This window comes from Pantherophis guttatus, chromosome 3 (genome assembly GCF_059756535.1).
Source record: "Pantherophis guttatus breed Tessera chromosome 3, ASM5975653v1, whole genome shotgun sequence".
Classification (NCBI taxonomy): domain Eukaryota; kingdom Metazoa; phylum Chordata; class Lepidosauria; order Squamata; family Colubridae; genus Pantherophis; species Pantherophis guttatus.
This window is the reverse complement of record NC_142065.1, coordinates 169,084,973-169,373,330: the sequence shown is the minus strand read 5'-3', so window position 1 is coordinate 169,373,330 and position 288,358 is coordinate 169,084,973. Positions and strand designations below refer to the sequence as shown.

The 288,358-nt window shown below is 36.6% G+C and overlaps 1 protein-coding gene and 2 long non-coding RNA genes across 4 annotated transcripts; 1 reads left to right on the top strand and 2 right to left on the bottom strand.

The window, feature by feature from the left end:
- Positions 1-27,566: 27,566 nt before the first annotated feature.
- LOC148114897 (uncharacterized) lies at positions 27,567-30,030 on the bottom strand. Its single transcript, XR_015733353.1, has 2 exons — positions 29,841-30,030; positions 27,567-28,877 (listed from the first exon to the last, which is right to left on the bottom strand). It is a non-coding gene; the product is annotated as an uncharacterized LOC148114897 (long non-coding RNA).
- Positions 30,031-79,561: 49,531 nt separating this feature from the next.
- On the bottom strand, positions 79,562-83,416 carry LOC117672730 (uncharacterized). The gene is made up of 2 exons (XR_004593335.2): positions 83,266-83,416; positions 79,562-79,935 (listed from the first exon to the last, which is right to left on the bottom strand). It is a non-coding gene; the product is annotated as an uncharacterized LOC117672730 (long non-coding RNA).
- A 1,613-nt stretch (positions 83,417-85,029) lies between these two features.
- Positions 85,030-232,787, top strand: CDH2 (cadherin 2). 2 transcript variants are annotated; one of them, XM_034429651.3, is made up of 16 exons: positions 85,030-89,530; positions 106,250-106,364; positions 194,354-194,571; positions 196,760-196,906; positions 198,984-199,139; positions 200,082-200,226; positions 203,177-203,349; positions 205,800-205,937; positions 207,097-207,282; positions 212,488-212,744; positions 214,086-214,228; positions 216,967-217,200; positions 217,596-217,829; positions 220,431-220,570; positions 229,259-229,423; positions 231,339-232,787. In XM_034429651.3, the coding sequence occupies exons 1-16, from the start codon at positions 89,456-89,458 to the stop codon at positions 231,543-231,545; spliced, it is 2,733 nt and encodes a 910-aa protein (XP_034285542.1). In that variant the 5' UTR covers positions 85,030-89,455; the 3' UTR covers positions 231,546-232,787. The 2 variants fall into 2 exon arrangements, with proteins under 2 accessions (XP_034285542.1, XP_087746636.1); XM_087890510.1 differs by lacking the exon at positions 85,030-89,530 and adding an exon at positions 89,660-92,230.
- Positions 232,788-288,358: the final 55,571 nt, after the last annotated feature.

The following is a 288,358-nucleotide window of genomic DNA, read 5'->3' as shown; positions in this document are numbered from 1 at the left end:
TAAATCACTATCTCACGATCTCAAGATAACTGTCTCCATAATTCCCGTGAATAAATTTCTATCTTGGCTAGTGGGTGGGGGGGAAACAGAGGAAGAATTACTTAACTTTGCTGTTTGGATAACTTGGTGGCTATCTGAAACACACAGTTTCTTTTCTACACAAGAGAATGTAGAACATTCTCCATAAAAAATCTTGGATAGTACTTTAGAAAGTCTCTGCATTTACAAAATTTCTATCTATAAATTAGAAAAGGCCAAACTGCTTGGATCCACACATATACTACACTGATACAGTATAACATCCTATATAGTTGGGATAATATTGATATTGTTCTGTCCCCATCTCACACACGCACACAAAGAGTCAGCCAGGAGTTAATAAAATCAGCAGTTAGGAATTTCTTTGAGATAACAGCATTGGCAGCAACCCAGTAGCTGCTTGCCAAAAACTTTACTCAGAAAGGGAGGTTTTCTTCCTCCGTCAGATAAACCAAAATAAGTTCACAAAGCCAAAGAATTGTCAAGTCCAGTCCATAATAAATCCAAGGAAGGCATATAACGAAGTTCCAGAAACACAGTATGACTTGCTAGCTGTTCAGTTTTGTCCGTCACAAAGCCTGAATGGCACCACACCCCCTTTTATCCCCTGTGGGGTATGGTCCAGTGACTCAGCTTAATCTCTGGCACGCCTCCTTCTCTGTTGCGTGCGCTTGTCTTTCCAACACTGTCGGGGATCCAGCCAAGACTTATCTCTGTCGCTGTCTAACTGCGGCTGCTCAGAAGTGCCTGGCTCCTGGCTTATCACTTCTCCTTCGGAAGATACCTGAGGCATTGCCAGAGAGGAGGGTCCTGGAGTGGGAGGCCTTGCCAACTCCTCTCCTTTACTTTCGGAGTCTTCTCCCTTCGATAAGACGGGCTCGGGGGTCGGAGTCACAACAGATATATATATAAAGACCAAGACCAGCTAAAAAAACTGCCAGTGACTTCACATTGTTGTGAACAGATAATAATCCAAAAACAAAAACTATGGAAAACAAACACATTCATGATACTACAGTATATATGATATGATCCTACTCAACTAGGAATATTTCCCTCTCTTGCCAATCTCTTCCTCTGCATTAAATATCCAGCCACCAAAATATTATAGAAGATTGTTAATCCCTCAGTGCTGACTGAGTACCAAAAGAAATATTCATTGTTTATGGAAGGCTGCAAAAAGCAGGATACAAAATATGAATTTTATTGTATAAATTTTATAAATACCGTATTTTTTGGAGTATAAGACACACCGAAGTATAAGACGCAGCTTAGTTTTGAGGGAGGAAAATGGGGGGGGGGGAATCTGCCTACCAGGTATTCATCTGGTTAGTGTCCTTAGTCTGGTCAGCTTCAGCACATTAGTTTGCTACCCCTGCTTGGGGCTAAAAAACAGTTTCTAAAGCACAGCTGATCTTTGGAGCGAGAAGCAATGAGAAAAGCAGACGAAGCTTGGAAGATTGCTTCACTCACTAGTGCCTTGTTAGGTCTGAAAAACAGCTTCTAAAGCACAGAGGAGAGACGGAGGGAGCAGGCAAAGTGCGTTGCTAGCACCTCACTAGGGCTGAAAAAAAAGCTTCAAAAAAGCTACATTCAGAGTATAAGACACACCCAAATTTTCAGCCTCTTTTAAGGAGGGGAAAGTGTGTCTTATACTCCGAAAAATACAGTAAGTAAACTACAAAATATAATAACAAACAATAATCCTCATTAACTTCTGAGTTGTCCATTGCTAAGGAAGAGACAAAATATCCAGCGACATTACTATTGAAGGAACAATATGAAATCTCAAGAATACCTCAATGGATATCTCCATCAGGAACCTTTTCATTTATTTCTGCCACACAGCCCAATGGCCAATAATTTCACCAGTACTTGATTTCTTTCTCTGCTTCTTTTCAGATGGGACAAGATCAAAGTAAACAATAAGCACCACTGCATTTGTCCACACCTCTATCTGAGATGTCTTCATTAGCAACTCTAAATGCAAGTTAAGTAACATTTTCCCAAGTGCTTCTTAGGATCAGTTCAGTTGCATAGCATTAATATCAGGGATGTCTGCCATGTCTCTATGGGATTTTTGTAAAGAGGAGATGTTATTAAAGAAGATAGTGTGTCTTTTTCTGCATTTGTTCTGATACTGCTTGTTAGATAAGAAGTATTTCCTGAAATCTTGTCAATCAAAAGTATCAGTGTGGGACCCAATTTAAAATCACATTATAAATGTTTGCTGCATAGAGAAGCAATTGAATAACTCAGGGGATTTGTAATGAGGTATTTAGGATTAAGTAACTACATCATTAATACATATATACATGCATACCTGTCCATGGTACTGTATTGACTTCAGGCGGAAAATGCCACCCAAATTATCCATTCAAATGAATTATAATTTTCATCCAAATAATTACTCTCCTGTACACACATACATGCATTCTTCTCATTCTCAGTGATACTGGGCTGTCTTAAGGCAAAAGAAAGAAAGAACCTGAATTTCTATGAGGCTTGTTTGTAAGAGAATACAAACAGTATAGTATCAGTTTCCCCAAATGCTGTTTAACCATTTTATTAAAAAAGAAAAACCTTGAAAAAAATATGTATTCTCTCAACAGAGAAAAATTTGACTGGAATTTATCTAGAATATTCCAGATAAAATAGAAGTCATAGTTCAGAATACATACCAGAAGCCTACAAAGCATGACTTTATTGTTTAATGATTTGATACATTAAGATTTCCTAATTTTTATAGCTTCTGGCTACATACATCTCTCATTTCTGTTATTATCTCTACATGGTCCTCCAGATGCTGTTAAACTATGACTCTTCAAATAAATTTCCATTAGCCATGTTCTGGAGTTGTACAGCAACATCTACAAAGTAACCAGCTGCCTATTCCTTTCAAGGAATCTCCACATTCATTCATTTTCCAAGCCATTCTGGATCCCAATTCCTTAAAAACAACCCTTCTTCATCTATTCCTGTGCTTACATTGGCCTACTTTTTCTCTATCCTTTGCTTTTATTTTGTCTTTCCTTATAAGCAAATCAGGCTTAAAATTGAAGTCAGACATGCTTAATATATCAACTTCTCATGAATAACAAGAGTAGGAGTGTTATACAAGTTCACCACCTTGAGTTATATAAAAATAATAAATATGGGGTAAAAAAGATCTTTAAAAAGCAGCCAACAGTAATTAGAGGATTGTTCAGTCTCCTTCTAAGAGTGGCAAACATACTGTAAACCCAAATCAAGACATTTCATCCTCACTACCATGATAACATCTCCCAATCACTTTAAACAATTTAAATCACACACACCCGAACACACACAATCTTATGTCCTGTGCCTGTGTTATTCTACAAATCCTGAAACTTCAGTGCCTATGCTGGTTGAGAATTGTAATCTATCTCTTCCGGAAGGAACTGTATGGGTTAATAATATGGACAGGCATACATAAATATTGGCCTACTGATAGATTTTCAGCTAAAACCAACAGTTAATCATTATTGGCTGCTCCAGGGCAATTCTACTCATATGCATCTACAATAAGCAATCAAAATCCATGACTTAGAAATTAAATTGGCCTAAAATTAATCATACACAGCAGCGATGATTTGATTCATCCAGATTAGTTACCAAAATTCCTCTAGAGGATTGTATGTGCAAAAGAAATGCCCTTCCTGCTGAAAATGTAGGGAACTAGAGCTGCTGCAGTGTTAACCCCAAAACTTGGTTTATATCTCCACAGATGAAATCACAATGACTGAGGCCATGAATATAATTTTAGACACAAAACCATTATACACTATTTAATCTGTAATGTGCAAGACTGGGATCTATTTTATTTTGTTTGTATGTTTGCCTTGCTAAAGTCTTGGTGGATTTTTTTTCTTTTGGGGTAAAATAAAAATAGACTGATAAATTTGTTATTTGATGACATTATTATCTTGTTGCTAAGTGCTCCATGATTTCAGCCACTCAACATTTACAGTTCTCTTTTTCTAAAGATAAAGAACATACTCTGTCTTAAAAATGTCAGAGTAATTATTTTCTAAAACAAACAGATATTTGCCAGAGGAGTAACTATATTAAACTTTTGCAGCAAAACCAGCAAAGAGCCTTGTGGCATTGTGGAGGCTACCAAATTTATTATTACATACATAGGTTTGGGAAATACAACACTGAGAATGAATATGAATATGAATGAGTGAATGAGAATGAATATATTTTTGTGGGTGTTTGTATGTAGGTCTTTAGTTATTCGGGTTTTCTCCCGCATAAAATTGGAAGTGAACTTCGTCGAAATGTCGCCAAGGCACTTCCAATTTTACGCGGGAGAAAACCCGAATAATCAAAGACACACACGCACACACACACACACAATCTGCCTTGATTAGCTGCTTTGCGTTGAGGAAGACGGTTTCTGCACATATGTGCAGAAGACCACTGAAGGGCCACAAATGTGGGCAAAGTGCTGTCTTGCAGATGTGCTACCTTAAGATATTTTGATCAAATCAAATCACTCCACCAAGGTATTGCACAGCCATAACATCTAGCAAGCCTACACAATATTTTGAAAGGGTTGTTGTTGGGTTTTTTTTGTTTCAGTAAAGATTCACACATTTGAAACTTCTTTGCAAAGCGGGATAGGTTCCTGACTTCTAAAAGTCACATATAACAATTGTAAGGCTTCTGATATCTCCTTTAGAAATATCTACTGAATATTCCAGATGTGTAGCATAAGAATTTACTTGGAAAAGCGATCATGCCCATAATGTTTTAAGGGGGAAATTCCAAAATCCATAGCTATTAATTTTAGAGTGGGTGCTAGAATGTTTCTCAGTTTAATAAGATTAATAAATAGAAGACAAAGACTTCAACAAAAATATGAGCATGCAAGATGAAACAGAATTGATGAATAAAACAAGCTTTCAGATTGAGAAGGTAAAATATTAGGGTATCACTATGACAAATATAAACTGTATGTTATTTCAAAATAATAATGTTAGTACAGATGGAATGAAGTTAAAAAAGATATGTTAAAATGGGAAAAAGTACAGAGAGAATTTCTGTGATTAACAAGAATGTTTTTTTAGAATGTTATTTTTGTATCAGACAATACCTGTTTTGACAACTGATGTACCGTTTGAAAGGAGATTTATCTAAAGTTGTATGGTAGGAGGAAAAAAAACACAAGTTAAATATAAGGTATTATCCAATGCAAAGCAGAAAAGAGGATTGGATCCATCTGATTTGAAACTGTATTTTGTTACTTGCTGCTTAGTTTGGTTGAAAAAGTGGGTAAATTGGAAAAACATGATCTGAGATTTGGATGACATGGATACTTGTGATTTGATAAAACTAAGGTAGATTTTTAAAATCCTTGCATCAGATAGGCCATACTGAGAATATGCAATATACCACTATACCCTTTGGTGCCCAAAGACATCTCTGTAGGTCACAGCACAAGAACCATTTTGTAGACGAGATATGATTTTTAAATATAAATGGTCAACTTTTCATGACATAGTAGATTTTTTTCAAGGGGATTGTAAGACAAAATCAGATCTTGTCTTCTCCATAAAGATATACCTGCCAATGCTTTTCTTATGTACAATTATCAGACAGGTTTAAAGTAGATAAAAGATGTTATGGTTTTGAACAAAGACTGAGTTTAAAAGAGAATTATGCTCAAGTGATATTTTATTTCAAAAATGTATAAATTTTTGTTGAAATATGAGACAGAAGAACAAGTGAAAGAGTGTGTGATAAAATGGGTGAAAAATTCCATTTCAATATACAAATGGAACAATGGGAAAATGTGTGGTTGAATGAATTGTAATTTACATTATGTGCTAGTTTCAAAGATATTTTTTATAAAATGATATACCATTGGTATATGTCACCAGAGAAATTGTCTAGAATGTACTTATGTACTTATGTATGAAGGTACTTCCATTTAAGTTGGAAATGTGAACAAGATGAAAGGACATTTTATCTATTTATTTTATTTTTGTTAGATTTTTTTTATCCTGCTTTTTAAATAAATAACTCATAATATATTACTTCTACTTCATATTTTCTCCACAAACACAACCCAGTGATATAGATTGGGCTGAGAGATAGTAACTGGCCCATGGTCATTTATGCCTAAAGCTGGACTAGAACTCATAATCTCCTAGTTTCAAGGCAGCACCTTACCAATACACCAGACTGACTCTTTTATCTTATCTCATGTTTGGTGGACGTGCAAAACAGCCATAAAAGTTTGGATATAAAGACATGAATTGAAACCAGAGATTTTTCTTTGGAGGCTAATGGATAGACAGATGGGAAAAAAAGTAATGGAACTTTGGTATTATAGGTAACTGCAGCAAGATTATTATATGCTCAAAAGTGGAAAGATTGCACACTATCTACAATGGAGGAATGGCGGTGAACGTAATGGAACTTGCAGAGATGGCTAAACTGACTTTCCTGATAATTGACAAAAGATAATATAGACTGATATAGATAATTGTCTATATTTATTGTTTGCTGGAAATCTTTTATCAACATTTGCATGACAAAATGTTTTCTGGTTTTGATGATTAGGAAAAAAATCTAGATTGTAGGGAAAAAGACAGCTTTTATTTTTGTAACTATAGAGTAAAAGATAATTTTGTAATCAGACTTGTATTTGCTGCAAAGAAAATAGCAAGATTCCTTTTTCTATTTCTTTTGCTCTTTTCTTTTTGCACTTTTTTCTTTCTCTTCCTTTCCTCTTTTTTTTCTTTAGAGTGCTAATTCAGATAAGCAAGATATTTCTCTCTGTAGATGTAAGAGTGATCATGATTGCTCCTGCAACAAAGAGCAAGTATAGTAGCTACATTTTTTTTTATTATAATATTTTTCTCCCCATAAGGCATCACCTTTTATTCTGGGATACTGCACCAGAAAAATAATAACATACAATTCATGCAGATATTGTGCTTCCTCAGGACTATATGTTGAATAGAATAACAGGTCTATGAAACCTCGTTAGATTGTTGTGCTGAATTGTCCCTGAAAGCTATAGGTAACAAGCACACATTAATTGTCCACAGAAAAGTCCTGCAGCAGACAAAAGGGAGCTGTATTCTCTGATTAGTCAGAGTGATAAGTCAGTCAATGACACATTTCCCTTGAACAATGGTGATGGTGGTGTCAATAGAATGTGAATAATGATCAAACTCTGGAATAAAATTCTTGAATCAGAGGTTTATCTCTAAACCATTTCCTTAATGCCTTAATTTAAGAATTGTTCATATGTACAGGTACATGATGATCTGAATCACACTGTGCTAACACAAACATATGCACCTTAACCTTCAAATTTCATTTGTGGATTCTGTATAGACATACACATATAAAGCATATAAGCTCTAACTCAAAGAGAAATGGGAGAGAAAAAAGAAAAAGTAAAGTTATAATTGTGGATCCTTTGGTGGAAACCAAACGATATAGCCTTTTCTCCATGTATGCTTTTCTGCCTTATTTTTGTTTAACTTGATCTAGAAGTGTCAGTGTGGCATAAAGATTAAAGTCCTGGATTTGGACTGGAGAGAATCAGATTTAGCAGTCCAGGTCCCTGAGAGTTTCAGGCAGTCTCCACAGCTTTTCCTTTCTCTTTTTCTCACATATATTCTTACAATGTTTGGAATCCATATACTAGACCAATTTACAGCTAACCAAGCCATTTTCTGAAATGCTTTCTTTTATGATTATATGGATAAAATAAACATATTAATCAGCTTGTCAAGATTAAGTCTTCCCCACTATTTGTGAATGCGAGGGCTTTTTTGAGAGCTTAGAATAAATTATAAAGAATTTAGCCCCAAAATTAATGTCAAAAATAGATTCCCCCCTCCCCAAATAACTTAGCAAACAGTACTTAATTTGACAATATAAATACCATATCCTAGTCAAAACATAACACTTAATCATATACCGGTATATATATAAAAGTGGAGTATCTCTGCTAATGAGTGTTTAAATGATCATATTGATGGCAGGTGGCAGCCCCTAACCAATTTTGCAATATATCAAAAAAGTAAGTAGGTTTAGACTTGGTTATTAATTGATAAGATACTCACAGAAATTGCTTTATTGTACACTGGTAAGTTGAAAAAAATCTTGAAAGAAAGTGATCACAAACTATTTCCATATTGTTGCCATGAAAACTACTTGGACAGCTCACTAGAGCTGAATTTGATTTTGATGGAGACTTCAATTTTTTAACATAATAATGTTACATACAATCTGTTGTTTTTCAAGTATAAAATGATATGAGCAACATAAACAGGTTAGATGAAATTCATGAAATTCATGAAAACACTGGAGTAGACAGACCACACAGCTGACATTGAGAAAATACCCTCCTTCTTATGCAAGAAAATACTCCTTTGACTGTGACTGAAATGTGTGCACTTTAATGTAACAAGATATTTAAAATAAATACAATAATGATAATATTCACTGGTTTTAACCAGGGTCCACAGGCAGTAATTGTTGAACTTAAACTTTTCACTCGGGGTGGTAAGTTGGAACTCAAAGTGGGAGAGTTTCAAAAACAATTCAGGAAAAGAATCCAATATTTTAGTTACGTAACTTCTTGATGCTTCATGCTTTCATTTACTGGACTTTATATAAAGCTCAGCACTGCTTTTCTCCTGGCAGAACAAAAATAATTTTTGCTAAGAATATAAAATAAAAAACTTTATGAAATTAAGAATCACCAGTGAAATCTTTTATTTGGGTGAGAATGACAGTCGGTCGACAAAGTTCTCTTTCTTTCTTTTTTCAGTTAACATCTTTATTGAGTTATAGAGTAATATAAAATACAAAATACAAAGTAAATAGCAGTTGGGAGAGAAAGGGGAAGGAGAGGGGAAGAAAGAAAGAAAAAGAAGCGTTGACTTCCGACTGTCTCTGTTACAGTAAAATAAGGCATTGACATCAAATCACAACTTTTCGCTTTTTCCTAATAGTGAAACAAGCCATTTCTATAAAGATCTATTAATCTAATTGGTAAATCCCAAAGATGAAGTTTCATTCTTCTTCACATCAAGCAAGAAGTTCAGAAGCAGTCTCCATGTGGAAACAAAAGTACTTATGTTCTCTTCTTTAATCAAAGTGGTCAGTTTTGCCATTTTAGCCAACTCCATCAATTTCTGCAACCATTCATCCATAGTAGGAATCAAAATGTCCTTCCATTTTTGTGCATACAATAGTCTTGCTGCTGTCAACATATATAGTAACAAAGTTCCACATTTTTTCTCTAGTTCTTTTTCCATTAAACTCAAAAAGAAAAGCTCTGGTTTCATTTTTTAAAAATACATTTTTAAAAAATGTATTAAAATATGAATCATACTCCAACATTTTTTTGCTTTATCACATGTCCACCATAGATGATAAAAGGTCCCCTATTTACTTTTACACTTCCATAATTCATTTGAACATCTTAAATAACTTATCAGGTGTTAAATATCAATGGTACATCATTTTATAATTTATTTCTTTTAGATAGTAATTTAATGTGAATTTTAAACCCTTCATCCACATATTTACCCATTGTTCAAACATCACATTATATCCAAAATTCCTTGCCAACTGAATCATACAATGTTCTACATGTTCATTTTCCAAATTCAATTTCAATAACATTTTATAGATTTTAACCATAATATGTTCACCATTGCCACATAATGAAATTTCCAATTCATTTTTAACAACGTCAAATCCATGACTTTTTAAAAGTCCAATTTAAACCTTTCTTTCAATTGTTGATAGGTAAATCAATGGCATACTTGACCTTCTGATTCAAGTTCTTCCCTTGGCTTTATTATTGGGTCACCAGAAAGATATCTTTTATAGAAAAGATGGTACATTGAGTAGGGGTTTTGCAGATTTTCAAGGGGTTGTTTTTCTTCAGTGAAGGCTCAAGCATAACATCTCCAAACCGCTTTGTGAACCTACTCTACTCCAAGAGTGAAGAGGCTGCATCATTTTATTCATGTTATTACTACAACACTCTTCTTCAGTTCCCTGCAGCAGGTCAGAGATGCCTGCATTTATGCTCAGCACATAGAAACAAACCTTTTCAGCTTTGCAACTGATCAAGGAGGCTGTAAAGCAATATGAAGCATCTCAGAGAAATGAATCAGAATCTCCTGGAACAAGGCTGGTTCTGGCTGTCTCCGTTATTTTTCTTTCCCGGCCAAGCAAACTATGTATCACCATTCAGTAGCTGAATCAAAGTATCATTTGATTTTCTTCCATGTCCTGCAAAAGCATTGCTCTGAGTTGTTTGGGAAATTGTAATGTGTTTTAATCACACCCTTACAGTGAATGGTATTAATCACTAACAAGGATTATTGACAAGGGAAGGAACCAGTCAGAGGATATTTTTCCCAGGTTGTCCTCAGACCAGGAGTCATTCTTTTATATAAGAATTTTCTTACAGGACCTTAAAATATAGGAAGGATGATGAATTAAAATCCTGCTAATTAAAATGAATTATATTTCAGTTTATGTCCTAAAGCAGAACAATTGCAAGAGATTAATTGAGTAGCCCTTAAACCAGTCCAAAGCATTGCAGATCATAAGACATGAAAATGTGTCCAAAACTGGACATCAAATTTTGAGAAACTGGGCAGCAAAGTTCCAGCTTCAGAGTGAGAGGTAATGAGAACAATATTCAGGAACAAATCAAATTGGTCACGCAATGGCATTTCAAAGAGCAGACATACTAAATTTCACAGGATGGGGTGGGGGGGGCAAGTAAGAGTGATAATTTTCTTTTAGACCTTGAAAACTGCTGATTAATAGTTAAATACTGAAACTCTAATGGCACTTTTCCTAGCATATACAGTATGCTACTTTTTTGGATGCTGCTTTAAGAAAGGCCTGATCCTGCAAACTCTCTGCCTCATTGTTTCATTCTCAGTAGCACAGTCGGACACAACTTCTGTCTGGTACTTGTGAGTCTCCTAATTCATTTTTTTTGTTGATTTTTTTTTATTTTAAAACAAAAACAAAACATAAAACCATCATCATTCCATACAATTACAGACAGTATGCCGATCGGTTAACATTCTTTTGTGCTTAAATTCATTTCCAAAGTACCAATTTATAACAAAAGCTTATTTCTCATAAGGAAGAACTTCACATATTTTATCTTTACATCAACCTCATCTTTCATATTTCATCTCCATGTTTTATTATCTATCCATTGATAAAACAAATCCCATATCAAGTAGTATTGTTTGTCTTCCTCTTCTCTGATTTCAAATGTCAATTTACTCATTTCAGCACATTCCATAATTTTCTTAATAACTTCATCATCAGTAGGTAACTTCTCTCCTTTCCAATTTTTAGCAAATACGATTCTAGCCGCTGTTAAGACATTCACAATTAGATATTGCAAATCTCTATTATATATTTCTGGTAAAATGCCTAATAAAAATATCTCTGGTTTAAAGTCAATGTGTTTCTTTATCATTTTTTCCAGCCATGTGTGTATCTTAGTCCAATATCTCTTAGCTTCTTCACATGTCCACCACATATGGTAGTATGATCCTGGAGTCTGATGACATTTCCAGCATTTTTCCGATTTATTCTTGAACATTCTGGTTATCCTCGTTGGGGGTAAATGCCACCTGTAAAACATCTTATACAAATTCTCCTAATTCATCTTAAACCCCATTTTCCATCTTTTTTTTTTATCATTTGAGAAATTTGTGTCATATGACTTGTTGGACTCATCATGTCCAACAGATCTGAGAGTGGGAAATTTACACTTGTCTTTTTTTTTATGCAGAAAATTGTGTTACTTTCTGACAGATGATAGATCCTCCCAGTTGGTCAGTGGGGCTTTCTAAGATTTCATGGTAAACACTTCCTTGCTTATTTACTTATCTGAGTTTCTGAATGGTACCTACATTTTAATGGCCATGGACAGCTTATGCAAATGCAATTAAAACAGAACTTAAAATATTATTAAAACATTACAAGAATCCCTTTGAAACAAATTAAATATTTAAAAGGCCTATATAAAGTTCTAGAAGTATCTATCCCTTCTCAGGAAAAGTTTGTTTGTTTTTATTTCCTACACTATAGAACAAGTTGCTCTAGGACTCCCATCTACCCTGTAAGCCTTTATTTCAGAGCACGTAGGGCAGAAATGAATGAGTTGCCTTTATGGCCTGATTCGTAGGTCATGTTTTGTTGTTTTTTATTAGTTTATTTGGTCCAGTTATATAAACTTTATGTTGGTTGTTATTATAAATCATTAAGAGTCTTTGGAAGGGGTGGAATACATATTTTTGTATAAATAAATAATAAGTTACTTCAACTCCAGTGACTTTTTGTTTCCTATAATGAGTTCTACGAAGTAAAAAACAAAATTAATTGTACATGCCAAATGTATCAATGGTAGGGTCCACAAAGGATGCACATTGATGACTTAAGGCTCTGAGCTCAACTATACCAGAAAACTGTAATTTGCTGAGATGTAAATTAGGTCCTAAAATAAAACCTGTCCAGTTCCTGAAGTTTTTGCAACCTTTGCATACAGTGCATATGATATTCCAATGAACCATAGCCCAACTTACACTGGAATATATTAAATAGATCTTGGAGCATTTTGCCCTTCTGCCAGGTATAAATACAAATAAGTTCCCCAAATAGGAAATATTTCTTAAGTGTTTTCATATTTCTTTAACACTACATTGAATAAGAGACACATGCAGAAATAGTAATGTGAACAAAGTAAAATGAAATTAATTAACTATTTAATTGCAAGAAAACATGTATTTTTTTAGCAGTTTTGTTCTGTGAAATCAGTATGAAGTTTCACTGAGATAAGAACTAGGACTTGAACACATCTCAAATATTCTCATTCTTTCCAGCCCTCCAACCTAGAGTGCCTCTCAGTATATAACTGATACCAGGCAGATCTGCGATATAATAACATATTTTGCATGAAATTATTACCTATCATTGATACTTTATGGTTCCAATGGAAGGTAACCAATTTTAATGTTTGAATCTTATTTGCTACTCTGAAATAACTTGCAATTGTGTATTCTAATATCACTGTAGCACAAATAGATATTATATGTTACATATTAAGAATTATGAATATTGAGTAATATGGAAGCTACTTCATGGAACACTTAACCTCTTTGAAAATTGGGATTACTTCCATTTTCATGATAATGGGATTTTCATTTAAGAGAGCTTGAAGGTATGTGCACTAATGGAATTTAATGTGAATACCTAGAAGTTCATTTACTTGTTCAGAGAACAAAATTGTACTGGTAGTGATTTTATTAGATGCAAATAAGTATTATTCGAATGATACACAGAGAAAAAGGGGAGGAGGAACCTTGGTTTCCTAATTTTTATGATATTTCTCAGCTAAAAGATTCATAGGCCATGAAATATCATTTCTATTTGGGTTTATACAAAGCCGATAACCATCAGAAAGCTATATGAAAATGAGCTTTTTTTTTTTTTTTTAATTTGATTTATATGCCGCCCTTCTCCGAAGACTCAGGGCGGCTTACAATGTGCTCAGCAATAGCCTTCATCCTTTTGTATATTTATACAAAGTCAGCTTATTGCCCCCACAACTGGGTCCTCAATTTACCTATCTTAGAAAGGATGGAAGGCTGAGTCAACCTTGAGCCTTGGCGAGATTCGAACCCTGCAGTAATTGCAGGCAGCTGGTCTTAATAACCAGCTTAATAACAGGGTGCCTTAAACCCCTGTACTACCAAGGCTCTTTTGAGCAACATTAGAACAATTGGACTCTTCTTCTGACATCTATAATCATATTATTTCAGATAGATAAAACATGAGAGTTGAGGTAGGAAGCAGAAAAGGAAGCAAAAATACATTAAAAAGTATTTTTATACACAACTTATTCCTCACATTCTGGGAAACAAAGATGTCACAAACATGAGTAGATGCTAGCCCTGAACATTCTTACAGAAGTGCTGCTTTTTGGGGTGGCCCATATCCATCTTTTCAACAGAGTCTTCTTCTAGACTTGTCCCACCATAATTACTTATTTCAGAGTAATTCACAGTCTATTTAGGTTCTCCAGTACCTTTCAAGGAACCTTAAAAGAGTTTAAGAAGCTTTGAAGCTACCTGTTAATAAGTAATATTAGAACAGTAAAATGAGAGGTCACTTCCTTACTTCTCCCTTTGGAGAGGTATTCTGCCTATATTATAGTAATTAGGTCTAGATTTGTCTCTATATAAATAACTGCATACAGTATAAAGAGTATAGATCCTTTTTCGTTTTTTGAATGATGCATTTTCACCTTTCAGGTGATTTGTAATTAGCTGTCCTAGGGATACTTGTAAACACCCAACAGCCATTTTACTTTCAGAAATTAGTATCCAAGAAGCACCTATGAAATTCTTTGTCATTGCTTCCTCATCTTGAGTGAGTACTTTTGAAGATATAATTAATTTCATTAAAGCAAGCCAAGCCACATGATCAACAGAAACCCAGATTTGAAAGCAAATTCAATCCTTTTTTTATCATATCATATTTTTCTTTTAATCAGAATTTCATTATTTTAAAATTATGTTTCCTCACTGGATCATCATACAACATAATTCTGTCTGCATAAAAAAGTGTTTAAAGCTTACATGCTTTGTTTTTCTTTAGTTTAGCCGACAAATTATCTTTGTTATGTCATTGAAAAGGAATTATATTCCACTAATGGGTTTTTTTTTTAGTTTTCAACATATAGTGAATTAAGTGTGCTTTAAATTTCAGATGAAATATGTAATTGTGAAGTAAATATATCATTCAAATAACTCATGTTTTGTATTTAAAAAACTTCTCAATTCTTCCAATACTCCTCTCAGTTTTGTATGAGTCTATAAAGGGTGCCCTCCTTAGATATTTTGCATTTCCATTTAATCATTGTGAGATGCCAACTGAGTCAGAGATACAAATGTATTTCAACAATGAGATTAAAATTACAACTGATAGTACTTTAGCAGGAGGCTAAGAAGAATACTCAAAAGATAAAAGTAAAGCCAAAGTTGTTTTCAAATTGTTTATTTCTGTCTGCTTCTGAGTCTGCTTACTATTTCTGTGAGTCACATCCAAATAACAATAAGATCTGGCACCATAATAGAAGATGAAAATACAGATAAGATGGAAGAGAAAGAAGTTATGGTAATTCTTTTTTTTTTCCTGAGGCCCCATTATGAAACAATGCTCACAGACGTCTCCTCTGCACACACAGTCACACACAAGTATAGCATTTAGTACCTTCATGAAATATTTATCTTATAATTCCTATTGGAAAACAATGGTTAGGGAAACTTTTCTAGAGAGGAATGGCAAAGAGAAGAGATAAAAACCAGTAAAAATAATGTCACAGCGTGCCTACTTCTCATAAATCATTAAAAGTGGATCTTGTTATCTGCATTAATATAAGTACACATTCAGTCATTCTAGTCTTTCTTTCTTTCTTTCTTTCTTTCTTTCTTTCTTTCCTTCCTTCCTTCCTTCCTTCCTTCCTTCCTTTCCTTTTGCTTTCTTTCTTTCTTTTTTATTCCCTCCTTCCTTCTGTTCTTCCTTTCTTCGTTTTTCATTTGTTTTTAAAAATCAGAATGGGGAAGTGGAAAATCTGAGATGGCAAAAGCATATAATGATACATAATGATAATATCATTATGTATTATCATAATGATAATATCATTATGTATCATTATATTACCTACTTTTGGTAGGTAATATTTTATGGAAGTCGAGAACTTAACCCTTTAATCTGTATATACTCAAGTTTTCAATGACTGTGGAACGTAACTGCCACAAACAGCATGTGGCAGAGTATGAATATGATTGAAAATCCCAGGGTTTAGTCATTGATCAAAGTAGGGACATAGGATAGGAAAATCAAATGATATAATTAAGGAGCTAGGAGAAAAGAAAAACATCTCGGTGGTGCAGCAGACTAAAGTGCTGTTAAGTGCTAGCACTTAGCTGCCAGCTGCCTGCAATTAGTGCAAGTTCGAATCTCACCAGGCTCAAGGTTGACTCAGCCTTCTATCTTTTCAAGGTAGGTAAATTGAGGACCCGGATTGTGGGTGCAATAAGCCAACTTTGTATAGAACAACACCGCTTACTGGGGGCCGAAAGACCTATAAGCAGGTATATACAAAAAAGTATGCAGGCTATTGCTATAATGCATTGTAAGCCGCCCTGAGTCTACGGAGAAGGGCGGCATATAAATTGGACTAATAAAATAATAAAATAATAAATCTCCAACATCTTTATTTTGAATGCTTCAGTCCATCCAGAAAATCTTATTATAAAGTAACATTAATGGTTGATGGCTGTATGTCATCACTTACTTTGGAAGTGTTACCCATGGAACCTTGCCCAAAATATCAAATGTGCCCATCAGTCTGGAACAGTGACTGGGTGATTTTCTGGATGAAAAATCCGATAAAAGTAAACATACTTCTTTGTAAAGGATTTTAAAAGGAATTCCAAATGCAAAAGCCATAGAGATACTATCCCCAGAAAATTTCTGCCCAAGTCTGTCTTGGCCATTATTCAATGATACAAAGGCATTTAACAACAACAACAACCCAGCAACAGGATCAAGAATATATGGAGAAAACAGCCCTTATTTTACATTAAAGAAAAAAAGGGTGATAAGGATATGTTTAAAAATAAAAATAATAAAAATATAAAAGGAGATTTTACTGAGCTGCACTTCTTACCCAATTAATATGCCTATTATCTATCATGCCATGTCCCTCCCTCTGGAACATTATCCCTCCAGAAATTAGACTGGCCCCCACTCTGACACTCTTTTGTAAGGCCCCAAAGTCGTGGTTTTGTCAGCAGCCTGGAGAATCCAGAGTGGGATGCAGACAATTAAATTGCTGATTTGAGTGTGTGGTCGCCAGTTATATGTGTGTGTGGGGGGGGTTATTTTATTTATTATGTTATTATTGTTTAATTTATATTACTTTTATTTTTTCTACATTATGTTTTTATTATCTGTAAGCCACCTAAAGTCCCTGTGAGTAGGCAGCTATATAAATTATAATAAATAAATAAATAAATAAATAAATAAATAAATAAATAAATAAATAATGAATTTGTTATTTGTAAAACTGCTTTGGTTATGTTTTGTTATAGTATTTTTTTGCCTAAAGGAACAATTTTCTGAATATGCACTGTGTACTGAACGTTCTAAGCCATACACATAGACAAAATCCCCTATTTTCAAGTTAACCCTCCCATCCTGTATTGTGCATAGGCATGTACTCGGTCTCTTCCTGTGATGCTTAAGTATAATGAATGAAGACTAGAAGAATCTGCGGAATGGAGGGAGGGAGTCAAAAAAGTCAAGTTGGTAATTCTAATTGTACAAATGATAACATCCTTTTTTTTATATGCATCGCATATAAAAAAAGAGCAAGGCTTCCTCATTATGCAGTTGCACTCACTTTGTAAGCCACAGTTTCAAATAAATAATGAAGAAATTTGGAGGAAAAAAAAACAATTTATGCAATGTTACTTCTATTTCTAAAAATGTTTCACATTATTCAGATGAGCTTATTTGGGAAAGATTTTTTTTCTCAACAATCTTGGTTTAAATCCTACCTAAGAGACATAGAACTGGGACAAAGAGACTTAGATATTATACTCTGAAAGGAATTACTCTAAAACAAACAAACAAACAAAAAAAGGCATCAAATAAACCCCAGATGTTCTGAAGATATAGTGTTTCAACATATTTCCCTTAAATGGACGTGGAATGTACTGTCTCATTAAAAATAGATTCACAGCTCCTCTGAGTATTCTTATGGAAAGAAATTATATTTTACTTATCATATCTTGGTATGTTGGCATAATACACACACACACACACACACACACACACACACACACAATATGCTAGCTCTCTGTGTTTGTGTATTATTCTAGCAGTTGTCCTAGTGATTTAATTTAGCATTTCCTCCCCACTAGAATGCAAGTAAGCAGGAGAGTCAACAAAAATAAGTTACTGGTATAAACTACAGGCTGCTCTTTTTACTTTCTGCTACCTTTTCTCAAATAAGTTCAGAAAAGTGGAATCATTTGCTGGTAGACACAATCAAATTAACATTATGTTCTGATATTCCCAATTCCCATGTTTTGGGAGTTATTTTCTTTTCTTTTGATTGATTGATTGATTTATTCAATTTATACAACTGCCCATCTCACAGTAAGAACTCTGAGCAACTTACATCATTTAAAAACACCACAACAACCTAATACAAGCAACAGCTGAGAACCTAAATGAGTCTAAACAAATAATAATCACATCACAAGCAATAACCAGCACCCTGCTCCTCATGCCTGGAGTGCACCCGTGCCTTAAAGACCCTTCACAAAAGTTAGCCGGTTTTTTAATTTTAAATGAGTGTTAAGTCTAACCCTTTTGTAAGGAAGAAAAATAAAACTGCAAGAAGGATAACCCACCATTTTGAGAGGCCCTAAGAAATGTATAGTTTGACCACTATGGATCTTAAAACAGGGGTGAAATTCACTTACCTTCCTACCGGTTCGCAAATGTGCATGCACTGCACACACGCTCGCTTCGCTGGCGTGCGCTGTCATCTGCACATGTGCAAAGCAGTGGTGGGTTGCCCCTGGTTCGGACCGGTTCTATAGAACCAGTAGTAAAACCAGAGGGAGGCTCGACCCACCGCCCCTGATGTCCTTAGAACGCTTCTGCGCAAAAGGTTCTATGCATGTGCGTGGCCCCGTTGCAAACTGGTAGTAAAGGTAAGTAGAACCCACCCCTGGTGCAAAGCCTTCTGCGCATGCGCAGAGGCTTAAAATTGTCACAAAAAAAGTGACATCATGACGTCCGTGCGGGTGGGCAGAGCCTCTTGCAGCTGCCGCTACTGGTTCGCCCGAGCCTGATAGAACCGGCTGAATTTCATCCCTGTCTTAAAAATGTATGTATCACATCAAGTGGCAACACCCAGTTCTAAGAATCCCAAGAAGAATGGGACTTCTTAGCTTCCATATATTTGGATGTAATTTTACCAGGAACCCCAAAGCCTGGAATATTTTAAAAAAAATATCCCCCCAAAAATAGTGATAAATCACTTTGTACTATTGCCAAGAAAACATGTGTTTAGGTATGTATTTTATTTGCATATTTATTTATCACAGGTTCAGGCTGCCCAACTCCCAGATAACAGCTAGTGGCTTCAAAATTAAAATATAGGCACCAGAAGCTGGGCTTGATTCAAGAGAGAATTTAAATGTATTCTAAATCCAGTTTTTTGAATCAAACATCATGAGGTTGATTCAACTCAAAATCAACAGTTTTACAAATGGAAGCAGGGGTTATCAAAGAAGTGAGCGAAATTTCACCCAGAGAAAGCAACCTCGGGATTGTAAACTGTATCATTTAATTATTATAAATAAACTTAATTATTGTTCCTTAATTGAAAGTTTCAGGCCACTTTATGAAGTACAAACACCATGTTACTCTAAGAATATTTAGGATTAAAGTAGGTTAAGCCATGAGACAGAGTCAAAACAGAATATTTTGGTAATAAAGCAATGCTATGTATTTGTGTAAAAATGAATATCTGGTATGTAAAATATAAGTATCAGTAATTGACCTCAACTTGAGAGAGAATTTAAATATGATATGATTATATAATCCCAGATTTTACAATCCAAGGAATTTGAACATTTGGTGCAATATTTACATTATAAAGCTCCCTATACATAGTTCTAGGTTCATACTGCTGACGGATTCCTGCAAAATATGATGTTAAAACTATGTATTCAAAATGGAATGTCTGCAGAACTTGAACAAAAAACTAAAGTTTTATCTAGAAGCAGCCTACTGGATAGAAACATCATAATGCAATACAATAATTCTTTAAAAAATGACCTTGATGTCTTGATTTATCCATATACTAATAATGAGCTGCATCAGCCTACGGGTGAATCTGTCTGCCAGAAAATACCATCAGTTTAACATAAACATGAGGCTCTCTCTTAGGTGCAAAGTGATGGAGCCAGGAAACTATAGTCTCTTCACTCCTGCTTTCTGAGCTAGGTGGAGATATTTTTAAGGGGCCTAGCTGCATACCAGTGAATCCCATTTATACTACAAATTATTTAGAATCATTTAGAATAACAAAGTTGGAAGGGACCTTGGAAGTCTTCTAGTCCAACCCATACTTAGGCAGGAAACCCTACACCACTTCAGACAAATGGTTATCCAACATCTTCTTGAAAACTTCCAGTGTTGGAGCATTCACAATTTCTGGAGGCAAGTTGTTCCACTAATTAATTGTTCTAACTGTCAGGAAATTTCTCCTTAGTTCTAAGTTGTTTCTCTCTTTCATTAGCTTCCAGCCATTGCTTCTTGTTCTACCCTCAGGCATTTTGGAGAATAGCTTGACTCGAGGGGTGGGTTGTACTTACCTTTACTACCGGTTTGCAACGGGGCTGCATGCGCACGCTTGCTTCGCTCACTTGTGCACACGTGTGCTCATCTGTGCAAGCGCAGAAGCTTCTGCACATGCGCAGAAGCATTTTGAGGATGTTGGGATTGGTGGGCGAAGCTTCCCGCCCGTTTTACTACTGGTTCTATAGAACCGGTGCAAACTGGGGGCAACCCACCACTGCTTACTCCCTCTTTGTGCAGCCCCTAAAATTTTGGAACACTGCTATCATGTCTCCCCTGGTCCTTCTTTTCATTAAACTAGACATACCCAGTTTCTGCAACCGTTCTTCATATGCTTTAGCCTCCAGTCCCCTAATCATCTTTGTTGCTCTTCTCTGCACTCTTTCTAGAGTCTCAACATCTTTTTGGAAATTACTTTTATGTCATGGTATTAAAAATTTCTTTTGCACTTTTACCATATGCTCTTAGTTTCACAACAAACAAAGGGTTCTTCATTTCTTCTTTCTAAGAGGAGATTTTGGGGAAATGCATAATTCTTGAATTCTCATTAGGAAAATTAAGGAATTCTTTTCTCAAGGAAAGACATTTCTCAAAGAAAGAAAGACACAAAGTATCTTTCTAAAGGAAAGACCTCTCAGATCAGGAAGGAGGACTTCACAATAATGGACAGATGTATCATGAAAAAACAAAAATAATACTCTTTACAAATTCAGTCATGACACAACCATAAAATAATCTCAAAATACCATCAAAAGTATTTCCAAAATAATTTGAAACTGCTCTGAAAAAAAAAACAGATAAGAAAACAAAGCTTCTTTTACAATCAACTGAACAAAAAATATTACAACTTACAACTCATTAGTGGGCACAGTATGTCATACCATCAACAAGTGCAAAATCAAACACTAATATACATTAATATGCACAAAGTGTATGTGCGAATTTTCCATTTACATATTCTTGGCAGAATCAGATCAAGTTTAGCTACTGAAGTAAAAACTCATTATGCATTTTAATAAGACAAGTTAGTTGGAAAAGGTACTACCAGACTTCTGTTTCTGGCTACTTTAGCTAAGACAGCTTTACTCCAATAGTGGCTGCCAAAGCAAGAAGCTCCAAAGTTGCAATTAGTGCCAGCGTCAAACAGAAAATCATAAATTGAGTTGGCAGGAGACACTCTCTGCTTTCCTCCAGAAAAACATATCACTTACACACCTTCACTGGACTGGAGCAAAATCCATGACAGGCTAGTTCTTGAAGAAGTGGCTGCCGATCTAGCAGCAAGTTATCTGCCAATGTCTCCGAATACAGTCTGGATAATACTTGTTCTATGGGCTGGAACTGTCCTCAGTCTACCTTGTTTAATTTTTGCAGCCCTTAGAGCTTTCTCGGAGAGAGCCACTGATATTTGGCACAGGATAATTGAATAATAGCTACAAAAGGAGTTGTTGTTTTTTAAAGAGAAAGTGAAAAGTAAAATTTGTGGAATCATCTTAAATAACTGTAATGCCTTTTGATGCCTATTTTATTTTAGTCCCTTCCTCTTTTCTTAAGGGGAGGACTGTCGTTTTTCAGTTCTTCCAGCAATTTTGTTGCATTGCCTTGATGGAGAGAGAGAGAGAGAGGGAGGGAGGGAAGGAAGGAGGGAGGAGGGAGGGAGGGAGGGAGGGAGAATCAGAGAGCCCTTGGTGCTGTTTGAGCTTGGTTGTTTGATTCCAGATATTTCATTACCCAACCAGATAACCGAATCAGTGCAAGTGAGTGTAGAGAGGCATAGGTTGATAAAACCCCTGATCTTGGGTATATTGATCTTAGATCAGATGTCAGATTTATTTATTTATTTATTTATTTATTTATTTATTTATTTATTTATTTATTATTTAAATTTTTATACCGCCCTTCTCCCGAGGGACTCAGGGCGGTGCACAGCCACAATAAAACATATATATCCATAAAATTTAAAAACAGTTTAAAACATATTAAATAATTTGGCCCTTATATTAAAAAACTAAAACACCCATTAAAATTCGTTATTTAAGCCAGCCCAGCCTGTTGAAACAGTAAAGTCTTAAGGGCATGGCAAAAGGTACATAGGTCAAGGATCATACGTATCTCCAGGGGCAATTCATTCCAGAGGGCAGGTGCCCCCCCAGAGAAGGCTCTCCCCCTGGGGGTCGCCAGTTGATATTGTTTGACCGACGAGGAGTCCCTCTCTGTGGGAGCGTATTGGCCGGTGGGAGGCTATCTGTGGCAGAAGGCGATCTCGTAAGTACCCAGGTCCTAAACCATGGAGCGCTTTAAAGACGGTAACCAGCACCTTGAATCGCATCCGGAAGACCACCGGGAGCAAGTGCAGCTTGCACAGGAGAGGTGTTACATGGGTGTGCCGTGTCGCTCCCATAATCACCCGCGTGGCTGCATTCTGGACCAGTTGGAGGCTCCGAGTGCTCTTCAAGGAGAGCCCCATGTAGAGAGCATTACAGTAGTCCAGACGGGAAGTGATGAGGGCATGAGTGACTGTGCACAAGGCATCCCGGTCCAGAAAGGGACGCAACTGGTGAATCAGGAGAACCTGATAAAAAGCCCCCCTGGCCACAGCCGTCACATGATCTTCTAAAGACAGCCGTGCATCCAGGAGGACACCCAAGTTGTGAGCCCTCTCTGAAGGGGCCAAGATCTCACCTCCAATAGTCAGCGATGGAACCAGATGGCTATACCGGGACGCCAGAAACCACAGCCACTCGGTCTTGGAAGAGTTGAATCTGAGCTTGTTTCTCCCCATCCAGATCCGCACGGCCTCCAGGCACCGGGACATCATGTCAAGGGCATCATTGGGGTGGTCCGGGGTGGAGATGTACAGCTGAGTATCATCAGCATACTGATGGAACTTCACCCCAAAACCACGGATGATCTCACCCAGTGGCTTCACATAAATATTGAACAGGAGGGGCGAGAGGACCGACCCTTGCGGCACCCCACAGACAAGGCGCCTTGAGGTCGACCTCTGTCCCCCTGTCAACACAGACTGCATGCAGAGAGGAAGGAGTAGAACACCGCAACACGGTGCCCCCCATTCCTAACCCCTCCAACCGGCGCAGCATGATACCATGGTCGATGGTATCAAAAGCCACTGAGAGGTCTAATAGGACCAGGACAGAGGAGCAACCCCTGTCCTGAGCCCTCCAGAGATGTTCTGTGTGATACTGCTGCCATGGATTCTTTTGCTAATTTGGATCTATGGATGTCAAGATATCAAATGAATTCATCTTCTATTTTTAGATCTTTGGTTTTCTGGAATCATGGTAGGAGGAACTTAATATTCACTTTCCTCTGTGACATGTTCAAGGTTTTTTGTAAGTTCTTTGGCTATGTTGTATGTTGGAGTCTATGGTAATTGTACAATTGGATGAAGAAGTACATTGGGCTTGTTTATTTTGGAGCATCCATAGAAATGTAGCAGAATGGGTTCACTGCTTTTCAGATACATAGACAGACAGACAGATGTTGTGGGTCAGGAACCATATTTAATTAATTTATGGGTTCCAAATACACTTGTCCTGCCCTTTACATTCTCATCTTCTGACCTTCTATCTCTTAAGTAATACCCTTACCTTATTTATTAAGATATCTTTTGTAATGAGATTTTTTTTCTCATTGTATTTCCCTAGCTAGTTTTTTTAGGAAAAGTAAATAAAAAAAAAGATGAAGCCTTTGAATCATTATTGGCCAAAAGGATGAATCCTGTGCTTTCTGTTCTTGCTTCAGTGCATAGTGAAACTGGCAAGCACGGATATTTCCTGATGCTGTCTGCATTGTATAATAGGACATTATTTATCTTGTGCCTAAGGCTAGATCTCTCCTTTGCTTCACATCACAATATGCCTTGGTAATTCAAGAAAGTTGGGGGTTGGCATATAGCTGAAATTAGTAAGACCTTTCAGCTAATACAAATAATGTGTCTGGTTTGTCAAATCTTTGCATTCTGATTTGGTTACAGATGAAGTTGATTGAAAGATGAGAACCATGCTCACCTACCAATAATATAAATATATATTTTAAAAGCACTATAAGCTTTTATTTTTCAGGATACAAAATCCCCAAGATTTCTTTTCTGACTCATCAACAGCTAATTCAGACCTCATTAATTTAAACGTGGAATTAGGATCTTCCACCTTGCCTAACATGCATAATATTGCATTGTGCCTCAGCACAATTTTCAATACTTGAAGTGAGAACATTTTAAGCCACATTGCAGATAAAATCAATATCCTGACACTTTGAGTAATACAAAAGATTTGAGTTATTTTGCTGAAATCAGGAGCCGGCAAGTTAACGCAAATGAAAAGAGACAGTTCTTCAACCTACTCTGCATAATTGACCCATGAACTGCATTGCTGCAAGGATTTCTCTTTTACAGTTACTACAATACATCTTTTAAAAAGGCTCAGGAGGGAAGAGAACTGTATCATGTCTGATTACCAGCTCTAATAATCAGAACTGCAATCTATGTTTTTTTTTTTAGAGATCATGGATTTCTGTTAAAGAAATACCAATGCGAAACAATATATCTGGGTTATTTCTTGCTTGCTATTTGGAGATAGGTGTGACTGTAGTGGATGTAGGGTTTATGGAATCCAAATATTGAAGTTATATTTGGAGGGAATCATCTGAGTCACCAACCTTTCGGACCTCAGGGACCACTAAATTTTAAATAATTTTAAATCCTGCGGACCACTAATATGAATTTTTTAAAAACATAAATAGTATTTAGTGCAATATAAAAAATGCAAATAATTTTACTTTGGACCACCAAAATTTTCTCATGGACCACCAGTGGTCCATAGACTACTAGTTGGTGACCACTGCCCTAAGTGACTTCTCTCAGTTGTAAAGAATATCATCTTGGTAGAGCTGACAGAATTTTCATAATATTCTTTTCCAAAAAAAGTCAACTTGATACTGAAAATTTATTCAGTTGGTTGGCTAGATAATGACTTCAATTATCCTCAACTTACAACAGTTTGTTTAGTGACCATTCAAAATTACAACAGCATTGAAAAAAGTGACTTATGACCATTTTTCACACAACCATTGCAGCATCCCCAAAGTAATGAGATCAAAATTCAGACAACTGAACCATATTTATGATGGACATAGTGTTATATGAAACCCTTTTCCAATCTTCTGGCAAGCAAAATTAATGGGGAAGCCAGATTCATTTAACAACCATGCTACTAACCAGGGGTGAAATGTAAAATTTGTTACTACCGGTTCTGTGGGCGTGGCTTGGTGGGGGTGGGGTTAATGTGACTGGGTGGGCGTGGCCAACTTTTTGTTTTTAACTTTTCAAAGCATTTTTTCTAATGCTTTGAAAAGCCTCTGCCGATCGAGCAACTCAGCTGGGATCGTCAGAGACTTTTCAAAGCATTTTTTTTACCACCTCTTTGGCCAAGAGGTTGCAGAAAAAAATGCTTTGAAAAGCCTCTGATGATCCCAGCTGAGCTGCGCGATCATCAGAGGCTTTTTTTTTACTTTTAAAAGCATTTTTTCTTCGGAAGAGAAAATGCTTTTAAAAATAAAAAAAAAGTCTCTGATGATCGTGCGGCTCAGCTGGGTATGGTGGGGGGGGCACAGGGATTTTTGCTACCAGTTCTCCGAACCACCCGCCACCATCGCTACCGGATTCAGCGATCCGGTCCGAACCAGGAGAATTTCACCCCTGCTACTAACTTAACAACTGCATTGATTCACTTAACAAATGTGGTAAGAAAGGTCATAAAATGAGCAAAACTCATTTAACAAATATCTCACTTAACAACAGAAATTTTGGGCTCAATCATGGTCATAAGGCGAGAACTACCTGTATTTATATCATCTTGATTTTATAAATCAGTCTGGAAGGTTACTAAACAGAAATATATAAATATTGATGATTAGATAAACAAAATACATTTAGACTAGATACAGCATTTTCTTTTTTTAAAAAAACATAGCGTTATGTTGACTACTAAGCAGGCATAATATCTCCACAGGTAAAATAGTGACAGGAATGCAAAATGTATGACCTTCTCTTTGTCCAATATTATTTAGTGACTGCAAAAGAAGAATTCCTCTTGAAAAGAGGCCTGTCAGGTTTTTTGGGGGAGGGCGGTTTGTGGGATGATGGGGCCCAGTAGATGCCAACAATGGCATTAGTTAAATGGACATCAATGGTAGTGTCTTTTAAAAGGATGGAAAAACAATCTTCTACTGAATATTCAAAACAAAAGTGAGGCTCATGGCCACTTCTTTCTCTTAGTCTAGTGCCAGAATAAATCGTGACTGTAACAAATGTTACCAAGGAGATAATTGCAATGAAAAGTTAAAATACATCAATTTACAAATTTTCAGCTGTGCCTTTGTGACAGATAGCTTTGAGTTCCAGTCTGCTGTATCACATTAACCATACTAATGCATGTTAGAAGTCAGTGGTTCGTTTTAATAAAAGGTGATTGCTAAAAAGTTTACCTTCCCATCTTTCCTATCTTTTAGCCCTGAAAAGCATTAATCTACCTCAAAGGCTGCAAATTAGGCTAAGAAATCAGGCTTATTTTAACTTAGTTTTCTTCTAGATTCCTCAGTAGAATTTTAGGGCTCGTCCATCAGTCACTGGCATTGTGGAAAACAGAAAAGGCCCCATTGTTCAAGCAAAAACAGAAAAACAAACAATTCTGAAAAAGCTCATCTACTATAAAGGAGATCATTCTACAGTTTTATACATTTAGATAAGTAAAAGGAGGGGATGTCCTTTTCAAAACTATTGGTTCTGGTTAATTCAACATGCAGAAAAATTTAATTTCTTCTTTTCTCTATGAAGACAGAACACTATTCATCTTCAGCATAGTCTAAAAGTAATTAAAAACACAACCTTTGCCAGACAAATGTAACATACTAACAGAAATAACAGAATAATAATTATTCATTCAGGCACATCATCAGAAGTAGCAGAAGTAAAGAGTCATTGTAAAAAATGAATGATTTACAATCTTAGAGAGTGAAGAATTTGATGATTTATTTTTTTTTTGGCTTCACTTACAAGTTTAAAGAGACCCAGAGAAAAGTGTTAATGCATTTCTAGAAAGAAAAGTACTTTCTCACCAGTTAGATACCTGAACATTCAAAGATATTCTATCAAACATTGCTATATATATTTATATTTCTATACATTGTTACAAGATGTGGTTACAAAGGACAAAAAAAAATCTGCTGTAGTATCAAAAGATTGAGACAATTTTTCTGAATGGAAAAAAAAATTGAAGGTTTGTCTTTGTATTTTAACCTTTTTATAACAAAATAAAAATAGAATAAAAAAGATTGACATAATCCAAACTTATAAGTAGTCTTTGCTTAATTATCTAAAGTAATTTCTTTCATTTTTCCTCATTTTTTTATGGTTTAATTTTTGCTTTAATAATATCAACAATCTGCTATCTGCATGTCTAGATTTAATATGAACAGAATTATAAAGGTGATTATTTGCCCTGTGGCTATTAGAGAACTGTTAATTAGATTGTAGAATGCTTTGGTTTAATTTCCAAAAAGATGCTTCAAGAGTATAGCAACACAAATATGACTCCTATCTATATCTTTCCCTAGGATCGCAAGGCTTTGGAATTTCGTATATACAACATTTTGTACAGTTTAAATGATGATCAATAACATGCCATGATAATCCTTTTAATTGTTTAATCTTATCCAAAAATTCAAACACTCAATTCTGAGTTTTATGAAACACGCTAAATAAATTTTAAGTAGTTAAAAAACTAAAATAGTTTATTTAATTTCCTGTTAGTTGTTTCGTGACAATCTTTCATCTAACAACCTATAGTTTCATGTTTCATTTACACTTTCAGATTGTTGCTTTGGAAGAATCATGCTCCAAATGCTGTATTATGGATCCTGGAAATAGAATTTGGGAATAAAAGGGAATGAAACTGATTGCATTGTAAGCTAGGTAAGACTGATGATTTCCTTCTGTGCTTCAGTGCCCTAATGTGTATGAAAATGAATTCCTCTTGGAGGTTTTATAGAAAAGCAGTGTTGTGTCAGTAAAGAGAACAGTTTTGAGAAATTGTCTCCAGCTACTTGTTTCTTCTACTTCCACATGCGGAATCTTGCTAAGCACTAATGAAGTCTTAGTTGTAATTTTCTGGTGCTTAATCTCTTCCTACCAGTTTCAGTGTCACAAAGCTTCTCTTCAGTTTGCTTGGAGTCTTGCCAAGGCTTCAATGTGTACAACTTCCCCCTCTTAAATTTCCTTGGACCATTTCCCAATGTAGACCTTGAATCATTAATTCTGATTTCTGGAAATGAGAAAGCAGGATTAGTTTTGGTTGTTTGTTTACCAGAAGAGATTGCATTTGGATATATGAAAATTATGTTTTACTTCTATGCCAAATATATTTATAGATTCCCTTTGAAACCTCTCTTTCCAACCTTCCCTCTTTCCTTCTCTCCTATTTTGTACATTAAGATCCTGGTTAATAATGCTTTATTACTGTTGCTTTATTTTACTTTTTCAACTGATAATGCTTGGAAAGGGCAGTTGGGAAAACAGGGTGGATAAAAATCAATGATTTTTTTAAAAAAATCAAAAAAATCAGATTTTTTGATTTAAATCAGATTTTTTTGATTTTTATCTAATTTATTTTAATAAAAAACTTTTGGGGTAAAAATCTATCTTAAGATAGTTTTCTATTTAAGATACATAAATAATTTAGTTTATTCAGCATGAAATGGAGCTTAGTTATGTAGCATGAGGCTGTATATTCTGCAACACTGGGACTAGCAGTGAGTCAACAGTGGGTCAAAGGAGTAGCAGAGATGACAGTTGCTCTTTAAAAATTATGATTTAAATTGAGTTGATTTAAATTAAGCCTTTTTACTAGTGATTTAAATCATGATTTAAATTGTGATTTAAATCAACTCGATTTAAATCAAGTCCACCCTGTGGGAAAGCATTAATGCAATATGATACAACACACAACTTATTCACCAAAAGTAAGTATACACTGGATTTTAGTGTATCATCACAGTTACACTGCCCTCCTAAATCATTGTTATCCCATGCAATCTGATACTTGGATAGATCTGGGGATGCTTTAAACCTTTCCTTGTTGTTACAGGCTCAAGAACTTCATGATTAGGAATGCCTGTTACCAGATTGGGTAGGTGCACTTTTACACACTATCTTGTACAAGGATGGCCTCCTGACATTAGGCTTAAATTGTTAAATGTACATTTAAATTGCTTCAATGTGGACTTACCCTTATGTTTAGCCTGAACAGCACAGCTGGTAGATCATGTTGAATGTAGCAAGCAGCTACCTGTGTTGCATTTTCCCTCAGACAACTGCCCTGCTTTGCCAAATAGGTAACACATCAGTAGTAGTGCCTGCATTCCGGAATGGTTTCTGTCTTGAAAGTCATAAGGCAGTTTTGAAGACTCGTGACTCTCCTGAATGAAGTTTATATGAATTATTTTTGTTTACTTGTGATTCTTTTCCTGCTTCATTTTTTAAATTGAATATTAGGACAGTGGAAAATAATCAGAAGAATGTTTTTGCCACTTGCATTACAGTAAATAGAACACCTGTCTTTGAATAGTTTAAGAAGCCACATCTTTTGCAAAGCTCGTCCAGCTGCTCTGGACATTGTCCCAGCTGCTTCTGCCCAGCAATATGGCTGCACATGAACATGCTTGTTGAAGCAGCCAGGAAGAGATTTGAAGCAGCCTTGAGCAAAGGATGTAGTTGATTGAATGATAGAGGAAAGCTTTGTTCATATTATCTCATTTTGCAGATCACCTCTTTTCAAAGCTTTGAATCGCTTTAACCAGAGCTATTTTTATATTATTTTAGTGTGTTGTTTGTGTCTTAATTTGTGATTGTAAACTGCTTTGGTTTTTTAACAATGGAAACAATAATGTGATCATGATGCTTTGGCTGTAATACATGTTCCTTCCTGTATCAAATCTTTTAGTTCCAAACAGAAGAGAAATCATCTCTTTTGAACATTTTGCATCCCACTTTATTCAGAGCTATTTTTACATGATTTTAATTTACTGTTTGTATTTTAATTTGTGTTTGCAAACTGCTTTGAATTTTTAATAATAGAAACAATAATATTATGATGATAATGATGCATTTGCTGTGATACATGCTCTTCCGTGTATCAAATGTTTTAATTCCAATGAGAATTAAGAAACCTTTCCAGAAAATAAATGGGACTTTCTCTGTATTCTTTAGTTGGACAGGCCATGTATTATACAGTGCCATTTGAGAAGAAAGATGAAAACAATTAGAGGGAGCAGAGAAGTAGAAATATACAACTGAAGCATGCAAATTCAATCAAGGGAACAGTTTATTGTTGTTATTTATTTTCTTTATATCTATACTACATATGTATTTGTTTTGCAGCTGTATCACATTGTGGATAAGAACTGGGTCAGTTATTCTGCTGTTAGAAAATGAAATTAAATGAAAATATCTTGCCTGAATCCATGCAATAAAAAAAGGGTTTTATTTAACACTTCTGACATGTCAGGCTTAAGAGCGAGGTTGGTGTGGTGTCTCACATTGCATGAATATGCACATGCAGGAAAGGATATGCTTCTTAAAAGCAGATGTCCTGTCACTGAAAAGCAGGTGGGAAAATTATCACCCTGCAGCAAAATGACTCTGCATTATATCCTGGAAGCCTGGCATCAAACCCTGACATTTCAACACAGGATATAATACAAATTAAAGACTTTGCAGCTATTCATAATTTTACAATGATGTCTGTCCTTGAAACTAGTTTCCAGAGCGATGGGGGAGGGAGATCTGTCTGTATTTAGAAGTGGAAGCAGGGAAAGTGATAAAAGAAGGGAATTTAAGATCTCTAAACATATGGCTCATGGGAAATGTGATGTTTTTCAAATAATCTAGAGTAACTAGGTTGCAAAGTGAGGTACAATTGTATAGATACATTAAAAGCAAAAGTTGAGAAGCTTTTAAATGCTCTTGCTAATGTAGTGAGCAGCTTTCAAAATCTTGATTTTAAAACTATAATCCAAATTAAGTGGCAAGTTTCTTTAAGTAAAACACTGGGCGTTTTATCACAGGGAAAGTGCATTTAAAAAAAAAGTTCAGTAGAAACCATCTGGCTTTTAAAAAGAAGTAGGTTTAGACCAGTGGTTCCCAACCTTCCTAATGCTGCGACCCTTTAATACAGTTCCTCATGTTGTGGTGATCCCCAACAATAAAATTATTCCTAAAACCAGGGTGGATAAAAATCAATGATTTTTTAAAAAAATAATCATAAAAATCAGATTTTTTTTATTTAAATCTGATTTTTTTTATTTAAATCTGATTTTTTTTATTTTTATCTAATTTATTTTAATAAAAAACTTTTGGGGTAAAAATCTATCGTAAGATAGTTTTCTATTTAAGATACATAAATAATTTAGTTTATTCAGCATGAAATGGAGCTTAGTTATGTAGCATGAGGCTGTATATTCTGCAACACTGGGACTATCAGTGAGTCAACAGTGGGTCAAAGGAGTAGCAGAGATGACAGTTGCTCTTTAAAAACTATGATTTAAATCGAGTTGATTTAAATCAAGCCTTTTTACTAGTGATTTAAATCATGATTTAAATTGTGATTTAAATCAACTCGATTTAAATCAAATCCACCCTGCCTAAAACCATTGAAAATATGTGTTTTCCGATGGTCTTAGGCGACCCCTGTGAAAGGGTCATTCGACCCCCAAAGGGGTCCTGACCCACAGGTTGAGAACCACTGGTTTAGACAATTAGATAGTTGAGAAAATTGTGCCAATATTGTTTTTATTCTTTATCTCATTTGTCTCTTCCAAAGTTCACAATTAGAGAAGACAAATTTCTTAAACTGGTATCATCCAGACTCTTATTTGTCTTTCTTACAAAGACAACTTTCTTGCTTAAGGCAACATAAGAACACCCCTTCTCTCATTTTCTTGCAACACATTCATCAGATTGGAGGTTGCACTGAAAAATGGTGGCTGAACTTACTAAATGACAGCTTACTTTGGGCAAAAGTTATGCAAAATGTTGCATCTTTTTCGGTATTAAGCAAATAGGAGAGGGAACTCAAAAATCATTTTCTATTCCACTGTGACATATTATTTACTTTACTTATGAATATAATACCATTATCTAATACCATTATCTATAATACCAAAATGCACAGGTACTGTATATGTGGTACCTTCCTCAATAGTAGTAACTGTGAGAGGGATCTTGGACTCCTGGTGGACAACCATTAAAATATGAGCCAGCGTGCAGCAGCTGCCAAAAAAGCCAACACAGTTCTGGGCTGCATAAACCAGTGGTTCTCAACCTTCCTAATGCTGCAACCCTTTAATACAGTTCCTCATGTTGTGGTGACCCCCAACCATAAAATTATTCCTAAAACCATTGAAAAGATGTGTTTTCCGATGGTCTTAGGCGACCCCTGTGAAAGGGTCATTCGACCCCCAAAGGGGTCCCGACCCACAGGTTGAGAACCACTGGCATAAACAGAAAGATAGAATCAAGATCACGTGAAGTGTTAATATCACTTTATAATGCCTTGGTAAGGCCACACTTGGAATATTGCATCCAGTTTTGGTCACCACGATGTAAAAAAGATATTGAGACTCTAGAAAGAATGCAGAGAAGAGTAACAAAGATGATTAGGGGACTGGAGCTAAAACATATGAAGAACGGTTGCAGGAACTGGGTATGTCTAGTTTAATGAAAAGAAGGACTAGGGGAGACATGATAGCAGTGTTCTAATATCTCAGGGGCTGCCACAAAGAAGAGGGAGTCAAACTATTCTTCAAAGCATCTGAGGGTTGAACAAGAAGCAATGAGTCAGTGGTGAAAATTTGTTATTACCAGTTCTGTGGGCGTGGCTTGGTGGGGGGGTAATGTGACTGGGTGGGGGGGGTAATGTGACTGGGTGGGCGTGGCCAATTTTTTTTTATTATTTTTAAAACCATTTTTTCTACAACCTCTTCGGCGAAGAGATTGTAAAAAAATGCTTTCAAAAGGCTCTGATGATCCCAGCCGAGTTGCCTGATCGGCAGAGGCTTTTTTTCTTAACAAGCTTCATTTTGACATGTCTGTCTCTATTGCTATCATCAGTGAATAATATTCACTGCCTTCATTGAGTTCTGTATGATTTTAATATTATTTAGAAATCTCTGTCCAGGCTGTGATGTCCTCCATGGTCACATATATTTCTCATTAAGTTGCCTCTGGAGGGATTTTTTTTTTTGTAACTTGGATCCTATCACCAATGCCTCACTATTCCTAATCTAATTAACACAGCATCTGCTGTAGCTTCATGCTTCTTTGTTTTGAAAAATCAACAGACCATTGCAATAATGCAACACCAATTATTTGTTTTCTTCTTTGTGCTAAACACTTAAGTATAATGAAAAGATTAAAATTACATTGTCCATCTTAAAGACTGCTATTGATTTTCAACATGCCTATCAAAATTTATCAGATACAATCAAGAGTTTCAGACCACCCTCCTTGAACTTAATAGCTTTATCTAAAAATATAATAATGAAAACAATGAATACATTTATTCAGGAACCAGTAGGAAACTGTATATAGATTCTAATTCTTAACAAACAAGTTTTTCTTTTGTTTTTAATAATTTAATGCTTTTGTTGGGTTTTTTTAAAAACCAAATGTGAGATGTTCAGTTATTTCATGAACATGCTAGTATTTTATCTCTCTCTCTCCCTCCCTCCCTCCCTCCCTCCCTCCCTCCCTCTCTCTCTCTCTCTCTCTCTCTCTCTCTCTCTCTCTCTCTTTGCCAGGAATCATTAGCAAAGTTTATTTTTTTAAACTAGAGAACCATTCTATAAAGCCTTAGTAAGACCACACCTAGAGTACTGCATCCAGTTTTGGTCACCACACTATAAAAAAGATGTTGAGTCTAGAAAAAGCGCAGAGGAGAGCAACCAGGATGATTAGGGGACTGGAGACTAAAACATATGAAGAACGGTTACAGTGACTAGGGCTAGTCTAGTGAAGAGAAGGACCAGGGGAGACATGAGAGCACTGTTCCACTATTTGAGGGGCTGCCACAGAGAGGAGGGGTGCAAGCTATTTTCCAAAGCACATGAGGGACAGACAAGGAATAATGGATGGAAACTGATCAAGGAGAAATTCAACTTGGAAATAAGGAGGAACTTTCTGACAGTGAGAATAATCAATCAATGGAACAACTTGCCTTCGGAAGTTGTGGGAACTTCATCACTTGAGACTTTCAAGAAAAGATTGGACTGCCATTTGTCAGAAATGGTGTAGGGTCTCCTGCTTAGGTGGGGGGTTGGACTAGATGACCTATAAGGTCCCTTCCAACTCTGTTAATCAGTTAAACTCTAGTTGAAAGTGTGTAACTATTCGCCAAACTATTTGTGCTTTGTGCTTTGATCTGTGATTCTCATAAAAGAATATGAATGGCAGGATTTTAACAGCTACTGTCCATAAATTACAGTATGATCTTCTGACTATTGGACATTCATCTCAGCCAGGATTTATTCAAGATAGTCTATACACATATATTCATACTTGCCATAATTTGGGGAGTAAGCAACTTTAAGCAAAACACAGAAAAGAAAAAAAACAAATAGTAAGCCAAATAAATGGAAGAATATAAGATAAGGAAAGGAAGTATACCTCTCAGCTTTTTCTATTCTTGTAAACCATCCCCACTTCTAGCAACTCCATACATCACGTCATGAATTGCCTTTTGATCTTCACATTTCTCACTTTTGAAAATGATTTCTTCTCTCCATCTAAAAACAACCTGATCTTCACCCCTGTCACCACCCAGACTATCTTCCTGAATTTATTTTGTGTTTGTGTATTGTGACCCTATTATCGATATATTTTTGTAGGGTCACTCATTATTACATTCATTCCATATTCATTCAGCATTTATTTGTTCTTGACTCTTTCTTTTTTGGTTTGCCAGACAAACTCATTAAGTGTTTGTCTTCCACTGCATTCAATTTAATTTTATATTTACCCCAGCATACCCATCAGCATCATTTGGCAGATGCCTGGACTGAAAATGATTCTTTTCTGAGCTCTGTTCTCACATAGACCTGTTAGCAAGATTTATTTAAGATTAAAGGATAGTGGTACAAGAATCTCAGCAAGTAACTACAATTGAAAACCAATATACTTGAGCATACATTGAAGATAAGACTTTCTGTGTCTTTTGCCAAAGCCTTAGGCAGCACCAGAGAAGAGGCAGCTGTTTCATTAATAACTGGGGATTCAGCAGCTGGTTGTTTACATAAGAGGTGCTTGAATTTTTATCAATCTGAAAATCAACTCTTACAATACCTGGTTCTTATTTCCATATAACAAAGTCAATAGGAACACACTCTTAAATGTAGCCATGTTGCTCTTTCAAAGAACATTCATTCCTTACAAAAGATAACATACTACTTTCTACCTTTGCATTAAAATTTGCATATCTTATTTCCATCGATTCTTCTATCTTTAGTAACTATTCTACCAAGGGTCTGTAGAGATTCTCAGTCATCCAGGTCATGGTTGTCCCAAAGGTGCTTTTTCAGGAGACAACTGGACTTTCTTATTTTTTCTTTTGAAGACATTTCACTTCTCATCCAAGAAGCTTCTTCAGCTCTATTCTACCAAGGTATACATATTTCTTTAATTGCCCAGTTGTGAGTTATTTATGTATAAAACTTTGAGGGAAGTGGGTGGCAAAAAAAATTAAACTTATAATCAATTGTTCACTCTATTTTCCAAGCCAAACACAGCTATGTTTTTTTAAAAATTCATGCTTTTCATTCATCATACAATCTATATAACATTCAATGTAAATCATGTGGGTTTTCTGCAAACATTCTTGTCCCTGGCGACGTTTCGACGAAGTCTCATTCGTCATCTTCAGGCTGGTGTTCTCGGCTTCGTGCTTCCAGGAGCAAGGAGACACTTCCAATTTTACGTGGGAGAAGACCCGAATAACCAAAGATATATATATATATATATATATATATATATATATATATATATATATATATATATATATATATATGTTTTTTTCTTCTAGCCAGGTTTTCCCTACGTAACCAAGGTTTTTTTTTTTTTGTAGCTCCAGCTCAGTAGAATCACATCTACTCGGTTCTGGGCTTTTTTCTTTTCTAACAGCTAGCAAGCTCTAACTGCTAGGTGGGAGACCTAAATAGATCCATTTCTAGCTCGTTTGCTTTCATCAGTAGGCCACACCCATATCTTATGTATCCTCCCTGTAAAGGTACAGTATCAATTTTCTTACTTCTTCGTAGGGTTTATGTGTGTTTTTTTCTTCTAGCCAGGTTTTCCCTATGTAACCAAGGTTTTTTTTTTTTTTGTAGCTCCAGCTCATTATATATATATATATATATATATATATATATATATATATATATATATATATATATATATATATATATATAAAATATAATCCATAAATACATTGAACCACCAAGAAAATATCACACAAAAAGGCGAATATTTATATCTCAGGGTTGAAATAAGGATTCCTTGGTGCTTTCTGAGCATGCTTGTTTTCTTGCAAATGTTTCAGTACCCCAACTAGCACTGATTATGTTACTTAGTTGGGTAATAAAATGCTTGCAAGAAACAAGCAAGATAAGAGAGCACCAAGGACCCCTCAAATATAACACATGCTTGTATTATTCCCCACTCAGTCCTGAACCTCTATAAAGCATTAAATTTTTCTCACATATGTTTTAGTACTACTGTAAATCATATTATTATATTCAATATAATATATAATAACCTTCAGCTCCACGATCATGTACAATATTCCTTAAATTGTGCTTATACATTATATGATACAATTTCCATACACCCACAATTGTAAGCTAAAGTTTGTTTCTCACCACATCCATATCTTTCTCATTGACTTGCCAAAGAAGAGACATGTTTTCTTCACATCCCTTCCATCATTTCCAAAATTGTCACTCACTTCTCTCATACTCTTTTTGATCAATATTCTTCTCACTGTTATAAAGTGGAATATTAAACAAATTTCTTCCACTTGTCAGATACAAATTTAGTTTTGATGAACACATTAAAAAGTTGCACAGGAGGAGTCCTTTATTATGTCAATAGAAATAAGGGCAATTCCACTACCCTAAGATTACATAGTTTCAGAATTCTAAATTTCAAAACAGAACTTCAATTCAACTACTTAATTCAACTATAAATCTCAGGTAAGAACTGTTAAAACTATTGAAAAAGAGCTGTTAAAATGAATATTCTATGAAGAATTAATTTCCTTTTCCTTATCAGGATATCCTTATCCTTATCCTTCCAGTCCTTGTCAAGAATAAAGTATGAAATTATTGGCATAGACAAGTATATGTTTTAACAAAAAGCAAAGATTAAATAATAAAAAACGAACAGTAGGATTTAAAAGGACAATAAAATTTCAGATTGTATTATCATGCTGGCTTTTCTTACCTATAGAATTTTCATTCAATTTTCATTCAATTTTCATCACTGACCAAGTGTATAGTTTACTGTTTATTGTTTTGTTCATATTTTGTACTTTGTTAACCAAGAATATTCATTTTAAAGTCCAACACAGATTTATTTATTTATTTGTTTGTTTATTTATTTATAAAATTTATTAGCCATCCATCTTACCATAGGGTAACTCTGGGTGGCTTACATATACAGTTAAAACATAAAAAGTTAAAATCAGACATTAAACCCAAGGACACATGGGGAAGGCGGGGCAGAGTGTGGGGGGACATGGGATCTATTATTACTCAATCAGCAGAGCCATGTCTTTAGGACCTTATGGAAAGATAGGAGGATTGGGGCCAATCTCGCATGGGGGGGCAGGGGGCAAGATGTTCCAGACAGCAGGAGCAACAGATAATTACCATCCCTTATGTTTTGTATTGTTACATGTTCTATACATGTACAGTACTTATATTATTTTCATCCATACTTTCAAAATACTAAATAAAATTTAATATTTAAAAATATAGTCTACAGTAGTAACATAAAAAATACAAAGTACATGCATCCTATTAGCAAACTACATTCATATTTCAATATTTTTTCCACACCGATGGAATTACTATATTTCTACTATACTGTATCATACTATGCTATACTATACTATACTATACTATACTATACTATACTATACTATACTATACTATACTATACTATACTATATCACATCATGTTGTCTTCCTTTTCCTCATTTTTTTTCATTGACAATAACATTTACAACATTCATTTCAGTTCTCCTGTTTGATATATTGCTATCATTTTTGTTGCCCAGTAATAAAATAGGAATTCTGACTCTTTGTGATGAAATGGACATTATTTTAGTAGGAGTATTTTTCAGACATTTCTTTTTCAGTTCTTAAAAGCCCCCGTTTGTGACATCAGTGAAATTCTCCAGTTTACATTGTCTTCTGTCAATCTGCTTTTCAATTGTCTCTGATTTTTCCGAGCATAAGGGTCTTTTCCAGTGATTTTTATCTTCACATTGTCTTCAAAATCATTTAGCTTTAGTTCAGTCTTAGTGCTTCATGATTTTTCTCTATCTAGTATTGTTCTTGCATTCAAGCAATTGTCAGCAATTTTTCTTAGCACCACGGCTCAAAGACATTAATTGTTCTTTGTTCAGTGTTTCACATGGTCCAGTTTTACAGCAATATATTGCAGCTGGGAAAACTATGGCCTTCACAATATGTTGCTTTTTTATCATTTTGTGATGTCTTTGCACTTTAATGCATTAAACCATTATTATAGTTTGGATCATTCCCATACATTTTTAAAAAATATCCTTTCCAGCATGCTTTCACTTCAGCTTCCTCCTAAATCATTTCATCACTTTTATTTTAATTCTATTACCTCTTCTGGAAATTCCTTATTTAGCTCTTTTCAACAACTTTTAAGACATGTTGTTTTCAATTTCCATCAGAATTTGTCTTTCTCTTTTAATATATCCAATTTTCAGTTTATTGATTATTATGATTTGTGAGGAGTCTGTTCCAGTTTGAAACCTGGACAATTAATCCATGAATAACATGACCTTGAATCTATGGGACTTGGGCAACTAGGCTCCACAGTCTATACCTTTCTTCTCCTCCTAGAAGCATCTCAACACTGTTTCCCATGGAAATCAATATACTTCCATTTGCTCCTTTTTTTCTTGCCTAATTGTTCCAGTAATCTATTTTGTATAGGTGGTTGATGAATAATTACCTTGAAAGTTCTGTCTTGATAAACCAATGGAAATTCCCTTTAAAGACTTTCAAATTATTTTCTTTTGAACTTAAGGACTTTTGAACTTAGGACAATTCAACTTCTTTTTTTCAGATATGAATACGCTTGAGATTTTAATAAGGGTTAGATGTAACTACCTTGCTGTTAGAAATAAGATTTAGAAGTAGGCGTAGGAATTTAAATTTAAATTTAAGATCCTTCTTTTGCCATATTTTTTACACAAAATTTGCAGGATTGTTCATATGACTTTGAATTCTGTTAAAGTTGTATACATCTTTGCAGGCTGTATTTTTAGAATATCAAATTTATTGAGCATCAAATGTTTTAGATTTTGGAACTTGGATTTACAAAAAACAATAACACAAAAAAGAAATCTGGACCTGATCTGCAGTAATTGACTATAAATTTGTTGATACATCTTATTCATCAACATTGATTGGGGGCGGGGGGGAGAGAAAAGGGACAAAAAAGGTTTTTTAAAAGAAATTTTGTCAACTTTTTGAAATTCTTTTTATTGTAAAATTTTCTAGTCTTTTTATCATTATGACATTATAAATGCTTTTGCATATACTTTTCTCTGTGAATTAGTTTGGCAATGCTAAAATAATAACTGTTGCATATGAAAGAAATCTCACACAATAAGTACCTTTGCTTTTGCATGTCCTGTCCATAATTATATTATATATTTAGTAGAATAATTCTGAAAGTTCCATAATGTAAAAATATACCCAAAAGGACTTCATTAATGTACAAGGGATGAGATTTGGTTGAATAGGTGGTATATAAATAATATGTACAGAATTTAGACTGTACCATGTGAGCAAGAATTTCTCAAAATAATATTAATATTACTTACTAAAATAAGTAAAAATAAATAAATCTAGCAAGTGTTGATAAAAAGTTGAATTCATTCCCTTCTCGGTGTTTCTTGATCCAGTGACAGCAATCATCTCCAAAATTAAAGACTCTAAGTCATTCTGTGCTAAATCATTACCCTGTTTCCCTGAAAATAAGACATCCTCTGATAATAAGCCCAATCGGACTTTTGAGCGCATGTGTTAAAATAAGCCCCCCCAAAAAATAAACCTCCCAAAAATAAGCCGTCCCCAAAAATATGTAAACACATGCACAGCCGGTCCCCGCCATTTCTTCTGGTTATGGTTAGGGAGACAGAGCTGGAAATCAGATAAGACGGCAAGAGGAGCCCTGTCTTGCTCCACGTGCCCCAAAATAATAAGACCTCCCCGAAAATAAGACCAAGCGCTTATTTCGGGGTTCAAAAAAAAATAAGACAAGTCTTATTTTGGGGAAAACACGGTATTTTATATCATATTCTGCCTTTTATTTAAATTATTCTATTATACTTCTATCTCCAAGTAAAATACTAAGCATCAAATGGAGAATCTTCTGAAACTACATCACATTATGTTGTGCCGAAGATTTCCCAATAGAAACCATAATTTCATTGGTAGTTTTAGTATAAAATGCTATCTGCATCATATGTGAGTGAGAGAAAAGTACAATATTCATTTCAACATCCAAAAAAACTAAAATACCTGTTAAGGGACTTCAAAATCAGAAAAGGATTTCATAACCCCTCCATTGTTGACACAGTGGAAATAATTCAATATAATAGTGACAGTACAAAGATATATGGTCTCTGAACTCAGGAACAGGACAGATTAGTAGGAAAGACCTATATGAGATGAAATGTAAATTTTACAAATGAGCTTCTTCTGGGCAGAAAAAGTTAATAAAGATTATAATGAAATGAGTCAGCAACTCTTTTCAGTTCATGAGGGCAAAGAAAATTGCATCGAACTCAGAAGAGTGGAAAGGGTAGAGGAGTTATTTATACCACCACAGTGAAAAGAAAAGCAAGCAACACATCACTAGAGACTCTAGATTGTCCATGTCAGCCTTCAAGATAGCCCAGACTAGGCAACCAAATTATGACTCCTAATACTACTTTTATTGTAAAATTTCAGTGACGGGACCTTCATTGTAACTTGACAGTAACGCCATTCCCCCATCCCTCCCTTTATTTTCAATAGAACCAGAGATGGTTTTCTGAGATATCTATTCAGTTTTGCCCCAGATTGAGATTCCTTTTATCTGACTTTTATCTTGTTAGAATCTCTTCATCCTGTTCATCGCCCATTTCAGTCCATCATAAGCTATGATATTATTACCAGCATACATAAATTAAGCTCCAATGAAATCAACTGGCTGGAATTATTGGTGTAATCCAATACATCTGGAAGACATAGGAAACTGGAAAGGCTTTAGACCACTTCTTTCTTCCCTTTTTTTAAGCAAGATGACAGTCTTTCTCTGGCAAGATTAAAACAATGCTGTTATTTTTCCAAATTGGGATATTGCCATGTAAGAAATATAAGTGTTTCCCTACATTTATAAAAATGCAATAGAAACACTAAACAAAACTATAAAATTGAGAATGCTGTGAATGTTATCTGCTGAGATCGCAATCTGTGTATTTTTCTTGTTTTTCTTCTTTATTTTTGTTTAAGGAACCATTTCATGAACCAATCCCCAGTGCTTGACTCTATTAGTCCCTGGTTTAGAAGTTATTTATTTATTTAAATTAAATTTCTAGATAACCTATTAATATACATGACTCTGAATATGTATGTGTATGTATATATATATATATATATATATATATATATATATATATATATATATATATATACATATATATATATACATACATACATATATATACAGTTTACTATAGAAGACTCTTTTGCATAGCTTTTCCTGCTATTAACATGTCTCTGTGTGTAGCAGCTCTCAATTAAAAAAAAAGATGAATGTTTTGGCAATCAGTCCTTGATATTAGTTTAATAACTATTAAAAGAATGAAAAAGAATGAAAACAACCCAGATCAAAACAATGGAAATAGCATAAAAAGAGCAGCCAAGAACAGTCATAAACATTCAAACTTTATAGCAAGGATGAAATCCAAATTTTTTTACTACCGGTTCTGTGGGTGTGGCTTAGTGGGCGTGGTGTGGTTGTGGGTCTGGCTTGGTGGGTGTGGCAGGGGAAGGATACTGCAAAATCCCCATTCACACCCCACTCGAGCCAGCCACTGGTATTTTCCAGTTCTCCGAACTACTCAAAATTTCTGCTACCGGTTCTCCAGAACCTGTCAGAACCTGCTGAATTTCACCCGTGCTTTATAGGCTTACCATACTATCTAGGCCATGGGTTTGATAGCAAACCTAGGTTTTTAGTGCCTTATGAAAGGACAGCAAGCTTGGAGCAAGTTTGGTTTCTTGGGGGGGGGAAGATAGCATTCCAAAAGAAGGTCCCAAAGCAGGATCTTTACTAACGGTCCTGACAGGTGACATTCTCTCATAGATGGGATCTGGAAGATGCTTCCCCTGCCTATCTAATGGGATGTGGAAAGACAGTCCCTTAAAAAAAATATGCCCTAAAACATTTCCTGCACCTTTTATTTAACATAGTCAAGAGGAACTTTTACAACGATTAATTCAAATTCTCTTGTCGTGTTGCATATTCTTGCCAAATTAAAATTTCTTCTGTTTTCTCCTCATAATGAATACATTTTTGCCTGCTTCAGAGTAATATTATTCATCCAAAGAATAATGATTTTCATTTTTTTTCTGCCTTGCCCGTTCTCATTTACTTTGATGCCAAGCCATCAAAAATAATTGCTACCTAATTTGGGGGCTTGTGGATGGGGGAATTCCTTGTCAAATTTCACATGGTTGAAATATACCACTTACTGGTATCTTGCTTCTTGGGAAAACTTTCTCATTTGTTCATTTGACTCTTCTCTTTTCCATATTACAGCCATGTTATGTTAGAGATAGAAAGAAATTAGGTGAAAGGGAAGCAAACTGTAGGCGGTGTTAATGATAGGCAAAGCAAAATACAACTTCTCTTGGACAGGAAGAGCTGGTGATAAAACAAATACTGTGGCATAGGTAACTTACTTGATACATGCAGCCTGCTTGTTTTGGAGCTCAGTTATCACTTCCTACTTCTTTCCATTATATCAAGGACTGATTGCCAAAACAGTCACCTTCTTTTTAAAAAGTTGAGTGTTGCTACACTCAGAGACATATTAATAGCAGGAAAATCTATGCAAAAAGAGTCCTATATACTGAACTGTAGTATTGAATTGTGCTTAAGAAACCAAAACAGTTCCGTCATTCCATGGAGTTTATTTATTTGAGCTATAAAATAACTTTCTAATCCCCCCCCCCACTTCTGATGCTGTTTAACACACAAACACACACACACACGTCATGATTTCACTTAGCAATCAGTTCACTAAACAACCAAATTGCTGGGCCCAATTGTAATTACTAAACAAGGACTATTATTTCATTTCATTTTCATTTTATTAGATTTCTATACCGCCCTACTCCCGAAGGACTCAGGCACAGCCAAACAATAAAAACACATACAATACAAAATTTAAAAAATAGAATAAAATCAAATTAAATAATTTTAAAACCCCAAACTTTTAAAACCAATTTAAAATTGAATATATAAATACTAAAAGATATTTAAAATTTTAAAAATCTTTTATAAAAGAGGGGGAAAATTAGGCCAGGCCGGCCTGGTGAAATAGTAAGGTCTTTAAGGCGCGGCGGAAGGTGCGCAGATCCGGGATCCTCCTTATCTCTGGGGGGAGCTCGTTCCAGATAGTAGGTGCCCCCACAGAGAAGGCTCTCCCCCTGGGGGCCGCCAGTCGGCATTGTTTGGCTGACGGCACCCGGAGGAGCCCCTCTCTATGGGAGCGTACCGGCTGGTGGAAGGCTATTGGTGGTAGTAGGCGGTCCCGCAAGTACCCGGGTCCTAAGCCATGGAGCGCTTTAAAGGTGGTAACCAAAACCTTGAAGCGCAACCGGAAGACCACTGGGAGCCAGTGCAGCTCGTGCAGGAGGGATGTTACATGGGAACACCCTGTCGCTCCCATTACCACCCGCGCGGCCGCACTCTGCGCCAGTTGGAGCCTGGTGCTCCTCAAGGGGAGCCCCATGTAGAGAGTGTTGCAATAGTCCAGGTGGGAGGTGACAAGGGCATGAGTGACCGTGCGTAACGAGTCCCGATCCAGAAAGGCATGCAACTGGCGAATCAGGTGAACCTGATGAAAAATCCTCCCGGTCACGGCTGTCAAGTGCTCTTCTAAAGACAGCCGTGAATCCAGGAGGACACCCAAGTTGTGAGCCCTCTCCGTGGGGGACAATGATTCACCCCCAATAGTCAGTGATGGCATCAACTGACAATATCGGGACGTCGGAAACCACAGCCACTCAGTCTTGGATGGGTTGAGCCTGAGCCTGTTCCTCCCCATCCAGATCCGTATGGCCTCCAGGCACCGGGACATCACTTCAAGGGCATCGTTGGGGTGATCCGGGGTGGACATGTACAGGTGGGTGTCGTCAGTGTACTGATGGTACTCCACCCCGAAACCACGGATGATCTCGCCCAGCGGCTTCACATAAATGTTGAACAGGAGAGGCGAGAGGACCAACCCTTGTGGCACCCCACATATGAGGGGCCTCGGGGTCGACCTCTGTCCCCCGGTCAACACAGACTGCGACCGGTCAGAGAGAAAGGAGGAGAACCACTGCAACACAGTGCCTCCCACCCCCAACTCTTCCAACTGGTGCAGCATGATACCATGGTCAATGGTATCAAAAGCCGCTGAGAGATCTAACAGGACCAGGACAGAGGAGCACCCCCTGTCCCGAGCCCTCCAGAGATCATCAACCAATGCGACCAATGCCGTTTCCGTGCTGTACCCGGGCCTGAAGCCCGACTGGAACGGATCCAGATACGTCGTTTTATCCAGGTGCTGGGGGAGCTGTTGCGCGACTACACTCTCAACAACCTTCGCAACAAAGCGAAGGTTGGAGACCGGACGATAGTTTACCAACATTGCCGGGTCCAGGGAAGGCTTCTTGAGGAGAGGCCTCACCACCGCCTCTTTCAAGGCGGGGGGAAAGTCACCCTCACCCAGCGAAGCGTTTATAATCCCCTGGAGCCAGCCTCGTGTCACTTCCCAGGAAGCCAGTACTAACCAGGAAGGACACAGGTCCAATAAACAAGTGGTCGCGTTCAGTCTACCCAGAATCCTGTCCATGTCCTCAGGGGTCACAGGATCAAACTCATCCCAGATAGCATTCTCAAGACCTGCCCCTGTCTCTCCCCCTGAGACTACCCAGTCAGAGTCCAAATCTTCCTGAATCTGAGTGATTTTGTCATACAGATACTGAACAAAATCCTCGGCTCTACCGTCCAAGGGGTCCTCCCGCGCTTCCTGGTGGAGCAGGGAGCGGGTCACCCTAAAGAGGGTGGCCGGGCGATTATCTGATGATGCAATAAGAACAGCAAAATAACTACATTTTGCTGCTTTTATCGCCACTAAGTAATTCCTAATGCGGGATCTTACTAGTGTCCGGTCAGATTCAGAAAGACTGGCCCTCCAACTACTCTCCAGGCGTCTTTTCTGGCGCTTCAACTCCCTCAGCTCCTTGGTAAACCAAGGAGCCAATTGAGATCGGCGCCGGGTCAGAGGCCGCAAAGGCACAACCCGATCCAGAGCACCAGCAGCCACCCTATCCCAGGCGGCCACCAGGTCTCCAGTCGAGGCGTGTGCCAGAACCTCAGGAAATGGCCCAAGCTCCGTCTGGAATCTGTCAGGTTCCATCAGGCGCCTGGGGCGGAACCATCTTACCGGCTCCGCCTCCCTGCGGCGGGGTGCAGCAGTTCGAATGTCAAGACGAAGGAGAGAGTGATCTGACCATGACAAGGGTTCAGTAACTTTTTTTAAAAAAAAGAATGCATAAACTCAATATTTGGTTTGAAGAACAAGCAGCCAGAGTATGAAGATTCAGAACATCTTCCCTGTTCACAGAGTAATTCCTGCAGAAAATTCATAAATACAGAAATCTCTCTAGATCAGCATTGTGTCCTTACAGTGGCCAAATCCATGTGCATTGGAAGTCCATAAGCAGAGCAAATGTATTCTCCTGTTCATGTATCCCTATGTCTAATATATAGAATTATACTCCAGAGGCAATTATCAACCCTCAAGATTAACATTTACCACATTTTATCTGTACACTGCCCAGAGACCCACTCTGAGGGAAAGGGATAGTTTCTAAATAAAATAAAATCTTCCATTAAGACATCTCTTTCCTATGTTGCCCAGAGCTGTTGTGTGTAATGATAATTAGCTTTTGCCTTGGTAACAAATTTCCTAGTCTAACTACATTTTATTTTATCTGTACTGAATCCCCCACCATTCAGTTTCATTAAACTGCTTTCCCACCCAAAAATAATAAGTTAAATTCAGGATGCTCTTAAAAATCTTATTTAGTATGTCACATGTAATTTCACATATCAGAGAAATTGCAAGAGAGTAAGAGAAAAGGAAGAAATTTGTTAATGTCTGGGAGACATTTCTAAAGTCAGACATTTCAGCTTTGTGGTTTTGAACATTTTTGTGATCTTCTCAAAAGAGAGGGAAAATGTAGGTCAGTAACCTTAACCGTAACAATACAAAACTGTTCAATATCAGATTGTTGCAGATAAACAGAGAAAGTTGCTAGTTGTATGTATTCAGTATATCTACAAGGCTGAAGTTCTTACAAAGCTCTACTGGAATTTTCACCATGCATTCAAGTTATACAATACAGTTTGCATGATCTACTTACTTGAAGGTCACAGATAAAATGTTATTTCACATAGTCTAATTTAGAAAGGGTTGGATTTCCTCTCATTTTATATACTTGCCCTGTGAGTGTTGTTGGGAATGGTCTTGGTGATTCCTAGGTTGCTAGGAAGAACAAAAAAATACAAAAGAAACAATGAAAAAATATAAGGAATTATATGGAAACAAAAAGACCAGCAAGGAGAAAACCACTCAGTCATTAACCCTGGCAAGGTAAGCTACTATATATAAACCAAACCCCAAGCTCATTTAAACTGATGATGTTATCTAGTTAGGTAATGAAACTGGAAGAAAATAACCAAGCTCAGAGAGCATGAAGGAACCCACAGTTCAATTCTGAGCCGGGGTGAAATCCAGCAGGTTCGGACAGGTTCTGAAGAACCGGTAGCGGAAATTTTGAGCAGTTCAGAGAACCGGTAGCAGAAATTTTGAGAAGTTCAGAGAACCAGCAAATACCACCTCTGGCTGGCCCCAGAGTGGGTTGGGAATGGAGATTTTGCAGTATCCTTTCCCTGCCACACCCACCAAGCCACGTCCACCAAGCCACACCATGACCACCAAACCACGCCCACAGAACCGGTAGTAAAAAAAATTGGATTTCACCACTGCCCTGAGCTATAAATATTTTCTTCTATCAGTACATACTTAGTAGTTAGTATGTTTTCTATGACATTATATTTTCTTGTGTCAAGGTTTAAATAACATCAATTGCTTTCTATTTTATGGCCTGTAAAGATTTGTTTTTTTTTACAAGAGCACTTAATAATTATCCTGAGAGACACAAGATACCACTTAGCATCTAAATCATGTCAATTGTAGTATTAGAGAAGTGCAATTCTGGACAAAAAAATGACACCATAAAAATGATATCCATTATGGTGTCCATTTATTTCTTCTAGGTATACTTCAAGATTAAATCTGTTCAATTTCTAAATGAAACAAGAATTTTAGTTAACTACTTTATATCCCACAGTTTTTTCAGTAAGCTCAAGCCTACTATTTACTTTCAGATTGTTCTTTTAGAACAGAATATGTCTTATTAACTATGCATCATCAAGAGCATACATTCTTCAATAAAAATGTAGAGGAGTTTGATATTGATGAAATGGAATTCATATCTATTAAAACAGTGGTGGGCAACCAAGAATCTTAGGATACATGCATTTCAAGCTTCTAATTTTCACCTCCCAAGGCTTCCTTTACTATTATATAAAATTATGGCACAACTTCTCACGATTTCAAGTCCTTAAAAATGTAAACATATATAAATTATAATGTAACAGCTCAGATGAAGAGCTCAACAGATTTTTAAAAAATAATTCTAAAAAAAATCCCTTCCCATTCACCAGATTCCCCCCAAAACCACCTCATGCCATCATCCTAGGTGCCTCCTCATCCTTGTTTGTAACTTTTAACTGAAAAAACTTGTAACTGTTTCCAACCCTGAATTAAAGTAGATATGCTCTTTATCCTTGGCTACCATATTTTTTTAAAAATAGAAGAGGGTTAAAGACCTAGATAGAGTGATAATGATTATACATTGTGGGATAAACAAAAAACTACTATATAAAAACAATATAAAACTGAAAATTCTGGGGACTGCTGGATTTTATGAGAACTGCTAAATTGAGGAGGACTGAATTATACTGTCATAAGCTTGGAAGCTAAGGCAGGATGAATATATATGAATATTTATTTATAAATTAAAATGTGTGTATTTATTTATTAAATTGTAGCTTTGTATAATATAAACAAATGAAGCAATACAAAGTTATAATGAGGCTCATCATCTAAATTTTGGTGAATAAGATTCTCCCCAAGTAAAGCCCTTATGTACTTATGCAAAAGAGTGTATCTTCCATCATCAGCCAGAACATGTGGTTTTATGTGGAATGAAAATTTAACTCTTTATTTCCCTAGCAATCCCACATACCTTGGCCCTCCAGCCATGAGAACCATGTTTCCCCAGTATTAAATCAGAATGTATTCAGGAGGAATGTGTTGGGATAACAAAGGTATTGATTAATGCTACCAGGACAGGACAGTCATACGTATAAGCAAGAAAAATGAAGAGCTCACTTTCTCGCCTTTAATATTAAAACATGCAAGTTCAAAACTTGTACTAAAGTTTAGGAACCATGAACATGATGGAGAAGAAGGCTGTTTTTTCAAACACCTGAATATGCAAAAAGAAATGCAGAAATATTCAAGCTGAGAAAAGAGCTCCAAAAGAAGAAGCAAAGAGAAGCATTGAAGAAAAGACATAGATATGTAGAGAAGAACCAGGAAAAGGAATCCTGGACTTTTAAAATGTAGTGAAAGATACATACATACATACATACATACATACATACATACATACATACATACACACACACACACACACACACAGAGAGAGAGAGAGAGAGAGAGAGAGAGAGAGAGAGAGAGATACAGAGAGAGAGAGAGAGAGAGAGAGAGAGAGAGAGAGAGATACAGAGAGAGAGAGAGAGAGAGAGAGAGAGAGAGAGAGAGAGAGAGAGAGAGAGAGAGAGAGAGAGAGAGAGAGAGAGAGAGATACACCACTGTTTTCTGGATCATTTTCCTATCGCTTGCATTAGTAATATTGGTGGGCTTTTGCAATTATTTTTAGTCAAGAAAATCCTACAAACTGATGCTTTAATAAGAAAGGTAGACAATCTGCAACAATATTATCTAGATTTAATAAAATCACTAAGTGGGCAATTTATGGGTGGGAGGAGGCTTGTGCAGAATCATTTTCTTGTTTTATAATGATCAAAATATTTGTTACCCAAGGATATTATTATTCCTAGCACCACTTAGAAGAAATGAGTAATTTCTGCACTTTATATTTATTGTATTTCAGAAAGTATAAACAATACAAATATGAAATCATGCCCTGAGTATATCTGATAAAAAGTATATAGCAAGAAATATATATAATATGTATTATTTTTCCAAGAAATATATGTTACATACAACTCCTCCTATTTACTTAAAACTACTGGATGCTAGGATTATGAGCAACTTAATGTGGAGCACTTGTACACATATTTCATTCAATTATTACAAAAGTTGAATTTAAAAGCCTACATGATTTTTTTTTCTTATCACAATCATTGTAATCAACTAGCTGGAACTTAATACAGTTCCTGATACAGTATCTTCTGTAATCTGGTATCCTGAGCTTTAAGAACATTAATACTTTTTGTCTTGGGCTAAATGACATTATTAATTCATTTAGCTATGTATCATTTCTGCTTTCTGGAAGCAGCTCTCCAGATTTTCAGGCAAGACTTTCAGATCTACTTATAAATGCCATGGATTGAACCAGGCAAAGCTTCACTATATCACTTATTTATGGTCCTGCTCTTTGAAGGAGTCAGTCTGTCTTCATGGAATTCAAGATGGCTGGCAACATTTGTTGACACTTATCTTCTGTCCTCTTACATTTTCAGGTCTTTGTACTGTGTAGAGTCTGTTAAGCACTTTGCCAGCTTCCTCAGAACAAAAGAAATACTTTTCAAGAATATCTTTAGCAAGAATTATTGAGCTGAAGGATACAAGAATTTCAGCAACTGAACTATTCCCCATTTAGAACCCATTAAGTAGGTCTCTGTGTACTTAACTTTTTACTTTCTTTTAACAGCCTTCCTGTGAGATGTAGAGAGGTAGGTGAGATGTAGAGAGGCAGGTCTTTTCATTTATTATGGAGAAGCGTGCAACTGGCTATTTACAAAACTGTCTTCTGAATCATATTTGTCTGGGAACCCACCAGTGGTGGGTTGCCCCCGGTTCGCACCGGTTCTATAGAACTGGTGGTAAAACCAGTGGGAGGCTCCATCCACCGACTCTGACATCACGGAAATGTTTCTGCGCATGCGCAGAAGAGCATGTGTGTGTGTGTGAAGCGAGTGCGCATGCGCAGCCCTGCTGTAAACCAGTAGTAAAGGTAAGTAGAACCCACCCCTGGAACGAACCATTACTGATAACTGCAAAACCTGCTTGATCAGAGCTTACATTGAGATATAAAAAGAAAAGATTAAGCTGTAATAAAGTCTACCCCCATCTGTTACTCTCCAGATCCATTGGACAACTCCTACCATTTCCATTATTGGTTTTGTAATTCTAATAGAAACATATTGTTCTGGCTTGGAACCAGAATCTTATAGGAACTGTAGTCAAACACATTTGGAGAGCAAAAGATGAGGGTTGTCTAACATAAACCATAGATCATGATTGCTGTATCACATAATTTTCAGCTCTTTTAAAAAAAAATAACACGCAAAATCTTTACTCACTTTCAGACCCATTGATACAATAATATAAGTGATACAATTTTTTTAAAAAAGAGGTGCACATTGTGGTGTAATAGCATGACATTCATTCTTCATTTTGCTGAAAGCATTGGATCCTGAAGATACCCCCTGCTTGGCTGAAGACTCACAATGACACTTTGCTAGACAAGAATCTTCATTGCAGACAAGAATAAAGGCATATATAGCAGTTGATCATCTGTTACTAGTGCCAAAATGGAAGTGGCATTCATAGGGAGCTTTAGCCTTAAACCTGAAGTTTCTTCCCCCTCACATCTGAATTAGTAGCAATAGCACTTAGACTTATATACAGTTTCACAGTGATTTACAGCCCTCTCTAAGGCTTACAGAGTCAGCATATTGCCCCCAACAATCTGGGTCCTCATTTTATCGACCTTCGAAGGATGAAAGGCTGAGTCAACCTTGAGCAGTTGGCAGAATGAGCCTGGAATACTGCATTCTAACCACTGTGCCTCCACAGCTCTTAATGGATACATAGAAGTTCTAAAGCTGAGCAGTTGATGTATATTTGTATAACAGCTACTGTATCTCTGGCCTGGATACCAGTGATTCCCATCTTACTGATTTTACCCATCCTGCATATACAAAAGTTCAGTGGAGGGCAAGATGTGGAAGTGATGTTGCCTTTCAATCAGCACTCTTGGACATACACATTAGATCTGCATCTGCAAATCCCACATACTGAGCTAATATGCCCAAGGTATACACATGAGACACGGTGGCTGAGTGGCTAAGACACTGAGCTTGTTGATCGAAAGGTCGCAGCTCAGCAGTTCGAATCCCTAGTGCCACATAAAGGGGTGAGCTCCCGTTACTAGTTCCAGCTTCTGCCACCTAGCAGTTCGAAAGCACATAAAAAATATAAGTAGAAAAATAGGGACCACCTTTGGTGGGAAGGTAACAGCATTCCGTGCGCCTTTGGTATTTAAGTCATGCCGGCCACATGACCATGGAGACGTCTTGGGACAGTGCTGGCTCTTCAGCTTTGAAACAGAGATGAGCACTGCCCCCTAGATTCGGGAACAACTAGCACATATGTGCAAGGGGAACCTTTACCTTTATTTACATTAAGCTGGTTAAGAACTTTTAGGAGTATGAGAAATGCTGCCAACAGCTATCATGTCTCAGATAATGAATAAAGAAGCAAATAAAAATCAATACATTTCAGAAAATGTCCCTGATAAACAGTTCCATCCAGAAGAAATGAATAGAGGCAGCTGGGTAGTTTTAAATGAAGTTCCTAAGAAATGTATCCTCTATATCAGGGCTGTCAAACTCGCAGCCTGCGGACCAGATGTGTCACGCACTGGCCACTAGCAAAGGGGGAAAAAGTCACGATATGTCACGTGATGCCATCATGGTGATGCGAGTTTGACACCCCTGCTCTATATGAAGAGTTTGTACCTGGCTATTCTGAATCCTGAAAAGGGAAGAAGAAGAAGAAATAAAAATATTTCAATAGATGGGACCCTGTTTTTTTTTTAAACTTAAGTTGAATACACGGGAGTCTGCAATTGTGACCTGCAATATGTGCTTCATGTTTCTGTTCCTGCCTGAAAACAACTTGGCATAAATGAAAACTCTGAAGGACCTAAGAGACATAATTATGTACTTCAGGAGTGTTTAAGAGGCTGAAATGAATCCTCTTAAAAACATTCAGTCAAAAATCAGAAAGAACTTCTGATTATAAAGCGTTTTAAAATGACATGGATTTCATTGTCTATATATTATTTCTTAGAGTATTAAAAAGACAAATATGATTTAATCGTGATACTGGAACCCCAGTGATATTGTAGGAAAGGAACAACTAAAACATAATTTGTTCAAAAGGAACATTGGCAATAAAAAGGAAGAAGTTATACTGTGTGTTAAAATTATGCTCTTCTGCTCAGAAATGCTAATGAGTGAATCTGGCAATAATGCATACTACAACTAACAGGAGAAGTACTTTTGTTAACATCTACTGAAGCAAATGGAACATGTGGATAAAGTTGTCCAACATCACTTTTTTTCAAAGATGCATGACGTTATTTTTTATATAACTTATCCTGTATGACAGCATTTTAAGTATCTTGACATATATTATGAAATAAATTGCCAAGCATGCTCTTTCCAGGAAATTCCTGACTTATCTTGCAACAATTTATTCTTTGATACCTGGAAATAAAAGTTAAAAACGCTTTTCAGAGAATAAAATAAATACAAAAACAATCATCTACTTTGAAACAAAGTAGTAATTACAGTAAGTCAGCATGCATTTCTTAGGAACAAATGTTATTGGCAGAAGAAAATATTTGTAGCTTGGGGGGGGGGTGAACTGTGGAATTCTTGGTGTTTTCTCAGCTTGCTTTTCTTGCAGATATTTGATAACCAAACTAAGTAACATCATTGGTGCTAGAAGGAGTGGGTTATTTTTATACTCGTGGCTTGCCAAAAAAGCAAGAGAGTTCTTGGAGGTCTGGCACTCAGATAAATGGACCATAGGTACCAGGTACCAGGTAACCAGGCACATAGAGTTAAACAATATCTACATACCACTCAAAAGAGACAATCAAAAGGAAACAAAAAGACCAAAACAGCTCCTCACCAGCAATCAACATAAATATGAGCAGACATTGACACTAAGATTAATATTAGCCCAATGATCAAGAACTACCAATGCAGGACTTCCTGTCTGGTTTCCGGTGCCGCCAGACGGTCCTCTGCGACCGCCGCCCCGTTGCCTGTAAAAGAGCCGCCTTTACATCTGAAAGGCGGCTCGAAAAACTCCATTTCCTGATGGAAATGTGAGTCTGAGCGGGTGGGGGTGGGTAGAGCCCTCTGCGAAGTCCCCAGAGTCTTTTTAAACTCTTGGGGTCGAGCAGGTTGGCGCTCCCCCTTTTTCCCTCGCCGCCGCTCCAGGCATCGGGTGCACTATGCACTTTTGCATAGCCAGGCGCTGGAACCGGACTAATCAATGAACTTAACAGATGGATCTACTAAAAAAAAAAAATATGAGATTTGGATTTGGATTTGGGACCCTAAACCGCAAGTATTCTTAATGAATTTACAAGCATTTTAAAGTGAAGAGAAGGGAAAAAAAAAAAGTTTTAAAATGGCCGCGGAGGCTTGGAAAGTAGAAGAAAGAAGAGTCTTTTTATAACAGATACAAAGTTGCGGAATATACAGCGCTGGCTACAATTTGAAACAATAATAGTTATTTTAGGTTCCTCTCTTCCTGGTGATTACTTGATCTTGTTTGGGGGGTAAAAGAGAAAAGTCTGCTGGAAGGATGGCGTTAATAAAAGCTGACAGACAAGAAAGGGGGGGGTGTGCTCCCCCACTCTCTGAGCCTACAGACTCTGCAGAATGGTTGTAATTTAAAAGAATTTATTCAGGAGGAAATGGCAAAATATTATGAAACTGTGAATCAGAAATTTGAAAATTTAAGGCAGGAAATTAAAGAAATGATACAACTAAAGTATGATAATTTGCAACAAAAGATTGTAACAGTGACTAATGGTTTTTCAGAAATTGCGATAAAGTTGGATACAAATATTAAATTGCTAGAGTCTAAAATGGAGAAAATTGATAACTTGGACAATAAAATATTAAGAATTGAAAAGGACTTAGCAAATATTCGAGATAATAGCTTAGAAGTAAAGTCTAAAGAAGAAGCTGGTCACGAGACTTATAATCTAGAAGATATAAAGCAAGGAATTGAAAGAGAGGCTGTAATGTTGCAATACAGGATCACAGAATTTGCGATCAGAATTAGAGGCTTACAGGAAAATAATAGTGATGACTTAAGAAAAACATCTGCTCAAGTTTTGGCTGGGATCTTAAAGGTTCATCACGGGGACGTAATCAGTAAAATTGATAAGGCCTACAGAGTGGATTCCTGGATTGCCAAGCAAAGGCAATTGCCTAGAGATGTGGTAATTTACTTTACAGAAAAAGAGATAAGAAATGATATTCTGCAAAAATCCTTTAACTCTACTTTACAACTGAATGGGAGAAAAATTTGGATATATAAGGAATTGCCGCCTAAGATCTTAAGAGATAGAAAGAAATTTGGGCCCTTGGTGACTGAGTTAAGAAGACAGAATATCTTATACAGGTGGGATGTCCCAGTGGGTATAATATTGAGATATCAAGGAGTAAGATATCAGTTAAATACTCTTGAAAAAGCGGAAGAATTCTATTATAAGGTACTTAAAAAGCAAAATCAACAAGAGATTGAAACCCAAGAAAAGCAGAAGGAGATGGAAATAACGAAGAAACAACAAATTAAAGAGGTCTCCATAGATGAGCCGCTTTTGGATCCTCTTTCAGAGGCCTCAGCTGGATTATCTAATATAAGAGAGGCGGTTCCGGACCCTAATGCAATGATTTGTCAAGCCACAAACGAGCATGTAAGTCAATCAGCTGATATACAATTTACAGAACCAGAAAGATTTCAGCCACAGATGCAAACCCAACAGGATCAAGCTACTTTTCAGCAAAACCAAATAGTTGATACACAATCTACAGAAAGGAGTTTAGGATGGAGATCCAACCCACAAGAAGTTAAGAAAAGAAGAAGTAGGTCTCACAAACATAAAAATTTTTTAAATTAAACAACAGTGTAATGCCAGTTACTTATGAGAGGACTGAATATATAAAAAGATAATGGGCAAAATATTGGCTTATTTTATCCTGAGGAGAGTGGCAGATCTCTGCAGTGCTGAATTATTGGGTGTGAAAAAGGCCTTAAACCAAATGGTTGGAAATATCTTGTTTGTTTTTTGGAGTTCCGGATAAATACGTGTATGCTGAGCTATATGGCAAGAGACTTATTGGATTGGGGCACGCAGAAGATCTGGTTGTTACCCTATTATGATGGTTGGAACCAATTATCTGGATTAAAGACACCTCCATAAACATTATATGGAATATAATTATAAAGTCACTCGGGTGGTTGTCGGGGTTTTTTCTTTTCCAATATGAAGATATTTGTTGCTGATGGGGGCAGATGGTAACTGAAGATATCGAAAATACTGTTGGAATAAGGATGCGATGTTACCCTAACATGGGTGGAGTTCATCATCCAGTTGAAAGATATTCCAGAAGATGCTATATGGATCATAAGTTTAAAGTTGTTTTTTTTTTTTTTTTAGGATCTTATTTACATAAGGGAATATTTTTCTAGGGGATTGGGTAGAAGAATAAAGATATTAAGAATAATTATGGTAATTCTGTAGGAAAGTGGGTGGAGAAAGGTTAGGTTATGGATTGTTTATTTTAAAGAAATGTTTAGATGTGAATATTTGTAATGAAGGGGGGAAACGAAATGGCTACTGGAACTGAATAAGTATTAAATTAAGACTTTTTGAATACTTAGAATAGAAGTATGTTTTGAAATGTTATTGTCTGAGGGGTAGTAAAAGGGTAGACTACGAGTAGAAATTGTTAAATTGGGAGATATAATAATATTATTACTTTAAATCAGGAGTTATTAGATAATGTTATAATAGAATGTCATTTTGAAATGCTTATTATAGCATAGTATACGGGGGTATGATAATCTTATTAAAATGAAAGGGTCAGTATATGGAGATTGAGTATGTGGATAGTAAAGTATGATATAATCTGTTATGAACTTGGGTTTTACTATGAGGAAGTCAAGGGGAGGGGGGGTGGGGGGAGGAGGGGGGGAAAAAGGGGGAAAAATCTGTATTTGAAAAACTTTTTCAATAAAAAAAAAAAAAAAAAAGAACTACCAATGCAGACAAACAAGCTAACAGCAAACAACAGTCTAGTCAAGGAACTATCAAGAACACTCTCACCAACCTGACAGAGCAAGCCAAAAGTATATAAAAATAAGAGTAAACCCCACACCATTCTAGCACTATGTTACCTAGTATGGTAGTAAAATGTCTGCAAGAAAACAATCATGAGCACCAAGGACCTCAAAGAACAAATGTTGCCAATCTTATTTCTTTTTTATAACTTAACTCCAGCAAACAAATTGACAAAGTACTGCCTGGCATGCTCAATTAGCAACAATTGTGGAGTAGTTGGCAGGGCAATTAAATGGATACATAGTTTGAAAACCAAAGTAAAAGTGCTCATCAATGGTTCTTTGCCATATTAGAGCAAAAACAAGCTTCTTCAAAGATCAGTCCTTGGTCTTCTGCTTTTAAATATTCTTACTAATGGTTTGGAAAAAAATGTTATCAAGTTTGCAAGACGACTCAAAGGTGGGTGGGATGGTTAATATCTTTTAAAACAGAAATAAAATGCAAAATAATCTTACTAGGTTAGCACAAGAAGCTGAAGGCGATCCATAAATTCAGAATGGGAAAATACCTGCTAATGATATTAATGAAGATAATAAAAATAAGAAAGAGGTGAGCCACATTTATGAAAAAGTACAAAACATATTTAATTTAAAAAAAAAGACAAGCTATAAAAATATTAAACATGGGAGCTGGAATCCAAATAGGACTGTACAAGACTGAAGAATGTTAAATGTCAGCTAGAAGAGAAAAACTGAAAAACTGGGCAGAAAGAACATGCTGATTAGTGTAAGTTGTTCTGTCTCGTTTATTTTATTCAATTTTCCAATTGGAGATACAGTATCATGGATGGAGCAGGGGATGTAACGATAAACAGCGATCTTTTGCTCTAGATCCCAGTTGTCATGTATAACACTGAATATTCTTTTTGATGCTTTCTGATTTAATGTACTGAGTTCAGTGACAAAAGCATCAAAGATGAATGCAGCACTGCATATGATTAACACTAACAATGTATTACTAATAATAAATATTTCATAAATGCTGTCCACATGCTACACATTGTGAGAAGACTAGAATCAAAATCAACCAGGCAGTCTCATAGTCCTGACAGACAGAAAAGGGTGTTCTGCAGAAGCTGGCTTGGTAATTTATGGCTGATATTACTGCTCCAGTGTGCTGCAGCTACCAAAAAAGCCAACACAGTCCAAGGCTGCATTAACAGACCTATAGAATCAAGATCACGTGAAGTGTTAGTGCCATTTTATAACAGCCTGGTAAGATCACACTGTGATGACCTGGGACAAGGCACAGAGGCAACACAGCCAGCTGATAGTTCAAACTCCCCTTTATTGCTCCAACTTTCCCCAAACGCTCCCACGTTTATGGAAAGTCCTGGAGCAAAGCGTTCACACACACACACACACACACACACACACACACACACACACACAGCTGGCTGTGAGTAGTCCAGCAAAATTCTGTTAGCACAACAGCTTCAAAGCAAGAAATCCAGCGAGGCAAAGGAATAAGGCAATGAATTCTCAAAGCAAGGAATAAAGCAATGAGTCTACGAAGCAAGGAATAAGGCAATGAGTCCACAAAGCAAGGAATAAAGCAATAAGTCCAGCAAACTCCAGACATTGGCAACAGCACACAAAGCTCCACGAATTCAGCATTTGTTCCTGACAAATGCCCTTCCCCACAGCATCTCCTTAAGTCTCAGTCCCCAGGTGTGCCTTGTGAAGAGGGGGGCGTTCTCCTCCCGAGTCGTTGGGTCAGCCTGTGCTGTTCCTGCCTCGTCTCCATTCTCCATGCTCGGGGATCGGGAGGGGAGGTCCTTACTCATTGCCTGAACTCCATCGTTCTTCATCTCTACTGACTGCCCTCTCTTGGTCATCCTTTCCCCATTCCTCTCTGCTGGCAAGCCGTCCCAAGTCCAAGAGGCCCAGGGCTCTCTTGTTCTGCTCTTCCCCAAGTTACCCCAAAGCCAATGAGCTGTCCCCTCAACTCTGTCGGCTCCAACTCTGGTTCATCCTCCTCCACGGATTCAGGTTCCAACAGGAGCATAACACACACTTGGAATATTGCACTCAATTTTGGTTGCCATAAAAAAAAAATTGAGACTCTAGAGAAAGTGCAGAGAAGAGCAACAAAGATGATTAAGGGACTGAAGGCTAAAACATATGAAGAATGGTTGCAGGAATTGGGTGATCTGAAGAATGGTTCCTAGGGGTGACCTGATAGCAGTATTCAAATAGGCCTCCTATCTAAGGGGGTGCCACAAAGAAGAGGGTATCAAGCTATTCTCCATGGTACCTGAAGGCAGGACAAAAAGCAATGGATGGAAACTAATCAAGGAGAGACCAACCTAACACTAAATTGAAATTTCCTGACAGTTAGAACAATTAATCCGTGGAATAACTTGCCTCCAGAAGTTGTGCTCCAACACAGGAAGTTTTTAAGAAGTGATTGGACAACCATTTGTCTGAAATGTTATAGGATTTCCTGCTTGAGGACTAAAAGATCTCCAAAGTCCCTTCCAACTCTTTTATTCTCTATTAAATATCTAGAATGGAATAACTAATATTCCATTAGTTGTATACAGAAAAATATGTGGGAGGAACAGAGTAAATACAGAGTAATATGTGCTATGCGAGGGGAATGGATGGACTTTAATCAGCTGTAATAATTCTTTTCATCATTACGTTAAAATCAGAAAGGCACATGGAAAAGGAGTTTAAATAAGGCTCAGTCAAAACACCCTCTAAAGCACTTTTCAAACAACTCCAACCAAGCTCACAAAGTTGTTGTGGGTATAAAACCAGAAGAGAAATGAGCATGTACCTTGAGCTCTGATGGAAAGGTGGCCTGCAAATAAAATAAATGATCAGATAAACAATAAAAGAACAGATTGTATTAGTCATGAGTACTGACTAAAATACAAAACACTGCATATGATTAATACTAGAATCTAGCGTATTGCTATTGAATATTTTGGCCTCATCTCCCATCTTGTTTAGTCTATTTTATGTTTTTAATTAGTCTAAGAAATTATCACATGTCTCTCTGACTGTAGTGTTATTAAGTATGTTAACTCAGTAGCAGTAGTTAATATAGCAAGAATATTGTGAAATATGGATGACTAATGCTGTGCTGAAATCTATCATCTATTTTCTGTGTTACTACTACACATCTTGTCTCATTGAGCAGCATTTCTGGCTGCTTTCTCAAGTCTGGAAAAAGTCCTATGGAATTTTGGGAAATATTATTTATTATTAATAAATATTATTATTATTAATACATTAATATTATTATATTATCTACCTCAGCAAATTTAAAATGTATGGACTAATTGCAGAATTGCCCACCCCTTCATGATGGCTGGGGAATTCTGGGTGCTGAAGTCCACACATATTGAAGTTATTGAGACTGAGTAGCACCTCACTTAACTGCAGGATGTAGTTAAATTACAGGAAATCCATCCCAATCCACAAATGTTCTTTTTAAATACTCTGTTTTGGATTTTTTTTTTTTTTAAAAAAATTAAACTGAGGCATAACAGAGAAAAGAGTGAAGAATTCTACAGCACAGCATTAGTAAAGGCTAAGACATTTATTACACCATTAGCTTTTAGAGTGTTTGCTTGAGAAGTAGCTATTTCAATATTGTCAAAGAACAGTTGGAGTGCAAGCACCATTTTCAAAACAGTCAATTCTACCCAGTGTCTATTTTTGTTGCAGTTTCTTTGTATAAGGCAGTCTTTCTTCAGTAGGGATGGGCTCACCCACTATTTCTCCAGACAAAACCTCTCTGGCAAATATTTATTTTCTGCTTGTTTGCCCTCATAGAATGTCAGTTTAAATACCTGCCTGCCAAATGTGTGTGATATAATCATGCCTTGCTCAGCTCTTAATTGGTGTTTTTACAAATGTTGTCGCTATCTATTCTAACTTGTAATGTATTGATTATTCACATCACTTGGGCAATATTTTTATTACCCTTTGCCCAATTTTTCTGCCTCCAAATTTTATATATATATATAAAAGGCAAGGCCACAAATCTCATTTGCTCATGCTAGTCTACCCAGGACTTCTAGAAAAAGAAATTGCCCTATTCTTACACAAGTGGAGCGACTGCAAAATGGTACAATAAATAAAATACAATATATAAAATAATCAGATGAATCAATGCTTTTTCTTCACTAGTTAAGTTAAAATACAGTGGTTGTTTTAACCATTTAGTTGTGTCTGACTCTTGGTGACTTTATAGGCAAGTGCTCCCCATGCTATACACAATAAAATATGCAGTATAAAATACTGTACCAAGGGCTATTTCAATATTTAAATTTTCAGTCCCACATTTCTATTTTCTGGGGTGGTGATTTCAACACATAATACCAAAAATAATCAAAGATTAGATTGACGTGGGATGTCATAAGAACTAAAGAGTAGCATGGTTCAAATGTACTGTATATTCTTCCCTCCATTCCTAGCCCTTTCGTGGTCTTAAAACAATTTCTGACTAGGTGGAAAGCTCCAAGGCTGGAGAAGTTACAGACCCCACAGCTAGAGCTACTAAATAATGGTGCAGTGATCTGGAAAGAGTTAGAGGACTTCCCAAACTCCACCCTTTGTTGCTACTACTAGTGATTGCCTGGATTTTTACAGACCAGATAGTGTAATCCTACACAGAAATGAAGTCATTCTGGGTTAGAGAAATTAATTTGAATGAATGTGCAAATCTTTAGAACTCACCTAAGTTTTTAAATCTTCTGATCTTTAACTTACTAGCCAGTGAAGAAAGCATATTGCTTTTGTCTTTAAACTGGTTTTTATGTCTTCTTTTTCTCCCTAATTTAGTTTCCTTTAACATGTGTTAGCTATAGTATTAACAGCAATATTGGTGTACCTGAAAGGATCCTGGATATGAGAGGCTTAATCAAGGATCACCTCTCTCTTCTTGACAGAATTAGATAAATGTATGTGAGCTTCTGAGAAATAGTTGGTTGTTGCTAAGAAATTAAACTACAGAATGGAACAGCAGTGATGTTATATTTCTTTGTAAATGTATCTAAGACCTTAAAGAATATTTTAAAAGTTGATTTGGGGAGATGATAAAAGTTCAGAGATTTGAAAAACAGAAAACTCTATTGTTTACTGAAGACATATTCACAGAATTACTCACCACCTGCTAGAAATGTGAATTAAATCCTGAACAAAATTCTACAGCACAACATGTCTCTTAGATCTAATGCAGAAATGTATGTGTGTCAGTAATAGGATAGGCAAAGTGTGGTCCCATTGTGCTATAGAACTGCAATTCTAACTAGTCTTAGATATTATAGCCAATCATGAAGGATTATAAGACCTGCATTCAAAGAACATCTGCACACCCATACACTGCTCATTCATGAATCAGTATATTATCTCTGAAAATGTGCAAGTAAAAATTATTGTTTTTTTATGTCAGCCTTCCCAATTGCCATATTGACTGCCAATGGGAGTTGCACTTCAAACCGTGTGGATGATTTCAGATTGAAGAATGTTGATATAAGTGATAGGAAAGCTATGCTTTTAATCTATGATAGTTATTCTGTTTGTGCGAGCCACATGTTGAATCACGTAAGAAAGCTGCAATATGCTGCTTTAGTTTTTATTTCTTTGCTAACTTCCTTGTTTCTCAAGGATTTGTCATGTGGTATACTTAAAATCAGATTTCCAGAATTCAGTAAATAACCTCATAATTTGAAAAATAAATAATGCATTCATATTAAAACTAATATCAATATAAATTGGCATTTAATGAGCACATGTGAACTCTTTCCTCATCTTTAATGTAAATGTAAAAGTTTCATTGCAAATATATACTTACATCTGTTGTAAAAGGAAATCATTTCTTTGTATTTTTTTCTTTCTGCACTTTGCTTCATTCTTCACTTTTTTCTCTTATTTATTTTTTTCTCTAAATTATTAGTCTTGTTAGTTTTTTTAATCTATTTTAGAATCTAATAAAGTTGTTTTAAAAATGCTTTGTTTTCTGAAGAATCATTTCATCCTAAATCTGTATATTCGAGAACACTTTTTTGATGGCTAACCTTTCATATATTTATTAGGTTACAAACAAAACCATGATGGAAATTAAGCATCATCTTTGAATACCAAAGAAACGGCTTAATATTTCATCAGTTTCTGGTTCTGTTGGCTACACACACATACAAACTTGTGCAGAGTGGCAATAAATAATATTACCTGTTTGTTGTAGCATAGGGAGTGGGGCAGAGATCTTTATTCCTTGGGGATGCCTAAACATTTCAAATCAACAGAAAGGAAGATATATACTATAATTAGGGATTGCTTTCAAACTGCTTCTTAGGGCCCAGGGATGAAAATGGTGGCACTGTGGCAGTATGACAATCATTAGTATCAATAACTAAGGGAGAATGAGTTTTAATAACTATAAAAGTAGGTATATCTCAATTCATTTCAAGGTCACTGGTTTACCAATTTATATAAAAGCCATAGTTGCAAAGTCCTGGAAGTATTTTCCATTAAACATGATGGAATTCAGTTTGGAGTAAATATAAATCCTATTGTGATGAAAGTTAAAAAAAGCCAAGATATAGCTGGGCTTTTGCTTTAGCTGGATGTAGAAAAAATAATTACAATGGTACTTTGAAATGGGAAATTGTTCATACTGTATACCGTTTGATTAAAATACAGAAAATTTGAGATGGTGAAAACTGTTGCACTGCATTGTTATAAAATTTTTATCAGTGTTTTTCAGCAACAGCTTTAAAACAGGTGCTTATCATCAGGGAAACACTATGAATCATTCTTTATGAAGTTTTAAGTATTATTTTGGAAATTATTCTTTTCTCATCCTTTTTGATGTAAAAATTAATGTTATATATTTGTCAGTACACAGTTAAGTGACCAATATTTGAGGGAAGGACCCAGTTAATTTAGTTATAGTAATGATTTGGTTCGCTTACCACATACTGATCATATTTGTACACTTTCAGAGCCAGAGCAGGATGTTCCAAAATCTTGGTGTATAATGCTCCCACGCAAAATAATGCCGAATTATTTTGGCATCAAACATAAGATGCTGTAACAGCAAATAGGAAAAACTGAAATAGTGAATATTTTGTGACTGTCTCATCACACTAAAATCTGCTCTCTGAAACTGTTTCCTCATCCTGCTTAAAGAGAAGTTTGGTGTTGTTATACATGCTTTTTATCTTCTGTAATTTTTGCTGGATAATATGTAAGACTTCAAAGTTTTTTACTCTATAACAACTGACTGTGTTGATTGTTGTTTAACCCAGCCAGCTGTTATCTGGTAAACAATTTTGAAAGAAAACTTTCAAACTTTGGTATTTTATTTATAAAGCACACTTACAGCCTTATACTATACACTTATACTACAATTCACACTATTCACCAGGTTTTAAAATTATAAAATCAAAAAACTATGAGCTGTGGGCAGATATAACAACTCAAGCACAATAATGAGCTGTGGTGGCACAGTGGTTGGAATGCAGTACCTCAGGCTATTTCTGCTGACTGCCGGCTGCTTGTAATTTGCCAGTTCGAATCTCACCAGGCTCAAGTTTGACTCAGCCTTCCATCCTTCTGAGGTCGGTAAAATGAGGACCCAAATTGTTGGAGGCAATAAGCTGACTTTGTAAACTGCTTAGAGAGAGCTGTAAAGCACTATGAAGCAGTATATAAGTTTAAGTGCTATAGTTATTGCTATAAAGATTACTGTATTCCAACAGGGCAAACATCTGTTAGTAATAACACTAACAGAAAACTAAATGAAAAATGGGTGAAAATTGTTCTCAAATAAGAATATTCTGAAATAAATAGGGGTTCTTGTAGCTGCATTTCAGCTACCATTGGGAATGCAAAACACATATTTTAAGGACTATGCAAATGTATAGAAATGGTAGCCATCGTCAGGAGTCAAGCATATTTTCAGTCTTCTGTGTTTTACAAAAACTAAGTTTAAGATGGAATGAGGCAAATTCAAATAAGAAACATTGACAACATCAGTTACTGTCACTAAAATATTTCTTTAAATACAACTTCTGAAGAGTTCACAATGCATACCACCTTGCTAAATTCTATGATAATCCCAAAATTTACCTTGGGAGAAGAGGATTCTAACAACAATGGTTTTCTTCAAGAGAATGTGAGTGAGTGTGAGTAACCAGTTATAAATTGTGATTTATTAATTTTCATAAATGTTACCTTGAAACAAATGTCTATGAAATCATAAAAGCTTTCCAAGTCATTAGGACTTATTCAAATATTGGGACATTTGAGTTAAATATGCTGAGATATCATTGGAGCCTGAAATATCCAAATCTATTCTACTAACATTATCAGGATGTCCATCAGGAATATATAATTGAGAGGCAGTGTCGTGTAGTGATTAAAATGCCAGCCTATGAATGGATTATGGTTAGAATCCAGGTTTTAGTCCTCACATGACACAAAAGGTGGCCAGACTGGATAACCTTGGGTCAGTCTTTGGGAAGTCAAAAACTATCCATCTATAAACTTGCGTGAACGAGAATGGTAGATTATACTTTCATAATGAAAGGTCTTTATCACACCATTTTAGGAACCAGTGGGCCTAGTGGTTAAGCACTAGGCTAGAAAGTAGAAGACAATGAGGACAATGAGTTCCAGTCCCTTAGTTATGAAAGCCAACCGGGTGACCTTGGCCTAATCATTCCCTTCCAGCCTAAATCATAGGGTTGTTATTGTGGGGAAAATAGAAAGAAGGTGGTGTGTTGGATATGTTCCCTGCCTTGAGTTATTTATAAAAATGATGAAAGTGGGATACAAATAAATAAATATTTTTATGGTAATCAATTAAATGCAAAGAACTCAAAAAGATATGGAATATATGCAACATGTACATGTACAACATGTACAACGAAGGGCAGGATTATGATGAATTCTACACTTGAATGGTAGCTCTTCTCTTCCACATTTTAGTACAGATTCTGTGCTCCTTTTTGTCATAATTAATTCACAAATATCTAAATCGTAAGATCATTTCACTAACTATAAATTCCAGTCAACTCAACATATCTGCTTCTAAATATAATATAATATTGAATTGTATGACACTTTAATCACATTCTTCATCTCTTTTGTCTGGTTTTTCAGCCTCAGCTTTCTTCACAAGTCTCAGTTAGATTAATTCTGTATAGGAATATGACACAGAGCCGCCAGTAACCTTTAATCTGTATGCTAGCATGGTATCTATTGTGTTTTCCTAGCAAAAGATAGACAGAGACATGCTGGAGGTGCCAGTAATCAAGAACAAGAGAAAGATTATAAATAATCAGATATGAAACAGCAAGGCCATGAGCAACATAAACAGTGTTTAAGATATAATGTATGTTGTTAGGTTAAATTGACATTTAAAAAGTATATCTTGGAAACACATGAAAAACTTTCCTGCGGTTTGCCTTATATTAATATATAATTTTATGTCAGCAAAGAAGACATAGAAGAAGCATCTGACACACACAGTGCTGCTATTAAAATAACATCAAGAATGCTCACGGCAGAGGGGGGGAAAAGAATGCCTGAGAAATAGTCTCTGCAGTCATTAAATGTACATTGTTCTTTTTACCCTTATTAGATAACCAACATTTAAAGTTTTATGTACAGATAAATAGATATAGACTGAGGGTAGTTTGCTATTGTACTGAGTATACAAACAATGTAAAGTCAGTTTCTTCCATTGTTTGAAACTGTTGCTGTCCCAGTTATGTTATATCTTTCTCACATATTATGTAAAGAATTATGGTTATTTATATAAGAAGTTATTGATATTTACAACCAACCTTTCTTCCAGAGCAAAGGGAGCTGCTCTTATTCCTGTTTTATATTCATAATTGTCTTATCCAATATATCAGGCAAAGAGAGAGCAATCGGCCTCAGATTACTTATTGAATTTCACAACGAGCTGTTAACCTTATTTTCCCCAAAACTGAAAGTAGTTCAGTGGTATACCCATCTAGTCTTTGTTACTTATTGGAGAAAACTCCATATATGCTGTGTAGCTAATATTGTTAACTATGAACTCTAGTATATAGTCTGTTACCATATATTCCATTTTTTTACAATTTTCACACACTATATTTGTAGACTAGCTAATCAATCTGCTACCAGAACTGTTATCAATGTTGTAATTCTAAATGAATATTAATTACAGTAAAAATATTGAATTAATCAAATATTCACTGTCGGGAAAAAATGAAACATTTATACATCAAGGCAAAAAACAAGCGTTTGGCTTGTGTTATTTGTTGCATGTGCTTAAAACAGTGAAAATAGTACTGCCAAAATGGAGTGTGTGTGTGTGTGTGTGTATGTATCAGTGGTGGGTTCCCCCGGTTCGGACTGGTTCTATAGAACCGGTATTAAAACCGGAAGGAGGCTCTGTCCACCAACCCTGATGTCATCAGAACACTTCTGCGCATGCGCAGAAGAGCGCAAGCGAGCGAAGCAAGCAAGTGTGGCCCCGTTGCGAACCGGTAGTAAAGGTAAGTAGAACCCACCCCTGATATATATATAAAATTGGAAGTGTCTTGGCGATGTTTCAACGAAGTCTCGTCATCTTCAGGCTCGTGTTTTCGGCTTCGTGCTTCTAGGAGCAATGTGTGATCGCAGCTGTTTCTTCCTTTTAACTGCCAGTGGGGGTGGGAGCTGATTGGGTGGGAGCTTGGCTGTGTTCTGATTGGGTGGAGGTGTGTTCTGATTGGTTGGAGGCTTGGTTGTGCTCTGAATATATATATATATATATATATATATATATATATATATATATATATATACACACACACACACACACACACACACACACACACACACACACACACACATGGGATACTAGTTTTAAAATTAGCACAGAAAAATTGCAGCAGAAGTAAACATTTCCTCTTAAATCTGAGGCAGAATGTAGGATGAAAGTAATCTTGTTCAGTGTCCTTCAACTTGCTTGATAGAGATTCCCAAGAGCAAATGCTAGGAAATTCTGGACTCAGCGTGCAGTGTTATTACAGCAGAAATCTCTATAAAATCAATACCAATATTTATACTGTCTTTTTAAAAAATCCTTTTAAAACATACCTCTGATTGTTTTACCCATCAGTTTTAAGCACAAATCATCATTGTTTAATCACCACAGACAGGCATGTTTTCCATCAGCTTAAACTTTTAATTTTCTTTCAAGACAATAACAATAATCATGTCATTGCCTTTGGACATAAAGTCTGAAGCAGAGCCTGTTTTTAAAATTAATCTCATTATTCAAAGTCACAGTGCTGCACTGTTTATGAAAATAGCTTTTCTTAGAAAAGAGAATATTTTGGGGGGAACCGTATTAGTTATAGGTTACTTAATAGTAATTTACCGATGATAATATCTACATTGTATAATATAATGCCTGCTAAAAGCATGTGTAATGTACGAAGACTAATTCTACACTGGTAATCTTATTTATTTATTTATTTTGAACTAATGTGCACTCTTTGAATATGCAGGCAAGTTGTAGGTTCTGTCACAAAATGTTTTTTACCTGAAATAAGCCAGCACAAAATATCCATTTAACAGATGGCAAACCAGTGATGCTGATCCCCATTATCCCTTAGCTTTCTTCCAGGATGCTTCCTACTGTCTTAGCTTACCTCTGTCTTCCTGGTTTTGGCCAGAGACACATTCTTCCCCCAAAAAAACATTGAACTGCAGCCACCCCTTGTTTTATAATAATCCCTGGAATCTGTGTGAGGCTCAGAAGCATTTTTGTAAAACCGAAACAGCTGGAGACTGGTACTCTATTTTTGAAGCTCCTCATAAACTGTGTATTTAAAAAATAAATAAATGATAGCCTTCCAGAATCATTGGAGGTTGGAGGTTGGGCAGAATGCAAATTAACAGATGATGATGATGATTGATGATGGTGGTGGTGATGATAATGATGATGAGGTTGTTGTTGTTGATGATGATGATGATGATGATGATGATGATGGGACAGCAAATTTACCTCACGCAGAGATGGTTTTCACAGACGTGATGTTGTCTTTAGTAAGCACAAACTATGCTAACTCCATTCCTCCTCATTGTTTTATCCCTGCCTGGATAGCTTCTATGGTGCCTTTATCTACTTGTGGAGGATTTCCACATGACAAATAAATCAGAAGTGAAATGATAGACATTGTAGCAAACCCACAAATACTTCAATATTGATCAACATTTGGCTGATCAAACTAAAGACATGCAAAAATGGCAATTTACTATAAATTGCTAGGTGCTTCCTATTTTTCTTCACACTTGAGGATAACTAGTGAAAGGCTTAAGTTTTTGCTCTAAATTATATTGCAACTGTTTTTTCTACTTGTTCTAACTCTCAAAAGCCAAGTATATTGAATGATAAAGAACCTGCATATTTTAGTCACTTGCTGTACTAATTTTAGCAGTATGTCATTTGCTGTAACAATATACTTCATATATTACAAGTACATTTTCCCTTCTAGGGTTGCCAGGTCTGCTTCCAAAAAATAGCGGACAAGCGGGGTGGGGTGGGGTGGGGAGTTAAGTAGTAAAAAAATAAAAAAAAAAATTTACAATTAAATTATATATTTTTTTACAAACATTTTAACACATATTAAAATAATCACTTCAAAACTTTACTTAAAATTCAAAACATCAAATATATTATAATAATATGTAAAATATTAAATTACATTTTACTTTGCTGTCATGTGTATTTTTTATTTGACTGCGCAGCTTTGATCAATTCTTTGTGTTTAAGGAATAATTCTTTAATTTCAGTACAACGTTGAGAAATATTAAAAAATATACAAAGTTCACTTCGAACTGATACAAGCAGTCGGTTACATTCGTCAGTCCACAAATTTCCCATGATGCTGAAAATTCGTTCAGCATTTGCATTTGATACCGGAATTGATGCACAGTACTGGAACAGTTTCAGTAAACTCGGAGCAGGCTCTTTCTTGAAAAAGTACGTCCACTTATCAAGGGATGAATCACCCTGCAGATGAACATAAACTTCTTCTAAGGCAGAAATTTCATTGAAGAGAGTGTTGGGTGGAAGTTCTTCTCGCCATGGTGATAATAACCAGATGTTCGTCATTTCTTCTAAAGTTGGAGGATTATTGCGATCAATTAGATTGAAACAACTTAGCGTCTCATATACTGAATCGGTGAAATTATACCACTTTTCTAGGTATGCAATGGCTCTTTGATACACGTTTATGGCTTCTTTCTTGAACTTTTGCACAGCATTCTCAGGCAAATGTTTTTTACGTAAGGCAAATAAAACTTTCATTCCAAAAAACTGCTCATCGTATTTTTTTTGCAAAGAATCACGCAGCTTACACATGATAGTGTGAAGATCACATGCAAGAATTTTCTTGCTTTCCCGCTTCAGTAGGGTGTCTTGCATTATTGACATGAAGAAGTGCATGAAATATAAATACAATTCTGAAATTGTTGGTTCATCGTCCTTTGCGAGTTCATTTTCCTGATCCAAAATAAGGTTCCAGATAACCTTATGGCACTCATCAGATCCAAGAGAAATAAAATACAATTTTAGAGGTATCCAGTTTAAAAGAAGTTTTTCGACTGCTTTAAACAAACTTAACCAACGTGTTGGAACATGGCGCAAAACTTCATGGAATTCTGACTTGCAAAACTCAAAAAATGATTTCAACTCTTCTCGTTTCTTCGCAGAATTCGAAAATTCGGCAAAAATCTTCAGCACTACATTTTCGATATCAAAAGATAACTGCTTTAATGCATTTTTTGCGCTGTTGTGTAAAATGTGATTATTGCAATGAGCATTCAATCTTTGTCTCATTCTAACTTATGAAAAAAAAGACAAAACGCGATTCTCCTATCCTTATTCTCTTAGACTGTACAGCTTTAGATTACGTACCATTTCATCATAAAGCTTTTGAATAAAAAAAATGTCCACTATTTTGTGAAAAAAAATAGTGAACATAATGTGAAAAAAGTGGACTGTCCGCTCAAATAGTGGACACCTGGCAACCCTATTCCCTTCAAAATTTAATACAGCTTACTCATGTCTTTTCAGAAGTAGCCTGGTTTTGAGTCTCTGGTGTCAAACTTGTGTCCATTGTTTTATTTACAACTTTTGATCTGTTTGTCTTGAGTAGAATCCAGAGAGCATTGCTGGCAAATGGTAACATATATCACACGTTAAGAACATGTGAAAGTTCTTCCAATATTGAAACCTATGATTATGCAGTTGGTGTAAATATAGTGGCAAGGCTGATATCTGGGTTTGTTATAACCAACCTGAAAAAAATTCTCACAAACAACAAGAAACAAAACCAGGCTCTGCAGCAATGTAAATTGAAAAGTACTTGTAATCTATCTGCATAACTACCCTGTCCTCCATCTTTTCTCTTCTCCTTAACATCCCAATTAAAATCTTAGATCAGTTTAGCTATCCATAGATGAAATGAGCTGTATCTCTCAAAAGCTCAGGGTGGTTAATAAAATCTGTCACTCTGAAAAGGAGCTTACTCGAGTTCTCCTGATTTTTGGTTATCACAGAGTAACATAGTTTTTTTTAGACTTTATATTTATAAAATTGGAAATCCTGTATTCTTACCATCATTGATATTACAAAGGAATATTATGTGTCCATTTTGTGTCAACGTTCTATCAGCATCTCTGCTGGACAACATTTAATGAGTGGATATATTAGTTTATCCCTTTAACCAAAATTAAGTGAGTAGCTGGAGACAGAAAGTCTGAGACAATTATAATCATAAACTTAGAACATCAAAATTGTGATCAGTTAAAAAAAGCAAAACTCTTCTGTGCAAAACAAATCTTAAGTTTGGTTTATAAACACAAACACAGACTCCTTGGTTATGAGCATTTCCAAAAGAAAATATTAAATTATGACACCTTTGATAAAACTGCTTCCTGGAATTTGAGCAAGCTCCAAATCATTGATCATGATAGTGTTTGGTATTACAAATAGTGAAGAAAAATGTGGTTCACATATTTGTGATTCAAGCAAATATAGCCTAACACAGAATATTTGGATTATAATTTTGAAAAGGAATGATTTATCACACAAAAATAATAAAGAACAGGTGGTAGATAACTTGTAGTAACTTATCTTACATTTTTTTTCTGAAGCAACTACTCTTGGTTTACTTTTCATTATATAGGAAAATACTTCTCTCCACATTTATTTCTATTCTGATTATAAAGCCAGTATTAAGGATTATAAATGGAAGCAAAAGAAAATCTTTTTCAGAAGAATACTGAAGAAGAAAAACAGTACAATTGTGAAATGCATCAGGGCATAAGACTTTTCAGAAGACATCCTAATTTTTGTTTTTTAAAAAAATTCTGTCAGACTGATATTTTTAGCAATATAAGTAACTTTGAATATATCTTTCTATCTCAGAAAATTACTTCATTGAAGGATATTGAAATGTTTATAGTTTCCAAGTTATAAATCACAACAACCGAACACTTTTCTGTTAAACCATTTATGTTCCTATGAGATGACCAAACAAGTATCCTGTTAGATATTGCATAACCCCCTAAAGTAAAAATCAAATAATATATTTTTCAAATAAGGATACTGTTAAGCAACACTAAAAAAAATTGGAGATTTAAAGTCCTATATTCCCAAATGCTTTATAAGTATTGTAGACAGGCTATTATAGATCTATACTATAGAAAGAACTGGAAGAAAGTGTTTATTAACATTATGTCTTCTTATAAGTTTCTTCTATATAATTTAATTTAGAGTTTGGAAATCACAGAATAAATATTCAATGAATCCAATAAGACAGATGTGTAAGGTAAGAGATTTGGTAAAAGACAACAAAAGGAACTAATGAATTTTATGAATTAGACAGACCATTTTCTAGGTGAGGTCACAGAGAAAGTCTTTTTCCAGTTAATTATGTTTTAAATACAAACATATTCTAATACTAATAATGCAACCACTTTCTTCCCCCTATTAAAATATTTCATGGAATATCTTTCCCTTCACATTTTAAATTAGTTAATCATAACATTTATAAATTTATAAAGGTTGCATTTATAAATGAAAATATTTACTTAAGACGGAATATTGTTTCTGCATGTTCTTCCATTTGCAAATAAGCTTCTTTAAAGCAGCCATGACAAGAAAGTCTTCTAGTAGATGAATGACTTCCATGGTTTGAAGGGTGGCTTTGGCAGAAGACTTTGCTTGTGGCAATATAGCAAGTGAAGCTTTTCTCCAAAAATGTGTTTAATATTATTTACAGGAATACACTGAGTGCAGTGCTGCTTACTGACAATTAATTTTAATTAATTTAATTACTTTTAATTTTTATGGCTGAAAGTTTTAACTGTTTTATATTGTGCTTTTGGCCACCCAGAGTTGGCCAAATGAAATGGGTGGCATATAAATTGAATAAATAAAAATTAATTGTGATAAATTATCCCTATCAGAAGATTTTGCTTTTGAGGATCCTTATATAAATTAATGGTGTTACTTATTGGTCGATCCAAATTACATTTGCTGGAATTTCAATCCTCTGAAAACGTTCTAAAGTAGCTCTTGCAATAACTTTAAAAACAAATACTATGAAATATTTTATCATGGCAATAGGCAAATGTCATGAGCCATATTTGAGTTTGTGACAACTATATAACTGAAAGACAGGATCCCACTTGTCAGCAAAAGTTGATGAGGAAGCATTCTTACATTCATAAGATTGCTATTTCACTTAATAATTGGATTGCCAATAACAGCATCATGTAGATTGACAGCCAAAATGAATTTCTGGACATCTTTCAAGCATGTTATAAAATCTATTTTATTTTTTAAAGCTTTTAATAAAAGATAGAATGCAGAATAAAGGAACTCTCCAGGATTTGTTCTATGAAGAATAACTTGTACAGATTAATCCATATATTTACAGTATATATTCTATATTCTGAAAATTACCAATAGATTGTAAGTAATAAAATACACAAGATAAAAAAAATCAAGTTATCAGAGCTTGGAATTACAAAACCATCCATTACACCAATTGAACTTATTTCTAATCAAGTCATTTTGAAAAGAAGAACAAATACTGCATCGCTTTGATTCATTTCACTGTCCGATGCATTTCTCTTATGAAAGAATATATGTAGCTCAGGGTTAAACTGTGAAGTTCTTGGTGCTCTCTGCGTTTGATTGTCTGCTTCTAGACATTTAATTAACTGACTAGGTAACCACATCAACAGAGCTAGCGAGTCTGGGGTTTGCTCCCTGTTTATTGCCCATTTCTCAGATTTCTTGCTTGCCTTTTTGGGCATTTCATTTGGGGAGAAAGAGAACCTCTGGTACAAAGGAAAAAATGATCCAGGATTTGTTTCTGTACTATCCAGGTAAAGAAATTAACTACAAAAGAATGAATTTTTAAAAGGTAGGAACTTGTTTGCTGTCTTGAATTGACAAAATATGTACATAGGTGGAACTACCAGGCGTCCACATAGCAGATATACAGACCAGCTACATTGGTATCCCATGGTGTCATAGTAGCCATAGGGTGAGACAAGAATGGCAGCAACATCCAGTACCACCAAAAGATAAGACAGATCCTGAACAGCTAGTTCAATAAAAATAACAAGTTCCATACCATCAATATTCACACTCTGACAGTCATCAGATACTCTGCTGATATAATGAATTAGCCAAGGATAACTTGGAGGCTGCCAATGTGAAGAACTAGAAATTCCTCAAAACGTAGAGATTTCCATCCAACATCCAACCCCCAGCCAGAAAGAGAACAGATCTGGTGAGTGTCAAAGCCACTGTCCTGGATATAGCCTTCTAACCTAATAGGTATACAATGAGAAATTCTAGGGTGTGGCTACCTTGAGTCTCTTATCTCTTCCCTCATCTAGCTCTGGACTGCAGTCTCCTAATTTGGGTTTCTCTATGGAATATTCTGCCTCCTTCCTGAAAAGCTCCACTATGTCTTCAGATGCACATTCCATCACACTCATAAACTGGGAGTGTGGCTCCAACAAATCCTAGGAATATCATCACAGCTCTCTGTCCAGAAATGCAGTGCAGTGCTAGGAAGAGCTAAGATACTGTGCAGAAGTCTCAAACTCCCAAGCCCAGGCCATATATCACCCATAAATAAATAAAATGTGGGATAAAATCTAATAATAGCAATAACGATAATAATGGTAAAAAGTCAAATTTAATTATAATGTTAATTCCATTTCCATTTTTCTTTAATTCACTAAGAAATAGTGAAATGCCTTTTCACTGTGCTCTTCTTTATGTACTCTTACTGTATTTCATTAAGCTAGTGTAAGTTAGTTTTCAAAAGACGTTGTAACTGTATTGTAATCATTTGCCCTGCAAGGTATCTGTGCATGCTTTCTATTTGGTCAAACCAGATATGGTAATCACACTTATTAAAAAAAAAAAAAAGGTGGGTAGGTTATGAAGACACTTAAAATAACAAGGTAAAGAAAACATGCAAAACAGAATCCAATTTTTTCCAATATCTATAACAGCATTGGCCATTGGAAGTGTCTTTATTTTCTTCTTCTTATAATAAACTATATGTGGAGCCTGGATAGCTCAGCAGACTAATGTATTGTAATTTAACTCCAGCTGTCTGCAATTAGTAAGTTTGAATCTTGCCAGGCTCAAGGTTGATTCAGCCTTCCATCCTTTCTAAGGTAGGTAAGTTGAGGACCCAGTTTGTGGGGGCAATAAGCTGATTTTGTAAAAAATATACAAAAGTATGAAGGCTATTGCTTAACGCATTGTAAGCCGCCCTGAGTCTCTAGAGAAGGACGGCATATAAATCAAATTAAAAATAAATAAATAAACTATATGTGTACACTGGGAAGCAAAGGGTGAGCTACATGTGCTCCCATCTTAATCTCATGACCGGAGAGGGAAAGAGCTTCGACCAGCTACTTAACTATATCTTCCATAGGGATATCCTGGAGAAATGTTCCTGGATTTTTCTTTCCTCTGCATCTTTTGCACAATCCAGCTCATGCTTTCCTTTGCTATCTTTCCCCCCACAAATCCAACTTGATTCTGTTTTGCTCAGTTTCTGGAGAGTTACCGTGTTTCCCCAAAAATAAGACCCTGTTTTATATATTTTTTTTGAACCCTGAAATAAGCGTTTGGCCTTATTGCCATGCACTCAAAAGCCCGATTGGACTTATTATGACAGGATGTCTTATTTTGGGGGAAACGGTATTATGCCAATAGCCATAACTCCTTTTACACAATTTCTTTCTACATTCTGTTGGATTGGAAAAGAATAATACTAAAAGGTAGTTTTACTATTTAGAGTCAATGAGTTATCTCTTACCAACAAAAACAAAAGATTGAGAAGTGAGAATGACGGATAAGTGTATAAAATACTGAAGCTGCATTTTTTAAAAACAGACTGGTTTATTAGTTTTACTAGACCTGCTGTTTATTTTTATTTTGCTTAAATGTAAGAGAATTTTATTTATTTTGATGAAGTACTAAATGATTTTTAAACATTTGTTTGTTGTCAATATTTAAGACTCTATTCAAGTAAGTTATTCAGAAATATTTTTCAGCCCTGAAAATACACATAGAAGAAAAATCTCTGTGCATGTTCTAGAGATCTATTTCCTTCCTTCCAAAAAGAAGAGTGGAAGTACTTATCTAGAGCTAAAAAACAAAGGAGAACAAAGTCTTAGGACAATTTCAGGAACAGAAAGTGTATTTAAATTTGAAAAACAAGTTACATTTTAGTGTACATCGTCATATTTTGTTTCTGAGAAAACTCTTCAAAATATTTTGCTTTTGTAAATGTCATGACCAGAAGATACGTTTCTGAAAATGCTAATTGTTTATCTTTGTGTCAGCAATTTTTAATCATCTCATCACAATATCCACAAAACAGATTTACTAGCTACTATCTCAAATGTCACTCTGCTAGAGGTGCTATGGGAGTATTTAGTAGTAAAGGTCACCATGCAGGCATATATACTAAGGCACTTGTCAAAGTGGAATTATTATGACTTGTCTGTATAGGCAAATTGATATAAACACAGAAGAAAATAAAAATTTCACACTTGATGATTAAGAGTTATGTTAGAAAAAAATAAGGTATGACTTCCAGCACCAGGTATGAGTACTGCTTTCTTTGTGTAGAAATTAACAATACAATCATAAAATATATCAATTCAGAAGTCTTACTCCTAGGCTGTTAATTCGACATGACCATGCTAAACTCAAAATATATTCATGTTATGGAAGATAAGTGGGTCATCCAATGGCCTGCAAAGTAATTGTTTATGTTTACTCATATATCAGTGGAGTGTTATCCTAGATAACAGTATACAATTGAAGGTTTAAAAGCTTGAATTTTACCTGAAATCCCATTTATTTATTTATGGAAAAATCTCATTAGGTTGTAATGACAGCTTGTGACTCAGTTGTCAGTAGTCCAATACAGTTAGTTTCATTCAAAGTTGTGACAGTGCTGACTGTCTGACTGAGTGATACTATTGGTCCTCGAAAGTTATAGCTATCACACCAGTTCCAATGATTACAATCTGGATGCTTGGCAACCAGTTTACTTAACAATGGTTGAAGCAACCTATAGTTACATGATTGCCATGTACAACCTTACCTGCCAGCTTCCCACAAGCAAAATCAATGAAGAAGTTCCAGGAAAGGCCATAAGTTGCTCCAGTAAGTCTTCCTTGCCCAACTGCAGCCACCCTTGGGCCTGAAATTGCTCTTGTTCATCACTGCAACCATCTGCACAGCTCTCCCAACCCGCCTGCCAGCCTGCTTGTGACTTACAATTTCCTGCCTACCTCCCATTCTGATTTTGCTTGTGGGAAGTCAATATGAAATTGCAAGTAAGTCCTCTCTTAATTATTCATGTTCCTCATGCAATCATTTCATCCTCGCAGACACTAAGTGATGTAGTCATGTAATATCACACTTTACGACTGCATCATTTAGCAATAGAAATTCTGGTCCCAAATCCCATTGTTAAGTGAGGACCACTTATATTTCAACTGTTCAACTACTTGTATTTGAAGAATATATAGACTTCTGTAGTCTGATTTGTAAAATATAGTGAAGAGTTCTTGAACGATTATGAAATGAAACATTAGCTCTATAGCAACCAGATCTTTCTTACATTAGCCATATCTTCCACATATATGGGAAGATTCAGTCAAAAAACATCACTAGGAGGCCCCAGGAACCCACTCATATATTCATAGAGACATATAGACACATGCACAACATACAGGCACTTAATCCAGAGGCCAAATCTTTTAATTTCCTTGCTTAGGAGTGTCTAAAAATCACATATTTGTGCAGCACCCATTATAACCTCATATCGAATTTCATTTATTTATTATTATGTCAATTATTCTTGGTTATGTTCTTATGATGTTTACTGGCTTTATGTAATCTGCTTCTTTAAACATTAGGTTTGGGGTCCAGCCAATTCATTGATACCAACCCTGCAGTTCTTGATTCAGGCTTCTCTAGATGACCTTCGTCAGGATACTTGCTTTTAGATTTAGCTTTCTATCTATTAAACAGGATGTTGGTTTTTCTGGACACTGTAGAACAGAGTTTTAGCTTTCGTGTTGCTTTATGCATAGCTGGAGACTCATTTGTTAACAGATGTCGAAAGCTGGAGATTGGTATCCCTTGTTAGCACCCCATGGCCCTCTGCTATTGGACTCTGGACAGTAAGAATTTTTAGTGTTCAGATTTATTAGCCTGCATTCTTCCTAGTTAAAATTAATGTACAGTGAAATTCACACCAGCACAAAAGGTAATTTCAGACACTTAATTAATCCCTACTTAAGCCTTATTTAGATAGTGAAGGTGATGATACATTTCCTTATGAATGAATCTCCTTTTGCTAACATCTGAACCTAGTGGTCCTTCAAGAAGAATTTATAATTCAAGGTGACTAAAAGCTTCACTAGTTGGGTCATGAGTCACATTCTGTCCAATCCATTTATAAAGAACATGATAATGCTGTCCAATTTACAAACAGTGATGATGCATGGCCAAACATGACTGAGTCTTCATCATCTGGAGAAATTCAAAGAGAGCTTCTTTCTGTAAACAAAGAGAATTACATTTTTTCCTTTTGCAGAAACAATTACTTTGACTCTAAAAATAGAACCTCCAAAGAATACCTTGTTATTTACCTATATTTTAAAACATGCTATCATTTCTGGTATTTTTATTTCACTTTATTATCTATTTAAAATATAATATATCATAAATGGCAAAAAAAACCCTGTTTTTTGAAATTATGGAGGTAACTGAACTACATAGACAGTGGTTTGACATGAGGCAGCTTCTCATATGTGATATTTGCTCGGCTATGCAAAAATATTCAAGGAGTGCCTTGCGAAGGGCATTGGCGCAAACAAAACACCTCTCCTCAAAGCATAAAAGCAGCTGCACTTCCCAGAAGGTTCAGTACAGCTGCCTTAAAGGTTGTTACCAGATGTTTGATTCACTTCCCTGACCATCTCACTTTTAACTATTTTTGTGTCTGCACAAACAAATAAGCAAGGAAATCAAGGGAGCACTTTTGGAAGATCTTAATGTCTGTATAAAGCTTTTCTTTTAAGGAATCTGGGCTACAAACTGTGTATTCCAATTCTATACCAGCCTGAATACAGCAATGAAATTTCCAAATGATATTAACAGAAAACTCATCATTGTGTATTATAATAATCAAGTGAAATATGACTAGGGCATAGCTGGGACAGTCTGAAAATTATTCACAGCTTAAAAGACATTAGCTACATTTATAGTTGACTGGAAACCTTCTATGACTTTTTTGCATACAATGAAAAAAAACCTTGTGATTTATTTTTCTGATGATTAGACAGGATAAATTATAATCTATGGAAAGAAAAGTAAAGTGAGGTAACTTTATGAAGAGTATTGGAAGTCACTTCTTTATATCCATTTTTTTTCTTTTCCATTTTTCTCCAACTTTTTTTACTCGTACTTTTATAGTACAGATACTTTTAAATCCTTACTATATATTAGTTCTTTTTCTTTAAAAGTTTTCATTTTATATATATTCTGTATCTTGTGTGTTGTGTGTGTAAAACTTTTAAAGAACAAATACAGGTACTAACAGCTATATATTACATATAGATATCCAAACACAAATCAGAATGTCAGAACATACAACAAAGCAAGACTACCTCAATGAAATAAAAAGAACTTATAAAAAGAATTTACATATTGCCTGATTTTAGTTTATTGTCCCCATAACTCATTGTTGATCATCTAAAACAGGGGTGTCAAACTCACGGCCCGAGGGCCAGATCCAGCCCGTGAGTTGCTTTGATCTGACCCGGGGAACGGGGGGCTTCCTGGAAATAGCGAAGGACCGGCCCATGGTGCTTCTGCCAGTGAAAATGAAGTTCGGGAGGGCCACACGCTGGCAGAGGTTGCAGGTGGTCGTTCCAGCCAAAAATGGGGCTCAGGAACCCATTTTCACTGGCAGAGGGCTTAAGCCACCACAGGTGTCCCCCCCATAAGTGAAATCATGCTGGCGGTGCCCACTCTGACCCCCCCCCAAGATCAAACACAACCCTGATGCGACCCTCAATGAAATCAGACTTTGACATCCCTGATCTAAAAGTACAAAAAGAAATCTGGAGGGTACACATATTTTCTTCCTTCACCCACAGACATTTTTTTAAAAAAAGCTGTATCTTTTTGTGGGCTTGCTCAATAGCCATGTGATTCCAAGAAAATACATATTATAGTTAAGGAAATAGAAGATGATGGCTGAAAAGTGTATCAAGCTACTGTTGTCACCTCCTTAACTCAAGTGCATGTTATCCTGGGGTCATGTGAACCCAATAAAATACACAGCTTCTTTTAAGAATATGTCAATTGACATTGTAAGCACAGCTGCATCACTTCTGATGCCCTTTTCCACTTCAAGTGCACCTCAGAAGAAAAAACAATTATGCACTATTTTATCAGAATGCTATTTCATATTTCCTTCTCCAGTAGATTGAAAATGGAATCAGCGCTGTGAGGGAGTTCTTTTGCAAAATGGAACACAGCACCAACAAAGAGACTACTGTTATCTTCTCTGTATTTCCAGGTAGGTTTTTTATTATACAAAAATTACCAAACTTACTTATTTTCCTAATTTTTACCTTAATACTTATCACTAAGTTTATGCTAGTGTACTGTGCCATGCTAACATCTATGTCTGTGCATTTATCTAATCTCTAAACAGTCCTATGAACAATTCTGGTCTCCTAACGAAGTCTTAACCATTATTTAGCCATCTTCATGTTAACTGGGTCTATTGCTATTAGCTACTGTTCTGAACTGCTGATGAAGCATTGGCTTTGCAATTTTTCAGTCTGTGCTGGCGTGGGGAAAGGAAAGCCACTGTGCTGGCTGGTGTAGGTTTTCGGGGTGTTAAAACTGATGGGCTCAGCTTCCTCTTTCAGCTGCTCTGCTGCTGGTGTGTTGAAGTCCAAGCCTCTTTCTCCTTCCCCATCAATTGCCTACTGAGTTGAAGGGTGATTTTTTCTCTCTCTCTCTTTTTTCCCGTGTGACACAAATCTTCTTCCAAAACACACCTACACATTCACACTCTAGTGCTATTATTGTTTTCCTTTTATAGTTGGAAACCAAGCATGGTCCAGTACACTTCAGGCTCCTCTTCTTCCAGTAAAGAAAACAAAGGAAAAAGGAAGAGCTCATGCTGGCCACTACAAGGCTTTCCTTCTTTAAGCATTAGAAACAATTTTTCAAAGCAATTGGACAAGCAGGAATTTGAAGAAGTCTTTCTTTTCCCAATAAAAATTATTGGCTGAGCTAATCGTACTTCTAAATAAGTATTTTCGGAAAATATTAAATTTAGAAAAAAATACAACATATAGAAAAAACTCCAAAATATACTTTAAAAAACACAATGAAATAGAACAATCCTTAAAAGAAAAAAAAATCAAAAAAGAAAAAGATAAAAATTCCCCCCAAATGAAAAACTACTTTGTACACTAAACTTATTGTCACTGGTTTACTAATACCATATACTATACTATAATCAAATACAAAACCTATTGTAAAAGTATCATAAAAATCTATCTAAGTACTACATGTAGCTTTGATTAGTAGAGAATAATGCTACTTCCAAGAGCCCTTTGCTAACTTGGGGAATAATGTCATCTACCTGCTTGGCTCTCACTCTTTCCCCTATCATCTCAAGCTAAATAGAGGAATGGCTATTTTCATTCTAATCAACTGGAGATACATACATTTTTTTTAAAAAAATTGATTTATATGCCGCCCTTCTCCGGAGACTCAGGGCGGCTTACAATGTGTTAAGCAATAGCCTTCATACTTTTGTATATTTATACAAAGTCAGTTTATTGCTCCCATTTTACCTACCTTAGAAAGGATGAGTGAGCCTCGTGAGATTTGAACTTGCAGTAATTGCAGGCAGCAGATGTAAGTGGATGTTAATAACAGTGCTTTAGTCTGCTGAGCCACCAGAGCTCCTTTTGTTTATTGTGGGTTATTAAGGGACTTACTTTGCCCCATTCCTGGACAGAATAAATATAAATGATATTCTTATTTAGAACAAAGTAGCATTGTTAAAAACATGTTTGATTTGAGTCAAAGCATTGCAACTAATTGGGAATAGTTTCAGGTGCTATCCGCATATTATCCTAACTGACATGCCCGAGTGGAGGCAGATTAAAGTTATCTTTAGTTGTTCTATTAAAGTAGGATTAAAGAAGTACGGTATTTTATTTATTTTCATCATCATTTTTATAAATAACTCAAGGCAGAAAACATTTCTAATAGTCCTTCCTCTTCCCATTTTCTCCACAACAATCCTGAGGAAGACACTGAGACAGAGCGACTGGCCCAAAGTCACCCAGGTAATCCTGAAGTAGGACTAGTACAGGTAGTCCTTGATTTACAACATTTCGTTTAGTGACCGTACGACCTACGAAGTTACAACAGTGCTGAAAAAAGGGATTTATGACCATTTTTGAGGACGGTGGCAGCATCCCCGTGGTCATGTGATCAATTCATATGCTTGACAATCGGTTCATATTTATGACGATTGCAGTGCCCCCGAGTGATGGAATTTCCTTTTGTGACCTTCTAACAACCAAAGTCAACGGGAAAACTAGATTCACTTAACAACCGTGTTACTAAATTAACTACAGTGGTTCACTTAACAATTGTGGCAAGAAAGGTCATAAAATGGAGCAAAACTCATGGAACAAATGTTTCACTTAGCAACAGAAATGTTGGGCTCAGTTGTGGTCGTATGTTGAAGACTACCTGTGCTCACTTTGTAGCTTGAGGCCTTAACCAGTAGACGAAACTGGCTTTCTTTTCCCACAGAAATTTTTTGCAAAGATTATGATCTGGCATGCCCTTGAGAATGTAGTTGCTGATGCAAATAGGTGATGTGAACTGACCAATTCCTATCATCTGCTTTAGATTGCTGAGGACACACACAAACATATTATCCTTTGATCATTCTTGTTGTGATTTTGCTTGGGTTGCTATGAAGAACAAAACAGATTTTGCTTGGGTTACTGGTACATGATCCCAGCATCAGTCAAGTTTACATGGTTCTTTTCAACATGAATTTCACAATCTTTTGAAAAATTCATGAAATTAACACTTGTTTAGGCAAGTGCTAGATCTGTAATTGTGAGCAAGTCACAGGTATGGAATAGCTTCACATGAATGGGCTATGATTGGGCAATTTGACAGGTGGCTAAACACATGTCAATCACCTATTGTTGGAGAAAAACCTGTGAGAAAATCATAATTTCCCATTTTATTATAACAAGGTTGAAACTGGTTCATTGTTTACTCAGTCAAGATTATGAAATTAAAACTCTGTCTCCAAATAGCTTATTTGTAAATATGTGTAGAGCCTAGTCAGTCACAGAGAAGTCATATTAGAAATCTCCAAAGGCAAAAGACACCCCCCCCATTGCCAAATATAATTTATTTATTTATTTATTATATTTCTATACCGCCTTTCTCCCGTAGGACTCAAGGCGGTGTACAGTCAAGAAAAATACAGACACACAAACATCATAAAATTGATAATTAAAATTATTACTTTAAAATATAAGCTATATCAACTTATATAAACAAAAAAAACTTGAATCATTTTTATTTATTTGTATACCGCCTTTATTATTTTTACAACTGAAGACAGTGAACACATCCAACACACTTCCTCCTCCTATTTTCTCCACAATAATCCATTATGAGAAGATTACAAGGCAGGCCTCAAGTAGTTTCCTATATGGATATAAATGAGGTCATAGTATAATAAGCATCCATAATGATATTTTAAAAAATATATGAACTAAGCAATTTTTCTTTCTGTTGTACAGTGTAGGAAGCAATACTACATGACGCTGTAATATGCCCACAATGCCATTTAACTCAAGCAAACACACTCTATTTTCCATATTACAATTGAGCCTGGAATTTTGGTTGCAAGTCACTGCGGTCATAAGTTGAGTCATCATGTGATTGGCCTCAATTTTTCAATTATTTTTGCAAGCTGTTAAGCCTGAATTCAGCTTAGGTGTTTTTTCCAGAAAATGGCAAGAAAGTCATAAAATGTGATCATGTGACCGTGGGATACTGCAACCATTTGTAAATATGAGCTGGTTGCCCAGCATCCAAAATAGGATTACATGACTGTAGCGATGATGCTTCAGTTGTAACTTTTGAGCATTTATTTTATTTATTTATTTATTATTTTTTGGATTTATATACCGTCCTACTCCCGAAGGACTCAGCCAAAAAGATAAAACACACAAATTACAAAATTTTAAAGACAATATAAAAACCCATTAAATAATTTGTCCCAAAAACAAATTAAAACACTCCTAATGTTTTAAAACAATTTACAATTTACAATTAAAAGGGAAGTTAGTCCAGGCCAGCCTGTTGAAATAAAAAGGTCTTGAGGGCACGGCAGAAGGTGCGTAAATCCAGGATCCTCGTATCTCCGGGGAGGGGGGGGGGGAGCTCATTCCAGATGGCAGGTGCCCCCAGAGAAGGCTCTCCTTAACTCTTTTAACTTTGAATGGTCATTAAGCAAACAGCCATAAATCAGACTACCTGTATATTCATCCTTCCCAGCCCCACTTGATAGGAAGATTGATACACTGGATGGTTAATTTTCTACTGGCAGCTGATGGTAGCTGGGAGGGAACTTGAAGATGGGATAATCTCACAATTGCTTTCCTTATCTTAATCAAACTCATTAATATGGCAGTATAGGCCTCTGCAATGGGGACAGCAAAATTTTTCCCACCATACATTCTGTTGGCTGAAGGATTTGTTATAGTACTTGAATGTGCCTGTGTGGCTTTGCCCTCAGTAAAATTAAGTCATATTTCCAGTCAATTTGCTTTAGTATATGGCAACCGTGCAGAACTGAAACGCAATGCATCAGAATCAACCTGTGCTTGATTATATTCTAAGCTACTACATTAGCCTAAATGGAGATGTCTCCTTTACATTACTGGTGAACTAGAAGGATTGTCTTATTTTTGCTGAGCATATAAGTATGAGAAAACGTTATTGAAAGGCATCAGTTGGCAGGAGTTGCAAATAGAGTGCTGAAACAAAATAATGAAAGAGAGTGCTGAAAGAAGCAGGAAACTGGAAGCTAGAGCCCTCACCTCAAGGGAGATAGGGAAAAGTCTTCGTCCTGTCAGCTCCCACCAACTACAATGGAGGGCTGCTATGCATAAGGCCTCTCTGCACTGAACTTAAGTTTCTACATGCAGAGGTAAATGGCTTCATTCTGCCATTCCACTCTGCATGTAATTTAGCCTGTAAGTATACTAACTGAGGAATAAGGATTCAAAGTAAGCCTGCATAGATTTCCTTCTGCATAGCTTTCTTCTGCTGTCAATCGGTACAGGCCGTTTATGAACCCACAGTGTTGTTGCAAACAGGGAAAACAGCTGCATAGCTCAAGAATCTCTACTTCAGCTTGCAAGAATTGGGCTAAACAGATACAGTACGTTTCCAGCAGTGCAGTAACCTATGCGCATTTACCTGGAATAAAGGTTTTACCACAGCAGAGCTTGTTACACAGTGACAATACTCAGATTTATCCTTATCGAACTAATATTGCTACTATTTTTATCTATGTGAATGTGCAAACATGAGTTTCCAGGAGAAGGGAGAAATGGTTTATGCCTGTATAGTATATGCAGATGAGGATCAATTCATTTTAATGCCTTATTTAACAAGCAATTAATTACTCAGTAATGATTACTTAAATCAGTTATCAGTGTAATGTTTTGTTCTGGCCCTGCTCTTTTCTGGCAGGTGGTCTCTGCCCAGTATATACAAGTACACATTCATGCATTACTATATTACATGCGTGCCTTAGTTGGTGAACAAAATCTATGCAGAAATTATTTCAACAGGAGTTGATCACTCTAAGTGACAAGGATAAGAAGCTGACTCATGTTAAGTCTGGTGTCTTTATACCCTTATTTTCAATGGAGGGTGGGTGAGTGTTAACTTTAAAGTCGCCATTGTTTTGGACAGGCAGAAACTTTACATCAGTCATTGTCCAATAAACTTCATTTTGCGTTTAAAAAAAAAAAAGAGACACTCAACTATTTTACCTTACAGGTTATGAACGCAGGGACCAAATCTACATGTCTGAAAACCCTTGGGTCACAGCAGAATATTATAAATGCATTATTTTCCATCTTTCCAGGCAAAGTCCATTTTAAATAACCGTTTAAAAATCAAGACAGCCACTCGGAGCAGAGAGCCTCCCGTCTAGCGCCCACCCCTCCCCTCCCCTCCCCCTCTTGCTTTTTTTCTTTTCTAAGGCTGGAGGCTTTGAAGCATGGACGCAAAACAAGTTTGCTCAGTGACCTGCAGGGTGACGGAAAATCCTTGCCGGCTCTGTAAATGACCCAGCACTGATACTCGCTGTTAACGGTGCACTCAGCAACCTTCCTAATTTCCGTTATGCAGCCTGACATTTTTGGACCTACGGATTGGAGCTCAGCCCGGAGCCAACCAAAGCGGGTTTTTCCTCCCCTTTTCAAAAAACAACACGAAGAACAACAGCAGCAGCAACAACAAAAAAAAACACAAACAAACCACAAAGCAAACCAACCACATTTCTTGAGCACTGAAGCAGGTAACACAGATCGTAGGAAGGCGGGGAAAGCGAGATGGGAAAAGAGGCCCCGGACGGAGACAAAAGGCTCGCTAAACCAATAAACCGCAGGGCCGGGAACTTTTCTAATTGGCCGGCTGGTCAAATCCCAGGCTCTTCAAGCACTGGTGGGAGAGGAATAAAAACAAAAGCAAATGCCGCCGCCTTAAATAACGACTTTTTTTTTTCTCCCTCCCCCAGCAGGTGGCTTCGTTGCGAAGCGCCTTCAGACAATGGGAGCCCGAGCAGCGTTCCCTGGCGTCGACGAGCTCTTCGCTTCTCTTTTTCGGCGTTGGCATGTCTTCCCCTTCAGTCCGCAAATAAGAACACCGACGAGCTTCTTCACGCAGATTCATTAAACATCACTTCAACTCTCTCTCTCTCCCCCCTCCCCTCCCTCCCCCCGGTCCACCTAAAATCGCATTCGCGCGCGTGTTGCTCGTGCCATGCCAGACACACCCTGCCCCCCCCCCTTCCTCCTCCTTCCCCAGGCCCGGCAATCATTTCCAAGGCTTCTTCGGCGCATCTCTGGCTGCGACTGCAGCACGGAAGCTCAGCCTTTGGCTGTGGGGTAGCAAGCTGTGGGCGGCTGCCGGCCGAAGCGAGGGCCGAGCTGAAGCCGGTGGTTTCTCATTGGCCGCGAGGCCGGCAAGGGAGAGCCGAGGAGGAGGAGGGTGGTGGGGGGGGAGGGTGGAGAACAGAGGAGGAGAAGCCGCCAGCGGCAGCCTCGCACAAGGAAAAGCGCACACGCACGCACACACGCGGGCGCGCACACAGGCAGCCAGAAGCACGCAGCGCGAGCTAGGCAAAAGCTGCTCCGGTATTGTTATCCTTGGGAGCGAGCGGAGGCGGCGGCGGCGGCGGCTGTTACCGCTGCTCGGGGAGGCTAAGAAAAGTGAAGGAGGCAAGGGGGAAAAAAAAGAGAGGGAGTCGGGACGGAGCATGCAAGAAACAGCTTAGCCGGCATCCGAGCAGCGGTGCCAAAGCACAGTTGGGGACGTGCTAAGAAGGGGACCGACTGCTTCAAGTCGCCGGCGAAGGCAGCCTGAGAAACAGGAAGCGGGGCTATATTCCAAGAAGGAGCCACTACCCCCACCCGCCCCGGATTTTAGACTGAGTAGCCCGCTGCCTTTTGTGTGCGCGGACCGTCGCCGGTACCCAGGACGCGAGGGGAGGGCTAAGGAGCCGAGCTGCCGCTGACCTAGAGCCCAGTCGCCCTTTCCCTCGAGACCAGCCCTGCCGATCCTCCGCCGGCCCCTCCTGCCTTTCTCTCTTCTCACCTTGGGCCAAGACGGTCGAGCCTCCCTCCTCGGCCCGCGGACTTTTCGCCCCGTTTAAGCGCTCTCCCGTTGTGTGCATCTCTTCTCCTCCCCTGCCTTCGCCTCCATGTGCCGGAAAGCGGGAACGCCGCCTCGGATCTGGCCGCCGCTGCTCTGGCTCGTACTGGCGGCCCTGCAGCAGGTAAAAGGAGGGCGAAAAGAAAGAGAGAGAGAGAGAGAGAGAGAAAGGAGCTGGGCTTGGGGGCTCTTTGTTCCTGACGATCCCGGCGATGGGCGGTGGCGGGGGTTGAGGGACGCCGGCGATCGGACGGGATAACTGGAACTGGGGAAGGGCGACTGCTCTCTCCAACGCCTTGTAGGCTTGGTGGGCCTGCGGTTCAGGAGGGCACTGGTGCGGGTTCTGGAGAAGGGGACTGCAACTGCAGTTTGAACAGAAGCAGCCTTGGGGAAAGAGGCTCGAGCAGAAGCGCCTCCACCCCCACCCCGGCAATCCAGGGAGAAGAAGAGTCGGGGTGCATCGAATAGGAAATAGAGGATTTCACATTGCAGAGCCGGGTTTAGGTTGGCAGCAGCGGAAGCTCTTGCTTTCTTGGCTTCTTACACGGGGAGTTCCGTTCTTCTTTTCTAGGGCTGAGCAGAGCAGGTGGCTACTTCGGCGTCAAGTCATACTTGAGGGATAGGTCAAACCCAGAGAAGAGGTTGGGGAGGAAAAAGGATGATAAGTTCGAGCCAAGTTATTCTCTAACCCGCTGTTGTGGGGTATGGCAGTGGGCCTTCCACGCGTGACAGAGAGGGGAAAAACCCCAAAGGTGGCTGGGGGGAAGAGGGCGCCGGTTGCAAAGAAAGGGACTATCCGGATAATTATTATAAGGAAAGGCCAAATAAGGCAGGTGAATGAAATGGAAATTGCGAACAAGGATCTTTTTTTACTTGAAGACTAGAAACGGGACAGTCTTGGCGCCATCTCTTCCTAGGAGAGGAGCGTGGGAAAGGAATCGCCGCTACCACCCACATCTTCCCCTGGGGATTATGGAAATGATGCGCCTTTCCTGCGGGCGGCCAGGAAACGAAACACGCGCGGACTTGGTGATTTCGAAGTCTAGATAGGATGATGGAAGTTACGTGACTAAGAAAGTTGGGCTTGTTTTCGGGTTTTTTTCCCCTCTCGAGTTTGAGAATAGGGTGCGGATTCTGTTCACCAATAGGCGTGGCAGGGGCCACCCGTGGCTTTGCTTTTCTGACTGTCCGCTCAGAGCTCACACGCGCTCTTGCCTGGGATTCACTACGGCAGATGCTCCGCGTTGTTCCTAGTCATGCAACCTTGGAAGGTCGAACCCGGTGTAACATGGCACAGGCTGTCCCGTTTACTATTTCCGACTCCTTCGCCGTCTTCCTCGGTCCACTCACCAGAAGGAGAAAAACCGAATTTGAATTCCTTTCCCAAGCCTACCTTTGAATAACGAGGGATTCAACGTCGTATTAGCGGCCTAGAAGCACCGGGCAAGGATCGGGTGGCAGTGTGCCAAATAGCCGTGCACCATCCACTCGGAGGGGGTCAGGAAATGAGCCCTGAATGACTTACAAAAGTAATTTACAGTCCCCAAAGTTGCAGTGGGTCAAACGTGTTTATAACGCCCCCTTCTGTGGACTCAGGTCCTGTGAAGAGAAGAGCGCTAAACTGTTATTTCGCCCCTCAGCTCTATCCACTAATCTCTTCCCCGGGAAGAATTTAATCAGCCTCCGCCTCCGCTCCCCTCCTCCCCAGCTTGGCTCCTGCTGTTTTCTGCTGCTGCTACTGCAGCAGCTAGTGAGAATTTCCATCGGAGTAACCTGGGTTACTTTGGGTTAAAGCTTATCACCTCCCGCAGCCAACAGAGGCTGGGCTGGCAAGTAGACCCAAGGCTACTCTATCTTTAGTTTAGGATGAACTTCAGTCTCTTAGATGCAGGAGTGCAGGCATGGATCCGCTTATTCGACCTGCTACTGTTTTTCTATTTGCAAATTTGCAAGAAGGGATGCAAATCTGTCCTTATTGAGAGTTTAGCATTTTCAAAGTTGGGGTTGTCTCTAAAAACAAAGGTTTTTACATTTGCTGAGACTGAAGGTTTGCAAGCCACAGTGAATGTTGATAGATTCCTTATACAGTACATAAAATTGTGCATTGATGGTAAAATGTGGTGGTCTCAACTTCCCTTTGTTGAGTTTATGATCAGTTGGAGATAAAGCTTTGCATCATTTGTGAGTAAAAAAGGAAATTAGGTGCATCTTCCAATAGGGTTGGGGACTAGGCTGAGGGTGAGAGGATGAAAATTACAGGAGGTCTGAGCTTTCTGAAATAAGAGTTTAGTTATCCCAGACAGAAAATGCATGGGTGGTGCAGATTTTGGAAACTGATAATAGAGTTGTCATGGCTCATTAAATGAATGCGTGATGTGCATGGAATTGTCCTGGGCTGCAAGGGCAGTCCAGATAATAAAAGGGTCTTTTTGCAGGATTGTATCTTGTGAAGCAGATATTAGTTAATAGAAGCCATAGACATCTGTCTGAGTTGAAGACTTCTGCATTTTAGTGCTTATCTGATGTATCCTGCCAAGAGGGAATGTGGTTGGTTGAGGCAGGTTTAGATTAAATAATCTTTATTTATTTGATAGCAGGACATGTGCCTTTGAGTTATGTATGTGCTTGCAGGAAAGGTTGGAAGTTTCCTAGGGTTTCCTTGAATTGGTGCCAGGGTGAGACATGCAGAATTGACACTAGTTCTTTGGTCAGTGTAAAATTTTCATCTTAGTGCGAAAGACGAAAGGAATACATTTCAGAGACAGATGGTACATATCCCTGGCTCTTAATGGCATTTCTGGTTGGAACATATTTTTTAGAAAAGGTAAAGGCATTTTATTTTCTCTTTGCTCAAGAAAAGAGTATTTCTGGTTGTATATGTGTTACTGACTGGGCTACCTTTTGGCACTGGATAATGTCGGTTTTAAATATTGTGTGGCTAGGTGATTAGGTACAATTGAGCCTTAATCATGGCTATGGAGCAAAACTCTATTCTGCAAATATGAACTGGATATACCATTCAGTGCCTCAAGGTGGGGAGGACTTTCTCTTGCTATTTATCATTTTCTTCTGTTAATTTATGGTAGTTTTGATGGTTTCCACATGCATTTAAGGTGTTTAAAACATTTAATATTAAGCATTTGGAGATTTTTCCTTTGGGTTCATATCTCCAGTCTCTTTCATTTCCATCTTCCTCCTTTGAAGGACTGTTTCATATTTCTAGATTTAGAAATAGTTAGAATTTGAACTATTGATCTTTCCTTTAAAGATAAATTCATATTTGTATCAATCTGCCTAGAATACTTCTTTCTTCAGTTATCCCTGGTATTTTTAACATATTAGTACTCCAGATTTTGGTTAAGACAGGTTGAAGTCTGAACCATAATGTTATTCCATTCTCTGTATGTGTTCTTCCCAAGACTGTTTTTAAATTAAAACAGAAAATGAATTATGGACAGAGAAAGTTATATTGCTTTTATGTATAACTTAATGTCAGTGGCATGTCATGGTTGGAGAATCCAATTTCCTTCTTGTTTGGATATCCATTAAATCTGGTTAAGACTTTTCAAACACTGTGTAACAATGCTAGAATTTAGGAATGAATTCAGTTTCATAAACCTGGGCTTGGAAAATAGTTTTATTTTAACAGATGGTCCGGCTTCCTAGCTTTATTATTTAATCAGGATTGTTACAAATTAGAAATAGCTTAAAACTTTTGCATTATGTATATACCTTTATACAACAGAAAGTTTGAGGCATTGTTTCAAAACATGTATGAGGATTCTTTAACTTGATTGCCCTTTTTTCTTTATTTGCCAAATATTTCCATGAGATTTTTTAAAATTCTAAAAGGGGTGAAGTTCATAGAATGTATTTCGCAAAATATATTATTTAGGAACTTAACTGAAACTGATACTACATAGACATTGAAGATGAAAGACTGGATAGAATATTCTTAGATATTCTTGGACGTTTTCAATATATTGTATAGAATCTGGAACTTAAGAGAAAATATTACAAGAAAAATTATTTATAATATCAGTGCTTTTGAGTTTGTGGAAAGAATTAGTGTTTGAGGAAAACTGCAGAAAAATATTTTTTTAAAAAATGGAGAAAGGGGAAAGATAACATTGTGGTAGGCATTGGTAGGGAAAATATCTAACTCTCCAGTCTTTAGCAATACGTATTATTATTTATGTTAGTCAAGTTTCTAACAACATCATAGAATAGAAAGGTATACTAATACTGCAAAGGGAGTAGATTATTATGAAAAGTGGATCTTAGATTTAAAAAGAATACTAGCAAAGTAGAACAGATACACTTGTTTGTCAAGGATGGGAATTGGATCTAGTGAGAGATGACTGGGAACCATTTGTTCCCTGTTCATTAACATTTTCTGTAGTGCAAATCCATATCTACATCAATCAGTGGTTAAGATCAAGTTGTAAGGTGCATAATATAATATTAACATCCATTACATATAGTTCATATTAATCAGTAAAGAGGCTTAGGACTATGCTTCAAATTAACCTTAAGATACTGTGGTAGATTAATAGATGGAACCTTTTTGTACCAATATATTTCATTTATGTAGGTATATTTTTCATAGTTGTTATCTATTACTTTTCAAAAAAGGATTTTTTTAAAAAAGTTGTGTAATGTTACAGTTTTCTCCTCCGACTAACACCCCCCCCCCCAAAAAAAATTCTGGATAAAAAGTTCTTATTTCTGTTCTGAATAAATTTCAGTGTAAGAAATGTTATGCATATTGGGAAATATCCAGGATTTGATATTTTATTGCTTGTTTGTTTTGGTATTAGTATTAGTGATATCTAAATGTTAAAATCAAAAAACTAATGTTGAGTTTTTTTGATATCATTAATTTTCTGTGGAAGCTCAAAAGAAATAGTTTTTTTAGAGAAATGCTGTTTCCTTATTAAACAGGCAAATTTCAAATATGTAATACAGTATTAAATAAGAAACTAACACTGGGAATAATGGAATTATTTGACGAAATTCACGTTATGAATTTCTAAACATTACATAAATTAATGTTTTACAATTATTGTGATATAGTAGATAATATTATAAATAAATATGTAAAGCATATTTACATTTGAAAAACTTAATTTATTATTTAAAAATGTTAGCCTTAAAGCAGGGGTGTCAAACTCACGTCATCACGGCAGCATCATGTGACGTATCAGGACTTTTCCCCTTTGCTAAATCGGGCGTGGACGTGGCCAGAGTGTGATGCATCCAGCCTGTAGGCCAGGAATTTGACAGTACTGCCTTACAGGTTCAGCAATAATTTGAACAATTTTTGAATAATTTTTACTTCCTTGGCCTAAGCATACTATGAGAGAATTATTCCTTGGCTCTGTCATCCATGATCCTGTTCTATTTTGTGATAGGCTTACAACTGGATTAACACTCTGTACCTTAAACAGAATTTTACTGCCAACAAGGAACAGGTTTCTTCCTGTCTGCTCCACTCTCCAGTGTACCATAAAAAACTGCATTTGAGGGTTATGGAATCTTCCAAATCAATTGTAACAACTGCCTGGAAGAAGTGCCTCTAGTTTCCTCTCCTGCATTTGAATCACTTCCATCAAACTGTCAGGATCTTAAAAATCCTAGGATTTTGTTGTTGTTGTTGTAATTAGAATGGGCCTAATTTTCTGTAGCCATTGTTGCTTGCTTTGCCTGATACTTCCAACAGGTTTGCATGGTTTCAATAATTTTTGACCATTTATTCAAAAAGTCTATGGCTAGCCACAGTGCTGTACAGAATAGGACACCTGTGCAGTGATGTCACGACAGTTTTGCATATTGTATATCATGACATTGGACCCTATATGCAAATCAAGGGGCCAATATCTCCTCCCATCCCTGATAGATCCCTATGAAGGATTATCAGCATTATACTATGACAGAGTGAAAATAAAGTTTAGTATAATATCAGAAGCAAAACCTTGTAAATTAAAGTAATTCAAAAAGAAGGCTAACCATTCTTAAAACACTCTTTTATGGAAAGCAAAGAACCTATATTCCATTTGCTTCCGAAATCTTTTGGGCATATTATATCAATAAATACAAGAAATTCAATAGGACTGTTTTAATTAAATAAAGATGGCTGCTTGGTGACTTTTGCATTGCTTATTCTTGTCATATTTCTGCTTATTCTTCATTTAGGAAAATGATGTGTTCCATTTTCATACTCTGATTTCTATTTTCTCCTTTTTAAGGGTATGTAAAAAAATACATAGATTATCTAAAGAATTATGATAGTTTATGGTAGTTAGAGACTTATTATAGTTAATATGATTCATGTAGTTGACAACATTGTCCTTTTTGTCAATGGATAAATACTCTTATTTTACTGATATGTATGAATGGAAAATGTTTTTATTCCACTTAAAATTGGAATGTATTAGATTCATACCTTGTTATCATTCTAGGAGTTCAGGGTGGCTCAGGTTTTTCTTTGTTTTATCCATACAACAATCCTGTAAGCTTTGTCAGTCAAAAAGAGTATTATTGGTCCAAAGTCACCCTGTGAATCTCCCTATGGTGACTTAATGGTTTTCTGGAAATAAAAACAAAGGTGAACCAAAAATGAGTTTAGATGCTTCAGACATAATGTCCTAGATGAAATAGAACTGATTTGGACCATACCACCCTGAATCCTGATTATTATATAAATGCTTATCACTATATTAACAATTTTAGCTGATGCTTAGTCTTATTCTTACTATGCACTATTGTACAGCCACAATATTAAACAGGAATTCCTAATTTTGACTAAGTGTTGAGTACGTAGGACCAGTTATTGATAATTATGCCAGTGATTTCATTTTAGCATTTTCTTACCAAAAACTAAAATAAAAAACTAATGGTAACATTAAGGTCAATATGAGGATGGACTGGAAAATTAGTTTCTTCAGTAGCTTACAATAATTAACACAGAAAAGTAATAGTTTCTATTGGGGGGAAAAGTACAAACCTGGTATTAGAGAGCATTACCAGGTTTGTACTTTTCCCCCCAATAGAAACTATTACTTTTCTGTGTTAATTATTGTAAGCTACTGAAGAAACTAATATAAGAAGACAAGTAGGCCATGAATGAAATAAGAAATACTGGCAGAAATATGAAATTCTTGACTGATGCGAAACTGTTGAAATGGAAAAAGTATTAAAGCTTGCTTTCTGTTTTTTAAAAAAAGTTTAATAAAATATTTTTTTTAAAAAAGAAAATACTGGCAGATACTGGCTTTATATATTATTAGCACAATGATTGACAGCATGTATCATCCAGATATTTGGGTCTGACGCACACAAGTTTTTAAAATCACAGATATGCATCAGGTTGCAAATCACATTTGAATCGGACTGAGTTTCTAATTCATTAGATACTGTTTGTTTTTATACCATGATGCTCTACTAATGCAGGCTCCTCATACAGAATTAGAAATTAAGTATGATCCTGTGTCATTTTTTGTCCAGTATTCAGAATAAAAGAGATGGTAACAAAATGTAGCAGAAAGCAAAAAGTCTTATTGATATTTCAGTAATGAAAATAATATAATGAAAGTAGCTAAAATGTTATTCAGGTAGTCTTTGCTTAATGGCAGAAATAGGGACTAGAATTTCCATCACTAAGCAATGCAGTCATAAAAACTCAACATCAGCTGACCTTTCCATTTAGTGGTGGAAATTCCATTGTTAAGTGAGTACATCATGTAAGTACAACTTCTGACTTCCTGCCAGCTTTGCCATTGACTTTGCAGAATCATCACCACATAACCATGGGACACTGCAATGCTCAGAAATCCAAGTTGGTTGTCAACCAAGTTGTTGAACAAAAGTAATTGTTAAATGAAGACTTGGAATAATACTCATATGAAATCAATTTCTTAGTTTTACTAAGAAGAAAAGATAAATGTTTGAGGGTTGTTATAATGAAATGTGCATTTTATATTAGAATTTAAGTAAATTATCAAAAATATTTGTAATCTGTTTCAATGCTAGGCACAGCTACCTTCTCTCTTGCTACAGTTAGAGGACAATGGCATATAGTTCGTAGAATTCAAAGTATGTGGACAGTCAAATATGCACAGATTATATATGAGTGAATAAATTGCATGTTTTAATTAAACAACTATGTTAATATTTTGAATAATGTCATTTTTCTATGTCAGGCAGAAAACTTTGAATTTCAGATCAGTTCTTGCATAACATACCAAAACATTCACTTTCAGAAAGGCATTGTTCCATCACTGTTTTTTTATTTTATATCTAATACTGTAGGGCTGTGCATACTTGAATATGGTTCTGAAGAAATGCTTTGCAGCTGGAATGTGCACAGCATTCTCTGCTATTCTTAAACGAGCCCCACTTTTTTCTGGATTCCACATGAAATTGAAAAAAGGTGCAGCTGCTTTAAGAGCTTCATGGGCTTTGGTAAATTATCTGCTTAAAACAGCTGCATGTTGAAACCTGAAAAAAAGGGCTTCCATGTGGTACGTAGTAGCTGAGTTTGCACTCACATAGGAGCAGTTAAGTGAAATTCATTTCAAAGCAAAACAAACACTGTAGTCTGTAACGAGCAAATGACAAAAAGTATAGTGTTTTACAAATTTGGTCTTGTTCATCTGTGTTTGATGAAGTTGCATGTATGTTACAAGAGAGGTGGCATTTGCCATTTTGATTAAAGTATTGAATGCTTCGGACATAGTACAACATGATCCCAATTTTTTTTATGAGAAGTTAACTGTGGAAGGATTCTAAGATTTAATAGTACAGTTTAATGTGGACAAAGTGTTGAAAACAAAGCAATAAATTGGTGTTTTCAACAGAAGCCTGCTAAGTCATTCCAAATACAGCAGAAATAAATAAGTTGTATTTCTGTCTCTTCTTTTAATATTTAAGATAAGGGTTTTTGTTTTGTTCTTTTTGCTTGCATTGATTATGATGGAAGAAAAAAAGTCCCACACATCTCTTAGCTGGCTTAATCTTAAGGTCCCGTCAGTGGGGAATGGAAGCATTTTAGTTCCGGTGAATCAAATTTATTTTGACTTTTACTGTTGACAGGGACATTTGGCAATTCAGCCCACGAAAGAATCTCCCAACCACCTTCATCTTTATAGCCCTTCCAGTAACTAAATTTGTGGGTTATAATGTCTTTATCTTAGGAATTCTAATATAAGCAAACTTTCTATTCTGAGGACTTTTTAAAATCAGACTTCTATGAATTTGAAATCTAGGCTTGTATTTGCTTTTATCAAAGTAAGTAAACTGAGGTATAGCGCATGTAGTTGTTCTCCAGTTGAACTGCAAGCCTTTCTTTTATTTGGTTTGGACTTCTCTGTAACTTTATTTTGTCAAAACATTTTGTCAGAACACACATCTTAAAATTAGAAGTCCACAGTATTTAAATATAGCTACATGTCCATTGTACTTTTTATACTGAAGATTACTTTGAAGACTTAAAAGTTTTGAGACACTAGGACCATGATGGTGAATCTATGGCACGCGTGGCACGTGGAGCCATATCTGTGGGCACGCAAGTGTTGCCCTAGCTGGCTAGCTGTGAACGCTGGCCAGCTGATTTTTGGGCGTTCCAGGCCCACCGGAAGTCGAGAAACAGGCCATTTCCAGCCTCCGGAGAGCCTCCGGGGTGGGGAGGAAGGCCGTTTTCAGCCTCCCCAGGCTCCAAAAAGGCCTCTGGAGCCTGGGGAAGGCAAAAAACTGGCCTACCGGCCCACTGTGCCATCATGTGCCAAAAGCAGGGGGAGCGCGGGGGGTGTCCATTGAATTATGGGTGTGGACATGTGTGTGCGATCCCCCCGCGCTCCCCCCACTTTTGGCACACGATGGCAAAAAGGTTAGCCATCACTGCAATAGGAGAAATGAGAGAAGTATTTATTTAATTAAAAAATTATTTGAAATTGCAATAGCATATTTAATGAGATTCAACCAGGATAATAGTTTCAGAGTATTAGGGTATGTCTCTCTCTCTCCCTCCCTTCCTCCCTCCCTCTCAACATGACGTGAAGACCTACAGTTCAGCTGAGTTGTTTATAACATATAATTAGACAAACCAAAAATAAAACAATATAAAAACAAGATAGAGGACTAATAATAATATTTATCATAATATTAATACGAGTTTCTACTTCATATTTATTTACAGCTTATTTATCATAGACATATTAGGAGTGCTTTCAGTCTGTTGCTTAGTTTGGGAGCATACCCATCTACTCAAAAAAGATAAAGATAGATTCAATTAGTTATGGTGAAACAGACTGAGCAGCAAAAGACTTGACACAAGTCTGTCTACTCTTCTTATTTATAAATATTAAATAGATATGCTGTTATCTCTGGGAACCCTTAATAGACTGTTGCTGAGATCAGGACTGAAATGACAATATTTTATGCATTTGTTTATAGATAAGGAATGGGATATGGGAGGGCGAGATCATTTGTTGCACTTTAAGAAGAGAGGTCCATAAAATTATTTATATTTGTTGTGAAGAAGGAGGAAGTTGCTTCCTTATAGATTTCTTTTTTTTTATTCACTATGTTCTTATTTTTTTCTTTCTATTTTTTTCTTTTCTGACCTTATTTGGGATAGAGCTAACTAATTATCAATATCTCTCTTGTGCTCAAATTGTCTGTAAGCTGATCTGGTAAAATATAATCACTCAAGAGTTTGTAGTGGTCAAATTTATTATATTTTACCAGATCAGCTTACAGACAATTTGAGCACAAGAGAGATATTGATAATTAGTTAGCTCTATCCCAAATCTATAGCAGAATAAGTAGAGAATAAGTTTATTTATTGTTTATTGGTTCGATTTATATGCCTCCCTTTTCCAGAGACTCAGGGCGGCTTACAGTGCGTTAAGCAATAGCCTTCATACTTTTGTATATACCTGCTTAGTAGGGCTTTCAGCCCCCCCCAAGCGGTGTTCTTTTTTTATACAATGTCAGTTTATTGCCCCCACAAACCGGGTCCTCATTTTACTTACCTCGAAAGGATGGAAGGCTGAGTCAACCTTGAGCCTGGTGAGATTTGAACTTGCAGAATTTGCAGGCAGCTGGTGTTACTTAACAGTGCTTTAGTCTGCTGCGCCACCAAGGTTCTTGTAAAAACCTATTGTTGAGATTTCTTTCTTTAGAAATGTCTTAAAACTTCTAAGTACTGTACAGATACTAAAAATAATACAGATTCTGTCTACAGGCTTTCTGCTTAAGATAAAACTAACACCCAAGATCTTCAGTATTGAAAATGGATATTCTGTGGCCTAGCTTGTTAAATTAATTGTTTGGTTCCAATCATTGTTCAATGGGCTTTGCTCTAATTACTTCTCTTAAAGTTTTTTTAATTTCTTGATTAATAAGAATTTAAATAAGTCTTCTCATGGTCAGCCAGTGAAAGTTAAAGAAACCAAAAGTTTTCTAAGGATTTTATGCAATTTAAAAGATTAATGAGAGTGTTTTTATAATACACTTCAAAACTTTGTATTATGAGATTGTTTTTTTTTAAAAAAAAAAAATCAAGCAGAGAAAGATTTCTTTCCACATTTCATTTTTTAAAATTTTTTAAAGTTTTTCTTGTGATCTGGAGTAGCTTCGTGTTGGTGAAATAAATGAAATTATAATGTACTTACTGTAGAATGAAACATGAGAAGCATGATCTTTTTTTAGACTGCTAGACATGAGCCATGATCAATTACCAGAATTGTTCCTTAGTAAATCGGTATTATAAATTATATTTCAGGGATTGAATTGTTCATCTCCTTTTTCATTGTTTGAGCTTCATGTTTTCTGCACCTCAGTTTTCTTTCTATGCCTTCTGTTATAAAATAGAGCAGTGATGGCTAACCTTTTTGCCGTTGCGTGCCAGAAGCACGGGGGGGGGGGCAAATGTGGGGCATTGTGTGCATGTGCCCACACCCATAATTCAATTCCCCCGGGCCCTGCCTCCCTGCGCATGCAGGCGTGACACCCCACCCCCACCGCCCGTGCCCTGTTTTGGGCCTAGCAGGCCTCCCTGAAGCCTCCGGAGGCCAGAAATGGTCCGTTTCCCGACTTCCAGTGGAACCGGAAGGCCCGTTTTTCGCCCTCCCCAGGCTCCAGAAGCTTTCTTGGAGCCTGGGAAGGGCAAAAACGGTCTCCCCCCTCCCCCCGAGGCCTGAAAACTCCTTCCCAGAGCCTCCGCATAAGCCCTGGCATCCAAAACGGGCCATGTGGAGACTCCTGGAAGGGGAGGGGCAGCTGAAACTCAGCTGGCTGGCGCGCACATGTATGCTGGAGCTGAATTAGGGCAATGGCTCATGTACCCGCAGATATGGCTCCATGTGCTACCTGTGGCACGCGTGCCATAGGTTTGCCATCACGGAACTAGAGGAATTTCACCTGGCTGATGCTTTGATAATATAGTTTGAAAATATTATATGATTTTTAAGGGGTACTGTAGATTTTCCTTCTGTATCTTTAACAATAAAGTTAGAAGATTTCTAGGGTTGGGTTTTCCAGTCAATGCATTTTTCTGACAGAAGAGATACAATAAAAGGCATCAGATACATTAGTTTTACTCTGCCAACCAAACAACCAAACAAAAAAAGAACAGTGAGGATTCAACTGCAGTTCAACACAGTTTATATTCTACCCATTGGAAAAACCAGAACCCTTTTGAATGTCAACTTTCTATGAAGTTGTCAATCATTGTTTGAAAGGTATTAAGGTTTAAACATAAAGCAACTGTAAATCGTAAAATAATGTATACTCATGTAAGAAAAAGAGGATGGGGCTGGGAAGGATGTATTATTTAAATAGATTTTCCATAGCCTTACACTTTAAGCATCCCCAATCTTTCTGAGCTGATGAGGTGCATTTTTGGACTGTTATGTGTCCTTTCATGAAATATCTGCCATGATATAGTCAGTCCCAGACTAGATAGGAGGCAAATTAAATACTGGATTTACTGAATACTGGATACAGAAGAATCTCAGATTGATGAGGAAATGAAAGACATTTTTAGAAATACAGGGTATGCTTTTGCAGTGAGTACTTTAGCATTCCAGTTTCCTGTTCATTTTATTTTAATTAAAAGTCTCTAAAAATAGGTAATGTAGGGAGGGAAATAAGTACCAAGGATTGTATTTATGGGTACATTATCAGCCTGAGATGACACTGGAGATTCAGCTTCTTTTAATCAACAATTAGTCAACAATTTTATACATGTTATCTTTTGTGTTATTAATCAGGCATTAATATGATCGGAATGAGAAAGGTGGTTATTGGCCCTATGGCTGTTACAGAACTGCAAATTAGGTTGTAGAATGCTTTAGATTTATTTCCAAAAATGTAGCATTTGTCTGTATCTTTTCCCAGGCTCACATTGGAATTCTGTGTGCCCAAAAATTTGTATAGATTAAACAACAAAGTTCAATGATAATGAGCACATGATAATCCCTACCACAGGGGTTCTCAGGCCTGCTGCAGCTTCCCAGTTACATTAATTTACATAAGCAAACATCATATACATGGGCAGCATAGCCTTCCATGTGATTAGGATTATGTCTGTTCCTGTTTCCAGCACTCATGTAAAGTTCCCTTTCTGTGAGAACGATGTGAAAAGGGATAATATGCAGTTTGAAAAGGCATCTTGAAAAAAGCCCAGGTCTTTTATTCGATTTTCCAGCCTAAATGGTTAGGCTAAAGAGACACTTGCTGAGTGAATTTGTATTTTGGATCTATAACTTTATGAGAACATATCTGAAGTTTCCACTAACCATATTAACCATAGTTTTAAGTCTGTGAACCATATAGATCAAAATATAATACTTTATATTTGTGAAATTTATCTTGAAGTGGTTTTCATGGATATTTCACACTAGTTCTTCAACAATCTGCTGTAAGCATGATTTTTAAATTCTTCATGCAGATCTACCAAGAAATACCCGTTGAAAATCTAGACAATTTGTAATTAAAATAACTGTATTTAGATATAGTTCCGACAGCCATGTTTTATCTATCGAGCATTTTTGCTTATAGTAATCAGACATGGCAGTAATTTTAGCAGTCGATCTAGCAAGGTTGACTTTGTGTGAAGGAAAGGCTGATTCCTATAAATGCACTCTGGGTTTAATAAACACTCATATTTTATGATAGTACCTTATATAACAATATTATAGCCAGAATGATAATCAGAATGTTGAAATCCAATAGCCATAGACATCAAAAGAAGCAAGATAGTGATTGTGGCAGACCTTTTTCAATAAACACGTGTCATGCTGGCATATGTATAAAAGGTTTCATTGCATTGCCTCAACCTCCAACTTGCCCTTTATGACTTTCTTCAACAAATGTCAATTTTTAGAACTAAAAAATAATATTTTAGTTCTCAACACTTAGCTATGGAGTATTGGTACAGTAAGATATTTTCCGTTATATTATTCAGAAGAACTGATACTTTTCCATCATTTTTACCAGTTTGAGTAGGATTGTAGTATTGTGTGAATTTTAGAACCATATATAAAGTTTTATATTTCATTTCATTAGCTGCTTCATTAGTTATCTGGTAATACCTCAGCAGCAAAAAAAAATTGATTGATTTTGCAAGGCTCTCTTATAATTTACTTCCTGGCATTATTTGTTAGAGCAATACCTATAGAAAGAAATGATTTTAATAGATATCAGTTCCTAAGTTTAATATGTTTTAGTTACAATATTGGGAAATAATTTAAACATTTCATAAAATAAAAATCGTTGTTTATCTAGTTTGTATAAGAGTTCACTTCTATATAGTACATATTAACATATCCCATAACGTTCAGAGAAAACAGCTTTTGATCCAAACTACATGATCAGCTGCTACTGTATGTACACACCAATGCACCATGAAGCAATAAAGCATAGCTACTTTAGTTTTCTGTGAAAGGTATAATGCTTATATTAAATTCAAGTCAACTGCTCAGAAGGCTAAAAGAGGCTTTCCTATTCTTTGAAGAAAAAGCAAAAACAAAGCAGAGCTTTACATGCAGGAAAGAATGAGACAGTTTTCTTGCATGGAATGGCAGGAAGCAGTTTTAGGATTGGCAGTAGGCCATAACTTACTGATTGAATTAAATTCTCTCATCCCTCTTGTGTTTGTGGTTAAGGAATGTTGACAATTGACTAATTTGAGGAAGAGACTACTCTCTTGTTTCTGGAAAAAAAATGAAAGGTTGCAAATGAAAATATTAAAAATCTATGTCCCAAAGTTTTTATTTCATAGTGCATTCTTTTTTAGTATATAGGAGTTGTTTAGTATAAATGGTGTGCTGGACAGATTGACAGATTCCCATGCATTTTATAGGCTTGTTTACAATCCTGTTAATCATACAGCTGCCCACCTAGGAATTATCTGTTTCTGAAGAAGTTCAAAAGTAGCAACAACCTCCATGTGTAGCTTAAAAGCTTATATAATGTGAACTGCATTTTGGCCTGAAATATTTCCGGTGCTTTTACATCTGGATGGTAATCCCATTTGTTCCCTCTCCCCACTTCCTTCTACGAAATAACCCCAATACTTAGTTTTATAATATAGGAATCATTTGCCACTTATATTTTGTTTGGTGCTGTTGTTTGCCATGAGATATACAGGAACCTAAAATGGAAACAGGGACGTGGTGGCTCAGTGGCTAAGACACTGAGCTTGTCGATCAAAAGGTCAGCAATTCAGAGGTTTGAATTCCTAGTGCTGCGTAACTGAGTGAGCTCCCGTTAATTGTCCCAGCTTCTGCCACCCTAGCAGTTCGAAAGCACATAAAAATGCAAGTAGAAAATAAGGACCACCTTTGGTGGGAAGGTAATATCATTCCGTCCACCTGTGGCATTTAGTCATGCCGGCCACCTGACCACGGAGATGTCTTCGGACAGCCCTGGCTCTTTGGCTTTGAAATGGAGATGAGCACTGCCCCTAGAGTCGGAAACAACTAGCACATATGTGCAAGGGAAACCTTTACCTTTACGATGGAAACAGATGTTAATTTTCCACTATTACACATGTACATAGAAGTCCTCTTATTAAAAAGGCTTACCTTAATGAAAGAAACATAAATCTCCCTCATTTATGGCTTATTAATTAAAACCAAGCTTGTGATATGTAGAGGTAACTTGATTCATGAATAAATACACTTCCCCGATATGAAAAAAATAATATTTCAATTCAGCCAAATTAACTAAGGGAAATGTAAAGCAGTTTTTTCATTCTGGTAACTCAGATCTTTTATTTAGTCTTCCTTTATTATGAACAATGTTTTATGAGACACAACATGCTTTCTTAATGACATACTTGACTTTAGATAGACCAACAAATTATATTTCTGTGTTTATGTAGATAAAGGCTAAATTGAAAAGATAGGGTCAGAAATGTATTGATGTTCTTAGTGATCATCCTTTTAATTGATGTTAAAGCTCACAAATGTATCATAATCAGTATTGGACAAACTTCATTTTGTATAAGATTTAGTTCTACTTAAGAAATATGATTGTCTTCTCCCATAATTCTATTTCAAATCTAAATGACTGTTTTAGTTCAAGCATTCAGTGGATTAACAAATCAAGTTTGCATATTATTTAGATCTTGCTAGACAAGTGGGATTTGTTCCTTCCATTCCTTTCCATTATCAGAAAGATTAACCCTTTGCCCCTGGAATTCTAATTGCAGCCATTTGGAAACAAAGAAGCTGTTTGTACAAGATAGTAGCAAAATCATGGTTCAGGCCAAGTTGAATGTTTCTCAGTTGAATGGATTTGCAAAGTATTACATAAATTTTGTCTCGCATTTCAGGCACCTATAAAGGCAACTTGTGAAGAAGGCACATTATGCAAGACTGGATTTCCTGAAGACATTTACAATGCAATCATATCCAAGGGAGTAAACGAAGGACAGCCTCTTCTGAATGGTATTGTTGAACATAAAACCTAGTTTCTTATTCTGTCTTATACATGCTGCTCAATTCCTCTCCAAATTCTGGATTTGGTGTAATGGATGGCACTTTACGAATGGTAGATCCTAAGAATAACTTAGGATCTTGTATCATTGACATAACTTAAAACTTTGAAACCAGTACCTATATTAGTTTATTTTTTGTATTTTTCAGAGATTGCTAGAGAGGTTTATTAGAATATCCCTTGGGTAAACCACTAGATAAAATGTTTTTGTTTAATAAGTATTGTTCTCAAAGTCTGTAAGTTTCCTGAAGTTACTTATTTATCAGAGAAGAATATATATAATGCTTCAAAATAAGTTCCACTACTATATCAGAAACTGATTTGCTTGCCATGTGGCAGACAGAATATCCAGAGAAAGTTAAGACAGTGTAATATTTATTCCTTCTGCTTTGTATGTCTTTTTTCTAGAGTAGAAATTTTGAGAGCTTTTTGTGAATTGTATGCTGACTGCTTCTACATATGGTAGACAAATTCTATATTTGGATTAAAAAAATACTGCTTCCAGAGAAACACAATGTCTTCAGTGCCTTTTCCCCCTCTACACATAATTTTAAACCTTGAACCTAAACTTTTTTCATGTTTTGGCTGGAAAAGGTTTGCAGAAGTAATGTAACATATATTGGTGTCATATAATTTACAAAAGTTACAAATTCAAGATGTTATTATATAAATATCCTTTTAAAAGCAAAACAAAACCTTGTTTGCTCTTCTTTCCAAATGCAAGCAAGGATGAGAATACTAATATAAATCTGTAGAAACACACAGGCAGCCATAATATTCTCCAATCAGAAATCCTCAAAATTTAAATTGGTATCTTATTTATTTCTATAATTTGGGAACAGTATTAAAACTCAGTAATTTCTCTGCTTTGCTTTCTGCACTGGCTTAATGAATAGTCCTGGAGAACTTAAAAGTTTGTATAATATTTTACAATTTAAATTAGTATAATAAAGGAATTGTTGCAATAACAGTGTTGGTATACTTGTAGTTAATGTAATTATTTCCACTTTTAATAAAAATATATTTGTTCATTCTTTGTGCTAAATAATATCCATATTTATTTACATTCTTCTGTATATTTGGCTGCAATTTTAATTGTAAGTACAGGTTCTTGGCATATGAAAGCATATTTTATGTTTTATAATTGTGAATGACATTGAAATTACTTCGTAGCTAATTTAAAAATTACAATGCTGATCAAGAAGATTGGTTTCAGCGAGTTCCAAATTTATGTTGAAGAAAAACTAATTTGATTTATTTCATTATTTCACTCCAAAATAAATATAGTTGGATGGATCAAGAAATAAATAAATAAGAAAGATTTCTAAATGAGACTGCAAATCAAATTGATCCTTAAAATAAAAGCTGTCTTTGTGTTTAAACTATTTTCCTCAACAGAATCTTCTTGCAGTTATGTTTTTAATATTTTATAACAATAATTGATTCCCAAATCAATTTTAAGTTATTAAAAACCTGACTTAATAAAGCACATCTGTGTTTAAAACAGACAAGAATATTTCATATATTTTATTTAGGACTTGAGTCATTATTGAAAATAATGACAGAATATTCTGCAAAAATGCAAACTATAGTAGTTTTGTTTTATTTGTGTATAAACAAAATAAGTATAAATAAACAATATAATACTATTAAACCAGTTCTATATTTAGGTCATTCAAATTCATCATATTCTCTAGAATAGAAATTTCTAGCAGGTTTAAACAGAATGTTCGTGACTTCTTTTTTTAATATTAATCTTATTGATGAATATTATCTCTATAAAGCAAAAATTAAAGCAAAACTTTTCAGTTTTAAGTGTTTCTATTCTGGGTTTTTTTAACACACAACTTTTTGTAAGTAATTTGTGGCCTTAAAACAAAGCATCATATTTTATCTAGGTTTTCTATCTCAACTTCTAGTAGCGATTATTGTTGTGGCCCGTACGCGGCCTGTGCAGCTAGTAGCTGATTCAGACAGCGAGGAGGCTGGTGTGGTGCTGCACCAGCAGCCTGTGTAGCTGGCACTCGAGTCGGACAATGAGGAGGCTGGAGAAGATGTGGTGCAGAGGCAGGGATTCAGCCAGGGCCTTCAGAACCTCCAGAAGCTCCCTTAAGTGAAGAGGACGAAGAGGAAGAGCCTCTTTTTGATGCATGGGCACGCAGAGCTGCCAAAAGGCAGGAGTGGCTCCTTAGGAGGAGGTCTCCTTGAGAGTAAGCTTGGGGCTAATTGGCCATTCAGCCTATTTAAGGAGGAACGCCGACTGAAGCAATTTGCAGGGAACAACTTAGTTCACATACCTTCATGACTTGTCTTGCTTAGACAACCATAGTAAGCTTTCAGTTATTATTCTTTTAATTCTTGGCGGCTGTTAATGTAATTAATTAACAGCCTTTGTGGTAAAAGACTGGTTTATTCAGTAAACTAAGGTTTAAACGGACTTTGTGTGTGCTGCGTTCTTTGGGGTCCGTAGCTGGGGCAGAACAATTATTAAAGAAGAAAACATTTGGAAATAACAGAAGCTAAAGGAATTGAACATACATAAAGAGTAGAATATATCAGGAATTATGATCTTTGTTATATATCATTTAAGAATAGACTCAGTTAATTGATGTAGCATCCATATAATAGATGGTGAAAAGAGATTTTACTACCCACTTCTATCCATGGCAGACTCCTTTCAGCTCACTCATGCTTAAGAGAGAAGAGGAAGGCACCAAAAATTAGATTAAGATTAATCTAATTTAATTAGATTAAATTAAGTTTTTCTGGAATAATTACAAAAATTTGGGATCCTTGTATGCTAGTCAAAGTTTATATATTTTATAACTCTGCAAACCATAGTTTATGACACTTTTCATCATATCATTGCGATTAAGTGCAGTTGAAAGTTCAGGTGTGACCCTAGTATGTAGTGAATTAAAAAGTTCATTGGCTATAGATGGGAAATAAACTAAACTGTGGCTTAGTTACTAAATTGTGGCTTAGCGATATATTCTTATATATCAGCTGTATGCTTTGGATTTTAATCAGACAACATAAATCTGCAATTCATTCTGATCAGGAACAATAATAAAACATTCCCATACTAATTATTAAATGAGACGTTGGCTTTAACCCATGCCCCCAAAATAAGTAGTTTTGAAATTTTCAAGGCTTTCAAGTACTGTATTTATTTATAAATAGATAAATATATTTATAAAGGAATACAATCCTGAATTCGGTATACTATCGTCCCTTCCCTCCAAGAGTCTCCATTTCCATTGTGTTTTAAAACTTTCCAATTTTAAAAGTAAATGATTTGGGGAAAACACCAGACTTACTTTCAGGTAAATATCATTAGCAGTTTAGTTGTCAATAGACTGATTGTGCTCTGCTTTTATTTAATGCCTAATTTTTAATAGCCTCTTCCACTATATGCTGAAATATATTGGAACTTCAGTTCCCAAGAATTCTTACCAAATGTGGAACCCCCAAATATCTGAAGGGCATTAGATTGCATTTTTTTCATTAATTATGGCTTCATATTACTGTAGATATCACATTAAGATCTGATTGCTAAAAATAAAAGTATGATCTATTTCTTATTTATTAATACAAAGTAGCTTGAAGTAATCAGGTCAGTAAGTTTCTTAACCTGAAAGTCCAGATTCTTACATATTTTCAGTGAGAAAGGACGGTGTATAAATTAAGTTAAAAAATAATTAAATAAATAAATAAATACAAATGGCTAGCACTTTTCTTATACATATGAGGCAACCACTATATTCACTATTTGATATATTCAAAAAATCTTTGTTTAAAAGCAGTTTATATTATGTTTTGGAATGAATCATGCTATGGATTAATAGGAATTACTTGACAAATTTTGTGGGGCATCCTTTTTTTCCCTCCCAGAGTAACTTCTTAGACAAATTATTTTAATGGTTAATTCTCGTAAGAGCACCGACATGCTTGAAAGCACATCATTTGCTGGTTTAATAAATTTACAAGGCATCATTGGATGGCTTTGACTTAAAATTTAATTACACTGTCATTTTGAAGTACTATTGTTGTCTAAAGTCCAATTTCTGGTTATTAAACTAGATGCATGTGACAATGGAAGTCACATGCATCTTACCGAGAGTCAGAATGTGGGGAGGGAAAGAGTTCTAGGGCTTGACACAAAATTTTGTAAATTCATTTATGTTCTTGGGGCTGGTTCAGATTTATATCAAGATTTGAAATTTGCACTTAATTACATATTTTCTTTAGAGGTTGATACAGTTTAAAGACTAAACTCATTTTGTTGAAAAGGTGGACATTTTATTCTCTTAGCTGTAAAATACAGAGAAAAGACAGATAAACTAGCTAAATTTTTCTTTCAGGTTTCTTTTGCTATCGAAATTTAGGAAAGACAATTTCTGTACAATTGTTTCTCTTCAAAGTATAAAATTTATCTTAAAAAAGAATTCTGGTAGAAAACAATTTGATATCTTCTTCTGAATGTCTTCTCACATTCCTGCATTCCCATATGATCGTTACACTTTTATTAGCAGATGCTGCATCTACTTCAAATTCAGCTTGTTGGAAGTTATATTGTGTCACTTACAATATGGGGAAATGTGCATTTTATTTATTTTTTCCTATAAGTATTTTTTGAAACTTGTTGATTATATTTAAACTGATGTGTATTTTTTTAAAAATGTATTACTGCAATATATTTTCTAATTCAATAACTTCTTAATATTTTTATAAATTATTATTTTTTCTTATTATTTTTAGGGAAGGAACATTCATTTTAATTTTTCAAAATCAAACTAACTGCATTGTTTTAATGTCATAAGTCAAATTAAATTTTACATTAGGCTTGCTCATTTAATATCATAAGATAATTCAAATGTGTTTTTTGTATATTGAATAATTTGGACTAATATTTTGTTGCATTTTTCACTTATTATTATATGAATTATTTGCCAATTATTTGCCAATTTTTCCAAATGTACAGATTTTTACATTCATTTTTGCTAAAATATGCATTAGTACCCATATTATTTAAAAGATGAAAACTGTATGCAAAATTCAGAGGAAAATTATTTCTGTTTCTTTATATTTGCAATTACTTTTATTTTATTTTTATTGCCTGTATTTTAACTTCTTATAATAGTGTGTTCTATGAAAATGATGAGGTTTTTTCAGACCAAATGGGTAATATAAAAAGCTATTTCTTTTTTGGCTATTGCCAGCTGGATTTTGATCAGCCAAGTGCTTAAGATGTTGGCAGAGGAAAAGTGATTAACAATATTATTCTCAAATAAATATTTCTAGGTTACTTTCTAGAATAAAAAACTTTACAAGATGACTTTCATAAAAGACTCATATACACGGGCCAGGTTTAGTGCAACTTGCATCCAGATTGACTGGATGCAATTTAAAAAAAAAATTGGACCGGTTCAAGGATGTCATGTGTATCATAGCTGTTAGTCTTGATGGCATTGTGACTGCCTCTGAAGGTCATCTGCTGGAAGACTATTGGAGTTCCTTGTGTAGTTGTTTGGCCACTGGAATATGGGCCAGGAATCTGATCCAGCAGATTACTGCTTATGGTCTTCCATCAGAAAAGTGCTCATAAGATTGGAGATTTGTGATATTAATGTGTTGGTTTTCTAAAAGGAATGGATTTGCCCAGTTTGATAAAGAACATGAGTTGTACCGTGCAGTACAAAAAACAGTCGGCATCTGACTAACAGAGATAATAAAAGTTGAAGGTCAAGGAATGTCTTAATTAGCAACAAACATGTTTCTAGTTAGACTGTGAGAGACATTTGGCCAGCTCAGTAGCAATCATAACAGGAGTGCTATTTGTGCATATGAAAAGTGTTCAGTCACACCTAGCTTTTGAAAGGAGATGGCATATAGACACTTTGAACAGTGGCTTTAAATGACAGCTTCTCTAAAAGATTCTGTGGAGTCCTAATGTTCAGTCAGAATTATTTGTCTGAATATTACCAGCTGCCCATCTTTATATAAATAAAAGTATTGTAGGAAGTTAGCACCCACCCCTTTCCTAGAAGAATGAAATATTTTAGGAAATATTAAAAAGGCAGAATATTATGTTTCCCTGTATGAGAAATGGAGAAGCAAATTTTAAAGACAAAGCAGCTCCCACCTTTCTGCCCCCACCCTTTTGTCAATGGGCCAGAGGCAGAAACTCAATCTTTGTCAATGGACCATCATTTGCAACACAATAGGACAGAAACTAATATAATGGAACCCATCTAGGACAGAAACTCACCACATGGCACCTGGAAAGATTACATCAGCGAGCAAGGCTAACTAAGACCCCACCCCCTGGGAGACTGACAACCAATCAGGATACTCTTTCTGGGCCCCAGGAAGTTCAAAGCCAGAGAAAGCATAAAGCCTGGGGACTCGCTGTATCTCACGCCCTTTTCTGTTCAGGAACTCAAACCATGTGATCCTGTCCACCATTAAACCATCTTTCCAAGAAGTCTCCATGTTTCCAGTGTCTTTTTCCCCACTTGGAGCTGAACCCAGAAGGATATTTCTTCCTACAGTATTGAACATAATAATAATAAGGAATTATTAGTTAATTTGTTAATTATTTGTTTTGAATAACATTTTTTTTAAAAAAAGCATTTAGCTTCTCTAGTGGTCCCAAAATGTTTTTCTTCCCTAATAATACTAGCAAAATAATAAACATTACTCAATATTCTTTATACTACCTCTCTCCTTGCTTTTATTTATAGACATAAATCTACATTTCAGCAACACATGATGAGAGCTGTAGAGAATATGTTTGGGCAGGTTTTCTAGATGGCTTTAGCAGGGAGAGAAACGCAGATGAAAGCCAAGAGGGAACATATTGTCCAAAGTAGCAGATATCTGTTTTCTAGTTGCAGCTTACTATTAACAAATGTGAGCACAGCAGGAGATAGAGCAGGAAGTGCAGTTAAGTGGTGTATTAAAGTCCTTTCTAAAGGAATGGAGCTTTAGATGGAACATGGATAGGATATGGAATCAAAACAGCACCCACACTAACAAAATAGTGTGAGTAGAGGAAGAAGATTAGTATAAATTATGGGCCTGGATGCCTGTTTTGAGGAGCCTTATGTCATAGTTTTACTTGCTCTCAGTAACAAAATGCAAATAAATAATTTTCCACTAATTTTCTGTAGGAAAATGAATGTGACTATTTAAAAAAAAAAAAGAAAGAAAGATAGAAGCCATCCTCCAACAAAAAATAAAAAAAACCTCACTCCTAAATCCTGTCATAACTTTGCCTATTATGAGCTTTGGCACAAATATTCAGATATAAACTGCAGTCTCCAAATTCCTAAAATATTGTTGTTGCTGAATTATGATGTAGCCCTAGAGCAGTGATGGTTAACTGTTTTGGTGCCAAGTGTCCAAAGCACACGTGCATGCACGTGAATGCACGTGCGCATGCCTAAACCCCCAAAATGCAATGCCAGCGCCCCCCCCCCACACACATGTGCCCTGCCCATGCATGCACCTACATCCCCGTACATGCACTCTGCCCCCCTGCATATATGCTCCCTCGCACCGTTTTAGCTTCCAAATTGGTGCAGGTGGCTTTCCAGGCCCAAAATGGGGCGCATGGGCACAGCACAAGGGTCACCACACCCCGTTTTGGCCCTGAAAAGCCTCCTGCACCACTCGGCACATGCGCCCCACACATGCGCTGCAGAGACCCAAAGACCATCTGGCCAGTGGGAGCCGTGTGCACATGCGCAGTGGAGCTGGACTAGGGCGATGGCTGGTGTGCCTGCAGAAGGCTCTGCATGCCACCTGTGGCCCATGTGCCATAGGTTTGCCATCACGGCCCTAGAGCCATAAGTCCAAGGGTATTGTTGATTTGCCTATCCCCTCCCCCCACCTAAATATTTCAGGGCCTTTGATTAGCAGAACCCAATGAGACTTTATCCTGGGATAAAAACGTATTCTGTTGATGATTATGACCTGTTAACATTTTTCTCTGGTGTTCCTGTTTTTTGTTTTTGTAATTATGTATCTTTTTTGTATATCTTTGTAAGTGAGCTTTGTATAAATCCAATAAATATATAAAACAGTGCAAATGTGTTAAATGGAAGATAGAAAATTATTAGACAAATATGGTTATTATTTTAAATGCCAAAATTTGAAGTTGCCTAAAATACTAAAAAGAAAAAGAAATTAGCTCAGTGTTGTAAAATGGTTATCTTGATTCTGAAGTACTGCAGACAATTTTATCTTTGGTGCTTGGCTGGTGAACTTTCTGGTATGCTCAGCATCCAACTGATCTCTATATTTGGGAACGGAATGTGACTCAAAGTGGAAATGTGCTTCCCTGGCAATCTCCTGGCAACCTTCTTCAAGCTGTTATCACATTTTTAGTATGGCATGGGATCAGGCATGGCTATTTGAATATAAAAGGATAATGTTCAAAAGTGTTGTAATTTCAGATAGCAATGCTGCATTATTTAGTAAATATTTTCTCATATGCAAGGCTGGGAATTAATAAAGATTCTTCTAAAACTATTGGGGATAGAATAAATTCACAATTTCAACTTTGTAAGTAGTTTATTTTTTTACATAATAAATACACTTATTATTTTTATAAATATTTCAAGGCAGAAAACATGCCTATTTTCCACACAACAACAAACCTATGAAGTGAGTTGGGTTGCTAGAGCGTGTGACTGCCCTAAAGCCGCCTTTCATGCCTAAGGCAGGACTAGAACTCACAGTGTCCTGGTTTCTAGTCTGATGCTTTAACCAATAGACCAAATTGGCTGTTCAGTTTAACATGACAATATCCTAAGAATATTTATATTACTTTAAATGTTGCATTACCTTCAGTAACCACCATGTTGATTCCATTTAGATCTATATTAGTTTTTTATTGCAAGAATTATTCACACTTTTGATTTAGTATGATGCAGGAAAAAGATCTAATGATGAATAACTTCCAAATTGCTTCATGTGAAATTAATATAATTTTTTAAAGTTATATAAATTGAAAAATCACTGGTAAATTGGGAAACGATTGGTGTTGTCAAACAATACAATATATAAATTCTTAGACCATTTCCAGAAGCATCTGCTGGACGGTAGGAGATGTCAGGAACAATAAACTTGTGGTATGATGCTGCAATACTGCTTTCATCATTCTGATTAGAAGAGCCAGAATTTGCAAATGCTACTGATGGAAACTTAAGTCAGTCAGCCTCACTGAATAAAACTGGCACTCTGAATCAAGGGTGAAATCCAAAGTTTTTCGGTACTGGTTCTGTGGGCGTGGCAGGGGAAGGATATTGCAAAATCTCCATTCCCACCCCACTCCAGGGGAAGAATATTGCAAAATCTCCATTCCCATCCCACTCTGGGGCCAGCCAGAGGTGGTATTTGCTGGTTCTCTGAACTACTCAAAATTTCTGCTACTGGTTCTCCAGAATCTGTTAGAACCTGCTGGATTTCATCCTTGCTCTGAATAACATTATAATGATAGTGAATCTGAAACAATACAAAATCAATGCTTGGACTGTTATATACTTCCAAAGAAATAGAGGACAGAAAGTTAAATCTGTTAATTGTTTTTAAAGTGTAATTTTGTTATTTAAAAAAAATAAAATATTTTATACTTTACAAAGTGTTGTGTATTTTTCATAGAAAGGAACATTTGCATTGAGGCTGAGGCCTAGCATATTTTATCAGTTTACAGTTCAAATATATACCAATAGAATTCTTAGAACTTTGTATATAATCATTTCATATTCTTTTATGCCCTCTAGCCATTCTTGCTTGGAAATACTGGTATATTTAGTTATCAAATTATTAATGTTTACAGCTGCACATCGAACAGCATGAATTTTCAACCTCCAATTGATGCAGAAATGCAATCTGACTTTTTTTTTGTTCCTTTATTTTCCATTGTGTATTGTTACTCAGTATTTTTGCAAATAAGGATTTCATATGATTTTACACCACTGTGTATCAATTGTTAAGTGACAGATAATTTATATAGCTATTAGGAAATATGAATTCAGAAATGAAAGTAGTAGTAAAGGTACAAAGGTATGCAATAGAGTAGTGTCCAACAAATTTGACAATTTTTAAGATGTATGGATTTCAATTCCCAGAACTCTCCAGTATCATGTACATCCATATATCTTAAAATTGCTGACATTGACAAACACTGCAGTAGAGTTTAAAAGTAAATCATTTATTTGAAAAATAGATTTTTCAAGCATTAACATTAAAAAAATCTATCAAAAGGATAGTAGTCAAAGTAGGTGTTTGTGACATTTCTATATAAAGTTAACGGTTTTCTCATTGTGTATATAATTGTATGTTCAACTGTACTATTTACATTTACAATGAATGTAAATATAAGTAAAAATGGAAATACTGAGTTTTCATCTTTTAATGTTACAAAGATAAAAATGTCTAAAGTTTCCCATTGAATAGATTCTTGAAATAACATAACAATATGGCACATTATAATACAGAATAAAATTAATTCTAGTGGTAACTTAAAGTATAATGTATTAAATGAAATAATACTATTTATACATTTATTTGATTTCTGTACAGTAGCTTTGATGATAGTCTTAACTATATAATATTTGATACAATTCTCTTTTTACTAATCTGAAGTTCATTCTTATAATGACGATGCTCATTTTGGTTTCGCTCTACTGTGTGTACTGATTTAAGCCATTTCAGCTTCATGCAAGCTTCTTTGATGTCTCAGCAGCTTCAATACCATTAATCACAATATCCTTCTGAGATGAGAGTGGGAAGCCTGGTACTGTGGTGGTTATCTTTTATGTGGAGTTGATTTCAGTCGTCATTTGTAAAGGGTGAGTCAAAACTCCCCATTTCGTAGGTATATTATCTGATTGATGCTTCCATTGAACTGGCAAAGTTCTTTAAAGAACTAGTTACCACTGGAGATAAAAGGTTTTTGATGAGATTCCACCCAGGCAAGTGTTCTCCAGTGACTGATCCTGTTTAGCTCCTGTGTTCACCAGGGAACTGTAGAACGTGAAGCAGCAGAAGAGATGACTTGACAACTTTGATGAAATAAGATAAAGCTGAATCTGACCAAGCAGAGGTATGTGCCTGTGCTCAGGCCTACCTTGTGATAAGGAACGATAATCTGATATCTAGCAGCTTTATGTAAGGTGGCAGGCTTCCTTTTAGTGAGGAACCAAGCACAGCTTAGAGCATTTTGCTCTAAGATTTACTTGAATCTTGACTTCCCATGAAGAATCCTATGGGGTGTCTTGATTATATGAACTGGAATTTCCAGATTCCTGGAAATCTATATATGATTTCCAACACCTGGGCATTGACCCATATTCTTCCTTCTTTGGAGATCCAGTGGGGAGATAGACTGTCAAAACTGCTCTTTAGGAAGGTGTTTTTGCTAGTGGCCTTAAGAGAAGCTGTGGTGCTCCCTATTGAAAAGATGCTGTCTCAATCCAGTGATAAACCACTTCTGTATCGTTGTCAAAAAAAATTACTTTTTTTTTTTTTTGCAAATCCATACAATTGCTAAAACTTAACATTGAGCATAAGAAGCTTTAGCTCAGGATTCAGAAAAACAAACAATGCTTGGAAACGTAGATTTGTGACAAAATGTTATAGAATGAGATTATCACATGAGTGAAAAAATGAGAAATGTCTTTATCCAGATGAAATTATATGAAAAAAGAAAAAACCCTTGTGGCACAAGAATGGATTGCTTTAAATTTTTTGATCAGTACTTTTGTGAAGTAGTTTATTTTTATTTGAAATTACCTTACACAATAGATATGAACTATATACCCTGTTTTCCCCAAAATAAGACATCTCCTGATAATAAACCCAATCGGGCTTTTGAACGCATGGCAATAAAGCCAAGCGCTTATTTCAGGGTTCAAAAAAATACAAGACAGGGCCTTATTTTCTGGGAAACACAGTATTATACTATAATTTAAACATGTTTATTAAATAGAATTAAATTTCCTGTTATCTAATATAGTTCATATCTATTGTGTAAGTAACTGAAATTACCTTACACCATAAATATAAACTATACATTATACTATAATTTAAACATGTTTATTAAATAGAATTAAATTTCATGTTTTTTTTTTTCTTTGGATAAAATTTCTAGAAAAGCAACATTTTTCAAGGGGACTTGTTTGAATTCCTCTAAACTGGTTATTAATGATATACATTAATAACAAAAATGTATTTTTGAGACTCTAAGCACAAAGAGTCGTGCTTTTTTTGTTATTGTTTTGTTCTTGAGTTTCCCAAAACTGTATATCATGCATGATCTGGCAAACAGTTCAAGGTTTAGCTGGGTTAGATCAATATGTTCGGATCACTTTGTTTAGTAAGATCGATGGAATGTAATGAAGTCTGTTTTCCAATTCCCTGCTAAGGATCACTGCAGGGAATAAGAAGGTATCTATTTTATTATAAAGCATGAAAACATTATCTTTGAAGATTTCCCCTTTTTATTTGGCTATACCCTTCATTCTGTTTTGCTCAAATTTTCGATATCCCTTGCATTAAAATGCCCTAGGAAATAATCTTTCATTTTATGTCAGTTAATTTTGCTTAGAGCAGACATGTCTTTCCATACATAAGCCCATGAAAACACAAGGCCTCCATTTTATATTCTCTGTTATAACAATATCATCCTTTTTTATTTTTCCAGTCCCCTGGAATATTGGAAATAAATTATGGAAAGGAGCTCTGTCTTTCAACAGAGAAGGTCTCTGGAAACAAAACAGAATCAAATTTGGCATGGCAGGGGAAGAGAAACAATAACTTTGAAAATGGACTAAATCTGCCTGGGACTGCAAAGAAAAAAGACTCCCCCTATGACTCCCTATGTGACCAGCAGTTGAATGATGGTTCAGGATGCTACCTAAAATGCCAATAATAATTTTATTATTATTGAATGCAAATTTTGAGTTCCAACTTCTTAGAAGATAATCACATGAAATGTTGAAAAAAGCTAGAGAAATATCACATAAACTGTCTTCTTACTGTTTATAATAGTTATATGATAATGCAGTACGAAATTAATTCTTTTCCTCTTGCTGAAAGGAGTGTTCATTTTATTGCTTCATAAATGCCAAGATCATGTAATGCTATTGAGGTGGTCACCTAATATTCTAAAAAGACGTTCTTTCCTCTTCCATTAAAGTACAGTAAATGATTTAATCATTGCTAACTAATGAATACCTTAGTGATTAGGTAACCCACTCTTACAAGTAACATTTAATTTCATCATTTTAAAACTTTTTTAATATAATAAAGATAGGCCAGAGTTCTTAGACATAGAATGACATTGAAAAAAAAATCAGTTTTTATTCCCTATAATGATGAATAGTATTTGGGGTCCAATTAAAATGACTTCATTTTTTTTAGTTAACAGAGTGCCTCTCTTGTTCTGATTTCTCACCATTGATATGATAGAACCCAAATCAATTTATAATGCCATGTACTTACCGTAGCAGGGCCCAAACCCTCTATCTAGGAAACCAATGATATTTTTATTAAGAAGATTTCAGGTTTGTTTGCAAGAAATATAACAATAAAATTCATTTTTTTTCCTCATCATGACTCGGAATTAGCTTCAATAAATTAATAATTCAGGAATTTATTTCTATCCAAACCAATAAAGATACAGTATCGAATTAAAGATGGCATAGAAGTGCTTTAAAATCCAAAGCAATTTGCAGTTAAATTTACAAAGCATCCTTGTCACAGATTACATTAATAATCTGATTTGGGTGCAGTCACTGTTCAGCTAGAACTTTAAATTCTTCTTTGTAGCCTATTAAGATGGCTCTAGGCTGATTAGCATATATATTAGTAGTGTCTTTCAGTTGGTTCTGTAATGCATCAATCTTTCTGGCCATTGCCTGTTTTTGTTATTGCAGTTTTTGGATTGTCATGTGTTTTAGAAGTCCATGAAATGTGTAATCAGCACAAACAATTTCTAGAGTGATTATTTATAGTGATTCCTGAAATCTTTTCAGAGTGGGTAAATCAAGAACTGTGGTTAGAATGCAGTACTGCAGGCTATTTCTGCTGACTACCGGCTGCCAGAATTTGGCAGTTCAATTCTCACCAGCTCAAGGTTGACTCAGCCTTCCTTCCTTCCGAGATTGGTAAAATGAGGACCCAGATTGTTGGTTGCAGTAAGATGACTCTGTAAACTGCTTTGAGGGGCTGTAAGGCACTGTCAAGTGGTATATAAGTCTAATTGCTATTGCTATCATGTAAATTTACTTTCTCCAAAGCTGTCATTGAGTGCACTAGCTATTGGTCACCAAGTTTAAGTATGCAGGTATATAATTTGGAAACTCTTTGTAAAACTAGGAATTTGGAATAGGAGAATAATTTATTTTATTATTAATTTACTGTTATTTGTATTTTAAAATTAATTTGAGCTTGACTTGTAATTAACTTGTTGGCTATAATAAACTTCAAAGTGCCCATTGGAAATTTCCAATTTCCTAAGCCAAACCTGAATTTTGTGGCTAGAGCGATGTTCTCCTACATTGTGGCTTGTTTGAGTAATTTTCACTGATGTTTTAAATACAGTTTTCCCTGGTTAAAACAAACATTAATTAGAAATAGTGTTCTCTTTTTTCCTCTGAAACTTTTTTCATTTATATTAGGGAATAAATATAAAAATGTTATCACTAAAACTATAGCTCTATCAAATTGAAAATAAGTAGGCTAATAATTTTTTCATAGGTATGCATATAGAAAAAGATTGTGTAAATCTATCACCTCTGCAGGCTCCTCATCTTCATTGTTTCATAAAAAGGAAATATTTAAAATGCTTATCTAGAACTTCATTAAAATAATGTTATTATAAATTTCAGTTCTCAAGAGGCAAATGTTTTTGTATTTGTTTCTAATTTTGTACTGTATAGAATAAGTCAGAATCGGCGAAAGATTGTGGGGGTGCTACAGTGATCTTAAGTTCAAAACAAAGTAGCTTTTTCGAGTGGGTCTGCTGTCTGCCATAACTTCAAATGGTTGCGAGGTAACCAGTCGTAAGTCGAAGGCAACCTCTATAGAAAATTAGATTCCTGGTATGTTGAGCTCAGTCTTACCACATATTTTCTAGTTTTTTTTTTATATGGAAAAACAGCATTTCTTCTTTGCACTTCAATTTTTAATGCTGATTTTGTCTTCCACTGGGAAAAGCTGAAGTAATAAAGGAATTGTGCCTTCTCAACTAGAGCCCCTGCCAAATTTTATGTGTTTAAAAATGTCAGTGATTTTATTAGTACTGTGAATGATTGCTCAAGCATTGGCTAAGTGATAATACTATATTCTAGTTATGAAAAACTTAACAAAATATAGGGATCTGTTTTGTTTTTAGGAACCTGGTTACTTTGTTGCTTTCCAATTGGACATTGTATCTTGCAGAACATAAATATATGTGTAAATTGCCTTACTTTAAATTATTTCAGTATAGGGCTAACTAATTGAGTCAAGTTGCAGCAAGTTTAAGAGCAAATTATTAAGGTTGATCAGCTACATAATAACACAAGCCATCAATATCCATTAGGTTATATTGCTTAGCTTTCATTAGGAACATTATTTTGCTTTAACTTCTTAAAAATTCTAGACACTGCAGAAAATTGTAAGAGCTCATTACTGAATATTCTTTAACCTTTAGTCAGCACAAACCGAAAACCAAACTTGGAATTAATTCCATTATGTACAAATTAATACTTAAAAATGCAATGTATCACACACAAAATTATATTATTTCTAATTTGGAATTGGAAATGAAGACTTTAGGGAGATTTTAAATAAGGATGTCTTTCTGATTTGTATGCTAGTTTATAAGACATGTATAAACTGACTAGAGTAGCTGATCTGGTGCATTTTTGTTTTAATTGAATTGGGAATTGCAGACAAGTACAAATGGAGGATAAGAAAATATGTATTTGAGCAGTTTAACAGACAACTGAAACAAGTTTCACATCTTTTGATTATTTCATTTCTTTTACACATAATTAGAATGAGGTAACACAGTGGTTCTCAACCTGTGGCCCGTGGACTCCTGGGGGGCCACAATGCCATCGCAGGGGGTCTGCGAAGGCTTGAAGAAATGTTATGATTTAAATCTTGAACTAAGTTTTGGGGATCTGGGGTCATGGCCTGTCACCACAAAACTGTATTTTCTCCATGGTGAAGAAAAGTTGAAAAGCACTGGAAAAGAGTCTTATTTTCAAAACTGTAGAATTTCCTGGAAATTTTATATCAAATTTAATATTGCTAAAAGTGACACTGCAGGATCATTTAATATCCATAATGTTGTGTCTTTGTTTAGCTTAGCCTTAGCAAAACATTTCAAGCCGAATCAAAGATTACAAAGTCTAGTTCAGTGTATCACAACCTCTTGACTTTAAGAGGTACTATCCTGAGTTGGTATTGACTTGTGAAATATGGCAGGCCTTGTTTACACATAATGCTAATGGATAAACCATGATCAGCAAACCTCAAAGGCTGAATCCGTACAACAAATATCTTTGTAGCATAGTATAATATATGGCTACAGACATGGAATTACATACATTAGTGAATTTTCTCTTACAATGGTTCTATACAGTTTTGTGACTTTGACTTCCTGCCAAATAGGTTAGATACAGAAAGAAACACAATAAAGACAAATACATTTCACTTTTTAATGTGGTATATAAAAAGTACCCGAATAACAACATGATTGAGATATAAAGAGTTCCTCATTGTTGTATGTTTACACTTTAGGTTGGTGGCAAAATAAATGTATTAAATTCCTGAATCATACACCCCTTTTTATATACCAACATTATCTGACAATTGCACTTTATATTAATAAAGTTAATATATATTTTATTGTTGCAAGTTTAACAGTTTTAAAGAAATAAGTTTTTAACATTTATCTACAGGTACTTCTTGACTTACAACAGTTCATTTAATGACAGTTCAGAGTTACAACAGCACTGAAAAATGTGACTTATGACCGTTTTTCATAGTTATGACCTTTGCAGCATCCCCATGATCATGTGATGAAAATTCAAATGCTTGGCAACTGGCTCATACTTACAACTTTTGCTGTGTCCCAGGATCACGTGATCACCTTTTGCAACCTTCTGACAAGCAAAGTCAATGGGGAAGCCAGATTCACTTAACAACTGGGTTACTAACTTCACAGTTGCAGTGATTCCCTTAACAATGGTGGCAAAAGAAAGGTCGTAAAATGGGGCACAATCCACTTAAATGTTTCGCTTAACAACAGAAATTTTGGCTTCAATTGTGGTCATAAGTTGAGGACTACCTGTATACATAGTCCTCGATTTACTACCACAATTGAGCCTAAAATGTCTGTTTTAAGCGATACATTTGTTAAATGGATTTTATATTTTATCTATGTATATTATATTATATTATATTATATTATATTAATATTATATTATATTATATTATATTATATTATATTATATTATATTATATTATATTATATTAGAGAGAGAGAGAGCAAATGTGTGTGTATTGTAATTGGAACTAGCAACTTCGTTCTAAATAAGAAGTCACATGATTGCAGGTATGCTTTCTGACTAGAAAGAGACAAGACTTACTCAATTTCACACCTTTGGCTTCTCTTTGCCTCCTAAACATTACTTTGTCCTTTGGAATTCCTTAGCGCTTGCTTATTTGTACTGCAGCCCAGGAATGGGAGCCATGGGCTTACTATACAAACAGTTTACTTTCTGAAATGCCTTTCCCTCCAGACTTTCCACTCAGCAAGGGTGAAAAAGAGAGAAGACACTGTGAAGGTTGTAAACGATTGTAAATGGGCTGTAAAGTTATTTTGTTAGCAGAATCATAACTTTCAATGGTTGCTGAAAAGAATGGTTGTTGAAGACTACCTGTAAATTAATACAATTGACATCTAAAAGCAGTACAAAGTTATGGATATTTTGTAGAATTCATTTTTATAGTTCCATCCACTATTTGAAAACTGAAGATATTTAAAATCCTTTTTTTTCCTTTTGTCAAAATGCCTTCTGTTTGCACACTATCACTTAAAATCCAAACTAAAATATTGACATATGGCTGTTTTAGCCTTCAGATTCCAAATTTGGGATATATTTAAAATGCCGGCTCTGAAATAAATATTACAAATTTAAAATTTGTTAAACTTCAAAAGCTGAATTTTTGTTTTACATTCCAAGCTACACAGTATACAAAAAAATATATGAAGTACTTATAATACAATTTCAAGTTGAAATAAGTGATTTTTAGGAAAATAATATGGACAAAATTTTAAAGAAGTTTAGGGGTTTTCCCTCTCCATAATCTTTTTTGTTTTGTGTGTTATGTCCAACAGTCTTAAAAGTCACCAAAAACCTTGTGATGTACCTTAATTAACAGTAGTAAGGAGTACTGTGTTCCCTGCCTTGAATTATTTATAAAATAAAAGTAGGATATAAATAAATAAATATTCCTCTTATTAATTCAGTTCTTCAAACAGGTATCACTATCACTTTTTTCATTAAGCTAGATTAGTTAGTTTTATTAGACTGAAAACATAAAAATGTATAAAACTACTTTTGAAATTGTCTGTGATGGACTGTTGAAACTAAAGATATTATGGATATTAACCATGCATGCTTTCTACACATCCTTTTTGCTGCTAAAATATTAGGAAATCCCAATTTCTTACAAAATGTGAGTGCATAAATAATGACTAAATATAACAAGAAAAAATACATTGTTAATTTAATAGCACAAGCAAGAAATGATAATTGTCATTTTTTTCTTGATAGCAATATTTCTACATTTATTTTAGAGTAAACTGTTGAAAATTATCAGAAAATTAATAAAGTAGTAGATGGACCAAAATAAGCCTTTTGTTAAACATCTTATTGTTACACACACACACACACACACACACACACACACACACACACACACACACAGGCTGGGATTAGGCTAAAGAGAACAATATTAAATGACTCTCTTGTTTTTAATCTGCAATCAATAGTTTGGCATAGAAATTAAATTAAATGGTAGAAATTGTGACATTGTTATGAAATCATATTAATAACTAAAAGTAAGCCCTGGAGAATTATTGTTTCTGTAGTAATTAGACAAAATGTCTTCTCCCTTAAATCCCGTATATGGACAGTAAACTATTTTTTGTGGGCATGACATTAGCTTCTTCTTTTATAGTCACTTAATGTTCAGAGAACAATGAAATGCAATACTGAGTAGAATATCAATTTCTATAGTCATTAATAATATAAGTAAACCATGTGACCCATCTGTAACAATTTGCTATTCAATCAGCCTCAATACCAACCAGTAAAAGTTATAATTAAAAGCATTATTTTCACTTTTGTAGTCCATATGGTGGAAAAGGCTAGGAATAAAAATCGTTGCATTTTAATAGCACTAGAAATGCTATCTGTCATTCAGTTAACATACAAACAAGTGAAAAAGGAGTGCAATTTATTTGTAACCTTTATATAATACTACTGTTATTTTTATGTGGTTTTGCTTCTGTTTTCATCAGCTTCATGACCTATTGGAAAATAAAATATAAATTAAACATTAGTAAGTCCCACTGCTTTCATATAATAATACTATAGAAAATGTTTATACATTTGGTTTCTAATAAAACGTTGGAGAAGATATTTGTTCAGAAGACTAAATCAATTTGTAGCCATTCTATCATAATAAGGGGAGGGGAAAGCCAGAGAAATTGATCAGATTTTTTTTGGTCAATTTTTTGTTAATCCTTTTAATATTTACCAAAGCTTTTATCTACAGTTTACCACTCTGTAAATTGAAATTAAATTACAAAATGTGTAAAATAATTATTTTATCCTCAACTTTATTCAGAGTAGTAGTTCTTAAACTAATTTTTTCTCTTGTGGTCCCTTCTCTTTTAAAATTTATGGAGGACCTCCATCCCAAAGAATTTTTCTTTTTATTGTTAAATTTATTGATATTTACTACATTTAAATTAAAATTAGTGTAATTAGTTTAAATTAACATTAGTTGCCACTACCACTTCTCACAATTATTTGATTGGATTTTAATATTGTGACATTTTTCAACATAGGCTGGAAAATAAAGAGTCTTTTAAGATTGTTAACTCGTTCCTGAAAAATTAAAGAAAATCTCCCCCCCTCTCTCTCCCTCCCTCCCTCCCTGCCTGCACAAGTTCTCATAAAGATGTATGCCATCAGATATTGCTTGGGAAGAACTTGCATTCCTTTTTTAGGGAACCTCAGAATAAGGGAAGGAAAACAGACCAAACAATCACATGATACATAAAGATTTTGTAGAGGGAATCTTCTCACCATGTCAGGTAACAGGACTGCAAATAAATACAATAGCACTAAGGTCGTGTGGAATGAAGGATGGTGCAAGACACAAGAAAGAGTGGGAGGAATAGAGCGGTGGTGGGTTGCTCCCGGTTCGTACCAGTTTGCAAGAACCGGTAGTAAAAATTTGTAGTAGTCTGGAGAACTGGTAATAACGTTGGGTGGCCATGCCCCCGAACCGGTCCCCGGCTCGGTCGCCGCTTGTTTACCCTGCCCACCTCATCAGAGGCTTTTTTTTTTTTTACTTTTAAAAGCATTTTTTCTACAACCTCTTCGGCAGAAAAATGCTTTTAAAAGTAAAAAAAAAGCCTCTGATGATTGCGCAGCTCAGCTGGAATCATCAGAGGCTTTTAAAGGCTTTTTTTTTCTACAACCTCTTCGGCCAAAGAGGTTGTAGAAAAAAAAAATGCCTTTAAAAGCCTCTGGCGATCCCAGCTGAGTTGCCTGATCGTCAGAGACTCCTAAAAGCATTTTTTTCTGCAACCTCTTTGGCCGAAGAGGTTGTAGGAAAAAAAAATGCCTTTAAAAGCCTCTGGCGATCCCAGCTGAGTTGCCTGATCGTCAGAGGCTCCTAAAAGCATTTTTCTCTGCAACCTCTTAAGGTTGTAGAAAAAATGCTTTTAAAAGTTAAAAAAAAAAAAAAGTTGGCCACGTCCACCCAGTCACATTACCCCCCACCAAGCTACGCCCACAAAATAAGTCACACCCACAGAACCGGTAGTAAAAAATTTTAGACCCCATCCCTGGAATAGAGCATATTTCCAAATATTCAAATATGTATGTTTGCCATATTTTAATTGTATGTACTTCAACTTGCATTTTCTTCTGTTTCCATTCTTAAGCATTTGTCTCGGATTTGTCTCAAATTTATAATTTATTATTAGCTTGCAAGAAGTGATCATCATGATAAAGATCTTACAAAATTTTTATGTAGAGTACATAGCATCTTATATCTACAAATTATAAAAGGATATTTATTCTTCTACTACTGTAAACAAAAAGTAATATGATAGAAGTCTGTTCCGTACAACTGTATCTTTTCCTGTCCTGCACAGCTGCAGCAAGATCCTGGGAAAAATAAGTTTGTTTAAAGAGATGGCAACATATGTTATGTCCCTTGTGCACAATGAGAAATGTATTTTTCCCTTGGAATCTGAAATTGCTGCAGTCTTATTCTTGCACTGTCATACGTTCGCCAGAGAATGTTTTACCAACTTAAAAGAGGTTCTTAAACATCTAAATATTTTGTTAATGACATTGGCGTTACCAGTTACATCCCATTCAGAAATTCTGCTAGTACTAAATACTTGTTTAATAGGATCTTTTTGGCTACAGTATGTACAATATAAATGGGATCAATTAGCAATTAAAATTCCTAATAGTTGTTAAACAACTGAAGTGGTAATTATGCAAAATGTATCATGTGAATAGAAGAATCTCAAAAAAAAAAAAAAAAAAAGTGCGAATGACATGTTTCACAGAATATTCTTAGTTCATCAGATAGTCATCAGGCCTCCAGAAAGCCATTAACTGCTGATTTCCCCCCATACACTCTACAGCCAGATTAAAGCCTGGAGGACTTTATCTAAGTAGAGGTAATTTTTGGATTGAGGTGGTCTTTCCTTGTTTTTGTTGCATTTTTGTTAATGCTGATAGCCATCCAGAGTTGTATTTTCCAAGATGGGCAGCCATATAATTCTAATAAAATAAATTAAAATATTTTTTATCCACAATTTAATAATCCATGAAGTTTCAGGTATGTTAGGGCAATAGGATATATGATGCAATTCCCATCTAAAGTTTTCAAAGTAACTTAACATCCATCCAATTGCTTTAGAGGAGAGATTTTATTTCATAGACCCTTTTGTTTTTTCCAAAACAGTCTTCAGTTTTTTTCATGCAATGTATTTCTGGATCTATTTCTGCACATCATAAATTATTATTGTTATTCAGATTTGGAGACCACACAAGTCCAGAAAGATTTTGAGTAATTTACAGTTAAAATATGATCATACATACTAAAACTACAAATGTAGAAGTATTATGAGGACGTCATCATTTAAATTCAACTTTACCCTTAAGAATCATGGTATACTTTGAATGTCCTTGACCTAGAAAATGTAGCTAGTGGAATAGATTAGAAATAAAAAAACTTGATGTAAGATTGTGTAATGCAGTGCTCCCCACCTTTTGGGCACCAGGGACCGGTTCCGTGGAGAGAGGTTTTTCCACTGCCCAGAGGGGACATGGTTTTGCATGCTTCCTGCATCCTACGGATGGGCTTTACTTGCTTGCGCAACCCAGTTTCTGACATGCCACAAGTCGGTGCTGGTCTATGGATCGGGGGTTGGGGACCCCTGGTGTAATATCATACATTTATAGTTACTAATATTATGGTTAGGGAACTTAAAGCCTTTGTTTGTACTTGCAGTCATCAGGACCTGTCTAGATTTTTTTTTTCCCCTGGCAAAAATAAAAGAACAAAAGCAAAAAAAGAATTTCTTCCATCAGGCTACTGAAGCCGAATTATTTAGGCAGAAAAATACTTGCTCTTGAACAGAATATAATGTAACTCAGGGTTGAACTGTTGGTTCTTGGTGTTCTCTGGGCTTGTTTTCTTGCAAATATTTCATTACTTGTCCGGGTAACATCAGTGTGAGGGGAAATTGGGACTTGCTGGCTGTCAGTATATAGTACCTTGCCCCACCACTGATGAAGTCTATGAGGAAACATCTGTAAGAAAACAATCAAGCTCAGAGACTATCAAAAAATGCACCAGAAAGACACATCTCATCCATGGAATAATACAGTAATAAATTAAATAGGTATTCTTTCATGATGCTCCAAATTTGCTGCTTGAAGCAGTTTGTTTAATGATAGGACTTGGGTCTCTCTTTCAGTATGTTTAATGAGTTGTTAGTCTCCAATAAAGAACATTTTATAGGGAAAAATCAAACGTAGGGAGAAAATAAAATTATTTGAAACAAGGTACCAAAATGGTTACAAATTTTCAGCTCTGCAAGGAAAATCAGACTAAAAGTCAATGCCTTGTAGCTCAGGACTACTTTTATTATAACAGATAGAGTAATAGAATCTTTCCATGTTGAATCTGCTTTCTTCACCCCCATTATATCTTTGTGTGAACATCTTTTATCTGACATCTTTTCCTCAAGTTAAATCTTTTTTTGGCCAAGCATATATGGCCATTTTCTCAAGTTACTCTCTTGGTAGCTCAATCAATCTGCTTATCTGTTGTAGCCTTGGTAATGGCTCTTCCAATTGCCCTTCAAGGTCATTCCCTGTGCCCTCTGTACAAACAGAATGTGTTCGTTATAATTATTTGTAGAAGCACTGAGAAGATAGGCAACTTGCCAGTTTGAATTGCCTTTCAGATGTACTAAATGTCAGTGGGCCTTATCCTAATATAATGGTCTGGCACAAAATGCATCGTTGATGAAGAGTATTGCCAGTCCAAGGCATAGTTGTGATTTGAGAATAGCAAGAAGCCCTTGGATGTAAAATGTTTAAAACATGCTTAATTTTGATAATCCCTTGTGCTTGGTGTACTGTTGAAGTTGACTGTTCAAATAGCTCTGAATGGTCTGGCAGCAGCTGTTTGATTAAAAACTGAGTACCAGCCTATCAGGATACCTTTGAACTGGCAGTTTCCCAAGTGTGCAGGATTGCATTTCATCTGTTTACTATCATGACAGCTGGAGCTGTTTAGTTGCTACTCAGTAGTTTGTCTTCCTCCAGTGGCCAAAATTCCACTGACTGATTACAATGAAAGGAAAAAGTTAATGAAGGCATATGTTAAAGTGGTTTAAAGCTACAGAGGGTTGGAGGATGCAGGAACAAATACATTACAAGGCATTATTGTTGAAAAAGTTACCCTTTAAATAACATATTTAAATTAACAATACGGTTTTGATACATGCATTTATGTTTAATCTAATTGACTTTATAGTTTGTTTACAGGTCAGTGTTAAGAGGTTAAATAAAACTAACAGCAAGAATTGCTGCAGGTCAACTATATGAAATACGTTATGGAGAAAACTGGTTATATTCTAATGATATATTTGAGAGTCCTGTTGCATTCAATACTTGGGCAGGATGATAAAATGGGAAAGTTTTACTTCATTGGACAAAAATTGTTACAAAAGGTGTTAAATTGTAGTCCAAATATGGTAATCATAATCTATTGGAAATCAAATATATGAAGATTGTTTTATAAATTATGAAATGGTTGCTAGTTTACATCAATTACATCAATTATTCTAGATTTATACTCATAAGAGAAATTCGTCTCAATTTCATTTTCGTCCATGGATCCTAAAGTACATATGGGAAGCAGCACTGCATTTTTCTGAATCTTTTATAGCATTCTTGTTTCTTTATTCAATTCCATTAATATTAAAGTGTTTGTTTTTATATACCAATTGGTTGGTTGGTTGGATGCATAGAAGGGTACTTTGTTTTACTTCTACTAATGATCCCAGAACAGTGTTTACATTCTAATGTGGGGTAGCTTTAAAGTTGAAACTATCCTAAAATTATCGAGATGGCTTTAACACTGAATAAGACTTTTTAAAGTTGAATTTTGTGACATCCAGAACTTTAAGGCGATTGCATCCGCTGTTCAAGCAGAAGGACTGTGCCTATTTATTTATTTAGATTAATAAAGACTATATATCTCACCATGGACTCTGGATGATATACAATTAAAACCAATGCAATACCTAAAAACAGGGAAACAATATGACATTTTCCCACTCAGTCATGTAGTACTTACATGTACTGTAAGCAGTATTCCATTAAGACTACACTACAGTCTTTGGAGATACTTGCTGTGGGTTTGTCTTTATAGCTATGTTAGTGTAGTTTTCTCCCATCCTTAAATCAGGAAAAGTATATCAATTTCAGCTGTGCGTGTCCCATGGCCTTTCTTTTATCATGCCTCAGCAAAAAAATCGAAGACGTTTTGTTCACACTATTTAATCAGGTGAATTCTCTGATGTAACTTTGCTGTCAAGAAAGCAAACCACCAATCATTCATCTGAACATGTTGCAATATAGGAATATTTATTTATTTACCCTTAAGCTTTATTGCTTTATCATACATTTACTGTATGATAAGAGAAGGAAAATTCTGTGAAATAGTTTCATAGATGTTGCAAACTAGAGATTGTCAAGTTTCCTGAAGTTGGCATCAAAAATTTAAATAAATGGCAGCATCTGTGAGATCTTTTCAGGGCATTGTCAGTTACCTCAGAGAAATGTAAAATCAGTGTAAATAAATTCAATAACTCTGTCCCTCTTAAAAATATACTTACTATGGGTTTGTCTTTATGATTAGAAAAATCTTACTTGAAATACAAAGCAAAGAACCCGAAGCCCTCAGTACTCTTGTGCTTCTAGAGTTGGTTTCCCTTCCTTCTGAAGCTAGTTTTCTCTTTGTTTTTAAACAGGTGAAGAACCTCCTGTTTGTCCCGTCCTACATTTGCCTGTTTCTGTGAATGCTAGTTTCATATCCTTCCCCTTCTTTACATTTTTTCCCACCAAGCATAAGCACACATACAGATAGTGCTCAACTTAACAACCACATTGATCCCAAACTTAATGTTACTAAGTGAGACAGTTAAATGAGTTTTAGCCCATTTTATGACCTTTCTTGCCACAGTTGTTAAGTGAATCACTGCAGTTGGTAAGTTAGTAACACAGTTGTAAAGTGAGTCTGGCTTCCCCATTCACTTGCTTGTCAGAAGGATACAAAAGGTGATCACATCACCCAGTCCCAGGACACTGCAACTGTAATAAATACATGCCAGTGGCCAAGCATCTGAATTTTGATCACTTGACTGTGAAGATACTGCAAATGGTCATAAGTCACCTTTTTTTAGCTCCTTTGTAATTATTAATGGTCACTAAACAGCTGTAAGCCGAGGACCACCTATACAACATATACCACATAGGTTCCTGACAATGAATCCAGTACTATGAGAAAAAGATAGTATGTCCTGTCAGAGAAACAATAACCATTCAGGACAGGAAATTTACCAAGCCATTTGGAATTTAGTAGTTCTTCGTTTGTGACTGTATCATCCCCAGGTTTGTTTTCACAGCACCCTGAATTGTTCATATGAAAATCCGATGTTTGTATGGAACAATGGACCAGATTGGCAGGTAATTGCGGTATATATTTTCCACTGGTCACTACTTGTAGCACTTTCCAAAAGCAAGTTTGTAGAAATTTTGTATTTGAATTGTGATTCCTGATTCATTATTTATGTTACATATAAGACAAAAATGATTTTAAATTTCTGGTTTCTAGTTTATAGAGGATTCTCAGTTTAAATTAACATGAGGCTTTTTTCATTAATTTCTTTTTCACATCCTTGGTGTTTAAATGTCAGGAGGAAACAAGCCAGCAGAGTAGGGCAATATGCCTTGACACACTCCTTGTCATAATATTAGGCCAAAACTCCTTACTATTATATGCAAATATGGCTACTGGATGAAAAGAATAAAAAGAATTTGAAAGCAGCTCTTGTTTTCATTGACCCTGAAATAGTTAGGTCATTTTTATAAGAATCAGTATTATGACACTGAAATATGTCTCATGGTTTACAAGTGCAGCCATTCAGAGAAACATTGAAATGTTTTATCCATTCAGTTAGAATGACTTTAAAATCACTTAAAATTAACAAAGAAGAAAACCTGATAGCAAGCTCAATTCTTCTTATTTGATTTAGAATTTATGAAAAATAGACTAGAATAGTATGGATGTTAATATACATCAGTGACTTAAGTAACCAAAATTATTTTAATATGATTGTAACTATAGGAAAAAAACATATTTTATTGTTATATATCAGCTTGATTGATTGCCATCTAGTTGGGTTAGCTCTCAGCCATCACATAGATTGATCTCAGGGATGACCGGTTTCTGGCCTATATTCTTAAGTCTTCCAACAATGCATCCATTGCCACTGTAATTGAGTCCATGCAACTTCCTGTTGGTTGTTCTGTTATTCACTTTTCTTCCAAGTTTCCAGCATTATAGACTACTATGGAGAGTTGCATGTGTCCAAAATATAATGAGCTTGGTAATGAAAAAAATGTGACTGTATTTCTTCTGGGTTTTTTTCTTTGCTTGCCTATCAATTGTATTCTCAGGTGTCTTTTATTAAATACCACATTATATAGAAAAAGAGCCTGCACATACAAGCTATACCATACCTGAGTTGGTGATGCTGATAAAATACATGCACATGTATTAATACCTAATAAATGTTGTCCTCATGTAATTGGTGAGCTATTCTTCTCAAGATCCTGAACCTCTTGTAGAGATCTGGGGACTTTTCTGGAATTGAGTAATGTAGTGTAAAATTATGAAATACATTATCTCTATATTACTTCTAGCACTTTCAGGTTAGAGAAATTAGTTTATATTATAGAATAGTAGAATTAAAAGGATAAAAAGCAAAACACTCTTGCTGGAGAATGAGACACATAACAACTGTTTGCAAAACATTATTAGAGTCAAGCTATTCTCAAGATAGAAGTTTAAATGAATGAATATGTAACAACAGCAATAACATTGCTGTTGTGAATTTGCATATGCGGCCTTCAGCCTTGTACTTTTACAAGAAGAGCAGGTGGTTTGCGCCTCTCCTTACTCCCAACTACTGAACCTGTGGCCTGCAGATGATGAAGCATCTGGGGGCCATACATAGATTACCTGCTCTGCAATTTTAGAAAATACTTTCTGAAATATCTGACTGTGTTGCACTTGGAGTTGCTGGTATTAAACTCTGAAAATTCTTTATTATTATGTTTTTAATTAAATAATATTTTAATTAAGTATCCAATCAATTTCACATAAGATTGCAAAGAATTGAACAATCTTTTGTTTTTCAGTTTAAACTATTTTTTCTCATTGGTTCTTTCTGGATCCTCTTAAAGTGATCTCAAATTAGAAATGAAACATTGGTAACTGGACTAGAATCGAAGATAAACCTCTACATTTATTAGGTACAAAATCTTGCACATCGAAGGATTCATTTCATAGAAGTACATTTCTCCTGGCTGTACAAAAAAATTAGAGGACTTAATGCTCCTAAAGGGGCCTCCCTGATACCTTATATGTTCATTTTTAAAGTAGTATGTATTAATTTTGAAATTTGCAGTTTTCCTCTAGTCTAAAGATGTGTAATTTCCAAGAAAGAAAAGTTTTTATAGGATTTTACATCTGTACATTCTTTGCAGTTAACCATATCTAGCAGATATGTCAAAGTTTTATAGTTATTGTAACAAAATAGTTAAGCGTTAAAATGCGTCATCAATTGGATATTCCATGAGCTTGTTTTTCTTCATTTAACATCTAAGATTTAAATGTACATAAGGCAACATTGCCAGTGTTTTGACACAAGAGAGTGGAGTTTGCTGATTTTTTTATACAGTACATAACAGCTTGTCCTAACTCCCTTGATTGTGGTTGTTGTAGTTTTGTATGTCTGTTGTGATTGATCTACCTCTACTAGTTGGCTGCATTGTTTCTTTTTAGATTGGTTCTGCCTTGTGTTGTCTTTTATCTGTATGTCATACGGGATCATGTGCCTCAGGTTGTTTGCTTAGTATAGAATAGTATCATTAATTGTACTACTGAATGAATTTTAATAAATGCAATTTATCTCAATGTTTATCAGAGGAATTCCTATCTGCATCGAAACTTTAAAGGTAGAGATTTCAGCAATAAAAATTACTTATCTGATATTTTTGTCATATTTTTGTCACTTTAAGATAGTTCTCAACTTATGACCACAGTGGAGCCTGAAATTTTGGTTATAGGTTGTTGCAATCATAATCTGAGGCACCACATAATCAGGCACAATTTTATGACTACTTTTACAACAGTTGTAAAGTAGGTCACTGTGGTCATAAAGTGAAGTCTAAATTCATACTCCTGAATGGGCATTTTTAAACCAGAAATCAGCAAAAAAAAGGGCCCAAATTGCAATCACATGGCTAGGGGATGCTGCAACCAGTCATAAATGCAATACTGACTTTTGCCAAGTGCCCAAAATGTGTTTGAATGATAACAGGGGGCAGCAGTTGTAACTTTTGTTGTAAGTAAGTAACTTTTTAAAAAAGTCTGTTGTAACTTTAAGGGTTAGTTAAACAACAAGTTGTAAATTGAAGGTTACCCTATATCTTCATGAGCGTCTTATGTAAAACTTTTTCTTAGATTATATTCCTGCCTCAGACTTGGTCCTCTTTTATCTGACCATTGTCTTGGTAGTAGGTCGTCTTCGGTTCTCTCAACACATAATGTTAACTCACTACATATATTAATGATAGAACTACTGTCTCTTTTCCTTTCCTTTCCTTTCCTTTCCTTTCCTTTCCTTTCCTTTCCTTTCCTTTCCTTTCCTTTCCTTTCCTTTCCTTTCCTTTCCTTTTCACTTACCAGTAATTACTTTATGTGTCTTGTTTTTTATTTCCTTCATCTTCCTTTCTGACTTCTTCATATGGGAACTGATTCCTTATAGTGAATACTGTCATGTTCCATAACTAGTGAAGGATACCATTTCAAAGATGGGGTGGGAATAAACATGTTCTGAAATATTAAAAGTGGTAGCAAATTGGTAAAATCGATTTGTATATTCATTCTTACAGATATCACAGTGTGTATAACCTTTGAACCTCTGACACAATACAAAGGACGAAGCTTGCATCAGAGTCCTATAAGTTGGAACAAAAAAAAGATGAAGTCTCACACTATTATTTTGAATATTTAAAGCATGAAAAGACCCTATGAATCATATCATTAATTAGATATAATTTAGCATATTTTATTTTCTGCAAAAAAAAAAGCTAATAGGAATTCTGCAGCCTAGAGGACTTAGAAATTCTAATTGGATGGCAGTCTTAGTAATAATGATATTAACTGATGACAAAGCCTGTTGAATGGTCATAGAATCATGCAGTTGGGAAGCAGGAATTATCAAGCATCCCAGGCAAATGATCATCCAATCTGTGCTCTAAAACATCCAGTAATGAACAATTCATAACTCCAGGAAGCAGGCTTTATAGTTCTCAAGGGTAAGAATTTATCTTCATTTAAAGTTTGTAAAGCTTCATAAAGCTTCCAGATGTATCCTGTGTTCTATGACATCTATTTCATTTAACTATTCTTCATACTCAAAATATTCAAAAATGTATTTTTTCCTACAAATCCTCTAGTAAGAGGATTTCTAAATGTAATTTGTAGAAAAAATACATTTTCTTTGAAAACTTTAAGACTGCAGTTTTCTGCACGTTTTTCTAAATATATAAATATGTGTGTCTGTGTGTAAACAAATGTGCCATGGGTTGTAATTGTTTTTGTAATGGCATGTAGGAATGACCTTGAGAGACTGGAAGAGATGCTGCCTAGGAAACAATCAGATAAAAGGACAAGGAATCCGAAGCTGAACAATGGGCAGAGAAAGCAGCTCGGGATCCACCATACCGAGTCAGGCAATAAAAAGAGATGGCAGGAGAATTGTATCTTCACACTTGCAATATTCTGTTAATGTAGCTTTAGTGTAAAGTAGAATGGCTTATCTTGTCATGTTTCCTGTCTGTCTACTTGGGAGACTGATAGTTATCAATGTTTTTAGATCAGCTGCTATAAAAATTAAATAAAATTTTTTGAGCCTCCAAACTTTGAACTATATCTCCCATCATCCATAACCAATCATAATACTCATAGGATAGGGATAGGAATGGAATAACATTGTAAAGATTTAATGGGAGTGGATTCTAGATAATTAGTTATATAGAATAAATATCTAGTAATATAAACTTATTTATATCTAGTGAGAAGAAAAATTTCCAATAAATTCAATAAGTATTACTAAGATAGGTATGCATAGTTTCACAAATATTCCAGTGTGAGTTGTGCTTATTTTTTATTTATTTTATTTTTTGGCCCAAATTCCTATTTTTTTTTCATAGTTGTAAGGACAACATTAATTTTTTTTTTTTAAAAAAAAACAATACTTCTAGTTGCATGTCTGGGTAGATCAGCAGATTTTTCAGATTTATTTCCCAACACTTAGATTAGCTTATATATTTTTGTACATCAGAAAAAACTCCTAAGATGCATAATAAGCGTTATACTGTTTCAACACTCCTGCCAACTGGCAGTTCAAAAGTATGCAAATGTAAGTAGATGAATAGGTTAGGTTAGGGTTAGAGTGACAAAGCAACAGAGTTCCATGTGCCTTTGACATATAGTCATGCTGGCCACATCATGACAGAAGCATCTTTGGACAGCCTGGGTCTCTTGACTAAGAAACAAGATGAGCATCATCCCCTAGAGTCAGACATTTATCTTTTTTACTGCTTCAGTTCAGAGGCTATTTGTTAGGACCCTGAGAACCAGGTGGATTGAGCTACTTGGTAATTCTTGCCAGTAGTGGGGAAATGACCAATGATGAAAGCAGCATGCCATATGCATATATGAAAGGAGTGGACTTTGAATTGCAGTGGTGTGACACACTTTCATTTTGATTAAAGTGATGGATCTGGTAGACGCCTCTGGCCCTCTATTTTGCTGTTGTGATTTTTTTCATCTATTAAGCTCGAAGAATGAAAATATGGGACTGTTTACTCTCTTTTTCCAGACCGTCCAGAATTTCCTTTAGAGGATTCCTCAATTTGTTAAAATAGATATTGAAGTATTGAGAAAGTGGTGCAGAGGAAGAAGAATGGTTCATGTCCCATTTCATTAACTGAAGTAATTTAGTTAATGGCAGAAGAACTTAGTTGAATTCCTAGTCTTTCTGTCTTCTCTGTAGACCTTTGAATTATATTAAAAGAAACTGTATGACTTGGCAAGATAATTCAGCAAGCTTCATAGTCAAATTAGTTGAAAAGTGTTTGATAAATTTTAGTGAAGAACAACAACTGTGTTGATTCCTGTAACAGGGCATTGTTTGGGTTGTAACATACTTGCTGTTGCTCATTTTCTAGTTGCTGCTGAGCAACAGCATCTAGCTTCAATTCAAACATGGTAACCATTACTGATTTAAAAACTACCTCACAAGAAGTAGAATATAATCTTAACAAAATAAACCATTTAGTTAATTATGAACAACTGACATCTCACCAGCTGTGTGCCAGTCAAAGATGCGAACCCTGCTGAAGCATAAATACTATTCTGAAGAACCAGTATTGTTGCTTTTTGGAAAATGCTATTTACATCACAGCAAATAGTATTTGGTTCTGAATGTCAGAACCAGTCCCAAAAGTGATTTAGTGCTGTGCATATATTTTCAACCTCTAATCAAAATACTGACACTGATTTTCAGAAGGAGAAATCACGTTAATTGATTGTCTCAGTCCATATAGATTGAATTAGTAAGTTAAAGTTTAGCATTGTGATGCTAACATTGTAAAATGTTCATAAACTATGATTGATTGTTCTTTCAAACAGTTGATCATGGAATGAACCGGATTAAAAACAATCTTATGTTTAATCCTAAATAGTACTCATATTTAGATGTGAAACATGTTCAAACTCTTGAAAATAGCCATCATAGTACTTTAAGTCTTAATTTGTATTTAAGGAGAGAGTTACTAAGAAAGCCCAACAAAGGCATATTAAAATTTGAAAGAGGAAAATCTGCAGGAGGCGAAGATTAGAATAAGGAATAGAAAAGTAAGTCAGGAATTGGAGAGACCAATATGAACAGTCAAAAAAAAGGGGGGGGGGATCAAAAGGATTAGTAAATATTCAAATGATCAATCTGGTTTTATGTGAGCAAGTGTAAAATGAGGCATATTCAAGAAACAGCGCACCCTAGTCTCAAACAGTATTCTTACTTATTTCAAGTGTAGAAAACTAAGTAGCACATCGTGGAGACCCTTGGTGAATAGCTAGTATCTACCCAGATGATTTAATATGACTGGGTTAATGTGTTCCAGGATCCTTCAATTAATTAGGAGCCTAGAAGTGTGCCTACGCTATAGGTAGTCCTCAACTTAATAAACACAATGGAATATCAGCTGTAAGTTATTACAATCATAAGTCACACTATTTTTACAATAGTCATAAAGCAAGTCACCATGGTCATTAAGTGAATCTGTTGGAAACTGACAAAAAGCATAGCAAATTATCATGTGACTGGAACATTGCAAACTGGTGGTATATGTGAACCAATTGTCAAGCTCCTGAAATGAGATCATGTGACCAGTTGTACTGCAGTTGTAAGTTCAAGGATGGTCATAAGTAACTTTTTTAAAGTCTGTTGTAACTTCAACCATTTATTAAATGACTGATTATAAGTTGGGGAGTATCTACAGTGCTTGCCCTCTGGAATGAGGTTCAGACAATCCCCATCTTGTTGGTATTTCTAAGGCCAGATCTTTGGAAAAGGGTAATGAAGGATGAAGCTTATGTGGCTTCATCTTTGTTGTAGGCACTGAATAACTGTTTCCAGATAATATTGGGCTAGGACAATTGCGTAATATATAATTCAATTTCCTTTATTGCTTTGGAATTATTTCCTTGAAAAAATAAGTATTTTTGTCTCTACCAGGTAAACTTTCTGATTTTCTTTTTCAAATTCTGTCTATATACTGCTATATACTTTTCCATATACTGTCTATATATGGACTATTTGTGACAAATGATACACATACTTCCATATATATTTTTTTAATCCAACCTTTATTATTATTTATAAATAAATCAAGGCAGCAAACATACTCCTTTCTCTTCCTATATTTTATCAACAACAATCCCTTGAGGTGGGTTGGGCTCAGGGTGGATTTGATTTAAATCGAGTCGATTTAAATCATGATTTAAATCATGATTTAAATCACTAGTAAAAAGGCTTGATTTAAATCAACTTGATTTAAATCATAATTTTTAAAGAGCAACTGTCATCTCTGCTACTCCTTTGACCCGCTGTTGACTCACTGATAGTCCCAGTGTTGCAGATATACAGCTCATGCTACATAACTAAGCTCCATTTCATGCTGAATAAACGAAATTATTTATTTATCTTAAATAGAAAACTATCTTACGATAGATTTTTACCCTAAAAGTTTTTTATTAAAATAAATTCAATAAAAATCAAAAAAATCCGATTTAAATAAAAAAATCCGATTTTTTTGATTTTTTTAAAAAAACCATTGATTTTTATCCACCCTGGTTGGGCTGAGATAGTAACTGTCCCAAGGCCACCTAGACAGCTTTCAATTTGCAGAAATGAAAAAAATATATTGGTGTTTTATTGGTGTATGCTACATTCCTTTTCCCCACTTCTTAAGCATATTTGCATCAAAGATGATACAGGCAAGAACTCTGAAGCACTTTATAAATGAGATTTGTGTAATAGAATGCAAACTTTACAAGATTCTCACTCAGTAGCTTCAGAAGCTATACAAAATGACATGAGGCTATATAAGGAATGAAGCAGATAATTTAAAAAAAAATAAAAACAGACTGTTAGTACTGCATGCATGCTTCAAAAGAAAATGGATATCTTGGTGGCTAGTTGTATGATTAACAGCATACAAAGCAGCTAAACAAAACCTTATATTTTAAGAATGATAAAAAGAAAGTTGTGCTGTCCCAATTCATTATAAGTATATTAAATAGAAACATATGGTATTATTTAAGCATAAGCATGTGGCTGTAATCTCTTGTATATACATCTTACATTTCATTTCCAGGATAAACTTCTAAATAAAAAAAAAATTCCTCACATTTTACTAATTTTTTCACATGAATTTGATTTCAGGGAAAAAGCAATTATAGATATCACCATGGAAAAGAAGTTAAAAATTCTAATTCAGAAATTAAATGGTTTATCCAGAATTATTCACAAGTCAGCATACCTAAAAACAATATAAATCAGTAAACAAGTAAAACAGAATGGGCAAGAAACAAGGAAGTCCCAAAGATTAGGCCAGCCTTGAAGCATGGAGTTCAATCAGTCTGAAAACATAGATTATGAATACATTAATGATCTTTATAAGGATTCTAGTACAATTTCATATGTACAATTTGCCTAGATATGGCCTCTTAAAATAATAAGTAATTCCACACTTAGTAACAGATTTGTTTAAAAAGTATTTGTATTTTAGTGTTGTTTATTTAAATGTATATGCTGCATGATTCCAAGCAATTCAAGGGTGTTTAGAAATGATTTAAAACATTTAAAACATGACAATAAAAGCAACAATGTTCAGAGTTTTGCTAAAGAGAAGGCTTGCTGCTGTAAAGTATTTCTTGTCTAAGGCAACCTAGATTCTTGGTCTACTTTTCTCTTACGCAGCTTGCCTCTGGAATGAGCTCTAAATGGCATCTACCATTGAAGGGCCTTGAAAATGCTGCTCTTTATTCAGGCTTTTAGTGGGCATGACTGAAATTGAAACCTCCTTTTTAATTTAGGTTGTTTTCTTTTGTTTCTACCTGGTTTATTATTCTGCAATGTCTACTGCTTTTTGTCTCTTATTGCTTTTATTGTCCTGTTTTTATGTTTTAAATGTAAATAGCTTGGAATCACTTGGAGACAGGTGGGATATAAATTTAAATAAATAACAAGATTAAAATACAAACACTGTTTAAACAAACCTGCTGCAATGTGTCAAATTACCTATATTTTAAGAGACCATTTCTAGGAAACAATTGAAATTGTTTTGGGTTTTTTTGCCCATCTTTATTAAATATAATAAAATTTATGAGTGAGCACACATTTCCATGATAATATACCTAGCAGAATGTTTTGAAAGAAAGGGTTTGGGTTGGTGCAAGCCATTGATTTCTTTTGAATAGAATAGAATAGAATAGAATAATACATTAGAATTTTATTAGCCAAGTGTGATTGGACACACAAGGAATTAGTCTTGGTGCATATGCTTTCAGTATACATAAAAGAAAAGATATGTTCGTCAAGAATCATACGACACTTAATGATAGTCATAGGGTACAAATAAGCAATCAAATAATATTAGGAAACAGTCAATATAAATCATAAGGATACCAGCAACAAAGTTACAGTCACACAGTCATAAGTGAGAGGAGAAGGGTGATAGAACAATGGGTTTGAACTGGGTTTTTCAAAAACACAGAACAGCCCTGACCAATAGTTTGTCCATCTATTATTTATTATTCTTTTAAGGATAGATAATTAATAAGACAGGACAACTAGGAACATTAATGGCTTAAATCCAATGAAAGTCATCACTAACTCTAAAGTAATTTACATTGAAATGCTATATATAACTACTTAGAAGTAAAAAATATTTCTCTGCTTAATTTCTATTTGATGACATTGTAAGTTTTGCAATCCAGGATGTCATTGTACTTGAACTTTATATGTTTAACCCTTTAAATATTAAAATATCATATTTTTTCATTGCATTGTATTAGAAAAACAGAGGTTTTAAAGAGTTAAGCTTAAAGGAATCTTTGCTTTTCACCTCCTTATACCAAGAGCCTGCCTCTTAATCTCAAATAAATGAGTCTACATTTTGTTCTATAAGCAGCTATAATAGTTGTCTCATATTGCTTTCACTTCAGCTTTCTTTCTTTATTCAGGCTAAATTTGAATCAATTACGAAAATAGGAGATTAAAAACTCTCTTAATAGTATGGTAGAGACAAAAAATAGAATGACTTTGGTGCAAAAAGAATGAAAAGTATGTTACATTCAGTATTTGTTAGGTAATTCAAATTATGAGATGAACATCTATTCATTTTGTAATTCAAATCTTTATAATTTTGTAATTTTAAAGAATAACTTTAAACATATTTTTTTCTATGTGACAGATTTTCTATAAAAAGTTATGTTACCACGAAGTGGGCTTTAGCTTTCATGTGCTTTAGGGTTTGATACCTTTCCTTATCCATTCCTTCACCTAATTTCAAATATGTTACAGGACAACTCAGATCACAGTGACTAAATTATGCTACCTTTATTGGAAAAGCTTTCCTTTTGAGGGAGATGGGTGGTTTAGAAACATGAAAAACTAATTAATTTGTCTTCTGCAAATAATAATATTGCAAATATTAATATTGGTGGTGGGTGAAAACGTGTTGAGAATTCCAAATATTAAATATATAAATGGATATGTGGAAGAGAAGATGCTTTATAAGGTAAGATGTTTGAAAGTTATAAAATCTTTGATTTGACTACTATTCTACTTACCATATTTATTTGCATTATATCTGTTTCATGAAGCAATACCTTTTTTAAAAACAGAAATTTTGCTTTAATGCTGAGAGCAAACTCCTGCAGCATGCCATGCCACACCACATACTATTTTTGAGAGCAATATTAAATTTAAAAATGATTTATTTTTTGTCATCATTGTTTGAAAAATAAATTCAGACCTTTCTTGACTACTTTGGACAGTCCATGGAATCATGGCCATTGTTAATAAAAGCTGTGTGTGATTAGGAAATCCTGAGCATTTATTAAGTCCATTTAGATTGGTACATGAATATAGTCTCATTCATGTTTATACTATAGTATTCAAATTTTAAATTATAATATCTCCCATTCCAAGCCTGGTTATTAAAATCTGCAAGAGAAGCACTTCTGAAGATCAGCTACTAAAAATATATAAAAAGCTCTTTTTTCTTTTAGATCCAGATTGTGAAATGTAACATGGAGTAACATTTGGCCTTCCACTTTTCTCTGCTTCAAATAAATAAAGATGCATTTATTTTAACATCCTTTTAATTGTTTTTCTATTAATTCCATGATACTTTTATGAACCTTTAGGATTTGTATTTTAATTATGATTGCTTTTAGGATTCATTTGAACAAGGCTATAAGATAAAAATACAAGAAACAGGAATGGTTTTCTTTAGAACAAACTACTGTTTTGAAGAACAACATTTCATCCAAATTTTGTATTTACAAAACTGAAAACCAATTTTGCTTTAATGACTAGACATTTACTTTCTGATTAGGAATAAAGGAGCTCATTAGAAAGTAAGATTGAAATTGGAGGCGATTTTAAAACCAGCAGTGTTTATTTAATATTTGTAACAGCATATAATAATATTTTGAAGTGTTTGTGTATTCTTAGGAAATTTTGTAGAAGAGATTACATATGCTTGTAAGTTATGCATAGGTAATAATTCCTTCTTATTTTTTTCATTTGTCCTTTAATCTTGGGTAAATTAAAATCCTATATTTCTATATAACACTTTATAATCCAGCTCTTTAATTCCAACATCTGTTTGGTTATTTATATGATTTTAACAATGATCAGGGGTCAGTTTCCAATACATCAAATGATTCAGATTCTATTCCTCCCCCCCCCCTCCAAAATGTAAAATTTAGAGGCAATTCTAGGCCATATATATTATTTTTCCATATAATCAAGTAGTACTTAGTTCTTGTTTGAAATGTTGTTTTGCATTTCAAGCAGGTTGGATAAAAATCAATGATTTTTTTAAAAAAAATAAAAAAAAATTCAGATTTTTTTGATTTAAATCGGATTTTTTTAATTTAAATCGGATTTATTTTAATAAAAAACTTGGGGTAAAAATATATCGTAAGATAGTTTTCTATTTAAGATACATAAATAATTTCGTTTATTCAGCATGAAATGGAGCTTAGTTATGTAGCATGAGGCTGTATATTCTGCAACACTGGGACTATCGGTGAGTCAACAGTGGGTCAAATGAGTAGCAGAGATGACAGTTGCTCTTTAAAAATTATGTTTAAATCGAGTTGATTTAAGTCAAGCCTTTTTACTAGTGATTTAAATCATGATTTAAATTGTGATTTAAATCAACTCAATTTAAATAAAATCCACCCTGACTTCAAGCTCTATATTTTGAAAATTACAAGACTGATACTACCTATATTTAATGTTTACAATGATGAGAGTTGAGTGGTAATATAGCAATAGCACTTAGACTTATATACCGCTTCATAGTGCTTTTACTGCCTTCTCTAAGTGGTTTACAGAGTCAGCATATTGCCCCCAACAATCCGGGTCCTCATTTTACCGACCTTGGAAGGCTGAGTCAACCTTGAGCCAGGTGAGTTTCGATCTGCCAAACTGCTGATAGCCAGTGATCAGCAGAAGTAGCCTGCAGTACTGCACTCTAACCACTGCACCACCATGGCTCTGTATAAACTGTTATGCCAAATACATCATATACTTAACAAGAAAAGTTTGTAAATGTCTTTGTGGTACCATGTTTCCACGAAAATAAGACCCTGTCTTATATTTTTTTGAACCCTGAAATAAGGGCTTGGCCTTATTATCGGGGGGCGGTCTTATTTTGAGGGTGCAGGAGACAGCGAGTGTGGCTACCTCATGGCTTCTGCTGTGTTGCGCTGCTGTGGCCCAGACGCCCAAAACCTGCACCCGCCCAGCTCCCTTTTCCACAGCACCCGGCTCTTTATTGAGGGGGGTGGCATGTGAGGTGGGGGAGAAGCAAGACGCGTCTTGCCGTCTCTTCTTCCCCCACCCTCGCTATGGGCCGGGAAGACACAAGACACAAGTCTTACCTGCCTTGCAACTCTGTCGCGTGTCTTGCTGTTGTCTGCAGGCAAACATGTAGGGTAAAACCAAACTTCTTGCAAGTTCGAGAAGTTTGATTGAACTTGCGAGGTTTTTTTTACCCTACGCGTTTGCCTGTAGACAACGGCGAGACACGACGGAGCTGCAAGGCAGGTAAGACGGCTCCAAACACGCCAATGGTAACAGCAGCCTGGCTTCTGTCCTTTCCCGCCGTCTCTTTGTCGAGCGGGATGGCAGGTAGAGTGGGGGAGAAGCGAGAGGCATGGAGCGAGACAGGGCTCGCTCTTCTTGCCATCTCTTCTCCCCTTCTTGCCGGGCATGGCAGGGCTTCCTGTCCCTGCCCAAATTGGATGCAATTTGGGGATTGCAGGTGGGGAGGGGTGGGGCCAGGGCGGACACGAGACACGTGTCTTACTTGCCTTGCAGCTCTGTTGCGTGTCTTGCTGTTGTCTGTAGGCAAACACATTGTAGGGTAAAACCAAACTTCTCACGAGTTCGAGAAGTTTGATTGAACTTGCGAGTTTTCTTTTATCCTACAACGTGTTTGCCTGCAGACAATGGCAAGAAACGCGACTGAACTACAAGGCAGATGACACATTTCACATCTCCCCAGCCCCACCCCTCCCCACTTGCCATCTCCAAATTGCATCCAGTTGGGGCAGGGACAGGAAGCCCTGCCATGCCTGGCGAGAGGGGGAGAAGATACGGCAAGAAGAGTGAGCCCTGTCTTGGTCCATGGCTCTCGCTTCTCCCCCATCCCCCTCAATAAAGAGCTGGGCACTGTGGAAAAGGGAGCCAGGCGGGCATGGGCTTTGGGCATCTGGGGCTGCTGGGAGTCGCCTGGCGGAGAGGCGGGAGCAGGGCGGGAATTTGCAAAGGATCACTTCCCCTTTGCCTTCTCTTCCAGAAGTGCTCCTCGGGTGCAGCCACTTCTGGAGACTCGCGCCTCACACCGGTCTTCCGAAGGGTACCATAGCAACAGCTATCCACAATTTGTTAACCCTTATTTCGTCCTCACCCACATGGCCCAGTACGGTCGGGACGAAATAAGGGTAAAAAAATTGTGGAGAGCTGCTGCTACAGTACCCTTTGGAAGGCTGCCACGAGGCACATGGGGCATATCGCTTGGCCTCCTGTTGCAGAAGTGGCCGCAATCCATGGCAAAAATGGCTATGTTTGCTAGAGGGCTTATTTTCAGAGGAGGGCGTATATTTATGCCAAAAATCAGGCTTGGCCTTTGATTGTCCTATTTTCTGGGAAACACGGTATGTAACATCAGTATTAATGCAGATATAATTTAAGCATGATATATATGTTTTAGCAGTATTAATAAGCATTATCTTATGAATTTTATTTTATTTTATTTATTTATTATCAAATTTATATACCGCCCTTCTCCCGAAGGACTCAGGGCGGTGCACAGCCAAAATAACATAAATACAAACATTAAAATACAGTTAAAAAGATATATATGCTTTTGGCCCCAAAGTTTAAAAAAACAATAACAAACCCATTAAAAACATTTAAAAATGTGTTAAGCCAGCCCAGCTTGCTGAAAAAGAAAGGTCTTAAGGGTACAGCGGAAGGCACCGAGGTCTTGGATTCTTCGTATCTCTGGGGGCAGCTGATTCCAGAAGGCAGGTGCTCCCACAGAAAAGGCTCTCCCCCTGGGGGCCACCAGTCTACATTGCTTGGCCGATGGCACCCTGAGGAGGCCCTCTCTGTGGGAGCGCACAGGTCGGTGGGAGGCCATTGGTAGCAGTAGGCGGTCTCGAAATATCCAGGTCCTATGCCATGGAGTGCTTTAAAGGTGATAACCAACACCTTGAAGCACACCCAGAAGACCACTGGAAGCCAGTGCAGCTCACGCAGGAGAGGTGTTATGTGGAAGCACCATGCGGCTCCTGTAACTACCCGCGTGGCCGCATTCTGGACCAGTTGGAGCCTCCGGGTGCTCTTCAAGGGGAGCCCCATGTAGAGAGCATTGCCGTAGTCCAGGCAAGAGGTGACGAGGGCATGAGTGACTGTGCACAAGGAATCCCGATCTAGGAAGGGCCGCAACTGGCGGATCAGGCGAACCTGATAAAAAGTCCCCCTGGCTACAGCTGTCAGATGTTCCTCCAAGGACAGCTGGGTATCCAGGAGGACGTCCAAATTGCGAGCCCTCTCGTGGGGGCCAAAGACTCACCCCCAATAGTCAGGGATGGTGTCAACTGACTATATCGGGATGCCGGAAACCACAGCCACTCAGTCTTGGATGGGTTGAGCCTGAGCCTGTTCCTCCCCATCCAGATCCTCCCCTCCAGGCACCGGGACATCACTTCAAGGGCATCATTGGGGTGGCCCAGGGTGGAGATGTACAGCTGGGTGTCATCAGCGTACTGGTGGTACTTCACCCCGAAGCCACGGATGATCTCACCCAGCGGCTTCACATAGATGTTGAACAGAAGGGGCGAGAGGATCGATCCCTGAGGCACCCCACAAATGAGGCGTCTTGAGGTCGACCTCTGCCCCCCTGCCAACACAAACTGCGACTGGTCCGAGAGAAAGGAGAACCACCGAAACACGGTGCCCCCCATCCCCAACTCTTCCAACCAGTGCAGCATGATACCATGGTCGATGGTATCAAAAGCCGCTGAGAGGTCTAACAGGACCAGAACAGAGGAGCAACCCCTGTCCCGAGCCCTCCAGAGATCATCTATTAATGTGGCCAATGCCATTTCCCTGCTGTACCCGGGCCTGAAACCCGACTGGAATGGATCCAGATAAGACGTTTCCTCCAGGTATTGTGGAAACTGTCGTGCGACCACACTCTCAAGAACTGTCGCCACAAAGCAAAGGTTGGAGAGGAGCCTTGGGGACTGGGGTGTGCAATTGCTCTCAAACAGCGAGTGCGCACCCCCGACACATGGTATTGCACCCTGCTCCCGCCGTATCTGCCCCTCCCATCCACCGTGCTGATGGTACATCCCTCATTAGGATGGCCCTTCATCACCACCCCAGCCCCTCGTCCTGCACCCTCCAAACTGTTATCCTGTGCCAGGCCCGGCTTCGACCTTGGTGGATTACCCCCCCTTCCCCCTTGGTCATCCTCCCAATTCCCGTTAAAAGATCATTAAAAGATCATTAATGATCATTAATCATTATGAACATTATCAGAATATATGCAAGGGAAAAGATTGTACAGTTAGTATTTTGTTTTGTGGTTCAGTTATAATGGCTTTGGGATGGGTGAAATCTAAAAAATTTTGCTACTAGTTCTGTGGGCGTGGCTTAATTAGTGGGTGGGGTTTGGTGGTTAGGTGACTGGGAGGGCGTGGCTTGTTGGTCAGGTGGGCGTGGCCAAGTCAATGTCACTTCTTTGCCCTTTTTTAATCTACAAAACACAACACAACACAACTGGCTCACCCACAATATAAAAGCAGCTGTGCTAGACCCAAAATGGCTCCTGAAACAAGCAGGAACCTCACACAGCCACAAAAAGCCCCAAAACCCAACTTTCACACTTTACACACACAAAATTCCACATACAGCTTTGTGAGATTTTGTGTGTTTGTGTAGTTAGAGTGAAACACTACAGAAACACACTAAATCTCAGAAAGCTGCACAAATATTATTTTATTTTATTTTATTTTATTTTTATTTTTATATAAAAGCAGCTAAATTTAAAACTTCCTAAACTTTAAATGGCTAGGTCTAAAACAAGAACAACTAAAAAAAACACCAATTAACTATTTTTTTAAAGCTCCCAAAGGGGAAAAAAACTTACCCAATAGAACAGGGGTCTCCAACCTTGGCAACTTTAAGACTTGTAGACTTCATCTCCCAGAATTCCTTAGCCAGCTTTGCTTTGCTGGCTGAGGAATTCTGGGAGTTGAAGTCCACAACTCCCTGCCTGCTTGATTGCAGGCAGGGAGATTCAGTTGCTTGCTGATGCAATGAATTGCAGAGGCGTTGCGAACAGCAGCTAAGGTAAGCAAGCGGAGGGGGAGGGATTTTTGCTACCGATTAGCAGGCAACTCAGCTGGGATCGTCAGAGCTTGGCTTGTCAGAGCCATTTAAAAGAAAAAAAAGGCTCTGATGATCACGCGGCTCAGCTGGGCATGGGGGGCGGGGGCAGGGATTTTTCCTCATGTTCTCCGAACTGCCCGCCATCATCACTACCTACTCGCCCGAGCCAGTCCGAACCAGGAGCATTTCACTCCTGCTTTGGGATATGGCAATAAACAGTTACCATACTTACTTTATTCCCCATCTGCTTCACTACTTTGGATCAAGTTTTGTAACTATTTTCATAGGCTCATTTAGGCCATCAACATTTAGTTAGATTAAAAAAAAACCTAAGGCAAGTCTATACAACAGATGTCTACTCATTTTATAACTTCTTTTGTGTCGTAGTTTCTTATGAGAAGAATAAGCCTATGGCCTATTTAAGTGGGCAGCATTCTTTTTCATGTTTTCTGGGCATGTATCAGAATAGTGAATTAACTAGATCCTTATTTATTTATGTAGTTATATGAAGCCTATCATATCCTTTAGTTGAATTTACTCCCAAGTAATTTGGTAAAGTTCTGCATTCAAATAAACAAACTGGTTTAGATTTTTAAACCAATTGAAAAAGCACAAACCATTTCCAGTTAACAATATTTTGAGTACGATATTGCAGCATTATGCATAAAGTGTATAGTTTTCATGTTAAGAGATCTAAAATTAAGATTATATATACAAATCTAACTGAAAGAAACACAATTAAAATGAATTAATGTGGAATGCTTCGAGCAGGAAGATCCTTATTCTGACTTGCAGTCAAACATTCTTAGGCAACACTCATATCTCCTTGGTAACTTTTTTGGTTTTGTCTAATATTCTGAGAACTAAAGTTGGCAAGATGTAGGGACCGAAGCTGGCAAGGCTGGAACTGACTTGATTTCTGTGTTCTGCAGTAGGCAAATCTTCTGTGTGCACGTGACTTCTTTTTCCACCTGCAGAAAAATAGCTTTCTTAGCCTTTCAGCTTTCCTTAAGAAAGTTCCTGAATACAAAGTTTAGTGTTAAGATTTATTGCTCTGCCTAGAATGAAGGCTAACATTAAAGTCTACGTATTAGTACTCCCAATTATAAGGGAGAGGAACTTACGCATTCACAACAAAATTCATTCATGTTTGCACATTGTCTTGCAAATCCTCTAACCATGGATATAATCACCAATGTTTGGTCCAGTATCCAAACCAAATTGCAACTCAAATAAACTAATTAACCCAGAAAGTGGATTAAAATAAAACTGGAGGCTTCTGCACCAATCCTAGGCAAGTTTCAGCATTGCTTGTTGTTATCAGCACTAGTTACCCTACATAAAACATTCACATCATGTCAAGCAACAAATGTAATGGGAATTCTGGCAAATATTTTACCTTCCATGTTCATTATGACTAAGCTGGGGAATCTACCACAGACTACTATCAAGAAGAATTTATAATTGAACTAATGACAGAAGCAGCTGCACTTCTTATGTGATGCAGAATAGTCCAAATTTGGGCAATTTGGCCAATTGTGAAATTTAACTTTAATCAATGAGTTCAAAGAACTACCAACTATGAAATCAGGCACTCTGACAGGATAAGAACTCAGTACAAAAGTATACTGCTAACTTTCAGTTTTTACATGGAATATGGACTGGGATGAAAAAGGCTTAATGGTTTAAATAATTATTATAATAGTATGAGTTGAATTCAATTGTCTAGGCAACTCAGAAAGTGATTGCATTAATCCAGTTGATACACTTTGGAAAAAGTATGCCAGGACAGAGATAAAAAAGAATATGCCACTATTCTATTTTATTTCATTCTCCCCACCTTTGACCTATATATCTGGGACCTCAGAAATTAAAAATTGTGAGTCATCTTATGTTTCTATTGTGGAGAATCTATACATTTTGCATGTTGACTGCTCTGCTAAAATATTCTCTTTCAAAGCTTCAACTAAATGCTGTATTTATAAGAAAGTGAAGCATTTTAACAAGTTCTCTGTACCTTCCAAAATATGGCCTGTTGGGAAACAAACCTTTTCCAGCTATAAGCAATTTTCTGAATATGGGGTTGAATGCCTGATTAGAACTACTTTTTAAGGCTTGACACTATAATGTAAAGTTAAAAAATAAATGTCATGATACAGTTAAGTAATTTTAGCCATAAATTACTTAACCTCTTAATACAGTATACCCAACAAACAATAAGATATATCAACACCACATATTTACCATATAGACTGCATGTAATACTATTGCTGTGATGTTTGCTTTTCCATGCTAGAATAAAATAGCAGACTTCCTATTTCAATTAGGTTCTGTTGGAATAAGATGTGGGTTTATTGTAAAGGCTTCAATAAATTATGTTAAGCCTAAAAATCAAATAAATTAATAAATTGAGACTGGAATTTTCATTGCTTAGCAATATGGTCATAAAGAATAATGTCATGTGACTGGAACTCACTGAGATTGTTGTTAAGTGAATCTCAGACAGATTGCACTCCCCAAGATTATTGTTAAGTGAATTGTAGGCTGGTAGGCAGGTAAGGCACAAGCAGAGTTGGGGTTGGCTGTTACTGGGCATGGGGTCAATGTGCAGGTAACTTACAAGGTGTGACCAGGGAGATTGTTCCCAAGTGGGGGAGGTTTCAAGTGACTTACCAGAGTAACTTGCAACTTTCCCTGCTGGCTTCCTCATTGATTTTGGTTGTGGGAAGCCAGGAGCAAAGGTTGCAAATGACTATCACATGATCATAGGACACTATAACTATCATAGGTTTGAGCCAGTTGCCAAATTCCCAGATCATAATCACATGATTACAGGAATACTGGGATGGCTGAAACTTCAAGAACCGGTTTTAAGGACCATCATTCAGTGGTGGTCTAATTTTGAATAGTTGCTGATTGAGTTGTTTTTAAATGAGGACTATCTGAAGTGTCATCATGAGAGAGAGAGGCATATGACAGTTTTGAACTAAGAAAAAGATCATTGTTTTAAATTTGTAAACTAGATTGCAGTATTGCAATAACTAGATTGCAGTATAAGAAAGTTACAGTAGAATAATTACTTCTTATGAATCTTGCTCCAAAAAATACAGGGCCTCAAGAGTAAGAGCAGGGATTCCCACAAGTTATATACTAAAAAAAGTGGTGAACATCACTGAAGTTAATGGGAATATTTCTCACTCAGTGTAGTTAGAAATATAAAACATTAATTTGCAAGTATTTATTTTATTCACCACTTTTTGAAAGATTTGATAAATTGGTTAACTAACTATGCAGAATAAAGAATGCAGAGATTTGCAATCTAAATGTTGATTTGTTCATAGAATTTAATAAACAGAAAAATATATTTTTATTCTAATTAGTATAATTACAACATGTTTTGTTTTTCTTTAAATGGTTTTACTTCGTTTTTACTTGAACTTTGTAGGTGGTCCTGTAATTAAGTATCCTGTGCAGTTTTCTCTTATACAAAAGTAATCCATAGAAATAAAAAACTTTGAAAATTGAGCATTCTGATTAATGCTATAAATTGATTTTATAGATTCCAAAATTCTGAAACAAAGATGAATTTTAGATATATCAAAGATCTCGTTTTCCTAACTATTCACAATGCAATACATTTTCATATTTCCTGGTATAAAGCGACTCTGTACAATTTTACAAGTATTTAATGAATATCAATATTTTAGCAATATTGGGGTATATTAAGATAACTGGAGGATGTGCTGTAACTGGAAATTATTTAAATCGCTGCATACATTGGAAAAATGTAATGTCTAGAGAAAGCCAAGCTAATCAGTAATAGATTAAATAAAGGTTGTATTTGCCTTTCATGGTATACATTATAAAGTTTGCCACAGATATATCAAGGAAATCTGCTGTGGTGGAAAGATGTATGCATTTATAAATTTTATAATTACCTTTAGTTCTCTTTTTGCCATTATTAACTGCTTCTTTTGGATGTGTTAGTGGCATTTTTCCATTGATGGCAATAATTTTTGAAACATTGAATCAACAACTTCTGAGCTTAGATTTCCAATAAGAGTATACATCCAGTAGTGAATTGACTATACCAACCAAATCTGCAGAGTTATGGTTAACCAAATCTTTTTTTAAGGATCCACATCTGGCTGAATAATATATATAGATCACTATAATGAATATAAATACAGATGAAAGGAAGCTGAATGGGAAACATCAACATAACCATGTGCTAAATTTTAAGATTTCACTGACTTCCTTTTGGACATGACAGAATATCTGAAAATCCTATTTAAAAACTTTCTTAAATATTATTATATCTTAAACATACTACAGTGAGGTTGCAAAAATAGGAGTTTCTGCTTGTAGATTCTAATGTTAAATCTCTCAAAGATTCCAAACAATTGAGTCAGATTGAGTGCCGTTTTATTGCTTTAATACTTCCTGGCAGTTAAAAGTATGCCCATTAGTTGTTTGTACTACATCCTTCTCACACAATCAAGTTAAGACATTTGAAAGTACAATATACTCATTCATTGAAAAGATCAGTGAGTTTATAGAATGAAGGTTATAGAATAGGTCTAACTGCAGAAGTCATCCTATTCACACTTCAAGGTGAGTTGTTTGGTTTTTAAAAAACAACTGATTTTGATTTTCTTCCAGTTTTCAAGAGCTTTCACTGTTACAATCCTGAGTTTTTGAGGTGACTGTAGATTTGTCTTGGCTTAGCATTTTGAGATACTTGTTTTATGCTTGCAAAATATGAAAGTCTTTTCTGCTTGTTAATAATCTACACAGTTCTGTTTTGTGATCCCTTTAAATTATATACACAAAACTGTAATCTTGTAAATGCAACTATGGCAAGTAATTAAAGGTTTCCTTCCCTAGTCTTGTCAATACCTCTTAATAATGCTGATAGTTTTACTTTGTAGAATTTATCTTTGAAATTCTACTTCTGTATGTAAAATTAACTCCTGTTTATATCTTTATATCCTCTGAGGATATTGTGGTACCATGATTCCTCTTTAAGTGGTAAAATGGATGCTAAATTCTGCTTTAATCAGCTATTCATTTTACCAGCATTTGTCACTGCACCGATCCCTTTCCCAACCAGGAAAGATGAAAGAAAACAGGCTGAAAGCCTCAGCAATTGCACTCGGCCTTTTCTTTCTTTTGTTACTTAATACGTTAGATTTTGGTGTCTCCTAGACAACAGCATCTAAAAGGCTTTCTAATTTCAATCTCTTGGTTTTTCCTTCAGATCATTGATGTCTACTTCCGCAGGCAACTAGTTATCAACATTTGCCCAGATTTTTTTTAAAAAGCAGACATCTTAGACTTTCCTGATTTTTTCCAAATAATCTGGCTTGCATTCAAGAATGAGACAGGGGGGAAAAATCAGCTTATTCATAGCATCATCACCATACACTTACATTACCAATAAGGCTGTGTAATGAATCTTCCTTTAAACCTGTGTGAATCTTTGTAAAGGGTTGTTTCTTTCTAGTAATAATGCATCTAGTTTTTCATATTTTATCCAGCCTTTTTGGTCCAGGATACATTTGGATTTGTAAGAACATATAACGGGCACAGTCACAAAATATCTGCACAGGAAATTGCCAGGTTACAAAATGGCTGCGATTGTAGCTGTACTAAACACCAATTTACCACAAAGTGAAATAGGCTTCTAGGATTTTCTTATCCTTTCAATGGCAGTACTGTTGACCCCAAGATAGTTCTAAATTTAAATAGGCTACTCACGCCTGACATTTTTGCTTTTAAGTTTTATATTTATGTTAATTAAAGTAATCCTCAGGAAGAGGAATCATAAACTGTAAACACCACATTGTCAAATCTTGCTTTAAATATGTATTTGAGTTCAGTGAGCCTTATCTCTAAGTGGGCATGATATGCAGCTGTTATTTATTTAAAGGTGAATATCCCCATTTCAACATTCATAGTGATGACATAATTGATCCCAGCATGGAAGGAATTTCTAATAGTCGGCTCTTTTTAAGTCTTAATAATTTGTTGCAACACCTGTTCCATTATACGTTTAAGTGATTGGTAGCCATCCTAAAAATTGTTGCAAGAAGTTGTTAGTCTTGCAAAGTAATTCAGACAAGAAGCACAACTAGGAATAGTAGCTATATTTTTATTGTAAGGTTACATTAACAGAAACTTGCAGGTCTGAAAGTACCTGTACTATGGGCCACTTTTACTGTCACCAAAGGTAGGAGTGGTCCCTTCTGAGATACTTTTGCTACCTTTCTTCCTCTGAATCAAAATTTTGTTTTCCAGACCATTACAGTACCTGTTCTTCATATTTCTCAACGTCATTCCTACTCTCTTCTATGAGACATTTTCTAGTTTACTTTGGGTACAATTCAAGGTGTTGGCATCTATCTGTAAAGTCCTATAGGGTCTAGTTATTTGTGGGACATCAGCTTTCCCTAGTCTCTGCTCAGCTGGTCCAATCTGGCAGAGTGGGCAAGCTGTAGGTTACTTCAGTAAAGCAAAGAACCATCTGTTGGGACCAGAGCAGCCCACCTTCTGTTTAGGAATGCCTGACCTCTGGAATGAAATTCCCCTGGCATTTGAATGCCTCCCCTTTCCCCCCCCCCCCCCCATTTTCAAAGGACCATGGTGACAGGCTCTTTACTCACACCTTTAGCAGGGATGGTGGATGCTTCTTTTCTTCTGTAATCTTTGTTCTCTTCAGCCTTTTTTTTCCCTATGCCATCTTTCTTTTGTTGTAGTGTTACATTTTTGGGGAGTGGTTTGTTTTTAAATGTTTTTAACAATTTGTAAACTACCCAGAGTCACTAGGGACTAGTTGGCAATTAACTTAATAAAATTAAAGTTAGTATGCCTCTGTAAGGAGACAATATATTAGAAAAAAATGCTATATTTATAAGTGCTTAAAAGTGGGTGCCAGTTTAAGACTTGAAATTTTATTTCCATTATGTGTAACAGAGGATCATTCCATATCAAGCAAGAATAGAATTATAATCCGGTTTCCATATATTGTTAAGTCATAAGGTAGTTTGATATTGGCTTCCTGTGTTGTGTGAACACTTCTGTTGTGGTAGATGGGTTTATTCATTTCTCTCAGTACAAAATAAATCCCATTATGGGGTAGTATAATGTGTAAAGCAAATACGCACGGCAGGAGGGAAAGTTGAACACCTTTCATATGCGCTGTCTCCAACGAATTCTTGGCATCACCTGGCAGAACAAAGTTCCAAATAGCACAGTCTTGGAACGTGCTAGAATTTCTAGCATGTATACACTATTGAAACAGCGACGTCTATGCTGGTTGGGGCATGTCGTGAGAATGGCTGATGGTCGGATTCCGAAAGATTTCCTGTATGGAGAATTAATGCAGGGAAAGCGCCTCAGAGGGAGACCACAGCTGTGATATAAGGATATCTGCAAGAGGGACCTAAAGGCCCTGGGAATGGACATTAACAACTGGGAAACCTTGACCTCCGATCGTTCAGCTTGGAGGCTAAAGACGCAGCATGGCCTTCTCCAATTCGAAGGGACACTCGTTTAGCAGGCTGAGGCAAAGAGGCAGTCCCGGAACCAGCAAAATCTGGGGGCTGGGCAGGGGACAGAATGTATCTGCCCTCAGTGTGGAAGAGATTGTCACTCAAATTGGCCTTTTTAGTCACACTAGATGCTGTTTTAGGACCTCTTTCCAGAGCACGATACCATAGTCTTTTGAGACTGAAGGATGCTAATAAGGAAAGCAAATATATGTAGTTACTTCTGTTATTGGCCAAAAGTGAGTGAATGTGATGACATTCAGTTGTCCTATTCTCCAGCGCGCTGCTTGGAGAATCCAAAGCGTGGGTAATGTTCATGTTGAGCTTGTCAGAGACTGAGTGTATCACTTTAAATTTTCTGCCTCGGTTCCGCCCCTTCTGCTCGACTGATGTCAGTTTAGTTCACTCAGTCGAGTGGAAGAGACTGAACTTTGGCTTGCTCTGACAATCCTCATCGTTCTCAAATTCTCTACCCACGCTTTGTGATCCATATCTTTTCCCTTTTTTATTTGTGTTATTATTTCTTTTCTCATTTCTGGATTCTTCCTATTGATTTGATTTCGGACTGATAATTCTCAAGAGGGGGTGAGTTCTCCCTCAGGCTTCAGCCTGGCCTGGGACAATCCATCTGGCGTTTTTCTTCGGATTTATCACCATTGACATCTGATTGATTCTTAACGGCTTAATTGACTGACTTTAAACTGCGCTACGCCCTGGAGCGCGTTTTCAAACTTGATTGCTCTTATTGAAGAACGCCTAGCCTGAAGCTAGCGTGTCTTGCGGCTGTCAGCTAAAAAAAGCGCTGTCCCTGGCTTCCGTGGGGAAATCGCCTGAGCGACCCCCGGATTGTGCCGTGTTTGTTATCTCGGGGCCGATCGACCCGCTATGGCATCGCCCCGATCGATTGTTTGCCGCTCGCCCTGCCTTTGCCTCACCAGCGCTGGGGGAGATAGATTTCCCACCCGCCGCCATTTTGCCTGCTACCTCGCTCCCGCCGGTGGTTGCAGCTGCCTCCTAGTTCGGATGGTCTTTCACTGAGCCGTTGCTCATCTTCCCCTTGGGATTTAGCTGCCGTTGCTGCTCTTTCGGCTTGTTTGCAGCCTTATTTTGCCTTTAAGTTTGCTCAGCCTTCGCTCCACTCACCTCGGCTATCCAGCGCATGCGCAGAACCTTCTCCTGTCTGCAAGCGTCTCGGCCTTCCCTGAGCTATTCTTGGCCTGTCTAGCGCCATTTCCTTGTCTGACATTAGCGCTGCCTGCTCATTTACGCTGGAAATGCATGCGCATGGACTGTTAACTGCTGCTGTTGCTGTATTCTCCAGGAGCGTCAGTTGTCTCGTTATCTGACATCCGCTCATTACAGTAACATGGTGCTCCAACTTACGACTGTCTACGTCTTCTTGGACTGACATTGCTACCTGTTGTTTTCACTTTGTGACGTCTGGTCTCATTTAGTGACAAAAAAAACATCGTATCTATACTACTTACTTGATTCCTGTTGTTCTCCCTTCCGACCTCCGTCTCGTTTAGTGACTAAAAACAAACAAACAAACAAACCTCTAACTCACCTGAACTCCTGTCTCCTTTGATGGCGACCCTGGACCTCTCTTCTGATCCCGACCTCTCCGACGATCAATCAGTCGTGGATCCTCCCCCTGCAAAAAAGAAAACCAAGTCACGGTCATGCTCTGCACGGGCGGCTTCCGCACCCCCGCCCTCCTCGATGCAACTCATTTCCGGGGATTCCCATTCATCTAAAGATGAACAACGCCGGCATCGTGCTCTTGAACGACAATTTCGTGTCACCCAACAAAAAGCATTAGCCTCTGTTGCTCCGCCTTCGACCGGATCGGGTCCTTCCTCCGCCTCGATGGCGAATCTTCCGCCTCCCGCCCCGTCCGGGAATGTTTCCACTCATTCTCACCCTGAGCCGGAGTCCAGCTCGTGTCGACCGGCTAGCCAGCCCGCTTCATTGGCTACATTTACGCCTATTGCAGCTGGTTTACGACAAGCGAATGTTTCTCAGCCTGACCCACCTTTGGATGTCCAGTCCATCGTGGCGGCCACTATATCTAATCTAATGGCCTCGGGCGTCTGGTCTCCCGCTGTTACCCAGGCCCCTCAGACGTCTCAGAACCAGCCCCAGCCCTTGAACACTACGTCTTACAGACGTTACTATGACTATGAATGTTACCAGGACTCGTTCCACAGTGAGGACTCAACCTGGGAGGACGAGGAACACATTGACTCTGACTTTTTGGAGGATGAGGGCCTCCCACTGGATAGACCCCCACTGACCAGACGCTTCCGCCCGGTCTTGTTTAAGTCTCTCCTTCACAAGGCCAAGGTCTCTACTAATTTGGCGGATTCCTCCGACCAACCGTCCGCGGCTTCGTCTGCCCCCCCCTCTGATGGGCTCTTTACTCTGCAGACTGTGGCTCAGGATACAATTCCTTGTCCTCAGCTGTTTACGGAGGTCATCCAGCGCCCATGGGGCCTACCGGTCTCTTCGCCCACTCCGAATGGCCTGGACAAAAAGTTATACTGCTCGGCACCTAATCTGCAGGAGATGCTACAACTGCCTTCCGTGGATGCGCCAGTGGCTCAACTTACGGCATCGTCAGTTCTGACCGGCGACGGAGCAGAGGGCTTACGCACTGAGGACAAACGGGCGGAAGCTCTTCTCTGCAAAAATCATCAGGTGGCCGCCTGGGCTATCAGGGCTGCTACATCCTCGTCCTTTTTCAATCGCGCTTCCCTCATCTGGCTCCGCCAGTTGCAGGATCGCCTACCACAGGACGACAAGCGCTTACACCAGGATATTAATAAACTGGTTGCGGCAGCAGAATATTCGGCGGACGCGTCCCTGGACGCAGCCAAGTTCACCTCACGATCCCTCGCAACCACCGTCGCTTCCCGCCGCCTCCTGTGGCTTCGACAATGGAGAGCGGACAATAAGTCAAAATGGCAGCTGGCTTCCGTCCCATTCAAAGGGGCGAGTCTCTTTGGCGAGGCGCTTGATCCCATACTCGTTGAGGATAAGGACAAGCGGAAAGTGATGCCAACTTCCTTCAGACGCGGGGATCGCCGTTATTCTTCATACCCTCAACAGCCGCCCTTTCGGGCAGATTCCGGACCCAGCAGGTCCTACCAATACCGCCCGCCATCCCAGGGCCTCTACAGACCCCCCAACCGTGCCAACTTTCGCGACGGGCCGTCGCTAGTCTTCCTTCAAGAGGCCTTACAGGGGCTCCAACTCCCGCCCCTACAGGAGGGGGAAATGACTCCCTCTCTTTGACTCCCATTGGCGGTCGTCTCCATCTTTTCCGGTCCCAATGGGAGCAGACCACGACAGACGCTTGGGTCCTTCAAACTATCCGTCTCGGCCTCACCTTAGAATTCAGTTCCCTCCCTCCTCCCAAATTCATCACCTGCCCTGTCCCAGCGAATCCGATAAAACGGGACTTGATGGAGACGGAAATCCAACATCTCCTCGAAATTCGGGCTATAGAGGCAGTCCCCCCCGAGTAATCAAGGGATCGGCTTCTACTCCGTCTTTTTCCTGGTGGCCAAAAATTCCGGAGGATGGAGGGGAATTCTGGATTTAAAGGCGCTCAACAAATTCATAAAGTACCATCAATTCAAAATGCAGATGCTGCGGTTGATAATGGACTGTATTCGTACGGGAGACCTGATGACTTCCATCGACTTGAAGGAGGCATACCTGCATATTCCCATTCGTGCAGCACATCGTCGGTTCCTCAGGTTCACCTACAATGGCCTGCATTACCAATACCGGGCAATGGCATTTGGCCTGTCGTCGGCCCCGCGGGTCTTTACGAAGGTGTTGGCAGCGGTAGCCACCTCTCTCCGTCTGATCCCCATTCGGCTTTACTGTTACCTCGACGACATCCTCATCCTGTCGTCGTCGCCCGATCTTGCCATGAGGGATCTCGAGTAGGTGACATCCTCCCTTCACTCACACGGCTTCACCCTGAACACCAAGAAAAGTCATCTCCATCCCATCACCCGGATTCTCCACCTGGGGGCGATCCTGGACTCTCAACTGGGCATGGTTTTCCTGTCAGAGGATCGTCGCCTCAGCATTCGTGCCTTGATTCTTCAGATTTTTTCACTTCTCCAGGTGCCGTTGCTGCTTCTTTTGACCCTTCTAGGCAAAATGACATCCTGCCTCTTCATTGTACCTTGGGCCAGATTCCACTCCAGGCCTCTGCAATGGTACCTGCTACCATTTCAGAAGACACACCGAAGCAACTCCAAATCCCGGGTCCAGCTACCTCGGGCAGTTTGAGATTCCCTACGTTGGTGGATCTCGCCATCTGTGCTCTCCGGGTGTTTGTTCCAAAACCCTCCGCGAGTGACAGTGACCACGGACGCGAGCCTCTGGGCTGGGGTGCCCACCTTCAAAACCAGGTCACGCAGGGTCGCTGGTCCCCTGCAGAAGCAGCCAACGACATCAACTGGCTGGAGCTTCGTGTGATCAGACTCGCGTTGTCTCATTTCCAACCTCTCTTGGAAGACCAACACGTCCACATCCTCACGGACAACGTGATGGCAAAAGCGCACGTAAATCGCGAGGAGGAACATGCTCGGCTCCCCTGATGGCGGAAGCGACGATGCTCCTGACTTGGGCGGAACTTCACACTCGGTCGTTGACGGCGGACCACATAGCCGGGACTGACAACCGCCAAGCAGATCGATCAGGCAGAGTGGCGACTCCATCCGTCCCTCTTTCAAGAGCTGTCCGCCAGGTTTGGCCGCCCTATAATCGACCTGTTTGCCCACCCGACCAATGCACAACTTCCGAGATTCATTTCCCGGTTCCACTGCCCCACAGCAGAGGGCACCGACGCCTTCTCTGCCCCTGGCCACGGGGCCTTCTATATGCCTTTCCCTCCCTCCCGCTCTTGCCGAGGGTGATCCGGAAGATCCTTCTGGAACGAGCAGATGTCCTGCTTGTCGCTCCCCATTAGCCGCGCAGGTCCTGGTTCGCCGACCTGATGGACCTATCGGTGGCTCCTCCGGATCTCTCTCAGCCAGGGGGTCATACTGCATCCAGAGCCTCAGTGGTTGCAGTTGACCGTCTGGCACTTGAGAGGATCCTCCTGACCAAAGACAACTTGTCCAGGGATGTTGTTTCCATTATCCAGGCCTCCAGGAGACCTTCCACCACCAGAATTTACAATGCCACTTGGCGCTCTTTCGCGTCCTGGTGTGCCGCCAGACACTCTGATCCCACTTCTGCTTCGCTCTCCGACGTGTTGGAGTTTCTGCATGCCGGTTTCAACAAGGGCCTCGCGGCAAACACGCTCCGCAGGCATGTGGCTACCCTGAACACCGTTCTCTCCACTGATTCGGATGTTCCTCTGTCTCACAATCGACGAATTAGATCCTTTCTGAGGGGCGCCTCTAATCTCTGCTCTCCGCGTGTCCATCGATATCCATCCTGGGATCTCCCACTGGTCCTCCGGGCCCTCACGGCCCCTCCTTTCGAGCCCTTGGGATCTATTGGTCTGCGTTTTCTGACACTCAAGGTCGTGTTCCTGATTGCGGTGACATCGGCCCGATGAATATCTGAGTTGGCCGCTCTGTTAGTTTGAAAGGATTTGTGTATTTTCCATTCTAATCGAGTCGTCCTCAGATTGGACCCCTCCTTTATCCCGAAAGTCAACTCGATTTTCCACCGTACTCAGGAGCTGATCCTTCCTGATTTTTGTCCGGATCCCAGACACCTGTTAGAGGACCAGTGGCACACCCTTGATGTTCGGAAGGCTCTACGCCGGTACATCAAGAGGACCTCGGCATTCCGTCGTTCTGAAGCTCTCTTCGTTTCATTTCTTCCGGCTTCTCTGGGCCAAAAGGTTTCATCTTCCACGATTGGGCGATGGCTAAAAGCATGTATCTGCAAAGCTTACTCCGCGTCAGGCAAGCCTCCTCCGGGCAAAGTCTTTCCTCATTCCACCAGGAGTGCCTCCACATCAGCTGCGTGGGCAACTCAAGCCTCGGTTTCGGAAATTTGCAGAGCAGCCACCTGGACCAGCTTGAATCCGTTCATCAGACATTATAAAATTGATTCTTTTGCGGCTGCTGACGCTGCCTTTGGACGCCGTGTTCTCCAATCGGTCGCTGCTCCACTGCCTGCCCCGGACCTGTCTGATAACCTCCCCTAATTAACTTGCTTGGGTACATCCCACACTTTGGATTCTCCAAGCAGCGCGCTGGAGAACGAACGTTGCTTACCTGAACGTTCCTTCTCGGCGCGCTGATGGAGAATCCAACCCTCCCTACCTTAAGGTTTCAGGTCCGGCGCCTTGATTGTGGACTACCGTCATCTCCTTACCTGTTCTTCGTGAACTAAACTGACATCAGTCGAGCAGAAGGGGCGGAACCGAGGCAGAAAATTTAAAGTGATACACTCAGTCTCTGACAAGCTCAACGTGAACATTACCCACACTTTGAATTCTCCATCAGCGCGCCGAGAAGGAACGTTCAGGTAAGCAACGTTCGTTTTATTCTTGTTTCATAGTTGTGACTTTTGCTGTGAAATATATAAAAGTGCAAACAAATAATTTGTATTAATATTTTCAGAATCAGTCTGGAAGAGATATGTAGAAAGCTGTTATCAGTTGTGCATCTCAAAGGCTGCTTCAATTACTCTGAAGTACGTATCGCCTGACACACACCAGGCATAAAATACTCTGGCAGAAATAGACACCAGTATAGAAGCGGGAAGAAACAAATTCCAGATCAGGTATTACCAAATGTGATTATTATTTGTAAATAAATAAAAATGGAAGTTGAGAAATAACTTGCAGCCTAGGCATTGTTGCTATACATAATATGTAGAAACAATGGATTTTTTTCCAAGTGCAGGATACAAATCCACATTAATAATTATAATTGATAACTAAGTGATACAGCATACACACACAAGCTGATTTAAATGTTAAGAAAGAAACAATTTACTGAAACTGTTTTGGTCAGTTAATACTAAGGTTCTGATATTTATCTACACTACTCTACTGATCATTAATATCTGAAATGTCAGTCTGCTTTCTTGAAGTGCCAAGGCTCCTGCTGACTTTCAATTCTGCATGTACATGAAAGAAATGCATTCCTTTGAAAAACTTCTTTTTAAAAAAATATTATTAGATTGTGTTAATGAAGCTTTAGGGCTTTTGACTGGATAAAATATTCCATCGTCGTCAGCATGACCATGTATATTTCTGATTTTCTTTTGCATATTATAATGCTTGGTTATTAGCTAGAACAAGTGTGGGAAAATAGTAAATAGAAAATCTGATAAATGCAATTTCAGGAATAAAATTAATTTGAAGAAGATTATTGTTCATAACATTTCCAATAACGGAAATATGTGAGTTTCTCTCCTGTGAATACTTGCTTGCTGCACTGTAGCTTCAGTTATATAACTTACAGTGATCTTAGCAGTATGAAATCGGTAGTCTAGGGATAATCATTTCAAGTTGCTTAATAATCATGTTCTTTTTAATAGCTTTACTATGCCACATTCACTTGCATTTTTTCTAGAAACTCCAATAGTATCCAAAGAGTTCCATCTCAGATGAGTTTGTCAGATCCAAATAAAAATAGTGATTTCCTCTTACAAAGATGTAACTATATAATTATGCTGGAAATTTTACATAGAAACCAAATGCAACATGCTCAGAAGTTGGAGCTTTGGATGCAGAAAATCCCAGTTTGATGTTTGTTATCTCCAGCTAAAAATGTTAGATAACAAGTGGTAGGAGCGTTTTTTACATCCAAACCATGGTGTGCGTAAATAGGTTTTAAAAAATAGGTAAAAGGACAAAATGATTAGCTGTGCTTCCTAAGAATTGCATATCTTAGGAAGTATATTGAAAGTAAAACATCAGATGCTCACAGAAATTCATTAGTCCAGATATATGATGGTGGATCACCATTGCTAAGAAAATAATTTTATCATTCTTTTATTCAGTCTATATTTAGACCTTTTTTATCGAACTCTGCTTTAACATAATTTAACAAAATTATATATTTTATTGGTTTATTGGAAAAGTGATTCCAGACTTCTTTGGCATTAGCAAACTATGGCTTTATTTAAATTATGAATATTTCTACAAAATTTGCATAAATTCACCTGTACTATATTAATTGCATAAAAAATAACATTTCTCCCTTTATTAACGTATGTAATATGTATGAATCTTGAATCCATTATTGTTTTTCATTTTCTTTATTTAACATGGACAAAACTTAACATTAATATAGTTTTACAGTTTTTGAATTTTAAAGTACTGTTTCTGTTAAGTTTAAATATAGTTTTTTTTAGAAAACCTGGGGGTCTTATTTTGTTTTGCCTTCTTTGTAAAATAAACTTCAATATTTATCTATCCATCCTCTTGGGCTTCAGAGTTACCATTGTTTTGTTTTGGCCTTTTTACACCTCATAATTTGCTAAACATAGTATTGATAAAAATAACTGATAGAGAATTGATAAAAACATGAATTATTTATTTTGTTTGGTTTAACAAATGTTTACATTGCCCATATCATCTAAGTCACTCTAGGGCAATTTACAACAACATCTGAAAATCAATATTGAAATATTCTCTTTGTGGATAGGCTAGGTGGAGGTGTTTTGTTTCATACTAAAATAAGCAACAATTGTGAATATAAAAATATTTAAATTGGCAATAATAAGAAAACTAGTCTTCAATATTCACCCTTTGGAATTAAGTTCAGAAACAGATCAAGACCTTCAAATGTTAATAGAGTGTGGTGGGATGCAAATAATTTAAAAACCGGTTCTGAGTGGGTGCGCTGTCTGGGCATGGCTGGGTGGGTGTCATGTGACTGAGTGGCATGGCCAACTCTACATCACTCGTGTGGGTGGTGCCTATATGGAATCGGCAGGATTGGGGAGGGAATCCAGGGTTCTCCGGTGGAGGGGAGCAGGAAGAAAGAGAGCCAACGTGTGTGTGTGTGTGTGTGTGTGTGTGTGTGTGTGTGTGTGTGTGTATGCAGTCTTCCCACAGGGGAAGAGAAGGTTTTATCAGCGCAGGAGTGTCACTCGGACAAGACCCTTACCACCGGTCTCTGTCCATTCGTGGCAAAGCAACTTCTCCCTCACTGGGCGTTAGCCAAGGGGAAGCAGCAAAATCAATTTTTATTCCTTTACTAAAGCTGCTGTTCCCTTCTTTGCCCAGCAGCCGGGAGAGAGAGAGAGAAGGTGGCAGCATTCATGTGTGTTGCTGCTCCTGCTAGCTCCACAGACAATGCTAGCGGCCGCCGCTGCCCCATTCTCCCTCTCTGCTGCTGGGCGATCCCGTGTGAAGAAGTGAGGGAGAAGTTGCTCTGCCATGAACAGACGGTGAGGGGCATGCCCAAGCAACAGTCCTGCGCCAATAAAACCTTCCCTTCCCCTTTGGAAAGTTTGGGGCCTTTTTACTTAATCCTACGCCGAGGGGCACAGGTCGCCATCGAAGGTATAGTCAGCCCAGCTCTCAGCTTCTGTTGGCGTTCTAGGGGCTGCCGCCCATTCACCCTCTCCTCTGCCTTGGATCCTCCTGCTCGTAATGGGGAACAAACTTTTTGGCCAGCCTGGCTGGCAGATGTGCAAACAGGCGGCCCAGTCTGCATCCACTTCTCTGCTGTTGCCAATGGACCCAGACCACGCCTTGGGCGCCATCAGCTGATGCAAATGTACCATGACGAAGACCCCCCCCCAGAACGGGCAACACAAAAGCAAGTTGCGCTTTGCTCCTGCACACTCAGGCTTTGGCATTCTCTATCCGCCTGCACTACCTCCCCTTGCCGCCACAGCACCATTACCTTTAGGGAACTGCCTCAAAGATCATGTGGCAAGAGAAAAGGCAGCCACGTGTGCTGCCACTGCCTTCCAGATTGGCCTTGGAAAAGCCTGCCCTCACAATTGGACTCCCTTTCTGCTAGTGCTTGTGCGAGGAACCCTGGAGCTTAGTGGCAGCATATTGCATGCCTTAACAAGCCCGCTGGTGGCCTCAGTGTGCCTTCCCTCCCCATGGCGCTAATTTTTAAAAATTTTGGGTTCTCGCACAAATGCTGGGAGAAAGGGAGTCCGATTGTGAGGGCAGGCTTTTTCAAGGCCAGTCCTAGAGGGAGACAGAGATCAGTGCAACTTTCTCCTAATTCTCAAAAAAAAATTTGGGGGGGGGTTGCGTGTGGGACGCTGGGGGAATGGTGCCTAGAGTGAGAGGGTAGTGCAGGCCGATTGGGTGGGGAAGTAGTACCGGACTTCCAGCGCTCGTACGGAGAACCCAGGCTTGGAGCAGCAGCAACAGTTTGGAGCTTGTTAAGGAGGACCACTCTGCCCAGCCATATGTTTTCCAGCCCAGGCTGCTTGGAGTGAAAAGCATGCAATATACTGCCACTCGTGGGTTCCCTGCATAAGCGCTGGAAGAAAAGTGGCCAATGGTTGACTGCAGCCAGAGCTGGGCTTGAAGGAGCAGCAGACAGACTTCAGGACACACAATTTACCCCTCAAGCTCCCAATGTCCAAACCGGTGAGCTGGAAGAGAGCAAGCTATGCCATGGGTGTGACTCTAATCATTGCCCAAGGCAGGCGAGGCGCAATGAGGGAGGGGGAGGGGAGGGGCCAGCCAGTGGTGGCATTTGCCAGTTCGGCGAAGTACGCATAACTCAACTACCGGTTTGCCTGAACCGGTGCAAACCGGCAGCAGCCCACCTCTGAGTGTGTCATAATTATTATCATCATGATTACTACTATTATGGTTTGGGTTTGCCTTAGTTTTTTTTTCTGCACATGAATTGTCGTGGTGTTTTTCTTTTTTTCCTTATTAATGGGCTAAAGTACAATTCCTATTGGGAAATATTTTATAAATGCATAATCTATTATATATGATATGGATGTGATTCTATGTTTTCATTACAAAACCTAATAGCATATCAATATTTTATACATGTAATAGACTGTCCATGGGTAAGGTGACTCTCAAAGTTCTAATTAAATTACCATGAAAAATGTGCCATTCATGAATAAGCAAACCTACTCATGAAAAATAAAAAAATTAGTATGTTTTATTCTTCACAATTGAGTTATCCATGTGTGGTGCATTTGTCATGACATTTTGGTTAAATATTTGAGAGTCAAACTTACCTATGAGTATGTACAGGTTCTTCAAACTGAGGAAAAAAACGAACTGTATATACTCACAGGTAAGCTGAGTTCAATTTTTGTTCTGTATTTTAATAGCCAAAATTTTCTTAACTATGTGTACAGAATGTTAAAAATGCAGTATATTACTTGTTCTTTATGCAGTATATAATGCAGTATATAAAAATACAGCATATATTACTTCTTTATGGTATAATCAACTGCACCATTACTAAGAAACTTCGTTCAACATCAGAGATATTAAAAAAAATGGCATATTTAAAGCAGTAAATATTCAGTTTTATAGTTAATTGCCATTTATTGTATTTAAAGCTTTCAAAAGGTATGTAATGTGCCTTGTATGGATTGCTATAAATAAATTCTTGTATCCTTTTTTTTCAAAATGTAATATATAATGGAGAAGCATGACTTTTAATTAAAGCTTATGTACATTATGTACAAGTTAATTTTGACCTATTGATCATGGTACTGGGCATTATTATATATTTTATCTAAGAGATTGATGTAGAATAACTCTTCAATTTTTTTCCTTGCAAAACAACTTGTGGAGTATATTTTGTTAAAATTGTCTGGGTGGCCCAATGTTGTGTAGTACGATTTCATAGCCAAGGATAGATTTGAATCTCCCCAGATCTGTTCCATCATCTTAACCATTATATTTCAATGGTTCCATTTCTATTTTCAGATTTCACTGTCAACAATATTTCTGTTTCTTGCAGGTCACAGTTTGGATGTCTCATGTCTCTATTTAGTGCTTTTGCCAATAGATGGACACTTTTTCTTCCTAAACCAATTTAGAAGGAATTTATGTTGGAGGATATTTTATTCTTAATAATAATAATTTTACCTAAAACACTTTTACCATGGCAAAGTACAGAAACTCAATAGCTTAGTAAGTGTGAATAAATCCCTTACAATTAGCTTTAATTAATGTTCCAGGATGCTGGAGTGAGGGCATTTTGCTTTGCTTCCTTATTTGTGAATTATGATTATTGCTTATTTTGTTGTTGTGACTGATACTTTTGATCACAAGGATTTGACTGAGATGTAGGAAAATGGGAAGGAAAACATTGATGTGATCACTTCCTTTGTTCATTAGCTAGATGTTGGATGATATTCACCTACTTTCAGATTTTATCTCAGGAAGATGTTGACTACATAATATTATTTGCCCAGTTTCAGGAGTGAAATGCTACCAGTTCGTAGTAAAAAATGCTACTGGTTCGCCAAATTGGTAGTAAAAAAATAAAAAAAAGGTTCCGACAATCAGCTGAGTGACACACAATTGTCAGAACTTCAACAACTTCTCCTTCTTCTTCTTCTTCTTCTTCTTCTTCTTCTTCTTCTTCTTCTTCTTCTTCTTCTTCTTCTTCTTCTCCTTCTCCTTCTCCTTCTCCTTCTCCTTCTCCTTCTCCTTCTCCTTCTCCTTCTCCTTCTCCTTCTCCTTCTCCTTCTCCTTCTCCTTCTCCTTCTCCTTCTCCTTCTTCTTCTTCTTCTTCTTTTAAAGCATTTTTTTACTACCAGTTGTCCCGAACCGGTAGCTAAAAATGCTTTAAAAAGTATTAAAAAAAAAAAAGTTCCGATAATCGTGCGTCACTCAGCTGATCGTTGAGACTTTTTTTTTTAACTTTTTAAGCATTTTTTTACTATCAGTTCGGGCGAATAGGTAGTAAAAAAATGTTTTAAAAAGTAAAAAAAAAGGGTCGGACGATCGCGTGGCACAGCTGTGATCGTCCGAGCCTTTTTTTTTTTTTTTTAACTTTTTTAAAGCATTTTTTAATTACCTATTAGCCCGAACTGGTAGTAAAAAAAATGCTTTAAAAAGATTTAAAAAGGTTTCCAAGATCGTGCGCCACAACTGATCCCCCCCCACTGTTGTACTTACCTTCCGAAGCTTCCTTTTGACACGTACTGCAAATGCGTGCATAGCGCACATTTGGTGCAAATTGCACATGCGTGCGCACTTGGCGTGCATGCGGTGCCAGCAAACCGGTTCAGATTTCACCACTGCCCAGTTTTACTGTATTATACCTAAATAGCCTAAAGTGTTTAGCAATATCTCAAGTGTTGGGCTTACAACAATAGGTATATAATTAGTAATAGCCAATGTAGTGTAGTGATTAAAGTATTGGACTTGGATTATGGAGATATAAATTAAAGGTTTCCAGGAGTTGTGTGAATAAATAAGGCTACATTCTCATGGTGGGGGTTAGGGTTAGGTGGTTTACTAATGCTGTTTTTCATCATTTGTCACCATAGAGTCATTATAGAAATACATTTGATATAACCAATGTTTTTATGGCTTCCTCTGTAAAGTAGTCATCTTAAGAAAACACATGCTACAAAAGTAACGTAATTTTATTAAAACACCTACAAATGAATATTTGTCAGCCAAATCACAGCATTATTTTTCTCCGGGGGGGGGGAACTGTTGGCAAATGAGCAATTTTTTTTTACAATCAGCTTTCAGACATGACTAATTTTAGACCAGCAGTGTACTTCATATGAATTATGTTTTAATTAGTTCATTAGTTTTATTTTTGTTAAAACAGGAATTGATTTATATATATATTTGGTTGCAGCTTTTTTTATACCTTTCACATCATTTTGTTTGTTGCCCATGCAGAATATGCTCATGTAGACGGTATGTGATAATTTTTGTATTGAAACATTGCCTTTCAACATTGTGTCAACCTTATACTGTAGCAACTAGCTAGGCAAGAAAACGGCAAAAATAGTTTTTAAGAATACCACAGTTCTGATAAGTAAATTTATTGTAGAAAAATTAATGAAACCATTATTAAAAAATGCTATATGTCATATATAAGCTCTATTTATAATTAAATTAAGACTCAGTTTTGTTTATTAAACTAGGCTATTCCAATTAAAATCAGCTCTGATTTTAAGAGTGTACTTTCCAACTTTCCTTAATTCTTATACTACCCACATGACGTTAAAGTAAGAGGTCTCTCTCTCTCTCTCTGTTGTTTTAAAAATGAACTGAAGTGGAAATCTGATTGCTTACTTGTGACTATGAGGACTTCCTCCTCCCCCATCTCCTCTTAAGATTTATCCTTCTCCATTCCTGTTGACTCTTTCCTCTTTCCCAGGTTGATAGCTAGTTTAGGAAGGATATATGATTCTTAGGAACAATATGTCATTTTTTTCTTTGATTCTGACTCAATGTCTTTGGGGCTGAAGAGTTTGCCTTCCTTCTATTGATCAGTGCTTTTCTATCTGTATCTCTCTCTCTCTCTCTCTCTCTCTCTCTCTCTCTCTCTCTCTCCCTCCCTCCCTCCCTCCCTCCCCCCCCCTCTCTCTCTGAATGATGGGCAACGATGTCTTTGTAGGCTTTTATCTACACCCATATTTTTTAAGGAGCTCATGTGTGGCCTAAACTTCCTATAGAAAGTGCAAGGCTTCAGGGCAGTGAAGGCTGAAATAGCATGTCTGAAATGGTGACATATGAAAAAAAGAATGCCCAAAATATGAGAAAAAGAATGCTGCATGTGCCTGGCAGAATGAACTAGGTTTTTATGGGAAAACTCAGGTATAAGTAAGAGGTCAGTTGACTTGCTGGTGATTCACAATGCTTTTCCTGCTTGAATTACTGTTGGAGAGGTAAAGGACAAACGGAGCTGACATCAACAAGTTGAAGAAAAGTCCTCCAAAACCATATTGTATTGATAGTCTAAACCAAATAAGGGCAAGGGCAGGATTGCTATTTTGCATCCATCCGTGCTCTACTTTACTTCTCTGCTGGTTTGATATCATCAAACATAGTGTCCTTCTAGATTGACTCAGAGGATTGAGGATGGGTAGCATTGTGTTGTGCTGATTTACATCCTTTCTCTAGGATCAATTCCAGTCGTTGGCAATTGGGGGGGGGGAGATACCAAGTAGTGTCAGGATTCTTGGAGAATCCAGACACTATGAATACATTTGTAGGTAAAGAGGTTTTAAGATTTATTAACAATTTCAGAAAGCAAATTTAAACAGAAACACAAAAGAATTACACACCAAGCAATATCCCCTTTCAGCTATTGGGAGCTCCACTGAAACAACAGTGGAGATACCTTAAAGTAGTCAAGATTTGTACAGCATTTAGCACTAGGTCTGTGTTGAAGCTCAAAACTCTTAACACTAGGTTTTCTGAAAACTTGATACGGTACCAAAACTTCATGGCCTAGCTTTCAGGGTCATGACACTGCAGGATCTGGCCTTGATTGTAAGGTACATATGTTTATCATACAAATTGACAGAACCCTGGGAAATATACAGATAAACTATTGTTCTGCAACTATGTGAAGGTTCCCCATATTTTATTCATCAAGAAAGAATGAAAAATAAGAAAGATAAATATAACTCCAAATGAATTCTAAACTTCTAGAATCTTCTTAATAAGTAGAAATCTAACTATATTACTAAATTCCTTGAAATAAAATGGTCTTGTACAGTGCCACTACAGGAAAGATATCCTGCAGGATTCAGTACTCTCTCCATTCCTATTCAACATCTATATGAAGCCTGTGGGTAATGTGGTCTGGTGCCATAAAGTGAAGCATCATCAGTATGCCAATGATACTGTGTTATAAATATCTGCTCCTAGTGAATTCAGCAATGCTGTGAACAGGGCTGTGGAGTCGGGAGATAAATGTTCCGACTCCGACTCCTCAGTTTTTTGTACTTCCGACTCCGACGTCAGGGCTGTAGAGTCGGGGGATAAATGTTCCGACTCCGATTCCTCAGTTTTTTTGTACTTTCGACTCCGACTCCGACTCCAGGTACCCAAAATTCCTTCGACTCCGACTCCACAGCACTGGCTGTGAACATCTTGGCCTTGTGCCCCGAGACTGGGAGTCTAGATGAGGAACAACAGGCTTCATCTGAACCCTGGCAAAATCTATAAAGATACTTCTAGTCAGTGTTGGTCATGTGAAAAATACAAGGGACATTTAACCATGCATGGTGGGAGTTGTGAAAAAGCAGCAACAACAAAAAGGTGGGATATAAATACAAATGTTGATGCAAAGAATTTTAAAGGTAATTATTGAGATGAAACTAGATCTTTTCTTACTGAGACTAATGGATACGCAATTAGAAAAGACTTATGGAAGATTAATTTTATTTATGGTAACTCCATCAAAATCATAATGATCACAACAATGAAGTACTGAAATGCCCATAATAGAGGAATGGATTGTAAAGATGACAGCATTCTCAAAAATGACCTGTTCCATCAGGGATAAAATAAGAGGTACTCTTATAAACAACTAGAAATCTTTTTTTAATGAATATAGAATATGAATATAAAAAAGAGTGAATGGTGATTTGTGGATTTGCTGATTATAAAATGAATTGAATATGGGACAAAAGAGATCTCTAATGTAATTTTAATGAACAAGAAGGGATAATAATTTTATATGTATGTAACTGCTACACAGATTGCAAAAAGCTTCTTCAATTACATTTTTCTTTTTCTTTAAGTGCATTGCTTTCTTTTATCTTTTTCTTCTTTCTCTAGTTTTTTAATTCTTATTTATTTTTTATCTATCCAAAAATTTCCAATAAGCATTTTTTTTCTTATAAAAAAGTGAGAAATAGATTCCATTATGTTCATTGGATAAATTCTCAGATAAACGTATATGGGATTGCAGTGAAAATGTGCAAAGTCTGTTCCAGAGTGGGATATAACAAAAACATATTTGTTTCTTGGCAGTATGATTACAGCAAAACCAAAATGATCTTTTACTATAAGTTACATTATATTTATTTTTTTCTTTTATCTTCAGTATATTAATAATATACTTCATATTTTTCCAAATGATTTTTTGAGTAATTTTGAGTGTTAGTCTCACGTTATCAATCATATTTTGTCTGTTGGAGAATTATTATAAAACTACGATATTGATTCTAATTATTAGTATCTTATACTTCAAAACATTAAAATACATTTGCTAAACTCTGGGTTCCACAAATACTTAAGAAAAACTTTTTTATATTTATACATTTATATTATATTTTTCCATATCAAAATACACAGATGATGGTCCATCCGTAGAAATCCTGCATTCCATTAAGCTTCTAGTAATGAAATTAACATGTCATAAAAGACAGATATTGCATATAAATTAAGCTGTTTAGATTCTCTGTTAAAATGTAAGATATTGTCCCTGTTTAACCAACTAATTTTAAATATAAAAAGCAGAAAAAAATTAATAATTTCATGTAATCTGCATGCTTTATCTTCAAAAGCAACCTCATGCCTTCAAGTTGAGGTTGTTGAACCCTAAGCACTGTCATTTTCTAGTTTCTGATTTGGTCAGTTGTATTCAGCAATGTACTTGCTAATGAATTAAATTTTCTCTTTCTTGCAAACTCAACTCCCCTCTGTCCCATCTACCATTTAAATGAATATAACTTTGATTTTTAATAAATAGATACGCAAGACTTGGATTCTAACTGCCATGCAGATGGTATTCATCAGTTTGTTGAAATGATGGTGAAATAGATCAGTTGTTTTAGCTGCCAGTATTGAATTTTTGACTCTCAGTGTCTGATAACAGGCTGTTGTTTCACGCTTTGCAGTTTTCTTCAAAACAGCAGTTCTATGTATTTGTTTTACTGGCTGAGTTTATTCTCTCTAGGATAACATTTTGTGTGTTTTGCATTCATATAAAATATTAAAATTTGGACAAGTAACATATTTGATAAGAAAAAATTAAATAAGTAACTTTGAAATTAACAAAAATAAAATATATAACTTTTCAGCCTACTGTTCAAAATGCAATTTTTAGGCAATTGAATATGAAGTAGTCATAATTTCTTTCTGCATGAGGAAAAAAAATCATTAAAAATCATTAATAGTTACTTCAGCAGGACAGGAAAACTCTTTTATAGGAATAATAAATAAAAGCTATAAAATATTGCAGTCTTATAAATACTGTTATAGTATGTAATTACACAAGCACAGTTCATTTAGTTAGAATGCATCTTAGAGATTATAAAATCAGTTCCTTTTCAGTGTCCACATCCTGTTTGATACTTCCACAACTTTGACTACAAATAGGAAAATACAGCATTGTATTTTTGCTATACAGGTAGTTCTCAATTTACAACCATTTGTTCAGTGTCTGTTCAAAATTACAACGGCACATCCAGTCCTTGGAGTTCCAGCTGTCCCAACACTCCATGGCCATATGATCAAAGTCTGGGTGCTTGGCAACTCATTCAAACTTAACAGCGGATTGCCAAGCACCCCATGATCAACATTGCAAGCTTCCATTCCATCTTGCCCAGAAAGTCAAAGGCCACCCTCTCTGTGCTTGGGCAGCATCAGCCACTTATACACCCCTGTGCACCAGGGGTGAAATGCTCCCGGTTTGGACTGGATCGCCCGATCAGGTAGCGATGGAGGCGGGTGGTTTGGAGAACTGGTAGCAAAAATCCCTCTCCCCCCACATGCCCAGCTGAGCCGCACGATCATCAGAGGCTTTTTTTTAATTTTTAAAAGCATTTTTTCTACAACTCTTCGGCAGACAAATGTTTTAAAGGTAAAAAAAAAGCTTCTTATGATCGCGCAGCTCAGCTGGTTGTAGAAGAGGTTGTAAAAAAAATGCTTTTAAAAGCCTCTGATGAGCCCAGCTGAGTTACCTGATCGGCAGAGGCTTTTTTCTTTTAAAAACATTTTTTCTACAATCTCTTCAGCGGAAGAGGTTGTAAAAAAAATGCTTTTAAAAGCCTCTGACAATCCCAGCTGAGTTGCCTGATCAGCAGAGGCTTTTAAAAGAAAAAAAGCCTCTGCCGATCAGGCAACTCAACTGGGATCGTCAGAGGCTTTTAAAAGCATTTTTTACAACTTCTTTGCCGAAGAGGTTGTAGAAAAAATGGTTTTGAAAGTAAAAAAAAAAAAGTTGGCCACACCCACCCAGTCACATTAACCCCCCCCCACCAAGCCACGCCCACAGAACCAGTAGTAACAAATTTTAGATTTCACCACTGCCAGGGCTGTGGAGTCGGGAGATAAATGTTCTGACTCTGACTCCTCAGTTTTTTGTACTTCCGACTCCGACTCCAGGTACCCAAAATTTCCTCCGACTCCTCGACTCCGACTCCACAGCACTGACTGTGTCCACTCTTCCCATCCCATGCACCATCGTGATTGTTTTCAGCCTCCTACTACTACATCCTGCCCATCCCGTGGCTCCTTCACCACCTACTTACATCTCTGCCAGCCTGGGATTTACAACTTCCTATCAGCTTTGTTTGTGAAAGCTGTCAGGAAGTCGCTTCACCTAAGAATCATGGGATTCAGTTAATTATGATATTCTAAGCAGTGCAGTCATGCTTTACAGCTGCAATGCTTCCCAATGGAAATTCCAATCCCAATTGCCACTGTAAATCGAGGACTACTGTACCTGGATCCCAGGCAGACTTTTCAGCAGTATTCCCTAAGCTGTTCCATGATATGGTATTATTCATAAGGCATTATTCAAGGAATATCCAGATATTAACAATCTACAATTTCCAGCCAGTCCATCCAACAGGAACAACGGTAAAGGCTGCTGGAAATTGTATTTACCAACATATGAAGCTACAAATTCCTTGTCTCTGCACTATTACATTTTTTAAAGCTAACAGTATAGTGAACAATATATCAGTAAGCTATACAGGTAGTCCTCAATTTACAACCAATAATTTAACAACCATTCAAAATAACAATGGCACTGAAAAAAAGTGACTTATTCCCATGGTCATATGATCAAAATTTGGGTGCTTGGCAACTGGAATGCATTTACAGTGGTTGCAGTGTGTCAGGGTCATGTGATAACAATTTGCAACCTTTCTAAGGCAGATTCCGAAAGCAAAGTCAACTGGGGAAGCCGCATTTGCTTTATAATTGCACGATTCACTTAATAACTGCAGTAATTAGCTTAACAACAATTGTAAAAAAAGGCTATAAAATAGGGCACAACTCACTTAATAACCGTCTTGCTTAGCAACAGAAATTCTGGTTCCGATTGTGGTCGTAAGTCAAGGGCTATTTTAAGAAGTGAAATTTAATATTGCAAATTGCTTACATCATTCCTGAAAAATCGCTTATTCTCCTGATAACCAAAATGTGAATTGTGCAATAATTTCTGATTTACTTTACCTTACTGTAAATGCCTTATGCTGTTGCTATTTTTAAAAAAATCCTGCAATATCTGGTATTTGCAACATCCAATATGGGGTTAAAATTCATGCAAATTTGAAAAAGTGTTTCATGTAATATTCTCATCTGTTACTCTTTCTTCTTTTACTCTGTATTCTTCCAGGGGAAAGCATTGCAATATCCATAGGAATGAATATTTTTAGTTCTACTTGTTTTTTTTTTGTTTTCTTCTAACAAACATCAATTTGGCAGTGGCCAACAATGCAAAAAAAATGTCATACCTTAATATACATTCCATATAATCTTTTTCTGGACTTATTTTATCCCTTTAAAAAATATTGCCCACATGTTACTACCAATTTTTTTTCTGGTAAATATATTTTTAATTGCAGGGATGATTCTGTCTCATTAAAAGAAAAATATTTCCATTTTGGGACAATTTTAGCATGAGAATAATGATGGTAGGATTTTAAAATTATTTTACTAAAATAAAGATAAAATAAGTTTTTGTTCTATTTTTTATTTACATCATATAAGCTTCATAATAACTGTAAAAAACTAAAGAGCTAATTTCTTAGTGTTAAGGTCTCCATTGGACGGAGAGAGAAATCTTAGCTGTTTCTAGCATGCACTCTTCTGGACAGAGAACTCCAATCTGTTCCAGGGATTTGTTGAGTAACTCTCCCACTTAGGAATTACAGCCCTAGGTGCTGCTATCACTACTGGCATCATTTTGGTCTTTCCTTTCCACATTGTCTCCAGTTACTCCTTCAGGTTCTGGTACTTCTCCAGCTTCTCATACTCCTTCCTGATGTTGCTGGTACTTGGCACTGCTACATCTGTCACGACCAGTGTTTTCTGTTTCTTGTCTATTGCCACGATGTTAGACTGATTGTGCGGTACCTATCAATCCATCTAGATCTGGAAGTGTCACGGGATCCTAGCCCTGTTCCATATGGACTTGGAAGGGTCTAGCCCAAACCTTGTGTAAATGTTTCTGTGCACAATGACACAATGCCAGCTACTGATTGTATCATTCAGTGTATGCTGTTCCTTCTTGCATCTTTAACCCTGTCACTAGGCATTGGATTGTCTCTGAGGCCTCTCTACACAGTCTGAACTTGGATCCTGTCTAGTGCAGTAGACCCTGCATCTATGCTTCAGCAGTGGGTTGGACGAGAAGACCTCCAAGGTCCTTTCCAACTCTGTTATTCTATTTAATGGATCTGGTGCTTAGTGCCAGTTTTTGTGCTGCGGTCCCTCAGTTCTATCTTTTAGTCCAGTTCTTTCCAGAAACTGGTAGAATTTCTCACTGTCAGCCACCTCAGCTGTCTGTCAGTGGTACATCCTATGAAAGATCTTGTCTTGCCATGGCAATTTTTGTGTTTGGTTTTCCTCCCATGTTCACTACTGCCTCAAGAATTCTCTCATAAGTTCATCTTTGGGTGTCATCTTACTGATGTACTCCTGGGTTCTCTTGGTTTCATTTTGTCTTCTACAGTCCCGTCCTGTTCTTGAGGAAAAGCCCTTTGTGTCCTGTTGATTTTATATATCACCAGGCATTCACAGATCCATGTGTGAGGCAGAGAGTCATAGGCTTTATGTAATCAAAAAAGGCTGTGTTCAGAGTGATTTATGTAAATCTTGTGTATTGGGTGATTGCCGGTGGTGGGATTCTACCGGTTTGGACTGGTTCAGAAGAACCGTTTGCTCCGACTTTCAGCCATGAGCAAACCGGTTCTCTCTTTCTTTGAAGTGGGCCCGCCCGTCCCTGCGTTACACTTACCTATATTTCTGTTTCCGAAGCCAAGCTGATCGGGGCGGCAGTGGATTGCTGCTCCTCAGCTGTTTTCCTTGCTCTCAGCAATGCAGAAGTTCAATTTTCTTCAAAGTGCACACGCTCAACGAACCGGTTGCTAAACCGGTAGGATCCCACCACTGGTTATTGCTCTGCCTGCAATCAACTTATGTTTTGAGCCTCTAGTGTTCCCAGTGCCTGCTGAGCTGTTTTGGACCATATGATTTTATAGCTTGGTGGGCATGATGTCTGATAAAAAATTTCCATGTTGTGTGGTGAAATGTTATTGGCTGGTAGTTGGCTGGTAGTGTTCCCTTTTTGGGATCTTTCATGATGAATACTGTCCTTCCTTGTATTAGCCAGTCTGGGTAGGAGCCTGCAGCTAGCAGCTGGTTCATCTGTTCTGATAGACATTCATTCACTCACTGCCAGATGCTGTCCAGATCTTCATTTTCTTGACCCACTGTTGCATGCCTGCTACTGTGATGATGATTGGTTCCTATTCTAGGAGATTGCTGTGGTCTGTTCATGGGTCCTGTGGCCATTTTGCACTTGTTATATGTGAACCTTTGTTTAGCACTCTAGCTTCAGATGAAGTGAAGCCTTGTATTCCCCCCCCCCAGTAACTGAGTCTTATCCTTAATCTCTACCACCTTCTATAGTTCCACCAGTTTATTAACTTCTCTCCTAGTTTGATCTTAGCCCCCAACTTGTTTTCTGGGATTTTTCTCCTGTTCTGGATTGTATAGACCAAGGGTGTCAAACATGATTCATTGAAGGCTGCATCAGGGTTGTGTTGGACTTCAGGGGGCCAAGGTGGGCATGGCCAGCTCGACATCACTTGTGTCGAGGCGTCTGTGGTGGCCCAAATGCTCTGCCAGCAAAAATGGGCTCTGAGCGACAGTTTCCTGCAACCCTCTGTCAGCGAAAATGGAGCTCAGGAGGTTAGCTCAGTTTCTGGCTGCGATGGTCTCCTGCAAACCTCTGCCAGTGAAAACTGAGCTCCGGAGGGGCACGTGCGGCCCTCCCGAGTTCTGTTTTTGGCTGCGACGGCCTCCTGAAACCCTCTGTCAGCAAAAAAAGAGCCAGAGCCAGGCCTTTGCTGTTTCCAGGGCGGCCCCGCATTCCAGATTTAAACACCCACCGGGCCTTGAGTTTGACACCCCTGATGTAGACAAATACCTGAAGGATTACAGTTTGAATTTGAACCATATGAGCATTCCCTGCTAATAGTAAGGAATATAAATTTGAGTTTTGTTGCATTTTGTTTGGCATGCCATGAATATAAGCAAGCGTAGTTTTAATCTTCATGATATTCTATTCAAGCTAGGATCTCTAATCTGGAGATTACTAAACACACCATGTATTAATGCTTGCATTTTATGAAGTATTAAACATAAACCAGGTACCTATATACATATAGTACTTATTTAATCTACTTTTTGAAAACACTTGGAAGAACTTTTTACTGGTTGTTGAAATATTGATTAAAATATAAAGGTAATAAAATTATAAATTATACCCACTGTGAATTACATAGTGAATGTGTATTAAACTATAATAGGTTCATCTGATAAGTATTGAAATGTAGAGGCAGTTGATCAGATACAATCCACATGAAATTTATGTCCCTTTTTAAAAATAAAAAGTGTAGAGTTAAGGGCACCTCAGTGAAATGCATATTCTATAAAACATAGTATCTCCAGAAAGCAGGAAAAAAAATCTATTTCAATTGTGTTGAAGAGTAGAAGTAATTTATTGTCCTCTGTAAAAGACCCAGTACTTTCTGTGTCTTCTATAAAAAACACAGAAAGAACTGTGTCTGTAAAAGAAGTTTTAGGTCCAAATCTTAAATAATACTTTTTAAAAAATGAACCTTCAAACACTAGTACTTTAAAAAATGTATCTGTAAACACCAGTAGCAACGGACATGATTCTAAATAAATAAGTGCCCTTTGCTAATAAACATTTTTTATGTATGAGGCATGAAAACTGTATTACAGATTATGAGACTTCCGGGTTGCTGTTTGTCGCTGCCAGACGTTCCTTTGGGATCGTCAGCTTCCATCGCCTGTTAGAGCCGCCTTCACAACGGAATGGCGGCTCGAAAAAACTCCGTTTCCATGAGGAAACGGAGATAGAGCCGGCAGGGGTGGGTAGAACTCTCTGCGGAGTCCCAAAAGTTTTTCCTTTACTTTTGGGACGGAGCGGATGAGATGCCCCGTATCCCCAGCCGCCGCTCCGGGCTTTGGGAGACCTCTGCTGATGCAGAGCCAGGCATCAAAAGCAAGCCTGCAAATTTAACAGACTACTCAAAGAAAATGTGAGCTGGACCTGTAATACTGAATTGCAAGTATTTTACTGATTTTTTAAAAAAAAATTACTTAAGAGAGAGGAGGAAAAGAAAGAGGAAAAAAAAGCCTTTTAAAATGGCGTCGGCTGGAGGAGAGGCTGAAAGGGAAAGTCCTTCCGTTTTCTATTACCACAATGTAGCGGAATAAATACCACTGGCTACATTTGTAGACAAAACTTCACTCCTGTGTCTTTTTCTCTTTTTTTTCCCTTGGAGACCTGATATTGTTGTTGATTGGAAAGAAGTCCTTTTTTTTTTCCCTTGCTTTTTTTTTAACAAAGCCTGCCTGGGCGGAAACATGGCACTGAGACTCATAAAGTCAGATAAACAAGAAGGGGGGGGATTCCCCCACCAACAACTTAAAGGAACAAGTCTTAATTCTTCAGTCTCAGAAACCTGATTTTAATATAATAGAATTTTTTATAGAGGAGATTGAAAGAAGGGAGGAGATTGTGAATCAGCAATTTGAAAAATTTAAGCAGGAAATTAAAGAATTGGTGAAATCTAAGTTTGATTCTTTGGAAAAAAAATTCTCAAAAGTGGTTAATGGTTTTACAGGATTTATGATACAGTTGGACACAAATACTAATGTACTAGAGTCTAAAATGGAAGAAATTCAAGATAAATTGGACAATAGAATTCAAAAAATTGAAAATGATTTGACAAACACTCAGGATAATAGCTTAGAAGAAAAACCTAAAATGGATGCTGATCAAAAGTATGGTAATGCAGAAAATCTGCAACAGAAGATTGAAAAAGAGATTTTAATGGTACAATATAATTTCACAGAATATGCGATAAGATTAAGAGGTTTGCAGGAAAATAATAGAGATGATTTAAGGAAAATATCTTCTGAATTTCTAGCTGGGATTCTAAAGGTTCAACCTGACGAAGTGTTTTGTAGGATCGACAGAGTTTATCGAATCAACTCCTGGATTGCCAAGCAAAGGCAATTGCCTAGAGATGTGGTGATTTATTTTACAGATAAAGAAATTAGGAATAATATCGTACAAAATTCCTTCAATTCTAATTTGCAATTGTATGGAAGAAAGATTTGGATTTACAAGGAACTCCCACCTAAGATATTGATGGAAAGGAAGAAATTTGGTTTTCTGGTGAATGAGTTAAAAAAGAGAAATATCTCATTCAGGTGGGACGCCCCAGTTGGTATTATATTTAGATACCAAGGAGAAAGATATCAGCTAAATACTGTTGAAAGAGCGGAAGAATTTTATCAAAATAGGTTGAAAATGAACTTAACATCTTCAGGTATAATACAGGATAAGCAGAAGGAGCCGGAAATAAAGGTAAAATATCGAATTACAGAGACTGTACCAGATGAATTGCCTTTGGATTTATTGGATACCCCAGCTGGACTATCTACAAATTTGAGAGAAGTGGCATCTAATCTTAATGTGATGACTTATCAAGGCAAGGATAAGCATGGAAACCAATTAGGGGATATACAAGGGATAAAAAAGAAACATGAGATACAAAAGCAAAACCAACAAGACCAATCTACAAAGCAGAATAAAAACCGACCAGATGATACACATTTTGTAGAAAGGAAACCAGGATGGAAACCAAACCCACAAAAAGAAAAGAAAAAAAGAAATAGGTGGCATAAAAATAGAAATTTCTAAATCAGGCAACAGTGAAGCCAGTGATTTTAAAATATGAATGATTATGTGTAAACACAGAAGAGGCGACGTATTGGTTAATATCATCCTGAGGATTGTGGCAGATCTCTGCATGGCCGTAATCTGGGGACGTGAAACGAGCCTTAAACTGATGGATTTGAATTATCCATTTTGGAATTTCTTTTTGTGTTGATAAACATATTATATTATCTTGAATCACAAGGCAAGAGAATTATGCTGGGGCATGCAGAAGATCGGGTTGTTACCCACTACGATGATGGGAATTAATAATCCTGATGAAACCCACAATTATTACTATATGGAATATAATTATAATGTCACTCGGGTGGTTGTTTTTACTTTTATACATATAAGAAGATATTTACTACTGACGGGGGCAGATATGATTGAAGATCCTGAATAAACTGTTGCACCAGTAAGCTATGTTACCCGATTATGGATGTTGGTTCTACCAATCCAGTGGAAAGACCTCAAAGAAGATACTATATGGATTATAAATTTAAAGTCATTGTCTTTTCTTTTTTTTTATTTAGATATAATGGAAAATATAGACATATATTTTTAAGTAGTGTGGGCAGTGAATCAAAGATGTTAAGAAATGTTGTGTATGGCAATTTTGCATGATAGTGGGTGAATAAGCTAGTTAGTAGATTGATTAGTCTAAGAAAAGGGATTTTTAAGTGATATATTTAGGGGAGTGGAGGAAATGGATAGAGTAGAATAAATGTTAAACTAGATTTTATGGGGAAGGCCGCTTTGAAATGTTATAGTAATATATATAGAAGATTAAATGTTAAAGTAGGACTTATCGTATAGTTTTAAAGTGGAGAAGTTATTCTATAATGTCATAGTATAATGTCTTTTTTTTTTCCTTTCTTTTCTCTTTTCTGATATGTATGGATAAAGGGGGATGTTATAATATTAATAATATTTTTAGTAAGTAAAGGTCAATATCTAGAGGAGGGAGTAAGTAATCTGTTATGAATTAGGTTTTTTTTTTTTTGTTATGAAGAAGTCACAGGGGGGATGGGTGGGGAGGGGGGGTTAGGGAGGGGGAGGGAGAGGGGAAAAAAAGGGGGGAAAATTTGTATTTGAAAACTTTTTCAATAAAAAAAAAAAGAAAACTGTATTACAGATTATGACTGAGAATGTTCACCAGTACTCATAGTAAAATTAAATCTGGATAATGAAATCCACTTACGAATAACATTGTATTCAGGTTTCTCATTCAGGCAAATGTATATACTATACTCATGGATCTTCAAATTCAGGTAATTGGTTCTATCTGTAATAGAGTCCTCAAAAGTAAACATTCTATTCCTGCCCTTAAGCCTTTTCCAAAAGTAGAATTTTAGCCTTCCTATAATCCATCAAGCTTGTTGCCATTTTCATCCATTATCTCATCCTCTCTAGCAAAATATCAAGTGCAGTGTTTTGTATTAGATAGAACTATTGGAAAACCCAGTAAAAAAAGTATGTTACATTCAACATAGAAAACAATACTCATATATGAAAGTAGGCATTCTATTTTTTTCTTTTATACTGTTAAACTAAATGTTGATAGTTCAGCAAGGAATCTTGATGCTAATTTCCAAGTAGGTACTGAGTATTACCTCAATATATTGCATAATTTGCACAAAATTGTTTTGCTTTGTATCTTAAAATATGTCTAATTTTATGCTGATATAAAAAAAACCCTCCTAGCAGAATCTTGTAAGTTTTCACATTTCTTATATCTTGAATTGATATATTTCTGCTGTTTATCACTTACTATCTCTATGTTTATATGTAAGTAGTTCTGTCTAGTATTTTGATGGCTTTATTGATTTCCAAGTATTTTGGTTGTGTTCCTTTCATTTCTAGCAAAAGACTAACACTGCAACTGTCCCTCACAACTGTCCTTACATACATAAATCTTTATCTGAATGTAAGGAGGCACCTGACAAAAGGACTGTCTTTCTATTTGATGATGCTTGATAATCAGTATTGTGCAAATCATTTACTGTGATGAGATGTGCATCTGAAGAGGTAATGGACGGGAGTCAGCACAGATCTTTTCTAGGTAGGAAGCAGGGGTGGGTTCTACTTACCTTTACTACCGGTTCACAACGGGGCCGCATGCGCAGAAGCATTTTGATGATGTCAAGGTCAGTGGGCGGAGCCTCCTGCTGGTTTTACTACCGGTTCTATAGAACCAGTGTAGATCAGTGGTGGCGAACCTTTTACTCACCGAGTGTCGAACAGGTACACGCTTCGCATGTGCGTGCTATCCACACTAACGCGCAGCTCCTCATGCGTACAACTGCACCATCTGTGCATGCACATGGTTTTCGCGCGTGCCCCATGCGCTGTGCATGCAATCACACCATCTGTGCATGCACATGGTTTTCATGCATGCAATGCATGCATGCGAATGCCATCTATGCATGCGTGCACTGTGCGCAAGTACTCGTGCACATGTGCAGGAGAGCTCCGAAGACCAGCTGGGGCTCCTGAATTGCGTGCATGCACACTGGAGGCCCAAACACCAGTTGAGGTGCGCAGCTGCAGGTGAGTTGGGTGACAGCTCGCACGCCCAGAAAGATGGCTTTGCGTGCCACCTCGAGCATGCATGCCATAGGTTGGCCATCACGGCCCTAGATTCTGTCAGGATATATCTACTAGGGTAGAGGTTTATAGCTTTAGTTTGGCAAGATAAGGAAATAAAGGATGGAATGTACTGTGTCTTTGTCCTGGGCGTGACATTTACACAGAGTGCACTCAAAATATATGTAATTTCTTTTCCAGTCCCCTTGTCAGTGTAAAGTTGCTAATCCAGCTCAGGTTTTTGCATGGATGATAGGCAGGATTTAATCATTTGCCAAGTTAAAGGATCTTTCATGTTCAATTTGCATTGTGGCCAAAAATAAAACACCCCAAAACCTATATCATTGCAGGCAGTTTGCAAGCATCGATAAGGTTGGTTCCAACCTATAGCAAGGAGGTAGAACAATTTACCAAGATTATTAACTTTAAGCCTTAAGACTAAACATTTGGTTGTGGGTTCACTAGAAGTACATAAAATATTTTATATTTAAAAAGAGCATGAAAGACAATGTTTTAGGGTTAAGTTGCATCTACTATCAACCAGTGAAATTTGTAAGAGGAAGCCCAAGGTTACCCAAGTGATTTCATGCCTAACTAGAATTCATGGTCTTCCATTTTCTAGCCCAGTTCATTAACCACTACCCTGGCTCTCTAATCCATAATATGAATGATAGAAATTTTACAGCCTTTTTAAAATAGATGCTCAGAATTTGAAATTTTCTGATGCAGTAGTCTCTTTGGCACCTTGTTGTTAATGTTGATCATCAGTTGTTAAATAGATATTTGTTCCAGCAGGTTTTCATTAAATTTGGCTGATTTTGGTATGGAAATTACTGTTGTATCTCTTCAGACTATTTTTGTTTCATTATTTAACTATTTTATTTTTTGTTGTATAAGTGGAATAGGCTTGGACATATTTGGGCACAAAGTAGATTTTATCTATATTAATAAACAGCATTAATATTTAGCATTTTTATTAACGAGAATTGTACATTCAAGAAAGTAATTTTGATTATTTTGAAACTCATTTTTATACAGTTGCATTATTTTGTCCCTCTTCTTTTAATTTTGGTGGCTTCAGTAGAGTTCCACAAGAATATACAGATTTATGCTTGCCATCTATTTATTAAATAATTATTAAATAATATTAAATAATTTCAATAGCCCAAGAGAGGCTGGATTCTCTCTATTATATCTGCATTGGAAAATAAAAGCTGTTTTCTAAATACAAATGTACTGTTTCCTCTAAGATGCTTACCCCTTTCTGTTATATTTTTCCACTGAAATGAAGGCAAAAGAGTGAGTTATATGAAGAATTTTGTGTCAGTGAATGGGAGTGGCAAAACTTGAAAAGAATCATTGAATCGAATATAATTTGGGTTTGTTGGAGTTACCTAATCTGTGTTTTTGCTGACTGTCACTATTCCTATTTTAAAGAGCTGCATAGGCATTTCTATGAAACAGAAGGAACTTTATCCCCATTTTCTTTCTGACATGCTTATTATGACTTTATTCAGTAAACAAAGAGGATTATGGGAAGTGAAATTAAATAGAACATTTTAGTAAAAATGTGTAAATGAGATTCACTGAACATTTTTGAGATTGTGCTTTACTTTATAGGTAGTTTTAAAAATAGACCATGTATGTTCATTTGATTAGCTGAGGGATAGGGGAATAGCATTAACTAGAATGTTTTTTTAAAAAAATTGATTGCAAAACATAATGTAAAATCAAGACTCCAAATCTTGAAATGTAATTTTGATGAATTAAATAAACTTGAGCCTTCAGTACTGTCTATAAATTGTAGGCAGACATTCTAACCAGGTATTACAGGGACCATACTGATTGCATTGATTTTTTTTTTAAAGGTACATTTCATTAATACAATAAGCCTTAAATTTTTTTTACATTACACCTTTTTGGGAAACAAAACGATGTAATGTAGTAATTGGTGAAATTATTGTTTTAAGGTGGCATAAATATTTGCCAAAAGTTTTTGTGCATCAAATTAATTACATTGTACAATTCATTTACTGTTGTTGAACAGTATCTTCCACATATATTGCTATTGTTAACCGCCATTGAATTGCCAGCTACCAGGCTGTTCAAATAGTCTGCCTACTAATTTTTGAGAGTTGCAGTGCCACACATTAGGAAGATGTTAAACAAAGTTAATTTCATCCTATAGTTTATGTGCTTACCTGCAAAAAAATCCCTATAGAATTGAGCTAATTTCTGAATTATCATGCAGTAATAGCATATTAAAACAAAAGAGTTAAACTATATGGGCTTGTATTTATGTTTAGGGATGGCTACAAAAATAAATTTTGCTTCAAAATAGGAGGACAACAGCTCCACCAGAAACTTCGTTAAAACAATCCACTTGGCTTTTACCTGAAAAACATACCTAAAAATGGCTTGAGTATTTTGATGGAACAAAACAAAATATTGTTGAATATTCCTGATGCCTAAGAAAAAGAAATAGAGAGAGATAAGGTGTAGGACAAGTCAGCTACTGTCCTGAATTTTTTGCAAGACAGAAAAGTATTTTGTGTATTTTGTGCATGCCCAGGATTTAGGCTTAGAACTAGGGCAGGAATGCAGAAAATCTATACAGGAAACTGCCACATAGATCTGAATATAGGAAATGTGATACCAGTTTGCTATTTATTAATGGAAAATATGGGGAAAGAGGACCCCAGGTTAAATTCAAGAGGATATCATGTTGGGAATAAACTTTAATATTATTTCAAGTTTATGTGAAGCTTCAGGCAAATTCAAGTTTCTTATAGAGAGCCTGATAGTCCTTGCTTTCTAATAGTAGCCACCAGTGTTTCCTCTTCTTAAATACTTATTTTGTTGCACTTCTGTTAGTTTTTTGTTTTGTTTACTTCCCTTTTTTTTTTTTTTTTTAGGTAAGAGATTCTGGTCTAGAAACCAAGAGATCATGAGTGCCTTGAGCATGAAAGCTGGCTTGGTGACCTTAGGGCACTCATTCTCTTTCAATCCAACTCAGTTTACAGGGTTGTTTTCATAAAAAAAATAGAAAGCAGGAGCATTTGGATAACAATAGCACTTAGACTTATATACCGCTTCACAGTGCTTTACAGCCCTTTCTAAGCGGTTTACAGAGTCAGCCTATTGCTCCCAACAATCTGGGTCCTCATATTACCGACCTCAAAAGGAAGGAAGGCTAAGTCAACCTTGAGTTGGTCAGAATTAAACTCTTTGCGTAAGCAATGAATTAGCTTTCGATATTACATTCTAACCGCTGCACCACCACAGCTCTTTGAGTTGATCAAAATATATAAAAGGGGACCGTAGTAGTAATGCAATACCCTGTTTTTCCGAAAATAAGATCCTGTCTTATATTTTTTTGAACCCTGAAATAAGCACTTGGCCTTATTGCCATGCGCTCAAAAGCCCGATTGGGCTTATTAACAGGGGATGTCTTATTTTGCGGGGAAACAGGGTAGTAAAAATAATACCAGATTTGAGAAGACCACAGCAGACAACATATAGCAATGTATACAAAGAAGCTGAAGAAACAATGGACCAGCTAGTTACTTACTGCAAGAAGATCAGGCAGTCTGATTACAAACAACGGCATGACAAATGGAAATTGGAAGATCTGCAAGAAATACCATTTGTCTTCAAGCAAGGATTGGTAGGACCACAAAATAGAGAAAGTAATAAAAAATGAAGGCGCTAAAGCACTAAGGAACTTTAGAATTCAAACAATTTGAATTGAGTTGGGGATGCAGCATGGTAACACAGTTAAGTGTCACTGTGATAACAGTAATTGCCTGATAAATGAAACTATTTAATTGAAGATTGTTAGTGAAATATCTCTTCCCTTTTTAAATATGTAAATTTTAATCTGTTTTTAAATTATTGGGGTATTTTAATTTGTCTGGGCCAAATAATTTAATTTGATTTTATCGGGTTTTTAAATTTTGTGTATTTATGTATTTTATTGTTGGCTGTTCACCGCCCTGAGTCCTTCGGGAGTAGGGCGGTATACAAATCAAATAAACTAAACTAAACTAAACTAAACTAAACTACGAGATTACAAATTTATAACTATTATGAATTATTTATATCATTAGAAATATATGTACACAGTTTATTTCTTCAATGTTCTGTAAATGAGATTGCATACTTGACACTTTGCTCTTCAGTACATATGGTTTGTTGTTGCATATTAGATTTAATAAAATATAGGTAGTCCTTGACTTAGCAAACACTCATTTATTGACCATTCAAAGTTACGACAGTCTTTGAAAAAGTGATTTACAATCTCTCTTCAAGATTATGACCATTGTACCACCCCTATGCTCATGTGATTGCAATTCGGGCGCTTTGTAACCAAACCACATTTCACTGCCAATTGCAGTATCCTATGGGTACTTGATCACTATTTGCAACTTTTTCAGCCAGTTTCCAATAAGCGACGTAAATTGGAGAAATGACCACGTAATTCAGTAATTTGCTTAACACTAATGGAAAAAATTATCATAAAATAGATCTAGTCACATGATTAGGTTAATGATTGCATTCCTTAGCAACCACAATTCCAATCTCAATTATGACCTTAAATTGAGGGCCTTATATAATAACCCAAGGAAATTAAGACATATAGTGTAACTGAATAAATATTTTTCTCCATTATTAGTTCACTTTCCGTTATGGTTTTCATATAAGGGAAAAGGATCAGAATAATCCACAGAATTGTGGTCTTTCAAGATAAAAATAATTAATTCTGACTTACTTATAATTACTTATTTTTAAAATGCAAGAAATATTTATTTAGGTAATGTTTTGTCTGATAGCTTAACATAGGTCCATGGCGAAACATTTGTATAAATACCCTATCAAAACATGATTCAGCATGTTATTTTTCACTAGTTGGATAATTTGTTTATATGTATTCCAGATATGTTTATATGTATCCCAGATATGTATTGAATTCTTGTTCACAGAACTCACTGCACAGAACTTTCTGCCTAAAATATTTCATGTAGCTTGAATCCTTCTCCATAGTGACGGAGACAACAGCCAGGCATGGGTTGTACTCGTCTGTTCAGTTTGAAGAACTGAGTCTGTCAGAGTTGTTAAGTCCCGCCCCTTTTGCTAGAGGCTTCCAGCTTTTGACTCAGTCCTTCAGACTGTACGGTCGTGTCAGAGCAACTCTTAACCTTTCCTGACTGTTCTTCGCCTTATGGACAATTCCTTACACCTTTGTTACCTCTGTTGATCTACGTTTGTGAGTGATTAGCTGCCTTTACCTACTGGTAGAGTTGCAGCTGCCTGGCCAGGAAGATCTTCGGCCTGCCCTTAGGCAAGGGCTTCCCCACTCCCTGATTAAGATCATTATCTTACCTTTGCAGGGGCGCTCCGTTGAACAGCAGGCGTTCTGGACTCGTGGAGGAGCTTCATGCTCCCTAGGGAGCTGGGACTGGTGGTTGTGGAGCTTCACGCTCCCATTGTTACCTTGAGCGCTTTGGTGGAGCTTCGCGCTCCCAAGTGGGTTGGTCAAGCAGCCATTTTATTTCAAGAGCTCCAAGCGCCGCCCGATGAATTTCATCGCAGAAACTTCGCGATTCTTTTCTCCTGCCTGCATTAGTGGCAACAGCCCAGCACTCCCCGAGTCAGCAGCCATGACCGGGGTGTTTTTGGGCCGAGCTCTCAGCCAGCCTTGACAGGAGCTTCGCACTCCCTCCGCAGTTGAACTGCCATTTTGATATGACCAACGATGACCAACAATGAAAGATGAATATCTTTAATTACCAGAAAATTTTAAGGCCACTGGGGAAAAAAATGAAGGGAGAAGGGAACAATGCTATTTTAATCCCTTGACTTTACCCTTCAGTACTATTTCCAAGAAAACCGATGATGTTTCTATTCAGGTAGTCCTTTTTTAATTGTTGGTCACTCAGTAACTATTTGAAGTTATGATGGACCCCCAAAAGATACTCAAGACCTGGTTTCACATGCACATACCAAAAATACACACACAAAAAAAAAGCTTAAATTATATTGGCTTACATTTTATAATTTACCAAATTTGGGTATTCTTTATAAGCATTTTTATTTTTTACTGTGAAAAATTGTTTTTATTCTTTCTGAGTAATGCATTTAAATTGCAGTGCAGCTAAAGACAAATGTCACAATACTGTGAAAAATGTGTCATCCCTTTCATCGGTTTAGGAAAATAACGGCATTAATAATGACTTTCTACAAGGGGATTTTTTAATATAAAATATAACCAATAATAATAATTTAAAAGAGGTTTTTTTTTTCTCTTGAAAGCAGAAAGTTAGCTTGTTAACCAATCCAAGTTCTTCTTTACAAACCCAATTGCTCAGCAGTGGCCTAAAAACATGTTGTTTCCATCCATTTATGCATTCACAAGCATACACACACAGCAATCTTTTAACATAACTACTTTCAGAGAATGATTTTGCTAGGACACTGCCAGTTTTATAAGTTTTCAGCAAGATGCTTGAACTTTATAGCACCTAGTTGCCTCAAGAAAGAATATCAATAAGGAAGGTTCTAGCTTCCCATTAGATATTTAAGCATACTGAGATACAGAGAGACATTGTGATACCCATTTCTTAAACTTTCTCAGATAAATTCTGAAATCCAGTTAGTGATTGTCCAAATTATATTCATATATTCCTATGAGACTCCTTCAGGTCTATTAGAAAAAAACCTATTCATTTCATAATTTAAATGGAAGGAAAAAGTACGTTAGCTAATGTAGTGGCATGCAATTTATATCCCAACGGTGCTTTTTCAAGAGGCAACTGGACTTTCTGTTTTTTCTTTGAAGACATTTCGCTTCTTGGATGAGAAGCAAAACATCTTCAAAGAAAAAACAGAAAGTCCGGTTGCCTTTTGAAAAAGCACCTTTGGGACAACTGTGACCTAGATGACTGAGAATCTCCATAGACATGCAATTTATAGGTTCTGTACTTAAAGCTTTTTATATCTTGTGGTAGTTCTTGTTCATTTATATGGTTGTTGCTTTGACCACTACGTTGCACAGCTGGTTGCTCATAAGCAGTCATGTAAGGTACTATAGACGTGGGTCTGCTTTTCTCAGAATATATTGAATAATGTTAAGGTGAATTTTCAAGATTTTTTAATTAAAATATAATATTTGTTGAGGGAGAACAATTCTTCAAATTGAGAAGCAAATCAGCAATAGTACCCCACAAGGTACTATATATTGCTTACAGTATTCTTACATTTTGCATTGTTGTAATCTGGGATTTGCAAGTTAATGGTCCAAAAGATACCAAACCTCAGACTTTCATATTCTAGAGCAGAAAAGGTAGAAGGCAATTGTTTCAGAAATACTTCAAGAAAAAATTGGAAAGTAGTGATCAAACAATTGTTATATAATACTTTGTTTGGTTATGAAACAAATAAAAAATTATATACTCCTAAAAACTAACCTTAATGTACCAGGGCTTACATAAAACAAATTAGTGGGAGATCTTAATTAAAAACTCTACTTTGTTTTTAGTTAGCTATTGATTCATCAACATACTTAAAATTAACCAACATTAAAGTTGACTTATCTACAACAAATTATTCAGAATATCAGGGTTATTAAACCTTTTTCATTATAGCTGTTGTGTTTTATGTATTTGCAGTAAGATTTAGAAGCTGTGAAGCAAGCAGAAAAGTCCATTTTGAAAGCAGCGCACCAGCAGATTTCAGAATTGGTGAAGATGGTGTGGTATATGCAGCTAGAAGCTTTCAGCTTTCTCCAGAACCCACTGAATTTTTCCTGTATGCCAGTGACAAAGAAACAAAAGAACAGTGGCAAGTGATCATAAAACTAGGTCTTGATCCAAAGGATTCCATAAAGGTAAAATGTCTTAATATATTTTAGAAATATATATGCGAAAGGGGTTCATAATTTATCAATTTTTGGGGAATTCTTACTTAATTTTATCTGTTAAATACTATTAATTTTCAAAATACTTTTTTTCATCATCCCATTTCACTGAAAATACGGAAGTTGTTTACATTTAAAATTTGCCTTAGTACAGGAGTATATTTTTAAAAGGTAGAAATTTGAATTGCAATGTGTCTTTTAAATTTTAAATCCCTAGAAAGCACTCAATATTTATTCAAGCAGTTAAATCTAACCAAAAACAAATAAATCAGGCCCATCAGTCAAGTTTATAACATTGGAACTTCAGATTTACAAATGTAGCAGGAAAAGCAATTCTGGCAGAAAGTATTGGCTTTGCTTTGTGCCTCAGTAATAAAATGTTGGGGTGTGCATGTGTGTAAATTATTCATGACTCCACTGCCACTTTAGAGAAAGGAGCCTCCCTCTTGTGTAAAGTGCTCTCAGCCAAGCTGGAAAGAAATCTTGTTCAACCTTGCTGCCAGTAAGCATTGAATATGCACATTGTTTGACATTCTCTACTTGTTCTTCTAAAAAGTATACTGGATAATTTATGTCAATACATATGTACACAATAAAATTAACAATTATAGGCATAAGGTTGAAAATATCGGAAAAAAACATGGATTTGATTCATTCATGAAATCAAAAGATAGCTCCTGAACTTGGGCAAAGGTTTCTAATAATGAAAACTTTCATGCTGGTAATCTTGCTTTTTCCAGAGAGTTGAAATTTGCATTGGTGTTTGCTGGACTGTGACTCTCCAAACCTGTAATCATATTTATGCAGTCACAGAGCTTGCTGTTCAGCTAGGATATCATATTTTTTTCAGCATGTTTTAACTGCATGACCAGAACATAAGCAAGCCCAGTCTTTTAAACAAGGTCTCGAATATACCTATTTGTGTATATTTAGTAGGACTTAGTAAGTTGTCTGCAATTTCATCTTTATGGGGACTGTATAAATTGGGGGAGAGATGCTTTAAAATTCTTGACAGGCCAAGCTACTTGGTTGATTGAATGCATTTGGTTTGGTGGGCCAGCTAAACTTAATTTGTTACTCTGCATTTCTAGCTCATTAGAAGCATTGCCAGCTATATAGCTGGGCTTGCATATGTATATAAATGCTGGGTATTTTTTTCTAGGACTCTTAATACACAACCTGATCCTGAGCATGCTCATTAAAGCTTTGTTTAAAGGTCAACATATCGGTGTTTCAAACAAATAAATATATTTCTATTTATTTATCGATAAATTACCTTAGTGCTGCAAGTCTCCAAAATGTTTCCCTATTAGATTATTTTATGTAAGGTAGTTAAGATTACTTATTCATAGTTGTTGGAAACATCTGGCTTCCATAATGTAAAAAGAAATCATTATTTTTTCTATTCCACATTTAACTGAAAAGACTGAAAATTGTTTTAAAGGATTGAAGAAATATGCCTTTCTTTGTTTTCAACATATGCATAATAAGCAAGCTAGCAATCTGCCAGCATCAAGAAGCAAAAGCCAGAATGCTTACAGATGCAGAGAAGAATTGTTGACACCCTACAGAGATTAATACCTACTGTGTAAAGTGGGCCATCTACAGCATCCATCATGGCTGACATAGGTTTAAAATAATTACAACATTAATTCTATGCGATTTAATAGGGTCATAAATATTTGAGACAGTCCTTACTACTATGTATTAAACTTCCTTAGAAACTCAAATTATATTTTAGCACACCCAGGTCTAAATTTAATGTACAGTAGCACATTACCTGAAGTGTAGCTCCAACTAATGAAAAATATCTAAAGGCATACTGTTAAATTTGGAATGGTATTAACTAGGCTGCAGTTGGAACATAAAAAGTATAAGGTATAGAACTAAGATCTAATAAATTGCTTAAAATTTACACTTTCTTTCTGCAGACTTCTAATAGAAAACAAAATAGGTATTATATAGATTTTTTTTTTCTTATTCCAGGTCACGTCATTTTGTGAGTTCGGGGGTTATACATTGTCTTTGGAAGCCTTATTTTATATAATTTAAATCTTTGTTCATTATGTAAATGTATTTAAATATTTGTATGCTGCTTTCTATTTGAAAAACGTTAAGAATCTAATCTGTACTAATTTTCATTATCTATAATTGCAAGGAACAAAAGAAAATGGAAGACATTGTATTTCCTAGACAACAAAATAAACACAGTGGCCATCTGCAAAGACAGAAGAGAGATTGGGTTATCCCTCCAATCAATTTGCCAGAAAACTCCAGAGGGCCATTTCCTCAGGAATTAGTTAGGGTAAGACAGAGAACAGAACAAAAGAGTATTATTGAAGGAGTTTAATAATGGTTTTCTTTATGAAAGAGCTGAGATGAAAAAATATTCCATGTATTATTATCAAACATGAAACCAGGTTATTAATATGTAAAGGAAAAAAATAAACCAAATATGAGAATTTTTGTTGTTGTATTTCTGGGCAATTCTCTCCTCAGTAGAAACCTTTCTAGAGGTAATCCCATTAAAATCTCAGTATTATATGTACTGTCAATAGAAGAAGAGAAGAAATATGAAAAAATAAGAAAAAGCTTTTTTTTGTCCAAGTATACTATTAATGGCTTATCAATATGACAAATACTGTTAGCCAGATTTTAAAAAATCAAAAGGATACTGAATTCTGATAGAATGTAAAAGACAAATTGTTATATAGTTAACTCTTCATATTAACAATATCCGTTTAATGGACTTTGCATATAACCAATAACATTTTTTACAGTATTATTTTGAAATAAAGTCCTATGTATTCATTTGCTTTAATATAAGTCATTTGAAAAATGGTATCATTTTGTAAGTTTATATCATCTGCACAAATTTATGTCATTTGTAAAATGATATCATTTATAGAGATAACAGATATTCAGATTTGTGTGGTTCTCCCTTCAAATGGGCTTTAAAGTAAGTATCAGTGGTGGGTTGCTACCGGTTGACCCCGGTTTGGCGTGAGGCTCCGCCAGATGTCATCAAATACGCTCTACACATGCGCAGACGTGGCGCACGAGTGAGCCGGTAGCAAAGGTAAGTGAAACCCACCACTGGTAAGGATATACACATTGATTTTACGTTCAATCCATATTTTCTATTGAATGGTTATTGGCATGACTCACTTTGGATAGTAAGATGGGAGGCGTATCAATTTAATAAATATTGTTTTTATATCTAAAAAATAAAAGATCAGAAAGCGTTAGCCTAGGACAGTGCTGGTGAATCTTTTTGTCATCGCGTGACAAAACTAGGCAGAGTGCGGGGGGGTCGTGCGCGTGCATGCCCACACCCTTAATTCAATGTGCCCCCTCCCCTAGAGGCTTTCTAGGAGCCTGGGGAGGGTGAAAATGGCCTTCCCCACCCCCGGAGGCCCTCCGGAGGCCGGAAACAGCTTGTTTCTTGACTTCTGGTGGGCCCAGAAGACCAAAAAATCAGCTAGCCGGCGCGCGCATTCACGCGTGGAGCTGTACTAGGGCAATGCTCGCGTGCCCACCAATATGGCTCCACATGCCACATGTGGCACACATGCCATAGGTTCGCCATCACGGGCCTAGGAGAACCCAAATTTGGTTGTGCAAAAATCCTTATGGTCAGAAGAAGCAGTACAAAATGGCCAGTTGATATGCCACTGATACTGTTGAGGCATAAGCAAAATTAGGATAATAGATCAATGGCAGAATGGGAAACATAGTGGCTGCTCAATGGAGACAGATTGGGAGAGGTTAATCTCAAGAAGACTTTCTATCACCATTACTGTTTGTTATTGCATTGATTCCTTTTTCGACAATACTGATCAAGTCAGGCCATGGCTATCAAACATTAAAAACATCTACTATCCTACTTTAGGATAGTTGGCTATCCTACTTTAGTCCTCTTTACATGGACTGATGATGTATGGAAAAACACCGTCTGAACTAGAATCCTTACTCAGCACTGTCTGAACATACAGCCAACTATTATAATAGAGTTTCTTTGGTGGAAGGAACAATTTCCAGTCGTCTCATGTTTTGTAACAGAACAGGCAATTTAGTTTGTTACCATGGATGAATTTCCTTTGATAATAACACTTGATAAATATATATTAGGCATTTTGTAGATTGCAGATACCAGCACTACCATTTGTATTAGTAAGAAGTCCAGGTGCAGTTCACTTTTTAAAAAAGTTAACTTTAATTTTTGCAATTAAAACAATAAGCTAGATAAGAAAATATGAAAGATTTCTATGGCTGTTTTGGCGGGCTATGCATGCATGTGCATATTGATAGATTTATTTTAAGCAACTGGTACCTCTGAATATTTTTATAACTGACAAACTCACCATCTTCTTGGTATATAGATCAGATCTGATCGTGATAAAAGCCTTTCCCTGCGATACAGTGTTACTGGTCCAGGTGCTGATCAGCCTCCAACTGGCATCTTTATCATCAATCCCATTTCAGGTCAACTATCGGTGACAAAACCATTAGATCGGGAACAAATAGCTTCTTTTCATGTAAGTTTTTAACTAAAGAATAAAATTTAAAATCAAATATCTTATCTAGAATTATTTTCTCAGTTATAGATTTAAAATTATGTAAATGGAATTACTTCGCTAGTTTAACAACTCAGGTTTGATTTAATGAATTAGATAAAAGAAGCAAAATGAGAAACTATTTTCTTTCAATTTCCAGTTACAAATTCAATCACATAATTTAGAAGAAATGTTTTTAATGTGAAAGCTTTATATGAGTATTAAATGGTGACAGTTATTTCAGAAATAAAAAAATAAATTACCATGAGATATTTTTTTAATTCTGTAGTTCATTTAAATATAAACACCTTCGGGGATTAAATTAATTGCAGAAGGAAAAATAGATAAGAGGATGCATGGATAAATGGATTACTAGAAAAAACATTTCATGTTTGATAAATATTATAAACTGAAAAGTGAAAGAGAAGGACATCTGAAGCAGCCCAACATGCTGTCTAATTGTTGTAGCTTCTGGCAGCAGACTCCACTGATAAATTTTGCTTTGGGTGAAAAGTATTTTCTTGAGCTATCTTACAAATTAGTCTCATTTAATTAGTTTCATTCTAGTATTATGATAAGAAAAAAAATTTTTTTACCTTCAGCTAATTCCTCCTGCTCCTCCTCCTTTTCCTTCCTTCTTTCTACCCTTTCTCCTTCCCAGCATGACATTTTTTTTTTTTTTTACTGCTCAGAAATGTCTTGTCTTGTTTTGCTAATTTTAGGCATTATGAGGTTTTGGTAATTCAGGATATTACTTTTTAAAATCTGTTTTCAAATGTTTGAAACAACCAAAAGAGGATAACGAAAGAAGACAAAATAAATAATGTTAAAATCTGTTTAAAATGTCCTCTCAGCAACAACAATTACCTTGTCTGATGATACCTGTTTCAGGTTTTTCTGAGTTTTTAAAACTATCTTTTGCAGCTAAGGGCACATGCCGTAGATGTAAATGGGAATCAGGTGGAAAATCCCATTGATATCGTTATTAATGTCATTGATATGAATGATAATAGACCTGAATTCCTACATCAGGTTTGGAATGGGACAGTCCCAGAAGGATCAAAACCAGGTAAAATATTAGAAACTTAATTAGTCATTTATTTTATATTAAATATTAATATACATATTTTAATATTGTAGAACATTTTAAATATGTAATTTAATTTACACAAAGGAAGTATATAAAAGTTTAATTGTATTCATCTCAATAAATGGCGACAAGTTTTAGTTAATCACATCTGTATTGGGAGGAGACAGAGCTTGCAGAAGCTACTTTTTAATATCCCTCTTCATTGACTCAAAATAGTTTAATTCAATTCACCTGATTTGACACAAGACCAATTTGTCCACAAGAGGAACCAGGTCTGGATCTTGATACAGAGATCTGAAATTTCATGTTTGCTGATATTGACAATAAGAAATAAACATAATTATTTCTGAGATAATTATTATTTTAGCACAAATTTGACATAAATCAAATGGTCTACTTTATGTATTCTTTCTATGTAAATATCTGTTTGATATGCCATTAACCAATAGAATTGCAATTGCCTAGGTTTGTTGTCTTTTTTATAATTTTGCAAATTTTATTTAATTGATATTTGTTTCTGTTCCATGCTTAGTTGTAAAGATGCTGACAGTGATAGCCATGATAGTATTATGTTATATTTAGACGCAGTCTACCAGATAGTTCTGTCTTGATTTGATACTTTGGACTGTCCGATCCTTCCCAAAGATTTAGAATGGCTAAATATATATTTCTAATATATTCACTGTTCCACTTAATGCAACATTTTGCAATTATGAGTTATCCATTCCTAAATGCTTTCTAGATCTTTTGTTGTTATAGTTGGTCACCCAGTCAACCAGATTTGGCATTTTTACTACATATTGAGTACTTTCTAAGGATCTGGTAGATGATGTTTGATAGTGTTGCTTTTTTATTTTTGTTGTTTATTCTTCTTACTATTATTAGAAAATTGGCACTTGACTCCAAAGCTTGTGGCAACACCATCATGGCGGTATACTAGTGAATTACAGTACAAAGAAGCAGATTTAGAAATGGAAGGCATGTAGTGTGAAAAAAAACCTTAATAACACAGTCATAACATTGGTATAGTCAAAGGTTTATTATCTTATTGTAATGTTAAAAAGGACTCTTAATATACTATTATTACCATCATGCTGCAAATATGATGATGGGTAGCCACTGAGGGAAGAACAGTTGGCCTAAAATCATTAAGTGAGATAGTTAGAACAAAGAATTTCTTAATTGTATTTCTCAGTCATAACAATCAAGCAACATTCCAGAAATTCTTTAACTATGTCCAGTATATTAGCAAATAAAACTGTATCCATCAGCGGAACAGATTTTCTACCTTTTTGCAATAGCTGACTAGCAAATCAACTGTATTATGTTACAAGATCTTCTGCAATTGAAGGAGATGCATAAAGAAGGCATAGATGTGAGAACTGTCTTGCTGTTTTGTGCAGTTTTATCAGCCCATTGAGAAGGATAAAATTAAGCAACTTGATTGGAACTATGCTTTATTGATACAGGCTATTGTTTTAGACTCTTGAAAGTCTAATAGCATTTTCCCTTCCCTCTCTCTTACACTCAGCTGTTATGTTTTCTCCTTTTTTAATGCATGCACATTCACTCTCACATTAAATTTGAAAATGTATAGTCAGTCATGGAAACAGACAGTAAGATTAAATTAGATTAGGACTGAGGAAACCATATTCTGCCATGGAAATACCCGGGGAGGCTTTGGGTCAATTATTTTGTCTTGGATCAATCAATCTTACAGTTGTGAATAAAAACCGGAAAGAGTGAATTATATTTATGTCTTCAGCTTTTAGAATAACATTTGGATAGAAATCTAACAAACAAACAAATAAATTGTTGTAGCATAGAGAGATGAAGAGTATACATATAGTAGATCTGGATATTTATTTAAACTTAATTTCTTGTAATTTGCTGGGATGCTATATTGTCCAGAAAATATATCAACAATTTCAACATTTAAAAAACTCAAAATCATAGTTTGAGTACTTAAATTTGGATTTTGGATCCTAAATTGCTATTCTGAAAGGAAATACTGAATTAAAAAAAACTAAAAGATATATATATGCTTCATAATACACTACAAGCAGAATGTTTCTTTAAACTTCAGTAGACAAATTGTATGCCTGAGTGGATGGTGAAATTATATTAGCAAGGAAATTTAAAAGTGTGATTTATAGTAAGGAAGTAGATCCAGAGAGAAGTCTGTTTCTGACTTATATAAGAGAATTTTTGATTAACTCTTAACTTGGAGGAATAATTTATGATTTATGTATACAGTATATTCTGATGGATATTAACAAACTAAAGAATGTATTGTTTATTTTTTTCAAATGAGATGGGAGATATATCCAGTGATTTATGTGGATTTTAATAGAGTTTAATGGTTTTCTTTCTCCGTCAATATGCCAGATTTCATTTGAAATTTTATGCTGAATAAATGTCTCCTATCCTTTAATTCTCAGTCCTGGAGCATGGTCAAATTTGTCCTGAGTGTATACTAGAGGTTACACACTCTTTTAATTGGTATGTTCTTTCATGGCTTTTTTCAAAACAGATTATATCTCATCACATGCCATCATCTCTTATTGCTTCAAAAATCTGCATTTTAAATGGTCATTTCTATGACCCTGTACGTTGAATTAACAGGCATTGTCTTACTATATTATTGGGGTTCATTTTCTATAAGCTAGGTCAAAGAAGAAACAATTTGAACATAATACTTTACTTTTGCTTTAGCAGTAGGTGAATTTTGGTATTATATAAACTCATAGTTTTTTCTTAACAATTCCTTATTAATTACAGGCCTTAGGGAAAATGCTTGATTTGAAGGAATATGATGTGTTTTGTTAGACGAAGTAAACATTAAACTAAGGTTGATGCTTCAAAGTGCCTTAGTAAGATCCAAGTAAAGTGTTTGTCTAACTCAGAGGATTATTGGATCTTTCATTAGGCACCTATGTGATGACTGTCACTGCTATTGATGCTGATGATCCCAACGTTTTGAATGGAATGCTAAGATACAGAATCTTGTCACAAGCCCCAAGCACCCCTTCTCCAAATATGTTTACAATCAACAATGAAACAGGTGACATTATCACAGTTGCAGCTGGACTTGACAGAGAGGTGAGAAGGCCTGGCATCACACATTTTAAATTTGTTTGTCTCAAGATGAGTGGCTGATTATGAATCTATACTCAGAGGTTGAAAAAATAATTGAGATTTCATTTCCTCCTCTCCCTCCCTCCTTCTCAATGTAGATATAGATTATTTTTAACATAATTTTAGTTTCTTTCTGGCTTCTGCTTTCATCTTAGGACAAGCAATTCATATGATAGGCTTGACTCCTTTTTGGACCCTCTGATTCTCTGGAATCTCTCAGAATCATGCTCTGATTTTGTGTAACAAATTGCCCAAAATACATCACTCCTACCGTACTTTTGTGTACACGTATGGAAAACTAAAGAAATCATGTACAATAACTTTTACGTGTTTTTATTAAAGAAACCACCATTGTATAGCTTAATGAGAAAAAAAGTACCTATATCCCCATAACAAGCAGGACTATCTCTCCCAACCTCCATAAATGAGATCATAATTATCATTCATCTCTCTTCTCCCACAGACATAAAAAATAATCTTCAGAAGAGAAAAATTTGTAACTCATTGCTGAACTTTTTCATTCATTCATCAGTCATTTTGTATGTCTGAAACCAATGACTCTGGGTGATAAATAATCATAAAAGCAATTAAAGTAGTTAAAACACAATACAAATAGCAAGAGATATTATAATCTGTTAGTGTAAATATAACTAAGAAATAGAGCCCTTCACAAAATTTGGGAACCTATGCCCAGGCACATAGCCAGGTCTGATAGGCCAACAGGTTCAGGACCTAATTCAGAAAGGAGGATGTCCCAGGTACAGAGATTATGATAGAAAAAGCATGTCTCCCAATCTCTGCCAGTTGAATTTCTTGGCTGATGGGACCTGGATTATGCCCGTCCTGCCGGACTGGATTGGACAGGTAGAAGCAACTAGAAGAGCATGATCCCTCAATTAACTCAGTCCCAAGTCGTGAAGGGCTTTAAAAGTGACAACAAGCATCTTGAATTGCACCCAATTCTGTCAACCAGTATAACCCATGGAGATGACAGGTGTCAAACTCGAGCACGTCATGTGACGTATTGCGACTTTGCTTTTGTGGAGCTGGAGTGGGTGTAGCCTGTGCATGACACATCTGGACCGTGGGCCACAAGTTTGACAGGCCTGTGATAGAATAATCAATTTAAATCTTTAAATTTAAAAAAGTTAAAAATTTTTTTAAATAACTTGGTTTTCCTTAAACATAGATTCTCAGTGGAGCATTTTGAAAAACTTTCTCTGTATTAAAAAAAGTAACATTTTTTATGTTATTTAAGAAATGAAATACGTATAAGTATCATTATAAAAAGTTGATTCTCCAGGAATGGTATTTTTCTTATAAAAATATAATATTTTTAGCTATATCAATAAATGACTCTGGGCCTTAATATTGTAAAACAACATCAAAAAGGCCTATATTTATTACTTTTCTTCTTGGAAGATGGTGAACTTTAGGTATTAATATCTCTATATCAGTACAAGAAGTATAGGATGCTTAATCCTATTTTTAAAATATTGGGAAGAAGAATATTTCTCTTATAACTGATTATGTCTCATATCATATACATTACCAAGACGTTGCAAGTAACTACATCATAAAATTAATTATTAATTATTTTAAAATAATTAATAAAATGCATTAATTATTTTCAAACAATTTAATTCCTGAAGCAAGCGAATTCCTCTTCTTAGGGAAGAATGTGTTCTTCTGCCTTTGGCTTCATTCCAACAGTGCTTTAAGAGCAGACTTTCCCACCACCAAAGGCTCTTTTTTGACAAAGCAAAAAAGAAGCTAGCTGTGCTGTTGACAAAGAAGAGCTATCTAGTTCCTAATGTTTAACATTAATGAAATAATTTAGTTTGGGTTTCTCTTTTAGGGACTAGTTTCTGTTATCCTTGCCTCCACTGGTTTCCATAGTGATACAGAGAGGTTGTTGCCACCGTTACCCTCCAGTTCCCCTCACCACAAAGCCTTGGCATTTTGAATCATTTGCCAAGAATGTGCCCTCCCATGCTTAGTTCTTATGAGCCTTCTTAAAAAAAGATAATAAAACCCAACCTACTTTACTTTTGACTGTTATGCAGCATTTGGGTCTGCTATTTAAAAAGCTACTCTTAGATATAGCTCTCCCCATTTAAAAGCTACCAAACCAAGCAAGAAAACTGCTTTTGGAATTTAGTGTTGTTCATTCTTCTTGATTATTAGCTGCCCTGAGTCTTTGGAGAGGGGCGGCATATAAATTGAATTAATTAAATAAAATTATTGCAAGTCCAATCTCAGTTTAAGTGACATTAATAGGAATGGCCAATGTGATAAATTCACTGCATCATAAAAAAAATTACTTTATTGAATATTTGCTATCCCCTTGGAATGCTGGCTTTATCTGTAACTGCTCTTGATGTCATCTTGTGATGATGCTTTTTTTTTTTTAGAAAGTACAACAGTATACATTAATAATTCAAGCTACAGATATGGAAGGAAATCCAACATATGGTCTTTCAAATACGGCAACTGCTATCATCACAGTGACAGATATCAATGACAATCCCCCAGAGTTCACCGCCATGATTGTAAGTATGCAGTAAAGAAAAGGGATGTAGAATGTGGATAGTTCTTACTTGCTTGCCTAGTAAACTAAATGCATTGAATATGTTTCTGACTTATGAGAACTTCAGTTCCATATTTTCATTCTCTCTTCATCAATGGAACCAAGCTGTATTAGCCATTCAGTGACTTTCTCTGACTTTAATAAGATAGTATTAACCATTATCGCACTATAATTTTGAATGAAAATATAGATATAGATTATGTGTGTGTATATCAGAAACAACATTACATACACAAAATCACTGAATTAAATTTATGTATTGTTTACTGAAATAATTCATTGTATATTAAATGAATTCTTGTTTTCTCCTGGCTCTACCGACTTTTTGTGATCAAGTGTGATCGTCAGTCTGAAAAATGACTATGGATCAATGAATCAGAATTACTTGCTACCTAGAGCACCAAATAAGGAAATGACAGATAAATTATAGTGTTTGCCTAATAAACAGAAGCAGATGTTTATTTATTTTAGTTCTTTTACAATCCATTATACCTAGGAATTCTAGAATTGCAATCTTCCTTATCTGGCCAAGCTCAGGAAGGCTGATCTAGCTCATAAGAGTCAGAGAGACGTTACTTCTTTTAAAATACCAACTAATGTTCCCATGCACAGTATTTCTGAATGAAGATAATAAATAGAATAGAATAGAATAGAATAGAATAGAATAGAATAGAATAGAATAGAATAGAATAGAATAGAATTTTTTATTGGTCAAATGTGATTGGACACACAAGGAATTTGTCTTGATGCATATGCTCTCAGTGTACATAAAAGAAAAGATACGTTCATCAAGAATCATAAGGTACAATACTTAATGATAGTCATAGGGTACAAATAGAAGATGGTCTTGTGAGTAAGAAATCCATAGTGAGTTGCAGAAAATAATTAAAAATAAAGAAACTATTAGAGAGCATTTCACTGAGGCAGCCTCCGGCGGCGCTATCTTAGTAGATCAGAAGTTGTGGCCTAGCCTTTTAGACTATTTTCCACAAGAAAGCTACTCTTTGGACATTTAGGAACATGAAGGATCTTCAGTGCGTCAACAGAGAAACAACATAATAATGTTTCAGGGATACTAAGTTGACATCTTGTACATAAGTATGTGTGCTTTATATTTTTAGTTCTATGGCGAAGTTCCTGAAAACAGAGTGGATGTTATAGTAGCTAATTTAAGTGTGACAGATAAAGATCAGCCACACACACCTGCTTGGAATGCAGTATACAGAATGACAAGTGGCGATCCCTCAGGTCGGTTTACCATTCTTACTGATCCAAATAGCAATGACGGATTGGTAACTGTCGTGAAGGTATGTATTTGTCAAGTTAAGCATGAACAGATATAGCTCCTGTTGTTAAATGAGGAAAGCAAATTAAGGGTAGATTTCTATAAATACAAATATTTTGAAATGGTAGAATTTATCTGTTCAAAGCCTCAGTATATGCATTGTGGAATTAGTCTACAATGGTTTCGTTTAAAGAACCTAGCTAATTTGTTCAAAGGAATTTATTCCACAGTATATATCAAAATTACTGTAGAAGGTTCTGTGGAACTGATTTTAAAAATTGAAATACTAAATTGGACTAAATTGTTTGATGTTTGACTTTCTTTGTTCTTTTCCAAATTGACTAAATAATATTTTCAAACTAAAAACAATTTTGACACTTCTGTACTCCTGTGAAATATATTTAATTAAATATTGTTACAATGCAACTTTGTCTGCTTTGTATGGGTAATTCAGAAAGGTAGTTTAAGACTCTTTCTGTCTAAAAGAAAGTGGCCAAATTGAACTATCTCAAATTTACATACTAAGAAATCTGGTATGTTTTGTGTTGCACATTTTTAAATTTGCAACAAATGGACTATATCAAGGACTTTAAAAAAAAACTTGACCACAAAACCTATTAATTAAAATTTACAAATACTCTAATCTAAAAAATGGTTCTCTTCACTGATTCACCATTTTTGTTATACTTTAGAAAAATGGCTAAAGATAACCTTGTATTCAAGTGAATTTTTTAATTTAATTCAAGTCGGGTGGCTATTAAGAAATAACCACATAGCAAAACACATAGCTAACAGCCAATTGTTGTCAATCAGCAATTAACATAACAATATCACAGGCTCTGACAACCCAACTCCTATACCTAGACACACAACCATGTCTTCATAGCTTTGCAAATGTCTTGCCTGATCAAGATCAATATAATCTAGGGGATAATGTTCCAAAGTGTAAGCACCACAAAGAAAAGACTCTTCCTGGGTTTTCACAGGAAGAAATTTCTTAACCAACAGGACCAATAGTACGTCTCTCCTGCCAAATTCAATGGGAAACGTAGAAGTGTTTGGGAACAGGCAAATATCCCAACTCAATGCTGTGATGGGCTTTCTGGTGACCACCAGCATTTTGAGTTGAACCCAGAAACATACCAGTAACTAATTCTGCTCCCAAAAGAGACGTGTTACCATGAAGAATGCTTATAATTGCTCACAGCACTAAATTTTGAAACAGCTACAATTCCCAGAAGCTCTTCAGGAACAACGGAATGTAGAACACATTGCAGTAATCCACCTGAGAGTTGACTAAGGCACAATTGTGTGCAGAGCCCTGGACTAGGAACAGATACAATATAATATGAAGTTATGCAAAAAAGCTGTCCACAGCTATCACCTGTTCTTGAAAAGAAGGAGCTTCAAATTGTGCACTGCTTCGGCTTGAAATAGTGCAGCCTAATCTGGATTAAAAGATAGAAAGTGCCAAGAGCCAGAGCCATGTAGTCATGCTAGGGCCGAATAGAAGCCTGTTCTTTCCCATTCAAACTCCCACAGTCTCCACACACCAAGAAATACCTCCACTGCATCAATTAGTTGGTTTAGTGTGGAATTATAATGTGATATATCTTATATATCATCCAACAGCTATAGATGTCATGGTACACTAGGGTTCCACACAACATAATTTGAAAAACCTGAATTAGATCACGATATTTAATTTATAAATGACAGAATTCTGATTGAGAACAATAGATTTTAATCTATTTGTTGTTTTATGAGTCTGACTTGACTTGCAGTGCTAAAATTAATTGCATTATGTGTAGCCAATTATATTATTTAGGATCAAACTATATGTGCAAGCAGCAGACCAATTTGTTTTAAAATCTCCCCAATGAATATAAATCTGCAGGTACAAACATAATTTAAGAGAAATGTAGTGGCATAATATTGAGAATTGGATCAATTATCTCTGCAATATAAACTAAAAAAACATAGTCTCTTTTTTCCTTTTCCTCCCTATTTGGGATCACTGCTATTACCAAGCTTGCAGTTGGAGTGAAAATGAAGTTTAAGAGATGGACTTCAAAGTAGTCTCATGATGCCTCATTATGTTTTTAAAATCATTATCATCATCAGTGCCAAACTTACATTTAAACAAATACCACATTTATGAAGATTGCCACATCACAAATATTCAGTACCTTACTGGGAAGTTTTCATGTTCATTACTTTAGTTTGCAATAATAGATCCAGCCCTGAAGCAGAAAAGCAGCATTCATACAGTATGCCACAACTGTATTTGTAAGGTGATTCGGTTTATGAATATCCGATAATGATAGGGAAGAAACAATCTTTTGTGTTGTCATTCTTCATGGCATGCAACTGTTGCTCAATTCATGTTTATAGTTTGGTAAATTAAAAATGATAGATTTTATAGGTATTTCAATCGCTTTCAGTACATATACTAGACTTCATTTCCTTGCATGAAATATCCCCAAGCACTCAGTCAAAGTGAAATTAAACTATAGTTTCAGTATTGTAGAATGTCTCTTCATACTAGTATGAAGAGTAAGAGAATCACTGCATATTTCTAGATTATTTTGTTGTATATTTCCAAAAGTATAACATTTTCATAAGAAGTACATGATGATGTACTTTATATTCATGCGTAAGTGAACCACTCAAACTAAAAAGGTCTGAAATGGAAAACAAAACAGAAAAGCTAAAATTGAACTAAATCTCTGTAAAGAGGACGAAATGAAAGGCTCAAAAGTATAATCTATTTGAAGCAGCTCAGTTTGCTTCAAATTAAATTCTTTTAGACCTGTCAGAATACAAGCAAGAAAAAAATGAAGGTAAAACTGGATAAATAAATGTGGAAAAATTCCCCAGAGAAGCACTAAGCCCTTATTAGCTCTAATACAGTGTAATGATTCCTGAAGGGGTTATATTTTATTTGGTAAGCAATCCCTCACTCCATGAAAACGGTATCTGAATTTGACAGCATAAACAGCTAAATGTGAAATATGTTTGGGGTTCTTGAGCTCAGGATACTACTAATAGTAGTAATTACTACTACTAATTAGATTCTTCTTTTATCATTGTATGTTTTTAGCTTATGTTCGCCACCCTGAGTCCCTTGGGAGAAGGGCGGCATATAAATATGTGTTAAATAAATAAATAATAATCTTTTTAAAAATTGATATACCGGTAGAAATTGCCCTAACTACTATGAGTTATTGGAAATCATATGGAATAAAAAAATGCAGATATTAGAGAAGTTTTTGATTTTTTTTTCTTTTTTTTTCATGCTACAATACTTCCAAATATCACACCCATCAGCAAAATTTCTAGGGGTCAAAACAAAAGATTAAGAACTATGCCTATGTAATCTGTTCACATTTCTTGTCAAAGGAATATACCCAACTTCTATTGCTGATTACGTAATGGTAATTATAGATCTTCAGAGCCATTTCTGCAGTTTCAGTTAACATATAAAATATGTGAGAATGGCTTCCATAGGAGATAGTTGAGGTAGGGGACAAGTAACAGAATATGCATTGTGATCTCACAATGAAACTGCCTCTTATTTAGTTGCTTAAGGGCAGAGCTTACATTGTAATGTTAGTTTTGATAAACATTAGTGTGGACAAATCTAAAATTAATAATTTTTCCAGATCCATTTTGATCTGCTCTTAATCAACGCATAATAATAACAGCAACTGTCCACAACCACCATGAAATTCAATATAATAGTTTGTTATTTATACCATATATGTATAATTAAAAAATGGCCCTCAAAATATCTAATATCAAATACGTTTCTTACTAAAACACTGAAATACAATATAAATAATTTTATAAGTGCAAAATAGCTAGATAATTCAACCATAAACAAATTCAATTAACTTTAATCATATTAAAAAAACAGAATCACAAGGGGGCTGTTAAAAATTCAAAACACATTAAAATTGTCCCAAATTAGATAAAGTAGCATCCAACAAATATGTAATTTTCAAAATACACATTACAAACATCCTCATATGTATCTTCCAGCTGCCCTTTGAAAGATGCTGACTACTTACAATACTTAAAAGTACAATAAAAAAATAGCATCATATGGAATGAAGCAATATTTCTCAAACTAGAAAGAAATTCCAGAAGCTGTTGAAAATAACTGTAAATTAAAATAGATTAAGTTCATAGAAAAGGATATTAGAGGCTATTCTAGTCTTTGCATGTTGTTCCAATTAGCAAATTTCTATGGGTAGAGCCTTGTAGACCATAACAGAAAAGCCTGAGAGTAGCATGTTTAGGTTGTGAATATTCCCTGTTCAAGTTATGCATATGTTTTTATGGCACCTTAGAATGTATTACAGAGCCATACTGATTTGCAGAATGAAATACGCAAATTATTTTAAATTAATTAGACATTCCAGTAATCTTCATAGTGGTGTCTCCATTTGTAATGGAATTTAGTGTGTAATGGACTTCTGTCCAAGCTAAAAGTTGTGAGCCCACCACTTACTACTTGTAAAGTCAGTTTTCAAACAGCCTGCACAGAGTTTCTGCTTAAAAGACAATTGAAATATTTATAGCCCACTTGTACTACATAAGACCCAATAGAACACTGAGGCAGTTTGAGTGTTTGTGCTGAGGGTCAAAAAGTTTCATACTCTTCAAAATAAAAATGAAATAGTCTGAGAAAACACTGAATTATTCTAAAGTGAATCAGATTAGTTTAGGTTTTGATTGGTTTACTGATTGATTGGTTGATCAAGTCTTATCTAGCATAGTATAGTCATTAAAAATGTACGCTACTAGAGATCTGTTTCATGCAAGGGAGTTTGGAAGAGCCAGTCATAACAGCTCTAAAGCAGGGGTGTCAAACTGACAGCCTGTTGGCCGGATGTGTCACGTGCAAGTCATGCCCACCCCAGCTCCGTGAATGGGAAAAAGTCACGTGACGGCAATGTGATGCAGCGAGTGTGACTCCCCTGCTCTAGAGGGTAAGAAGCAACTTCAAAAATGAGGAGGCTCTGTTTGTATAATAGTAATAACAAGGCTTTCACATATAGTTTGTTCCTTCCTGTTGCAGATCTTTAAGATTTTCAAGAGACTTTAAATAAGTATTTCTGTAATATTACAACTTTTCTTATATGTTGGTATATTGTACTTAATTTTTTTTTGTGTGTAGCCTATGACTAAAATAACTTATATTGTATTTTGCTTTTGCCAGCCTATTGATTTTGAGAGCAATAGGAAATTTGTACTGACCGTAGCTGCAGAAAACCAAGTGTCTTTGGCAAAAGGAATACAGCATCCTCCTCAGTCCACAGCCACTGTATCCATTACAGTTATTGATGTGAATGAAAGCCCAACTTTTGTCCCAGTCACAAAGCTTATACGTCAGGAGGAAGGGATTCTTCCTGGGGCTGTTTTAACATCATTCACAGCTCAGGATCCAGATCGTTACATGCAACAGACTACTTTAAGGTAACCCATAACTGCCTTCACCCTTTGGTTACCTATAAATAAATGACTCCCTTCTTTGTTCCTTTGCAGATTGTTTAAAAAAGTGTTCTTCATCTAAATCTCTATGATTTACAGATACATTTTATGCATCTACACATGCAGTGTTCTAGAAGTTAAAATTGTCTGGTGCAAGCAAATAACTCCATGTCTACCACATTAACACAGCTTTGCCCAAATACTTTCAATTTTGTTTTTGACTGAAATAGTATTTTTATCCTCGAACTGATCATTCTTCTGGTGTATCCAAAAAAAAAATAATATCTACAATTCTTCCCAAATTCTACCTGGCTGGGTTTTGTACTAACTGAGTGAATTTCTGCAACTGTCGTTTTCTTATTCTCAAAACTCTTATTTCTCCTACAGCGTTCCTTCAGGGTAGCTTCATATCAGAGTTCCAGTCTGACATGGTCTGTTACCTTAAATTCACCGTCTTGCCCTTAGTCACTTAGACCCACATTTGCTGAGCTCTCTTGCCAGTTAATCTGGAGAACTGTGTGTAATATAAAAATAGCTTCCTTTCCTCACTTTTCATAGGGACAGTCATTCCCTTTCCTTCCGCCAATAATTTTGGCCTTCCATTTGAATTGAGAAATTGTCATTGTCCAACACTGGACTAGATCAGTTTTCCTAATGTAATGCAGCCTTTGAAAAAAATGTCCTGCCTTTCGTCACCAGATCCTCGTTCATTAGCCTGTTTCTCTGTCTTCCTATGCTACCTTGTAGCCTAGATTTTAGCTTCCTATCTGTACCAAGTATGTGATTTAAGTGTTTTTCATTAAATTGGTCTGGTTTAAATTTTAAGGACTTTCCAAATATTACTTGCAGACTAGAATCCCCAAAGAAAGTAAATTTTTTATTTCTTTTTAAATGATTCTTCCTTAGAATTGAATTAAGAGTGATGAAGACATTCCACTTTTCAAGTAATTTAATGAGACTACAGCAAGTAATGCACTTTTTAATCATTGAGGCTTACTTTTCATCAGTGATACAATTTGAATTTTGAACGGTTATGTAATGTTTACATGATAATGCTTTTAAATACTATACAATTTTAAGTCATTGTGTATGTCTAGGGATATCAAAAAGTATTATGTAACTTTGGATAATATATAGCAAATATATAAATATGAAAAATTATTCAGTAATACAAATTATTTTGCTTATTGTATAAATATTTTCTCCTTCTGCAAAAAACAGACTTTGTTGGGTACAATTTGTTTTCTGTGTGGCCTTTCCTGCTGATGATTTGTTTGATCAAATGCATTTAATGTTAATGTAATGCTTTATGTTAAATTTTTGCAGATATTCAAAACTTTCAGATCCAGCCAATTGGTTGAAGATTGATCCAATTAATGGTCAAATAACAACAACTAGTATTCTGGACAGAGAATCACCACATGTGAAAAATAATATGTATAATGCTACTTTCCTTGCCACTGACAGTGGTATGTGATTAATTTCAAAGGTCATTTGTATTTTTGAATGCCATGAATATCATCAGAAAAACAAGTATATGAAATCCTGATATAAATACTGTGCTATAATCACAATAAAATGTAAGAGAATATACCTATATCTCTGGGTATAGGTATTGTTATGGAGAAATTAGTACCTGAATCGGAGTTATTTTCTACTCTGTGACATCAATACCAGAGGTGGGTTTCAGCAGGTTCTGACCAGTTCTGAAGAACTGGTAGTGGAAATTTTGAGAAGTTTGGAGAACTGGTAGTAAAAATTCTGCTATTCTATTCTCTGCCTCCCAAGTCCTAGCTGATCGGGAGGAAATGTGGATTTTGAAGTAACCTTCCTCTGCCACGGCCACCATGCCATGCCCACCAAGCCATGCCACACCCACCAAGCCACGCCCACAGAACCGGTAGTAAAAAATTTTGAAACCCACCACTGATCAATACTATTAGTAATTGGAAAGTAAAGCGCTAAGGACCAGAATATCCTGGCACTGTCCATTGGCCTGGATACCAAGGACTGCTGAGGTTGGATTTTTCCCATTTTAAAAAAAAAATGACTAAGAGGAAATCCGCCCATTTCCATGTGTTTGCTAGGAAAGATGCTGTTGTTCCAATCTTGATTTCAGTTCAGTTCTTAGATTATGAACTTGAACATAAGCACTTAATTTTTTTTATTCATTGTAACTTGTTTACAAATGAGTTAAACAACCTAATTTACTACTAACCTGCTCCCAAAACACTATTTTCATGTGTAAAGTCTTCCTATGGAACTTTTGATTTTTATTAATTATGTTCTTTGCCATTTTCTGTCTCCTGTCTTTATATTATTTATCTAGGAGCATATGATTTCTGTTGTTAAGGTTATCAAATAACCATCATAATTTTATGCTTAACATCAAGGAGCTGTATTTTGAGAACCTCATTCGGTTTAGTTTTACCTCATTAGAATTTAGAGATACTAGAACATCTGGCAAACACCATGAGTCATTTTTGTATGTAAATTTTGGATATAAAACAGAAAATATTCTTGACTAAGGAAATACTTTTAACTAAAAGTGAAGGATTCTTAAATACTGTATCATGCAACAGTGAGATTTCAAAGATTTGGAATCCTTAAAATGAACCGTACAGTGGTTGCTTTAGAAGGAGGTGAAAACAAATAAGATGGCTGCCATGGTTCTACAAAGTTCTCTCCTTTGTATATGCATGATATATTGTGTGCCCATTCCAAAATGATACACTAAAGCTTTGAATTCAGTGGTGTGATAGCCATGAGTTTTCATACAAGTTGTAGACCCCGTGAATTCTAATGCTTTACTTTTTAGACATTTCTACCCAAAATTACCAATTTCTACATTCTGCTCTTGACACCTATAAAACTTGCTTATTCTAAATGAAACAAAACCTCTTGGTTCTTGAAACAGTTTACAATTACCGTATTTTTCGGAGTATAAGACGCATCAGAGTATAAGACACACCTTAGTTTTTGGGGAGGAAAATAAGAAAAAACCTGATTGGTGGGTGGATCGGCCTCCCGGAATACCCCCAATCAGCTGTTTCCAGAGGTGAATTTTAACAACAGGTTCCTTGGTTGTGAGCTCTCTGCCTTGCTTTTTTTTCTGCCTCTGAAAGCCTCCGAAACAGAGCTTCAGAAAAAAAGGCTTTTTTTCTGAAGCTTCTTTCAGAGGCTTTTTTTCTGAAGCTTCTTTCAGAAGGACTATCTGTACTCTGTTCAATCTCCTTTCTTTGGTATTGGTATGTAGATTAACCTCTTCCGATCTGTTGGTTATTGTATCATTCTTCAGATTTGTTAACATAGTTTGGTTAGAATCTTTACTGATTCTTCTTTTGTTGCTTGCCATATTATTTTAGATAAAAGCCTTTCTGAGACTTTTTTTCTGAAGCTTCTTTCAGAGGCTTCTTTCAGCCTCTAAAATCTCCATTTGAGAGGCTGGGTGGGGCTACATTCAGAGTATAAAATGCACCCAGATTATCACCCTCTTTTTGGGGGGAAAAAGGTGCGTCTTACACTCCAAAAAATACGGTAAGTAATAAATCTATATAATTCTATTAGAAACCCAACCATACGTTTTTCTGTATCTGCTTTGATACAAGTTTTTAATATAGCAATATCAGATATACCAAATAAAATTTTAAACTATAAAATGAAGCCATTCTAAAATTTCATAGTATATGACAACCTAATGAAATATATACCAGTATCATTCCTATCTGTTTCCATTTTGTAGTCAAAATACTGCTACGTTGATGCTATTTTAAGGAAATGTGGTGGTTTACTGTACAACTTGCATTATGATCATCTCTGATGCATAGATTCCAACCTCATTCAGGCAATGTCACTAAGTTGGCACAGAAAAAAAAGCAATGTCTTTACTCTGGAAATCCACATAAGCGTCATAAAGTCAATTCAGTATGAAGATACTATTCCACCTTGAGTCTGAATTGGAAGTTTTTTTCCTACCCAATGCAACAATTTTCCATTGAAGCAAAAACTGCTGCAAAAATTTTCTTAGCCTTAGTTTCAGCTGCATTTTTATGTTCAGAAAAGAACACTTTGTAGTCAGAAAAAGATGTTATTTAGTTTGTACTTGTTACCGTTAGTATGTTTGTTTCTTGTAGTATGTTCAGTAAGAATAACAATCCCTTTTTAATAGAAAGGATGCTTATTTTATTTTGTGTTTGTGTTCTTAAAGGAATCCCATTAATGAGTGGGACTGGTACACTTCAGATCTATCTGCTTGACATCAATGATAATGCTCCCCGAGTGGATCCTCAAGAAGCTACAACGTGTGAAACACTACAGCCCAACGCAACAAATATCACAGCAATAGATGACGATATTGATCCAAATGCTGGACCATTTGCATTTGAGTTGCCAAATTCTCCTCCCAGTGTTAAGAAAAATTGGACTATTGTTCGCATTAGTGGTAATATACATTCCTTTTTATACCAAATTTTGTGTTTGTTTTGTAATAGTAGTCCCTATTAATTTTTGTTTATAATATCTTAAAGTGATTATAAGAATATAATATTCAGTTGAATTAAATGCAATACTAGGGAACTCAGCTTTCCTAGTCTTGGGATTTTTCTATTGCAGAAGTATGTTCATGGGATTAGATGATCTGATTCTAAGACCTGGAATCAGCTCCTTATAGGTCTTTATAAGCTTTAGAAGAAAATTCAAACAAACTTTTCACGTTTGATGGAAAGTCACCAATAAATAACTTAGCTATTTCAGAAAGAGATTCTAAAGCAGATGTTTTCTGGTTACTTCAATTACTACAACAAACCGTATTTATCTAGGTTTCTTTTCTTTTTTCAGGTGACCGTGCCCAATTGGCTTTAAAGATCAGGTTCCTGGAGGCTGGAATATATGATGTTCCAATAATAATAACAGATTCTGGAAATCCTCCCAAGTCTAGCACTTCTATTCTGAAGGTGAAAGTTTGTCAGTGTGATTTAAATGGAGACTGTACAGATGCTGACAGGATTGTTGGTGCAGGACTAGGCACGGGTGCCATCATTGCAATTCTTCTCTGCATCATCATACTACTTGGTAAATCTTTTAACTATTTTAGCAATGATTGGGTATGTTATTACATGTGCTAAAAATTACAAAGATTGATTTGCCATTGTGTATATTCTTTATACATAGATGGGACATTAACCATTTATTTGAGAATATATAATAATAGTCAATGATATTGTTAAAAGTTGTGGTTTCTTTCTTATGGACATATTCTGAAAAGATCTTTGAAATTTTAGATTTGTGTGTAAATGTTATTTTTCTCACTTCTATGGTTGATAAACTCAGGTCCCCTACCAGTGGCCTGGTAATTTGTGGGTTCTTCTAGACCAGGGGTGGGCAATTGTGGCTCTTTTGCAACCTGTGGACGTCAACTCCCAGAATTCCTGAGACATCTGTCTCAGGAATTCTGGGAGTTGACATCCACAGGTTGTAAAAGAACCGCAATTGCCCACCCCTGTTCTAGACAAAGAGTTCCAATGTTGTTCCTGGGATCTGTTGGACCCACTCTTCCAGCTTCCACTCCAGTGGAAGAGTGGTTCCACTCTTCCACTGGAACCACTTAGGCCTTTACTTTCCAGATCCTCTATAATTTCTCCTTCAGGCCCAGTTCTTCATATTTTTCATATATACTTCTTCCTGACATGACTGTCACTTGGCACCACTACATTTATCATCATTGTGTCTTCTGGTCTTTGTTAGCTACCATGTTGTGCTGTTCAGTGTATACTATTATTACCTGTATCTTACTGCCTACCAGTATGTAGTGGACTGTCTCAGGCCTCTCTGCAGTCTGCACCTTAGGTTTTGTCTATTCTGGTAAAAGCCCTGCTTCTATGGAACTTGGGCTTAGTATCAGTTCTTGTGCTACTGTGATCAATTCCTCAGTGATGTCTTTTTGTTCATTGCTTTTCAGCCACTGATAGGATTTCTAATGTCAACCAGCAAGCTATCTGTCAGTGATACATCCCATGTAGGATCTTGTCTTGCCATGGATTGATCTTCCTTCCATGTTTTCTGTTGCCCCAGGCATTCTCTCAGCAGTTCCATCTTTTGGTGCCATCTCATGTGTGGGTGGGTGGGTGTATGCATGTACACACATGCATGTATGGGGGAGAGAGAATGGAGAGAGAGAGAGAGGTGTTTAAAGGTTGTATACTAAGGACAGTAAAAGTAACCCAGTAAAACAACAGCAGCAAACTTACATCATGCATTATAAATGCTTAGCAATTATCACATGCTTTTTTTCTTCCATTTTTAAGTATAAAAGTCATGCTAAAATAACAATGGTAAACAGCTAGCTTTTGAGCTGTAAGTTTCAGACAAGATAAAGAGACATAGTCTTTGTTACAAACTGAGCTCCAGAAGTGGTTTGGCGTTCTGTAGTGTTTCATCCTAATCCTCCCTACCTGCCATTGATGTTCTGTTTTATACTTCATTACATAAAGAAATTAGAAAGCTAGTGTGTGACTGACCTCAATTTTATGTAATATGTGTTATGGATGTGTTAAGCATTCATGACACACAAGTCAGAACACACCTTCTCAAGCACTAAAACTGGCATGTCTTTTCAAGGCTTGCGTGAGAGCTTCAGAAAGTACTCTGACTGCCTCTGGGTGCCTATGTATGTACATTTCGCTTTTTCAAGTGCACTCATTTATCGAATTATAATTTACTGTAGTTTACAGCTCTGAGAATAGCAGTTACCAAAACATTGAACCTATGCAAAGTGCCTTGCTTCCACCAGAAACAAGCCTCCTCCTCTTGACACTGAGAAAGCAGAAGGAAACGCACTAAACTTTGTTCCATAGGTCACTTAAATATAACTCGCTCATTTGAAAGCATAATCCTCGCTGAAATTCTTGTGCTGAAACCCTAACTTTCCTTCTAAAAAATTCTAGTAGTCCGAGTTTTTAGATTCTCATTCCTTAGATTAATTGTTTCATATCTACATTGTAAGCAGAGAAATCTACAGCAACTGGTTGATTATATTGTATATCTGCTGTTGTTCTTCATTTATTTAGTTTATGGCTGCTATGGCTCCTGAACTGATTTGCTACATGTTGTTGTTAGTTGCGAAGTCGTGTCTGACCCATCGCAACCCCATAGATAACGTTTCTCCAGGCCTTCCTGTCCTCTACCAGCCTCTGGAGTCCATGAAGCTCACACCTACTGCTTCAGTGACTCCATCCAGCCACCTCATGCTCTGTCGTCCCCTTCTTCTTTTGCCCTCCATCTTTCCCAGCATTAGGCTCTTCTCCAATGAGTCCTTCCTTCTCATTAGGTGGCCAAAATATTTGAGTTTCATCTTCGATTTGATACATACAGTGACTTTTTTTCTGAAGGAATTCTAACCAATTGGACCTGCCCAAGTTGCAGTTTCTTACAGCTTCTTCTTTAATGTTATCTTTTTGATGGATCATGTTCAGAATTCTCCAAGTCCTATACATCCTACATAATGTAAGGGAATGTTTTAGAAGGAATTTACTGCTTCTTTCCTTTAAATTGCAAGTTGAAGCAGATAAATTCCTGAACATATAAGTACTGAAGGTGTTCATTTCTTCTATTTTTAAAAATAACAATATAAGAAGAAGCAAATAAACCTCTCATTTTCTTCTTCACTTCATCTAGTTCTAGTTCTAATGTTTGTGGTTTGGATGAAACGCCGTGATAAAGAACGTCAGGCCAAGCAGTTACTCATAGATCCAGAAGATGATGTGAGAGACAATATTCTCAAATATGACGAAGAAGGTGGTGGAGAAGAAGATCAGGTAAGATTATATGTTCATAATGAAATATTTATATTGTACTATATCCTACTACATTGTACTGTAGTCATTATAAGACATCAAGCAAAAAAAGAGAGAGAGACACCATGATTTCTACTCTTGCCTTAGGCAAAGCTAGTTGGGTGACATTTGGCCAATCATTTTCTCTTAGCCCTTGGAAGGAGGCAATGGCAAACCACTTCTGAAAAATCTTGCCAAGAAAACTCCAGGGACTTGTCCAGGCAGTCTTCAAGAATCAGACATGATTGAACAAAAGAAAAAAAAATACATATTATGTTATTACGTTCACAACAATGTAAAGTCACAGCAGCCAGTTCTTTAGCTGGTATTAATCTTCATATTCATTGAGTTCTTTCCCAAAGCCTACATTGTTGTAATGTTTTGGTTTAGTAGATGTGCAAATCCAAGAGTTGCCCTTTTGCAATTTTGTCAGTGGACAGATTTTCTAAGTGCCATCCAAAAAATTTTTGATATGGCACCCAGATAAGCCACTGGGACCACACAATCTGTTTATGGCATAATCTTTCAATTTTTATATTCAGAACTTGATACTTTCTGATCTTCTCCGACATGTCATCTTCTTTTCTACTAGCTCCTTGTATTCACACTTTCTTCTTTTCAACCACAGTTACATCTGTGATTATGAGCCAAGACTCTTATCAATCTTTATTCAGAAATCTACAATATTTTAAACTGCTCATTTTCAGTTATTTTTTCAACTATATGTTCCCACCAATTTTGCATTACTGGTACATGAACAGTTTTTCAGATGTTACAATGATTCATTTTGATGACTATTTTGTTTTTATTTAGAATCAATTTGTGCAATCTTCTTGCACAAACTGAGCATATGATCTACTAATTCTTCTGCTTTTTGCACAATTTGCAAATCAAATGAAATTTGAAACATTTGATGATTTTTCAATTCTGGCCTTAATTTTATTAGTTCCGATAGCTTGCTTTTGAAATAGTATTATTTGTTACACAATCAGCCAGATGTTTAGATTGGATTTAACTTCTTTATCCATGTATTGAGTACTTCCCAAGGACCTGGAATAAGCAGATGTTTATGTTTGATAGTGTTAGAAGTATCAATGCAGGAAGTAAACTGTTTCAGGTAAAGTTATAATTGATTTATGGTGATGCCATGTGCCAAGTGGTGCTGCAGTTGTTTTGGGATTGAACCCAAAGCACCTATTGCTATTGGTACTACCGTGTTTTCCCATAAATAAGACCTTGTCTTATATTTTTTTGAACCCTGAAATAAGTATTTGGCCTTATTGCCATGCACTCAAAGCCCAATAGGCTTATTATCAGGGGATGTCTTATTTCGGGGAAAACAGGGTATCATTGCTTTATTTTGCCACAGTCATTCTATTTCCGTTTGCAGGTCTTTTATCGTGTTATCTTCTCCAGTTCTTTTCTCTTCTATTCTGCTATTTTCAGGTTTGCCGTGTCCACTATTTAGACTTTTTTGCCTTTTTTATAGAGAGTTAAATCTGGAATGTTATGTAGCAAGTGTCAGTTTGAAATTTAAAGACCCAGAGGACTTTAGTTTCTTCATTTTCTATACTATATTGTATGGTCCAACCAGTTCTTGCTTGCAGGCAAATGGTATTCCTTGCAGATCTTCTAATGCACCATTGTTATTAATTTGTCGTGCTGTTGTTTGTAGTCAGACTGTGCCAGTAGTGGTTTTCACTTACTTTCACTACCGGTTTGGGACTGTGAGCGCGCGTAGCGCTTCTGTGCATATGCACAGAACATAGACGTCCGGGCGGGTGGGCAGAGCCTCCCACCACCACTATCAGTTCTCCCGAACTGGTAGAAACCCACCACTGGTCTGTGCAACATTCTTAAAGCAGCTAACCAGGTAGTCCACTGTTCCTTCTTTGCAGAGGCAGCACTTGCTGTCTGTTGCTGTCTTCTCAATTCTAACTTTGTACACATTGTTTTTAAGGCTTGTGCAGCTAGAATTAGCCCCTCTGCCTCTTTCTTCAACTTCAACTAGCCATTGCCAGATCTTGCTGTTTTCTGCTTTACCTGGTATTTTTTAATGTACTGTCCATGTAATACTTGACCTTTCCATGTCTCTTTTCCCTTCTTCATTCTGATCTTTCCTGTTGGCCAGTTTGGTTTCTACAGTACTCAGTAAGCCTTACTAGCATACTAGCTTCAGTGCATCTTCTGCACTGCCCTTCAGATATTCATCCAATGTCTTTTTTTTTTCTTTTTCAACCATCTGATGTACTTGCAATATTTCATGCCCACCTATTTTCCTTGGTAAGTAGAGTCTGTCAACATCCTTGCAAAGATGAAGGACATTATTCATTGTCATTATTTTTATGGTCTTTCTATCCGGGGCTTTTAGTGCTGCTTGAGTACAGTCCACTATTCCAGTGGTGTATCTAATTGCTGGAATAGATGGTATTTCCTCCACTGATTCTAAGAATTTTTTTACTCTTAATGTATTCATTTCTAACCTTCTTCTTTACTTCACTGTGCTTGATGTAGTCAGCCCTGAAGGGTGCCAGGTATTTGTATTGTTTGTCCACACAATGTGGTCTTTGGTGCTCTCTGAGCTTGGTTGTTTTCTTGCAGATGTTTCGTTACAGAACTAGGTAACATCATCAGTGCTAGCAGTGAAATTCAGAGAGCACCAAGGATTCCACAATTCAACCCTGAGCTACAGATTTTATCTTCTGTTCATTCCCATCCAGAGTCATGATGTTATTTCCATATGTAATCTTGATTTCTTCGGTTTTCAATATTGTCTCCTGTTGATGATCAGGGTGGTACATTTGTTCAGTCCAAACTCCATTGCAATAACTTGGTTGTGAATAGAGAGAATGTTGAGCAGCAATTCTATTTCAGTTGGCCTTTTTCAATACAGTTTCAGATTATTGGTATAAATGAGGTGGGATAGCCTGGTAGATGTTTTTGATTTTTGATAGCCATGGCTTGATTAGTTCAGTATTACTGACAGTGGAATCAGTGCAGTGACAGAGTAGTGATGATGATGAGTGTCCTTTAAAAATCCTCTCTTGATATTAACCTCCCCCAGTCTATAATTATTGACCAACAACTGTTGTCTTCCATTCTTCCATTGATCTTTGTACAAACCTTTGATGTTTCTACTGACTTCTAATATTTCCACACACTTGATTATCCAATCATTTGGCAGGAGGTCAAATGCCTTCTTGTAATCAATACAAATTACATTCAGTTTGGTCTTCCTTCTCCTGCAATTTTCCAAAAACATCTTAATTAGGAACTGATATTTTTTTATGGTCCGTCGCAGTCAACTAGATATTTAGATTGGATTTGGCAATGTTATCCACCTAGAAGTCCTTCCCAAAAATCTGTGATATTATTATTATTGTTGTATAATCAGGATTGCTTTTCACATTTGTGAAAACCATGCCTGTAAATTGCCACAACTGCTTGTGTTTGAAAGCTGTCACTATGTGCTTCAAAAGAGACTGATTCTTTTCTCTGGAGGGAAAAAAAATACAGGGCTTCTGATTACTTTGAATAGCTTTTCCCAACCTCCTTGTCAACATAATTTGATACTTTTGCAGGCAGACATAGTCATCAAATAACAAAGTTGGCTGCAAAACACCTGGGAGTACTAAACAGGAATAATAATTTCAATCTATTTTTTACCCTTTACTAGTGTAATCAAAGACAAAGGTGTATGTTTGTAAGGATGATGCAGAGCCATCAAAACACATGGGATGCCAGTCATTGAGAATGTGACTGCATTCAAATGAAGTGTTTTGCCTTAAAATTGATACTTATGGCAGTACTTGGCATAATGTAGGGTTCAGAATTTAAAAATTAGTAGAGGAAGATGTTATTTTTTCTCTTTCGATGAACAACTTAAATGATAATGCTTTTGCTGAATTATTTCTTTTCCTTGGATAAAGGAGATTACCTAGATCCTTCTCAGTCATGGTTTAAACCTGGATATTGGCCAGAAATGGCATTAGAAATGGCATAAAGAGCCTTGGCGGCGCAGTGGACTAAACTACTGCTGTTAAAGTAGTATTTAGCTGCCAGCTGCCTGCAATTACTGTGAGTTCAATTCTCACCAGGCTCAAGGTTGACTCAGCCTTCCATCCTTTCGAGGTAGGTAAAATGAGGACCCGGTTTGTGGGGGCAATAAGCTGACTTTGTATAAAATAGAACACCGCTGGGGGGGGGGGGGGGGCAAAAAGCCCTACTAAGCAGGTATATACAAAAAGTATGAAGGCTATTGCTTAATGCATTGTAAGCCGCCCTGAGTCTCCGGAGAAGGGCGGCATATATAAATCGAACTAACAAACAAACAATCAAATAAGTAAATAAATAAATAAATAGTCATGCTTTTGGATGGAATGGGAGATTACATCTATCCTTATTTGCTTGATCTCTTGATGGTGATTTCCTCTCTGTTTATATCATGGATCATGATATCCTGGATTAACTCTGAGGACTGGGTAGCATGGTGTTGTGCTGCTTGACCTTCTTTCTCCAGGGTCAATTCCAATTAACAATGATTGGGGAGGAGAAATCCCACCCTCAGCCCCTAGGGGTCAGTGTTTTCACCTCTCCACATTAACTTTTACATGAGACCATTGGGTGAGCTAATCCATTACCATGATACCTAGTTATACATATCTGTTCCTGGAGAATTAAATAGTGCTGTGTATGTCTTAACCCATTGTCTGGAGGTTATGACGATCTGAATGGGAAAAATAGATTTCAACTGAACTTTGGCAATACTGGGTGGCTTTTCGGAATTGAGACCTTTTGGTTCTGAAACTGCCTACTTTGGTGCTAGATGAGTTTGCATATCCCTTGGGCAATCTGGGCATCCTGCTGGATTCACAATTCTTGCTGAAGGAGCAAATGGCAATCATGACTAGAAAGGCCTTCGCACAATTTTATATTGTTTACCAATAGCACCCATTCATAGATCCTCCTATTTGTAGTATTGTAATGTGATCTGCATGGGCTTCCCTTGATCATCCAGAACTTTCAACTGATGCAAAATATAGCAGCACAGAACGTTTTGTGTGTTCTACACTCTTCTCCGTGAGCTGCATTGGTTACTTTCCAGTCCAAACCATTGGTTTGTTTCCAGTCCAATTCCAGATGCTGATTTTAAAGTCGCACATGGTATGGGACTGGGTTATTTGAGGTACTGCCTCTCTCCAATTACATATTCCCATACCACTGGATCTAGCAGAGAGGGCATGCTATGGCTTCCATAAAATAATTGCTAAAAAAACCCCAACAAGGATAGGTTTTTAAATGCATGCTGTTAGGCCAGTGACCTTTTTATAGTATATTTTCAACCGTAATGCTATAGACCAGTGTTGGCGAACCTTTTCAGCACCGAGTGCCAGAACAGGAGCGCACAGGTGGGGAGCGCCAGAAACTGGATGAGCATTTGCGCGCCGGGAAGCTGAGCTTCCAGTTCCGATGCTTCCGTCCATGCGAAGACCAGCTGGCCGGCGCACATGTGCCCGTCGGAACCCAGAAGAGCAACAGACGACAGCTGGCGTGCTCAGAGAGATGGCTCTGCGTGCCACTTCCAGCACACGTGCCATATGTTTGTCATCATGGCTATAGACTGAAGAATTCTTGTCATGTTTTGCACAGCACGTTTTGCTGTGCAAGAATGAAAAATATAAAATTCATGACCATTGATCTCAGGGCCAAATCAGATCAAATTTCTTTTTGCATTCAGTTAGACAATAAACGATTTGTTTTTTGGGGGAAAAAAAGATCAAATGTAGACTTAGAATTACAAATCACAAGTTCTTAATTAATACAGGTGTGTTTGTAAATAATAATAATCCACATAAATATGTTTAGATTTAAAAAAACTAGAAAAGGTTTTAAAATTACATTTTTGTTCCTGAAGCCTTAAATTATGTATTTGTAGTTTTTATTGCATATCAAATGGAAATATTTCAGACTATAGTTATTTCACTTCTTTAAATTGAAGAAACAAATTATTAGCAGGAAATTTCTAGTATATTCTACAAATGTCAAAACTGTTGAGGCATGAAACTTAACTAAGGACATCAGGTGCTATTTTTTGAAAAGCACATAAGCATAAAAATCAAGTCAAATTACTATTTTTCATGGTAGACCAATATTATGTTTTCAAAGCTGTAAAAATTTCTCTATTTTAATAACTTGATTGCTAACCTTTTTTTTCAAAACACATAATCAAGGTTTGTTAGTAACTTAAATACCTGTCAAGATTTTTTTTTAAAAAAAATATTCCAATTCTGTTTGGAATTCACATTCAGCAAAATTTACTTCCACAAGCAAATCTGTGCCACTAAGATTTAAATCATAAATCACTTTCTGATAACTGTTATACATGGATGTATATGTTAACTGTATATTGCTTTTACTAGAACAGTCCTAATTAGAAATTACATTTACTGTCTTAAAATAATAATCTTAGATTCTAGATGGTAGAGCTGTGAAGTGATCTGAATCAGAGAGAAAGATATGGTTCAGAATTTAAATGAGCTTGCTTGTAGCAGTTTTTTCTGTCTTCATACAACTGTCCTCCAGTGTAATCAGGGAAGAAGACATCCTGGCATGTGCTATGTGTGTATCCAGGCACACTCCAAATGTTTGCCCTTCAGATATTTACATCACCCAAATAGACGATCAATTGGCTCTTCACTAATCACTTTCCTTTGAATGATTCTCAAATAGGAATTCAACATGAAGGATAGAATCACCTGGGCATGTGTCTAGCAGTAGAAGACTAAAGTATATCAGAAAACACAAAAACAGCAACTGAATGGAGATTAATTATTTTGGTCTTTCACAAGAAGCTTCAGCATCATATATCATGATGCAAAACATTTATAAATTAGGAAGATGCTCTTGCAATCTGAAGTGAGAAACAAGAATATGTAAAACATCAGATTGCCTTATCTACTATTCAGTAGTCATGCTTATCAGGTTTTAATTTTATGTACAAAATGCAAACAAACCCTCCATTACCATTCTGTCACTTCACTTTCATCATTGATTAATATCAAAGATGTTACCGCTGTGATGATAAACTATGTAAAACAACTAAAAAGAAAACATTCTACTCTAGGCTTTTTCCATCTCAGATTTTATGAGTTCTCTGTCACATAAGAAATCTGAAAACATGCATCATTCCTAAAAGTTCTGTCTTGCCAAACAGGGCAATTTCTAAAGTCGAGATGCTATGAATATTAGTTACATCCAAGGAATTCCCGCATAGGTTCCTGTATGTGATACTCTAGTTATTTTAGCTGACAATAAGGAGGCTGGAATTACTATCAATTTTCAGTTTCTGTCAGAATTTCAGAATTCTGTTATTTTCAGAATTTTTTACTTATTTTACTTCCACCGACGAGTTAATATCAATAAATTTTGCTTAGGGCGGAACCAAGGCCGCAGGCATGTTACATGATGACAGGAACACAGAGCAATCCTTTAAAAAGCATGGCACATTAAAAAGGGAGTGAAAATATTGACTGGCATGATGATGATCAAGAGTGGATCAAAATCAAATAATCCCCATGCATAATAGATTCCTAAGAGAGATATTCTTGAACCTGCCAGTAATACATTTCCTGACTAGGAATCCAAGTTTGTTAAATAGGTACTGATTAAACCAGTGAGGATATGTCCAATCAAGAGTTTTACCTTAAAACCTGGTGATTTTGGTTTTGGTTTTTGTAGAAAGTCATTTTGTTTGGCAAATGTTCTGGTAAAATGGTTCTAATTTCATACTCTCAGCTTGATACAGTTATTTTCTACAGAACTACACCTTTTTTTTCAAAAGTGGATTTCTTCTACCACAGTTTACCCATTTTTCAGGTGGTATAAATGTAATAGGATTCAGCTTTTAGAAGACAAATTAGAAAATAAGTTGTTGTTCCATGAAGTCTTACACATCCTGGAGTCTGAAATGACCTCTATGTTCAAGACAGGAATGGAAATTACTTAATGTGTGCTTCAGCTTTTCACACACAGGACATTCTACCCACCCCAAGGGTACAGCAGACCTAGTTACTAAAGCTGTGCAAAGCTTTAGAAAGCAAAACTTCAAAAAGCATGTTAATGCAAATAAAGCACTGATAAGGTATCTTCTTAAAGCTAGAATTAGAACAGCCAAGAAAATTTGGTGCCCCCCCCCCCCGTAGCTTTCCTTATACTTACTAGTTGGCAAAACCGTGATTAAAATATTTGTTTATTATAGGTTTTTTTAAATTTATTTATCAAACTTGTATGCCACCTCTCTCACTGAAGGCAATACTGTTTGGAGAGTGGGGGGTGGCAGCTGAAGTTGCTTGGAATGCCTGCATTAATGTCTATGAGTCTAAAAGAAGACATTTCTTAAAATGTAGTCTCAAATTGTTCTCAAAATGGGATGTGAGGATCCCAACACCTTTTCAGAGATCTGCAAATAAAATAAACATTTTAAAGTTTCTGAGTTTTAATTTCTTAATATTGATAGAAACTAGCATACATACAGACCAAAGATCTTTGAAGTCCTCAATCTTCTTTAAGAATATAAAAGGATCTTGAGACTAAAGTGTTTGAGAATCACTGATCCAGACCAGGTTCTTGGATGAAAAAACAATATATAAATATCTTATGTATCATTTACAGGACTATGATTTAAGTCAGCTCCAGCAACCTGACACTTTAGAACCAGATGCCATCAAACCTGTTGGAATAAGGCGACTTGATGAAAGACCTATTCATGCAGAACCTCAATATCCAGTTAGATCAGCAGCTCCTCATCCTGGGGACATTGGAGACTTCATTAATGAGGTAAATTGAAAGCTGGAGAAGGAAGGAAAACATGTGCCTGTAGGACCTACTAGGCCCAATCTGTACTGATTATGAACAGTGTTTATTTCTAAAGAATAATGATTTTTTAAGGAATTGTTGATAGTTACAATGTTGTAGATATAAATACGGCTTTTAAGTTCAAAAGCATTTAATTTATTTAAATAAATGGAAAACAAATGAATCAATTAACTTTTCTGCATTGGTATTAGTCATACTAAGAAAATATCTGTAGATAAAGATTGAACTATGGAGTCCTTAATGCTCTCAGAGCTTAGTTATTTCCTTGCAAACATTTCATTACCAAACTAGGTAACATTATTAGTGACGAAGTTACCAGGTTACCACATTTCCAAGAAAATAGTGAAGCTTAAAGAGCACCAAGGACCCCACAGAATAAGCATCTCTGAAGCGGGGGGAATAAAGGAGACAAATGGAACATGTTTGACATCATAAAGATGCTACAAGTTATGGACTTAAATAAGACTTTGTAATGCAAGAATGTACTTGAGTCATCACAAATACCTGTCATACGGTTCGTACCGTAACACACGGTTTTATGAATGCATTGCATTTTAGTACAGTTCAATACTTGTTGAATTTTCAATAGGTGGGGTTTTGGATCAATGATCTCTATTTGTCAACCAACAAATGGCAAATTGTATCAAGAAATTATGTCATACTAGCTTTTTTTTAACAATTTGGGGAGTGCTGCTTTTTCAAACTGAACTTACTTTTTTAGATAACATCTGTGAAATATTAATCTGTTCTTTTTTCAGTGTTCTAGTGTTTAAATTTTTATATCACATTTTATATCACATATACATCAATTGTTTAGAACATGAAATGCACAAACTTTCCCATAATGCATATTTTGAGCCTTTAGCCACACCTTTGTAAAACTAACTTTCAGGACTTTTTTTCTAACAGTTAGTTTTCACATGAAGTGCCTTTCCTAGAACATTGAATTTGTTATAGTTTTATCCCATAAACTCAAATAGCATAAGAAATTGTACATCCAAGGCCAGCATTGGATACTGAACTCAGAGGCCCTAGTTTTTGTCCAGTTTGACAAAAGCAAAAAAATATTTTCAGTGTAGTGGGTTTTAATACAATAGCACTTAGCTGTTTTTAAAACCTGCAGTTTATTTGCAAAGGCTTTAGATTATTTGTGTAGATGCCAAGCAAGCCTTATCAATTACTATAAAGCACAGAAGTTAAAAAATTGCACTTAGGGTTTTCTTTGTGGTATATCTTTGGAAGATTTCTGAGATTTTTGCTGATTTCTTTGTAGTCAAAATCTTGAGAGTGAAAAGTTTTAAAGAATGTCCTCAATTCAAAATTGTACTTTTTTTTTTTTAAGTATGAAAGGAATTGAATGGTATATTTATGTGGACAGATGAAACCTACTTCTTATTTGCATCTAATTTGTAAACTTAGTTCTTACTGGTTCTTGTTTAGTTTTCAATTTAAAAATTCAAGCGACACACAACAAGATTGCCATTTAACTCACAATGAATATTTTCATGCCAGCTATTAATAATTTACAATGTGTTAAATAGCTAAAACTGTTGAACTAGATTGAAAGAGTGTTTTAACTGGTGGACATTCATATTCACATGGCATTCTTTGACAGTATTTATTTATTCTTGTTGCGTAGACATAAAGTGTTCCAATCTCTTTAATGATTAGAAATTATATAGAGTGAGAGGCAGGAAGGATAAGCAAGTAATTATAGCTCTCCTTACACTTTACTTATTCCTGGACCTGCTGCTAATCCAGGCATTTTCTCAGGGAGTAATCACTCAAGTTTGGATCTGCATAATTCATATGAGAAATGATTGGGGTAGTGTTCTTAATTTCTTTCTTATAGTTTTCTCCTCCTAATTGTTTACAGGGACTTAAAGCTGCAGACAACGACCCTACAGCTCCTCCATATGACTCTCTTCTAGTCTTTGACTATGAGGGAAGTGGTTCCACCGCTGGATCTTTGAGCTCCCTCAACTCTTCAAGTAGTGGTGGCGAGCAAGACTATGATTATCTAAATGACTGGGGTCCACGTTTCAAGAAACTTGCTGATATGTACGGGGGAGGTGATGACTGAATGCCATAGTGGCCATCGTTGCATTTGGACAAGTACAAACCTTTTCACTGGTATTCCCAACAAGCATACAGAAGCTAGGCTTTAACTTTGTAGTCTACTAGCACAAGTGCTTACTGAAGGCTTTGGCATAGGCTGCAAACCTATTTGGGCTCACTGGGAATATCAGTCATCCAATGCTGTTTGGAAAAAAAAAAGGAAAACAAACAATTGAGCTCAGTTACACTTGAATTTTACAGTACAGAAGCACTGGGATTTTATGTGCCTTTTTGTACCTTTTTCAGATTGGAATTAATTTTATGTTTAAGGCTTTAAATGGTACTGATTTATGAAAAATGAAGAAAAATCACACTGGGGATGGGGAGAAAGTGCAGTCACCAATATGCTTCAACATGCTTTTGTTACATTGCATTGCTTTTATTAAAACAACAAAATTGAAAAAAACCTCATGGGAACATTTTGTTATTGGGGACATGTGGGGGAAGAAGGCCATGAAAAAAATGTACAATACTTCTAGTTTTAGATGCTAGGGTTTTTCACTAAAATTCTAAATCTTATGCAGCTGGTTGCAAATAAAGGGAGTTTTCATATCACCAGTTTGTAGCAGAACTGATTTTCTTTTCTTATGATAGAATGTTTGACACATTTTGGTCTTAATCCATATACACATTTTTTTAAAGCATTTTCCAGTACTTTTTTTCCCACTTCACTGTAAAAATGATATGTGTACATAATGTTTTATTAGCATAGTCTTTGGGAAGTGCTGAAACTTCCAAACACGTGTATGTATTATTTGGACTATGGATTCAGGTTTTTGCATGTTTATATCTTTTGTTATGGGTAAAGTATTTACAAACAGGTTGCAAACAAGTGACATTGATTCAATTGTTGAGCTGTAGTTAGAGTACTCAAGGTTTGAGTTTTTTAAATTAATTTTTTGTTTGTTTTATTTGTTTGGGGTGGGCAAAAAGTTCTTAGCACAAATGTTTTACATAATTTGTACCAAAAACAAATAAACAAAAACTGTGTGAGAGCGAGAGAAAGAAAAGGGAGAGAAAGTGAGAGAGACAGAGAAAGAAAGACTGGAAAGTCAAGGGGTAGCCTTATCCTTACGGCTCGAGTAACTACACAGTATGTTAAACAACCAGAAAGATGTTTGACAACAGCTTTGCCTCTGTATTATGTACCAGAATATAAATGATACACCCCTGACCCCAATGTTCTGAATAAAATGCTAATTTTTGATCTCGTGACTGAATTGTATTTTTTTCTATTTAAATAATCTGTATTTAAATTATAACTGTAATAATCATTAATAGAAACTGCTAATAAAAATAGTTAATGCTTCATTTATACTTGTCTCAAAAATCTAACGAATTCTAAGTTGCTATAGGAATGACAATTTGTTATAAAAGGATTCCATAGTCGGAATGGAACATTCTATATTACAATCAATGTTAAACCTTTACATACAGTTTCCTGAAGCATATAGATATTTCTCTCATTGAAAGGGGAAATGGAAACAGAGTATAGAGAATCAAAGTTGCATAGTGATGAAGATGTTGAATCAGGATCTGGTTCAACTATATCCCCAACCATGAAAGCTCACCTAATGACTTTGGGCCATTTATCAAGTGAGCTTCCAATCTATATCAGTCCAATAAAAACATCTGGTTGTTAGGGGGGAAATTAAGAAATTTCAATTGAGCGGGAATAAATTGGATTAAACCTCTAATAGATAATACATGTTATACAACATATGGGTACTATGTTTTAGTTAAATTTATATGAAGACTACTACATCAGACATAATAAAGGAATGCATTGGGGATGTGGAAAAGTATATTGTTGCATTATGGAAAACAACATCAGACTCCCCTGAAAAAAACAGAAAATGAAAGCTTGAGAAAATCCCATTTATTTTGCTACATAATTAAACAGTTCTGTTTGAGTAATTTAACAGATGCTGTCAATGAATGGGTTGCCTTTAAAAATGGGAAATACAGTGTACCAACTGGAAAGTCTAGGTGAAAAATTTGGAAATGTCATAACTTCATTTTACTTGATTGTCATGATGGCATTTTTTTTCTTCTGTCTTATACATGTCAGTTTGATAAAGTGAATTTAATTTCACTAGTTTTTAATCAGAATTAGAAGAAATATTTTCTTTAATATGTTAATATTTGAATCTCCTACAATTCAGAAGTGAGATCATGGGATTGAAAGGACATCTGAAGGGAGAATCGGAGATGAAGCATCAACAAGAGCTTGTATAATTACAATTACGTTATTTTTGCAACCATCAGAATGAATTTTTGGAATACTATTTTCTGAAGTTCTGTAATTTTTAAGAGTTCCGTAATTTTTATTAGACTCAAATATCTCCAGCTTTAAAATAACACTGTAAAACTTAGTTTCATTTATTTTAGTAGTATTTTTCCACCATGTGCAGATGCAGACTGTCGCAAAGTTAATCAAAATGACTCTTAATACTGTATATAATAGAGTGAATTATGGTAAGAGAACAATTTGAAATGAGATCAAAAACATAGGCAAAAGTGCAAAACCAAACCAGATTTATAAATGTAAGTTATAAGGCAAAATGATATCCTTGGGTAAATTGTGCAATTGTATGGTGCATTTCCAGCATAACTATAGAAACCATTAGTAGAGTAATGATTTCTTTTCCTTTGACTTGTCTAAATCAAAATAAAACAGGTAATGTCACACATTTCTGTGGAAGGATATGCATAATCAAAACTTGTACATCACTTACAGATACACATGGCTGCCTAACGAATTGCCAGTATGTTTTAGACTAGTCATCTGAGGAATCCAATTGATGCAGCCTTGATATTTTCCTATCAAGTGGCCCATGAAGATACTGGATTACATTATGATACATAGTCTATTGCATTAAGATCAGCTGGAGTTCTGGAAGCATATTTATTTGTATCATCTATCTATCATGACATTTATTTGCCAGCCATCCAATGACTTAGGACGGATAAGCACATCTGAATCGGTGTTTTATAGCAACTATTACAGTTAAATAAAACAAGGATCACCTTTAGTTCAGCTTGGCTTCTGGTGACTTCACGGACAAGCCAAATATTTTTCTTGGCAACATAGAACCAGGTTTAGCACTGTCACCTTTGAGGGTTCTGGAAACAAGTATTTTCTATTTTGTGAAAAATGCCAGTTTTGATTTCCCCACAAAATAGGAACGATCTTCAGCGCAATTGTCAGTTTTCCTGCATAGGAGTTTCAGAGTCCTTTGCAATTGGCAGCTGGCATTCTGTTTTCAAACTTTGATGTCAAGGAACCGTCCCACTTCCCTCAGCTCCAAGCTAACAACAGTTTGGATGCAAATTTATTATGGAACAGTAAACTTGATGAACATTGGAAAGGAGGAAGGTGGGAAAACATTCACTGGTGCCAAATTAATGTCAGTTTTTGATGTTTGAAGTCAAAGATGTATTAGAAGTGTTTCATCTTGAGCTACTCTATAATGTACAAGCTCAATTCTTTGGTCTTGTTTTATATTGATGCTTTATGAAAGGCTTATGGTTTCCTCTAAAATTTTAAATCAGATTATGCTTTCATTAAAGTTGAAAATATAGTACTGTACTTTGGGAAGTAGATAAACTGTTCTCATTATAAATAAGAGAATTTTAGACAGTTGCTTTAGGTTATTGTTTGGTGTTTTGGTCCAGATGCTGTTAATTTACATTTTAATTAATGATGTCTGAAACCTAAACTATTCACAAGCAGGAAGGTTCAAAGTCTTTTCTTGCTCTTTTTAAAGAATGTCTTTTTTTTTTTTTAATTTGATTTATATGCCGCCCTTCTCTGGAGACTCAGGGCGGCTTACAATGCGTTAAGCAATAGCCTTCATACTTTTGTATATTTTATACAAAGTCAGCTTATTGCCCCCACAAACTGGGTCCTCATTTCACCTACCTTAGAAAGGATGGAAGGCTGAGTCAACCTTGAGCCTTGGAGAGATTAGAACCAGCAGAAATTGCAGGCAGCTGTGTTAATAACAGGGTGCGTATACCACTGTACTATCAAGGCTCTTGCCAGAGTTGCTTTACTGATTGTTAAACTGCCAGGTGAGAAGGTAACTGAGGAGCATTCAAGAAAAGTGGGGATACAGCAATTCTTTCTCACCCTTGTGCTGTTGCACTGAACAAGGAATGAAAAAAAAATAGTCAAAAGTTCTTGATAAATCCCATAATTGTTATTCCAGGTCATAAGTATCTTACTTATTCCCAAGTATGTATGTGTGCTCACAAACATGCACAGATGCCTTTTGTGTATCTGAGAAAGAGCTTTACAAGCACTTCCTAATATATTTCAGACCTGTATCACTGAATAGATTTCCCTGACCACTCATGATACAAATATAAGTATTATTAATAATCCTTATTGCTCATTAAATGCAATAAAAATCTGTGTGTATGGCTATATGTGTTTTCAAACCTGCAGGATTTGATAATTTTCTAATAATTTTGTGAACTGCTGAGAAAATGTTTGCTTACTAATCTATAATCATTTATCATTTTTAATATTATTACCTAAGTAAACCAAGTTATTTTTCTGTATCAGTATTGGTATAAAAACACACCAGACTGAATTCACAGTTTCAGAAAAGATCTTTTCCACATAGATTATGTGACCTTCTATGTTAAGAAAATGCTGGGAACTAGGTATGTATCAAAATAGTGTTCCGTCACTGAGCTATGAGTTTTCCTATAATTTTATAATTCTGTTGAACATTACATTATGTATCCCATACCTGAGAACATAATCAACCTACTGGCATTTCATTCCTTTATAGCATCCTAGGGATGGAATCATATAGAGAAATGGTATTGCAGTTTTGTCAATGGGGTGTGGGATGGGGAGAGATTTCACCTTAAGACACTCTTTTATTTAAGATAGAAATCAAAATAAATAGTAAGTATAAAATGGGTTGTATGGATTTTTGTTGATTGTGGGGGGGGTTTTTAATCCCATCCATTAAGCCGTTTTGATCGTGAGTATTTTAGTGATCTTTTGTCTGAAGGCACAGTTTATTTCTATAGTTAATTCTGTTACTTGTAATTTAGACAAATCTGTTAATTTCATTGTTTTACATGGTAATAGTAACTGACAATCACAGCCATTATAGCCACATCATTTTACTAAATTCTGGTGGCAAAGACATTCTTGGGAGAAATATATCTTAAATTATGGAAGTCAAATTTAGCCATTAATATGTGTCAGATGTATGAAAACAGCTGATTCAGGTTGGTGATTTATGGCTTGAATATGACATTATTTAACCTCATTAATTCTCAAAGGATGAGAACCCATTGATTTACCTCCCAATGTTTACATTTTGGTTCAACAAACTTGTATATGCCTTTATATATTAATTTAAACTCTAATTGTATTTTTAAAATTTTTTAAATGTTTCAAAATTGCCATTAAAAAACATAGATTTAAATGATCATGTTCTTGCAAAAATCTGAAATGATATCAAAGTTTTGCCCATTTACCTTGTCCAATCATTTACAATAGTTCCCTCTTACAAGACATGTGGGTAAAGAGTCATTTGCCTCCTATGGATAAAACATGTGCAAGCCATCATTACCTGGAAAAGAACTGTATTCTTTTCTGTACCTATTCTGTATGCACTCATCCTTAATTTGGTTTTTATTTCCCCTTATTAGGATTTAGAAACTACATGCCCAAATTGTCTCTTTTCTGAAATGTTTCTCCAATGTATTTTGCCCAGTTTGCGTTGTCTTGTCCCATCCTTCTCCCATGGAACTACCTAATTTCATTCATATTGAACTTAACCAACAGGAAGCCCTATATATATTATACTCAATTTTAGCTGATAAAGTAGTATTTATTCAATGAGGGATAGAAATTTGTAGTTACAAAAAATGATTATGGACATTCTCAGTCACCCAGGTCATGGTTGTCCCATGGACTTTCTTGTTTTTTCCTTGAAAATATTATGCTTCTCATCTAAGAACTTCTTCATTTGTCCAGTTGTCTTTTAGGACATTTATGTGTGACATCCCCAAAGCAAAAGAAGCTGTCCAAACACAAACTATTTAAAATAATAATATATTTACCCGGAACTGTACAGAAAAACATACAGAACAGATATCTCATGTACAGCATCTTCAAATGCCAACAGGATGCATTCTTCTTCAAGCCAATCAATAAACTTTCTGTAGGTCTTCCAAAAAGCATCCCATTCAAACTTATTCTCTAGTACAAGTCATAGAAGAAGTTCAGCTTGACTGCTCACATCCAGCAATCTTTTTTTCCATTTGTCCCAGGGGAAAAAAAAAAACTGTAAACAATTAGTGGAATTCAATAGAATTCTCATCAGCTATTTTCAGAGTGGAAAACTATGTTTGCAACTTGTTGAAAAGCTAACAAATGCTCTTTTCATGTCTACTGACAAGCAATGCCATCTCTTAATGATATATGACAATGCAGTAAGCTGATTTTAATAGTGCTCAACTTAGAACCATTTGTTTAATGACTGAACAGACAGTTTTAGGGCTGTTTTTCACACTTATGACTATTGCAGCATCCTGTGGTCACATGATCAAAATTCAGACTCTTGACAACTGGTATGTATTTATAATGGTTGCAATGTTCCAGGGTCATGTGATCACCTTTTGTGACCTTCTGACAAGTAAAGTCAATGGGAAAGCCAGTATGCTGTCCCACTCACACACACACACACATACCATGGGTATTAGGATACTCTATTTAGATTTTCAAGCCTGAATTAGTATTCACCAGCAATTCCCTTTGCCAGCTCCGACCTTTTGTGCCCCCCTTCCCCCAAGTTCAACAGGCTACTCAAAAGAAGCCAGAACTAGTCCACAATGCAAAGACAAGGTAAGTCCACAGGGCAAAGGCATGATCCTGAAGTTCAAGGCAAGAATCACAATGGCTGAACAACACAAAGCAAGGAAATGACACATTCTCAGCATGGTTTCACTCCCCTTGCTAACTTAAATAACTGTGTCCTGGTGCAGCCCATCAAGAGGGGCAAAACTATCTCCTCAGATGACTTTTGCTGTGCCTGCCCTACATGCTCTCATACTGGGAGGAGGAGGCAGTTCTTCTTCATCTCCACTGATGAGTGGCTGCTATGTGCCCTCTTCACCGGAAGACTTTGGGCTTCCCAGCTGCAGCTGTGCCTCTCCTGTCTCTAGCTCAGCTGACTGCTTGTCCAGTCATTTCCCTGTGTTCGGCCCCTCCACTCCGGATTCGTAGCCCTCGGCTGGCTCCCCTGATATCCTTGGGACCGGCTCATCTTCCTCCAAACTAGTATCTTGAGAGGCATCTGAGGAAGTGTCTGGAGGAGTCATCATAGCCAGATTCAATTAACAACTGCAGTGATTCACTTAACAGCTGTGGCAAATAATGTTGTAAAATGGGGCAAAACTCACTTAACAACTGTCTTGCTTAGCAAAGGAAATTTTGGGCTAAATGGAGTCATAAATTGAGATCCATCTGTATTCAAAGTCCATTGTAGAAGGATATGGAATGCCTATTCTATGCAAATTTGCTTGAGAATGTTCATTCACAATTCCTCCCTAATAGCTGGCATTCAAAGCATGCCATAGAGATTCCAGAGCAACTAAAAACGATGAGCAAATTCCACAAAGATTTCTTTGTCTTTTAAAGCTGTTAAAATCTAGCTAGATTTTATTGTCACTGTTGTAGTGACATGGAAAGGCTGCTGGGCTTTACTCTAGCTGCCTTAAGTCTTAAGGCATTCCAGAAACATATGTAAATCAAAATAAATGAATAAATAATCAAGTAGTTTCTCATTTACCAGACTATGACATAGTAAGACATGAGGCAAAGTTCTTCTGATGCTGAAGACAATCATTGTGTCACATAGCCATTCCCATTATTAGGGAAAGTAAAGCTGTTTCCTCATATAGCTTGTTCTGAATAACTTTCAAAACAGCCAATTGTTAGATTAAATTGTTGGCAGGATTTTTCTTCTGGCTACTGAAGACTTGGTGACTTGGTGAGTTATGAATCTATGGGATGGAAAATGTTATGTTCCACCCACATCAAGGAACAATGTATCTTAAGCTAGTGTATGTACAGTATATATAAGTCCATATGTTTTTGTGTCTGTCTGTCTGTGACAGAAAAGGCCGCAAATGTATTTTCAAATCCAAATCAATCTTCCAAAAACTTTTCCAAAAGCAAAAATTGTCTTTGCGAAATATATTCTTTTCAACACTGTGATTTTTATGTTGCCCTTATCTTTTCTCACCAAGCCTGCTGTATTTTTGTTTTCTCCATTTTTCTTGTTAATATGTTTATAAAGATTTGCTGTACAGAGCTCAGTGATCTTTTATAAATGTGGAAGTGTCAGTGTTTTAATACAACTGATTTATAGATTTACTTTTTCAGATATAGCATTTCGTGTTCAATATAACTACTTTTTTCTATTCTGCCATTTGCTCATTTTCTTTTAATTTGATTTCTTGAAATCTAATATTTGTACCAAAACTCTATTTCTCTGAAATTGTCATAAAATACTCATATTTGTGTAATATAGTATGATTGAATTAAATTAGCTTGAAATCATTAACTAGTATTTAATTCATAACTACAGAGCACGCATGTCTGTGTATGTGTGTGTGTGTGTGTGTGTGTGTGTGTGTGCTTTCTGAATCTGAAGAATGAATAAGAGAATTTTGAAAATTATTCTTGTAGTACAGCCTGCATTGAAAGATAAACTTCCTTAATGTGCTGTGTGTGACTATAGATAAAGAAATCTGCTGTAGTTTTTTTCTTCGGTGCAATATCTTAGAAAAGTTAGATTATTATATTACATTTGTTATCTTCAGTTCTGTAGGGTGAGCTTATAAAAATCCAGCTACCTCCCTGCTCTATAAATCAAAAGTAATGGTCAGATAACAGCAAAAAATAAATTCTGGCTCAACAGCATTAATTACTTGAGATGTTGGAGGATTGAATAAATACTGGGGAGAAACACATATTGCGGGGGTATCTTAGATAAAGAGATTTTTCTTTATCTAAGAAAAGTTTAAAAGGCACAGCTGAATAAGAAGTTCTGTACATCCTACATTCTTGCATAAGATTTTTGTTTTGTTTTTTGGTTCCAGCATGAGAGTCCAAGTAATTTGAGGCCAGAATCAATACACTGTTTTTCAAATTCATGATTGAATTGTGAGAGGGAGGAAAAGAAGGAGGGAGGGAGGGTGGGAGGGAGGTTAAAGACCTCTTATGAATAACAATGGATAATGTAAGTCAAATCTATAGTTGGGGCTTGATTAGAAATATTTGTATAACTGAATCTCTAGCTAATAAATTAATTCATTAATTAATGAATGAATAATATGAATAATAATACATACTGTTTCCAGATAGTAACTCAAAATATTGTGCATTTATAAGTACTGTATGCTATCAAAAACAATATCGTCTAAATATGGTGATACCTATAACTTTTAAAAAAACATTGTTTGTTCCAAAGGTGCTTTTTCAAGAGGCAACTGGACTTTCTGGGTTTTCTTTGAAGATGTTTTGCTTCTCATCCAAGAAGCTTCTTCAGCTCTGACTGGAGAATCTCCATAGATGTTAAATTGTTTGGATTAAAATTGGAGAGTCTAAACCCAAATCTTATTTGAGCAAAACCTAAAATCTTCCAATTGTGTTCAGCTGCAATTCCCATAATCCCCAGTTACTGGAGCCTTTGGAAGTGATTGAGGAATGTTGGCAAATAAACCCCACACAGGTTACAATGCCAAAAAGACCTTGTTATGCAAAGTGGTTTGTCATATAGGAAAGATGTTCATTAACTACCCTAAGGCATTTTGGAAAGTTGTGAGGTGTTGCAGTCAGGTGGAATGGGAACAAGCAAATAGTATACTTGTAGAGGATAAATGTCTCATGATTGTATATTGGTTTTCTGGGAGCCATTTACACATGGACGATCACAGGAAGAGGGAGCTAGAATGTTTATCTTTCAGTACAATAAAATCACATTTTAATTATCTGAATTGTATAATCAAGGAACAAGAAATGTGTGGTCATTTAAGTAGTATTAATCTCCAATTTCCATCTGCCATTGCCAGCATGACAGTGACAAGCCACAATAGAAACTATAGACCAATAACATTTAGAAGACCATATGTTGACCATCTCTGCTATAAATCATTGCTTCAGTATACTGAAGTAAGGAAAATTTGAGTTAATATTATATTTTTAGAAGTCTTTGTCTCCAGCTATAATCTTAGAGATAACTCCTTTAATGAACCTGTAAAAATATATATTATTTTATATCTTGACATTGTCAGTAAATATATTTGACATATATTATTTCTCTAAAGATACAAAAGATTTAGAAATTAAGCCCTAACTTTATCTGGTGGAAAAATAGCTTTCCTCTTTTTAGTGATGCAATCTGCCAGATACCTGTACATGACACTTACAGTATGTCACTGACTGTTTCACAACCAGATGGTTTACAAGCAAAAGATTCATTGAGCTCTGTTCATGAAGGAGGCAGGCCTGAGGCCCTTGGCAAAATGATATTAGTAATGTCATCCTGTTCCCTGATGGTCAGCATTTTACATTAATATGATACACAATTCAACACAATCAATGGCTGTTCCCCTAATTGGAGGTTGATACATTATTGACGCTCAATTGCTTCTTCCTTTTGGAACAGATGGTTCCTGCAGGGCCAGATCCATGATAACTTGGGGACAGCAAGAAAATTTTTATTGAGTCTTTCCTTCAGAATGTTATAAATATGAGATAAATACAAAATTCTAGCGTGACCTGATTGGGGATTACTCTCACTGAAATTACTGATTGAGATAGCCTTTAATTTTTTCCATCACTATAGTTTGTGGCAAAAAAGAGAGTAGTTTCTCATTATTGTCTTTTGCATGAACTGTGCCAAATGAACTAACTGCATTATTACTGAATGGCCTTTGTTCTAGCTTTTGTAAGCAAAGGAAAAAATTAGGATTGTCTCTGTGAATGTGTTTTCCACTTTTAATAAATGCCTTGGTGTGGGTGTGTATTTATATTCAGGAGCAACATTGTGCTCATGCATAAAAGGAAGTGCTAAATCTGAATTGTAAGGCTACCCTTGAAGCATTTCAACCATAACATTATATGTAGGCTTCTAATTCCTGAACAAATTTTTAAAAATCAGCATATCTACTTGGTATATTAATTTGAAAAGAAAAAAATGAGCATACTAGCCCAGAGGCCTAGATCATGAAGCCTTATAGTTGAGCTATATTCTGACAGTCTTCTTCACTTCTAGGAAATCCCATTTCCTACAGAGAGACTCTGTATATTTATATTCCTTTTTCTATGCCATTGTACAAAGAAAACTGATTCACTATGATTCCAGAGCAGGGTTGTGAAACCTGGACCCTTCTAGATTAAATTACAAATACCAGCATCCCTTACCATATGCCATAAAGCCTGTGGTTGCTTGAATTTGTAATCCAACAATATCTAGAAGTCTATGGATTTGGTAAATTACATCCAGTTTGTAGGGAAACAAAGCATTATTGATAGAGCCCTACCAATGCAAAAATGTTGCAGATGAAAGCCCATCATGGATAAGGCGTGACTGATTAAAAATAAACACACACATACACACAAAAAACAGTGTTCTGTGCGCTTTGGCGTTTAGTCATCCCGGCCACATGACCACAGACACATCTTTGGACAGCACTGACTCTTTGGTTTTGAAACGGAGATGAGAATCGCCCCCTAGATTCTTCGCCCTGGATCAGGCAACCTGGTAGCGGCAGCAGCAGGAGGCTCCGCCCACCTGCCCAGACACTTCTTCTTATGCCCACGAACGAACTGGTAGTGGCAGGATTTGAAACCCACTACTACTACTACAACTACTGATATATGTATGTATGTATGTATGTATGTATGTATGTATATGTATATGTATATGTATATGTATATGTATATGTATATATTTTATAAACCTGGATACTATGGTTTGTCAACCTTGATTTACATCTTGTGACAGAGAAAGACCGACCAGTAGAGATGAGGCTACCCATGGAAAAAAATATAAAAACTAGCATATAGCTTTTATTTCAGAAAAGAACAGAAAATAATAGATTGGATCTCTCCACTGAGATTTGTCAAGACTTTTAATAGTTGGGGCAAACTGGATTTGACATGTAAGGACTGGAACACTAATTCTGTCATTTGAGCTATCGACTGTATCATCCATTTGCTTTGATGTTTGTAAAGGGTAACCCACAATCATTGAAGTACAAAATAATCCCTCATTCCATTCCTGTTTACTCTAAGCTACACTGAGTCCAAGTTATGCAATCACACTTCTACTTAGCTAGGTCTGCTTTTCTTTGGCACTATTCTCTTTTCATGTGAGGGTCCATTAATCTTCAGATACATTCCATATACTATTGCCCACTGATGAATTTCCTCCCTGCTGTCCCTTCACTAATCTGGAAACAAAACAAAAAATGCAAAGACTTCAAAGCTTTTAGTCTAAGTAGGCTTCTTGCTTCAGTGTCTATCCATTCCATTCTACAAAACCCTTATAGTCTTAGGGAGCATTTGCATTTAGAAGTATATAAGAGAAGGGTCAATATTATATGAATATCATTCCAGTCTGCCAACTATTTCCCATTTATACAAGACAGAGAAAGGCATATAGCTGAGCTAATATCCCAGGTTTTATCTGCTATATGCAAAATTCAATATGGTAAAGTAAGTCTTTCTTGCAGTCTAATCAGCTAATTAGAGGTTTTGTCACAGTTTTATGTTATTAGATAAAGTTACATTGGCTGATGAAATTGTACCTTATTTCCAGCACGTTAGGAAAAGATTGTTTGTAAGTTGAAATTTTTCTTTAATTGAATATCCTGAGATTTACATGGAGGAAAATAATGCAAACCAGTAAGTGCCCACTTCTAGTTACACTTGTCAATTTTTTAAAATAAAGGCTAATTTTCTAGCTTTCCTCATTTGCACCTCCTTTCTTGTTCTCTTGCTGTGTTTTTTCCCCTGGTGCTACTGCCCTCCAGAAGTAACACAAATTGAATCCATATTTAGAAATGAAACAATTTCTACAGCCTGAGCATTATGCAAAACATCATTCAAGTGCAGGCACACAGGAGAATAAGAAAGCAAAATATGTTTTAAAATAACAATAAGATTTGGGGGGGGGGGAATTACATTTATTCTTTTGTCTTTTTCTTTATCCTTAATTTGATTGTATAATTTTGCAATTCACCGTTAATAATATTAAAAAAAAATAGCCAGAATCAAATTCAAAATAAATAAATGATGCTTGGATAGAATATAATATGCCTTTGTGCATTAGTCACCATAAACTAAAAGAAGAAGAAAAATTACTAAAATGGTGAGCATTTCTGTTGGGTTTCATAGCAAAAGCATAAAAGTTATTGCCATAAGTTTGCTTAAATAATTATCAGTAATAATATTAATACCGCTAAAATCAAGTGGCCCAGGGTTTGGGTCAATATAGTTTACAAATCTGTGTCTGGTTCCAATATAAATATAAAAACATAAAAACCTAACCCTAAATAAACCATATAATTTATTCTCAAACATGATGGGATTTCGGAGGTGTCCACTGGCCATTTGCAACCCTCTGCAACCTCTGTTTACCTCTCTACCTCTGTTCAACTTCTCTATTTGAAATATCCACCAGAGTGTGACACTCTATGATGCAATGTTTATAGACATATGTATTACACCTTTGGCCTGTAAATTCCAGCCATGGCTACCCTTATAGAAACAGCAATGTAAAGACAGTTGACAGACAGATAGCAAAAGGCCTCAAAACCACAAAGGAACTCCTTGCCAACCCAGGTTTCAACTTGCTTCTCCCTGAAAATAAATATGCTTCTGGCTTACAAATTGTGTAACACAGGAAGAATGCTACAGTGAAATTAAGATTCCATATATAACAACTTTTGAGCATATTGTGATTCTTATATGCTCAAGAAAGCTATGGCATTGGGAAATAAGAAACTTGATATTGTAAGCACCAGTGTCATGGCAAACTTCCATTTTTGAAGCTAGCCACCAACTAAGTAAACTTTTTTAAAAAGCATTTTCAGCAAGTCAATATTTATATAAATTAAAATTGAATTACGTTTAAGAAATTCCTTGTTGATTGCACAGGGATAGAAGAACTGGTTCAGTTATATTTTATCTTGGCTGCAAAACTTCAGATAGTCACAAGATGGTATTAAATCTATATAGGAAATGCTAACATTGTGCTGCCACTTAATAGTCATCCTATGTTTTGCAGGCCAGACAAGATAGCCTTATTTATTTATTTGGAAAATTTGATGCCACCCCTCTTACCAGAGGGTAACTCTTAAGCCTTAAGAAAACATAGCAGTCTTTCTGTCTGGTTTATAGAAGTTCAGTCATGATATTACACTGAACCATACTTCATCTATTCCTCATTTGTGTATTCTGATTCTTTTTTCAGAAAAAACACCTTTGCTTCTGTAAAAATGCTGAAGGTGGATCTTTCATTTCATCTTTTCATTTAACTGTGTGCTTTCAAAAAGAGCTGATAAAATTCAATCTGAAACAAAAGGGAAATTATTTTAAAATGGGAAGGGTCAGAGTAAAGAATATTGAATATGTATTATGTATGTGAAACTGCAATTAATTTTAATGTCTGCTGCTAATCATCTTAATGCAGAAGTGCTTTGAAAACATACTTAACAGTATATTCAGAAGTAAGATGGAACCCTTCTTCTTTTAGCCTGATTTTTTATATATAGTCCTGAGAAGTATGTCTTTTAAACTACACAGAACATAATCTTCATTTGATTCTGAATGCTAGGCCAGAGATGCTTTTAAAGGAAACAAACAATTCTAGGGAAAGTGGGGGAGAGACAGAGAGAGGGAGAAAGGAAGAAATTTATTTTCCAGAATAAAATTTATTTCCCATCTAATAATGGTAACTAGAAAACATTATTCTGTGGAAGACAGGGGACATTTTGTATAGAACAAATGAAGATATTCCTCTCTCCACTTCTACCCCCTGGAACTATTTTTTTTATATTCAACAACTACACATCAATTGTAACTTTGAGGGTAGTCAAGCTTCTAATCTCAGCCTTTAACATTACTAAACTACTTTTATCTGCTGTTAGCTAATCAAATGATGCGGAGTGCCTCCATCTAATTCGTCACTTCAGACTTTTCTAAAATCAGCGGTGATAACAGTGGGTGAAGACTGTCATTCATATTTAATGATAGCTCCACAATAGACCTCAAAGATCAATATTAAGACCAAATATTCATTTTGTTTTGATGGCATGGGACAACTGCCATGCTGTCCCTTCCTGCATTGTCCTGAGATCTAGGGGATGCTTCTCATTATAAACTCCCATAATAAAGGAAAAGTGCCATTAAATAAGCACGTTTATCCAATAAATCTGTTCTATTCTCCTTTCCAATCCTTCAAGTCCACCCTGATGTTTGTTTCATTTCCATTGGATTTTTAAAGGGATTGATCAAGTGAGATAGAAACTGGGTGGTTTGGGAACTTGTAGTTTTGACTTTTATTCTTTTGTTAGCAGAAGTCTGTTAGCCCTGAAGACATGGCTTACTCTTTTTACAGTATGTTTTCAGGCATGGTGGTGGACTCAGATCACATTCCAATTTAAACAGTACATGTTATGAAAATTTTGGGCAACAGTGAATCTTGATAGGTTTATCAGCAAATCACACATATTGTAAGTAGTTTTGTATTGAATCCATTTATTCCAGATTTCCAGCACCTAAATTCTCAAACAAGTAAATTACTGGAAAATTCTAGTAAACTAACTCTAAAGTTAAGAGGGAATCAAACAAAGGATTCAGAAAAACAAACATTGATTCTTCACTATTTACATGGTCAGCCATGTAAGGAAACAGCTAACTCTGAGTGAATAAGATCTAAGATAGGATTCATTAGGCTTGGTTGGGAAATAGGATGCTAGACTGGGGTGGGGTTAACTGTCTGAGTTGGAAAAGCTTTTTCATTTATTCAACAAGGAAACTGTTCAGTTAACTAATCACCAGAGAGAAAAATTAGATAGGCATAGTTCTTCAACCATGACTCAGTCCTTGATTTGGAGCCAAAAACTCTAACCAGGCAATCTGTGCTCCCCCCCCCCCAAGATTAGGAACAAAAGTCAACTTGATTTAGATCTAAGAAAGAAAAGAGATACTGATCTGTTGTTGAGGAAAAGAGACTTCTCAAAAGCATTTGTTCATATCTCAAGAGGGTTTTGCTCATTAATATTTATGAAGGAATATTGAAAATTGAAAGACATAGAACAGGATGGACTTTGCTACTAAATCCTTGCAGTATCAAGTACAGTAACCTTAAGAAAGTCAACTTAACCATAAGCACAATATTAAGTCCACCAATAAAAATAATTAGCAATTACAAAGAAATCTGAGCATGTGGTTTTCTAGTACTTCCATCTGAACTACACTCTGCCATTGTAATCAACATTTTAATGAGTCTTTTTGTCTTCATGCTTTGCGGTGAAAATACAATAGTATAAGATTAGGTACAGGCAGAGGATGCTTTCTTTCACTTACTATATTCAAGGAAAAAAAGCAGGGATAAAATGGTGGTTAGTAATAACAAAATATTGCAGTGACCCATAGGATGATAAGATATTTTTCTTCAAAAATGATTAAGCCTGCCAATTCTTTTAGATGTAGTTTTCATCAATTCTGTAATTGATTTTGCCATACAAAAGCTTTATCAATCACAATTTTAGTCCAAGAAATAATCCAGCAGTTAAATAAAACCATTGCTTCATTATGGGTTATTAAATGAAATGCTAAATTCAATAGATTGAACCAAAGATAGCCACAGGAAGCCAAGATTTCGTCAAAATGATACTGTGATGTTTCAAAGAAAGCTCCATCCTTAACATACTTGGGTGCACAATTGCAGCATAAATACAAAAGAGATGAAGTTTGAGTAATGATATTGTTTTATCATTTGCCCCTTCTTACCGCCCACTCAGCCAATGGATAGAACATTGAAACAATGGATTCAAACATGTGACTCTATTTGATTCCAATAGATCTATTATGTTGCAATTTAAATGTTTTCTTTCTCTTTTTAAAGCCTAATCCATAGAAATTGACACATCAGTCTATAAAGATATTTAGAGAGAACCTTTACCTATAGAAGTTTTCCCTTCACTGGCAACATGGATAAGAAAATGGTGCATTTGTAAACTCAAAAAAGAAAGAAAATATAAAAAGCAGAACATTTCACAATTGCAGCTTCCAAGCAGAGACATTCCAAATACTAGCATTAAACAAATTAAGACTAATTTAAAAAATACAATGGAACACTGCCAGGACTCTACCTCCAAAAAGACCCCTACTATCTTAAATCGCTACTTTAAATGATCCCCATCTGGCTTTCAATACAATTTCTTTTTGACCTTTCAAGAGCACCAAAGGGCATCCGATTAAGGAAGATCACCTCTGTAGATCTGATAATAGCACAGTTTAGTTTAACCCACTGTTCCCCCCTTTTCTCTTTAAACAAAACCCCAAAATTTCTCCTGTTCTAAATTTTACCTCCTATTGCCTTTCTCAATTAAAACGTTTATTAAAAGCTGAAAATTCTTGAAGTCGCATTCCCAGCATTTGAAGGCACGGGGTAAAATGTTCTATTAATTCCTGCTGTTCAGCTAGAACTTTTAATTATATATAGTCATTTCTCAACTGCTTTTTATTGCATCCACAGATATATTTCCTCAAGTTTCCCAATGGCATCCTTCAATACTGCTGTTGGGAAAAGTTGAGGTTAAAAAAAATACCAACTAGTTTCCCCTCCTCACAGTTCTAAAAGCACTTTGCCACAGTAAAACCAGTGTTTTGCCTGGCCATACTGGAACACCCACACAAATAAACTTAGACAGAGCTGTTGCTGACTAATGGAAGAATGCAACTTGAATTTGGTTGCAATTGTTTATTGTTGTTATACCCTATAACAATCACACATCTTCACCATCATTATCACAGTGCTATATTATGGTTCAAGATAAACTAAAGAGAGATCCTTATTTTTAAAAACTACAATTTAAATGTAATTATTTAGATACCAGGTATTTTTATTGCACAGTGAGGAACATCTGCACATTGAAAGCTTGGCAGGTTGGAAGTCTGCATCCAGGATTGGAGCCTTGGAACTTTATTTATTTATTTATTTATTTATTTAGTCAAGTACAAGGAAACAAGTAACAGTATAGACATAGACATGGACACATGAAAAAAATTGGCACAAATAAAGGAATATAAATAAGCAAAACATAGCCATAAACACATAAAATGAGCACATATAAATAGGAACAGTAGGACAGGGACTGTTATAATAATAATAATAATAATAATAATAATAATAATAATAATAATAATAATAATAATAATAATAATAATAATAATAATTTTATTTCTATACTGCCCTTCTCCTGAAGGACTCAGGGTGGTGTACAGCCTATTTAAAAACACAAGACAAACATCAATTTAAAATTTAAAATTATTAAATAAATTTGGCTCCATTTAAAACCCCAGAAATTTAAAATACCCCAATTTAAAATTATCATGTCGATAGCCCGGCCTGGTGGAACAACAGGGCCTTCAGTGCACAGCGAAATACCCGGAAGTCGGAGATCTTACGTATTTCCCACAGAGAAGGCCCTCCCCCTGGGTGTCGCCAGCTGACATAACTTGGCCGATGGCACCCTGAGGAGACCCTCTCTGTGGGAGCGAACTGGCCGGTGGGAGGCTATTGGTGGCAGAAGTCGGTCTCGAAGGTACCCAGGTCCTATGCCATGGAGCGCTTTAAAGGTGGTAACCAGCACCTTGAATCGCACCCGGAAGACCACTGGGAGCCAGTGCAGCTCACGCAGGAGGGGTGTCACATGGGCACAATGAGTTGCGCCCATAACCACCCACGCGGCCGCATTCTGGACCAGTTGGAGCCTCCGAGTGCTCTTCAAGGGGAGCCCCATGTAGAGAGCATTACAATAGTCCAGCCGGTAGGTGACAAGGGCGTGAGTGACCATGCGCAAGGCGTCCCAGTCCAGAAAGGGCTGCAACTGGCGAATTAGGTGAACCTGATAAATGGCCCCCCTGGCCACGGCCGTCATATGCTCTTCTAAAGACAGCCGTGCATCCAGGAGGACACCCAGATTGCGAGCCCTCTCTGGGGGGGCAAAGATTCACCCCCAATAGTCAGCGATGGCACCTGCTGACTATATCGGGACGCCGGAAGCCACAGCCACTCAGTCTTGGAGGGGTTGAGTCTGAGCCTGTTCCTCCCCATCCAGACCCGCACAGCCTCCAGGCAGCGAGACATCACATCAAGGGTATCATTGGGGTGGTCTGGGGTGGAGATGTACAGCTGAGTATCATCAGCGTACAGATGACACTTCACCCCAAAACCACGGATGATCTCACCCAGTGGCTTCACATAAATGTTGAACAGAAGGGGCGAGAGGACCGACCCTTGCGGCACTCCCCATGCGAGGTGCCTCGAGGTCAACCTCTTCCCCCCTGCCAACACAAACTGCGAGCAGTCGGAGAGGAAGGAGCAGAACCACCACAAAACGGTGCCCCTTATTCCTAACCCCCTCAACCGCTGCAGCATGATACCATGGTCGATGGTATCAAAAGCCGCTGAGAGATCTAATAGGACTAGGACAGAGGAGCAGCCCCTGTCCCGAGCCCTCCAGAGATCATCCACCAACGCGACCAATGCCGTTTCTGTGCTGTACCCCTGCCTGAAGTCCGACTGGCACGGGTCCAGATAGATAGCTTCATCCAGGTGTCGGGGAAGCTGTCATGCCACCACGCTCTCAACAACCTTCGCCACAAAACGAAGGTTGGAGACCGGACGGTAGTTGGCTAATTCAGCCGGGTCCAGGGAAGGCTTCTTGAGGAGGGGCCTCACTACCGCCTCTTTCAAGGCGGCAGGAAAGGCACCCTCACTCAGAGAAGCAGTTATAATCCCCTGGAGCCAGCCTCGTGTAACCTCCCGGGAGGCCAGTACCAATCAGGAGGGACACGGGTCCAATAAACATGTGGTGGCACTAATCTTACCCAGAACCCTGTCCACATCCTCAGGAGCCACAGGATCAAACTCCTCCCAGATAATATTCTCAAGACCTACCCTCGTCTCCTCCCCTGGACTCATCCAATCGGAGTCCAAGCCATCCCGAATCCGAGAGACTTTATCATGCAGGAATTGCACAAAATCCTCAGCACGACCCTGCAAGGGATCTTCCCGCACTCCCCCCTGAAGAAGGGAGTGGGTCACCCTAAACAAGGTGGCTGGGCGGTTCTCTGCAGATGCGATAAGAGCGGAAAAATGGTTAGATTTCGCCACTTTTATCGCCATTAGGTAGGTCTTGATATAAGACCTTACCTGTGTCCGGTCGGAATCGGATTGACTAGTCCTCCAAATGCTCTCTAGGAGTCTTTTCCGACGCTTCATCTCTCTCAGCTCCTCAGAGAACCAAGGAGCCAATTGAGATTGGCATCGGGCCAGAGGCCGCAAAGGCACAACGCGATCCAAAGCTCCGGCGGCCGCACTCTCCCAGGCGGCCACCAGCCCTTCACTCGAGTCGTGTGTCAGAGTCTCAGGAAATGGCCCAAGCTCCGTCAGGAACCTTTTGGGATCCATCAGGCGCCTGGGACGGAACCATCTGGTCGGTTCCGTCTCCCTGCGGCAGGGGGAAGCGGTAGGAAAGTCCAAGTGAAGGAGCGAATGATCTGTCCATGACAAGGGTTTAATATCTAGGTCCCGTCTACCAAGATCATTCAACCACTGACCAGAGACAAAAATCAAGCCCAGAATGTGTCCCCCTATGTGAGTGGGGCCTTGAACTAACTGGATCAGGTCCATGGCCGTCATGGAAGCCATGAACTCCCGAGCCACCTCTGACGCCTCACCCGCGGATGGAAGGTTGAAATCCCCCATGACAATAAGTCTGGGGGTATCAACCGCCACCCCGGCAATGACGTCAAGTAGCTCAGGCAGGGTCGCTGCTACGTGACAGGGAGCCAGGTACGTAGTCAGCAAAGCCATCTGCACCCCACGGCCCCACTTCACAAAAAGGGACTCTATAGGCACACTGGTGCGCTTATGCCCCTCTTTTCTCTTACTATTTTTCCCACTTCTGTTTTTTTCAGCCCTTTGTCCTTCTAGCTACAATTTTTTTAAAAAAACCATGCATTCCTAATGCACCAGATCAAGGGCTGATGTACATGAAGGATTTATTTTCCATTCTGTAGGATACGGGAATAAATAAGCATAGAATGTTTTGACTCTTGGGTCAACCTGCTATGTTCTTTCATTCCTCTGACATAGCCAGAACTTAAATTACTGTCAAAATATCAGCTGTAATTACTCACCAGCATATCTGGCCTATATACTTGATATAAGAATCAGTCATCCTGTCTTTACAACCACTTTAAGGATTGTGGATTAATTGAAAGAAGACTCTCCCAAGATAGCCTGTCAATTAATGTATGAAAAAAGTGCTTTTCTGCCTCCATTTCTGTAGCAAAATTACTGTACATTCGTGCTACCTCCCAGAGTTTTTAAATGAGCTTTCATCTCGGATATAGATGGCTTTAAGACTGCAGTCTAAAGATTGTGAGTCTTTTGTCCTTGGCACATAATACCTGGCATTACCCATGATTTTCTCTGTCCTTTCTCAAGGCATCTACTTTAGATTTTCTGCAGATCTGAACTGCGACAGTGCTGCTTGTTTGTTTGCATATTACACAACCACTCAGAATTTTAGGTAGGTTCAATCCTGCCAAATATAAAAGATTTCTGATGGACAGTGTGGGAGAAAGTAAAGGGTGAATTGTTACACTGAAATTGGCTTAGTAAAATGTGCTTGCCTTTGTTACTACCTCATGAAGAAGAAGCTATTTCCAGCTTTTTGACTACAGAGTTAGTAGTGCCAAGCTCTAATTTGTCACAGAGTTTCGTGAAGGGATTTTCCAGCAAATGCCAAGGATCCTTCTCCCTTGATAATATGATATGCTGTGAGCCACTGGGTAAATCAGTGCAGCTCTGCAGCATATCCACCAACTACAAGCTTCCATCCACATCCGTGCAACTTATGTACAAACTGTGTTAATTAGCAATATCTTAAACTAACTTAATTAGCGAAGGCCATCTGGCTTTCAATACTTCCCAAGATGCTCTTGTGGGCTGAACAAACATTGACCTATCATTCTGGAATATAAATGACATATATTAGATGCAGCTTCAAACATTGTTTTGGCACAAGTTATCAGTTGCCAAAGTAGAAGCATTATCAGTTTAAATTATCCATCAGTTTAAAGCTTCCTAAAATCATGTGTGAATGACATACTATATAAAAGCAAAAGAACATTTGATCATGTCAGTTTTAGCATGGGCATCTGTACTCCCTCAAATTTATACATATTTGTGTTATATGATTTTTAAATTTTCTGTGAAGAAATATTTCCCTTATCTCATGGATCTTAGTTTCCTTTAATATATGTTAGCACCCATTATCTTATTCGCCTTTGGGGTGAACTATGTTACACAAAGGGCAGGAAAGTGAGTAATAGTAAGCAAAAGAAATGAAAAGCAAGAGATCAAGAAAAGGGAAGTTCACCAAACTAAATCAAGTTTAAAGCAATAATATATACTATATATCTCCCTACCTTTTATTCCTGAAAACCTCCTTTCCAAAACTTTCATTCACCCCTTCATTCTGCTAAATATTCTCTCAGAGATTAGCTTTGTACTATCTCTGCTGGCCTCTGGTTTTGCTATCAAGCTTGGGACCAAAAGTGTACAGGTACGTCCAATTCTTGGTCATGGTTTTATTGAAGGTGTCAATAAAACACCTGCTATTTTATGTTAGTTACATTATTTCTAATTTTGGTTGTTTTTCTTTTTCTTCTTGGTTTTATTCTATTTTAACAGTTACCCACCCAGCATCATGTATATGAGATGGGCAGCCATAGAGAATTAGATCTGTTTCTTGATTCATGGGGCACCTGTTTTCACAAAATGTAAATAATAGGACTTAGACCTTCCCTCTCATTCTCCCATAGCTCCTAATTAGTCTATGAAATAAATAATTACATCTGATTTGTTTTACAGAGGAACAACATAGATTTTTGTTATCATAATCCCTTTCCAGAGATCATGTTCAAGATTGGCTGATTTCCACTATCATTACTATCATTATGATTTCCACTATCATTATGAGAAATCATAAATCTGTTCCTGCTTGTATTGATCACCTGGCAAAAAGAAAATAGCTGAGGGGTTTTTTTCATAGTCCCATGAGCCACTCTGTTTGCAAAAAGGGATTGCAAGCAATCTATGGGCAAATTCACTACAGGATACAAGGTGTTTTTCCTCTTTTCACACATTTATTTTTGATCCAGCTAAGATGGATAACTAACTGCTGCCTTAAGGCCACACAGCTGATGCAAGGCGTTTGGTCTCATATGGCCGGACATAGCACTTTGCAGGATAATTATCTTTGGAGAACAACTGAACACATGAATGGCCTCTTTGACATCATCTTCATTTTCCAAATCATCCTACCCTATCATTTCTGTGTCAGAATGAATTCACAAATTATCTGTTGACATGACAACATTTTGACAAGTTGTCACATTTATTTAATAAGGTAAAGATGTCCAAAGGCTTGCTTATATAAATTACTGAGATTGAGACCTCTTTATCTTTATCCAGTAGTTAACCCTTAAGAGGAAAAATACCAGTTCACACATTTCAGCAGGATGAGTCCAAGTTCCTCCATAGCTGAAGGCCTCGGCATTTATAGGACACAGAATAGTTGATGACAAGTGGCCCATTTTCCTCATGTATACCTTATATCATAGATATTTGCTGATCATTATCATTTCAGTCTTCTCTGGATTCTGCTTGAATTGTTTCAGTTATCAATTTGTCTCAGTAGTAAAATGCTGTGTTGAAAACTGGCAACTAATGCTGTTCTAAGACTAGAATATCAAACAGCTTGATAATGCAGAAGAAGTTTCATGAGGGCTTTATTTTGACGGTTCTTTGGCTATAAAATGATTTACTACAGTTTCAGAATTTCCAATCTTTGTAGAATGATAAAATTCCCTGAGAGGAGTTGTGGGTTATCGTCCCTGGCATGACAATCACAGATGGCCAAACAATTGTAATAAATACAAATAATGGGATGAGAAGCTGTCAGCCAGCCTAACCAAGATGGACAAGGAATAGAATAGAATAGAATAGAATAGAATAGAATAGAATAGAATAGAATAGAATAGAATAGAATAGAATAGAATAGAATAGAATTCTTTATTGGCCAAGTGTGATTGGACACACAAGGAATTTGTCTCTGGTGCATATGCTCTCTGTGTACATAAAAAGACAAGATACACTCATCAAGAATCTCAGGGCACAACACCCAGTGACAGTACAGCAGTACAATAAGCAATCAAATAATACTAGGAAACAATCAATATCAATATAAAACGCAAGGATACAAGCAACAAAGTTACAGACATGCAGTCACAAGTGGGAGGAGATGGGCAACAGGAACAATGAGAAGACCAATAGCAATAGTAATGTAGCCTAATATGAATAGTTTGACAGTGTTGAGGGAATTATTTGTTTAGCAGAGTGATGGCGTTCAGGAAAAAACTGTTCTTGTATCTAGTTGTCTTGTGTGCAGTGCTCTATAGCGTCATTTTGAGGGTAGGAGTTGAAACAATTTATGTCCAGGATGTGAGGGGTCTGTAAATATTTTCCTGATGCTTGTAAAGATACTTCTATACGTGAGTTGGCCACAGATCATAGAAAACCATAATTCAGAAGTTAAATATCTGTTACATCTGAAGTAGAACTTTCTGTCTCTGTATTATCTATATAGAGGTAGATCTGCCTCCTTGACGAGATATAGGCATGGAGGAAGATGAATTGGATTGATATGTGGTATTAGGAAAAATATTACTTTGTGACGCCACTGTGCTATCCTTGAAAAGCATGACTGATACTAGTTAATTCTTGCATGATACATACCAGGACATTTCAAGGGTATAGACTAAATTGGGAAGTTGGTGGAAAAAAAACAAGAAAAATAATGAGCAACACATTTGCATAGATTCCAAGAAACTATATGGAAGCCTGCATAAAGTTGCTAAGAATTCAGCTCAATTTAAAGGAGACTTTCATTATAATTTTGAAGAAATATGTAGTAAATAACGTGAAATACAACTTAAGGGGAGGGGGGAAATTGACCTTATTTCATATCCCAGACATACCAGTAAATAGGGTTTCATCTTACTCAAGATCTGGCTAATTTATTTTTTTCTATTCTTTAAATTTATTTGTATTCAAGGCTTTTTTATTTTTACAAATAACGTAAGGCAGCAAACATATCTAACACACCTCCTTCTTCCTCCTATTTTCTCCACAATAACAACCCTGTGAGTAATTTCAGTCTTCGGAAAGAATTGAGAAGAAATTTCATGGGCCAAATTATTAATTCCATTTTATAGTGTGGAGTTTTTTTCTCCTAACCCTAAGGAGTTTACTTGGTACCCTATTAAAATGTTGTTCTCGCAATAACCTTGCAAAGTAGAACTAAGATGGAAACACCACCAATGTAAGCTGTTTGGAGTTGCTCGAACTGCAAAATGACCAGGAAATAAATTTAATCATTATCATCACAATTATCACCACCATCATCTTCCAAAAAACATGTGAATTCAGAAACAGAGAACCAAACTGCACTACAAGAAGAAAAATCAGGTCTGCAGGACTCTAATTGTTAACTGGACGCAAGGCCTCTAGCTATCAGGAAGAATTGCATCAATTGTGTGGAAAACCAGAAAATAACAAGGCCAAAGAACAGCTACATGCAGGGGAAGATAACTGATTAGAGTTGCTTTGACACTTTGCAAGGTCTGTTCCAATTTCAACTGTGCATTGGGAGGAAAGGATTTTGAAATATTTAAGTCTCCCTCAAAAAGGTCAAACTCACGGCTTGTGGGCCAAATGCGTCATGCGCTGGGCATGCCCACACTAGGTTTAGCGAACGAGCAAAAGACCTGATATGTCACATGATGCTGCCGCGATGCTGTGAGTTTGACACCCCTGCTCCATTGAAATGACTTTAGTAAGAGCCTACTTAGAAACTACAGGAATGCTTATCAAATCCCAGACAGGAGTGGACAAAAGTAAATTACTCTCCCTTGAGTTAAGCTTTGAACCTAGTCTATGTTAATACAATCCATTGTATTTGGATTGATTGTAGGAATTAGTTTGAAGGCAGGTAGATACTGCCACTACCTGACAAACCTATTTACTTTCTACCACTGTCTAGTTAGGCTCCAGTCTGAGAGATAATCATAGGGGCTTGACACAGAGTTATGTGTGCTGGCTTCATAATCTCTACCATTGCATTCTGTTGGTCCCACCTGTTATTCTTCCCAGTCTTGTGTACTTAGTATGGTAGTATGACAGGAAACTTTCTTTACTTTCATGATAATAAAAGCACAGTTCCCTTTAAATTCTCTTCACTCAGTTGTCTCCAAGCTGGGAAACCAGAGATAAAACAGGCAGAATACAAGCATGCATAATCCAGCCTGCAACTCAATTTCAAGCATTCACAAACTCAACTTTAAGGAAATGCTGAACAAAGCTACAATATTTGGCCAAACGTTACATAGTAAGTTTAGTGAATTAAAAGCACTACTGTTTATTGCAAATTAGCATTCTTAAAAGCTGTGTTTTTCTTGGGGGGAGGGGGGAGAATTAGAAGATGCTATGTATAGTCTACTAAAATTCTCATGTCTGTTTGTTTATAACCTTCAATTGGTTAAATTGGAAAGTATAGGGCAACAATTATTGAACCAAGATAACTCAAATGGGCTAATTTACAGAACGTCTCTTATGACTCTATAGGAAGGAATACTGAGGAAGTTGTGGTCACTTCAGCACCACTGCACCATCTGACTATATTTCCCAGAAACCCCTTGTATGATACAAGGGAAGGTGGGAGGGCTGTATCCCCACTCTCTTTCCTGCCTCTCTCTGGGCCTGCATCCATTTAGAAAACAACAAGGCCTAATAGGCAAGCAGCAATTGACTGCTTTCGAACTGAAGCTGAAATTTGAAATCTCTTAATGGTGGATGGGAAGGGAAGAATGAGGGAGCGACTTGGATGTCTGCTGGTGAGGCAGAACTGGCTGAGGTGGTTGACAGAAGGTGAGCCCACTTCCTGGAGGGAGGGGACCCTTGGTAACATGCTAGAAGAGGGAGTGGGGATGTAGTTTTCTTCAGTTTGTGGCTCACTTCTTTCCTCTTCCTTTCAACAAACTAGGAAGAGGAGGAGGAGGATTTCCAATGCTCCTTGCCAGCTTCCCACAAGCAACATCAATGGGGAACCTAGCAAGAAATTGGAAATTGCTGCTTCTGTCTTTTTTGTCCAAGCATTTTTTTGCTTTGTTTTTGCTATGTTTGAACAATTTATTTTTCTGAGTAGATGACCCAGTAGCTCATGGGTTGACTAGTGTCTTCTAAAATGATTGACACCGCACTTATTCCAGAAGTTTTTGACTTTTTAAATTGCAAGACACCAAGTTAAAAGATAAATAGCACAGTCGTAATTTCTGCCAGTCATCATACATAACAGTGTTTTAAACCCTTGCTGACAATCAAAACATGAACAGACATGAAAATAATTTATTTAAAGCAGAGTGTTAAAACATTCTGAATGCAGGGTAGTGCTGATGAAAGGCCATCACTTCTTGACTACATAACTTAAATATAAGGGGTGTCAATTATATCATAAGCTTGATCATAGTCATGCTGTTGTTTTTGTAGAAACTTCCAATTACCTATATAGTACTTGTTGGTTGTGCTCTGTGTGAGTGAGGATAGAGTTGTATGCATGTGTACACTTGTGTATATGTCCATCAGTGGCAATTGTCTTCTGTTAATCAGAGCTCCTTGTGCAAACATTATTACAAATTGACATTTACGAAGCTGATCCCTAAAGCTACATTATCTCTTAGCATTGGCTGGAAATTATTTATACAATTAAATACGTAAAGAGATATTTCTACAATACTAACCAATATGACAACAATCAAAAATCCTATTGTTTATCCCATTACAATTTCTAGAAATACTTTGAATATTCAGGGAAATGCATCTGGTCCTATTTGAAAGCTATGATTGCCTGATAAACTGAGCTCTGCTATCAATGATTCACCAAACCTCAGATCCTTATGTTCCAAATATTTGAATTTCCAGTACTATAAATAGCATGTGTGTTATAGAATTATATAACATATAAGTGAGAAACTTCACATCATCATGCTTGCCGTTATTATTATGATTATGATTATTGGTAATTTGTTTTATTGCTCAGAGTTGTTGAGAATCAGGAACCATAAAAGTTTAATAAATTGATTGGTTGTACAATCACCAACAACAAATGTACACTTAGCTAGATGTTTAGACTGGATTTGGCATTTTTGTCAACCTATTGATTACTATTGTTACTGTTATTATTTTTAAAATAATGTATGTTAGATAATAAAATTACTAATAAAATTACTATGGCCAGTTTGTTAAAATTTCTTATAAATCCAGTATAATTATTACCATGCTTGTATGCTAATCACAAGATACATTCAGCATGTGTATTATTTTGATATATGCACTGACATAATTTATGAAATCACTAATGCCTTGCTTGCTTTGGTAAGGCTAGTATTATCAGTACCACTGCATTTATTCAGATGTAACGCATTTATATCTTTCAAAAGGATAATACATTTCAAGAACTACGTTCAGGATTTTATGTTTGTCATAAAAAATAGATATGAATATGAATCCAAATATGAATTAAAATGTGCGATATTTCATTTTATTGAATTCTAAAAATATTCTTTTCAAGGTAGTAGCTTTAGTATGATATACTTTCAGGGGAAACTTTGCAACTTCCATTCCCATTCATCCTCCAAAAATGGGGCCTAAATCTTGATTCTGAACAGCGATTTTAACCTTATCTTTAGCAATAAGTTCTTTGGAGAAAAAAATGATGATCTTACAAACTGATTCCTATTCAACCTTGTTCAAAGTTAAAACCCACCCCCTCCTAGAAAAATGAAATATTTTAGGATATACTAAAAAGGCAGAATATTTTCCCCTAAAAGGGAGGCAGAAATTCATTCCCCCCACCTTTGTTAATGGGCCATTAAGGCCTCAGCATCCCATTTGCAACACAAAGGACCCATCTAGCAACAGAAACTCCCCACATGGCACCTGGGAAGATTACATCAGCCAGCAAGGCTAGCTATGACCTCTAACAGCAACCAATCAGGATACTCTTCCTGTGCCCCAGGAAGTTCAAAGCCAGAGGGGTATAAAACTCAGGGACTCTCAGCATCTCTTCCCTTTTTCGGTTCAGGAACTCAAGCCATGTGATTCCTGTCCACCATTAAACCATCTTTCCAAGCAGTCTCCATGTTTCCAGTGTCTTTTTCCCCACTTGGAACTGAACCCAGATGGACATTTCTTCCAACAACCTCCCATAAATTGGGCTCAGATCCAGAGGAAATTTGATAGATTTTTTATTTCTTCCCATACCCCACATAGACACATTTTTCGTTCATGCAAAATGATCAACCTGCCACTGATATCAGTATAGTATTTAACTTTTTTATAGTAAACCTTGGCCTTGTCATGACATTTATTTTCTATTAAATGCCCCAACTTCATCTAGGCATTCTTGTAGCAGCAGGAGAACTCCTTCCTGTCAGACAGTTCTATTCTACTGACAATTATCTCTTAATTACTTCTGTCCTTCCTAGAGTGGCAACACCTTGAGGAATTTTCATTATAGCATGTCATTATCGCCTTTGCACATTCTTCAACTTCCATGGATGTTAAGAGATTTGGCATTAAACAACATAAACTTGAATGATCACAAATTCTTCTTTTTTTTTAAAGACACAAACAATCTCCATAATATTGAATGCACAAATTCCAGATTAGAATAGAGGTTTGTCACTGATCACTGCATATAATAATTGCTTGGAAGTAATTTAAGCAGTCAGCAGGCACAATGTAAGTCCTGGGGCTTGGATAAAATGAGTAGATTTAGGTTTTGCCCACCTGTTGTGATTTTAACAATGTTAGAAAGAAAACTAAGCTTCTACCAGTTTCCAAAAGGTGTAAAATTCAGTAATTATATTTTGTTAGGTTTGCAGCAGATGGGCTACAACAATGAATCCGAAAGATTTGAAAACTCAGCCCAATATATATTGACACTTCCAGATACATCTTCATGGCCTATTTGTTATCTTTCAAGCTGACCATTTAGATATTAACTTGATCAGAAAAGTAATGCAAAAGAGAAATACCTCTTTAAAATTGATAGCATGCAATTGCTTCTCTTACTGTCCTGCTTAATTTATAATGGAATGGTAAATCCATCTTCACATGTATTAACATCTGAATTCTCACATTTCTGTGAAGGATGGAAGAGCTAATTAAAATCTAGACTTCTCCTCTTCAATACATTTCTAAGTAAGAAAAAAATGACCAGATATGAGCATTTAAACTATTTCTATTTCACCGAATAACCCCTTGTTTATGCAAAACCTTTTCTTGTACTTAAGCAGCTGGTAAAGAAATATGTTATAAGAAATCTCAAGCATTATCTATACCTTTTGCAAGATGAGCATTTGGTGACACAGACTTGTGGTAGCATCTCATGACCTACTGATCACAAGCGAGCAGCAGTGCTAAAGAGTAAAGAATTTACTCTTCTCCCCATTCTGTCTGGCAATCTGCCTATTCATTGTAAGAATTGCTAATCTCAAGGGACTTCCTTCTGCCTTTTGCCCCTAGACTCACCTGGACAGTGTTCTCTGACACTTTTCCTGGTCTGATGGCATTAGCTAAGATACTAAGCATTGCCTCGCCCTATAATATAGGAAAATACAGTTTTTGTTACAGTTATAGAAACTACTTCATTAATCTAGAAAGATGAAAAGTGCACGAAATGCTGCAGGGGAAGAAGAAGTTGTTGAAGATGACAAAATTTGCAGAGATGCAAAATTGACCTGGTTAGCTAGAGTAACTATATTTGTTAGTGACTCGAAAGCCTCTGATAAAAATGTACTTGGGATTTTTGGGTTTGATGATTAGAAAGAGTACATTATGGAAAGAAGGGAGCTATGATGCAACCTTAGAGAAAATAAAATTATAATGTATTTGTAACTTCTGTAAAGAGTTGTCTTTTTATCTTTTTCTATTTCAGAAGTCACTCCTTTATATTTTTCTTTTTTCTTTTTTTCTTTTTCTCTTTTGTTTCTTTATTCCTTTATCACCACTTTTCTTTGATTTCCCTTTTTATTTTAAGTGTTTTTACTCTAAAATATTCTTTAATAAAAATTAATTAAAAATTAATTAAATTAATTAAAAATATCAGATGATATTGTGATTCTCAAAAACTCATTTTTTGGTTCACTCATTCACTCACACTCACTCTCTCGCACACACTACACACTGCTCCGTCTCCAATTTTCTATTTATTACTGAATTATTTACAAATGAGTTAATTCCTAATACATTTTAGCCAATTTCATTTGTCATTTTATCAGCTTTTCTCTGTTTTGTTTTTTGAATAAATAGTCTATCTTGTAAAGTGGGTATGGAGTGGTGATTTGCCTTTTTCTCTAGTCTGAGTTTGATTTTGTTCACATAATGGATTGCTTGGCAAACACATTAACCTGGTTAGATGGAATTAAAGGAGACTCTGGAAAACTAGTCTCTTTCTGTAAATTGAAAAAGCAGTATTCCACAGGTTTAGCCTAATCCACATGACCAGATTGGTCTAACTCAACTGCAGACCACCAGGTGCCGGAACACACATTCTGTACACATCCTCAATTGTTTGGAAACAGGAAGACAATCTCCATCCATCTTTTTCTTCTGCATATGAATAGTCTGATGTTTTCTGATTCTTGCACTGATATTTGGTTTGATTTCTGTATTTCGTTTAGTTATAGGCAAACCCCTCTATTCCAAATGTTTGCACTGTGATGTGGCAGGAATATTTCCTGTGGTCCTACTCTCCTTTCCACCGACTACCCCAAATGACAAGGAATATGGTAAAATTGTTTTCTTTCTTTTTTCTTTTTATTGGTCAAAGAGTGATAAAGAAAAAGGGGCATTACCAGGTAATCTAGGCAGAGCCTGAGACCACTACCATGGAGAGAATAGAGTAGAGTAGAGTAGAGTAGAGTAGAGTAGAGTAGAGTAGAGTAGAGTAGAGTAGAGTAGAGTAGAGTAGAGTAATAATTTTTTTGTCACATTTATTTATTTATTTATTTATTAGTTATATGTCGCCCTTCTCTAGAGACTCAGGGCGGCTTACAATGCATTAAGCAATAGCCTTCATACTTTTGTATATACCTGCTTAGTAGGGCTTTTTTTGCCCCCCCCCAGCAGTGTTTTATTTTATACAAGATCAACTTATTGCCCCACAAACCGGGTCCTCATTTTACCTACCTTGAAAGGATGGAAGGCTGAGTCAACCTTGAGCCTGGTGAGAATTGAACTCGCAGTAATTGCAGGCAGCTGGCAGCTAAATGCTACTTTTAATAGTAATTTAGTCTGCTGCGCCACCAGGCTCCTGGTGTACATTGAATGTACACTAATCGGCATATATTAAAATAAAATTTTGTTTCATTTTAGAAAATAGGTGAAATCTAAAAGGGATTTTTAAAAAGTTATTTTTAAAAAAATTTGGTTGTTTATTTGATGCTATAAAATGGCTACCTATTTTGCTTTTACAACATGATAGACAGTTTTAAATTATTCCTATATATAGTTCATGCATTTACTTTTTCCTCTTCAGAATTTTTTCATTAGCTGAATATTTTACAGTTTCAGCACGCTTTCTTTCTTGCTATTTTTTTAGGTTCCTCTGAAAGTAGCAGCAGATTCATGCACTTTGGCCCTAAAAGATTACAGTACTATCAACAGAGTTTTCTTCACAGCTAAATGTTGGCAAGTGAGGCAATGGAAATATGCATATATATATTTTTTTTGTCAAGCAGCTGGAAGAAAAACAGTTCTAGTTAATAACAAAGGTCACTGATAATTGTCTACCCATATAAACTGAGTGACATTTGAATGAAAATGAAAAAGCCACTATTAACTTATATTTCAAAACCTCAGTCAAAGTGGGGAGAAAAACTACTGGTTAAATGAGGAGTGAATGCTTTCTAAATTGCTAGAAAATGAATTGAACACAGGTCCTAAAATTCTTTGCCATTGATCATGCTAGAATGAGCGAGGGTGTATGTACAGAAAACTCTGGAGGGCACGAGGTTGCATGTCCTAGCTTAGATAGTACCACAAGATTCTGAAAGAGGCCATTCCTTTCTCCATCCTTACCATCTACATGTGGTGATCGTGATCAAACAAAAATGCAAAATGCAGCTGATAACTGAAAGATCACTGGATTTTTATTTAGCAGCTGTCATCTTCTCATACAGGATTCAAAAGTTAATTCATAGCCTTAGCACCACAAAGTTCTTCCTCCATTTTTACCTGCAACCCTTCTACTGGTGAGGGGAGAAGAAGAAAAGCCCCCAAAGCCAAGCAAGGGTCTTGTCCTCAAAGTATAATCGATGTGGTTCCTATAATATTCAAATTTACAAAAACAAAGCCTGTATCTCAAATTGCATTGATGTGAAAAGAGCAAGTGTCAGAGCAAATGCAATTTAATTGCATTGATATCAAAACTAAACACAAAGCACAAACTACAGCTCTGAGGTCAACCTTGCAGTGTTGGGGGCAGCTGGCATTCAGTCATGGCTTCCTACTGACTATTAATATAGCCATGCAGACATCCAAACAAATGCTTTATGCTAGGTAATAAATAGAAGAAGCTTAGATTAGGAAGATGTTATCATAGCAGAAGTGGGGCTGTTGAGGTTTTGGGCTGACATTAGAGGTGGAATCTTAAATTATCAGAAATTCTGGGATAACAAAGTGGGAAGAAAACATGAATGGATACATATTTCATGGCTGGAAAAGTAAGATGGATCCAGATGGTATTGGATTTGTTGTTCATTTTATTAAAAAGTAATGAGGGCTGGTAAATCTAAAATGGATTGGCCCATATTGAACTACTGAATATTTGTTTTGTTCCTAAGATGATGGAAGATATCTGAAATGGAAGAGAGCACAATTTGGAGAAAGGGGTAAAATTGCAAATGATCCTTTAAATTTAATTATGCTTTTTTCATATACAATTCAAGGAAGAGAACATACTCTTTCCTTCTCCTTTCTTCTTAATCACTACACAGAAGTGCCTCTTTTATACTGTTGTTCCTATGGGGATAATATTTAATAGAATAGAAAACTTTGCCTAGGAGTTAGTGTGATAGAAGAATTATACAGACGGATAATAACGTATTTTGCTGCCATTTAGCATTCATGGGGATTTCTGTAAAATTTATTTTTCTGTCATTTAAAGAAACAGCTAGTAACTTTTTGGAGACACCTGACACAAATTTTTCTGGTGGTGAATGGTAGCTCTGGTTTTTCAGGTGATACAACTGTGGTGTAGATCAGGAGTCTCCAACCTTGGCAACTTTAAGACTTGTGGACTTCAACTCCCAGAGTTCCTCAGCCAGCTTAGCTGGTTTAGGAACTCTGGGAGTTGAAGTCCGCAAGTCTTAAAGTTGCCAAGGTTGGAGACTCCTGGTGTAGATCACAGAAGCACTTTTAACCTGTTTTGACAGCAAAAAAAATAACTAGGAGAATAGGAAATTGCACATACCTGCAGAATTTAAATACAACCTATTTGCTGCTTAGTTAATGGAGACCAAATCAAAGTGGATTTTTACCCATTATAGGCTAGCAAGCATAGTGCAATGTAGTAGAAGAGGTCTTATTTTTTGCTTGCCAATTTGGTACTTTGAATCACCATGGCAAGGAATCCTGGGAGTTGTAGTTTACTAATTATATCTGGCAGGCACCATGTTCTTATATGTCAGTGATGTTTTTGCTTGAGGGGGCCCCTGCATTTTCTTCCCACTGCTTTATATTATGTGAAGAATCAGAGTTCATTCCTGCTCCTGTGTGATACTATTCTTGTAACCTATTCTTTCCACAACAGAAACAGTTTTAGATGACTAGCTTCCTTAGATATCTAATTCTATCCCAGTGATGGTGAAACTTTAAGACACCTAATGCCCAAACTGTGCGCGTGCATGCCCAAACTGAAAGGTGCGTGTAAACACGCATGCACAGACATGCGCGCATGCGCAGCTGAGACCTGAAGACCAGCTGGCTGGCAGGAGGCGGGGCATCCCAACACTGGCAGTGCGGCAAGAGGTAAGATCTTTTTCTTTCGTGAACTTCTGTTTTGTCATTTGCAGTGAAACAGACGCTCACAAAAGAAACATCACAGAGATCTGACCTGGGGCAACGGCATGCATGCCAGCATAGAGGGCTCTGCGTGCCCCCTCTGGCACACATGCCATAGGTTCGCCATCACAGATCTATCCCATTGCAATTCTATGGCTCCATATTATGCTGATTTTATTATGTTTTTTTAATTTAATATTTTAATCTCCTATATTGTATTTTCCACATATTGTATATGTATACATATATGTATACATATATGTGCATGTATATGTGTATAACAGGTGGGTTTCAGCAGGTTCTGACCAGTTCTGGAGAACCAGTAGCGGAAATTTTGAATAGTTTGGAGAACCGGAAGTAAAAAATCTGACTGGCCCCGCCCCCATCTATTCTCTGCCCCCCAAGTGCCAGCTGATCAGGAGGAAATGGAGATTTTGCAGTAACCTTCCCCTGGAGTGGGGTGGGAATGGAGATTTTATAATATCCTTCCCCTGGAGTGGGCTGGGAATGGAAATTTTACAGTATCCTTCCCCTGCCACGGCCACCAAGCCACGGCCACCAAGCCACCCCACGCCTACCAAGGCACACCCACAGAACCGGTAGTAAAAAATTTTGAAACCCACCACTGTATAAGTATGTGTAGTGTATATGTATATGTAAACTTAAACTAAATAAAGCTTTATTTAAACTATTGTATATTAGTATATCAGTGATTCCATGATCTCTGTAGATGTCATATGCTAAATAAATAAAATAAAAACCTGTTCTTTTACTATAGAACAGTACTACTTTTGCCTTTCCTACTATCATTTTAAATTTATTCAAGATTCTACTATGAGTCTGTAATTCTGCTTGATATTGCTGCAGAGCTTTAAAGGACCTTTGATAATCTGTCCCACAATGATAAAAAATTCTACAGATGCTTAAGACCACATGCACTGTGGGTTTTTTCCTTAGAAATGCAACGGTACTCTGCTTTACCAATGAACACATTAATTTGGTGTACTCTTCTCTCTTCAGATGTGAGTAAATTATGGTAATCCTGTTCTCCTACACAGTATGTGTTCCTACTTTGCAACTTTCCAAGGCTGAAGCAAGGTTTTTATTTTAAAGAAATCCTTTTGCATAAATATGTATTAAAATATATCTTCAGTGGCTTTCCATGTATTTGCTTCACATCTTAACCGCTTGGGTGGATGAAGTGCATTCATGCGCTAATAAAGTCCTTAATTTACTGGCTTCAGTCAGCTGTAGTTTGCTTCATTTTCAGCTTAGCCTCACCCAATATTGTTTTTATTATAATGGCTGTTGGTAGAAGAAAGTAGAACATGCAATTCACAACAGCTTTTTAGTTTAATATTGCCTGTGCACAGCAGCCTATTTCTAAAGCAGGACAAGAAGCAATAGATGGAAACTAATCAAGGTCAGAACCAACCTAGAATTAAGGATAAATTTTCTGACAGTTAGAACAATTAATCAGTGGAATAATTTGCCTCCAGAAGTTCCAACACTAGAGATTTTGAAGAATATATTGGACAACCATTTGTCTGAAATGATATAGAATTACCTGCTTGAGCAGGTAATGGACATGGGTGAAATTCAGCAGGTTCTGACAGGTTCTGGAGAACCGGTAGCGGAAATTTTGAGTAGTTCGGAGAACCAGCAAATACCAACTCTGGCTGGTCCCAGAGTGGGGTGGGAATGGAGATTTTGCAATATCCTTCCCCCAGGAGTGGGAAAGGAATGGGGATTTTGCAGTATCTTTTTCCTGCCATGCCCACCAAGCCACACCCACCAAAACACCACGCCCACCAAGCCATGCCCACAGAACCAGTAGTAAAAAAAATTGAATTCCACCACTGATAATGGACTAGAAGATCTCCAAGGTCCAACTCTGTTATTCTGTTAAGTCATGGCAGTCAGTATGACTAAATCCAAAACCAAATCCTGTCAAATCTAAAGGACAGGAAGGAACATACTTTACTTAATTTAGGAGAAATGTCTCCAAGAGCATTTATGACATTGCATTAAGATGAAGCAGTTTACTTTGGGATTTCTTATAGATGTTGACATAATCAGAGAAGGCATTTTCCAAATATTTTCCAGGGCAAATTTAGAATACTGCCAAGATTTTTTTAGAATCATAAAGTTGGAAAGGAACCATTAGATCCAATTCCTTGCCAAGTACAGTCCAAATTAAAGAAAGTTTAAAATTATTTATTTAATGGCACTAAAGACTTTCTCTGTGTAATTCATTTGGCTGTCAAGCAACTCTGCAGGAAGTTTCCTCTATAGAAACTTTCTTCCTGTAACTGAAGACCATTATTTTGTGTCCCGGACTCTGGTACAAAAAAAGAACAGAATGCCTCATATTCTATTATTGCAGAAGACCATGGAGATTACCTAGAAGGAAAAAGATAAGAACCATTGCATAAGTAAAGACTGAAACATTCCTTAAATCAGGAGCGAGAAGCGATGGCCCTTTTATAATTTGTGGACTTCAAGTGCCATGCTGGATCAAGAATTCTGGGAGTTGAAGTCCACAAGTCATAAAGGGGCCATCGTTCCCCACCTCTGCCTTAAGTACTGGGTAGCAAGAAATATTCAGAAGAGACTTAGGCAGTTTCTTCCTTCATTTATTGGAATGTAAGAGGAAAGAGAGGTAAAGCACAACCAGGCTTGCAAGATTATCATATTATAGCCTCATTGAAGTACAGCTCTTTCCTTCCTGTGGAGTCAATTTCCTGATCTAATCTATCTCATAGGGCTGATAATGATCCCCACTACACATTAAAGTCATTTGAGATCCATCTCAGGGATTGAAGTTCAATTCTTTCCTGAAAATGGATCTTGACCATGAAAAGAACACCCTACTAAGATAAAAAAGATACATCCCCAGTACTGTTTAAGAAGACCATAATAATGCCTTTGTATAATCTTTTAACTGCTGTTACAGTTTTTTTAATTATTAAACCTTTTTTAATTGTTTTAATGTCTTGGTGCTTATGCTAGATCAAGCCTGTCAAACTGGCGGTCTATGGGTCAGATATGTCATGCGCAGGCCATGCCCACCCCAGCTCCGCAAAGGCAAAAAAACCGTCACAATACGTCATGTGACATGATTGAGTTTGACACCCATATGCTATATGGAATTACACTCCCCCAGAAACAGGTAGTCTATGATCTTGGGTCCTACTGGACTTTTAATTCCTAATCAAATAGAAAGTCGTAGTAGCCAGGGCATAGTGTGGTGCTTGTCCAAATGGCTGATGAGCCAATTATCATTCAACCTAGACAAACATGCCATGTTTATGGTCACTCTTATCATGATGAGCACTAAGCTTATTTGGATTGTCTTTGAAGATGACTCAGAAGCTGCAACTTTATAAAGTGCTGTACTGCTAATTGGACAGAGCAGTACAGAGCAATATGTATTGTGATGGTAATACAATAACTGCCAATAGGCTTCTGGCAAATTCAGGGTGTTGGCTATCACTTATAGCAATAGCACTTAGACTTATATACCACTTCACAGTGCTTAACAGCACTCTCTAAGCAATTTAAAGAGTGAGCATGTTGCATCCCCAAATCTTAGTCCTCATTTTACTGACCTCAGAAGGATGGAAGGCTGAGTCAACCTTGAGCTGGTCAGGATTGAACTCCTGGCAATGCGCAGAGTTAGCCTGCAATACTGCATTGTAACCACTGCACCACCATGGTTTATAAAGCCTAGCACTGGCCTATAGCAATAATCTATCTGATTTAAACATCTGGAGAAAGTCTGTTGGAAGTCCCATTCCCATAGAAAGTACATGGACTATGGTCTAGATGTCAGGCTTTTTCAATAGTAGACTCTGAAATATATTTCCTCTGGAGGTGTGCTTGGATCCAACCACCTTGCATTTCTTAAGATTGTGATAACCATCCTGTTTCAAGCCTGCCTTTGACCTAGCCTGTCTTTTACTGTGCTGTACGGTCTATAATGATTTAAGTTTGAAGTCTGAGATAGTTTTTGTTTTGATGCATTGCTGCATACTGCCTAGGAGTTGAGTGATTGGGGTGATTTACACATATTGCAGTAATAATAAAAACATTAGCTTTCAGATATAGTTGAAAAATCAATGCAGAATTCAGTTATGTGTGTTAAATTCACAATAGGTTGAATCAAGTAAACCAGACAAAGCCAATCATAGATTTCTGAATTACTGTATGCTATATTGATCAGCAAGAGAGACAAAACTGGAGCAATATTTATATTTTAACTCTCTGAAAATGATTAAAGAATAGTAAGCAATATCTCCCTATTGGGGCTACTTTGCTTCATTTCAATAATAGCAATAATCAAATGTTCACTCAAGTATGGAGGTTGTCACAGAAAAACAAAGTCATAAAATATCAGCAAGAGACTGAAAATCTGTTTAGAAACACACTATTAAGTTAGAAGGACATCTGCTGTCGTAGACTGCATACAGGTAGTCCTCAACTTGCAACAGTTTCTTTAGTGACCATTCAAAGTTACAACAAAGTGACTTACATCCGTTTTCCACACTTATGACTGTTACAGCATCCCCATGGTCCACATCAGAGGTGTCAAACTGGCAGCCCACGGGCCGGATGCATCAAGTACAAGCCACGCCCACCCCAGCTCCGCAAATGGGAAAAACATTGCGAAATATCATGTGACGACAAGATAACATGGCGAGTTTGACACCCATGCACCACATGTTCAAAATTCAGATGCTTGGAACTGACTCATATTTATAACCGTTGCAGTGTCCCAAGGTCATGTGATCTCCTTTTGCAACCTTCTAACAAGCCAAGTCAATGGGGAAGCCAGATTCACTTAACAACCATGTTATTAATTTAACTACTGCAGTGATTCACTTAACAACTGTGACAAGAAAGGTTGTAAAATGGGACAAAATTCACTTAACAAATATCTCACTTAGCAACAAAAATTTGAACTCAATTGTGGTCTTAAGCAGGGGTGAAATGCTCCCGGTTTGGACCGGATCGCCGATCTGGTAGCGATGGAGGCGGGTGGTTCAGAAACCAGTAGCAAAAATCCCTGCCTCCCCCCCATTGCCTAGCTGAGCCGCTCAATCATCAGAGCCTTTTTTTTTTAATTTTTAAAAGCATTTTTTCTACAACCTCTGGCTAAAAAATGCTTTAAAAAGTAAAAAAAAAAGCCTCTGATGATCGCGCGGCTCAGCTGGGATCATCAGAGGCTTTTAAAAGCATTTTTTCTACAACCTCTTCGAAGAGGTTATAGAAAAAATGTTTTTAAAGAGAAAAAAAGCCTCTGCCGATCAGGCAAGTCAGCTGGGATCGTTAGAGGCTTTAAAAGCATTTTTTAGCTGAAGAGGTTGTAGAAAAAATAGTTTTAAAAGTAAAAAAAAAAAAAGTTGGCCACGCCCACTCAGTCATATTACCCCCCTACCAAGCCATGCCCACAGAACCGGTAGTAACAAATTTTACATTTCACTATTGGTCTTAAATCAAGGACTACTTGTATTTCTGAAATCAGGAGGATTGTGGTGTCGAGTATGAATTAAACTTTTCTAACATTACTGTATATATAAACAGTTCTAAATGCTGAATCTTGAGTTATAAAAATAATGCCATTGTGGTTTCCTATTATTGAGATACAAAAACTCTTTCAATATGTATCATATATTATGATGTTATAAATATTGTTTTCTGTTTTGACTGACTAATCAGCAATGATCCAAGATGTCCTTGTACCTGAGATGAAAAAACTTTCTTTTGCTATCTCCTTACTGAATGACTCAGCTTGAGATATCCTTCTTTAAAACTAACATGGTGTCCAAGGTCGGCATGAAGATTTCCTAGCTCACAACAGCCGATGTTTTACTCTAAGGAAGGAATTAAGGCTGTTTCCAGAGGCATCAAACAATATTCTTACCTGGCCTACCCAACTACTTCTTTCTGCAGATGCCAGCAGATAGCAGAACAGCTGCCCTACCCCAATGTCGTAGTCTGAGAACTCCCTAACACTGGCTAGTAAGCAGTCCCTGTGGATATCCTAGCACCACTCCATACATTTGAAGCACTCCTATACTCTTCCCCTGAGATGAAATCCCTCACCACAGAAGAGCAAACCTTGGTTATGTCCACCCTCTCCAGACTTGAATGGATAGGCTTTAAAGGAAATGTAGAATCTTTGTTTCTTTGTTTAAAACTGCAGGGATTGTGTCTAGAATTAAAATACTGTAAGATGGAGAGTGTATATTGGGAACCGAATGCAAAGCATGCAAAGTGAGTCATACAAAATTTATATAAATTAACTAATGAGGTTGTACTGTGGCTAGTATAGTTCATGATGTTTGCTTCCATACATTACATATATTTCCAATCAGAGTGTGATTGGACTTGCGGTCTTTCCCGTTTAGTCCTTCTTGATGTTCAGTGTCACCTTTTCTTTTCACCTCTGATCACTAATGCCCTCTGCTGGAAGTTTATCTCAGATTATTTGCTATTACTTTACAACTGCTCTCTGCTCAATAGAAAAAGCAACTTTAGTTCCATCTTCTCTACTGCATGTACCAACTGCATATGATTACATCAATCAATCCATTAATTAAAAAAAACATTTTAAAAGCCATTTACCATTTTAGAATGCCTTATCTGGTTGTAATGTTAGAGAGATGGAAGGTCCATAAAGTTCTAAACCAGACTTCAGATAGATTTCAACAGTATACACACTATACACTATACACAATAGCTGAAACTGAAATTAGTAATAGAGTACAAAGGTACTAACATCACTATATTATATATTGTTGAATCCAAACAACCTATTTCTGTACCCACTTATTTTGGGACAATTTTTAAAAGCCATTTGTGTCCAACTCAAGTTTCCATATATACAGTACTGTACATTCACTTAGCTCTCAGCTAGCTAAAGAACAATGCAAAATAGCAATCCAGGTACATATTTACTTATTTATTTACGATGATTATGGTTATACAGTACCAGTAGACTCTGGGTGGTTTACAAAATCCAAATACAGAGTTAAAAACATGAAGCAGGACGTGACCATTCAGATTGAAAATAACAATATTAAAAACACAATTAAAAAAAAGATAATGGTTTTCCCTGTCCTGTCATATCCAACTCTAGGGAGAAGTGCTCATCTGCCTTTCCTAGCCAAGGAAACAAGTATTGTCTGAAGATTCTTCCATCATCATGTGGCCAGCATGACTATAGCCAAGGTGCTGGAACACATTGTTACCTTTCCACCGAAGTGTTAACTATTTATCTACTTGCATTTGCATGCTTTTTAACTGCTACATTGGCAGGAGCTCAGGCAAGAATGAGAGCTCATCCCGTTGCCTGGTGCTTGGGTCTTGAATTGCTAATCTTCTGGTCAACAAGCTTAGTTTCTTAACTGCTATGCCACTGCATCCACTGCAACTGATAGGGGACCCACAAATACATTAAGATTTTGAAGCAAAGCCAGATCTTATAGGTCTTCTAGAACCCCAACAAACTGGGCATCATCCATATATCTGTATATGAATGATAGGATTTCACTAGGAGCCTACAAGAAGGGTACATGCTTGAGAGATAATGATTTGGCTTGCAATGGTAGTATGTGGTCGGCAGTAGAAGGATATAGGATAATGAACAGGCATCTTTAAAATGCTACATTTTTTCTTAAAAAAAATATCTATTGTGGGATTCTGGGCTTGGTGGGTTTCCCCGAGACTTTCGGCACAGAATATTATGTCAAACATGCCTGCACAGCAGTGCTCTCCTAGCACCATCTGATATTCCCTCTGTGCACAATCAGGGAAAAATTCCACCTCATGCATCATTCAAAAAGCCACTGCTGGAATTCCAGTTGTTGCTAAATCTCTCCCCTCCACCTTTCTCCTTCTTGTTCCTACAGTAAGAGCTTCAAACTGAAAATACATCTCTGTGCTTTTCAATCTAATTTGGAAATAAGCCACAGGCGCCACACTGTAATGAAAGCATCCTTGCTATTTTAAACCCTATAATATAGCCTGCAGTTGTATTTTTCATTGGCTTGGAATTTTTATTTTGTGGATTTCATAAATTCTAGAAGCTGCAGAGGCACCATCACATAAAGTTAGGAATGTTACTTTGTCATGATAGGTATGCTTCAATAATGCATGAACCCTTTCAAATCACTGGAATTCAGTAAGTTTCATTCAAAAATTGTCAGACATAACTATCAGTGACTAAGAGGTGGCCATGTATGACTTGACTGATGATGCAGGTTCAATGAGCCCCATTTCTAGGCATGTCTCCATAAGGATCATAGAATCATAGTTGGAAAAGGTGAACCTCCTGTTCAATGTAGGAATCCAAATTAAAGTATCCCAGAGACATATGACTTTCTAGCCAATACATGGATATAGCAAAAGCAGAATACAGTAGAGCCATTCAAAAATTATGCTTCATCCACTTTTTTGAAGAAAAAGCACAAGAAGTTGGCAGCAGGGAAGCATCTGGTGCTAATATGGCTTCCAAAGCTGACACTACCTATAATTGGCTCAAGACCCAAGTGCAATTGGAAAGGGTAAGCTCCCGTTCCTGTGCTAGCTCCTGCTCACCTAGTAGTTGAAAGCACGCAAATCCAAGTAGATTAATAGGTACCACTTCAGTGAGAACAAACAAGCTATATGATCATGTAAAATGTCTTCAGACAATTCTGGCTCTGTTGGCCAAGAAACTGAGATGGGTATCATCCCCTAGAATCAGACACGACTGGACAGGGAAACGTTTACCTTTACCTACAATGGAGGAATTGTTGGTGAAGATGTTGGAACTTACTGAGATGGTTAAATTGACTTCTTTGATTAGAGAAAAGATAACATGTTTATTGTTGACTGAACACCCTCAAATGGGCATTTTTGCATAAAACAGAAAAAAATGAATTTATGATTTATTGTTCTGATGATTAGACATTATATATTATAGGAAGAAGAGAATTACGTTATAGAGTAAGAGGTAAATTATAATTGTGTTTATAATTGGTGTGAAGATAAGAACAATTACTTTGTATCTTTTTTCACTTTTCCTTTTTCGCATCTTTAGCTTTATCTTTGATTTCTTTTTTCTTTTTTTCTTACTTTATATTAGTTTATATTCGTTTTTAGCTTCCTTTTTAATTTTTTTAAATATATAAATTAAAATGCCCTTTACACAGTGGGGGGTTCAAATAATTTAATAACCCATTTGCCCACAATCAGGTTTGCTTTCGTGGGAGGCATGGCCCATTCCCATCCTCCAGCTCCACCGCACATACCAGACGAGCCTCCCGCGACAGCCAACTTACCCTGAGCAAACTAGTTCTTAAATTATCCTACCCCCCATTAAAGTGGATCCTGGGTGCTGCGCTGTGCTGCACTATGGTGCTATGGAGAAATGGGCAACAGAGCGGCCATTGCTCATTTGTCCAGTGCAACGCAGCATCCAGGATCCACTTTGATAGTGGTGATGGGTAATTTAACAACTGGTTCACTTAAACCGGTGCAAACAGGCTGAATCCCACCGCTGCTTTTACATCATCTATGGCTTTATTTCAGCCACATTCTCACTTTCTATAATGAAGAAGACTTTATCCACAGTCCTTACTTTTGTTTCCACCAGCACCAGCACCTAGGATTCAGTTAAAGCTTTTCTAATCAACTTTCCCATGCTTCATTAAGTCCAATCCAGGGACCAGGATTTCAGAAGCTGAATTGTTCCCATCCTAACAGCAAGTATTTGACTTGGAGTATTTTTCTTTTTGTTCTTTATCATAGACTGGAAAGTTGGATGAAGACACCAGCTGAACTTCTTAAGAGTTTTCTTCCTAGATTTACAAAGTTTATGAACTTTGTTCATAAACTTTATTATTATTATTATTATTATTATTATTATTATTATTATTATTATTATTATTATTTATTTATTCAATTTATATACCGCCCTTCTCCTAGTGGACTCAGGGCGGTGCACAGCCAAAACTAAAATACATAACAATACAAAATTTAAAATTAATTACAAGAATTTTATACTTTGGCCCGAATTAAAACAATGCGAATTAAAACCCATTAACAGATTAAAACTAAACAATTAATAACCATTAAAAACTAAAAAAGGGGGCGGGGTTCACGCCAGCCCTGCTTGCTGGAAAAGAAGAGTTTTCAGGGCACGGCGAAAGACCCGGAGATCCGATATCCTTCTTATCTCCGGGGGCAAATCGTTCCAGAGGACAGGAGCTGCCACAGAGAAGGCCCTCCCCCTGGGGGTCGCCAGCCAACATTGCCTGGCCGATGGCACCCTGAGGAGTCCCTCTCTGTGGGAGCGTACTGGTCGGTGGGAGGCTATTGGCGGCAGAAGGCGGTCCCGCAAATATAATAAACTTTGTTTATAAACTTTACAAAGTTTATGAGGTTATGGATGTCCTTTTTAATACCCTTTGTTCCTTCATGTTAGCAGAAAGGCATAATTGTCATTAAATCTGGAAAGATTATCTGACACATCTGTGAAGCTTCTTCCTGACAGCATACTTCATGAGCTAATAGCTCTGGCCAGCATACACTTGTTTCAGTTTCTCATAGCAGTGAATCACCAACTATCAGATCTTTCTTTTTGTCTTCTTATAACACAGTTGCATTCTCTGCTTGTTAAGAACCTATCATCCTCTCTCCCTTTCTGTATGATCTCTTTTTTTTTCTTCTTGAATGTGCAGAGCCAGCTTCACCTGCAATGATCTGAACACTATTGCATAGTTGCTGGATAAATAAATAGTGACTAAACTTTACATCTTTTGCTTCTAGTTGTTTCTCTATCCACTTGCTTCCCCCTAAGTCAGTCTGTCTCCCTTTTCTGCCTTCAGCAACCAATTCTACACAATACACCCTTTATTTTTCTAGTCATTTCTCATCAACTAAGATGTGACTGCTCACTGCTCCAAGACTTTGACTTTTTCTGTAATGATGACTATGAGCTTGCATTTGTTATGCATTGCAGAGTAAGGCCTGGTAATGAAACATCTTCAGGAAAACATACAGGCACAGGAACACCAAGCATCCCAGAGGGGTGAAAATGAAATTAGCTAGCTCTACCTAGAACTTTCCTGAAATTTTGGGTGGAAACTTTTGTTAAATATATTTAACAAAATATATTTGTTTATATATACATATAACTTCTTCCAATTACCAAATGGTCATCTGGATTTTGCACCTCAGATCTTGTTCATCTAATAAAAATTAATGTTATAGAACCCAGAGCAGACATTTCTATACAGAACTAAAAAAAAATATTGTAGTGTAATAAACTGAAAAGTTGCTGCCAGTCAATGTAGATAATGCTGAGTTATACAGAAATGACATATGCTCTGCTTTGTATAAGACAAATTCCTAATTGTCCTATGTATTTCTGCTAGTGGCCATGTACAACCACATTGACAGATGGTCTCTCCCAGATGGTCTGTCATAGTTGTATTTAGAAAGAAAAATCTGTATTTCTCTATTATAATTAAGACTGTGAATGACTGTCATGCCGGGTGAGAATCTGTTTGCAGGCTAATCAATACTTTTATCCAATTATCCCTCCAACATCAAAAGCAAGGTGTAGATATCTGCAAAAGAAGTATAAATGACACAGATTTTGCTGTGATGTTGACCACTAATTATTGCACTTCAAGGCCATGTTTTTATAAATAGTTTGCCACTAAATGAAATTTTTATTGCTATATGACATTTCAGAATGGCCTTGTCAAGAAATTCAAATACATTTCATCTAATTAGGACATTCTAACTTTGCTTTGCATGTTACAAAACAAGCCCTAAGAATATTTGACAAAATGACTTATATTGAATAGTCACTCTGACTGAAGGGTTATTTGAAAACTCTAGCTCAGGGGTGTCAAACTGGCGGCCCATAGACTGGCTGCATCATGCACAGGGCATGCCCACACCAGCTCCGCAAAGGGAAAAAACATCACAAAATGTCACATGACAACAACATGATGCCGCCAATTTGACACCTGTGCTCTAGAGAACCTGGCTGATATTCAGTGCTCTCTTCTACTAAAAGGTGATACTCAGGAGAAATCCATTGGTTATCTTTTACCACAGATTAGTTCTTGGATTTTTTTCTTTGCCAACAAAAATGCCAGAAGTTTGAATTCGTTATGACATGTCCACTACCTTGATCTGCACAACCATCATATATAGACATCAAATAGAAAAGCTGGTTTTGGGAAATTTCTTTCAGAATTGGCAAAAGCCATTGGACTTTTTGGCAACTTCACTTTCTATTCCTTTAGGTCTTGAACTTGCTACTTTTTTTTTCTTACTTACCACCAAATTCTTCTCTGAAGCAACAAATAGGCGTTGTGTTTAAAACCTATGGATGGTTATTACTGTGCAAGACATCAGAAGGAATTATTTTGATGCTTCACCAAGTGTTTCCTCTCTTCCTGCTACAAGCCAAATGTTGTTGACCATCTCCAAGTATGTTTAATTCCTAGCGTCATCTGCTAGAACAGGGGTGTTAAACTTGCATCATCATGTCATCGTCATGTGACATATCGCAACTTTTTCCCCCTTCGCTAAACCGGGTTGGCATGGCCAGCATGTGACGCATCCAGCCCGCAGGCCACGAGTTTGACACCCTTGTGCTAGAATTATTTGAAAGGTAATAGAAAGCATAAATTGGACCACCCGTCCATGGATCAAAATGTTATGAGATTCCTAGATTTTAGGTAGGATAGGTTTATTACTACATTGTTGAGTTATCTTTTATTACTTAAGGACTTATTCCTCATTGTTAATGAATATATCAGTATTTGGTACTGTTGCTACTTTGTTGAGCTATATTTTATTTTAGTGTAAATCCAAATGAAACATCAGCATAGGGATTTATTATTTTACTAATAAATAATAAATAAAGTTATTCAAATAACTTATTTATTAGTAATAAATAATCATATTTTAATCCCTGTTTATTGAGAAGAGGTTTCAAAAGAAGGCAACTAGAAAAGAATGGAAAATGCAGAAAGACAAAAAAAAAATCATGAGATAATTTGAGGAGACTTCTATTCAGAGATTTTTGTGTGTGGAAAAGAGAAAATTATCCCTTTTAATCTGGAGCCTTGGTGGTGCAGCAGACTAAAGTCCTGTTAAGTAGCACTTAGCTGCCAGCTGCCTGCAATTACTGTGAGTTCAAATCTCACCAGGCTCAAGGTTGACTCAGCCTTCCATCCTTCCAAGGTAGGTAAAATGAGGACCCGGATTGTGGGGCAATAAACTGACTTTGTATAAAAAAGAACACCACTTGGGGGGGGGCCAAAAGCCCTACTAAGCAGGTATATACAAAAGTATGAAGGCTATTGCTTAACGCATTGTAAGCCGCCCTGAGTCTATGGAGAAGGGCAGCATATAAATCGAACCAATAAATGAATAAACAATAAAAACAGACAGTGTCTGTGTCCTCTAGTGTAGGGGTCCCCGACCCCTGATCTGTAGACCATCATCAGTCCGCAACATGCCAGAAACCAGTCCACGCAAACAAGCGAAGGCCTATCAGCAGGATGCAGGCAGCACACAAAACCATGCCCCCTCAGGTCTGTGGAAAAACCTCTCTCCATGGAATCAGTCCCTGATGCCAAAAGTTTGGGGCCTGCTGATCTAGTGAATAGGCATGCAAGTAGGGAGACTGGGGTTCATATTTCTATGATCACACAAGAAAATAAATGTAGTAAATATCTGAAACACTCTACCCGATCCTGTTGTTAGTCTCTCTAATCCCCATACCTTTTACCTTAAACGGTCTACTATGAACCTTTCATGTTTTTTAAGAGGTCCCTAAGGGGGCATGCATAAGCGCACCAGCGTGCCTGCCATCCTTGTCCTACTGTTCCCATTTATATGTCCTCATAGCCAACATTATGGCTATGTTTTGCTTATTTATTTCCTTTTATTTGTGCCCAAAATTTTTCCATGTGTCCATGTCTATGTCTATACCAGTGATGGCTAACCTTTTTGCCATCACATGCCAAAAGTGGGGGTAGCGTGAGGGGGGCACGCACATGTGCCCACATCCATAATTCTATGTGCCCTGCCCCCCCATGCTCCTCCTGCTTTTGGCACATGATGGCCCGGTGGGCCCGGTAGGCCCATTTTTCGCTCTCCCCAGGCTCCAGAGCCTTTCTAGGAGCCTAGGGAGGGCAAACACAGCCTTCCCCATCCCCGCAGAGACCCTCCGGAGGCTGGAAATAGTGTGTTTCCTGACTGGGCCCAGAAGGCCTGAAAATCAACTGGCCGGCGCATGCATGCATCCTGGAGCTGAGCTCGCGTGCCCACCAATATGGCTCCATGTGCCACCTGTGGCACCCGTGCCATAGGTTCGCCATCACGGGTCTATAGTTTCCTTGTACTTGTTGACAAATAAATAAAAAATAAATAAATAAATAAAGTAAAAGATGGGGTGTGATTTCAATTATCTGATTGCAGCTGTCATCTTGACTTTTCTGATTCCCCTAGATCTCCTTGGTTCCAGGGTTGCAGTTGTCATTTCCATCCATAGGCCCAGTCATATACAGTATGTTTATAATGTATTAGTCAGTATAAACTTCTAATTTCCATTGGCTTCTAATTTTATCGCTTTATTAGTGCTTTGAATTTTCATATTGATATTGTTTAAAATTGATTTTGTTCCCCACCTTTATATTTTTATTAGAAACGCAAATGGTAAATGTTTAAAACAACTAAATAAAGTTGATGGCTTATCTCCAAGAAAAAGTAAGGGAAATACAGATAGTCCTCGATGGACAACTACAACTGAGTCCCAAATTTCTGTTGCTAAGTGAAACATTTGTTAAACGAGTTTTGACCCATTTTATGACCTTTTCATGCTACAGTTGTAAAGTGAATCTGGCTTTCCCATTGACTTTGCTTGTCAGAAGGTCGCAAAAGAGGACCAGATAATCCCAAGGTACTGCAACTGTCATAAATATGAGTCAGTTGCCAAGCATCTGAATTTTGATCATGTGACCATGATGCTGCAACTGTCGTAAGTGTGAAAAATGGTTATAAGTCATTTTTTTTCAGTGCCATTGTAACTTTGAAAGGTCACTAAATGAACTTGTAAATCGAGGACTACCTGTATACTAAAAATATCCTAATCCAGAGTAAAACAACATTATTCCATTATTCCATTTACTGAACATAATAGAAAATATCCTAATTAGTTCAAATGAATTTTAGTTCATTCTTTTTAAGAGTTCTATTCTTTTTTAAAAAAATAATCAATATAGGAGCTTTAAACAAAATTGTCAATTGGATTAAATACTTGTCCAAAGAGTAACAAAACAGTGCAATTTCCAGAATTTCAAAACTGAAAAGAATGAATCTGACTTCCTTTTTCCAAGTGAAAAAATAAAGTAACTGTAGTCAATATTTGGCAAGCTCCAAATAGATCACCTTCACAATTCCTAAGACTGCGTAATTAAACACATTCTCAAAATGCTTCCTTAGCTGCCTAGGAATGTTTGCAGATTCTTAATAAGGCAGTCAAAATAGAAATTAACTTGCAGAAGTAGTCATCATGAAGGTTGCAATGGGATATAGTTCAGTAGAGGTTACAAATGTGTGTGCATTTTGCTCATTTAGAAAAAAAACTGATCAGCCTTTAAATACATTGTGTGCATAGTGTATATGCTTTTAAAATCAGATTTCATGGTGTATGGTGAGGGAAGCTATAGAAGAGAAATTGAAAAAAAGCACAGAGGCTTTTTGTTTTCTTATCAGTAGTCATTAACAGCTCAGTAGATGAAGGGAAGTCTCTGTTTCTTCTCAAGATAGCACTATGAAGTACAGAGGGCACATCTTCTAATTTATCTTTGTTCTTGTAGTAGAGCAGCCTGTATGACATATAACCCAAAGATACCATGAACCCATCTTCAGTCAGATTCTGTGACAGTATTTATGGTTTGCTTTTATTTATTTATTTATTTTTTTGAGACCACAGTGAAATTGTGGGTTACTTCTGTACATTTTGGTTCATTGCAAATATCCAAATCCTTGAGAAAACCAAAACAAGTCCCAAGTGTATTATTTTGATAATGCAATGTTTGTGACAAAAAGAAAGAAAGAAAGAAAGAAAGAAACATCAAGAATCAACATGGGTGATAAAGTTTTAACACATTAATTGATAATATCAGGCTTTTTATCTCATATTGGGAATCTGATCATTCTTCTGAAGTAGGGATTGACAGTTTTTCAGTGCTGGATTGATTCGCCTTTCTCTTGATTCTAGGAATCTAAGGTCAATCAAGAGAACTGAAGGTAGATTTATAATAAAAACAGAGCAGGGGTGGGTTCTACTTAATTTTCATACCAGTTTACAATGGGGCCGCGGGGAAGCTTCCTGATGACATTGGGGTCGGTGGGCAGAGCCTCCTACCAGTTTTACTACCAGTTCTATAGAACCGGTCCGAACCGGCGGCAACCTGCCACTGTAACAGGGGCTCTGAAAGAAATCCCTAGGAATTTCTTGTTTGCTTGTTTTGTCAACCTCATTGATAGAAATGATTGCCTGTGTGCAACGTTACACATTTTAATGTGACAGGAATTAATCATTATTGAATGCATGGCACAGAGTAGTTTTAATGTATAATGTTTAATTTGTTAAATGCAAATCAAATCAAATCAAATTCATTTTTAGTATGGGCCTCACCAGTGGTGAAAGTCAGCCGGATCTATCCGGCTCGCACAAGCCAGTAGGGCTGGCGGCAGGCCTTTTTTTTTGTCCCTTTTTTTACCCTCTGCGCATGTGCAGAAAGCTCTGCTCATGCATGGAGGAAGCATTTACAATCCAGTAGCGAAGATAAGTGCATTTTAGCCCTGGGCCTCACCACCTTTTACAAGTACAGCTCCCAGCAAAAAAGAGGCAGAGTGGGAATAAATTGGGCAAACCTGCAAAGTGAAGACAACCTTCCAGTATTCAGTATATTTAGTTGTCCACACTATTTATACTGAAAAATGTTTCTTAATAGAAAATTGTTGGATATCAACCAAAGGCCTCTGCCTCCCTCTCCCTCTCCCTCTCCCTCTCCCTCTGCCTCTGCCTCTGCCTCTGCCTCTCCTTCCCCCTCTCTCTCTCTCTCTCTCTGTGTAAAAGTCAGTATGGTAGCCATGTCATCATAGACCCACTCTTTTTTATGAAAATTTCATGTGCAGCAATAGCAATAGGGCCACCATATTGTCTTTGTTAGGGTGTGTGTAAAAAGTATCTGTTGCTTGTGCAACGAGCAGAGCAGAAATACACAGGGAAGGAGATAAACGTGCAGCTCGTGTGAGAAAGATACTTTATATACAAGATAATAAGCAGTCTCGGTGTAGGTAAAACAGTCCAAGGTCATAAACAGTAATATCAGTCCAGTAATTATCTTCCCTTACCAAACAAACAGACTTTAGTAACTCTTGGTATACAGTACCATATAACAATTCAGTCTAACACCAATCAGCAGCAAGACGCAGGAAGCAACAGGAACAGGAACAATCAGGAACAAAGAACGCTTCTCTGCGCTGCTTATTTATGCACTGTAGCCTTATTACAGGGTTCAGCAAACCCTGATTACGTGGCTCAGTTGTTTCTTAAAGAAACAGATATATTGCCTGACCAACAAGTTAGGAGTAAGCTACAAGCTAAACCTAACAGTCTTTTTCAACATTTCTCTGCAGTGATGGCTGATTTCAACTTGTGTCACAAGATTCCTTAATGGTTTTGCTGCAACAGACTACAGGGTTTGTCTCATTGTCTCAATATTCATTGATTACTTGGAATTTGCAGGCATGTAAAGTTTTAAGTAAGTAATCAGTATAGAATTTATCTAATTAAATTCATAGTGCAGTATCCCAAAGGTGCTTTCTTGTTTTTCTTAGAAGACATTTCACTTCTCATCCAAGAAGCTTCTTCAGCTCTGACTGGATGGTGGGGAATGGAAGGATTTATATTTATATTTATATTCCTTGCAGACAGCTGGTCATTTGCCTTCTTTTAGAGAGTTGTTGAGACCACTTGGATATTTTTCTGTGTCCTCAGGGTCACCTGAATACTGGGTGTGGCGTGTTTTTGGAAAAAACAGAAAGTTCAGTTGCCTCTTGAAAAAGGGGCAGGGAGGGAGGGAAATAATCTAAGTTGTGCTTTTATTAAAAATATATATTTTGAGAGTGTTTACATATTTCTAATTTGCATTAAAAATATGATTTGTAAAACATTTATTGCAGAACATGTTGATTATTTTGATAGTTTCTTGGACTAATATCAGTGTGTGCTTTGCTTTTTTTCCTTCAGGCCAATGTTTAAAGGAAGAAAAAGATAAGACCAAACATGTTAGCTTATTTTTGTGAAACATGGGAATTGATTTCTTTCTCTTCTGCTTGCCTGATTTAGATATAAATGATTTATTTAAATGTAATAAGGGGAGAAGAAAAGGAATGTGCTTGCAGCAAAGAAGTTTATTTATCTGATTTTCCAATTATACACCTTCCTTATATCTGAGGATGTGGTAAAATTGTGTAGAAAAAGCAACACATATGACACCTAAAATATATTTAAAATCTTAAGAGAAATGTTGATTTTCATCCCACTTGCCATGGTTAAAACCGGTCCTTTGATATTTTTCTATACTTTAGCTTTTCTTCTTTAACTTTTGAAACATCACTGCATAAATTTTGGAGGAGAAGAGTAAGTTCTTGGTCTTGCTGTTTGTGATAAACATTTATTTGAGAAATATTACTTGTGTAACACTGGTACTAGATTTCTTTTGCAGAGGGGGCATTGCCCTTTTTTTCAATATGTGAGGAAGGCACTGCTTGGTGTAAATAGCTTGGCCTACCATGTAAACAGCACTTTATATAGCTAAGTTCATGTTAAATTTGAGATTAGCCAAATATGCAAATCAGTAATGGGTTTCAATTTCGGTCGCTACCAGTTCGCTCACGGACGCGTGCTCTCTCATGCACACACACACTATGCTTCTGCGCATGCGCAGAAGCTTCTGCACATGTGCAGAGACATCCGGGAGGGTGGGCGGAGCCTCCCGATCCAGGGCGAACCAGTAGCAACCTACCACTGATGCAAATGCATGAATCCTAAATATAAACAGAAAAAACACACTTCCCAGTATAACTGGTAAATACCTACTTTGAATACTTTGTTTATCCCTATATTAGGAATCACTTGGATACTTAATCCAAATGGAAGGCAACACAAGAAGGCGTATTGTCTTTGAAATTCTCTTTAAATCTGAGGCACATTCAATTAGCATATGCCATCACTCTCTTTCTATAATGAATCACTGCTTATTTTTGTCCTTTTTTTAAAATGAGAAGTATTATTTAATTCTGGATTGCAAAAGGACATCTGCCTTCTGACAATTCTTCTTTTTTGGAACCTTGAAGCTGTCATATTCCTTTTATCTAATTTTGAAGTGTGATTATAGCATTGGATTTCCATCAGCAGCTTTGCAAATTTTTATATACATATTTCATTTGTTCACAAAGTTAGGGGTGCCTTAGCAGGAATCATGTCCAAATTCATAGGAGCAATTTTTAATTTCTTTTCTGTATCATCCTAGATATGCCTACTAGTGAGGAAGCTTGGGCATTTGTTGCATTTAATAATCTTTTAGAAATGAAAACAGATGTTTATAGCTTACAATACTCAACAAAAGTTATGATAAACTTTTATAAATGGTCAGAAGTCCTTCTGAAGACAGTTAGCAGTATAGAAATGTTATATACAAACAAACAAATAAATAAAAGGAATTGTTTACACAACAGTTTCAGAATCCAATCCAGTTGAAGATAAAATTTTAATTAAAATATATTATTTTCTTTCCCAATTTTCTTATTACTTTATGTTTATTGATAGGTAAATGTCATACCCTCAGCATGAAACCTGAATTCCAGATTATGTTATATCACAATAGGCTGGTAGAGATATTTTACATTTATACAGAAGATCCAGGTGTCTTTTCTGAAGGTAAAGGTTCATTATGGAAAGATCAGCTTTGAAAACTTAAATTGCAATACATTGTCACTGGAACTACACCAATTTTTCTCAGGTATCACGTTAATTGCTTTTTAGGTTTTATATAGAACATAGTTTATTTTTTAAAAACAAAATCTGAGTGAGTTAAAAAAAACCCCTCCTAGTAAAAAAAAACAAAAAACATTACTTTGTTGCTTCCCATCCATTTTATAACCACATTAAGTTTTTTAAACTTTATGTATGTGGGAATGTATATAGTTTTTGCCTATGCAAAAAGGCATGAAAGAGGGCCACACATTAAGTTCTAATTAAACTGATTTATTGATTATGCATACGCACAGAATCTACTCAACTAATGGCTAACACTATTTTGTTTCTAGATAGGTTAACTGAATTTAAGAGGGCTTGGACCAAGCTTTTTTGTGGCAATATAGAGACTCTAGGCCAGGGGTCAGCAACCTGCAGCTCTAGAACCGCATGTGGCTCTTTCATCCCTCTGCTGCGGCTCCCTGTTGCTGGTCAGCTCCACAATTGATAGGGCTTTCAATTAGGATAGGTAGAGGAAAAAGGATGCCATGCTAGGAGGAGAGTTTATTGTGGGGGAACCGGACTTCCGGTTGGCAGAGGAAAAAGGACGCTGCACTAGGAGGATACTAGGATGGGGGAACCGGACTTCCGGTTGGCTCCAGAATTGAACGGGGGCTTCTGGTTAGGATCTTTGTGGCTCTTTGAATGTTTAAGGTTGCCGATCCCTGCTCTAAACTGATTCCTCTTTTGACTCTATTTTCCTGGCTCTGCTAATCTTTTTCCTACAAAGACTGTGATGTGCCTTACAGAGATGCTAAATAAGCCTTGTTCAGGCATGGGTTACAGTGCTGTTGGCTATGAGTTCACTGTTAATGACTTGACAATAAGATAGAAAAAGGATCCAGAAAAAGGAGGGGGAAATTTGCCAATTTGTACAAAAGACCCCTCCAAAAGGACCAAATTTACTTTTATAGTGCATGATGAAAAGATTTAAAAAGTATCCAAATCTGTGTATTCATAAACTGACAAAAACTGATAAAAATTATTTTTTTAAAAACATAGCGAACAGCATTGTTGTGAGACTAAAAGTCAAAAAAAAAAGTGTGGCCATGTTACCCAGGGTCAAAAAAATATTAAATCCTTCTCACCTAGTGCTGACTGGCTCACATG

Excerpts from the sequence above, each read along its gene's own strand:
- CDH2 (XM_034429651.3), top strand. The coding sequence starts at position 89,456 with ATGTGCCGGAAAGCGGGAACGCCGCCTCGGATCTGGCCGCCGCTGCTC. Across the intron at positions 106,365-194,353 it reads AGGACAGCCTCTTCTGAATG|TAAGATTTAGAAGCTGTGAA; the intron begins GTATTGTTGAAC and ends ATGTATTTGCAG. Across the intron at positions 229,424-231,338 it reads TTGGAGACTTCATTAATGAG|GGACTTAAAGCTGCAGACAA; the intron begins GTAAATTGAAAG and ends AATTGTTTACAG.